This window comes from Balaenoptera ricei, chromosome 2 (genome assembly GCF_028023285.1).
Source record: "Balaenoptera ricei isolate mBalRic1 chromosome 2, mBalRic1.hap2, whole genome shotgun sequence".
In the NCBI taxonomy this organism is placed as follows: domain Eukaryota; kingdom Metazoa; phylum Chordata; class Mammalia; order Artiodactyla; family Balaenopteridae; genus Balaenoptera; species Balaenoptera ricei.
Window position 1 is genome coordinate 79,995,821 of NC_082640.1, and position 202,467 is coordinate 80,198,287.

General features: G+C 38.8%; 1 protein-coding gene across 5 annotated transcripts; it reads left to right on the forward strand.

Moving 5' to 3' along the window:
- Positions 1-11,884: 11,884 nt before the first annotated feature.
- Positions 11,885-158,503, forward strand: NEDD4 (NEDD4 E3 ubiquitin protein ligase). 5 transcript variants are annotated; one of them, XM_059913231.1, is made up of 30 exons: positions 11,885-12,095; positions 25,472-25,545; positions 32,806-32,884; positions 32,982-33,020; positions 56,540-56,593; positions 97,102-97,227; positions 108,159-108,209; positions 109,666-109,727; positions 112,245-112,347; positions 117,054-117,220; positions 119,129-119,246; positions 119,338-119,505; positions 122,966-123,031; positions 125,903-126,022; positions 127,256-127,459; positions 128,681-128,761; positions 128,988-129,042; positions 129,139-129,197; positions 130,245-130,310; positions 134,084-134,313; positions 135,057-135,178; positions 135,269-135,339; positions 142,306-142,401; positions 142,763-142,836; positions 143,122-143,182; positions 145,965-146,024; positions 146,110-146,217; positions 146,872-146,968; positions 154,900-154,972; positions 155,645-158,496. In XM_059913231.1, exons 1-30 carry the CDS (start codon positions 12,051-12,053, stop codon positions 155,745-155,747), a joined length of 2,832 nt encoding a protein of 943 aa, XP_059769214.1. In that variant the 5' UTR covers positions 11,885-12,050; the 3' UTR covers positions 155,748-158,496. The 5 variants fall into 5 exon arrangements, with proteins under 5 accessions (XP_059769214.1, XP_059769215.1, XP_059769212.1 ...); XM_059913232.1 differs by lacking the exon at positions 97,102-97,227; XM_059913229.1 differs by lacking the exons at positions 11,885-12,095; positions 25,472-25,545; positions 32,806-32,884; positions 32,982-33,020 and adding an exon at positions 68,195-69,767 and having other exon boundaries at positions 155,645-158,503.
- The last annotated feature ends 43,964 nt before the right edge of the window (positions 158,504-202,467 follow it).

Consider the following 202,467-nt stretch of genomic DNA (forward strand, 5'->3'; position numbering starts at 1 on the left):
AAAAATCTGAGTCACCACCAGGCAACAACACAGACTTGCTGAAGTGCCGGCCAAGGGTGGGGGAAATCTAGACTGGGTATTTTAGGAGAGAGATGATGAATATTAATTACTACTCTGAGTCCCGTTACTGCAGTGGGCGCTGCAACTAATCCTTGTGTCGGATTTCTTTTGCACTCTGCTGCATATTTCCTCATATCCTCTCATCTAGCCTTTACTTCAGTCCTGCTGCAGCAACCAGCTGTGTGGAGACGTCTTCGGGCAATGACTTCCTTTGGTTGCTTAGCAGGCTTCTCCCCTTCTGCACCCAGGCTTCACTGTCACTCCTGTTTAAGATGCCAGCTGGAGCCTACTCAGCCATGCTACACGGAAGCAAATCTGGAAAAGTAGGAGAGGTAGCACCCCTCAAGACAACCCCTGTCCAGTGGGGAATGGAAACCAGTGGATAAATACTCGTTTCTTGGGAAGATAATTCTGAGGTATGGGAATTCCCTGGTGGTCCAGTGGTTAGGACTCCATGATTCCACTGCAGGGGACCCAGGTTCCCTGGTCAGGGAACTAAGATCCCATAGGTTGTGTGGCACGGCCAAAAAAAAAAGAAAAAAGAAAATTCTGAGTTATATTCAGCATGGCTCTTCAGGGGACCTTAGTGAGACTGAGCCCCACATCAACTCAATAATAGTGATCAAACTCAATAACTCAAAAACCATTACATTGGTTTTACCCCCTTCCCTGTTTTACTCTTCTCCTACCCTCACTCGTGTTCCCTAGGATCAATGTTTTTTCCTGGCTCTCTAGGAAAAAAAAATTACCCTGGTTTGTACCATTTGCCAATTTCTGCAGTTGGATAGAGATATGCATAGTTGGTCCAGTTTGTCCTTGGGAGCCAGTAGGAGCTGAGTCTGAGCACACCACTGCTTGGGAGCATGACCCAAAATAAACTACCTGCTTACAAATCTTTGTCTCAGAAGTCACAGGTGGCTCAGGAAGGACGAAGAGTTACCTATCCGTCTGAGCCAATAAGCAGAGAGTGGTTGGTACACCAACATTAGCCATGGATACCAATAAGACAAAATATTATAATGAGATTGGAGGGAGAAGAATTTCTATTATATAACAAATTGATGGTGGGAAAAGGGGTAGGGGGTAAGAATTTGAGGATACTCAGAAGTTTCTACTGGATAGACAGTAATGCCATTTCCAGACACAGCGAATATAGGACAATGGTGAGTTCATCTTTGGATCTATTAAATTTAAGGGTTTTTAAAGATATTCAGGCAGAGTTAGCTACTGGGAAATACATGTGTGAAGCTTAGGAAAGAACTAAGGGTATAGAAGCTGTGCACAATATTATTGTGAAATGTTATTGTTGATAATTACTCATTATTCCTGGAATATCCCACCTCCCTCTCTCTCCTCCAACCCAGGCAGCAGTGAGCAGTGCTTTCCATATTTACTGCCCTCAGGGGAGGGCTGTTACTACAGAAATGAAAAGAGAAAGATGAGTCCATGTTCAGTTTATAAGTTTCAAAATAGAGCTTTGAATCTCCTAGTAGAAAAAATAGGTTGAGGAAAAAAGGTTTTTTGAGTTTCAAAAGCCTGGATTTTGAGTGCCAAGAGCCAAAGTTGATGCCATTAGTATCAGATTTTGGTGGAATGAATAAAAAAGCCAGTTTTCCTACCCTTAAGAGAGAGTTGGAGGTGAAAACAAGATATAGTTGAGTGTCTCTGAGAAAGGACCCTTCTCCCAGCCTACATCCTCACTGCTGAGCTATCAGTAGGAGACAGTGATATAATTCCCTAATAATGGTGGAGATCTGAGAGGAAGTGTGTGCCCACTTCCTATCAGGATCCCTGTGAGATGGTAAGCCCCAGGTAGTTCTCCTTGGCTAACATACCTAGCAGCAAATAATAGCTATAGTAGAAATGATGATAGTGTGTGATCTGACAGTGTGCTGGAGTCCAGCTGCTAAGATTTCAGTCTCCAAAGTAGTAGGGGATAGCATGCAGAAGTTTCCACAATCCTAAAAGAGGGTGGAAAATGGTTGAGAGAGGGCCAGTGAACCAGGAGAGCCCTTAGAGATGGGACAACAGCCAGAGAGTGATAGGTGACCTGACAACAGCTAGAATTACAATACAGAGGCACGACAGGAAAAAACCAGTCACCCTCTTCCACGGCCATGACCACACGTAAGCTCCTCGTACTTAGATTCTACTCGTGAGAGAATGAGGAGAAAAGAAAAATAATTATTTGATTGAGTTAAAACCTGAAAAGACTGGGGAAATCTGGAATGACTACATCTTTACACCTAAAATTTACCATAACTAATTACTGTAACTTAACCAAAATTTACCACACTAGAAGATTAAAAGAAAAAAGACCATCTCAAAACATACAGAAGACATTGTTAAGTAAAATTCAGTGTCCATTTATGACCAATAATCTTAGTGAACTAGGAATAGGAGTGAGCTTCTTAACCAAATAAAGGCTAGAAAAAAAAAAGACAAACCCCAAATGAAAACAAAATCCAAAACCCTACAGCAAATATCATTCTCTTTAAAACCAGGAATAAGACAATTATGCCTGCTATCACCATGTCTATTTGTTAGACAGGACACTAAGATAAGAAAAAGAAATGCAAGTTGAGAGGAATGGAAAGGAACAAGCAAAATTGTCATTCAAAGATGTTAATGAATGTCTGTGTGAGACTGAAAATAATTATTTTAGACATAATGAAGTTGAGGAAGTTTGTTGAATACTAAGGTAAATGTATAAAACTGTTGTATTTTTGTACACCAGCAATAAACTATTAGGGTGTGTAATAAAAAAAGACATTAAATTTACAGTAGCAAGGAAAAATGCAAAGTATGTTGGGATAGATGTAGCAAAATATATGCAAGACCATAGTGGAGAAAATTGTAAAACTCTTTGAAAGACACTAAGATTTATTTATTTTTAAACTTTACTTTTTAGAACAGTTCAGATTTACAGAAAAATTGTGAAGATAGTACAGAGAGTGCCTATCCACCCCACCCTCAGTTTCTCCTGTTATTGCCACCTTATGTTAGTATGGTACATTTGTTGTAATTAATAAAAAAAACCTTGATGCATTATTATGAGATAATAGAAAATATATGTCTGCCCCCAGTTCCCAGCACAGAGCTCCTAAAACCCTTGGCATTTCCTAAGTGATAAGAGCACTAGAAACATCTCTTGTTCTACTATTGATCTTTGATCTCTGTTCCTGACACAGAGCTTCTGAAAGCCTTGTAATTCTCTGGGTGGTGATCTCGTGGGTGATAGGACTGTCTTTTGTTCTAATGAGACAACTCTGCATGGGTTCCTGGATGAGGGCTGGGAGAAAGGAGAATGGCTGAAAATGGAGTTAATGATAGATAATGCCTGTGTGATGAAGCCTCCATAAAATCCCAAAAGCATGGGGTTTGAGGAGCTTCTAGGTTGGTGAACGCATCCACACTGTGAGGGTGAGGCACCCCAACTCCATGGGGACAGAAGCTCTTGTGCTTGGGACCCTTCCAGAGCTCTCTTCATCTGGCTGTTCATCTGTATCCTTTATCATATCCTTTAATAAACTGGTTAACATAATGTTTCCCTGAGTTCTGTGAGCTGCTCTAACAAATTAATCAAACCCAAGGAGGGGGTCGTTAGAATCTCATATATAGCCTATCCATCAGAAGTACAGGAGATAACCTGGGCTTGTGACTGGTGTCTGAGGTAAGGGGAGGAGGATAGTCTTTTAGGACTGAAACTTAACCTGTAGAATCTGATGGTATCTCTGGCTAGATTGTATCAGAATGAAGCTGAATTGTAGGACACCCAGTTGGTGTTCAGGAATTGCTTGTTGGTATGGGGAAAAACCTCTACACATTTGGTGACCAGAAGTGTCAGAAGTGACATGTTCTCTGTAAAGGTAAAGGAGATACACAGGGGAGAAACATAATAGGGAAGAACTGGATATTTCCTTACATAGAAAGGAAGAAACAGGATCTTCCCTTTACAATAATTATGAACTAAAATTCATACTTTATTTAGATTTTCTTAGTTTTTACCTAATGTCCTTTTTCTGTTCCAGGATCCTATTCTGGATACCACATTACACTATTACATTTAGTCATCGTGTCTCTTTAGGTTCCTCACAGCTGTGACTTTCCTTGTTTTTGATGGACCTTGACAGTTTTGAGGAGTACTCATCAGGTATTTTGTAGATTGTCTATTGGGATTTGTCTGATGTTTTTCTCATGATTAGACTGGGGTTACAGTTTTTGGCCTCACAGAAGTAAAGTGCTACTTTCATCCCATCATATCAAGGGTACGTATTATCATCACTTATCACTATGGATGTTGACCTTGAACACCTGGCTGAGGCAGTGCTTGTCAGGTTTCTCCAATATAAAGTTCCTCTTGGGGCTTCCTTGGTGGCACAGTGGTTAAGAATCCGCCTGCCAATGCAGGGGACGCGGGTTTGAGCCCTGGTGCAGGAAGATCCCACATGCTGCAGAGCAACTAAGCCTGTGCTCCACAACTACTGGGCCTGCGCTCTAGAGCCTGTGAGCCGCAACAACTGAGGTCGTGTGCCACAACTACTGAAGCCCGCGTGCCTAGAGCCTGTGCTCCGCAACAAGAGAGCCACCGTAATGAGAAGCCTGTGCGCCACAACAAAGAGTAACCTCCGCTCATCGCAACTAGAGAAAGCCCCACGCACAGCAGCAAAGACCCAACACAGCCAAAAATAAATAAATAAAATAAATGTAAAAATAAAAATAAAATAAATAAAGTTCCTCTTTTTCCTCCCTTTCCATACTGTAACCTTTGGGATAAAATTACTATGCTCATCCCACACTGTAGCAGCGGTAGGTCATGCTCCCCTTCCTTGAGGGTGGAGTATCTACATAAATTATTTTGAATTTCACACAAAGATTTGTCTCTACTCCCCCATTTATTTACTAAATGATTTATTTATATCATTACAGACATGTATATTTATTTTATACTTTGGGTTATAATCCAATATTTATTAATTTTGTTGCTCAAACTGTTCCAGCTGTGGTAATTGTGGGTTTGATTTTTTTGAGCACTTCTTTACTTTCTGGCACTAAAAGATGCTCCAGGTTCATCTTGTATATTCCCTGCCCCAGTCCTAGAATCAGCCATTTCTCCAAGGTACCCGGGTTCCTTTTATTGGAGATATTTGTTTATTTTTAACCAGAACAATGTCATTTCTTTTTAAAAAAAATTTTGAAGCAATCTATTTATTTATTATTTTTGGCTGTGCCAGGTCTTAGTTGCAGCACGTGGGATCTTTGTTGTGGCATGTGGGATCTTTAGTTGCAGCATGTGTCCTCTTAGTCGCGGCATGCAGGCTCTAGTTCCCTGACCAGGGATCGAACCTGGGCCCCCTGCATTGGGAGCATGGAGTCTTAACCACTACACCACCAGGGAAGTCCAGAAAGTATAAAGACATTTTTTCTTGTACCATTTGGGAGTACTTTGCCAACTTGCTGCCCCATCACCTTCTAATACCTTAGTGTGTACTTCTTATGAACAGGATCATTCTCATCTACATAACCTCAGTATAATCATCATAATCTGGCAGTTAACATTCATACATTACAACCATTTAATATATCCTCAGATATATTCATGTTTCAGCAAATGTCCAAATACTGTCTTTTATAGCAATGGGGTTCAGAATCATGAGTTGCCTTATTTGTCATGTCTCTGTGATGGTTAATTTTATGTATTAACTTAGAGGGTGTTTTCGGATGAGATTAACATTTAAATTGGTAAACTTTGGGTGAAACAGATTGCTCTCCATAAGATTGGTGGGCCTCATTCAATCAGTTGAGGGCCTGAATAGAACAGAAACACTCACCTCCCCTGAGCAAGAGGAAATTCTCCAGAAAACAGTTTTTGGACTTCATATGCACCACTGGCTCTCCTGGGTCTCTAGGTTGCTGGCCCAAGTTCAGATTTTGGATATGCCAACTTCCATTATCATGTGAGCCAATTCCTTACAATAAGTTTATATATATACACATACACACACACATATCCTATTGGTTCTCTTTCTCTGGAGAACCCTGATTAATACAATCTCTTTAATCTCTGTCATTCTGGAATAGTTCCTCAGATTTCTCTGACATCCATGTCCTTGACATTTCTGAAGATTACAAGCCGGTTATTTGATATTATGTCCCTTAAGTTGGATTTGTGAGATGTTTACTGATGATTAGATTCAGATTGGGCAGGAATAGCACTGAAGTCATACTCTGTTCTTCTCATTGCATCCTATCAGGTTGTAAGATTTCGATTTGTTCCATTACTGATGTTCACTTTGATCATTTAATTACAGTGGTGTCTTTCAGCTTTTTCCCTTATGTACACAACATCAAACTCTGTAAAAATCTCACTTGCCAAACTTTGAATTTACCCATCTATTAGAATTTACATCAGTGTGGACTCATAGTACTGGATTTATTCATTAGATTATAATCTCATAGTACTGGATTTATTCATTCGATTATAATCTGTTGCTACCACTTTATTTCGGTGCTCAAGTTAGTCTGTATTTGGCCAGTGGGAACCTCTTCAAGTTGGCTCCTGTGTCCTTTTGACATGTCCCCATCATAACTTTCATTACTTTCTGGCATAACAAGATGTTCCATAAGAAGACTTTATAAACAAGACTGTTTATAGTAGCATTATTTGTAATAGTTAAACAAAACAACAATAGAAAATAATCCAGTAAAAAAAGAAAAAAAAATGGGAAGCATTGACTCTTATTGCTGAAGTGTAAAGTTCAAACTCCTTAACATGGCATGGAAGAGAAAGTTAAAGCAAGAAGCACTGTGCTGTATTTGGGTTTCAGTGGGGAAAAACTTTTAGAATTTACTTCATTAAAAAAAAAAAAGTATAATGGGATCAGATGTTTAACACCATAATCACAAACTGACATTTTTGTATTTGAATGTAATGCACCTTTGGGAAAAGATTAGTAATATCACTGGTGCTTCATTTATCTCAAGTGATATAAACTCTGAACCATTATTAAATTTCAGAGATGCCACTGTAATTTATCTAAACATTGTGCTGTAAACATTTGAAACAGCTAAATCATATAATAAAAGGTCTTTACAAATTCAAAACAAACCCTGGAAACACCCCAATGTCCAACAACAGAAGAATGATTAATTGTGATAGAGTCATCCAATGGAATATTACACAGCAGTGAAAATAAATTAACTACCATAAACAAATCAGTGTGAATCAATCTCACAAATAGAATGGTGAGTAAAAGAATCCAAGTCACTTTATGACTGCATTCATATAAAGAAGCAAAAATGAACAATGCATTATTGAGTAATACATACATCTGATGAAATAATTAAAAAAACAAGAAAATGGTAAACATAGAATTCAGAATAGTAGTTATCTTTTGGTGAATGGAGAAAAGGAAATGGAATAGGAAAGCATGAAGGAGGTGAAAAAAGTTGTTGGTAATGTTCTTTTTCTTACAGTGGGTGATAAGTATATTAGTGTCCAATTCACTGTTATTCTTTATACCTTACCTGTTTTTATAATCTTTTGTATGTACTCAAAATTTAGTTTAAAATGTTTCTATAATTTTGGACATGTTAGAGTTCCTGTGTTGTCTAATATAGAGCTCACTAACCACAAGTGACTATTTAAATTTAAATAATTAAAAAGTTGCAGTAGCCACATTTCAAGTGCTGAATACCCATGTAAGCTAGTGGCTACCATATTGGCAATGTAGATATAAAAGATATTCTTCACTGAAGAAAGTTTTGTTGGACAGTACTAGACACAGTGACTACCTCTGAGAAGAGGCTCTGAGAACTCCCTTCCCACACTTGGATTTTCCCTTAAAGGTTAGATTCCTGGAATCCAAGAGTAGAGGTGACCTGTGTCTTGGGTACAGTCTTACACGGAAAGCTTTACAGAAGTGCCCACAATCCCTACGTCATTCCAGAGTGGAACAGCAGCAGTACTGTACAAGTAAGGCAAAGGGTAGGCTGGAGATAGGCCCCATGTCTCTGCAGCCACAGAATGATGTGGAAGGGCCAGGAGCAGATAAAAGAGGTCGGAGGACCTGAAGGGGTTTTCATCTTTGAGCTAAAATTCCATGGCCTGTATACCAGAAACAGATGAGAGTGCTGATTTCTCCAAGGATGCTGCAGGGCGAAGATGCTAGGGCAGAGACTGCTAATTCTCTTCCTATATCCATTCCTCTCTAGTAATAGAAACTCAACAAGGCTGCCCAGGAAAAAAAGTCTCTTCCTATCCTGTATTTAGATACAGCCATGTGACTCAGATCTGTTTTTTTAAACATTTTTTTAAAAATTATTTATTTATTTATGGCTGTGTTGGGTCTTCGTTTCTGTGCGAGGGCTTTCTCTAGTTGTGGCAAGTGGGGGCCACTCTTCATCGCGGTGCGCGGGCCTCTCACTATCGCGGCCTCTGTTGTTGTGGAGCACAGGCTCCAGACGCGCAGGCTCAGTAACTGTGGCTCACGGGCCATCTGCTCCGCGGCATCTGGGATCTTCCCAGACCAGGGCTCGAACCCATGTCCCCTGCATTGGCAGGCAGATTCTCAACCACTGCGCCACCAGGGAAGCCCCAGATCTGTTTTAAGAGTTTAAGTAAAAGGCTCCGTTAGCCTTTCTTAAAAATCGAGCATGAGACCTGAACTCCTTTCTTTATTCCTTCCTCTATCTTGTTGCCTACAACATAGATGTAATGGTTGGAGCTTTAGCCTCTCTCTGGACTATGAAGATGAGGGCCACACTCACAAATGGCAAAGCAGCCAGCTGTAAAGTTCCTGGATTTCTGATGTCTTTTGTGGAGCAAAGTAGCCATATTTACCCTGGCTTGCCTACCTCTAGACTTTTATAGAAGAGAACAATATAATTATCTATTTTTTAAACCCGACTAGTTTGGGTTACTACTACTAACAGCCAAATGTCATTCTAACTAGAGACCGCAACTAGAGACCAGTGGGATCAAGGATGCATCTACGAATGCCAGCGTGGAACGATGAAGACCATGCCGTGCCCTCCATCCCCAAGATGATGTTGCACCACGACAGCCTACTAGAACTTAGAATCAACCTTAGAGGAGAGAGGGTTGAGGAGGAACACTGAGTTGATTAAGATTAGGTTTTTTACTGCTGGGCAGACAGGAAACTTGAGGTGGGGACTAAGTTCTGTTACAGAATTAAATAGTAACATTCATAGTAATGTTATATAGTAATATTAAAAGTAACATTCCTTGCACTACTGAGCTCTGGGTCTGAGATAGACTCTACAAAGACTGTAGCCGAAACCATGGCAATGGCAATGGCAATGGCAATGGATGAGGTACAGGGAGTTTAGAGTGGAAGAAGAGGAAGAAAAAGTGAAACTTAAAGAACTCAAACATCTAGTACCAGAAGAGAGGCAGCCAGCAGATATTATGGGAGAGAGAATTAAAGGATAACTTTCAAAAAAGACTTTTTTTTTTTTGGTATTCCTTACAGAATTAATAATCAACATTAAAGTATCTTTCATATTGTTACCCTTGATAGATCAGTTATTTAAGACCAGAATTTTTTATCCCAAAGACTCATAAAATGAAAACAACTTCCACTTCTGCATTACAATTACTATTTTAGGCAGAGATAAAGAGGTTTAGGTACATAGACTACTAGGAGGTCTTGATGAGGTTTACTGATTTCTAATTTGTTTACTGCTCCTTTATCAGTTTGAAGGCTCATGTAAAAAGAGATTTGAAGGGAGAACAGGTTCACGAACAAGAAATAGCATGGTGATGCAACTGGAGGTTGCTAGAATTGCCTAGCCTTTCACTTGGGGGCAATCTCTAGCAGGGGTGTGAGGCTGGGAACAAATTATTATGCACAATATCACATTCTTCATACACGCCTCTTACATGGTCGTACACATAGTTATTCAAGTCAAATCAACATGAACTTAGTTGAAGGCAGCCTAGGTGGGCAAAAAGCCTGCATGAGTATACCATGCAATTGAGCGACATGTCCAATTGAAGAGGGGTTTCTCATTCTACACAGCTTTCTTGATGGTAGTGGTGGTTATTGGACCACCAGCTAATACCACCTTCTCTATTTGAACTTCCTTATAATTCCAGGTACCAGATGCACAGGGCCTCTCCTAGCTTTTGGCTGGGAAATAATCATTACTGTAGTTCATCATATGTCAGTTAACTGCCTGCTTAATTCTTATTATGATTTTGGACTCAGACAGAAAGAATAAGAAATCATGAGTCAAATCAGTGGTATTTGGAATTATCTTCACTATTGCCTATTAGCTATATGAGCTGATACTTTACTTTATAAACCACTGGGATTTCTGGTTGATTTTATTACCAGTTTTAGGTTGTGTGTATCCTTCTCGTCCATTCATTAAATTTTAGTAGGAGGATGGAAGCTATTTCTATATCTGTTTGAAACCATGCCCTGAAATGACATGAATGTCCTACTTAAAATAAGATATTAAAATGTGTATCAGAAAGAGATTAGGGAAAAGTATTATTTCAAAAATAAAAGAGCATACTAAATATTTTCAGATTTTACTCCTAACCTACTAAAAAACACAAGTATGTGACAGTTTATAAAACAAAGACATTAATACTATGATAGCTTTTTAAATTTAGTTAAGCCAACAATTCCTGACCTTTCTGGAATTTTACATTCATGTTTACTTAATTGCCACTTCTTTCTGCCTAATACAGATGATAAAGTTTGGATGATGTATTAATCGAATTTTCATACATAACACAAATTAAATGGATCCTGCCAAACATAAAGTACAACAAAATCTTATACAACAAACGAATAATATTGGTATTTTAAATGGTTTATTCTGTATTGCTTATGGAAAATTTAAATTAGATTTTGAGATTCTAGAGTTTTGCAAATTTCTGCAACTGTAGGAAAAGGACAAGATATTAATTCTGGCTTACACAATGCGTGCTTATCATTTTCCCCATTCTCTTTTTGGGTGGTTTATTTGGTAAGAGTCTTCCTGTGACTGTGGAACTATAAACCCCATCAGACATGACTATAAAATAAGCATGACTATTCCATAGCACAGGAGGTCCTAGTTTATTTTCCCCCTTCTTCGCTACCTTCCAGTGGTGCTGCAGATCAAGGCTTACTTAGCTAAGCAGATTTAGAGGGTTAAGCCTGGAGGCTGGACGTTATTGGTAGGCTTTAAAGATGGACAGACCATATGACAGGAAACTTTGATTGGTACAGTGTTTACAAATCACAAGGAGAGAATTTCAGATCCTGAGTCCAAGACTGATGCGATCCCTACAGGCCTCCCCGTTTGCTACCATGCTCAGGCTGAGCTTTGCCTGGGCGTCTCAAGGTCCAGCTTCTATTGGAATCGGCAGCCTTAACCGACAAAAAAGCGGTCTGATTTTTAGTTTGTGGAGAGGCTAACATTAAGCTCTCCTGATCCCAGGTGGCTAGTCAGAGGCCGAGTTCTGGGACGGATCTCAGTGAGACTTGTTGCCAAGGAGAGCCGCAGCTTTGTTTCCCCGGGGAAGGGCGGACGTCCTCCGGGCGCCACTGCCGGCTCGGCGCAATGCCCTGGAGTCTGCCTGGCTCCCAGAGGCGGCCGCGTCAGCCACTATCCTCCTGGCGTGGGGACGGAAGGCGCGCCCGCGCCGCGCGCGCTCCTCCCACCCGAGCCCCAGCACGCACGTTCTCCCACCGCGCGCGGTCCCCGCGCCCAGAGCTCCACGACGCGCGCCGCTGCCGAGGCGCGGCCGGCCCTCCCCGCCCTGCTTCCTCGTGCCACTGCCGCCGGCCGGCCGCTGGGGGCGCTGTGCGCCCAGGGGAACACCGCCCCCTCTTCCTCCAATTCCTCCCGCCTCCTCCCTCTCCTCCTCCGCCTCCTCCCTCTCCTCCCTCTCTTCCCTCTCTTCCTCACTACAGTTCCCACTCTCTGGGTAGGGGCGAGCGCGTCCGGTTTGCCGGAACCATTCGGAAATGGCAACTTGCACGGTGGAGGTGTTCGGGGTCCCGGAGGACGAGGTGCGAGGGCCGCGGGGCTACGGGGCGAGCTTCCCATCGCGCTGCCCGTCAGCCGGACGGGAGGAGGCGGCGGCGGCCAGAGGGACTGCTGTCAGCGCCCTCCTCCCTCTGCGCGAGCTCCGGGAGCGCGCCGGGCGCCGTGGGGACCCCTGGGGCTGCCTGGAGCGCGCAGGCGGGTGGGGTGGGGGGGGTGCTTTAGGGAGCCGCATTTTCTTCGCGAGTGTGTAGACTCTACACCCCTCTCTTCCCTGGAACCGCCGCCTTCCTTGTCATTTTCCTTCAGGAAGTGATGAGGAGGGGGGCTAGTCAGCCAGCGGCGTGAGTGCGCGGGGGCACGCGCAGCACCCCGCCTGCCCCTTCCTGCCACCCCCCGCCGAGTGTGCGTGAGCTCCGGGCGGGGGCGGGGCGGGGCGAATTTCCCTGGAGCTTAGCATCCCGGCTGTTGATTAGCCTGCTCTGGCAGAGGGGCCCATTGGGCTTAACTTTATGGACTTTGACCTGAAGACTTACAAGAGAATTGTCATTAGCTGTTTGGGTTTTTTCTTTTTCATCTGAAATCCTTTTAAACCTCCTTACAGGAGACGGGGATGGGAAAGCAGGCAGATAGATTTTTTTCCCCCTTCTATTTAGCAGCAAGTGTCAAGTGTGGAAAGTTCACGCTGTGTTTCGCTGGTCTTCACTGATATTTTAAAAATTAAGCCAAAAAGTGTAAATATTTAAAAGAACTTCCCACAGCTGTTCACTCAAAATTCTGTGATTTGAGAATTGTCTCTTTTCAGCTAAATAACTTAGGCTGGTTATGCCTTACGTTTATTAAAAATAAGGCTATTTGTAAAGAGTAGTTACATTTTAAGTGAGATGTGGCTTCCCTGTGTTATTGGTGATTGTCTCAAAAATGGGAATGGGTGGGAAATGAAAGGCTGTCTAGTCTAACAGTGACAAGTTAAGTTTGGGGGAAAATTTTAAGCATTCTTGTTCATTGACTAAACTGTCACATGTACCTGTTATCAGGACTAGACCCAGTTAACTGTAAATCCTTCAGCCTAATTTAGATTGATTGCTTAGATTTTCTAATAGTGTTGTAATAGTGCCTTCTCTTAGTAACTTGGTATCTTTAAAAAACGTCTTTTATAAAGTGTCTTTTACATTTCTCTTGAAAGTTCTTGGTTTATAAACAGTGGGCAACTTGTTGATGCAAGCAAGTTATCTCCCAGCGTTTTGAGAATGATTATGTGATACAGTTAATTTCTTAGTTATTGCTACCAGAAGAGAAACAAAGTGATGGTGGACAAATGGTGGCAGCTCAGCAGTCCCTCAGGAACGACAGTCAGTATATTATGGCTGAAGATAATATTCTAGCTAATGTTCTGTAGAAGAGATCAGAGGAAAATAATGCAGTGTTGAACCTATGATCGCTTTCTTCTTATCAGTCCTATCTCCCTGCTTGCTACAATAAGTTGTTCAATGCAGATAATCTCAAACTGGCCTCCAACCCAATCAGACTGGCCTTGAACTTTCTTTCTCTGTTGTTGTTACTACTCAGAGGTAGGTTCTGCTATTCCAGATTTCTCATCTCACCTTCTTCCAGCAGAGCCAACTGATCATAGCATCTCGCATCTTCTCTCTCTCTTTCTTTCTCTGTACAGATCTGTTTTCAGTTGTCTGCTTCTCACATCACTCTTCTGCCGAGCTGAGATAAATTGAATCATGCCAGTTGCTGGGTGGTCAGTAAGCATCTGGGACTAAGGGCCCTCTGAAATGAGGTTTTCCTGAACTGGATGAAGGATTTGTACTTCTGGGCAGTTTCACTCTGTTCACACCGTGGGGGTCCTGGTTGTCAGTCTCATGACTCAAATTTCCCTCCCTCTCCCACTGTTCACTTTTTCCACGTTGAGGAAGAGAGTGAGATAGGAAGATAAGAGACATGATGATGAAGTGTCATCTTCTACTTCTTCCATTGTAATTTGGGTTACTCATTCGACAGACGTGTTTTAGCTGTCTGTTCTGTATCATGCAGTATGCTAGGCACCAGGTACACAGAAGAAAGCACATCTGCCTGTTTTGTGAGAAGCTCATAGTCTAGTGCGAAAGACAAAAATCATTTGTTTTCTGGTAGAGGTCGCCATCTCATCACTATCACTTGCCTTTTATTTTCTGGTCTATCACAAAAGTAAAAGTAGGCTTAGAAAAGCAACCCCCCCCTTCCTTTTTTTGGAAGAAAAACACTGCAGCTATGTCATTTTCTAAAACTCACAGACTAGTGATTATAAGTAAGATAGGTTTGATATGACAGCAAAAAGAGATGATTCTTATTTTAAATTTGAAACTGAAACAAAGAAAAATGAATAGGAATGGGATAGAAAATAGTGAGAGAAGTGTAATTTAACCAGTATATACTGAAGAGCCCCTGAGTCACACTGTATGAGCATATTGGTGTTGAACAATGCCAAAATTTAGGTCATTATATCTCTCTCTCACTTTTGAGTGGGTTTTAGCTCTTCTTCCACATATGTGTTTTTGAGTAAGAGATGGTCCTGGCTCCATGTACAGAATTTTGCCATTAAAGAATAACAAACTAAGCAAGTAGTATACTATAATTTGTATACCAAGTTTGCTCTGACAGTCTCTTGGGATTAACAGTAGAGGATAACTCCCACTCAGCTGTGGTGAGGAGGAGTGTGGTAGATATGGGACCTGCCATTCAGCATCCCTTCCCCCTTCATTTCAGTGGACTTCCCTGTTATGCAGAGGCTGGAAAGCTAAACACCATGTTTCCCAGACTCTCTTGCACTTAGCATTCCGGAAAGAGGTTGTGAAATAGGTTTCCCAATGAGGTGCACCTACTGGAGACTGGGAAGGTGAAAATGAAGTGGGGCATAACTTCTTGTTTCCTTGGTTTTTTCTGCTGACAAGCGTAGTCATGTAGACATTGAGTTTTTCGAAAAAAGTGTTTCAGTATCTGTAACTTGTTTTGTGGGTATTGATAGGAAGTTACAGAAATAGCGGTCTAGATTTGGTATGTTCTTTTTTTTTAAACTTTGGGTTTATTTATTTATTTATTTATGGCTGTCTTGGGTCTTCGTCTCTGTGCGAGGGCTTTCTCTAGTTGCGGCAAGCGGGGGCCACTCTTCATCGCGGTGCGCGGGCCTCTCACTGTCGCGGCCTCTCTTGTTGCGGAGCACAGGCTCCAGACACGCAGGCTCAGTAATTGTGGCTCACAGGTCCAGCTGCTCCGCGGCATGTGGGATCTTCCCAGACCAGGGCTCGAACCCGTGTCCCCTGCATTGGCAGGCAGATTCTCAACCACTGCGCCACCAGGGAAGCCCCTGGTATGTTCTTAAAATCAACAGATCTGGCGGTGGCTCCTGATTACCTACCTTTCTGACTCGGGTACATGTAGCAGCTTCCTGGGTAGGCCAGTTCTGAGGTGTTTTCGGGTCCTCTGAAGACACAGCCTACAGCCTGCCTCTCCAGCTCTTCTAACAATTTTGGAAGTACCTAATTCCCTGTATGAGCATCTTTCTTCTTAAAACATGTAGAGTAATTTCTGTTTCTGACAACTGAAACCTGACTGAAACAAGGAAAAGAAGGAAGGAAATAAAGAGGAAAGGGTTGAGTCTCCATCCCAGTTTGGGAGTAGAGTTCGCACATACAGAAGAATGGGTGCCTCTCATGCTGACAGCTACGACAATGCATAAGAAACAGGGTAACAAAGAAGTGCATATTCTGACACTTCTAGACCCGCTAACACTGAGCAGAAGCAGACCCTGCCTGTCCTGGCATTGTCCTGAGCCTGAGAACAAAGTTCCCAGCCTATATTCACTGCACACAACGAAGGAGAAGCACAGTGTGTGCACCAACTGCGTTAGTATCTAACCCAATCTTTCATGTGTTGTTTTTGCCATTATGGCTTTTTTGCAACTTTTTAATTCCAGCATCATTCTAAAGTATTTTTTGTGGGTTTCCATGGGAACAAAGAAGTAGATATAATGTAGTTTATTTTTAATAGTTTGCTTTTTATTTTAAACCAACAGAAAAGTTGGAAGTACAGTACGAAGAACTCCAAATCCTCCTAAAGCAGATTCTCCAACTGTTGATATTTCACCACAGTTGTTCCATAACCCTTTTTTTTTTTTTTTTGGCCATTTTCATTAGTGTTTTTGGAACCATTTGAGGGCAATCTGCAGACACGATTCCCCATCACCACTAAATACTCTAGTGTGTATTTTCCTAAAACAAGAATGCTTTCCTGCATAACAGCCATCCAGCCCTCTAAGCCAGGAAGTCAACAGTGTTACAACACTACCATCCAATCCATAGATCCCATCAATCTTTGACCAGTGTTCTAATAATTTCTCTTCTTCCTTCACGGTCCAAGATCCATCTAGGAGTGTATGTTGCATGTACTTTGTATCAGTTCCTCAGGCTTTCTTATCCTTAACAGTTGTAAGGAGTACAGGCTGTATAACCTATTGATGTTCCTCAACCTGGATCTGTTTACTGTTTCCTGATGATCATGTCAAGGCCACACTTTTTGGGCAGGAATCACAGAGATAATACTGTGTTCTTCTCGGTGTATCATATCGGGAGTACATGATTTTGGCTTGTCTCATGACTGTGGATGATAACCTTGATCACTTAGTAATTTTGGTGTCTGCCAGGTTTCTTCTTGGTATTATCACTGTTTTTCCCTTTATAATTGATTGGTATTTTGTGGGGACATATTCAAAGATTATGCTAGTATCCTATCCCTCATTCATCAGATCTCCATCCACTAGTTTTACTACCCATTGATGATGACTTCCACCTGAAACAAATGCTACTATTTTTTATTTCCATTTTTATTAATTGGCATTCTGTGTAAGAAGAGCCTTCCCTTTCTTGGCCGTTTGTTTATCCGTTTATTTATTTATTTGTATCAGCATGGACTTGTAGAATCCCACCTTATTCAATGGGTTGTAATTAATTTCTATCCTTAAGTATTTTGTGGCTCAAATTATTTCAGTTTGGCCAGTGGAAGCCCTTGCAGGGAGATTCCTATGTTCTTATGACAAGTCCGCATCATTCTTTGAACTCTTCATTACCTTTTTGGCAGAAGATGTTCCAAGATCCTCTTGTATTTTGCCTGGCCCAGCACTGTCTGGGATCAGCCATTTCTCCTAGAAACATTGATTACATTGAATAGGAAATGGTTTTTAGAAGCAAAGATCTGTGTGCTCCCTGTGCTCAGTGCTACTGGATGCCGTTGCTCTTCAGCCATCTCAGCAAAGAGAGCTGAAATGTGTGTGTGTGCCACACATATATACATATATAAGTCAACACATAAATCTATAGCTATTTCTGTATGAATCTCTATTCATATATCTAAAAATAATTAATTCATATAAGTATCTCCAATTCAAATCTAATATTGTACTTCAGGGTTCTTTCTAGTCATAAGTACCTCCTCTAAAAATGAAAATGCTGCGTTTCATTATCCTCAGTACATTTACTTATGTGCTCAGTCCATTTACTTATGTTTTTGGTGTAACTGATTTCCCAGTCATGCAGGTATCTCCTCTGTCTGCACTTCTGCACCCCACTTTCAGCTCCCTGCATCCTTGGGTGCCAGTGGGAGTACTGCTGTGTATGTCTATGCAACACTCTCCCCCTGTGCTCTGAGTCCCATGCCAGTGGGCATGCTCCTGAAGCCTCTCTGTATGACACCTCCCTCTTTGCCTCAGTGCCCCGTGCAGGTGGGCAGGCTGACCATGCATCTCCATGAAACTCCCTGCTTCCCCCAGACTCTGCCTCAGACCTGCCATGGACTCCTCTGCACCAGGAAGAGAAGAGGAGAAAGGACTACAGTCTTTCTTAACAGCTAACTATTAGCAATTCATATGTCACATAGGAATAGAATCTCAGAGACACCTTTTAAATACATCACTTAGGGTGAGCAGGGGTATAAAAAATGGAATTTGACTAGGTTGTAATTCTGGCCCTGTCACTTACAGGTCATCTGGCATAAGTTTTTGACATCTTTCAGAGCAGGATTTTTTGTTTTTCACATCTTTATTGGAGTATAATTGCGTTAGTATCTGCTTTATAACAGTGAATCAGCTATACGTATACATATATCACCATATCCCCTCCCTCTTGCACCTCCCTCCCACCCTCCCTATCCCACCCCTCTAGGTGGTCACAAAGCACCGAACTGATCTCCCTGTGCTATGTGGCTGCTTCCCACTAGCTATCTATTTTACATTTGGTACTGTATATATGTCCATGCCACTCTCTCACTTGATCCCAGCTTACCCTTCCCCCTCCCCGTGTCCTCAAGTCCGTCCTCTACATCTGCATCGTTATTCCTGTCCTGATCCTAGGTTCTTCAGAACCTATTTTTTTAATTCCATATATATATGTTAGCATATGGTATTTGTTTTTCTCTTTCTGACTTCACTCTGTATGATAGACTCTAGATCCATCCACCTCACTAGAAATAACTCAATTTCGTTTCTTTTTATGGCTGATTTTTTTGATTGGGTTGTTTTTTTGATATTGAGCTGCATGAGCTGCTTGTATATTTTGGAGATTAATCCTTTGTCAGTTGTTTCATTTGCAGATATTTTCTCCCTTTCTGAGGATTGTCTTTTCATCTTGTTTATGGTTTCCTTTGCTGTGCAAAAGCTTTTAAGTTTCATTAGGTCCCATTTGTTTATTTTTGTTTTTATTTCCATTTCTCTAGGAGGTGGGTCAAAAAGGATCTTGCTGTGATTTACGTCATAGAGTGTTCTGCCTATGTTTTCCTCTAAGAGTTTTATAGTGTCTGGCCTTACATTTAGGTCTTTAATCCATTTTGAGTTTATTTTTGTATACAGTGTTAGGGAGTGTTCTAATTTCATTCTTTTACATGTAGCTGTACAGTTTTCCTAGCACCACTTATTGAAGAGGCTGTCTTTTCTCCATTGTATATTCTTCCCTCCTTTATCAAAGATAAGGTGACCATATGTGCATGGGTTTATCTCTGGGCTCTCTATCCTGTTCCATTGATCTATATTTCTGTTTTTGTGTCAGTACCATACTGTCTTGATTACTGTAGCTTTGTAGTATAGTCTGAAGTCAGGGAGCCTGATTCCTCCAGCTCCGTTTTTCTTTCTCAAGATTGCTTTGGCTATTTGGGGTCTTTTGTGTTTCCATACAGATGGTGAAATTTTTTGTTCTGGTTCTGTGAAAAATGCCATTGGCAGCTTGATAGGGATTGCACTGAATCTGTACATTGCTTTGGGTAGTATAGTCATTTTCACAATGTTGATTCTTCCAATCCAAGAGCATGGTATATCTCTCCATCTGTTTGTGTCATCTTTAATTTCTTTCATCAGTGTCTTATAGTTTTCTGCATACAGGTCTTTTGTCTCCTTAGGTAGGTTTATTCCTAGATATTTTATTTTTTTGTTGCAATGGTAAATGCGAGTGTTTCCTTAATTTCTGTTTCAGATTTTTCATCATTAGTGTATAGGAACGCAAGAGATTTCTGTGCATTAATTTTGTATCCTGCTATTTTACCAAATTCATTGATTAGCTCTAGTAGTTTTCTGGTAGCATCTTTAGGATTCTCTATGTATAGTATCATGTCATCTGCAAACAGTGACAGTTTTACTTCTTCTTTTCCGATTTGGATTCCTTTTATTTCTTTTTCATCTCTGATTGCTGTGGCTAAAACTTCCAGAACTGTGTTGAATAACAGTGGTGAGAGTGGGCATCCTTGTCTTGTTCCTGGTCTTAGTGGAAATGGTTTCGGTTTTTCACCATTGAGAATGATGTTGGCTGTGGATTTGTCATATATGGCCTTTATTATATTGAGGTAAATTCACTCTATGCCTACTTTCTGGAGAGTTTTTTATCATAAATGGTGTTGAATTTTGTTGAAAGCTTTTTCTGCATCTATTGATATGATTGTATGGATTTTATCCTTCAGTTTGTTAATATGGTATATCACATTGTTTGATTTGTGTATATTGAAGAATCCTTGCATTCCTGGGGTAAACCCCACTTGATCATGGTGTATGATCCTTTTAATGTAGAGCAGAATATTTAAGTCAGCTGATTTGCCTGTCTCCTAGCTATGTGTGTTGTTAAGAATATTCTACAGCACCTGGAGACATGTAAGATTGCTGACTCCAATTGCTAAGTCCACTGTTCTACTGAATTGATGTTACTGACCTCTTCCTTCTTGAAGCTTCTATTTAGTCTGGTCCCCATCTCAATCCTGTCAAAGTTTTAAGAGGATAAATGAATGTAAGATTAAGAGGTCTGCAGATAAATGACAGGAGGAAGACACAGCACAGACAAATGGAAAAAGGTTTTGATAAGACTTTTATGGAATAAGTATGTCTGTAGCTCAACATAACCTCCTGGCCTGACCCAAATGTCTGGCTTGCCTCATGTGAGCCATGTTGGGGCAATGAAGAGAGTAATGGGAACAAACAATCATGTCAGTGCATATGGATGCCTTAATGAAGATATCCTCCTTCAGAGTAAAAGAGTCAATTGAAATATAATCATAGCTGCCTTTAATTGAATGCTTGCTATATGCTGGGCTCCAGGTTCTGTGTTCTCAATGCTTTGGCTGTAATTGTCATAACAGTCCTGCAAAACTAGGTAATGCTCTCCCCATTTTACAGATAGGAAATCTGAGATTGTGATTTGCTCAAGGACTTCTCTCAGTAGGTAGCAGATCTGGGATCGAAACCTAGAACTCTTTTGTAACAAAGACATGGTCTTTCCTCTGCCCTACTGCAAATAGTTGCTCAAATAAAAGAATTTAACAGAAGAGATTCTTTCTCAGGAAGATGATGAATGGAACATGTGCAAAATTAACTTGTAATTGTTCCTCTGTTCTTCCAGATCTTCCATCTTTTTTTTGTTGTTGTAGCTTTTAGGTGGACCTATGAAGTACTTGAATTCTGTATTTGCTTGACAAATATTTGTTGAACTCTTACTATATGTAAGGTGTTTGAGTCAGGCTGTGAGGCTATAACGATGGACAGCAGACTTTACTGAATTTACAGCCTAGAGAGAGAGAGGGCCATTAAATATATAATCACACATCAATGTTTTATTAATGTTTTGAAGGAAAAGGAGTGTAAGATAAAAGTATATAACAGGAAAGAAAAGAATTAATCTTATATGGAGGAGGGGAGAGAGTATGAGGAAAAGCTGAGGAAGCAGACTAAGGATGGATAGGAGTTAGCCAGGCAGTGGAGGAAAAAAGCCTTCTAGGTAAATAGAACTGCATGTGTAAAAGATGAAATGGAGAGGAACATAAAGAAGGCTAGAGTGTTGGAGAGAGAGGGATGGTATCAGGAGGTGAATCTGTAGAGGAGAGGAGAGCAGAACCCGGTCAGGCAGGGCCTGAAGGCCGTTTATTGAGGATTTTGTATTGGATCCCAAGTGGAATGGAAACTCACTAAATGCCTGTGTGAGCATACACACATCATCATCATCATCATCATCATCATTAACATTGCTATTATTTTTTTATAATTTTTTTCTCATGTAGTTAACATTTTCTTTGCTTGTTATTTCTTCATTTCTTCCTGCCCCTCTGACTTTCCATCTGTGATAACATTTTTTCTGCCTGAAGTACATCCTCTAGAATTTCTTTCAGTGAATGTTTCCTACTAATGAACTTCCTTGGTTTTTGTTTTGGCTGAAAATGACACATCTTTGCCTGCAATTTGCAACCTTTCCATTTTGCTTTCAAAAATCAATAAAACTGTCTTGTGAGTGGAAGGGGAAGATTCCAGCTTTAGTGAAGAGCCCTGATCTGCTTGAGGATAATGTCTCTGTTTTGATTAAGGAAAAGATGTTTCATTTTTGTTTCTTTTTTACTCATTTGAGTACTATCCAGAATTCTGTTAATAATACTTTTGATATCATGATTCTAAAATTAAGAGTTTGGTCTCTAGTTGCAACATACGTGTTCTTCTCTTTCATTTTCAAAGATGATGTGAGATGTGATCTCTGCTTATGGATGTGATTGAAGAGAGCTGTTTGGACAATTTTCTAGCATAAATTTCTAAAATGAAGTTAAATGAATGCAAATATGCAAATAAGCGGCATTTCTTATTTAATTTTCTGAAAGAATCTTAAATCACTGTAGCTTTACATCATTTAACCACAGCATCTGAAGTAAGTAGTTCTCATCTTTGTGGTGGGAAGTGCAAGGATAAAGTTTAAAAGTTAAATGTGTCTGTGACTGCAAGTTATCATCCCCTGGAATTGTTCTTAGTTAATGCTTGCTACATTTTTCTTCAGGAGACTTCTGGGGGATCGTTTCAGTAGAGGCTAACACGGATGATTTTTAAGTCAGGAGCTCCACAAATATGGATTAACTTTTTTAGAGGGGTATGATAATTTCTTTCCTCAATTAAGGTCATGTATAAATTATAAACACTTGTCTGCACTTAGAAAAGGTAAGATTATTTGCTGAGGGCACCTTTTATACTTTACCACTTGAAAAAAAAATGTACTTATTAAGTCATTAGAGAAAAGATTTCTGATTTTCAGAATCAGTCCTACTATAAAGTATAGCCACTTTCCAGTCAACTGGTATAGGAGAATTCAGCTGTAGGGCCAATAGAATATTTTAATTGGCCTAATTATTCAATGACCTTACAGGAAAAAAATGGTAGTTCTGTAAATCTCTTCAGATTTTTGGAAATCAATTCCCACAGAAAACTGAAATTTCAGTTTATGTTTTCCTCTCTGATTTTCAGTTCTGTCTTTATTTCTGATACTTGAGGATTTCTCTTCTTACTTGCAAGATCAGCTGTATATTTAATTATATTTGGTGATGGAGGAAAGTTATAAAATATCTAGCATCTCTAGTCAAGGATTTTTGTGTTGTCTGAATTTGTCATCTGAGTTTTGGAGCTGATAGAATATTTCTGTTATCATATTTATTCAATGAAACCTCCAGGAATAAGGGTGGGTCTAAGTATTTAGAAATGGAAGAAGATTGAAATAAATACCCTATGATATGTATATTTTCCCCCACCCAGATCTCTCCTCAGAAAGGAATATGACCTACTACTTGCTGATGGAATAATTTTATTATTTTTTAAATTTTTATACAGTTTTTAAAGGTTACTTTCCATTTAATTATTACAGAATATTGGCTATATTCCCCATGATGTACAATACATCCTTGAGCCTATCTTACACCCAATAGTTTGTGCCCCACACTCTTATATTGCCCCTCCCTGCCTCTTCCCACTGGTAACCACTAGTTTGTTCTCTATATCTGTCTGCTTCTTTTTTGTTTTATTCAGTAGTTTGTTGTATTTTTTTAGATTCCACATATAAGTGATATCAAACAGTATTTTTCTTTCTCTGTGTGACTTATTTCACTTAGCATAATGCCCTGCAAGTCCACCCATGTTGCTGAAAATGGCAACATTTCATTCTTTTTTATGGCTGAGTAGTATTCCAGTGTGTGTGTGTGTGTGTGTGTGTGTGTGTGTGTGTGTATACCACATTTTTTCCCCATTCATCTGGCTGATGGAATAATTTTAGAGTAAAATCAGTTAGATTGCTCTCCATTGGGCAACATTTATTTCACATTTGTTGATCTTATAAATGCTACTGTGAATACTGTTGTACTTGTGGCCTTGTGTACATGAGTGAGAGTTTATCTAGGGGTTATATCTAAAAGTGCAATTCCTGGGTTATTGATTTAGAACTTTTAGTAGATATTGCCAAATATCTTTTCAAAATTATTCTTCAGTTTATACTCCCACCAACAGTGTATTAGAGTTCTCTCTTGTGCTTGCTTTGGCAGCACTTACACTAGAGGTCTCTTTTATTATTGGTGAAATTGAGGATCTTTTCATGTGTTTATTGGCCATTCTCTATGATTTCTTGTATTATGTTGTTTAAACCTCACTTAGTGGCTTTTAGGAGTTCTTTATATAATCTGGATAATCATAATTTGTCCATGGTGTATATATTTTAGATATTTCCACCCTGTGTGTCCCCTTGTCTTTTCATTTTGTTCATGGATCTTTTTCCATATGAAATATATAAACATAATTTTAGTGTCAAATCTAACAATTTTTTCCATTAGAGTTTGTATTTTTTTAATCCTTTCCTACTCCAATGTCAGAAATATTCTAAAGTATCCTATGAAATTTTTAAAGTTTTCTTTTTCACTTTTAGAATTTGATGTATCTGCAATTTGTTTTTAGATATAGTATAAGATAGTGATCAAATGCTATAATTTACCTCTTTACTCATTCTCACTTTTCCCTATGAATTTTAGAATCATTTGTTAAGATCTATGAAATAATTCAAGGAGGGGAGTTGAAATTGTATTGAATTTATAATTTACTTTGGAGAAAACAGATAATAATATTAAATATTTACTTCCATGAACACAGTGAATTTCTTCATTTATTTATATTTTTCTAATTTTCTTCAATAATTTACAAATTTTATCCATGAAGGTTTTTGACTTTTATTAATTTTATTTCAGTGTATCTAACAGTTTTGCTTACTTGTGAATTTTTTAAATGTGCATTCTGTTTTATAGTATTTTTTTACCCACCTTTTTATTTGAAAAATTTCGAATCTATGAAACAATAAAAAGAATAGTATAATGAACACTTGATTACCCATCAGCTAAATCCATAAATTGGTAACATTTTGCTTATTCCTTTTATTTCCATACACACACACATACGCTCATGTTCAACTTTTTATTTGCTGAGACATTTAAGAGTAAGTTGCAGACTTTATATTACTTTGTCCCTAAATACTTCAATATGTATCTCTTAAAAGTAAGACATTCTTATATAAAACCTCATAATACTATTATGATACCCAAGAAATTTAATGTTTCCTACATTAAAATATCAATACATTATAGTTTTATTTAATATATAGTTTATTGAATGGGATTTTTAAAATAATTACCTAAGTAATTATTACAAATGATTATGAACTCTGTATTTTGTGTTATCCTGTACCTAGCAACAATGATAAATCTATATCAGTTCCAATAATTTGGCTTTAGATTTTCTTGGAAGCAATGATAAATCCTTACTCATTATAACAATTTGGCTCTAGCTTTTTTGGCTTTTCTTTGTAGATAATCAAGTCATTACAAACAACAATATAGTTTTTATTTTCCTTTATATAGCTTTTAATCAAATTAATTCCTGAAAAAGATTCTTCCAGTTAATCTTAATATCCTGTTACCTTATTTTATATATATATATATATATATATATATATATATATATATATATATACACACACACACACACACACATATATAATGTGTCTTGAGTAAGTTATAAATATATGAAAATAAAATATAAATTTTTATATTTTAGGAAACGTCCCGAATTGTGAGGGTAAAAGTTATAGCTGGAATAGGCCTTGCCAAAAAGGATATCTTGGGAGCCAGGTAAGTGTAAGAAGTTGGGTTGTAATTTTAAAACTTTGTATTTATTAGTTTTTTTCCAAACTTTGGTTAGATGAAAAATTGAGTAATATTATTAGTAAGCTGTTGTATGAGGTAGAATAATGTTTCTAGTTGGTGGTTTACTAAATTCCTTGACATCTGAATTGCAGAGTTTGTGAACTTAGGCAAAGGTATAACTGAGAGTGGTAGTTATAAGATACATTATTGAGTTCTGTTTCTGAGAATCAGTAAAATTCTAACAGATGAATCCTTTTGCAGATAACAACCATAAACTGTGAGCATATTATAAAAACCAGCAAGTTAAAGGCAGTGGAGAGCGAACAGAGCAGGTAGAGAGTCTAGTGGAGAGTCCATGTTTGGAGGTGTGGAGTTGTACTGAGTGAGTCTCCAATTTTATGAATTAGTCTGAGGCCACATGGAATCAGAACATGGAAAAATTATAATATTCATAGCCTGGGAAATCAGAAGACATACTCTGAAGAAAACATGACAATGGTGGGGATTCTGGAAGGGAAAGAACTGGAGAGGAAATTCCCAAAGTATGTCCACTGACATTTTTGGCTGACCCTGAATCACACATATGATAGCAGATTCAAACAACTCATTGGAGGACAAAAGATCTGAACAGAGATCAGGGTTGCTGCCCAAGAAACAGAGCTTGTGGTTCTTGTCCAAGTAAGATAATTAATTACATGATAAAAACAAACAAATTCTCATCAAAGAGAAAGTACAGTATCCACAGTCTCCATAATTTAACATTTATAATGTCTAAGATATAATCCAAAGCTATATAATTTATAAAAAGCCAGGAAAATGAAACACATTCTCAGTAGAGAAAAGAACATATGCTCACAATAAGTCAAAAGATTGAAAATCTCAGGAATGAAATAGAAACCATAAAAAATGAAAATTCTAGAACTGAAAAATATAATATTTGAAATTAAAATTCTTGGATGAAATTAACAGCAGAATGGAGATGACGAGGAAAAATTAATTGAACTTAAAGATAGATCAATAGAAATGATTTCCCAACCGGAGATGAGAGAGAAACAAAGATTTAAAATTTTTTTTAAATGAACAGAGCCTCAGGGACTTGTTAGATAATATCGAACAGTGTAACATACATGTACTTGGAGTCCTAGAAATAGAGGAGAGAGAATGAGGCAAAATGTTGTTTGAAGAAATAATGGCCAAATTTTTTCCAAATTTGATGAATGACACAAGTTTATAGTACCAAAAAACACCAAGCAGGATAAACACTGAGAAGAACATACTGAGGCACATAATAGTCGAGCTGTTGAAAACAAAGTATAAAGAAAAATTCTGACAGAAGAAACTCAGAAAATGACAAATTACATACAAGGGACTTATAATTCAGTTGAGTACTAACTTCTCACTGGAAACTATGGAGGCCAGAAGAAAATGGAACAATAGAATAGCTGTCAATCTAGAGTTCTCTACTATATTCAGTGAAAATATTCTTCAGGATGATGACAAAATAACATTTTCAGATAAAAGAAAACTATGAGACTTTGTCATTGGCAGACCTGCACTATAATAAAAGCTAAAGGAAATTCTCCCAGCTAAAGAGGTAGATATCAGATGGAAACTCAGATCCTCAGAAAGGAATGAAGAGCATCAGAAATGGTAAATATCTAGAAACATATGAAAGACTTTTTGCTCTTTTCATCATAATTTTTTAGAAAAAACATATGCCTGTTTATATCACAACTTACTGTTTTGTACTGTCTCATAGATGGAATACATATAACAACTATAGCATAAAGGACAGGGATGGTATGCATTATGAACCTTTTTAGTAGAGTGTACTATATTAAGTGTAAGTGGAATAAAAAGTAAGCATGTATATTGTAATACCTAGATAAATCACTAAAAAATAATGTAAAGAATTATAGATTAAAAAGCAATAGAAATTTAAAAATGAAATTCTTGAAAAAATAAAATAGTTAAACAAAAGGCCAGGAAAAGAACAAATGATCAAAAAAGAGAGAGGGAAAGGGGAGAGGGAAGAATAGAAAACTAGTAATAATTTGATACACCTAAATCTAATCATAACAATAATTACATTAAACATTAATGGACTAAGGTGAATATGAGGTAGAAGTTATTAGAATGGATTGAAAAAGAAGACCCAACTAAATGCTGTCTATAAATGATGCACTTAAAATATAAAGACACAGGTAAGTTGAAAGAGAAGGGATGCATAGCCATACAAACAAGCATGTGAAGACTGAAGTGGATATTTTAATATCTGATAAAATAGATTTCAACACAAAAATTATTTCCAGATATTTCACAACAATATAAGAATAAATTCATCAAGAAGATAAAACAATCATAAAGTTGTATGTTCCTGCCAAGAGAACTTGAAAATATATGAAGCAAAAGTTGACAGAATTAGAGGGAGAGAGAAAAAATTCCACAATCATAGTTGGAAACATTAGCTCTCTCTCAGCAGTTAATAAAACAAGATTAAAAAAAACAACAAAAACAGTAAGTTGAACAATATTATGAACTTTGATGCAAAGAACACTTCCTAACAACCACCAAATACACATTCTTTTCAAGTGCACATGGTATATTCACATTATTTATCGATTGCTGCACAACTATAATTACCTCAAACTTAGCAGCTTAGAAGAACACATATTTATGATTTCATAGTTTCTGTGGGTCACAGAGTCTGTGCATGGTTTAACAGGGTCCTCTGCTTCAAGGTGCAAAATCCGCAATCAGGCATTGGCCAGGACTATGGTCTCATCTGAGGCTTGTTTGGGGAAGCATACACTTCCAAGCTCATGTGGTTGTTGGCAGCATTCAATTCTTTCAGACTGAGGGCTTCAGTTTTTTGCTGGCTGTCAGCCAGAGGCCACCCTAAGTTTCTTGTCACATGGCCTTCTTCATATGACAGCTCACAGGATAGCAGCTTGCTTCTTCAAAGCTATCAAAGGAGAGAAAGTCTCCTAGCAAGATGGGTTACAATCTTTTGTAATGTAACCACATACATTTTGTCACTTTTGATGTAATTATTGGTTAGAATACACAATCCTTCCCACATTTACGAGGAGGGGAACACAAAAGGCATGAACATTAGGAGGTGGGGATAAAAGAAGCCACCCTAGAGTCTGTCTGCCATATTATGCTGGACAATAAAACAGTAATTTAAACAAGTGCAAAATTTACATTATTTTCAAGGGCATATGGTACATTCACCAATATAGACGATGTGTAAGACCATAGCACAAGTCTCAAGAATTTAGAAAAGATTGAAATCATATGGAGATGTTCTCTGATAACAGTGGAATTAAGTTAGAAACCAATAACATCCAAAATATTTGGAAATAAAACAATACACTTTGTTTTGTTTATAGGTCAAAGAAGGAATCAAAAGATAAATTAGAAAACATTTTGAACTGAATGAAATTAAAATATAGCAACATCAAAATTTGTGAGATGCAGCTAAAGTATTAGAGGAAAATTTATAGTTTTAAAATGCTTAACTTAGAAAAGGAGTAAGATCTAAATGAATGACTTGAGTTCTGAGATTAAGAAATCAGAAAAAGAAGAGCAAATTAATTCCAAAGTAAGTAGAAGGAAGGAAATAATGATAAGGGCAGAAATTAGTGAAATAGAAAATGGACAGTGATAGGAAAAAATCATTGAAATGAAAAGCTCATTCCTTGAAGGGATCAATAAAAATTTTAAACTTCAAGCTAGACCGATCAAGAGCAAAAAAGAGAGAAGGCAATAATTACCATAATGGGAACAAAAGCAGAGGCATTGCTATAGACCCTATGGAAATGAAAAAGACAGAAAGGGAACACTGTGCGCAACTTCATGCCAATAAAGAATCATGCACAACTTAAATGAAGTAGACAAAATCTTTGAAAGATAGAAATTACCAAAATTGATCACAGAAGAAATAGAAAACTTCAGTAGCCCTATATTGAACCATATATAGCAATATTTGATCAGGCAGGATTTTTGCTATGAATATAAGGTTTGTTCAACATTTGAAAAAAGTCAACCACTGTAAATCATCACATTAATATAGCACAGAAGGAAAAAAATGCATGATCATTTCAATAGGTGTAGAAAGTACATTTGTCAACATTCAACACCCTTTTATGATAAAAACTCTCAACAAACTAATAATAAAATGCAGAATTAGTTTAACATATGAAAATTAATCAATGTAATATACCATATTAATAGAATAAAAGAAAAACATCATTTCAATAAAAACAAAAAAAGCATCTGACAAAATTCAGTACCCAATCATGACACAAAGTCTTAGCAAACTAGGGATAGATGGGAGTTCTAGACATGATTAAGGTTTTCCGTGAGAAAGACAATAGCTAACATCATGCCCAGTGATGACAGTCTGAATGCTTAAACTTAAACTCAGGAATAAGAAGCGTTGTCTGCTCTCACATTCTGTTCAACACTGTACTGGATGTCCTAGCCAAGTAATATGACTAGGAAAAGAAATAAAAACAATGCAGACTGAAAAGGAAGAAACTTTTTATTTGTTGACTGTCTGATCATGTACATAGAAAACCCTAAGGAATCTCAAAGAAACTACTAGAACTAAAATATAAGGCCACAAGATACAAAGCCAGTGTACCAAAATTAGTCATATTGTTATATCCTATCAGTCAATTAACAATTGGAAAATGAATTTTTAAATCTCTGTTTACAATAATATAAAAATTAAAAACTTAGAAATAAATTTAACAAAAGATTTGCAAGCACTGTACACTGAAAACTATAAAACATTGCTGAGCGAAATTGAAGATCTAAATCGATGGATAAATATTTTCATATTCATGGATTGGAAGATTCATTATTGTTAGAGTTGTATTTCTCTCCAAATTGAATAGATTTTGCTCAATCCCAATCAAAATCCCAGCCATGTTTTTTTTTTTGGAGAAATGGATAAGCTGATTCCAGTATTGTTATGGAAAGTCAAAGGACATAGAATAGCCAAAACAATTTTGAAAAAGAAGAACATAGGTGGAGAACTTATGCTACATAATTTCAAGACTTTCTATACAGCTATAGGTAATCAAGACAAAGTAGCATTGGCATGAGAACAGATATATTGTTCAGTGGACTGGAATAAAGAGTGCAGAAGTACACACACCCCCACACACACATACACATATACATGTATTTGGTCAGTTGCTTTAAGCATTAAGGTAATTCAACAGAAAGGATAGTCTTTTAAGTACATGATACTAGAACAACTGGTTATCTATATGGAACAAAATGAAGCTCTTTCCTTATCACACATAATATAGAAAATTAATAAGAGCTAAAATTAATGAATTCTAGAAGAAGACATAGGAGAAAATATTTGCTCTACTGAGTTACACAACGATTTCTTGAATGGGACTCAAAAAATATGAACCTAAAATTTAGAAAGAAAAATGTTGAAACAGACTTCATCAGAATTAAAAACTTTTGTTGTTTGAAAGACACAGTTAAGGAAGGGAAGAGGCAAGCCACAGATTGGGAGAAAATGTTTTCAAAACATATATCTGACAAAGGCCTTTAATTCACAGTATATAAAGACCTCTTACAACTCAATAATAATATGATAAAATGGCCAATTAAAAATAGGCAAAACTCTTGAACAGACATTGTGGACTATCCAGGTGGAAGTGTCTAGCTGGGTGGTGAGATCAGGAATATATATTTATATTTATATTTATGTTTTATATTTATATTTGAGAGGATATAGTTAGTTGTTAAAACCATGGATGAGATTGTGAGGGAAATATGTAGAGAGAACAAAAGGGAGAACCAGAAGGGACTTGTGTCATGAAAGCTAAACGAGATGAGTTTCAAAGAGGAAGTGGTCAGTATTATCAAACCTACAGAGGACCAGTAAAATAAGTGCTTAGAAAGTGTCTATTGTTTTAGCAAGATTGGTGACTTTTCAAGGAATGGGTCTGAAGGAAAGAGGTGGAAACCAGATTATAGGGCTGTGAAGAGCACTGGGAGTTGAGGAAATGAAGAAAGGGAGGTCGTATGCCATCATGGTTAAGCGCAGGGCCTCTGGAGCCAGGTGCTTGAGTTTCAGTTCTTGCTTTTCCGCTTCTTAGCTGTGTGATCTGGGATGAGTTGACTTACCTCTCTGTGTAAAATAGAGATAATAATCATACCTACCTCATAGGTCGTTATAAGGTTTCCAAAATTTAATATATATAAACTGTTTAGAACAGTGCCTGACACAGAGTAATTGCTATATAAATGTTAGTTGTTGTTATTATTATTACAGATTATTCTCTTGGAAAGTTTGAGACAGAAAGAAAAGAAATCTAGTTTGCTTTGCTGGAGGCAGGAAGGAGAGTCAAGGAGTGGGGGAGTTTAATAACATTTCTATGACTGGAAAAACCTAGGTCAAAGAAAAGCTGGAGATATAAAAGGGAGAAGTCAAAATAGATGACGTAAGGTTCCAGAGGAAGTGGGAGGAAACTGGACAAGGGCAATTGGGTGAAATACCTGCATCACTGAGGTTAGGGGTAAGATGGGCTCTGATAAATACCAGAATGTTGGGAGTATTACGATGACTTTGATTTTTGTCAATTAAAGTAAGAGGTAAGGTTGTATAAGGAAATGGGAGGAGGGAGTTTGTGGTGGAGAATGGTGGGTACTTGGGATCCCCAAAAGAAATGCGAGAAATTTGACCATGGACAAGTAAAATGTCTAAAGTCTTTTGCTTTGCAAACCTAAATATCACAAGGTTTTCCTTCTCCATGTCTCTTTGTACAAGGGGTTACATGTCATATAATTATTTTGAACTGAAGCACTTCGCCTTTATTTTGTAAAAAGAGTTTATACCCATGAGATAACTTGGAACAACCTGAGGTCTTGCAAAGCTATTCTTGAGAATCATTGAATCAACCTTCTTAACCCAAAAGAGGAAGACATGTAATAAAGATAAAACAAAATTTCAAAAATCTTAAGAGGTTGGAAATCATTAAATTGTGATTAAAAGTTTTTCTTTCTAATTCTTTGTCTATTTCACTAACATGGTATTTCAGCTTTTTAACAAAATGCAAAGATTTACCCCTGCCTAAGGAACCCTTACTTTTAAGCGTAGGAAGTAATTGTAGACATTGTTAACAAGGAAAATTCTGTGATTTTTATAGTTCGAGTAACCTGAGTTTGGGAATAAGCAACAATTAACTTTTTTTTTTTAAATTTTAACAGTGATCCTTATGTGAGAGTGACGTTATATGACCCAGTGAATGGAGTTTTTACAAGTGTGCAAACGAAAACCATTAAAAAGGTTAGACTTAGCAGTATTCAAAATTTTCAAAAATATACTTTGTTTTATTTTTAAATGACAAAATATTAAAAAGTTAGTTATGTTTATTGTCTTTTAGACTTTGAATCCAAAATGGAATGAAGAAATATTATTCAGAGTAAGTATGCATTTTATTTCATTATAACAACAAAGATTTTTCTCAGTAGGTTAGAATGATAAGTTCTCACTTACAGTATTCTTAAATGTATCTTATAAGAATTTGTAAAAATTTAAAAGACTTAAATCTAGGTATCCCCATTTTGACATGGCCCTGGAACCATTTATCTTATTATGAAAAACATATGTAAGGTAATGAAGAGGTAAAGGATAATTGTAAACCTGGAATTATCTTATTCTAATTTAATTCTGATTTAGAGAACAGTCTTATTCAAATTTTGCAGATTTTGATTTTAAAGATGCAATATTTGTGTCTCTCCAGTCATTTGTTTATTTATTTATTTATTTTTGGCTGTGTTGGGTGTTTGTTGCTGCACACAGGCTTTCTCTAGTTGCGGTGAGCGGGGGCTACTCTTTGTTGCAGTGCACAGGCTTCTCATTGTGGTGGCTTCTCTTGTTGTGAAGCACGGGCTTTAGGCACGTGGGCTTCAGTAGTTATGGCATGCAGGCTCAGTAGTTGTGGTGCATGGGCTTAATTGCTCCACAGCATGTAGGGTCTTCCCGGACCAGGGATCGAACCCATGTCCCCTGCATTGGCAGGCGGATTCTTAACCACTGCGCCACCAGGGAGGTCCCCAGTCATTTGTTAAATACACTGATCCAGGCAAGAGATGATGAAGGCCTACCAACAAGTGGATACATTTCTTCTTATACACCCTCCATTCACATTTCTGCCTTCCTCCTCACCCCGCCTCACTATCCCAGAAGAGCAAACTCCAGTCAGCACTTACTTCAGGTTCCCAGGAGGGCCCTCAAACTGACAATGACATATTATGTATATGGGAACAATGATTCATATAACTATGGATTTCTCATCAGAAACTGTGATGAAACAGTGTAATTAAGGTAGCAAAGAAAAAAGAATAGTCAACTCCAAATTCTATATCTAACAAAAATATCCTTCAGGAATGACAGTGTGATAAAGGTATTCTAAGCTGAGGAAAAATAGAGAATTATACTTGGAAAACTAAATACTCTTCTCTCAGTAATTGGTACGATAAGTAGACAAAAAATTCAGTAAAGATACAGAAGTCCTGAACAACACAATCAAATCAGTTTTATTTAATTGACATTTATAGACTTTCCACCCAACAGCAGCAGAACACATGGTCTTTAAAATTGCACATGGAATATTTACTGAGTACGCTGGGCCAAAACCCAAACCTCAACAATATTAAAAGAATTTAAATCATGCAAAGTATGGTCTCTGATTATAATGGAATTAAAGTACAAATTAGTAACACAAAAATATCTGAAAAATCCCCAAATATTTGGAAGTTAAACAACACACTTCTAAGTAATCCATGAGTCAAGTAAGAATTGTCAAGGGGAATTAGAAGATATTTTAACAGAATGAAATAAAAATACAGCATCAAATGGATAAAGAAGATGTTATATATATACACAATGGAATACTACTCAGCCATAAAAAAGAATGAAATAATGCCATTTGCAGCAACATGGATGGACCTAGGGATTATCATACTAAGTGAAGTAAGTCAGAAAGAGAAAGACAAATACCATATGGTATCATTTATGTGTGGAATCTAAAATATGACACAAACAAACTTATTTACAAAATAGAAACAGATTCAAAGACATAGAAAACAAACTTATGGTTACCAAAGGGGAAATAGGATGGAAGAGGGATAAATTAGGAGTTTGGGATTAGCAGATACAAACTACTATATATAAGACAGATAAAAAACAAGGTCCTACTACATAGCACAGGGAACTATATTCAGTATCCTGTAATAAACCATAATGTAAAAGAATATGAAAAAGAAAAAAAAATATATATATATATGAATCACTTTGCTGTACACCAGAAACTAACACAACATTGTAAATCAACTGTACTTCAGTAAAAAAAAAAAAAAATCAAAATTTGTAGGATGCAGCTAAAGCAATGCTTAGAGAAAAATATATAGCATTAAATTATATTAGAAAAGGAGAAAGGTCTTGAACCATTAATCTAAGGTTCCACCTGAAGAAACTAGAAAGTAGCATCATTACAGAACCAACAGACATTAAATGGAAAATAAGGGATATTATGAACAATTCTGTGCCCATAAATTCAATAACTTAGATGAAATGGACCAATTCCTTTAAAGACATATCCCATCAAAACTTTAATAAGAAATAAATTACCTGAAAAGTTCTATATCTCTTAAAGAGATTGCATTTGAAGTTAAAAACCATCCAACAAAGAAGACTTTGAGCCCGGGTAGTTCCACTGGTTGAATTCTACCACGCATTTAAGGAATAAATAATTCCAATTCTATGCAATGTCTTACTGAAACTAGAAGAGGAAGGAACATTTCCCAGTTTATTCATGAGGCCAGCATTACTCTGATACCAAAACCAGACCAAAGACTTTATAAGAAAATTAAAACTGCAGACCATTAACCCTCATGATCATAGCCATTCTGTGGTAAGTTTATTAAATTGGGTGCCTTCCATTCTGAAAGGGCCAGTAATTTTTCCTCAAATTACCTGTGGACATGGGTTTGCCTTTCCTATCTGCAGAACCTCAGCCAGCACAATTATCTGCGGGCTTACAGAATTTGTGTTCATAGGGATGGAATCCATGCAACATTTCATCCTTCCAGGGGACCCAGTCCACAGAGAAGGAGGTGCAAGAATGGGCCCATGACCATGGGATCCATTGGTCACAGCATTTACCACACCATCCAGAAGCAGGCAGCCTCATAGAGCACTGGAATGGCCTACTGAAGGCACAACTGAAGCACCAATATGGAGGCAATACTCTGTAAAGATGGGGTGCCAGTTTAATCATTTAAACCAAAGACCTAGTATGAGGCTGTGTTCACAATGGAAAGAATACACGGTCCAGGAACAAAGGAATAGAAGGAGGGGCCCCACTTATCATCATTTCCAAAGACCCACTGGAGGACTGTGTGCTTCCTGTCTCTAGAACTGTGGGCTCTGCTGAGTTAGAGGTCCAAGTCCCCAGAGGGAGCACACTCTTTCTAGGGGACATATCAAGGGTTCCATTGAACCACAGTCTATACCTGCTGCCAGGGCACTTGGACTCCTTGTATCCAGGAACCAGCAGGTGATTGAGGCTATTATCTGGTTTCTGTAGGGACCAGACTGGAGAATTAAATGAGCATATTATAGGAACCACTCTTACATCCTTTAGGTCTTTAATGGTGGTACAAATCTATGACATTCCCACTAGGTTGAAGTATTTTTGTTTGTTTTTTAAACAGCTTTATTAAGATATAATTAACATAACATACAACTCACCCACTCGAAGTGTACAATTCAGTGGTTTTTAGTATATTCACAGAGTTGTTCAACCATCACCAAAATCAATTTTAGAACATTTTCGTCACCCCAAAAAGAAACCCCATACCCACCATCTGTCACTCCTCATTTTCCCCCAGGGTCTGCCCCTCTTCCCAGGCAACCTCCAATCTACTTTCAGCCTCTTAAAGAGATTTGCCTATTTTGGACATTTCGTATAAATGATATCATATAATATATGGTCCTTTGTATCTGGCTTCTTTCACTAAGTGTAATGTTTTCAAGGTTCAACCATGTTATAGCATGTATCAGTACTTAATTTCTTTTTATTGCCAAATAATATTCCATTATATGGTTAACCACGCTATATTCATGCATCAGTTGGACATCCGAGTTGTTTCCACTTTTTAACTATTATGAATAATGGTGCTATGAACATTTGTATGCAAGTTTTTGTGTGGACATATATTTTTATTTGGGGAGTATATATACCTAGGAGTGGGATTGCTGCATCGAATGAGAAACTGCCAAAATGTTTTCCAAAGTGGCTTTACCGTTTGACATTCCCACCAACAGAGTATGAGAGTTCTCACTTCTCCACATCCTTGACAACACTTGTTATTATCTGACTTTTTATCACAGCCCTCCTAGTGGGTGTGAAATGGTATCTTATTGTGGTTTTGATCTGCATTTCCCTGATGGTTAATGATGTTTTGCATCTTTTCATGAGCTTATTTTCCAGTTGTATATTTTCTTTAGAGAAATGTCTAGTCAGATCCTTTGCCCATTTTATAATTGGATTATTTGTCTTTTTGTTATTGAGTTGTCATAGTTCTTTACATTTCTAGATACAAGTCCCTTGTCAGATAAATGATTTGCAAAAATTTTCTCTCATTCTGTGGGTTGTCTTTTGAATTTATTGATGGTATCCTTTGAAGCACAAAAATTTTAAGTTTTGATGATGTTCAGTTTCTCTTTTCTTTTGTTCCTTGTGCTTTTGTTGTCATATCTAGTCAGTATTGTTTTAGATTTACTATCTTCACCAGATGGAGGACAGTTTCAAAGGCTTCCACTTGGCCTTCTCACTATGATAACTCCTATCCCACAAGCCACAGATTCAATGTGGTGGTGGTAGTAAGGAGATCCAACTTCCAGTATATCAATCCCTACTGTACACTTGAAAACTAGGGAAATGACTACTGGGTGGATCCACAGAACTAGTGAACTCAGTATAAGCTGAACGTTAGACAGGACTCCATTTGTTTTCTGGTCTCTGTAAATCCTTGCTTTAATATGGAAGACATAATGACGCTTTGGGTTTCTGTTTCCAGCAGTCCTCAGTATGTCTGATTATTCTTTCTCCCCAGTATACACTCACCCAAATAAGTGGCCATAGTCCTTTTGGAGGAGGAAGAGAGGAATCATTACAATATACATTTCCTACAGTGATGCAGAGTCCTTCCTCCTATGGACTAGGTTACTTCTTCAGTCAGTGGACTGTGGATCTGAAAATTGGCTCAGGTTGGGGAACTGGATGAGGGACTGTGACTTTTCTTTTTTAATTGGGACAATTGTCCTAAGCCACTCTTCTCCATTCTTCCTTCTTATAATTGTAGATGTTAAGCAGTACTTTTGTTGATCACCAGCCTATTTTGCCCCTTAGGGGCGCCATGCTCTATACCCTACAGGTCAAGTCAGCTTCAGTGCCCCTCTTACGTGGTTGGTCATTACAATAATTGTAGCCCCCTTGATTCTAGCAGTGAAATGTCACTGGCCAGCCTCTTACTGGAGAAGGGGAGGCTCATCCCCATGCATGGCTATTAAGGAGCCCAGCTCTTTGACCACCTCTCCCACCCTCAGTCCTGGAATGCAGACGAGAGCCACCACTGCACTTCTGGGTGATGCCGCTGCCTCTCTTACCAGCACGCACCTGATGACTGTGGTTCATGGTGCCCTCTGGGCCCTCGCATGGAACATAAGCATCTGGTAGGTATTTTGGCTTCATATTTTATATATATATATATATTTTTTTTCTTTTAATTCTAGCATGCCAACTTCCCTTGGCCTTTATATTCCTTCCCCTACCATATGCCAGGGCAACTCAGGCATTTCCACTTGGCTCATTATTTTTTCAGGCTTCTAGGAGCCACTCTAGCAGCAACTTTGCCTCATCCCATGGGGTCCTTGACAGGATGTTCAATCCCTTGTCCTGAGAAAGTGCCTCCATGCCAATGAATTCTTGCTTATGCAGTCTTATGTTTCTGCCCCTTTGATCAGTTGTAGTCCCAGAGATATTCCTCTGGCTCCTGCCAAGACATGCTGTTTAATTCTTGAAGCTTCTTCCAAATGTAATCGCTTTCATCCTGTATCAGACCCAGCTGGGATTTAACACTGATTATTATCTTGATAACCAGGGGAGAAGTGGGGGCAACTCCTGAGGAGAGAGTGTGGGGAGCAGCTTCTGCAATGTCATCCTGCATGTGGGAAGTGCCAGCTCTTATTACAGAGGGATGAGATACTCTACTCTGCAAGCTCTGAGGGTTCAGGGACCTGCGGAACCAAAATCCTCAGGAGGGTCCACCCAGATCCTCCTGTCCTGCACGTCAGGGTCCCAGGTTTTCCCAGCCAGGGCCCTGACATTAACATAGTAGACCCACAGTGACTGAGCATTTAAATGTCTCTGAGCTCTGCACCCCTGTCAACTCTGACACTGCTCCTCAGTTTTGTCCTCTTTTCCACTTCAGGAGGTGCAGGCCTCTTTATACACTACCAAAGAGACCCTCTGTCTCTCAGATATAACCTTTTGCTTTTGTTAACTGCCCTTGTTTTCTCATTGTCTCTCTGTAAGTCATCAATAGTAATAACTAGACAACTTCATTGTCCTTGTAGGTATTGTTCTTCCCTTACCTTTCAAGTACGTTATACATCAAACTGGCAAGGGTGTCTCCCTCTACCAGGACATTTCCCTAGGACACCCCTGGAGAAGTCTTTAGGAATTGGACCACCATCTTCTGCCAGTGACTATATATGTCCCACATTCTGCTAAGGATGGGGAGATCCTTGCCAGGCAAGGAATTGGACCGCCGTCTTCTGCCAGTGACTATATATGTCCCACATTCTGCTAAGGATAGGGAGATCCTTGCCAGCCAAGTGAGTGTGGGCTCGTCCTAAAACCCCACTACTCGTACCATCTGTGTTGGTTTGGGCCCTCTAAGAAACAGACATCAAGATGGAATTAGATATGCAGGAGGTTTATTGGGGAAGCACCTGTGAAGGTCAGACAGGGAAGACACACAGATGGGAAGAGCCTTCTACTCATGATGCAGGCTTCACACCTGCTCAAGGAGAGGAGCAAAAGGATTGGGTAGGAAGAGCTTCACACTGCAGCACAGTTCTGAGAAAGTCTTGCCCAGGCTGATGGAGAGTTTCCCAGCAAGGGTTGTCTGTTAGAGAAGTCCTGTGTTGGGCAAGAGTGCCCAGTCTTTGAGAGAAAGCAAAGAGAACCCAATGGGTAGATTCAAAGGTACATGGTTAGCTGTGGCTGCCAATCAGCTATGCAGGTTCTCTTGAAAGAGATCTGAAAGTGATTAAAGTGGCTCAGCTCTCTTATAATTGTGACATTTAAGGATGCATATTGTAATCCTTAGAGCTGCCACTAAGAAATTAAAATGAAATATTAGAGGTGAAAGTCCATTAAAGGAAATAAAATGGCGTACCAAGAAATACTTGATTAATAATTTTTTTAAAAAGGTGAAAGGGAAGAAAAGAGGAATAAAACAATAGAAAAGAAATAGATGATAACAAACCATAAAGCAAACCATCTCAATAATTACAAAAAAGCAAGATTCAACTATATGCTGTTTACAGGAGACACATTTTGAGTATAGAGACACAGACAGGTTAAAAGTAAAAGTGCAAGAAAAGGTATACCAGCACTAAACCAAACAAAACAATACCCTGATATGGCTGTATTATTATTTAATGAAGTAGACGTCAGGATGAAGAGTATTACCAGAGAGATTTCATGATCATAAAAGCATTTATTCATCAAGAAGACATACAATCCTATGAATACACCTGATAGAAGAACTTCAAAATTTTGAAGGAAAAATTGACAGAACTAACTAGAGAAATAAATCCAGAATAAAGATTTTGTCACTCCTCTCTCATTAATTGATAAAACAAATAGACCAAAAAACAAAAATCCAGTAAGTACATAAAAGATTTGAAAAACACTATCAATCAACTTAACCTGTTTGGCATGTATAAAACACTACATCTGATACAGCATACCTCAGAGATATTGTGGATTCAGTTCCAGACCACCACAATAAAGTGAGTCACACAATTTTTTTGGTTTCTCAGTGCATATAAAAGTTATGTCTACACTATACTGTAGTCTGCTAAGTGTGTAATAGCATTATGTCTAAAAAAACTATACATACCTTAATTTAAAAATAATTTTTTATTGCTAAAAAATGCTAACCATCATCTGAGCCTTCAGGGAGTCATAATCTTTTTGCAATAGTAACATCAGAGATCACAGATACCATGACAATGGTATCATAATATAATAATAGAAATTTTGAAATATTGCAAGAATTGTTAAAGTGTGACATAGCGACACAAAGTGAGCAAGTGCTGTTGGAAAAATGGCACCAGTAAACTCACTTGACACAGGTTTTCCACAAACCTTCAATTTGTACAAAATGCAATATCTGTGAAATACAATAAAACAAAGTATGCCTGTACCTGAAGAATATACTTTCTTTTTATATGCCCGTGGAACATTCACCAAGATGACCATATATTGGGCCATAAAACAAGTCTGAATGTGTTTAAAAGGCTTGAGATTCTATAGAATATATTCTCTGATTACAACAACCTTTAACTAGAATTCTGGAATGTATATCTGGGATATATATTATACATGTATATATGGATATATCAATATATCTCAAAAATCCATAAATATTTGGAAATTAAACAACGTATTTTAAATAAGCCACGATCAAAAAGAAAATCATAAGGAAATTTAGAAATCATTTTAACTGATTGATAATTAAAGCATAACATATCAGAATATAGGATGAGCTAATTCAGTGCTTGGAAATGTACATCTTTATATGCTTATATACAAAAGAAAAAGAATTTAAAATCGATGATCTAAGTTTCTACCTTAACCAAAAAATAAAAAATAAAAAGTAGAGGGAAGGAAATAAGAATGGAAGTCAATAAAATAGAAAATGGATAAAAAGGAGAGAAAATAAATTAAACTAAAGGTGGTTCTTTGAAAAAATTAATAAAATTGCTATACCATAGCAAGCCCTAATAAGAGAAGGAAAACTCAGGGCTTCCCTGGTGGCGCAGTGGTTAAGAATCCGCCAGTCAATGTAGGGGACATGGGTTCGAGCCCTGGTCTGGGAAGATCCCACATGCCGCGGAGCAACTAAGCCCGTGTGCCACAACTACTGAGACTGCGCTCTAGAGCCCGTGAGCCACAGCTACTGAGCCCCCGTGCCACAACTGCTGAAGCCTGTGCGCCTAGAGCCCGTGTTCCGCAGCGGGAGAGGCCGCCACAGTGAGGAGCCTGCACACTGCAACGAAGGAGTGGCCCCTGCTCACTGCAGCTGGGGGGGGCCCCACGCGCAGCGGCGGAGACCCGACGCACCCAAAAGTAAATAAAGTAATTAATTAATTTTAAAAAGGAGGAAAAAAATGGAGAAAGAAAACTCAAATGACCAATATCAGGGATGAAAGGAATATCAAAGTGTGGGTAGAAGTAGATAATATGGTTATCCATTAGAGGAATTAAAATTGTAATTAAAATTTTAAAAATTGTTATTTAAAACTGTAATTAAAAATCTTCCCATTATTTTTTACTATCTTGATTTTTTATTAGAAAGGATACTTGAAAGTCGGTACTATTGAGTTAGAGATGTTACTACAAAAATAAGAAAGAAGGCCATTTGTAGATGGTAAACCTGGCTCAGTACTTTACAGCCTTTTACTCATTGTTTCTTTTACTATAATTTTACTGTTGCCAAATGTTTTAGCCAGTATTCCTCTATTCTGGGATCATAGGCCGTGCATTTATTTTAATCAGAAATTTGCAAATTTATTGCAAGGGTAACTAGATAAATTTTTGTGGATCAATGCTAATTCATCACAGCTAGATATAGAAAACACATGGCGATTTAATACTTGCTGTACAAAGGACATAATTATGTGCGGTCCTCTCTTTTCTTCTTGTCATTTATATCATTATTTATACATAGCACAAAATGTTTTCCATTGAATGTATTCACATAAAAATGTCTATTGAGATAACATAGTACAGTAAAATGTTGATTATTGGGCATTCAGCCAAATGGAAATTGTGGCCAGAAATTGAAGGGAGCCTTTATATCTTTGAGAAAATGTGAAGTTCGAAGAAAGTCTTTTGTGGAGAACTGTTACTGGTAGATCAACAAACAGGGGAGACTCCAAACTGAAGTTAATGCTCAATAGAAAATTATAGTAAAATCTACACTTATAGTTGCTCATATGAGATCAAGGGAGGCAAGTTATCAGGAGGGAGAAAAGTTTGACACATTAGGAGCAATGTACACATTATATAATCTGTGCATCAGCATAGTGTATGAGCATCTGAAAAAAGACAGCCCCACTTCATTCCCTGTGCACCCATGGTGCTCAGTTTATATCTTTAGTATTCATACTCATCATATTATATTTACAAAATGTGTATATGTTCATGAATATATTAGTATTATGTTACAGAAGCAACATAACTTGTACACCACAGATATTTTTAGAAAGAGAAATAAAAATCAGCCATAATTTAACCTCCATAATGCCACCACTGATTGTGTGATAGTCTGGTATTTTTTCCTATGTATTTTTATCCATGTATTTATACTCCTCCACCTCTGCACACACAAGAAGAATTTGTGTGATATTTTTTCCCAGTCACTTTGCTAATGCTTATTAATGTGAGGCCACAGTCCCTACCCTCAGCGAAGCTTACTGTCTGCTGTGGACCCCTATAAACTAGTTTCTCAAAAGAATTACCAATGTGCTGACACTTGTCAAGGGAAAACACTGGGTGCTAGGGAGTGAGTATCAGGGGATATTAGAGACTTGAGGGGATTCTCTCAATGTAGGGTATTTAGGGAAGGCCCTTCTAAAGTGTATCATTTAGGATGCTTTCAACTTCAAGTAATCCTAGCCTCTCTGGGATTCTCTTGCCTTTCTGTCCATGGTCACAAGAAGCTTGCAGCAGTTCCTAATGACATAGCCTCCCATGATGATGCCCAGAGGTAGAAAAGGGAGAATGTTTCCTCACATGTCTCTTTTAAAAAGTGAAGAACCCTTTTCCAAAAGTTTCCCTAGGAGACTTTGATTCATATCTCTTGGGCCGGAATTATGTTGTGTGTGTATTTCTAACCCAGTCATTAGTAAAGAGAGTGGAATTACCGGGAGGCTTAGAGGAATCAGAAGTCAGCTCCTGGGTGGGTGGGGTCGGGGTAGGGAGTAGCTGCCTGTATCCCTGACACACATTATCATCCATTATTTGAATAAAATCAGAATTCTGTTAGCTAGGAAGAAGGCTGGGGTGCCCCATAAATAAAGCACTAAGTAAGGTATGGTGTAGCCGTACAATGAAATCCTCATCAGCTGTTTAAAAAGAGACAGAGGTATATGTATTGATAGGATGTTAAGTTTCAAAATACATTAAATGAAGGAACAAAGGTGCAAAACATTGTATATATGATGCACCTTTTTGTGTAAAAACAGAACAGCTTTCTCACACGCTGGTATTTGCAAAAAATACTTCTAGAAGGACCAAGAAACTGTTCACAGTATTTTCTCTGAGGGTGGGGAAAGGGTGAGAGATTTATAATTCACTATACTGAATATCTTTTTTTTTACTGTTTGGGTTTTCCCCCCATGGCTGTGTATCTATAATTCATTTTTATATTTGTTGATAAGCAATAACTGTAGAGAGAAACAAATTAGAAAGACATAAAATATGTAGATAAAAATGCAAAGATAGTTTCTATTTATATAATGCTTAAAGCTTGTAAAAATACTTATCTAGTTCATTTTACTTTTTCCACAGTTTTTATTTTAAAATCTACTTACCACATATGTCCGCACAAAAACTTGTACATGAATACTCATAGCATCATTATTAATTATAGTCAAAAAGTAGAAACAACCCATAGGTCCATCAACAAATGAATGGATAAACAAAATGGGGTATATACATACAGTGGGATATTATTCAGTTATAGAAAGAATGAAGTACTGATACATGCTACAACATGGGTGAACCTCGGACACATTATGCAAAGTAAAAGAAGCCAGTTACAAAAGACCACATATTGTAAGATTCCCCTCATGTTAAATGTCTGTAATAGGCAAATCTATAGAGACAGAAAATATATTAGAGGTTGTCTGAGACTGAGGAAGTTGCGAAATCAGGAGTGACTGCTCAAGGGCATGGGGCTTCTTTTTGAGGTGATGAAAATGTTCCAGAATTGCGAGGGTGGTTGCATACTCTGTGAATATACTAAAAACCATTGAATTGAGCATTTTCAGTGGGTCAGTTACATGGTATATATATTATATCTTTATAAAGCTTTTTAAAAAGTATGACTGCATTGTTTTTTTTTCCTGCAACCACCAGCATAATTTCCAGAAGCATTACTTCAGGTTCTTTATGAATACCAGAGAATAAATTGACATTTGTCAATACCTTTGTCCTTCTTTGAGAATTTGGTTACTCCTCTGGAAAGTGTTTTTTTCCTCTACTCTTTTATGCATTTATAGACTTAGACATTTTTCAAAAAACCTATCTCAATATTTTTATTTTTGTTTCCTCGTCTTACACCTTTCCTATAAATATGACCCTGTAAACTCTATTTTTATGACCATAGCTTTACTCCTATTTTTAATAAATTTTTAAAAAATCATCTCATCAAAGAATTTACACATAGCTTTAAAATGAGATAGTATAAAGGGGCTTATAATGAAAAGCAATAGACTCTGGTGCCCCAACCTCTCCCCTCCTATTCCTGCTTCACAGAAGGAACCCCTCTTTAACTGTTTCTGTTTGTCATGCTGGTCCTTATTCCCATTCTGCTGAATAGCTCACACATCCCTGTCCCAAACTGACTTCCAGCTATGATAGATGAGTAGATCGCCAACTTATATTTGGCCAGTAGCTTGGCCCCTCATAGGAGTCTAGGTTGAAAATCATTTTTCCTCAGAAACTTGAAGACAGTGCTTTATCAACTTTGAGAATGATATCGCTATTGAAAAGGCTGCTTCTTGTTCCTTTGGGGGTGATCCTTCTCTTGCTGTGAAAAATGTGATGATTTATCTTTACCCTGGTGTTTTAAAATTTCACAGTACTATACCTTGTGTGTACAGTGTCATTGTATTGGGCCTTTGATAAGCATTTCAATTTAAAGAGTACTGTTTCCCTTCAGCTCTGAAAATTTTCGTGTGAATAATTTCTTTAATAATTTCCTTCCCTCTGTTTGTATTATCGTTTGGGGATTCCAGCTAGTTGGGTGCAGGGTTACCTAGACTGATTCTTATCTTTCTCAGTCAGAATTCCTCATGTGAACCACAGAACACAGAAAATGATTTGAGTGATAGTTTCCTCACATATTCCAAGGATGGTCTTACTGAGTACCATCCTAGATATATGAGATAAATCAATAGATAACATACAGTAAAGGTCTTAGGACAGGAGTCAGCAAACTTTTTCATAAAGGGCCAGGTAGTAAATATTTTAGGTGTCACACAGGCAGGAGACAAAAATTGAGGCTACTGTGTAGGTACTTATATAGCCATTTAAAAGGTAACCATTCTAAAATGTAAAAAAAATTATTATCTTATGGGCTGTTAAAAAAAAAAAAAAAAAAAGCAAGCAAGTGCCTGGCTGGCTTTGGTCCATAAGCTGTAACTTACTTAACCTCTGTTTTAGGGCATTAGGGCTTAATTCTTTCACTGAATCTGTTCAGAAAATCCTCTTTTTATATTCTCTCATATTTTCCTTCAGCTTAGCTTTTTGCTCTACATTTTGGGAGATTTCTGCAAATTTATCTAAAATTGCTTATATTTGAATTCAACAGTTATTTTTAGTTGCAACACCACTCCTCGCCTCTTTTTATAGTGCCCTATTTTAGCTGTATGGATGCAAAACTTTCCCAAATTTTTCTAAGGATATACCTTACAGTTTTTAAAGGTGTTTCTTAAGTATCTCTTTTCTTTGGGGACAGTTTTTCTGTTTATACATCTGTGATCTCTGCTAATCATCTATTGCTTCTATATATGAAAAGCCTAAACATTCAACAATTACATGTTACATTTTTAGTTATTTATATTTTATATATTAAAACTGATGGTTGAAGGAGATGCAGGTGCTGCTGTTGGGAGAGCACGTGCTCGGGGAGCAGGTGCGCACAAAAATGCTGTAGGGATCCATGGGATGACAGGCTGAGCTCTAATAGCATCTGCTACAGAGCTCTAAAGCCTCATGATTAAAACGGGGGCAACAGCTCCAAAATCGATAGAGCAAGGAGGATCAGAGAGTGAGACATGAGATGCTCTGTGGCTTTGTCCAGACTGCTCTGGACGTCTGTGGGAGGCAAGCCAATCTGAACACTTCCCTGCAGCACTGCAACCTGGAGCTGAGAGAAACCCCTTGCCCTCGGCTGTGGAGTTGTGATGAGCTGTGAGACTGACAGGGTCTTGTTGCTCCAGCCGGGTATCAGGCCTGAGCCACTGAGGTGGGAGAGCCGACTTCAGGACACTGGACCACCAGAGACCTCCTGGCCCCACATAATATCAATCAACGAGAGCTCTCCCAGAGATCTCCATCTCAACGCTAAGACCCAGCTCCACTCAACGACCAGCAAGCTCCAGTGCCAAACAACGAGCAAGACAGGAACACAACCCCACCCATTACCAGAGAGGCTGCCTAAAATCATAATAAGTTCACAGACACCCCAAAACACACCACCGGATGCGGTCCTACCCACCAGAAAGAGAAGATCCAACCTCATTCACCAGAACACAGGCCCTACTCCCCTCCACCAGGAAGCCTACACAACCCACTGAACCAACCTTACCCACTGGGGGCAGGCATGAAAAACAATGGGAACTACAAACCTGCATCCTGTGAAAAGGAGAACCCAAACACAGTAAGTTAAGCAAAATGAGAAGACAGAGAAATATACAGCAGATGAAGGAGCAAGGTAAAAACCCACCAGACCAAACAAATGAAGAGGAAGTAGGCAGTTTACCTGAAAAAAAATTCAGAGTAATGATAGTAAAGATGATCCAAAATCTTGGAAATAGAATGGAGAAAATACAAGAAACGTTTAACAAGGACCTAGAAGAACTAAAGAGCAAATAAACAATGATGAACAACACAATAAATGAAATTAAAAATTCTCTAGAAGGAATCAATAGCAGAATAACTGAGGCAGAAGAACGGATAAGTGACCTGGAAGATAAAATAGTGGAAATAACTGCAGCAGGGTAGAATAAAGAAAAAAGAATAAAAAGAATTGAAGACAGTCTCAGAGACCTCTGGGACAACATTAAACGCACCAACATTTGAAGTATGGGATCCCAGAAGAAGAAGAGAAAAAGAAAGGGACTGAGAAAATATTTGAAGAGATTATAGTTGAAAACTTCCCAAATATGGAAAAGGAAATAGTCAATCAAGTACAGGAAGCACAGAGAGTCCCATACAGGATAAATCCAAGGAGAAACATGCCAAGACACATATTACTCAAACTATCAAAAATTAAATACAAAGAAAAATTATGAAAAGCAGCAAGGGAAAAGCAACAAATAACATACAAGGGAATCCCCATAAGGTTAACAGCTGATCTTTCTGCAGAAATTCTGCAAGCCAGAAGGGAATGGCAGGACATATTTAAAGTGATGAAAGGGAAAAACCTACAACCAAGATTACTCTACCCAACAAGGGTCTCATTTAGATTTGATGGAGAAATTAAAACCTTTAGAGACAAGCAAAAGCTAAGAGAATTCAGCACCACCAAATCACCTTTACAGCAAATGCTAAAGGAACTTCTCTAGGCAAGAAACACAAGAGAAGGAAAAGACCTCCAAAAACAAACCCAAAACAATTAAGAAAACAGTAATAAGAACATACATATCAATAATTACCTTAAATGTAAATGGATTAAATGCTCCAAGCAAAAGACATAGACTGGCTGAATGGATACAAAAACAAGACCCATATATATGCTGTCTACAGGAGACTCACTTCAGACCTAGGGACTGAAAACTGAGATTGAAAGTGAGGGCATGGAAAAAGATATTCCATGGAAATGGAAATCAAAAGAAGGCTGGAGTAGCAATTCTCATATCAGACAAAATAGACTTTAAAATAAAGACTATTACAAGAGACAAAGAAGGACACTACATAATGATCAAGGAATCAATCCAAGAAGAAGATACAACAATTGTAAATATTTATGCACCCAACATAGGAGCACCTCAATACATAAGGCAAATGCTAAAAACCCTAGAAGGGGAAATTGACAGTAACACAATCATAGTACGGGACTTTAACACCCCACTTTCACCAATGGACAGTTGATCCAAAATGAAAATAAATAAGGGAACACAAGCTTTAAATGATACATTAAACAAGATGGACTTAATTGATATTTGTAGGACATTCCATCCAAAAACAACAGAATACACTTTCTTCTCAAGTGCTCATGGAACATTCTCCACGATAGATCATATCTTGGGTCACAAATCAAGCCTTGGTAAATTTAAGAAAATTGAAATTGGATCAAGTTTCTTTTCCAACCACAACGCTATAAGACTATATATCAATTACAGGAAAAAAACTGTAAAAAATACAAACACATGGGGGCTAAACAATACACTACTAAATAACCAAGAGATCACTGAAGAAATCAAAGAGGAAATCAGAAAATACCTAGAAACAAATGACAGTGAAAACACGACAACCCAAAACCTCTGGGATGCAGCAAAAGCAGTTCTAAGAGGGAAGATTATAGCAATACAATACTACCTCAAGAAACAAGAAAAATCTCACATAAACAACCTAAACTTACACCTAAAGCAATTAGAAAAAGAAGGACCAAAAAACCCCAATGTTAGCAGAAGGAAAGAAATCATAAAGATCAGATCAGAAATAAATGAAAAAGAAACAAAGGAAATGATAGCAAAGATCTATAAAACTAAAAGTTGGTTCTTAGACAAGATAAATGAAATTGATAAACCATTAGCCAACTCATCAAGAAAAAAAGGGAAAAGACTCAAATCAATAGAATTAGAAATGAAAGGGAGAAGTAACAACTGACACTGCAGAAATACAAAGGATCATGAGAGATTACTATGAGCAACTGTATGCCAATAAAGTGAACAAACTGGAAGAAATGGACAAATTCTTAGAAAAGCACAACCTTCTGAGACTGAACCAGGAAGAAATAGAAAATATACACACACCAATCAGAAGCACTGAAATTGAAACTGTGACTTAAAATCTTCCAACAAACAAAAGCCCAGGACCAGATGGCTTGCCAGGCAAATTCTATCAAACATTTAGAGAAGAGCTAACACCTATCCTTCTCAAACTCTTCCAAAATATAGCAGGGGGAGGAACACTCCCAAACTCATTCTATGAGACCACCATCACCCTGATACCAAAACCAGACAAAGAGGTCACAAAAAAACTACAGGCCAATATCACTGATGAACATAGATGCAAAAATCCTCAACAAAATACTAGCAAACAGAATTCAACAGCACATTAAAGGATCATACACCATGATCAAGTGGGGTTTATCCCAGGAATGCAAGGATTCTTCAATGTATGCAAATCAATCAATGTGATACACCATATTAACAAACTGAAGGATAAAAACCATATGATCATCTCAATAGATGCAGAAAAAGCTTTCAACAAAATTCAACACCATTTATGATAAAAAAAACCCCAGTAGAAAGTAGGCATAGAGGGAACTTACCTCAACATAATAAAGGCCATATTTGACAAACCCACAGCCAACATCGTTCTCAATGGTGAAAAACTGAATCCATTTCCACTAAGATCAGGAACAAGACAACGATGCCCACTTTCACCACTATTACTCAACATAGTTTTGGAAGTTTTAGCCACAGCAATCAGAGAAGAAAAAAAATAAACGGAATCCAGATTGGAAAAGAAGTAAAACTGTCACTGTTTGCAGATGACATGATACTATACATAGAGAATCCTAAAGATGCCACCAGAAAACTACTAGAGCTAATCAATGAATTTGGTAAAGTAGCAGGATACAAAATTAATGCACAGAAATCTCTTGCATTCCTATACACTAATGATGAAAAATCTGAAAGAGAAATTAAGGAAACACTCCCATTTACCATTGCAACAAAAAGAATAAAATAGCTAGGAATAAACCTACCTAAGGAGACCAAAGACCTGTATGCAGAAAACTATAAGACACAGATGAAAGAAATTAAAGGTGATACAAACAGATGGAGAGATATACCATGTTCTTGGATTGGAAGAATCAACATTGTGAAAATGGCTCTACTACCCAAAGCAATGTACAGATTCAGTGCAATCCCTATCAAGCTACCAATGGCATTTTTCACAGAACTAGAACAAAAAATTTCGCCATCTGTATGGAAACACAAAAGACCTCGAATAGCCAAAGCAGTCTTGAGAAAGAAAAACAGAGCTGGAGGAATCAAGCTCCCTGACTTCATACTATACTACAAAGCTACAGTAATCAAGACAGTATGGTATTGGCACAAAAACAGAAAAATACATCAGTGGAACAGGACAGAAAGCCCACAGATAAACCCATAGACATATGGTCACCTTATCTTTGATAAAGGAAGCAAGAATATACAGTGGAGAAAAGACAGTCTCGTCAATAAGTGGTGCTGGGAAAACTGGACAGCTATGTGTAAAAGAATGAAATTAGAACACTCCCTAACAGCATATACAAAAGTAAACTCAAAATGGATTAAAGACCTAAATGCAAGGCCAGACAGGATAAAACTCTTAGAGGAAAACATAGGCAGAACACTCTGTGACATAAATCACAGCAAGATCCTTTTTGACCCACCTCCTAGAGAAATGGAAATGAAAACAAAAATAAACAAATGGGACCTAATGGAACTTCAAAGCTTTTTCACAGCAAAGGAAACCATAAACAAGATGAAAAGACAACCTTCAGAATGGGAGAAAATATTTGCAAATGAAGCAACTGACAAAGGATTAATCTCCAAAACATACAAGCAACTCATGCAGCTCAATATCAGAAAAACAAACAACCCAATCCAAAAATGGGCAGAAGACCTAAATAGACATTTCTCCAAAGAAGATATACAGATTGCCAACAAACACATGAAAGGATGCCCAACATCACTAATCATTAGAGAAATGCAAATCAAAACTACAATGAGGTATCACCTCACACCGGTCAGAATGGCCATCATCAAAAAATCTACAAACAATAAATGCTGGAGAGGGTGTGGAGAAAAGGGAACCCTCTTGCACTGTTGGTGGGAATGTAAATTGATACAGCCACTATGGAGAACAGTATGGAGGTTCCTTAAAAAACTAAAAATAGAACTACCATATGACCCAGCAATCTCACTACTGGGCATATACCCTGAGAAAACCATAATTCAAAAAGAGTCATGTACCACAATATTCATTGCAGCACTATTTACAATAGCCAGGACATGGAAGCAATCTAGGTGTCCATCGACAGATGAATGGATAAAGAAGATGTGGCACATATATACAATGGAACATTACTGAGCCATAAAAAGAAACAAAATTGAGTTATTTATAGTGAGGTGGATGGACCTAGAGTCTGTCAAACAGTGAAGTCAGAAAGAGAAAAACAAATAGCGTATGCTAACACATATATATGGAATCTGAAGAAAGGAAAAAAATGGTTCTGAAGAACCTAGGGGCAGGACAGGAATAAAGATGCAGACGTAGAGAATGGACTTGAGGACATGGGGAGGGGGAAGGGTAAGCTGGGACGAAGTGAGAGAGTGGCATGGACATATATACACTACCAAACGTAAAATAGATAGCTAGTGGGAAGCAGCCACATAGCACAGGGAGATCAGCTCGGTGCTTTGTGACCACCTAGAGGGGTGGGATAGGGAGGGTGGGAGGGAGACGCAAGAGGGAGGGGATATGGGGATATATGTATACGTATAGATGACTCACTTTGTTATACAGCAGAAACTAGCACACCATTGTAAAGCAATTATACTCCAATAAAGATGTTAAAAACAAACAAACAACTGATGGTTGCATTATTGTTGAACCTCTACCTGAAATCAGATACAAAGAGAAACTCTTTTATGTGTGTGTGTCTGTGTGTGAGTGTGTTTACCAGAGGTTTAGGTGCCATAGAAATATTCTCTCATTTGGGCCATTGACCTCTTTGCTTCAACATTCTGTTCTTTTAATAGTTTTCAGTTTCTTCAGAAGCCTGCTTTCATCCTCACTTCATCTCCCTACTAGGGAGGTATGGAAGTTGCTTGCCTGCTGGTGGCCCTTGCATGTGCATATGATCTTTGCTGTGACGCTTTAATACCTTTTACAAACTCCTTTGCTATTATGAAAATAGGATCTCAAGAGGGAGAGGGTTAATATTTGTGTTCAGGCTGCCATTTTGCATTAGAATTCTCACCACATGTTTCAAATTGTATTCTTGCACTTAGTGTGTGCCTTTGATATAACCCCCCTCAAAAAACAAGTAACCAAGTCTTTTATGGTGTTTTTATAATTCAGTAGAGAGCTATTACATATTATTAACTTCATAAATGGAAGAATGTAGTCAGTTTTTTAATAACTGGAAACGGAGGAGGGGGAGTGATGGGAGGTAAGACTTCAGGGCGGAGTTGACGTTTGAGCTGAGGCTTGAACAAGAGGTAGATTTTGGACGTGTCGAGCTGAGAAGGTGTTGCACATGGAGAGACCTTAGCATGTACAGAAGTACGGATCAGAAAGCACAGTAAGCAGTGCTTAGACTGTTTCTAGCGTGATTAGAGCATAGGGTGTATGTGTATTTGGGTTGGCAGGGGACAGTTACAGGACACAAGGCTGGAAAGGCAAATTGGACTCAGATCAGGAAGCACCATTCCATGCTCAGGCATTTGAATATTATTCTTTAGGCCACTGGGAACAGCTTTTGAGTAGGGCAGTAAAGATGGCCTAAGCTATCTTTTAGGTAGGTCACTCCAGTTGTAATAGAAAAGGTAGATTTAAAAGGTAAGATAGTTGAGGTAGAGCATCCTGTTAGGAAGCTATTAATTATAGTCTGAACCAGGACAGCAGAGGCCTATTCAAGTCACATATATCTATTTTCTTAGCAGTATTCATTGAACATCTATATTATCTGACAGGTATTTTGTTAGACATTGAGACTTTTTATTTTTTCCCTCGAAATATTTTTCATGTTCTTGTCTCCCTCCCTAGTCTCACTGGGACCATCACAGGCAAAGCTCTCATCACTTCATACCGGAGTTACTAGAGCCACAGTCTCTGTGGACTCCAGGGTCTCTCTCTAGTCCAATTTATTTCGTGTATCACTGACAAAATAATATTTACATATTTACATATGTAAATGTTTATAATTTACATATTTACATATTACATGTGTTAGCATACGGTATTTTTTTTTGTAGATCATTTACATATGATCTACATCGTATCAGTTTTTCATTTAAAAGCTTAATTTTCTTCCATACCAATCAAGTCTTAATTCCTTTTCTGGATATCAGTGCCCTCAGTCTGGCTCTACCCTGACTAACCAAATTTTTCTTACCACTTTCTAACATAAAAATGTTCTTATCAGTTGATCTCCTTACAGCATGCTCATTCTGCCCCCATGCCTTTCCTCCTGCGATCTCCTTGCTGTGAATATTATCTATATTTTCTTATTCAGATTCTTCCCATCTTTCAAGTCTTAGCTCAAGCGTCATCTCCTCCCCAAAATTTCCTCTATATCCTCCTAGAAAAGATTATTGTCTTAACACGGTTTTTTCTATCCCCGTGGCATATCTGGCCCTTTAAGTGGGGCTTCTGTCCTCATAGTTGCCCCCTGGTTACAATATGACTGTAGGGGTGCCAGCTGTCCTAACCAAGTTCCACACAGGAAAAAGAAGTACAAAGGGCAAAAGCGACATCTCTCCCAGCTGAGTCAGCCCCATTTAAAAAGCTCTCCCAGGAACTTCCCTGGTCGTGCAGTGGTTAAGAATCCGCCTGCCAATGCAGGGGACATGGGTTTGAGCCATGGTCCGGGAAGATCCCACATGCCACAGAACAACTAAGCCTGTGCACCACAATTTCTGAGCCTGTGCTCTAGAGCCCACGAGCCACAACTACTGAGCCCATGTGCCACAACTACTGAAGCCCATGCACCTAGAGCCTGTGCTCCGCAACAAGAGAAGCCACCGCAATGAGAAGCCCGCGCACCGCAACGAAGAGTAGCCCCTGCTCGCTGCAATTAGAGAAAGCCTGCACGCAGCAATAAAGACCCAACGCAGCCAAAATTAATTAATTAATTAATTAATTAAAAAAGAAAAGCATAGTCAATCTTTAAATAAAGAAATAAATAAATAAAGAGCTCTTCCAGAAGTCCCACCCAGTGACTGCTGCTAGGTTGGCCTCTTTGGTCAACCCGGCTGCAAGGGAACATTTTTTAGAGAGTCTTATTGAGAGTCTCAGTGCTGAACAAGTCCAGAGGGCACTGTTCACATAGAAAACAATACATAAAATAGAATGGAGTGTTCCATATTTTGATCTGGGTGATGATGACACAGTAAACATGTATGAAAAATCATCAAGCTGTATATTTAAGGTTAGTAAATTTTATACTTTACTAATTTATGTTATACTTCAATTAAAAAAATTAATGCCCCTCTCCCCAAGAGTTGTGCAGTGTGATGACCCCGGGCACTTGTTGCAGGTAAAATTAGGATTATGTTCTCAGAAGAACATAAGGGAGAGTGGACATTGGGTTAGATATCTCTATATCTTTGTCACACATATAGGACTTTTTTCTGAAGGCTGTTGATACTTTTGGCATGTAAACCAAAGTTTTAAAATATCTCAGTGTTTAATGTAATATATTTATCATAGAGAAAATATCAACTTAAATGTGAGAATGTTTCATACATCATCTTAACCTCTGGTATAACAAATTATTAAAGATTTTCTTTGTGTTTGATATTTAGTAGATATTAACTTGATATTGAAACATTTCAGCAAAAATGAAAGCATTGGCTTTGAAAAATAAATTACCGCATGTTAATTTTACTCATGCTATAAGATATAAACAGTAAGTGAAAACTCAGTGTATACTTTTTGACTGCTTATGTACTTTAGATAGTATAAACAAGATTGGTTTTATCAAGTCAGTACTAAAAGGATTCAGAACACTAGTCTCCATAAAATCAACATCCACTTTGGGTATTTCTAACCTGATAAATAAAAAGTGAGTAGATAAAATTGATAATAAGTTAAAATCTAATCTGTATTTTTAAGTGCTTGTAAATATGTAATTTTTTGAAATTTTATCTCACTTTCAGGAATTTCTTGGAGGTCTAGTGGTTAGGACTCCGGGCTCTCACTGTGGAGGGTGTGGGTTCGATCCCTGGTCGGGGAACTAAAATCCCATAAACCATGTGGCCAAAAAAAAAAGAAATTTTATCTTACTTTCTTTTATTCTATTTTAGAAAAAATGGAAAAATAAGCAACCAAATCCACTTTGTCATTATGGAAAAATTACTAGAAAATGGGTGACTTGTGACTGGTCTGAGCTTTGTATATATTAAGTATCTTGTGTAATTTAAAATATATTGTAAGTAACAGGAATTAGGAAATGGTAACATTTTCAAGCATTTATTTCTCAGTGTTTGTGGGTTGATGTTCACTTTTTTTAAATTAAAAGTATAGTTGATTTACAATGTTATGTTAGTTTTTGGTGTACAGCAAAGTACACACACACACATATAATTTTTCAGATTCTTTTCCATTATAGGTTATTACAAGATATTGAATATAGTTCCGATGTTCACTTGTTTTTAAAGAAAGGTTGTTTTTTTCTTACTTAGGTTCACCCTCAGCAGCACCGGCTTCTTTTTGAAGTGTTTGATGAAAATCGATTGGTGAGTTCTATTGTACGAGTATAAAATGTGAAGCAAGGGTATATTTCAGTAGAGCAGCAAGGAAAAGTGGGCTGGGTATCTGTGAGGTGAGGGATGCTTTTGGGGTGGTTATGGAGACTCTGGGCAAAATGGTGGAGAGATAGAATTATTTTTTTCCCTCTTTCCTGGTGCTACTCTCTACCCTTCTGTTCTCCCAGGCACCTCCTGTGATTGTCAGTTCTCAGCAGATTCACGGTCTTCCTCAAGGCCTGACATGGCAGGAGATGCAGGAAAGGCAGCCTCTTTGTCTGGCCTTCCCTCACACTCATCCTTGTACCCTGGTCGGTAGTCCCAGGCTCAGGAGCCTTCCCCTCCTCACTCCAGTGGATTTCTTGGGGTTACCTGTATCCAGTTATGACATCCCATCCTCTCCCTTATCCCCACCATTCTACAAAGGAAAGCTATCCTCTCTACACCGATGAAGTAAAGTCCTCTGAAGGTTTGCCAGCCCTTAGAGGGACAAAAAGCAAATATAACCTGATTTTATTTTTATAAAAGGATAGTTCTGATTCCTGATTTCCTAAAGACTGTCTTGAAATCCTATCCTTTTCCTAATTTGTCTCTTTGGAACTTTATTTCAAACCTTCTTTTTAGCATCTTACGTTTACATTTTAAACCTGTAAGATTTGAATATGAAGGTGTAAGAACCGTGTTATATATTCAAAGCTTATCAGTTACCAAACAGAAGCACCAAAAAAGAAATTAAACAGTTTTATTCATTTTATAGCTAACATAGAAACTGGATTTTTTAAAGAATCTATTTTTAGTGTTGGACTATATAACACTTTGTTTTTTCGGTCAAGAAGTGATAACTATACTAGTAACTGAAGATATTGCAGATGAAATCATTAGTTAGTATCATAACAGGCAAAGGTACTTTTTTGCAGCCAAGGGAGACTTCAGCACTAACTGGCAACCTAATTTTGTTAACGCTGAGTGACAGATATTGATGATTTGCTTATCAGATTTGGTTAGTCACAGAGCTTTTCGTTTTCTGTTTGTATTTTTGCCTTTTTTTTTTTTTTAACAGAATAGGGAATGTCTTCTGTTTTTTCCCTCTGTCACTACAGATCTGTTTTCCTTCTAGATAGGACCAGGTGAAATTTAGTACTGGTGTTTTTTTAATCATGAAATAGACATACAAAAAATATATTTAATATAAATCTTTATTTTAAATAATAAGATAAATATCTGTACACTTATGACTCAACTTAAGAACTAGAATATTACCAAAATCTTCAAAACCCCTCATACTCCTCCCCAGTAGCATCTCCTTTTCTTCCCCTGCAAGTAGTAGCCACTGTCCTGAATATTGTGTTTATCTTTCTTATTTAAAAATTTTTATCATGTATGTATGTATCCCTAAAAGCATAGTAGTTTCCTTTTTCATATTTTTGATTTTATTAGAATAGTAGCACTCTGAATACTTTCCTCTGTGACATGCTTTTTGCTTAATGTTATATTTGTAAGGTCGATCTGTAATAAGACATTTTACAGATGCATAGTTTTCCCTTCATCTGCAAATGCTGTAATACCATAATTTATGTATTTATCCTCCTTAATAGATATTAGTGTTGTTTCCAGGTTTTTGCTATAACCAGTTGATAAACATTCTTGCTATGTTTCCTGATATACGTGTATGAGTGTATCTCTAATGTTCTTATTTTGGGGTTGAATTGCTGGGTCATGTGTTATTTTTCCTGTTGTTAGTGACATTGATATGAATTTCTTCCTGATTCTTGGGTACATAACTGGTGAACTATTTTATTTGAGTTATTTGCATATTGTCCACAAGGAGGACATGTTTATGCTTTCCACCCTGCTTATAGTTATCTGGTCTTTTTTGCTGATAATCTTAGTATGGTGTGACTCTTCATTGCCAAAACTGATATTTATCATGCTCTGATTGGTGCATTAACACTCCTTGACCATTTACCATGTATAGAGTACTCTACAGGGTGTCACGATATATCGAAAGAGAAAAAGCATTGCTTCTGATATTAACAATGGAATATTTCTAAAAGCAAAAAGAAAATAATGCACTTAACAGGATATTATAGATCCCCATACCAAGGAGTCAGAAGTCCTTGTAGTCTGGCTTGTGATTTGGTACATTAGCTTGCAACCCTAGACAGATTATTTAATCCTTCTGAAAATATTTTCTCATGTTTAAAAAATTGGAATAACAGTATTTGCCTTACCTATCTGATAAATATATTATGAAAATAAAGTGAGAGAGTAGTTATCAAAGCACTCAGAAAATTTTTCATCATTAATACAAAGTGTTATTTAACGTTCATGGAATCATGCGTTTGTGGCTCTCTGGTATCACATTTTGTGTGGTAACTACAGTATGCCATTTCGGGCATCTACTGTGTTAGATACTCTGCTATGCATTAGAAATGTAGTTTTTCTTAAGAAGCTCACTTTACTAGCAAAAGGGAACAAGAAATAATTAGAACAGGGTGGTGCTTATCATTCTAATGCTCTGATTTGTTGTTAGTCCTAGCAGGTAATTGAAGTGTACAGATCACCTGAGATGTCATAGAAACTGTAGCCATTGATGGAATAACAGGCTTGATTGTGTAGCAGTAAATTGGCCTATGCACTGTAAATGTCATTTTATCCTTCTCCTGTAGCATTCACAACTAAATTAGAAGTGCATCCTTTTCCTAGCAGATTCTCTTTGGAAATGTACAGCGAAGAGCACAGGTACACTTTTAAGGAAAAAGAATTTCTAGTCATCTGGAAGATATTTGCAATATAAGTGATATTTTTTCAGCCAGTTTTAAGAGGCTGGGGGTTAAAACTGTCATAGTTTGGTGATGGTTGTGGTGGTGGTGATGTTGATGGTGATGGGACATTTGAGAATGATGTGCCTTTAAATGAATTCTACCCACCAATGCAAAAGTTAGTGCTTCCGTGTCACTACCCAAGAGCTATGTCTGCACGCATACAGCCTCTGAAGCTTTAGGAGACGCCTATATTCCATATTCCAGGCGGAGATGCTGTGCTTCTCAAGTTCAGTGGTTGTATTAGTCAGGGTTTTCTAGAGAAACAGAACCAATAGGACACACACACACACACACACACACACACAGAATGAGAGAGTGAGAGATAATGAGGTGGGGGGGATTGATTTACTTTAAGGAGTAGCTTTACATGATAGTGGAAGCTGGCAAGTCTGAAATCTGTGAGATGGTGCTGTCAGGTTGCAGATTCAGGTAAGAGTTAATGCATCTGAAATCTGCAGTGCTGGGCAGCAAGCTGGAAACTAAGGCAGGGTTTCTGTGTTATAATCTTGAGGCAGAATTGCTGCTTCCAGAAACCTGTCTTTGCTCTTAAGGCCTTTAACTGATTGGATGAGAGCCACCACATTATGGAGGGCATTCTGCTTTACTCAAAATCTACAGATTTAAATGCTAATCACGTCTAAAAAATAGCTTCATAGCAACATCTAGTTCAGTGTTTGACCCATCAGCTGGGCAAAATAGCTTAGCCAAGTCAACACATGCAATTAACCATCACAGTGGATATTGGCCTTCAAAGTTCTAGTCAACGATTAGTATTATTCCAGAGCCTGTCCATAGCATGTAGGTAATCACATTATTTTCTGTGTAGATAATCAATAACCAAATATCTCAGAATGTGGGGTCCTGAGCTTCAGTCTAATCCTAGGATATTATCTGTTTCATTCTAGAATGTGAAATTCCATAGGATTTGCATAGACTCCTTCCAGGTGAGGCCTGCCACCACTCTCCAGCTCTTCTCCCCTTGAGGTTAGGGTTGATACTACTCTCTTGGCATCTGTTTGGCTGAAGGGCTTCATTCTACCCCAGGTTCTCCAGGTTGTACACATAACTGCTCTAATAGTGGTACAGATCCTATGCAGTCCCAGACCAGAGCCAGTAATGCAAACTGTTCAGCCTTCCTAGAATTTAAACTCAGACTAGAGTGCTAGGAAGTGCATTTGATTTTCTTACTTTTCCTTAGCTGAAGCCCTCTTTGCAAATGTTTCAAGCATCCTTCCTTCCTATCCAGCTGGACTACTTTTTGATATTTCTTTAGAAGTAGTAGCTGGATCCATCCAACCTCCTCCCTGGTGTTACTTAGTGCTTGCATTGTGCCCAGTATGAGCTCAAGAGGATCAGAAGAAATGTTTAGTTGCAGTCCTCACACTCTGGAAGCTTAGAATCTAGTTAAAGGACATGAAACTGATGCTTATAGTGAAGCTTAGCTAAGAGAATACATTTATCTGGTTCATTTTATATTAACAACCAAAGGAGGGGAGGGCAGACACAGAAGCAAGAAGAACTACAATCCTGCAGCCTGTGGAACAAAAATCACATTCACAGAGAGATAGACAAGATGAAAAGGCAGAGGGCTATATACCAGATGAAGGAACAAGATAAAACCCCAGAAAAACAACTAAATGAAGGGGAGATAGGCAACCTTCCAGAAAAAGAATTCAGAATAATGATAGTGAAGATGATCCAGGACCTCGGAAAAAGAATGGAGGCAAAGATCGAGAAGATGCAAGAAATGTTTAACAAAGACCTAGAAGAATTAAAGAACAAACAAACAGAGATGAATAATACAATAACTGAAATGAAAACTACACCAGAAGGAATCAATAGCAGAATAACTGAGGCAGAAGAACGGATAAGTGACCTGGAAGACATAATGGTGGAATTCACTGCTGCAGAACAGAATAAAGAAAAAAGAATGAAAAGAAATGAAGACAGCCTAAGAGACCTCTGGGACAACATTAAACACAACAACATTCTCATTATAGGGGTTCCAGAAGGAGAAGAGAGAGAGAAAGGACCCGAGAAAATATTTGCAGAGATTATAGTCGAAAACTTCCCTAACATGGGAAAGGAAATAGCCACCCAAGTCCAGGAAGTGCAGCGAGTCCCATACAGGATAAATCCAAGGAGAAACACACTGAGACACATAGTAATCAAATTGGCAAAAATTAAAGACAAAGAAAAATTATTGATGCAGCAAGGGAAAAATGACAAATAACATACATGGGAACTCCCATAGGGTTAACAGCTGATTTCTCAGCAGAAACTCTACAAGCCAGAAGGGAGTGGCATGATATACTTAAAGTGATGAAAGGGAAGAACCTACAACCAAGTTTACTCTACCCAGAAAGGATCTCATTCAGATTCAGTGGAGAAATCAAAAGCTTTACAGACAAGCAAAAGCTAAGAAAATTCAGCACCACAAAACCAGCTCTACAACAAATGCTAAAGGAACTTCTCTAAGTGGGAAACACAAGAGAAGAAAAGGGCCTAAAAAAACAAACCCAAAACAATTAAGAAAATGGTCATAGGAACATACCTATCGATAATTACCTTAAATGTGAATGGATTAAATGCTCCAGCCAAAGGACACAGGCTTGCTGAATGGATACAAAAACAAGACCCATCTATATGCTGTCTACAAGATACCCACTTCAGACCTAGGGACACATACAAATTGAGAGTGAGGGGATGGAAAAAGATATTCCATGCAAATGGAAATCAAAAGAAAGCTGGAGTAGCAATACTCATGTAAGATAACACAGACTTTAAATCAAAGAATGTTACAAGAGACAAGGAAGGACACTACATAATGATGAAGGAATCAATCCAAGAAGAAGATATAACAATTATAAATATATATGCACCCAACATAGGAGCACCTCAATACATAAGGCAACTGCTAACAGCTATAAAAGAGGAAATCAACAGTAACAAAATAATAGTGGGGGACTTTAACACCTCACTTACACCAATGGACAGGTCATCCAAACAGAAAATTAATAAAGAAACAGAAGCTTTAAATGACACAATAGACCAGATAGATTTCATTGATATTTATAGGACATTCCATCCAAAAACAGCAGATTACACTTTCTTCTCAAGTGCGCATGGAACATTCTCCAGGATAGATCACATCTTGGGTCACAAATCAAGCCTCAGTAAATTTAAGAAAATTGAAATCATATCAAGCATCTTTTCTGGCCACAATGCTAGGAGATTAGAAATGAATTACAGGGGAAAAAACGTAAAAAACACAAACACATGGAGGCTAAACACTACATTACTAAATAACCAAGAGATCACTGAAGAAATCAAAGAGGAAATCAAAAAAACCTAGAGACAAATGACAATGAAAACACAACAAGCCAAAAGCTATGGGATGCAGCAAAAGCAGTTCTAAGAGGGAAGTTTATAACTATACAAGCCTACCTCAAGGAACAAGAAAAATCTCAAATAAACAATCTAACCTTACACCTAAAGGAGCTAGAGAAAGAAGAACAAACAAAACCCAAAGTTAGCAGAAGGAAAGAAATCATAAAGATCAGAGCAGAAATAAATGAAATAGAAACAAAGAAACCAATAGCAAAGATCAATAAAACTAAAAGCTGGTTCGTTAAGAAGATAAACAAAATTGATAAACCATTAGCCAGACTCATCAAGAAAAAGAGAGAGAGGACTCAAGTCAATAATATTCGAAATGAAAAAGGAGAAGTTACAACAGACACCGCAGAAATACAAAGCATCCTAAGAGACTACTACAAGCAACTCTATACCAATAAAATGGACAACCTGGAAGAAATGGACAAATTCCTAGAAAGGTATAACCTTCCAAGACTGAATGAAGAAGAAACAGAAAATATGAACAGACCAATCACAAGTAATGAAATTGGAACTGTGATTAAAAATCTTCCAACAAACAAAAGTCCAGGACCAGATGGCTTCACAAGTGAATTCTTTCAAACATTTAGAGAAGAGCTAACACCCATCCTTCTCAAACTCTTCCAAAATATTGTGGAGGAAGGAACACTCCCAAACTCATTCTATGAGGTCACCATCACCCTGATACCAAAACCAGACAAAGATACTACAAAAAAAGAAAATTACACACCAATATCACTGATGAATATAGATGCAAAAATGCTCAACAAAATACTAGCAAACAGAATCCAACAACACATTAAAAGGATCATACACCATGATCAAGTGGAATTTATCCCAGGGATGCAAGGATTCTTCAATATATGCAAATCAATCAATGTGATACACCATATTAACAAATTAAGAATAAAAACCATATGATCATCTCAATAGATGCAGAAAAAGCTTTCAACAAAATTCAACACCGATTTATGATAAAAACTCTCCAGAAAGTGGGCATAGAGGGAACCTACCTCAACATAATAAAGGCCATATATGACAAACCCACAGCAAACATCATTCTCAATGGTGAAAACCTGAAAGCATTTCCTCTAAGATCAGGAACAAGACAAGGATGTCCACTCTCTCTGCTATTATTCAACATAGTTTTGGAAGTCTTAGCCATGGCAATCAGAGAAGAGAAAGAAATAAAAGGAATACAAATTGGGAAAGAAGAAGTAAAACTGTCACTGTTTGCAGATGACATGATACTATACATAGAGAATCCTAAGGATGCCACCAGAAAACTACTAGAGCTAATCAATGAATTTGGTAAAGTAGCAGGATACAAAATTAATGCACAGAAATCTCTTGCATTCCTATACACTAATGATGAAAAATCTGAAAGAGAAATTAAGGAAACACTCCCATTTACCACTGCAACAAAAGAATGAAATACCTAGGAATAAACCTGCCTAGGGAGACCAAAGACCTGTATGCAGAAAACTATAAGACACTGATGAAAGAAATTAAAGATGATACAAACAGATGGAGAGATATACCATGTTCTTGGATTGGAAGAATCAATATTGTGAAAATGACTATACTACCCAAAGCAATCTACGGATTCAATGCAATCCCTATCAAATTACCAATAGCATTTTTTACGGAACTAGAACAAAAAATTTTTAAATTTGTATGGGGACACAAAAGACCATGAATAGCCAAAGCAGTCTTGAGGGAAAAAAACGGAGCTGGAGGAATCAGACTCTCGGACTTCAGACTTTACTACAAAGCTACAGTAATCAAGACAATATGGTACTGGCACAAAACCAGAAATAGAGATCAATGGAACAAGATAGAAAGCCCAGAGGTAAACCCATGCACCTATGGTCAACTAATCTATGACAGAGGAGGCAAGGATATACAATGGAGAAAAGACAGTCTCTTCAACAAGTGGTGCTGGGAAAACTGGACAGCTACATGTAAAAGAATGAAATTAGAACAATCCCTAACACCATACACAAAAATAAACTCAAAATGGATTCGAGACCTAAATGTAAGACTGGACACTATAAAACTCTTAGAGGAAAACATAGGAAGAACACTCTTTGACATAAATCACAGCAAGATCTTTTTTTGATCCACCTCCTAGAGTAATGGAAATAAAAACAAAAATAAACAAATGGGACCTAATGAAACTTCAAAGCTTTTGCACAGCAAAGGAAACCATAAACAAGACGAAAAGACAACTCTCAGAATGGGAGAAAATATTTGCAAATGAATCAACGGACAAAGGATTAATCTCCAAAATATAGAAACAGCTTATGCAGCTCAATATTAAAAAAACAAACAACCCAATCCAAAAATGGACAGAAGACCTAAATAGATATTTCTCCAAAGAAGACATAAATATGGCCAAGAAGCACATGAACAGCTGCTCAACATCACTAATTATTAGAGAAATGCAAATCAAAACTTCAAAGAGGTATCACCTCACACCAGTTAGAATGGGCATCATCAGAAAATCTACAAACAACAAATGCTGGAGGGAGTGTGGAGAAAAGGGAACCCTCTTGCACTGTTGGTGGGAATGTAAACTGATACAGTCACTATGGAGAACAGTATGGAGGTTCCTTAAAAAACTAAAAATAGAATTACCATATGATCCAGCAATCCCATTACTGGGCATATACCCAGAGAAAACCACAATTCAAAAAGACACATGCACCCCAATATTCATTGCAGCACTATTTCCAATAGCCAGGTCATGGAAGCAACCTAAATGCCCATCAACAGACGAATGGATAAAGAAGTTGTGGTACATATATACAATGGAATATTACTCAGCCATAAAAAGGAACGAAATTGAGTCATTTGTTGAGACGTGGATGGATCTAGAGACTGTCATACAGAGTGAAATAAGTCAGAAAGAGAAAAACAAATATCGTATATTAACGCATGTATGTGGAACCTAGAAAAAGGGTACAGGTGAACCAGTTTGCACGGCAGAAATTGAGACACAGATGTAGAAAACAAATGTATGGACACCAAGGGGGGAAAGCGGTGGGGGGGGTGGGGGGGTGATGAATTGGGCGATTGGGATTGACATGTATACACTGATGTGTATAAAATTGATGACTAATAAGAACCTGCTGTATAAAAAATAAATAAAATTAAATTAAAAAATTTAAAAAAAAAACAACCAAAGGAGATTTACTTATTAACTGGAAGTTTTAGGCCACAGGCATGAGCAGTTTAATCTCACTGATCAGCTTATTGGAAGTGATCCATTTTTTGAGTCATCAGATTCCTAACTTAATTCAAGAAGGAAAGCTGCTGTAGTTATTTGAAGGTATAGTGAAAAGATTAGGACTCTTGCTTCTTAAAGAAACAAGATTATAAGGGAATATGTACTGAAGTCTATAAAATCATAAAATAGATTATACAAAACCAAAATAGCATAATAATTTTATTACTAAGTTTATAATTGTACCCATTCTAAAACATAGTACTATCTCATTCTAGTCAGAAATACAATTTAGTAAATTCCGTATTTCTATTTTGTCCTCTTAATTGATTAAAAACACTGTTTAGAAAATTGTGATTGAGAACAGATCTATCTTAAGTTTTCTTTTTTAAACAAAATGCAGGTATATGTTTTACATATTTGCTTTTACTTAGAAAAAAAAACTTAGAAAAATACAACTTGGGTGTAGTACCATGTGGTGTAAACAAATGAACTATTTTACTTTTTACTTTCCTATGAATGAGCCAGTATATATTTATTACTGGAGTTCCAGCTGTAAAATTCAGGTAAGGGGTTTAAATATACCCTAGAGTATTATTTAAAAATAAATTTGTTTCTTTCAAATAGAATACCAACCTTGGTCTATGACATTTAGGGGAGAAATTAAAATATTAAACTTCTGTTACCTAGTAAACTGAAAATAAAGTAAAGGTTAAATAAATACAAAGCAGAAAAATACATATACAAAATAACAACATCTAAAAGGACAAACAGTCTACTGTTCTCTCCTGCAGGAGCTTTATCAGCAGTGGGTAAGTAATTCCACCTCTAGGGCAGTCCTAGTACTCAAAAATGTAAACAAGTATGTACTTTGTTTATATCAAGAAATATGCAGCATGGTTTATACTTCTTCACAGATATCGAACAACTAAATGAATTGTTTCAGTGCACCAGTAGGAGGCAGCAAAGAGCTCTTAGAGTTTTTCAGAACAGAATTGGCATTGAGATATGTTTATTTGATGTGTTAAGTCCTTTTTAGACTTCTTTACCTACCACAACACTCTCTTAACTGAATGAATTTCAGAGACAGTGGAATAAAATATCTTGTGTGCTCAAACTATATTGGGGGATAGTTTTTCTGTCTAATCTGCATATATTTTTAATGGAATGTTTGCTTAGGCTATTTCTTGGCAGAGTTTTAATAGTCAAAATATAAATGGCATCATTTAAAGACTGTACTGCTTGGCTGGAAAAGCCTTAAAATTACAGGAGAAAATGCTTGGTGACAGCTTCTCTCAAACTTTTTTTTCCTCAGACGTATGCTCAAGTTTTGCAGTAGTATTACTAGGCTAATTTTGTATTTCGATCCTTCAGCTTTCACTTTTTATAAGTACGTAGTGTTTTGGAAGCTAAAATATTTATCTATTTGATTTAATGCTAAAGTTTTAATTCACCTCAAAGTTTTGGTATTTCCAAATTTATACGTGTTTGGATTGACTCATTTTAAAAATATTAACAGTCTATATTCCTTTCTATTTTTACTAAATTGGCTAAATTGACTAGATTTCTATGTTTACTAAATTGACTGTTTGGAAATTCAATCCTTGATTTGATACTCAATTACATGGAGTTTCATTCCTACCAACTTCCTGTAATTCTATCCCTATGGGTAAAAATATTAGTGGTCAAACTCTGCTGGAGAAAGCATAGGCACCGTGATTCGCATAGTTAAATGTTCATTTAGTAGAGATGGAGTGAAAAAATACTGTTTCAACTTGAAATGCTAGAAGATTGTTGTTCTTGTGTTACTCATTCATGCAAATTGGAGAAGGTATAATTGAAACAAGGTTGGCAGTGTTTGAGGCAGTGTGCTGCAGCTGAGCTCAGCTTAAAGGTCGCTGGAAATCAAGTGCTTTGTAAGTGAAGGCATTTTGACTACAGACGATTCAAGACATTTTGGAAACGTCAGTCTCGGGAATGGGCCGTCTTTTTCTTTCTGTGATATCTGGTCTCTAAGGTTTTACTTAGGATAAAGACTACGACTTCTGAGCTCTTTTAGGCACCACAAATGATTTTTTCTTTCGATGCAGTGCAGCTGCTTCTAGCCTGTCTACCGACAGAGATCTTTGTTATGACTTTCAGCCCTTAACATGTTTGGAAATGAGAAGAAATGGCACAAAGCTTACGATTGCACTTTGCAGCCAGAAGAAGCAATACTTATCCTGTGTCAGAAACCTCTGGAGATGATTCGGATAGCAGTGTTCACATGTGCTTCACGAGACCAACACGGATTTCAACGTCTAAGGTGGTTCAAATGAAGCTGACTCCCAGACAGACTACACTACCTCCGTTAATAAAGGAAAACGTTAAGTCTCAGGAAGGATCATCTGTTCCTTCACCTGAAAATGTTAATAAAAAGAGCAGCTGTCTGCAGATTTCACTACAGCCAACAAGGTACAGTGGATGTCTTCAGTCTGGCAATGTCTTAGCTGATGGTGATGATGCTTCATTTACTTGTGTCTTGAAGGATGGCAGTGCTGTGGTTGATAATGAACTGAATGCTGTGGATGATGGTAACCTCTTGAGCAGTCCTGCCATTTGCAGTGGTAGCCTTAGTCACTTCTCAGCCAGTGAGAATGGGTCTTATAGCAGCAACGGTAGTGATTATGGGTCATGCACAAGTATTACCAGTGGAGGTTCATACACCAACAGTATCATCAGTGATAGCAGTGGTTATACTTTTCCACCAACTGATGATACCTTTTTTGGTGGAAATTCATCTTCTGACAGCATCTCCAATAGAAGTTTGCCAAACAGGAATACTACTCCATGTGAAATTTTTTCGAGAAGTAGAAGTACAGTTCCCTTTGTCCAGCATGACCTGGATCGTGGACTAGAGATTATGAAATTGCCAGTGAGCAGGAACTCGAAAATTCCACTAAAACGTTGTTCATCCTTAGTCATTTTTCCTAGGAGTCCTTCAAATACCCCACCAACTTCTCTAACAAGTACAGGTACTCCTCCAAGCAAAGGATCCTATCAGACCTCACACCAGTTTATTATTTCTCCTAGTGAAATTGCCCACAATGAAGATGGCAGTAGTGCTAAGGGATTTCTTTCAACAGCTGTCAATGGACTTCGGTTATCTAAAACAATCTGTACTCCCAGAGAAGTAAGAGACATACAACCTCTTCACAGCTCATTACAAAAGAAAATTGTTATTGCAAATAATAGTCCAAATCAGACTGTCTGTGAAAAGTCATCTGAAGGATATTCTTGCGTTTCAGTGCATTTCACCCAACAAAAAGCAACTGCATTAGATTGTGAAACAGCAAATGGTGATTGTAGACCAGAGATGTCAGAAATTAAGCTTAATTCTGATTCAGAGTATATTAAGCTTATGCACAGGACATCTGCATGTTTACCATCTTCCCAAAATGTAGATTATCAAATAAATATCAATGGACAGTTGGAAAGACCACATTTACAGATAAACAAAAACCATGCTTTTTTACAAAGAAGTATTTCATTGGGAGGAACTTATCCAAATGTTTCCTGTTTATCCAGCCTTAAGCACAATTGTTCTAAGGGGGGACCATCTCAATTACTCATAAAGTTTGCATCTAGAAATGAAGGTAAAGTTGATAATTTAACAAGAGACAGCAACAGAGATTTCACAAATGAACTATCTAATTCTTTACAGCATTCTTGTAAGGTAAGTCTCCTTTGGTCTTGGTAAATGTTATTTTATACTAGAATGGCTCTATGAAATATTTGGTTAAAATTTATTATAACTTGGCAGCTTTATATATTTTCTTGGTCCTTAGCTAGCAAGCACTGTGTAGTCATGAACTTTATATTTGTAAATCTGAAAATATGCCCAGTAGTTTTTCACTCTATTTGTTATTTTATCAATGTAGAAAATATGTATTAAAAAAAACTTTCCAAAGTGATTTAAGCCATAAAACATTTCTGTAGCATAAAAACAAGCTATAAATAATAATTTATTTGATAACATTTTGCTTTCATATGTTTTCCCCTCAAGTGGCATGGTATTTTAATGTCTAACTCCGTATTTTATTCCTACTTTCAAAAATGCTCATTTAGTATTCTCCCCTCCTTAAGCATTGTGAAAAAAAGTAAAATATAGAAAGCCACTCAAAGTATTAAACAGTAAAAAGTCTACATAAAAATGTGAAAATCTTCTTATAAATGAACATAGAGAAAATGTTTCTTTAAAATACATATATTTATTTGATCATCGATAAAAACTGTTATGCTGAATGTTTAAAGCAGAGGAAAAATAAATGTTATCTGCATTTGTATATACCCTTAACCACAGGAATTTTGTTTCCACCCTATTTTTCTTTAGCTACCAGTTAAGTGTGCCTTCTAAAATGTAACTCACTCAACAATATTGAATTCTAAATTTTGTATTTTTAAATTTGGTTTCAATTGCTAGGTATTTTCCATAATTCTCTAATTACCCAATTAATTTGTTATTTTGGTAATTTTGCTTTATTATATTAGTAATTTAACTCTAGTGAATCTTAACCAAAACAGTTTTTTAATGTAATTTGGCCTTTCCAAAGTATTTTAAGTGTTTTGAACTTAAATAGATTTTAAAAATTTCTGTATTTGGAAGATCTTGCCAGATTTCTGGAAATGAAAAAAATGTTTCTGACTAAACCAATTCTAGATGACAGTACATAATAGTTTTGGGGAAAAAAACTTATCTGTTTATCTGTGTTTGTATAACAATATCACTCAATATTAAAGATTCTTTTAACACTCTGGGCAAATAAAATATTAAGTAATTGCTGGTTTGTTTTCTCTTTTGAAGTCTGATAAATATAATTCTTGTTATCCAATGCCCAGATGTTAATATAAGCAGCTACTTTACTGAGGATGAATAAAGATCACATTTCAAATTCTGATGTATGTTTTAGAATTATTAATTCCATTTACAAAACTTTTAAAACACCAGCTCTTAGGAGATTATAATCCATTCAGTTGTCTTGTCTTCTAAAAAAAAGCAATTCAGTGATACTATGAAGAAATACATTAATAGTTTGCTAATTGTATGACATGTACCTTGTAAATTTATTTTACATTTAATGAAATAATTAACCTGACAGGAAAAATTAACATAGAAATATTTCTAGAAATATCCTTTAAATAGTTGATTTTGTGGTAATATTATAGTTTGTTGTTGTTGATGCTTTTGAAAAAATTGTATTTTTAATGTTTTTTTTAAAAAGTGTGACTGCCTTTTGCATGGCTAAAAGATACACTTTTATTGGCTTTATTTAAAATTAGGTAAGCTAACTTAAATATTTTTTTGTGACAGCCAAATGCCTAGCTTTCTGCAGATTCTATTTTTTTTGATAGATTATTGGATTATAAAATAGTTCAGAAGTGTGTCATTTGCTGGAGAGCTTTAAATTGTTCCTCCTTTTAATGTTTATTAAACAACTGTTTATACAAGAATTGTAAACAATATAGAACCATTACATTTAACACATACTGGATCTAAATTGATCTAATTGTTTAGTGGTAAATCAAGGGCTTGTTTTAAGAGGAAAATAGTAATGTTGTTTTTTCTAAACATAGCAGTGACAACAATAATGGGGTTTTAGAAATAATCCTGTGTTTATCAATAATTATATATTAATCTAATTATAGTGGTATATTGTAACTCATTTATAAATAAACAGCTCCCAAAATATTTCCCATGACTCCAGTTAGTCTGGGTTAGTATTCTGATATGCTGAGTCTGGATTCACATTTAACAAGTTGATATTAGAGTAGCATTTAGTAATGTCAGCTATCTGTACCCAGCAGCCATGAAATTAAATCACTGCTTTGGTCAGGGACCCTGGTTTCTAAAGCACTGAGAGGTCTACAGATTCTTTTCTTCTGTGTTTAGCTACCAGTCTCTAGGAGAATAGTATCCAGTTTCTAGCTCTCTATAATCAACAGCTCATTACTGGCTAATTTTTAAAATTTAGTGAGAACTTTTACCTGTATCTGTGACTGGGGTTCTGTGTGTTGTTTACAACTTGGGATGAAGATGAGACTTTGTATTCCACATAATAATGTTGATTTCACTTATTGCCTTCAAAAAGCATAACAATAACTGGCATATATTTATTATATATATTTTTTGAGAGACAATATTACTTTTGTAAAGGCTTTATAATGACTTTTGATCTGAAAGTAGATATTTGATATTTTAACATTGTGTGTATTGTCAGCTCGATCAAGAGATAGGTTAAGGAGCTAAGATGGTTTTTATACAGTTACAGAAATTACCATTCAGATTTCTAAAATCTGTGCAATAGTTAGTTTACTCTATTATTATTTTATTTTTCCCTATCTATTGTTTTTTAATTTCCTGTATTGTTAGGATGCTCAGAAATTTCATTGCCCTATTATTTAAAATACCTTAGCATTTGCCTAAGCTTGTATATGTCTTCCATACTTCATGTATATGCATGCTTTTATCAGAAATTTTGACTTTACATTTTTCTTTTTATTATAAACGTTTTTGTTTATTTTCTGTTATTTAATCCTGGGTAGGTAAATTGCTTAAGCCTAGTGTAGAAGAACTTTAAAAAACTATGTTTCAATTATTTCAAAGCCTTTAAAACTAATGTCAAGAATTTATATTTCAATAATATATTTAGTTGTTCTTCCCAAAATAACTGTTTTAAATATATACTATTTTTAGTGTTCCATTATTTTCTTAGTCCTTATTTTATTAACTTTAGCAGAATATTTAGAGACATTTGGTTAAATTTATTTTGAACACTTAATCTTTCCTATAAAAATCAATATAGTTTATAAGTATTGACCCTAAAACTGTAATGCAACAATGTTAATGACCAGTTTTAGAAACCTGGTGAGAGGTGTGTGCATGTATATGTACATTTCTTAGGACTGAAGAGCTAAAATATTAATTTCAGGGTGGTTCAGGGAGGTGAATTGTTTGCTTCAGTAATACTTTGTATTTCTCTGTAGATGTGTCTTTAATTCATTCATCTGGCACATGTTTGAGTGCCTACTGTTTGCCAGTCACTGACTCAAGCTCTGGGAATAAAAGATACCGAAGCACAGTTTCTACTTGGGGCAACTCCCATTCTAGTTAGAGACACACTGGTAGATAAAAAAAAATTCAGTCTAAAGTGTGATGTACTAAAATAGAGCTGTATATGAGAATGTGAGAAAGATACAGTGTGACTCGAGCACAGGGAGTCCAGGGATGTGGGAGGAGATGATACGCTGGCAGTGGGTGGGAGTCCCATGGCATGGAGCACCTCATGCTGAAAGAAAGCAGTGTGTCTCCTGCTAACAATAATAGTTAGGCAATGGAAGTCATTATTTGAGAGTGTGACGTGCTCACTTTTATGTTTTTAGATGATAATTTCTTATGACACCATGGATTATAAGTGAATTAAAGTTTTCTTAACTTGGATGGCCAGGTGAATAGTGACATCATGAACTAAGATAGGGAATTCAGGAGAAGGGGCCAGATTGGGAGGGCAAAGAAAAAACCATGCGTCATTAAGTTTCTGTACTGAGAAGCTGCCCTGGTAGTACTGCTGTCAAGTAGGGTAGTTGGAGATATGGGCTCAGGACTCAGGAGAGAAGTGAGAGCTGGAAATGTAGCTTGGGAGTCATGAGTCTAGTCAAAGACTTAGGTAAGGATGAACTGAAAAAAGCATGAAAGTGAGATGGAAGGAGTGATAAATCAGAATTCTGGGGACTACCAACTTTGGAGAACCAGTGGAAAAAGAGATAAAAAGGAGACCAAGAAAGAGCCACCGGAGGAGCAGAGAGGCCAGGAGAGCTTGGAGGCCTGAAAGCCAAGGGAAGGGAAAGTTCAAGGTGAGCAGCATACAGTGCCATGGAACTTAGGTATCCATTGAATGTAAGAGGTCCTTGGTGACTTTAGTAAAAGTAGGCTCAGGAGCATAGTGTAAAAGCCTGGTTGAAGAAAGAATGAAACAGGTGAGGAAGCAAAAACAGCAGGCATAGCTTGTTTGCTCAATGTCATGAAAATAGTCATGAGTTAGTGTAGGCAAGGTATATATTTAATGGCTATTATATAGAAGACATGGTATTATGTGGTTATAATTGCATAAGACAAACTGTCCACAAGGATATTGCAGCCTGTTCTCTAGGAGGAGAAAAGGTCTGTAGCTCTCTGTTCTTTCACCTTAGAAGTAAAGAATAAATGAGCATCGGCAGTGAAAACTGAAATGGAGACTGAGCAATATGAAATGAAGGGAACAAAAAATTAGGAGTGAAAGCGTGAAACCACCTATGAGTAGTCACAACTCGTGGCGAGCAGCATTATCCTAACGTTCTCCTCCCCCTCCCTACCACCAAAAATAAGACAAAACAAAAATAGAGCTTCCAGGTAGAAAACAGTTCAGGATTTAAGGCCTATTCCTAGAAACGACTCGGAGAAGAGGCACCTCTGTCTTGCTGTCACCAGCTTCTTCCAGCATATGGAGCCCACCGTGTGCTACCTGTTGTGAGGCCTGGCCCTTCTAGATCCACTCTCCCTTTATGTTATGGGTGACAGGGAACAGGATGAACTAGGAGAAGCCAGGACCGGAGGCTGTGTGGGCAGAAGGGGCTTGGCAGAGTCCCTGGGTGTGGCCAGCCAACGTGTTGAGGTCAGGAGGGTGGTTAGCAGGAGTGAATGAGTGCTGAGAAGGGCATCCAATGATCTTGTCAGCATATACACAAAATTCCTGAAGTCTTGCTCAAGTGTGTGGTTCGGTATTCTTTGTTGGCCAAGTGGGAGACTGGAAGACTATGGTCAGGTGAAGACCAACATTTAGAGATAGCCTGTAAACAAGAGGTGAGCCGATGTGCCCTGGTTTAGTGAGATATCTGGGGGGAGATTCTCAACATAGCAGCAGTTGTTGGAAAGCAATTTTACCTTTGCTGAGATTTCACAAAACTTTTTAAATATAACTAGAGCAGATCTGAGAACTTGGAAAGGCAAGCAGCTAGCATGTTTATATACCTTGTAGCCCAATTCATGGATGGGTCATAACAAAGAATACCTTGACCAAGAGATCCCATGATGTTTCTAGTCAGGGTTCTAGGATATCTTGGCAGGGGGGTGTGGTGGAGATCATGCCTTCTCTTGAATTAGATGTATTACATCTAAGATAAAAACCATAACACTGTGAAACATTTTGTGATTTACCTTAATAGACGAAATATTACCAAGCAAGAAGTTTACATCAAGGATATTGGTGGTACAATGGACAATGTCTTTATGTTCATTAAGTACAGAAACATTCTTAACTGAATTTTTATCTTTCGTCCCTCTTACAAAAGCTGAGTATAACATTTTATGATATAGCTAAAATAATGTTATCTAGGACTACTTCCTTTTTTTAATGAAATAGCTCTTTTTATTTATTTATTTTGGCTGTGTTGGGTCTTTGTTGCTGCGCGCGGGCTTTCTCTAGCTGTGGCGAGCTGGGGCTACTCTTTGTTGCAGTGCACGGGCTTCTTATTGCGGTGGCTTCTCTTGTTGTGGAGCATGGGCTCTAGGTGCATGGGCTTCAGTAGTTGCAGCACACGGGCCCAGTGGTTGTGGCTCGCAGGCTCTAGGGCGCGTGGGCTTCAGTAGTTGTGGTGCACGGGCTTAGTTGCTCCGTGGCATGTGGGATCTTCCTGGACCAGGGATTGAATCCATGTCCCCTGCATTGGCTAGCGGATTCTTAACCACTGTACCACCAGGGAAGTTCCTAGGACTACTTCCTTTTTTTTCTCTTTCAAATATTTGTTGGTAAGCTGCCTTCTAATGCTTTAAGGATTGCAACTGGACAATGGCTTATTAAGTTGTCATTTGGACTACTGATTTTCAAATTTTCATGTATGTGTACATCTCCTAGAGATCTTGTTAAAAGGCAGATTTTGGTTCAGTAGGTCTGGGATGGGGCCTCAGGGTTCCGTATTTCTAACATGCTCCCAGGTCATACCAATGCTGCTAATTCCTCAAACACACTTTGAGAAGCAAGGCTGAAGACAATTTTTTTAAATGAGAAAAGTAATACAATTCATAGTTGAAGTATCCAGTGAGTCCCTCTTCCACTTTTACATAAAGAAGAACCATAGGTATGCTGTGGCCAGGGCTAAAATAATTTGCAAGGAGTTTTAAATCCACTTGGACATTTAGACTAGTTATTGATTGAGACCATGTGATGCAGAAGAGATTGTTTAGACCAACAAACATTCAAGAGCAAGATTGTCTGCCTGTCTCACAAAAGAACTTTAGTATGACTCTTGCAGAATTGTGACTATTAAATCTTCTAGGATTACATTTTAGTTTCATTTAAGAAGTTAAAAATATTGGTCTATAAGGCATGCAGTTCTACTTAAAGAAATCTCTTGAATTCATTATGGCTGTAATTCTGGTTTGTGTTGTTTTTGAAATTGTTGCCTGCATTAACTTTTTCCCCTCTCAGCATGAGATTTGAAAAATATGCAGTGGAAATGTATTTTTCTTAACTATTCTGGCTTACTCAAGCAATAGCTTCTATCTTCCTCTTTGTGAACACTTTCAATCTTTCCAATATACTTTCCTCTAGCAGTGCCAGTTTAGGGTACTACTGAGAATGTTTGAATCTTACATTGGCTTATGTAATGAAATGAAACACCGTCTATAATTAATGCTTACTTATGAGCTATCCTTTCGATAGATCTATAAGGAGAAAGTTTAAAAATCCTTTATGTGTAACTTTGTAATGCTACTTAAAAGTATATATCCATTCTCAAGCATAAATCAGTATATGAAAATCTTAGGAACTGTTCTTCCCTTGGAGCAGTTGAAGACATTTTATTGGTAGCTGGGTTTTTGTGGTCTTCATGGCTGCTTGTGGCTTAGCCTAAATTCAGGGAGCCTAATAAGACATTAAACATTTCAGGTAAGCAATGAGAAAAAGGAAGCATAGCAAGAAAGAAGTTAAAGATAGGGAGATAGATAGGCAGGCAGGCAGGCAGGCAAATGTATTGATAAATTTTCCAGAATTGATTGAGTTCTAGAGAAGGGATTAAGCAAATGGGTAATCTTTTCTGGGCTCTAATTTACTAGAATGTAATTCCCTAAATCAGGGACTTTTTGTCTTATTCACCGCTATATCCTCAGTACCTAGAACAGTGCTTAGCTCAAAATAGACAATAAAGTATTTATTAAATTAATGACTGAAGCCAAGGGAGCCCTTTGGAATGGGGTAGAGACGACTGTAGAATCTAGATGAGGGCAACCAGACAGCCTTGCACAGATAACCAAACTAGGATATTTGAGGGATGACTGTAATGATGAGTGGAAGCTTCTTGATGCTTCATCCTCTGCATGAAAGAGTGGCACTCTTAAATGAATACCTTGTCCCTGGGGTGGATGCCAATGGAATATTATGATTGTGACTCAAGGATTAGTTTCCACAGTGGAGTCTGATTCATAGCCTACATATTCCACTAACTAGTACCGTAGAACTATGTGTCTGGGTAGAGGCTCAGATCAAGTTTTCTGAAAAGATTGAATGGGCCAAAAGTTTTAAGGGTATTTAAACAAAGGCCATTTGACTGGCTTTAAGTTTATCATTGTTTAATAAAATGACTTCATTTCAGACTTGATGTAAGAGCTGGCTTCTCAGTGTTGTTCCTGGAGTTTCAAGTAACTGTTTTAGCTAAGAATAACCTTTACCTTTTGTACCAAGACTGAAAGACTGAACCCTCTTAAGGAGTCACAGAGCTTAACGCAAACTCGAGTCATCTTCAAAGCAAATGAGTTTAACAAGTATTTATCAGAAATAGAATATGTGCCTGCTGCGAGTGGCAAATATTATTCCTGGCTTTGAAGAGTTTCTAATCTAGATGAGAAGACAGCATTATCCATTTAAAAAAAGAACCAGAGAACAGTATAAAATAGTATATCATAATGTCCGTATACCTACTTCAGGCAGGTGAATGCCTAAACTCTGAGCTATGTGATCGTCTATATAATTTTTAACTAATTTAAATTTTTATCAAGATGACACATGTGCCTGTTTTAAAAATCAGGTGTTTTTTTCTTTGAAGATTTCCTTTCTGCCTTTTTCTCTGTGTTCTCTCTTCCCAGAATTCCTGTTAGCCAAAGTTTGCACCTCCCAGATTGATCTTATAATTTACTTTTCTCTCCTGTTTCTGTTTCTTTGCCTCCTTATTCTACTTTCTGGAAGATTTCCCCCAGTTTTTTCTTCTCTTTAATTTTAAAATTGTGGTTATTTTAATTTCTCAAGTTCTGTCTTGTTTTTTGATGATTCCCTATTCTTATTCTTGTTTTATAAGTGTAATCTCTTATCTCTCTGAGAATATTTTACTTAAGGCTTTTTCTTTTAAGTTTTGTTATGGGTCCTACATTGTCTCGGGTTCCTGTGGGCCACTTTGCTGTTGTTGTTGTTTGTTCCTCTTTGTTATTAGACATTGTCCTCCAGGTGGCTGGTGAACCTTGGCTGTCTATTCCTATTTGAGAGTGAGTCACTATGAAGTTATCTGGAGGCTCTGTAATTGTGTGGGGCTTTTCAAATGGTACACTTCATTGTAGGGAGACTTCTAACTGTCAGTATCTGGAGGTCTTTTCTCAAAGGTCAGTTTGTTTCTCCAGAGGAGAAACTTGCAACGATTGCCCAGTTATGTTTTATAGCCCTGGTTAGTGATAAACTAGAAATGGAGGTGATTTCTTTCATAGGTTCTGAAACTGAGTTAGTTCAAGGTAAACCATGCCTTAAAAGTGATATTTACTTACCAAATTCTTAAGGTACTGATTATAATTTAATTAATATAGTCAGTAAGGTACCTGATTTTCATACCTATTGTCTGAAATACAGTGTGTATATTCTAGAACTGAAGATGCTCGTAGAAAGACCAAATTTAAACATCCTTTATAAAAGAATATGTCGTTTCCTTAACACATCTCCCAACCTTTTACATTCTTGGCAATATATTTAAATGTAAATGTGTGTGCCTGTCCTCTGAGAAAGAGGATAGACCTGTTAAAACTGTGTTTGAGTACAGGGGAGAAGGAAGAGGAGACCAAAATGACCCCCTAATGGAGAAGAACATTGTATGCTTACTGTCACACTAGAACCTGAAACCTCATCTCTGATTGTTTTAACTTGGACAGAATCCTGATATATTCTTTTTTAAACTCTTAACCCGATATCTGTAAAAGTTTAAATCAGTCAGCATATGTTATATACCACATTTCAAAAAACTCTGAGATAGTGATTATCTCCACATTAGAAATAAGAGAACAAGCTCAGAAAAGTTAAAATCATGTAGTCAGGATCGTAAGTCTAGTAAATATCATATTACTTACGTACTTACTCAGCTCTGTTATGTACTCTAAAGCCCTTTTCTACATTTCTAACCAAGAGGAATTCATTTCGCACTACAATAGGGGGAATCTACAGGATAAATAAAGCTGCTTGGGGAAGCTTATTTTAGTAAAAATAGCATCATACAGAACAAAAAAAGAGTTGTCTAAAGGAAAGTTTCCACTTGGGCTGACTGCAATCTGATGACTAACTTTTACTCTCTGAAGAAGTCCTGATCAAGTCCTGTTTGCTTGCCATTGTTGAGTGAAAGTGAGGTTCAGGGATTATTTAAACCTATTTCTAGAGAACCAGTTTATCTCTGAAACTTTTCTTTTTCTATTCTTCTGATTTGTGACCCAACACTTATAATTACTTTCTTCTTTCTGATTAATTTTATTGATCAAATAACACATACTGTGTGTTTCTACCTCCTGCAACTCTTTGAGTTTCACTATGTTCTTTTCCTTCAATAACTATTATAAACTACCTAAATCGTTGGAAGCTGTGTCTTTTTTTCCCTAATATTTTAAAACTTTTTATTGTGGAAAATTTCAAACACACACAAAAGTGGAAAGAATAATGCAGTGATCCCCCCATGTGAGCCCCCAGTGAATTCCCAATTTCAGTAATTACCAACATTTTGTCCATCAGGTCATCCGTCTTTTCCCATCCTTTTTTTTTAATTATTTTTTTTTATTGGAGTATAGTTGATTTACAATGTTGTGTTAGTTTCTGCTGTACAGCAAAGTTAGTCAGTTAGACATACCCATATAGCCACTCTTCTTTAGATTCTTTTCCCACATAGGTCATTAGAGTATTGAATAGAGTTTCCTGTGCTATTCAGCAAGTTCTTATTAGTTATCTATTTTATATATAGTAGTGTGTATATGTCAATCCCAATCTCCCAATTTATTCCTCCCCCCGGTAACCACAAGTTTGTTTTCTGCATCTGTGACTCAATTTCTATTTTGTAGATAGGTTCCTTTGTACCATTTCTTTAGAGTCCACATATAAGTGATGTCATATGATATTTGTCTTTCTCTGTCTGACTTAACTCAGTATGACAATCTCTAGGTCCATCCATGTCGCTGTAAATGGCATTATTTCGTTCTTTTTTATGGCTGAGTAATGTTCCATTGTATATATGTACCACATATTCTTTATCCATTCCTCTGTTGATGGACATTTAGGTTGCTTCCACATCCTTCCCTCCTTTTTTTCTGTAAGTTTTTTTAAGTAAATCCCATACAACATGTAATTTTACCCGTAAATACTTCAGAGTGTATCTGTAATGGAGAAGGACCTTTTAAATATACAAAAGTACCATTCAATTATCACACTTAACAAAATTAACAATAGTTCTAAACTGTTTTGACTGGATCTCTTTCTAAGTCATCTAGGTCATTTTAGTGTTGACATAACTCAAGATGGATTCTTCTCCTTTAACATGTGTCTATCTAATTCTTCATCTATGTTATGAGCTTCATTTCACTTTGGGGCTAAGCGTGCCAATTATTTAGCATAGGATTTTCTGTGTCTTTAATCAGACAATTTTTGATAATACATTTGTTACCAATGTAATTGAGGCTGTATTCTGGAACCTAAAAGTAAGGTTAGAGTTAGGACTTAGAACTGATCACCTAACTACACCTTACCTCCACCTTAATCGCCACAAATCTTCATTGAGCTGGGATACCTATCTTCCTCATTCCCCGGTAGACTGAAAATGTGCTCTATAGTGATTTAGCTGTATTAATTCCTCTTAAAGCTTCTCTGCGTCTTAATTTCATGTTTAGGGAACATGAAGTGTACGAAACTTGGCGAAGTTATTTTGAGGACTGGAAATTTGATATCTGTTTGGCAAATAGTTGGTGCTCAGTAAAAAGTGGCTATTATTATCTGCCTTATAATATTGTTGTGAGAGTTTATGAAGGTGTGCTGTAAACTAAAAAGTGACACAGTGCATAACATAATAATAATTGTTTTATATATGTACAATCTGAATCATATATAAATCTAAGAATCCAGGTTAACAGTTAAGTAATAGTAAATTCATGAAAAGAACATTTTAAAAAGTAATGCAGGGACTTCCCTGGTGGTCCAGTGGCTAAGACTCAGCGCTCCCAATGCAGGGGGCCCGGGTTCAATCCCGGGTCAGGGAACTAGATCCCACATGCTGCAGCTAAAGATCCCACATGTGGCAACTAAGATCCCGTGTTCTGCAACTAAGACCCGGCACAGCTAAATAAATAAACAAACTTTTTTTTTTTAAAGTAATGCAAAAATACAGACTAGAAATCTAGGGAAACACTTCTTCCTAAGACTCTAAATTAAAGATCATGATATATTTTTCAACTGAATATGGTTTTTCCAAAGCCATATTAAAAATTAAAGCACAATTCTTTTCATTTATACTCAATTTCGATTATGTATATTCTTGGGGACAAAACTACATCAAGACTAAGATATTCAAAAGAAAGACAGAAATAAATAAGAATTATACAGCAAATTAACAGGAGGAGAGCATTAGAATCTGGAAAGTCCTCTAAGTGGGCCACAAGCCACTTCTTATGCAATAATTGGTAGTTCAAAAAAAGGTGACCCTATTTTTTTTTATCCTTCATTGAAATTATTGACTCATAAGAGATAGCCTTACTCATCTTATGTCATTGATAGAGTCAGCTTCTAGCCATAAGGTGATAGATTCTTTTTTTTCTTTTTAACATCTTTATAGGAGTATAATTGCTTTATAATGTTATGTTAGTTTCTCCTGTATTAACAAAGAAAATCAGGTATATATATACATATATTCCCATATCCCCTCCCTCTTGCATCTCCCTCCCACCCTCCCTATCCCACCCCTCTAGGTGGTCACAAAGCACCAAACTGATCTCCCTGGGCTATGCAGCTGCTTCCCACTAGCTATCTCTTTTACATTTGGTACTGTATATATGTCAGTGCTACTGTCTAACTTCGTCCCAGCTTACCTTCCCCCTCCCCATGTCCTCAAGTCCGTTCTCTATGTCGGCATCTTTATTCCTGTCCTGCCTCTGATTCATCAGAACCATTTTTTTTTTTAGATTCCATATATATGTGTTAGCATACAGTATTTGTTTTTCTCCTTCTGATTTACTTCACTCTGTCTGACAGCCTGTAAGTCCATCCACCTCCCTACAGATAACTCAATTTCATTTCTTTTTATGGCTCAGTAATGGTCCATTGTATATATGTGCCACATCTTCTTTATCCATTCCTCTGTCGATGGACACCTAGATTGCTTCCATGTCCTGGCTGTTGTAAATAGTACTGCAATGAACATTGTGGTTCATGACTCTTTTTGAATTATGGTTTTCTCAGGGTATATGCCCAGTAGTGGGATTGCAGGGTGATATGGTTGTTCTATTTTTAGTTTTTTGAGGAACCTCCATACTGTTCTCCATAGTGGCTGTATCAATTTACATTCCCACCAACAGTGCAAGAGGGTTCCCTTTTCTCCACACCCTCTCCAGCATTTATTGTTTGTAGATGTTTTGATGATGGCCATTCTGAACGGTGTGAGGTGACACCTCATTGTAGTTTTGATTTGCATTTCTCTAATGATTAGTGATGTTGAGCATCCTTTCATGTGTTTGTTGGCAATCTGTATATCTTCTTTGGTGAAATGTCTATTTAGGTCTTCTGCCCATTTTTGGATTGGGTTGTTTGTTTTTCTGATATTGAGCTGCATGAGCTGCTTGTATATTTTGGAGATTAATCCTTTGTTAGTTGCTTCATTTGCAAATATTTTCTCCCATTCTGAGGGTTCTCTTTTCATCTTGTTTATGGTTTCCTTTGCTGTGAAAAAGCTTTGAAGTTTCATTAGGTCCCATTTTTTCATTTTTGTTTTTATTTCCATCTCTCTAGGAGGTGAGTCAAAAAGGATCTTGCTATGATTTATGTCATAGAGTGTTCTGCCTATGTTTTCCTCTAAGAGTTTTATAGTGTCTGGCTTTACATTTAGGTCTTTAATCCATTGTGAGTTTAATTTTGTGTATGGTGTTAGGAAGTGTTCTAATTTCATTCTTTTACATGTAGCTGTCCAGTTTACCCAACAAAACTTTTTGAAGACGCTGTCTTTTCTCCATTGTATATTCTTGCCTCCTTTATCAAAGATAAGGTGACCGAATGTGCATGGGTTTATCTCCGGGCTTTCTGTCCTGTTCCACTGATCAGTATTTCTGTTTCTGTGCCAGTACCATAGTGTCTTGATTACTGTAGCTTTGTAGTATAGTCTGAAGTCAGGGAGCCTAATTCCTCCAGCTCCGTTTATCTTTTTTAAGATTGCTTTGGCTATTCGGGTCTTTTATGTTTCCATACAGATTGTGAAATTTTTTTGTTCTAGTTCTGTGAAAAATGCCATTGGTAGTTTGATAGAGATTGCAGTGAATCTGTAAATTGCTTTGGGCAGTATAGTCATTTTCACAATATTGACTCTTCCCATCCAAGAACATGGTATATCTCTCCATCTGTTTATATCATCTTTAATTTCTTTCATCATTGTCTTATAGTTTTCTGCATACAGGTCTTTTGTTTCCTTAGGTAGGTTTATTCCTAGGTATACCATTTTTGTTGCAATGGTAAATGGGAGTGTTTCCTTAATTTCTCTTTCAGATTTTTCATCATTAGTGTATAGGAATGCAAGAGATTTCTGTGCATTAATTTTGTGTCCTGCTACTTTACCAAATTCATTGATTAGCTGTAGTAGTTTTGTGGTCTCATCTTTAGGCTTCTCTATGTATAGTATCATGTCATCTACAAACAGTGACAGCTTTACTTCTTCTTTTCCGATTTGGATTCCTTTTATTTCTTTTTCTTCTCTGATTGCTGTGGCTAAAACTTCCAAAACTATGTTGAATAGTAGTGGTGAGAGTGGGCAACCTTGTCTTGTTCCTGATTTTAGAGGATATGGTTTCAGTTTTTCACTATTGAGAATGATGTTGGCTGTGGGTTTGTCATATATGGCCTTTATTATGTTGAGGTAAGTTCTGTCTATGCCTACTTTCTGGAGTTTTTATCATAAATCAGTGTTGAATTTTGTTGAAAGCTTTTTCTGCATCTATTGAGATTATCATGGTTTTTATCCTTCAGTTTGTTAATATGGTGTATCACATTGATTGATTTGCATATATTGAAGAATCCTTGCATTGCTGGGATAAACCCCACTTGATCATGGTGTATGATCCTTTTAATGTGTTGTTGGATTCTGTTTGCTAGTATTTTGTTGAGGATTTTGGCATCTATGTTCATCAGTGATATTGGCCTGTAGTTTTCTTTTTTTGTGACATCTTTTTCTGGTTTGGGGATCAGGGTGATGGTGGCCTCATAGAAAGAGTTTGGGAGTATTCCTCCCTCTGCTATATTTTGGAAGAGTTTGAGAAGGATGGGTGTTAGCTCTTCTCTAAATGTTTGATAGAATTTGCCTGGGAAGCCATCTGGTCCTGGGCTTTTGTTTGTTGGAATATTTTTAATCACAGTTTCAATTTCAGTGCATGTGACTGGTCTGTTTATATTTTGTGTTTTGTCCTGGTTCAGTCTCAGAAGGTTGTGCTTTTCTAAGAATTTGTCCATTTCTTCCAGGTTGTCCATTTTATTGGCATATAGTTGCTTGTAGTAATCCCTTATGATCCTTTCTATTTCTGCAGTGTCAGTTGTTACTTCTCCTTTTTCATTTCTAATTCTGTTGATTTGAGTGTTCTCCCTTTTTTTCTTGATGAGTCTGGCTAGTGGTTTATCAATTTTGCTTATCGTCTCAAACAACCAACTTTTAGTTTTATTGATCTTCGCTATCGTTTCCTTTATTTCTTTTTCATTTATTTCTGATCTGATGTTTATGATTTCTTTCCTTCTGCTAACTTTGGGGGGTTTTTTTTGTTCTTCTTTCTCTAATTGCTTTAGGTGTAAGTTTAGGTTGTTTATTTGAGATTTTTCTTGTTTCTTGAGGAAGTATTCTATTGCTATAAACTTCCCTCTTAGAACTGCCTTTGCTGCATCCCATAGGTTTTGGGTCATCGTGTTTTCATTGTCATTTGTTTCTAGGTATTTTTTGATTTCCTCTTAGATTTCTTCAGTGATCTCTTGGTTATTTAGTAGTGTATTGTTTAGCCCCCATGTGTTTGTATTTTTTCCAGTTTTTTTCCTGTAATTGATATCTAGTCTCATAGCATTGTTGTCAGAAAAGTTACTTGATACAATTTCAATGTTCTTAAATTTACCAAGGCTTGATATGTGACCCAAGATATGATCTATCCTGGAGAATGTTCCATGAGCTCGTGAGAAGAAAGTGTATTCTGTTGTTTTTGGATAGAATGTCCTATACCTATCAGTTAAGTCCATCTTGTTTAATGTATCATTTAAAGCTTGTGTTTCCTTATTTATTTTTATTTTGGGTCATCTGTCCATTGGTGAAAGTGGGGTGTTAAAGTTCCCTACTCTGACTGTGCTACTGTCAATTTCCCCTTTTGTGGCTGTTAGCATTTGCCTTATGTATTGAGGTGCTCCTATGTTGGGTGCATAAATATTTACAATTGTTAATTTTTTTATTTCTTCTGTATTTTGATTTTTTCTTGATTTTTTCTTTGTATTTAATGTAGTGTCCTTATTTGTCTCTTGTAATAGTCTTTATTTTAAAGTCTATTCTGTCTGATATGAGGATTGCTACTCCAGCTTTCTTTTGATTTCCATTTGCATGGAATATCTTTTTCTATCCCCTCTTTTTTTCAGTCTGTATGTGTCCCTAGGTCTGAAGTGGGTCTCTTGTAGACAGCATATATACAGGTCTTGTTTTTGTATTCATTTAGCCAGTCTGTGTCTTTTGGTTGCAGGATTTAATCCATTTACATTTAAGGTAATTATCGATATGTATGTTTCTATTTCCATTTTCTTAATTGTTTTGGGTTTGTTTTTGTAGGTCTTTTCATCTTCTTGTGTTTCCTGCCTAGAGAAGTTCCTTTAGCATTTGTTGTAAGGCTCCTTTGGTGGTGCTGAATTCTTTTTTTTCTTTTTTTTTTTTAGTTATTTCTGAGATATATATTTTAAAGTAATAACTAGAATTATGACTTATAACATTACACCAAAACATATAAGATTTTTAGAAATTTCATGTAATGTCTGAAACATTTATATTAATATATTTCCATACAAATAACCCAAAGAAAGTTTAGTATTAGTTCTTTTTTTTGTTTGTTTGTTTTTTTATACTGCAGGTTCTTATTAGTCATCAAGTATATACACATCAGTGTATACATGTCAATCCCAATCGCCCAATTCAGCACACCACCATCCCCACCCCACTGCGGTTTTACCCCCTTGGCATCCATACATTTGTTCTCTACATCTGTGTCTCAACTTCTGCCCTGCAAACCAGTTCATCTGTACCATTTTTCTAGGTTCCACCTACATGCGTTAATATACGATATTTGTTTTTCTCTTTCTGACTTACTTCACACTGTATGACAGTCTCTAGATCCATCCACGTCTCAACAAATGACTCAATTTCGTTCCTTTTTATGGCTGAGTAATATTCCATTGTATCTATCTACCACAACTTCTTTATCCATTCATCTGTCGATGGACATTTAGGTTGCTTCCATGACCTGGCTATTGTAAATAGTGCTACAATGAACATTGGGGTGCATGTGTCTTTTTGAATTATGGTTTTCTCTGGGTATATGCCCAGTAATGGGATTGCTGGGTCATATGGTAATTCTATTTTTAGTTTTTTAAGGAACCTCCATACTGTTCTCCATAGTGGCTATATCAATTTACATTCCCACCAACAGTGCAAGAGGGTTCCCTTTTCTCCACACCCTCTCCAGCATTTGTTGTTTGTAGATTTTCTGATGATGCCCATTCTAACTGGTGTGAGGTGATACCTCATTGTACTTCTGATTTGCATTTCTCTGATAATTAGTGATGTTGAGCAGCTTTTCATGTGCTTCTTGGCCATATTTATGTCTTCTTTGGAGAAATGTCTATTTAGGTTTTCTGACCATTTTTGGATTGGGTTGTTTGTTTCTTTAATATTGGGCTGCATGAGCTGTTTACATATTTTGGAGAGTAATCCTTTGTCCGTTGATTCATTTGCAAATATTTTCTCCCATTCTGAGGGTTGTCTTTTCATCTTGTTTATGGTTTCCATTGCTGTGCAAAAGCTTTGAAGTTTCATTAGGTCCCATTTGTTTATTTTTGTTTTTATTTCCATTACTCTAGGAGGTAGATCAAAAAAGATCTTGCTGTGATTTATGTCAAAGAGTGTTCTTCCTATGTTTTCCTCTAAGAGTTTTATAGTGTCCAGTCTTACATTTAGGTCTCGAATCCATTTTGAGTTTATTTTTGTGTATGGTGTTAGGGAGTGTTCTAATTTCATTCCTTTACATGTAGCTGTCCAGTTTTCCCAGCACCACTTATTGAAGAGACTGTCTTTTCTCCATTGTATATCTTTGCCTCCTATGTCATAGATTAGTTGACCATAGGTGCGTGGGTTTATCTCTGGGCTTTCTATCTTGTTCCATTGACCTATGTTTCTGTTTTGGTGCCAGTGCCATATTGTCTTCATTACTGTAGCTTTGTAGTATAGTCTGAAGTCCGGGAGTCTGATTCCTCCAGCTCCGTTTTTCTCCCTCAAGATTGCTTTGGCTATTCGGGGTCTTTTGTGTCTCCATACAAATTTTAAGATGATTTGTTCTAGTTCCATAAAAAATGCCATTGGTAATTTGATAGGGATTGCCTTGAATCTGTAGATTGCTTTGGGTAGTATAGTCATTTTCACAGTATTGATTCTTCCAATCCAAAAACATGGTGTATCTCTCCATCTATTGGTATCATCTTTAATTTCTTTCATCAGTGTCTTATAGTTTTCTGCATACAGATCTTTTGTCTCCCTAGGTAGGTTTATTCCTAGGTATTTTATTCTTTTTGTTGCAATGGTAAATGAGAGTGTTTCCATAATTTCTCTTTCAGATTTTTCATCATTAGTGTATTTGAATGCAAGAGATTTCTGTGCATTAATTTTGTATCCTGCAACTTTACCAAATTCATTGATTACCTCTAGTAGTTTTCTAGTGGCATTTTTAGGATTCTCTATGTATAGTATCATGTCATCTGAAAACAGTGACAGTTTTACTTCTTCCTTTCCAATTTCTATTTCTTTTATTTCTTTTTCTTTTCTGATTGCTGTGGCTAGGACTTCCAAAACTATGTTGAATAATAGTGGTGAGAGTGGACATCCTTGTCTCGTTCCTGATCTTAGAGGAAATGCTTTCAGTTTTTCACCATTGAGAATGATGTTTTTGGGGGTTTGTTGTATATGGCCTTTATTATGTTGAGGTAGGTTCCCCCTATGCCCACTTTCTGGAGAGTTTTTATCATAAATGGATGTTGAATATTGTCAAAAGCTTTGTCTGCATCTATTGAGATGATCATATGGTTTTTATTCTTCAATTTGTTAATATGGTATATCACATTGATTGGTTTGTGTATATTGAAGAATCCTTGCATCCCTGGGATAAATCCCACTTGATCGTGGTGTATGATCCTTTTAATGTGTTTTTGGATTCTGTTTGCTAGTATTTTGTTGAGCATTTTTGCATCTATATTCATCAGTGATATTGGTGTGTAATTTTCTTTTTTTGTAGTATCTTTGTCTGGTTTTGGTATCAGGGTGATGGTGGCCTCATAGAATGGGTTTGGGAGTGTTCCTTCCTCTTCAGTTTTTTCGAAGAGTTTGAGAAGGATGGGTGTTAGCTCTTCTCTAAATGTTTGATAGAATTCACTTGTGAAGCCATCTGGTCCTGGACTTTTGTTTGTTGGAAGATTTTTAATCACAGTTCCAATTTCATTACTTGTGATTGGTCTGTTCATATTTTCTGTTTCTTCTTCATTCAGTCTTGGAAGGTTATACCTTTCTAGGAATTTGTCCATTTCTTCCAGGTTGTCCATTTTATTGGTATAGAGTTGCTTGTAGTAGTCTCTTAGGATGCTTTGTATTTCTGCGGTGTCTGTTGTAACTTCTCCTTATTCATTTCTAATATTATTGACTTGAGTCCTCTCTCTCTTTTTCTTGATGAGTCTGGCTAATGGTTTATCAATTTTGTTTATCTTCTTAACGAACCAGCTTTTAGTTTTATTGATCTTTGCTATTGGTTTCTTTGTTTCTATTTCATTTATTTCTGCTCTGCTCTTTATGATTTGTTTCCTTCTGCAAATTTTGGGTTTTGTTTGTTCTTCTTTGTCTAGTTCCTTTAGGTGTAAGGTTAGATTGTTTATTTGAGACTTTTCTTTTTTCTTGAGGTAGACTTGTATAGCTATAAACTTCCCTCTTAGAACTGCTTTTGCTGCATACCATAGGTTTTGGATCGTCGTGTTTTCATTATCATTTGTCTCTACGTATTTTTTTATTTCCTCTTTAATTTCTTCAGTGATCTCTTGTTTATTTAGTAGAGCATTGTTTAGTCTCCATGTGTTTGTGTTTTTTACGTTTTTTCCCGTGTCATTGATTTCTAATCTCCTGGCTTTGCAGTCAGAAAGGATGCTTGATATGATTTCAATTATCTTGAATTTACTGAGGTTTGATTTGTGACCCAAGATGTGATCTATCCTGGAGAATGTTCCGTGCGCACTTGAGACGAAAGTGTAATCTGCTGTTTTTGGATGGAATGTCCTATAAATATCAGTGAAATCTATCTGGTCTATTGTGTCATTTAAAGCTTCTGTTTCTTTATTAATTTTCTGTTTGGATGATCTGTCCATTGGTGTAAGTGAGGTGTTAAAGTCCCCCACTATTATTTTGTTACTGTTGATTTCCTCTTTTCCAGCTGTTAGCAGTTGCCTTATGTATTGAGGTGCTCCTATGTTGGGTGCATATATATTTATAATTGTTATATCTTCTTCTTAGATTGATCACTTGCTCTTTATGTAGTGTCCTGCCTTGTCTTTTGTAACATTCTTTATTTTAAAGTCTATTTTATCTGATATGAGTATTGCTACTCCAGCTTTCTTTTGGTTTCCATTTGCATGGAATATCTTTTTCCATCCCCTCACTTTCAGTCTGAATGTGTCCCTAGGTCTGAAGTGGGTCTCTTGTAGACAGCATATAGATGGGTCTTGTTTTTGTATCCAGTCAGCAAGCCTGTGTCTTTTGGTTGGAGCATTTAATCCATTCACATTTAAGGTCATTATCGATATGTATGTTCCTGTTACCATTTTCTTAATTGTTTTGGGTTTGTTTTTGTAGGTCCCTTTTTTCTCTTGTGTTTCCCACTTAGAGAAGTTCCTTTAGCATTTGTTGTAGAGCAGGTTTGGTGGTCGTGAATTCTTTTAGCTCTTGCTTGTCTGTAAAGCTTTTGATTTCTCCATCGAATCTGAATGAGATCCTTGCCAGGTAGAGTAATCTTGGTTGTAGGTTCTTCCCTTTCATCACTTTAAGTATATCATGCCACTCCCTTCGGGCTTGTAGAGTTTCTGCTGAGAAATCAGCTGTTAACCTTATGGGAGTTCCCTTGTATGTTATTTGTCATTTTTCCCTTGTTGCTTTCAATAATTTTTCTTTGTCTTTAATTTTTGCCAACTTGATTACTATGTGTCTCGGCATGTTTCTCCTTTGATTTATCCTGTATGGGACTCTCTGCACTTCCTTGACTTGGGTGGCTATTTCCTTTCCTATGCTAGGGAAGTTTTCGACTATAATCTCTTCAAATATTTTCTCAGGTCCTTTCTCTCTCTCTTCTCCTTCTGGGACCCCTATAATGCGAGTGTTGTTGCATTTAATGTTGTCCCAGAGGTCTCTTAGGCTGTCTTCATTTTTTTTCATTCTTTTTTCTTTATTCTGTTCCGCAGCAGTGAATTCCACCATTCTGTCTTCCAGGTCCCTTATCCATTCTTCTGCCTCAGTTATTCTGCTATTGATTCCTTCTAGTGTATTTTTCATTTCAGTTATTGTGTTGTTCGTCTCTGTTTGTTTGTTCTTTAATTCTTCTAGATCTTTGTTAAACATTTCTTGCATCTTCTCGATCTTTGCCTCCATTCTTTTTCCGAGGTCCTGGATCATCTTCACTATCATTATTCTGAATTCTTTTTCTGGAAGGTTGCCTATCTCCCCTTCATTTAGTTGTTTTTCTGGGGTTTTATCTTGTTTCTTCATCTGGTACATAGTTCTCTGCCTTTTCATCTTGTCTATCTTTCTTTGAATGTGGTTTTTGTTCCACAGGCTGCAGGATTCCCATTTATCTTTATATTAAAATAGTTGGTTGGCAGTTTTTGATAAGGTAAAAGCTAAGTAACTCAGCTCTTGTAATTTCACATTTATCTTGTTACTCTCTTTAGGAAATTCATTAAAACTGAATTTTATATAATTCATATAAGCAATTCAGTTTTGTCCATCTGGTGTCCATCTTATAGCTATTCTTCCCTTCCGCTTAAAAAAAGTATGTATTTGACTCTTAGGATTACTGTTAACTTTCTAAAATTAATTTGGATATCAACCTGGATTGTCATTTTAAAATTTTATCAGACAGGTGATAAAACTGCTGAAATATATTATACTGATGGAAGCCAGTCATATCTCTTTATTCAGTACATATAACCTGAGTCTTCCCAAGCTTCATCAGACAGAGGGTACCAGTGGAGACAAAATAATGTTTATAACCCAAGTTTCAATGACTTACCCATTCTCTTCTGCTCAGAAAAGTTCCCAGGCAGCTATGAAGTATTCTTCAATATGGCTGGAGTTCCCAAGAGATGGCTCCCATGCAGTCTTAAACAAATGCTTGCTAGTCCTGTCGTCATTGCTACTATATTTTCAGGCATTGTCACTTCAGGGTACTACTGCATCCCACTGGGCTGCAGTTTCTCCTTTTCTTAGGGTGACTTCTTTCTCAGGAGCGTACTTAAAAAGCTTAACTCAACCTTTCCTTAGGTATGATGAGCCAACCTAATTAAAAAAAAAAAAAAAGAGTCCTAATTCCAAATACAGTATGGTGGGGGAATCAGTCAACTCTGGGCATACTTATGAATCCCAGAGCAAGAACTAAAAATCAGTCATAAAACCAGAAAGTACTGTTTTACTGAAAATTTTTCTAGAACTTCACTGTTCAATACAGTAACTACATATGGCTAGTGATATTTAAATTAATTTAAATGAAATCAGATTTAAAATTCTGAACCTCATTTGCACTAGACACATTTCAAGTATTCAATACCCACATGTAATCAATGACTACTGCATTAGACAGCATAGATATAGAATATTTCTCTTATTGCAGAAAGTTCTGTCGGACAGGGTCCCTCTAGAAAATTACATTTTGAGCAGCAAGCCATTGATACCCCTATAACTTTGAGAATGCTCCAGTGTATTGAGGAAGGCGCCTAAAGCTACAGTGCTTGGTAGCTGATTTGGGTGGAGTAGAACCACATCCCAGTGGCCTTATTTTTCTGCACTGGTACCTGCCTGCTGTTTAAGCAAGAAAGATTTGGTTGTTTTTGTTTGTTTTTTATAAATTTATTTATTTATTTATTTATTTATTTATTTATTTATTTATTTATTTATATTTGGCTGCATTGGGTCTTCGTTGCTGCATGTGGGCTTTCTCTAGTTGCAGCGAGCAGGGGCTACTCTTCATTGCGGCGTTCGGGCTTCTCATTGCAGTGGCTTTTCTTGTTGCAGAGCACAGGCTCTAGGCGCATGGGCTTCAGTGGTTGTAGCACATGGGCTCAGTAGTTGTGGCTCACGGGCTTAGTTGCTCCATGGCATGTGGGATCTTCCCAGACTAGGGCTTGAACCCATGTCCCCTGCATTGGCAGGCAGATTTTTAATCACTGCACCACCAGGGAAGTCCCAAAAGATTTGGTTTTAAAGAACTCCATTGAGTTCTTATTTTCTTAAACAACAGTAACCCACATCCTTCCCCCGCTCCCCTTTTTCACTGATACATGATATTCTTCAATAAACATTATATGAGCTTTCAATTCTGGGAGAAACTTTAAAAACTATTTATAGATCAGCTAAAGTTACACTTGATCAGATAATTAGGTATCAAATTATAAGAATAATCAGTTTCTACTTCTGAATTTTAAAAAAATACTTAGGATTATTCATTTCCAAAAGTGAAAATTGTTAGAGAAAACATTTCATCCTATCACTCTATAAGTAGTCTTGTACCAAGGTTTACCACCCCACCCCCCAAAAAAAGAAGAAGAAAAAGAAGAGGAAAAACCTTTTTGGGAGTCGTTTGATAATTAATTATTTTGTTTTTGTTGAGACGTATTCTTTGGCCAGTCCCTTCAGGTCTTGTCCAAATGTGCTCATTTTACTGACAATAAATCTTTGAAAGTATTTGCCAGTCACTGTGCATTGTTTGTGCTTAATACTATTTGTTGTTGATTAGGGAAAATGCTATTGAAACTCCAACGAGCAGATTTTGCTTTTTAAATGTATTTTGTTGGGGCTTCCCTGGTGGCGCAGTGGTTGAGAATCTGCCTGCCAATGCGGGGGACACGGGTTCGAGCCCTGGTCTGGGAAGATCCCACATGCCGCGGAGCAACTGGGCCCGTGAGCCACAATTACTGAGCCTGCGCACCTGGAGCCTGTGCTGCGCAACAAGAGAGGCCGCGATAGTGAGAGGCCCGCGCACCGCGATGAAGAGTGGCCCCCGCTTGCCACAACTAGAGAAAGCCCTGGCACAGAAACGAAGACCCAACACAGCCATAAATAAATGAATAAATAAATTTTTTTTAAAAATGTATTTTGTTGTGAAATACAAAAGAATGTAAGACATCATCCCAGCTTTTGGTAGGCCAGTCTTAGCAAGGCAGTCAAATAACATATATATGTATATAATGGTTTGAACTTAAGGAGAGTTGAAATGATTGTAACTTCAAGGCTGTTTGCCCATGAATCAAGGGAGTTTGCAGGAGGATCACCTCATTGAAGTAGTCTGTAGACTGGGACTTCCCTGGTGGTCAAGTGGCTAAGACTCCATGCTCCCAGTGCAGGGGGCGGGGGTTCGATCCCTGGTCAGGGAACTAGATCCCTCATGCTGCAACTAAGAGTTCGCATGCTGCAAAGAAGATCCCACACGTGGCAACGAAGATCCCATATGCCTCAAATAAGACCCAGAGCAGCCTAATTAATTAATTAAATAATTAAAAAGATAATAAAGCAGCTTATTTAAAAAAAAGACCTAATCTGTAGACCGAAAACTTTGATAAATTTTGAATTGTCAACAATGTTCTCCAGACTCACTAAGTACTAGCTGGTGTTTAGTACACTGAAGAAAAATATTTAACATGAAGTTCAGTGGCTTTTAAACTTCAGATTCAATTACCTTTAAGGATGATTAAATTGGAAGCTGGAGCAGTTAACCTAACAATGAGCTAAATAATGACTTCTTAACCATGTGCAAGGCATTGTAGGCCCTGCACCATATGGCAAAACTTAGGAATTATTTTAACCTTCCTTCTAAACATTGTTTAAACATTCTTAGATTATATTTAAACTACTAAGTGGGGTAGTTTTATCTGAATCTAAGTCTACATAAGTTGTGGATTTCACTTCTCGTGGATGTATTTCTTTAATTTGAAGGTACTAGCCATTGGAGATCATGGCTGTACTCTTGTGGGACTTGAGTAATAGAGATTCAAGCCTAACATACTGTCTGTCAAACTTTACCAGCTGTGCAGATTCCAAGTGGTGGATTCCATATGCCAAGGATGGGAGAGTAGCTTGGCCCCTAGAGGGGAAAAAAGGTCAGGAACAGATGGGGAAGGCTGGGGACAAGTGCAGGGAAGAGGTTGCACCACCTCTTCATAAGGAAGACAACCTCTCACAACTGGAAGAAAACACAGTTCAGTCCCTGGGGCAGAAAAGTCAGTAAATGATCCAGGAACATAAGCCATAGTCAAAGCAGTGAGAAACATGGGCAGGGAATCAATAAACCAGACTAGAACCCAGACATGACCAAGTTATCACACTGGTAGTTAAGTTCAAGTCCAGGTTGAAGAAGGCAGTCAGATTGCTGGAAGTGGAACAGGTCGTGTAACCCTTTTGATTATTTCTCCAACACTGTTCAATATACTGACCCTCTTGAACTGGGCAAGCAGGACTTGAGTCTATTTCCCGAACAAGCAAGGGAAATCTGATACTATCTTACTTTGGTATTGTCACATTTCCTGTCACATTGCTGATTTGGTTTAATAATGCTAGAACTATTACTGTTTTCTTCCTGGTAAGTTCTCTGCACATCATAGAGTACTTCCTTGGGTCTAAATAGTTTTGTTTTTGTTTTTAAATAGTTAGTTTTTTACAAAGGAGGAATTAATTGACATAAAGATGATATAATATAATTTTCTAGTAAGTCTGGCCCATTTCCATTTTTAGAACTATCTAATAATTTAGAATTTATCTCTAAGTATTAAATACCTATAAAGGCAATGCACACTGGGATATAACAAAGAATAAAAGTTTTCCTTAATCCCTCTCCTATAGACACATCCATAGAATTCTGTACTTTTCCTTTCCAATTTTTATGCATGCTTTAATTATATGTGCATGTTTGTCAACCATGCAGGACTGTACACTCCATGACATCAGGAACATTCTCCGTGCTTAGTACAGAGCCTGGCTGTAGAAGCCAATCGCTAACATTTGTTGACCACAGAATGTATGGTCTAATTGGAGTAGAAGGGAGCTATAATACAGATGTTAAAAGATACAGAGTAGAATTACAGAGGAGGAGATTAGCAATTTAGTCTTATCAAGAAGATTTTTGGAATTGACATGTACACACTGCTATATTTAAAATATATAACGAACAAGGACCTACTGTACAGCACAGAACTCTGCTCAGTATTCTGTAGTAACCCAAATGGGAAAAGAATTTGAAAAAGAATAGATACGTGTATATGTATAACTGAATCACTCCACTGTACACCCGAAACTAACACAACATTGTTAATCAACTATACTCTAATACAAAATTAAAAAAAATTTTTTTTTAATGGCATTGAACTGGGCCTCATCAGGAGATAGGATTTATACAAGCAGAGAGAGAAATTTTCCAGGAAGTCGAAGGGAGTTTGAGAGGGCAAAATACTGAATTTGTTCAGCACAAGCATGAAACTCTATTGAGAGTCTTGTATTAACATCAGTAGATAAGGCTGCAAGGTAGATTGGAAAAACAAAATAGAGGATCTAAGGCTGGGGCCGGTCTGGAATTCCTAATCCAGATGAGTGCTTGTGGCTGACCTCAGCACGGGGATGGCGTTAGTTGAGGGAGCACTAATCTGGAGGTCAGGAGGCTAAGGCTCCATCCAGTTTTGTTTGTGACATGAAAGATGTGGATGAGGATGAATGTGGGGGCAATTGTTCTTAATTCTGTCACATTCAAGTGATCGCAAGCTCGACCTTTTAAGGAAAGTGTCAGTGGTTTTATAATAAATGATCTTCATTAAAAAAAAAAAGTAGAGGACCTAGAATCCCATGCTAAGGAGTTTATATTGTTTCCTTTGGACTGATATATATATATGTGTGTGTGTGTGTGTGTGTGTGTATATATATATATATATATATATATATATATATATATATATATATTTTTTTTTTTTTTTTTTTTTTTTGGCCTCACCTCGCAGCATGTGGAACTTCCCCCACCAGGAATTGAACCCGTGCCCCCTGCAGTGGAAGTGCAGAGTCTTAACCACTGGACCACCAGGGAAGTCCCTGGACCAATTTTTATTCAGCGTGTTCCTCACCAGTTTGTAAGATACCTCATATAAAGCCCATCCCATTGACTAATAAATTTGTATAATGCCACATGCTATATTTCTTGGAATGTCACAGTGCATATTAGTAAATTTCCTAAAATCCTACAGGAAATAAACTTTTGAACTTTGTTTAACCAAATGCTTCCCAATTATGTGACCACCTTTGAACTATTTTAGTATCCAGCAGATCCATTATTCCTCAGAACACACTTGGGAAATGATATTTATGTAATAGCAAACCTTCAAAGATTTTGAAAGAGGATTCTCATAATTAGAAAAGATGTTTTTATTTGTACATTTTAGCAGAAAAGAAATGCAAGTACATAGACCCCTGACTCCTTTTGCTTCTTTTAGAGGGATGCTGTTCTGTGTTATCTTTAAGTGCTATTTACATTGTGTGTTATCTTAAAATTAGCAAATCTGTTTGCAAATAGTCAGGATAAAAACAGATAAATTTAGATGCCATGGTCATTCATCTTCAGCTGTTACAATCATTGTTTACTCGTCCTGGTTTTCTCCAGAAATTGAACTGAATAGAGATGTGGTTCTCTAGGTGTGACTACTGGATCAGCTGCCTGAGTATCACCTGGGGGTGGTGGGGAAGGGCAGTGATCTGGCTTTAAAAAGCCCTCCAGGTGATTCTGACACACGCTGAAGTTTGGAAACCACTCGAATGGACTAACTCAACCTGAAGCTTTCGAAACTCTAGGTCAGGTTTCGAGCAGAAGCATCTCAGCTGCCACGGCTTTCATTGATCCATTTTAAAGTGATAATGTTAGTTCACCTTCTCACGTTTAACTTGTTTTTAAATTAAATATCTGAGATTTACACGGCTCTTTGGTTTCTTAGCATTAGAGTCAGTCTATCTTTCTCAACACTGGCAGACATCTGCTAGTTTCTCATTTAGACTACAGGTACAGTTCTCCAGAGAACATTAGCTTCCGTCTTTTCAAAAGTTTGCCCTTTTTTCTTTCCCTGGTAGTTTGGCAGATATTCCTAGAAAGAAAAAAGTAGTATCATAATTTACTGGAGCTCAGAAGAGAGAATCTCTGTATCTATTTTTAATCAAGAGTGAATATATTTTCTCTCTGAAAAGAAGATCCTTATCCCTTTTATCAGTTGTCTAGCTGTGGGTATTTCCTAGTTATAACTTTATATATTTAGTCCTCTTATTATTTTCCTTTGTTTAGAAATGCAAATTCAAAACAATGGGAAAAATTGATGAGCCCCTCACTTTTTTTGAGGGGGGAGGAAAATTGTAATAAATGCAAAACTTTCTTCTCTCCTTCTATAGTCCTCTAGTTTAGGGACGTACAATATAAATTGCTTATAAAATTAGGTTGGATATATTAAATTTTAATTTTGAAAATCATTATAAAATCCTATTCATGTTTGATACAACACAACCTGATTCCCATTACTCCTGCTTTAGATTCCTTCTCTTCTGTACCGTATTTTTAAAATGTTTTCTATTTGAAAATCCTCACAATAAATTACAAACTACACTTTAAAGGATGTAAAGATAGAGGAACATGTCAAGGTAAATCTTCAGCTTTCACAAGTCTGTGATGATTATAAAATAGAGACCTCCAAAGAAACTGAAATTCAGAGGAGAATTCAAAGTGAAACTGATTTAGACAGTGATTTCTCCTGACTCCCTTCCTACCCCCATCCATTAGGTTAAAATCCCTTTAAAAATGTGAGAGTTGCTAAAGGCTGCAGAATTCATGTACTGAAATTTTCAAGCAGTATGAAGCTATTGTGGAAGAACAAGTACAGTTTGTGTGTTATAGTTAAATCTACCAGACAGGCTGGCAAGCGGAGCAAATCACGAGTTTGGGGTGGTGAGTGTTTGCTTTAAGCAAAGACATCCAGTCTCCATAGCACTGTGATTTTATAGCATAGATCAGAGTATACTGTTTTTTTAGCTAACACCATTTTCCCCACAACATACTAAAAAAGATTGAATCAATAAATCTTGAACTTCCAGAAAAATGTGTAAAATAAGCAGGTCACAGTATAGAGTGAGTCAGTATGTAAGTAGGAAGGTAGAAGCTCTGTAAAAAGCTAAGGAAAAAGCAGTTTTACTTAGTAAGATTTGCATGTGTTAGAAAATAGTTAAGCTGAAGTTAGAGTCATTTTCATAATCCTTTTTAATTATAATATTTAGGATGTGGTGTAAATCCATGTAGTATGGATTTTGAGAGGAAAGATGTTCATTAAAAATAATAGTTTTTATAAAATTTTGAAAGCAGGAAATATATGGTTTCTTGTTTTTAAAAAAATACTATAAATGGGCCCATTCATAAAAGTTCTGCTTATTTTTCTCAGAGATTCACATGTGTTAATATCCTCTATGTCAAAATATTTACTTTTCATGTGTTTAAATCAAGAAAACATTTATCCTCTTAACATAAATAGTAGAATGAGAGTTTAAATTCTACCTATTTATACAAAGAGGTTTTTAGATAATTTCACTTTTGGTGTCTCAGCTTAAGAGATTTTAACTCTTTTATGATCTCTGAAATATCTCTTGCTCTGTTGACTTAATTTGAATAATATAATCAATCATGGCTTGAACTTTTTATAGCTATGAATTTATTGTTTCTTTTTAACTGCCTGCCCCAGTTAATTTTTTTTTAGACTATTAGTGATCTCTACAGAAGAATCATGACATTTGCACATAGAAAATTTGAAAGCAGCTGTGTGAAGACAGTAGTTATTGAGCAAGATATTCATTTAAATGCAAACTTCTTGATCTTGAATGTTTTATCTTGATCTTATCTTTGAAAACTTGCATATGGTTTTCGGCTTACTCAGGACACTATTTCCTTCTGTAACATACAGTCAGTCATTGAGATCTGCTTCCATTTCAGATTAGTTCAGATTAGTTTAGTGTAGTATTTATTATTATACAAAATAAAAATTATCGGGTATATACGCAAAATGATAAATACAACTTTATTCATTGAGGCATTGCTTGTAATGGGCAAAAGATTAGAAACAACCTAAATATCTGAACTAATTAAATTTCAGCATTCCATACAATGGCATATACTATATCCCCATCAAATAGGTAAAGCATCTCTTTGTGGACAGATATTGGACAAGGTCCTAGAGATATTGACAAGAAAAAAAGCAAGATGCATAAGAGTGTATCAAAGAAAACTCTGAATGGTTTCAGACACACCAAACACAAAAAAATAACAGCTATTGTCTCTTGGGAGGACAGAGTATAGAGTTAGATAGATGGAGCCTAGGAATCTTTTTTCTTTTAATTTTGTATCCTGTGTATGTGTTACTATTGTTTTAAAATTACCTTGAAAAATCATCTTGATTAGAAAAGTGCTGATAGCTAAGTCTGAAAACTGAAAATATGATATATTTAATGTCCAGGTATAAAGTTCATTTTTACTGATTAGAATGCGTGATTGAAATGAAAAGTTGGATATTACAGCAGAAAACTTTGGCTCTGTTGTTTGGCTCTGGTTATGAGGAAGTGATTCTTCCTTTAATATTTTGCTCTATACAGTAGATTTACCCTGGGAAATTATCTGTAACTCAGATTTAGTAGAAACTTTTTTTAAAGCCAAGTATTCTTCAAAGCTATGACACTTTAACATACCTGTTTTTAAAATTCTGATTTTTCTGTAACATTGGGTTCTTTTATTTTATTTATTTTTTATAAATTTATTTATTTATTTATTTTTGGCTGCATTGGGTCTTCGTTGCTGCACGTGGGCTTTCTTTACTTGCAGTGAGTGGGGGCTACTCTTTCTTGCAGTGCACGGGCTTCTCATTGCGGTGGCTTCTCTTGTTGAGGAGCACAGGCTCTAGGCTCCCGGGCTTCAGTAGTTGTGCCGCGCGGGCTCAGGAGTTGCGTCTCGTGGGCTGTAGAGCGCAGGCTCAGTAGTTGTGGTGCATGGGCTTAGTTGCTCCACAGCATGTGGGATCTTCCCGGACCAGGGATCGAACCCGTGCCCCTGTATTGGCAGGTGGATTCTTAACCACTGCGCCACCAGGGAAGTCCAACATTGGGTTCTTCTAAAGCAGAGCATTCAATCACTATGCAGCCTTATCAAAGTTAATAACAGCTTGTCCTGCTAAACTTAGAGCCATGTATAGTTCTAATTGAAGTTTGCAAAAACAGCAATTTGGATTTTTCTCTTTTAATATTCTAAAAATTGGTTTAAGAAACAGAAATTCATATCTTTAGAATATTGGAAAAAGTACTATATAATGACTAAACTGTGCCCTAAACGGTCGTGTTTAAAATCACCTTCTGTTCTAAATTCTTTCTCAGATTTTCAGGCATTCTTAAATTACTTATATTTTACTAAATGCAAATTTGCTTTATGAAGCTGTATGCAGTTCAAATATAGGAAATTAATTCTTACAAGGAAATGCTTGATGTTCAGAGTTTGGAATAATCGGTTGGCTAGGAAAACATTATTGAACATCACAGACTGACTTGCCTTCACAGGGATGAATTTTAAGCTATTACTTTTTTTTGGAAATGGAAAAAAGAACCTCTAATTGTCCTCTATTTACAGTAACCATATGTCCCAGACTTTCAGGATAGTTCCCGGTTTTGTATTCTCCATCACCTCAGACCATGCATATAGATTTTTAGGTTGGAAAATTTGTTCATTCTTCTAATATGAGAAATATAGTTCTTTGGGATCGTTTAATTTAAAGTAGACGTTAAGAAACTCATTTTAGATCACTTCTTTTAAAGAAGGAAGATGTGTAGCAAGAACTTTCTAAAATATATTTTTATATACCAGAATTACTTGAGACAAGGGAAGTTTCAGTATGTGGAATTTTTGCTCTATGCTCTTGTTCACACAGTGCAATCAATGAAAAAGGAATATGGGATAAGATGTTTTCTTTCTGCCCCACAGTGACCAGGCACTGCCTCTGTAAAGAAACTGAATCTCTAGGAAAGATTTGTAAGTTAAAAGGTTTTAAGAAATAAGGAGCACAATAAACACATGGAAAGATGCTCAGTATCATTGCCTCAGGGAAAGGCAAACAAAACCATAATGAGATATCACTTCACACCCACTAGGAGGGCTATATAAAAAAGATAGGTAATAATAAGTGTTGGCAAGGATATAGAGAAACTAAAACCCTCTTACAGTGCTGGTGGGAATATAAAATGGTGCAGCCGCTTTGGAAAGTCTGCAGTCCCTTAAAAGATTAAACAGAGTTACCATATTACCCAGAAATTCCACTCCTAAGTATATACCCAAGAGAGATGAGAACATGTGTCAGTACAAAAACTTGTACCCTGGCTTCCCTGGTGGCGCAGTGGTTGAGAATCTGCCTGTCAATGCAGGGGACACGGGTTCGAGCCCTGGTCTGGGAAGATCCCACATGCCGCGGAGCAGCTGGGCCCGTGAGCCACAGTTACTGAGCCTGCGCGTCTGGAGCCTTTGCTCCGCAACAAGAGAGGCCGCGATAGTGAGAGGCCCGTGCACCGCGATGAAGAGTGGCCCCCACTTGCGACAACTAGAGGAAACCCTCGTACAGAAATGAAGACCCAACACAGCCATAAATAAATAAACAAATAAAGTATAAAGTGTTAAAAAAAAAAAAACTTGTACTCGAATGTTTATAGCAGCCTTATTTATAATTGCTAAAAAAACAGGAACAACCCAAATGTCAATCAACAGATAAATGGATAAATAATATGGTATATCCATATAACATAATATTCAGCAGTAAAAACAAGGGATAAAGTACTGATACTTGCTACAACATGAATGAACCTTGAAAACGTTTCTTATAAGTGAAAGAAGCTGGTCATAAAGGACCACATATTATATGACTTTATTTATGTGAAATGTCCAGAATAAGTAAAGCAATAGAGATATAAAGTAGATTGGTGGTTGCCTAGGGCTAAGGAAAGAGGGGGGAAATGAGGAGTGACTGCTGATAGATATGGATTTTCTTTTGGGGGTGTTGAAAATGTTCCAAAATTGATGGTACACTTTAAGTGGGTGAATTGTATAGTATGTGAGTTATATCTGAGTCAAGCTGTTATTTTCAAAGTGGGGTGTCTTTTACTCATTGGTTGACACATTCTGTTTTCTACATTCTTTAGCAGTTGTTCTCAACCAGGGACAGTTTTGCCACCCAGGGGACATTTAGCAATGCCAGGAGATATCTTTCATTGTTACAACTGGTGGAGGAGTACTGCTGGCATCTAATGGGTAGAGGCCCAGGATGCTGCTAAACATCCTTCAGTGCATGGACAGCCCCACAACAAAAAAATTACCTGGCTTATATTGTCAATAATGCTCAAGTTAAGAAACCCTGTTCTCTACTTGTGTTGCTCTAGTGATAATGGACCACAGCCATGTTTTTGAAGCACTGAAAAGTCATGAATCATCAAACAGATAGATGTTCACTGAATTCCGTTTACTGAGGGCAAGGCTATTCAGTAAGACTAAACCACTCAAAAGTGTTTTATTTCTCTATCTGGTTAAGTCTAAACCTAAGTTTATTAGATAATTCAGTTAACCGAAATATTTTATCCCTCTGTCATCTTGATTGAGATTTAACTGTATTTTGTTGTATTTTACTTTGTTATTTATCTTCTTAAAGATCAAATTTATGGAGAATAACATCTACTTGCCATGAAAACAGAAATAAACATGCCACAGCATAGCCTTGAGGATATAATTAAAGCTAACTTGTCCATTTCAAAAAAAATTATCATCAACTCATGTTCTGGAATAGGAATATGGCCCTAAACTAAGCTAATTTGCTAGGCTTCAGTCTCCAGCCATGCTCCTTTTATTGTATGTACCTGGTTGACCTGTCCAAAGACTGGTCCATGGGAAAAGGGAGCAGGGGTTTCATTATAAAATCTAGCATTTCAAATATAACAACTAACATTTATTGAAAACTTATTGCTTGCTAGGTATTATGCAATGTACTTTATGTATATTATCTCATTTAATTTTCACAAAACCCTGTTAGTTGGCTATGATTATTCCTGTTCCTGTGGAACATCCCTCGTATAACTCTCCACCCTCCTGCTCCAGTATGCACTGGTTGTTTTGTAGGTCTTACACTACTGTCATTCTGACAGTTCCCTTCCCCATAATTCTAGGGAATCCTCTTTCCTTCTCTCCTGTCTTGAATCCCCTGCATCTTCCCCTACCATGTTGTCCTCCCTCATTTTGGTGAAATATATCCTCCATTACCTTAGAAGAACACCAATGTCTTTATTCTGCCTTCATTATTGAAAAAGATATTTTGGCTGGGTCTAGAATTCTATGTAGGATATATTTTTCTCTCACAATTTTGCAAGTGTTATTCTCTTGTCTTTCAGTTTGGGGTATGATCTGTTTTGTATCTCTCAGAGCTCTTAGAATTTCTTTATCTCTGGTGCTTCGAAATGTCACAGTATTGTGCCTTTCTGTGGGTCTTCAAGTATTTTACCTAAAACTCAGTGAGGCCTTCCACTCTTAAAATTCATTTTCTTGAGTTTAGGGAAAGTTTCTTAAAATGCTTCTTTGATAATTCCTTCCCTTGTTTTTCTTTCTGGAATGCCTACTGCTTAAATGTTGACTTTTAAAATTTATCCTGTAATTTCTTTATTTTGGGAATCCTACAGTCTTTTCTTTTGTCTTTTAGTTCTACTTTCTGAGAAATTTCTTTAACTCTATTTTCTAATTCTATCTTAAACTTTTAATTTCAGTTATATTTTTAATTCCCAAGAGTTCTTTCTTGTTCTTTAATTGCTTTTTTTATACCCTGCTATTCTGTTTGATAGATGTTTATCCCTTATCTCTGAGAATATTAATTACAGTTTTTCTCAAGTATTTTTCCTGCAGTCTGACTTGATTCTTATTTATCTGACTCCCTTCTTGCTGTTTGTTTTTTTGGTTAGATCTCTGTTTCTCATGTTAAAGACTTTACTCAAATATTTAATGGTCCTTAACTGTCCATAATGTATAAGATTCAGGGTTTATTACCTGCTGATATGATGCATTGAGAAGCGCACCAACATCACTTTTATAGTATTCTTGCAAAAAAATGCATAACCTAAATTCAGCCATGAAGAAATAATACACAAACCCTAATTGAGGGATATCCTATAACTAGCCAGTATGCTTTTAAAATGTCAATATTATGAAAGACAAAGAGACTGAGGTACTTTCCAGATTCAAAGAAACTAAGGAGACATGACAATTAAACACAGTGTATGATCCTAAAATGAACCCTGGATCAAAATTAGTAGGACAGTTGGTGAAATTTGAGTAAGGTCCGTAGATTAGTTAATGTTATTCCTGGTTTTTTATACAACTCAATAGCAAAAAAACAAACAATCCAGTTAAAAAATGGACAGAGGATATAAATAGACATTTTTCCAAAGAAGACATACAGATGGCCAACAGACACATGAAGTGATGTTCATTATGACTAATAAGGAAAATGCAAATCAAAAGCACAATGAGCTATCATCTCACACCTGTCAGAATGGCTATTTTCAAAAAGACAATAACAAGTGCTGGCAAGGATGTAGAGAAAATGAACGCTTATGCACTATTGGTAGGAATCTAAGTTGATGCAGCCACTATGGAAAACAGTATGGAGGTTCCTCAAAAAATTAAAAATAGAACTACCATATGATCCAGCAATTCCACTTTGGGGTATTTATCAAAAGAAAACAAAAACACTAACTTGAAACGATACATGCACTCTCATGTTCATTGCAGTATTATTTACAATAGCCAAGCTGTGGAAACAACCTAAGTGTCCATCAATAGATGTATATGTATATATACACACACATACAATGGAATATTAACCATAAAAACAAGAATGAAGTCTTGCCATTTGCAACAACATGGATGGAACTTGAGGGCATTATGCTAAGTGAAATAACTCAAAGAAAGACAAATAATGTATGCTGTCACTTATATGTGGAATCTAAAAACAAAACAAACAAAAACCAAGCTCATACAGAACAGATTGGTGGTTGTCAGAGAGGCAGGGGATGAGTGGGGTAAATGAGTGAAGGGGGTCAAAAGATACAAACTTACAGTTTTAAAATAAATAAGTCATGAGGACATAATTACAGCCTGGTGACTACAGCTAATACTACTGTATAACATACTTGAAAGTTGCTGAGAGAGTAAACCTTAAAAGCTCTCATCACAGGAAACAAAAATTCTGTAACCATGTAAGGTGCCCAATGTTAACGAGTTTTATTATGGTGATTATTTTGCAGTATATACAAATATTGAATCATTATGTTGTACATCTGAAACTAATGTAATGTTGTATGTCAATTATACCTCAACTAAAAAAAATTTAAGTATGTGGGTGGATGCATGCAGGAAAAAAATCTCAGAGAAGTTACTTAACAGTTAACTCTAGTGCCCTCCGGGAACTATGATTGCAGGGTCAAGGTTTTCATAAGCTTACTTTAAATTGATAAAGATTATGGGTGACAGATATTTACTGTCTGTTACGTGTATAGGTTTTTTTTTAACAATTAAAAAAGCTTAAGAATAAAAGAATGAATAAATAAAAGTGTTAATATTTCCTCTAAAAATATGTCACTTAGTTTTGATAATTGTGCTATGGTTATGTAAGATGTTAACATTTGGGGAAGCTGGTGATTTTATTCTTTAAATATTTTTCTCTCTTCTCTCTCTCTCTCTCCTTCTCTTTTCTCTTCCTTCCCCTCCTATCTTTCCAGAACTTCACTTACACATATATTATACTGCTTGATATTTTGCCACAAGTCCTCTTTATTTTTCATATTATATAAATTCTTTTGATATATCTTCAGGTTCACAGAACTTTTCTCTAGTTATTTTCAATCATATGTTAAGCGGATCCACTGATCTTTAATTCACATATTCTATTTTTCAGTTCTATATATATTTCAAAATATACATTTAATTCCCTTTTATAGTTTCCATTTCACTGCTGAGATTCCCCATCCATTCATTTATTATGACCTTATTTTCCATTTTACGTCCTTGAACATCTTTATAATAGCTACTTTCATTTTCCTGTCTGCTAATTCCAAGATCTGGCTTATCTTGTGGTCAGTTTCTATTAATAACCTTTTCTCTTGCTACTGGGTCACATTTTTCTGTTTCTTTGCATGTTTAGTAATTTTTAATGTATATTGGACATTATGTGTGACACATGATGGATACAATGAGTTTTGTTATCTTTCCCTAAAGAGTGTTGATTTTTGTTCTAGCAGGTTGTTAACTTAGCTGAACTCTAAATGCTAGCTCCCCTTAGGTGAACATCAACTGTGAAATCTATGCTGAGTCCTTTCAGCCTTCTAGCTGTTGCCTTTCACATATGCAGTTCAGGGATCAGCTAGGAATTTGGGTAGAGTTTATACGTAGATTTGAAGGGACTCTTGTGGCTTCTTCCTTTCAGGGGTTGTCCCCCTCACTTTCCAGTTAGACTGTTGACTTCAAAGTAAGTCTTTGGACTCCTCAAATGAGTAAGATTTCAGATTTCTTTTTGAGTTCCAATCATTCCACCATATGAACTGTGGAGTACTACCAGGTGAAAAGCCATATGAACAGGAATCCTACCTAACACAGTTCATTCTTTCAAGGATTGACTCCCTTCCAATTTCTGCTTGCTTTTGGTCACTCTGTGGTGCTTTCAAATAGTTGTTTTGATATATTTTCAGAGTATATAGTTATTATCTTCAGAAGGATCAATCTAATATACTCTATTCTGCCATGACCAGAAGTTGTAGCATATTACCTTTTATTTTCCATTGATTTTTTCATTGATATTTCATAGGGTTAAACAAACAAAAAAAAACTTCGATGTATTTTTGTGAATGATGACAATAGCTCATCAAAGTTTTCCAAAAAGATCAAGCATATTACTAATGTCATTTTTTCTTCTTTCTTTTGTAGACAAGAGATGATTTCCTAGGTCAAGTGGATGTTCCTCTTTATCCATTACCGGTTAGTATAGATGTCCATGATTTTACTTTTTATGTTTATTCTTTTTATTTTAATAAATGCTTACAGATACACAATATAGTAAATGTAAATATTTGATTTGTAAAGTGTATACTGCTATTATTTCTTGAGCATATTATTTTCTGAAAACTCATCTCAGTTTTCCATTTTATTTTCAAAATTCCCTTACATGAACCCCAGTAAGAAATAGAGAGCCACTGAAGTTGGTTGATATCATGAAAGCATTGTTTGAGGAAGATCAGTTTGGAAATATTCTACTGAATAACTAGACTGGGGAGAGCTTAGTCTCACAAAAAGAAACTAAGATCAATTACAACAATATGGGCATGAAACTGAACCTGGACCAAGCATATAGCAACAGAAGAAAACAGACAGATGCAGGAAACATTTCATAACATAACATTACTGGATCAGGTTTTTAACATGGAGATCCAGTTGAAAAAAATAAAATTAAGCAAAAAGTAAAGATAATACAAGTTGAACTTGCGAGATAAGGGTGGTATCTCAAGTAGAAAACATAGGAGGAAAGCCATTTTTTTTTGAGATATGATAAATTTATTTTTGGCCATATTGCATATGAGTAGTAAACAAGAAAAATGAAAGCTTAAAGTGGGCAGCTGACAGAGATATAAAAATAAGTTGTGTAGGGAAAAGGGTCTGGAAGGATTGAGAGCTATCATTGTTAAGGCAACCGCAGAATCTCTGAGAAGAATGGGCTGTCCAAACAAGAGGGATGAGAACATTGAAGGCTAAAACATTGAACGTTCATCAGTGTGGGTCTGTCAGAGGAGAAAGAGAAGACAGACCAGGAGAAATCGGAAAAGAACAAAGTAAAGTGATGCAATGAGAATTTAAGAGTTTCAAGACTGAATGGGTAGTTAACAATGCAAAGTGCAGCAGAGAAGTAAAGGAGAATAAAAACAAAGGGCTGCTGAACTTGATAAGAAAGAGAAGTAATACTTCTTTATCAGTCTTTTCTGATGTTTATTGTCTCTCTGTAGTCTTTAGACATTGCAAGCTTTTGATAATGAATTTAATCCAGTCTTATTTTCCAAGCTGCTTACTTTTTTGTTCTCCTAGAACTGTGTCTATGATCTAACCACGCCAGCCTGCTGACATTGTACATATTCCATGTTTCTTTGGGGCGCAAGCATACTAACCATTCTCTACTCTTTTTCCACTTTTACCCTCCCTTTGTCTTCACGACACACCTGCTCAGCTAGTTTTATACTGAGTTGTGATGCCAGGTGCAATTCCTGCAGTGCAGGAAAGTGAAAGTGCTGTCAAATTACCAACTGTTACCGTTTAATAAGCTGAAGCTACTTTTTTCTCACCTCTAACTTCAATTATGCCTTAGGTCATAGTTAATGAATATTCTTGAAAAGTATATATTTTTGGTGTTATAGATGTATCTTGAAAACCCACTGTTTTATTCTAGACAGAAAATCCAAGAATGGAGAGACCATATACATTTAAGGATTTTGTTCTTCACCCAAGAAGGTCAGTAAATATAAAATAATAACATATGAAATTTTTTTTAATCTCTTTATACCTTACAGTAGCCTCTTTAGAAATTCAGTTTCAACCTTTGTAAATAAGCTACATATAAATATCAGTTTTTAAAAGCTTTATTGCTGTTTCTGATTAAAAAGTAATATATGCACAGTGCAAAAATTCTGAAAATACAGAAAAGTGATCATACCCCTTTGGGAAAGACTTGTCTCCCTTATATTTATCATACTATGAGAATGAAATTTGTCATTAGTTTATATGTATTTTATATCTTACAGTATATGTAATTTTGTCATACTGTGCTTTAAAAAATCACAAACATCAATTCATGTAAAAAAAACATCCAGGGAATTCCCTGGTGGTCCAGTGGTTGGGACTCAGCACTTTCACTGCCATGGCCCTGGTTCAGTCCCTGGTCCGTGAAGTAAGATCTTGCAAACTGCATAGCACAGCCAAAAAAAAAAATCCAACTTGATACACACAAAACCATTTTCAGGGATATATAACTACATTTAGCATACTTTCATTTAAAAAAAGATATTTCAGAAAACTCAAATATTTAGAGAAAATAACATGAGCAAAGACTATAATTTACAACCCAATAGCCTGTTCATAATTCCATTTTCCTAAACTGAATTACTTGATTTTTGTCAAAATTTTTAAGTTTAAGCTGTAAATAAAACTCCTTTTGATCTTCTGGACCACAGAATCAAGTAAAATCTGGTGAAGATGTGTATGTGACTTTACTGTCAGAAAGGGCAGAGTAAAGCAGAGGAAGGAAATCTGTGAAAACAACACTATATGTTTTGTTTTTAAAACTAGAAAATGCAATTGAAAAATATAGTATGGGAACTTAGTAAAATTTTTGATAAAAATATTTTATATTTTTAATCAAAATTTTTAAGTATTCATTGTAATATAAATTATTAAAATAAGGGGGACAGTGCTTTCTGACTGTGTTCATATTTACTGTCTATAAGAGAAACCACATATTTAATTTCTCTAGAAGTCTTGCAATATAAGTCTCTTTTCTTCCTTTAATTTTGGACTGATTGTGACATCTGTATATCAAGAATAACTAAACATTTCTTTCTTCTCTTATTTGGTTGCTCTAGTAACCTGCTTTTCAATTTGTCAAATGCTTTCCAGTATCTTTATCTTCAAAACACTTACATCTTCTGTCTGCACTGGGTATTATTACAAGTGCAGAAAGAGCTTTATCCAACTACATTCTTAGATTTTTTTGAGCATCACTAAGCCCAAACCCACAGGCATATTATCTAGTTGGAAAAATATAATAAAACCTATCACTGTGGAGAAACTCTCCTATAAAATATTATCTGAGTAAGTTTTCTGTATCCATCTTTTATAACAAGTCAGAGTGTTCACACCTCCTTAACTATGGAGACATGAGTCACGTTAGTGGCCTGGGAAATAAGCATCAGGGGTTTTATTGACCACTCAGGGAAGGTACACTTTCCAAATCCATGAGCACTGTGTAGAGAAGAACAACTAAAAAGCTTAAGGGAGGCATTGGGGGTGGGGTGGGGTAGGGGAGTATCTCTTGAAGACAGGATAAAAGATTAGGACTTTTGTGTCATATTACATAACTGAAATCTATTAAAAGAAAATACCCAAAAAACCTATACAGAAAGCTAGGACAAGCAAGGATTTCTTAAGTAAACAGGATGCTAGATTTGGTGGGGGCAATAGACAGAGTTAGGTCTATCAGTTAGAAGCTTAAGAAAGACAGATTTTAAAATCCTTAAATGTTACTACACTGGGCAGCAGCCCTTAACTCAGGCAACTCATTATTCAAAGAGGTGATACAAGATACAATATGAAAACAGATGAGGTAAATTAACGTATGACAGATTCAAACAGCTGTCAAAGACACTAGGTTTCAGGCAGTTATCCATCCTTGCTCTCCACTTTTCTGTCATCTTATACAACATGGCTAGATTATTATCCCTAAAGCACATCTCTGAGGGTGACTTTCCCTATTCCCAAAATTCTATGCAAAATAAAATCTAATAAAAGTTCTCTTATTTCACATGGATCTCATCAGCTGGACCATTCCCACTCCCTTTATGTATCCTGTAATTCAGCCAGTCTCAGCTACTGCCATTTCCTTAACTGCACCCCAGGTTTCCCATCTATTTCCTTGTTTTTGCTCTCTTCTCTACTCATATGCCTTTCCCTTCACTGCCACAGATCAAAATCCTCCCCAGTCTTCTAGCCCCAACTCAAATGCCAACTTCTCTTTCAAATTCTCTCTGATCTTTCACTTAAACTTCCATAGTTCCTTATTTAGCTCATAACAATTATTTATTTATGGATGTTCCTTTTTCTCCACCATCTATTCCTTTTCCTAAATATCTTCTGCACTGGAACTTGTCTTTGAATCTCCTCTAGTAGCTACTAGATGTTCAGTAAACTCTTATTAAATGAGTGCTTTTCTTCTTAGTATTAAAATTTTGTGAATTATTATTTTCTTTTCTACAGTCAGAAATCAAGAGTTAAAGGTTATCTGAGATTAAAAATGACTTACTTACCTAAAACCAGTGGCTCAGAAGAAGATAACACAGAACAGGCTGAGGAATTAGAGGTGAGATTTTATAAATATTTGGTTAAACTAAAAAGAAAATATCTAATTTCTTATTTTACTATACTCTGAAGAAAAAATAACTATTCAAATAAAGTTAATGTGTGAAATAAAAATTACTTCCCTGGACATTTGTTTATTTTACCCAAGAATTTGTTAAACATTTCTTTCCGCTAAGGATATTTCTGTAGAATGAATGGCCATTACTGATGGCATTCTTAAGGGTTAGGGAATAGAGATTGTAATGTTTATAAATGAAAGCGTTTGTTGTAATTAAGTCATTAACTGTTTCTAGTTTTTCAGAGTTTTCTAAAACGATGTCATGTTCCCCCTCCATTAAAGTAAGAACACAATTTAGTATTTGTAAGTTAAGTATGTGGAATATTTGAGAAGGCTCTACTAATTAGGAACTCTTTTATGAAATATAATTCCTGTTACTTTTCCTATCGTGCTTGGGGTGGGAGTGGGCGGGAGGGCTCATAGAAAAGGAGGAGACTAAGAGAGAGAGAGGGAGAGAATATAAGTGATCTAATAAAAAGCCACATTTATGGGAGGCCAGAAGAATTTAACCATCTTCACGGATGACAGGATAAGAGGAAGTCCAGTCAAGGATTTGGGCAGAACCACCTGCCTTTGGGGTGCGTGAAGAAGAGGCAGAGAGTATGTACTTGGAATAGAATTGGACAGGGATTTGGAGCCTGGAATCTTAGTTGCAAGCTCTGCTGCTTGTGAGCTGAGTGACCATGTGAGTCTCTGACCTTCTCTGGACCTCAGGTTCTTCCTTTACAGAGTGACAGGGTTGTACCAGATGACCTCTGAGGTTTCTTCCAGCACAAAAATTCATGATCTGAAAAGGGAACAATAACATTTGCCCCTTGAGGTTCCCACTGAAGGAAGCTTATCATCAAAAGATAGCACCTTAGTCTACCACATTGACTGAAAGCACCCAGTGTGCTGGCATCAGTCTGCTCTGGAGGGTTTTGTATGTGTGGCTTCCTCAACAGTCATGCCTCTTTGATCAAGGTCTGCTGAAGTCTCCAGAAGAACTGTAAGGCTGAGGGACCCTTCCCCAGTGCTGGGCTCTGCATCACACACCCAAACGTCTTGAGAAAGAAAGTTCGAGAACAAGTAGTGCTTTTGCAACAAAGCCTTCTGGGAATTTTTTATATGCACTAATGAGACTTTACTTTGTAGGGGAATTCATAATAACAGAAAGAAAGAACTTTTTTTCTTTAAATCATAGACTGTAGTTAGCCCTTACTCTGGCAATCAAAGAACTTGGTATCCTCTCTTAAGTCTAATTCCCTTATTTGATTACCTTTTTTTTCGTTTTAGTTTTTCTCTGATTTGTCATATAACAGTCTTTTTTTTTTTTAATTTAGAAATTTATTGAGTAGAATTTTCTGTACCTGGCATTTTGGTGCACAGGGAAACCTGAATAATGGAATTCTGTTTGAAATGAAGGATGTCTGCTGTAAAGAAAGAAAATTCTTTATTTAGTAACTTAAAAAAATTTTAACAGCATTTCATTATTTGGTAACCTGCTCCAAATTTTGCCCACAGACACGTATCACAGGTACCTTATTCACAGTTCAGTTTCTGTGGGTAGAGCTGCTTCGCTTCATTTTGTGGTCTCATGTCTCAATGTTTGAATTCCCTCAGAATGCACCTTATAATTTCAGTAGATGTAAGCATGCAGGAGTTTATTTATGAAAGGCCCTCGGAATTCAAACACACGAATCTGTGCTTATTTATCTTGTGTAGCTAATGACCAGAGAAGTCTTGTCTTTGACATTTAGTTTGTGACTGAATATATAAAATCCTACCATTTAAAGAAAACAATTGTAATTCTCAGAAGAGGCTCACTCTTAGGCAGTGTATGCCCTAGTACGATAAAGTGTGGCTATAATAGATAATTGTGTAATATTTGATTTTTGCACCCCTTGTAACTTTAGGTTTAGTTGTATGTATTTTACACAATTACCGTATAATATAATGTTTGTTGTACCTCTAAATGCTTTCTTTCTGGACTTTGACTCCGTTAAATTGTGGGCAGTTGCATATTAGTTTTGAGGTTAGTAATAAAGTAACATACATTGATACTTAGAAAATTATTTTGTGAAGAATATTAGCTGATACATGTTTAATAGGGAGGCATTCTCTACAGAAAATGAAAACTCATTCTTTCTAAACAATGTTCAAATGTGTAACTGTACTTCCTCCTGGAACTGAAACAGGTTTTTTAAAAATAGGCCCTTACTTAGTTTTTTGCCCCTTCACAAGTTTACTTGGGTAACATAAATTCAATAAGTAGACCTTTAAGAGAGAAATCTTTAAGAAGATTTTAAAGAAATATTTTTGGTACCATTTTCCAAGCTCTGAATATTTTTATAATCCTTCACAGCAGAAGTGAGGACCCTTTTATTAACAAATTTTATTAATCTGCAGAAAAATAATCAGTGAGCATATTTTTTTAATTAGTCTTTTTTTTCAAGAGAGTGAAATATAAAAGTTCAACTCTAACACTTTTGAAATTGAGACCAGAGAAGTAAAATGTGATTTAATATGTACAAGACAAATTTTTAGATATATAGATCCTATATCATGATCATTTAAAGGAAAGGAAAGGAGAGAGAGAAGGAAGGTAAACATAGATGGAGAGAAAAAGTAAGGGGTTAGAGGGAAGGGAGAGAGAATGGAGTCTGGGCAATAAAAAGAAAGAAAAGAAATTAACGAGATATCAGTTCCCATAGAAGAAGATATAAAGAAGAAAATAGGCTAAGAAAGAAAAGGAGTCTGTTTTACTTCCCATCCAGATTCCTTTTCCCAGAATAATTCTGTCTGTCTTCCTCTCTCCTACCCCTCACCTTCCTTTCTGCCTCAATCTCTAACCTTCACACTGGAGCTAGCCAGAGGAGACCAACCTTGCTGCAGAAACCCCTATCCTTTTCTCCCAGAAAACATTTCTTTTCTTCCCAGCTGTTCTCCTTGACCCTTCCTCTTCAGAACCCACCTTCCAACATAGAAGAATTCTCTTCCATCTTCTAAGCCATCAACTGGCTGGCACACAACAGTCCTCCAGTGCTAGATCCCCAATGTCTAGAACAAAGGGCTCTCTATATATTAAGGAAATGATTTTTTTACCTATTATTATGGTACCAAATATGTTCCCCAGCTTGCCTGTTTTTTTTTAACTTCAATTTAGTAGTTTTTGCCATGTACAAATTTGGGGGGTTGTAATCAAATCACTCAATTTCTTTTATGCCTTCCGGGTTTGATGTCATACTTAATGGCTCCTCCACTCTTAGAATATATTTTTTTAATATCCCCAGGTTTGCTCTAATACATTTCGGTTTTACTTTTTAACATTTTAAATATTGCTCAATCTGTAACATTCTGGTTATAAGGTATGAGGTAGAAACCCAGATAATTCTTTCCTTTTTTTCTAAGTAATTTGCCTATCTTCCCAGAAATTTGAAATGTCTTTATCATATACTAAATTCCTATAAATTTGATTCTCTTTCTGAGTTTTCCAATTCTATTCATTATTGTGGTTTGTGGTATGTTTTATCTGATAAAGTTAATCTTCACTCTTCTTTTTTGGAACTGTGCTGATTATTCTTGCTTGTTTTTATTTCTATTTGAACTTGAAAATTGCCTTGTCTTGTTATTTTCAAAAAAAAATCCATAATGTAGTTCTATTGGAATCTTGGCAACTTTATAAATTAACTTGGGGAGAATTGACACCTTTGTGAGATTAAATCTTCCTAGCCAAGATCACATTATGTCTCTTCATTCATTCGGGTCTTCTTTTGTGTCCCTTTAGGAGAATTTTTAAGTTTTCATCACTAGTGTATTTATGCTTCCTAACCATACTGATGTTTAGCAGAACCTTTTACTGACGGCCTTTTCTTTTATGAGGTTTCTTGTATAAAAGCATGTCACTAACCCTCGCTATCCTTTTCAAATAATTCCTTACTCTATAACTACCCTAGCTAAGGGTTTTTGTATGTTTGCCCCTTGCTAGTCTCAGAGGAAATTTCCAATGCCTTCCTAGCATATAAATAAAACAAAACAAAACTTTCGTTCTTTGACTGTATTATGACCTGACCAAAATGCCTTTCCACGGTCCAGAGGAGAAAGAGAAAAGTCAGACCAGAGAATCATCATGTCTTTTCCATCACTCAATTATTTCTAAATCATTTGCCCTTCCCTATCATGGCTCTACATATTTGATCTTCATCCAGTGATTTTTTTTTTTTCAGGTTTCAGAGAGTTGTTTATTTCCACCATAAACAAGGTGCTTTCTCTGTGGGAGAGACAATGCCCAATAAGACATGATCCCTGCTTATAAGTTAGAGAATAGAGTAAGGTTAAACTATGCTTTTCAATTTCTAAGTGCCTTCCAGTGCTGTTTGTTTATTTGAAAGTTTTCTGTGTCCTTTTTCTCCTATTAGACATGTTTTAAATTTTTTCAAAAAAAATTTTTTTCAAGCAAAATTTAAATGTTATCATTTTGCAGAAAAAAAAAATCTTCATTATCATAAGATATTCCTATTATGGTCTTAAAAGTTGACAATGTGCTAATTCTGTCTTTGCATAGTTTCTGGAACTGGGTGTGCTAAATCTCTTTTAAAACTTCCTCTAGCATAATTTATAAGGTTAAAAAAATTAAGCACACACTTAATTGTTACCATTCTGTTTTTCAGCCTGGCTGGGTGGTTTTGGACCAACCAGATGCTGCTTGCCATTTGCAGCAGCAACAAGAGCCTTCCCCTCTACCTCCAGGATGGGAAGAGAGGCAGGATATTCTTGGAAGGACCTACTATGTAAACCATGAATCCAGAAGAACACAGTGGAAAAGACCAACCCTTCAGTATGTGATGACTTTCATGTTTGTAATCTGAATACTTTTGGACCACTAGTTTTCATTTTGAAGTCATGGCTCAAATGGCTCAAATGGATTCGTAATAGTATGGGGATCCAAAAACTGCAAGAATGCTAGGATTTTTATGGCCCAGGGCTTTAAAAATGCTGTCATGGATGCTTCTTTTTTAAAATGATTTGATAGTATTAAAAAGTATTTGAGTCACAAATACCACCCTTCTAATTGCTTCTTTATTTTAATAAATTGTCAGTTATTTCTGTTTTTAATTATAGCCACAAAAGAAATGTTTTTCTCTTGAGATTAATTTAGAAAATCTTGGAGATTTTTTTGTAGTTTGTTACTAAAATATAATGAGATGTTAATTTCTACAGTACAGTATTTTTAAAGTGTAAATTATTTATAAAATTGAAAGGACTCAATTAATAAGGTCTTTTGTTAAACACCCATTTGCCAATCTGGTCAATGTATACATAATTTCCAGTGTACCCAAATCAAGGACAGAATGGCCTTTGAGGTATTCTGATTTATGTTTCCTCAGTGACATTTTTCTTTTATTATCATCAGACTGAACGTTTGTAAATACACATTTATAAATTCTTCCATTATTCATGTTTATTATCAAATATCCTTCCACTTATCCTTCCTTATAACCTTATGAAGTCTTTCTTTAGTTGTCTACTTTTTGACACAGACATAAAATTTTTCTTATTTGTCCCTTAATGTTCTAATTTTTGGCTTTGGTATTTTGTATCTGATATAGTCCAAGCACTTTCGTAGACATTTTCCCTTTTCAGATCCTTCCAAAGCAAATTAATGATCCAAGTTCTTCGTGTCACAGAGGCATTGATCTCTGTAGAATGGCGTACAGATCGCAAGACTGAAAGCACGATAAATTTCTGCAACATCCTCCTGTTGTATACCTCAGTATTATGGCAAGCCTGACTTGAGCAGAATCACATTTTTTTCACTGTGGTTGGTGTTGTTTTCAGCCAGCAAAAATCAACTATTTAGGAGGAAAAAAGTGTGAGGCTTTCCCTTAGGACCACTATGTTTTCTCCAGCAACAGTGCAGTAAGAACTGGTCTTCTGACTATCCTGGGCTTATCTGGCATTAAATAAATTAACAATAATTTTGTTATTAAATATCTATACAAAATTCTAGATCTTATGGTCTGGCTATGTTAAACACAACTAGCTAGAACAGTATAACTAAGAAATGACTGGGGAGTGGGTGTTCAGTCTGATTAACCGTACCTTTCCTAGATTCAGACACGCCTTTACTACTGTCCTTTTTCAGAAGAGGTCCATTACTGTATATGATCAAAAGCAGATAGATACCATTTAATCTGTACTCTATCAATTTTTTAATTATAGTGTCCTTACACTGTCTTTCCTTCTGCCCTCTGTGTTCCTACACAGGAAGCTTTACTCTTGGCTTAAGATCAGTTCTGGAAAATGTTACTGTCTGATTCATGAAGATGTATATGTAACTCTTAAAGCTTCTGTTTTATGAACTTTCTGGAGCTACTTTAGATTTTACTCTTGTAAGAACATGGTGAAATAATAATATAATGAAATTATTTATGAAACTCTCAGGTATTCATTCATTCAGCAAATACTTTTTGAGTGCCCATACATGGGAGACATTATCCTAGGCAAAGTTAGGAACGAAAATATTAGGCACATTACACATTTTCACAAAAACTTTAACTCCATAAGGTACTCTTGCAGGTACCGTTGTGCCTAGGACTTAATCTATGCATCTTGAAGCAGCCTTTGGCCCAGAACAATAAATTCTGATCTAATATAGGTTTTTTTTTTTAATGAAAACAGAATTTTTGACTATCACTTTAACTCTCTTCAGACGTGGGTGATGGCTTTTACATTTCTAATACAGGGACAGCCTAACAGATGCTGAGAATGGTAACATTCAGCTGCAAGCCCAGCGTGCATTCACTACCAGGCGGCAGATATCTGAGGAAACAGAAAGTGCTGACAGCCGAGAGTCTTCCGAGGTAGAAATCATTTTCTTGTTCTTGTGGATAGACATATGTTACAGCAGTAGATTGAGGTATGTGTGGCTTAAGCTTATTCTGTTCATTTTAGAACTGGGAAGTTATAAGAGAAGATGAAGCCACCACGTACAGCCATCAGGCCTTCCCCTCATCTCCACCATCAAATAACTTGGATGTCCAGACTCATCTTGCAGAAGAATTGAATGCCAGACTCACTGTTTATGGAAATTCAGCCACTGGCCAGCCAGTATCCAGCTCAGTAAGATGGTCTTAGATTTTGTTGGAGCTTCAGGATTTTGTATTATATGTTATTCCATTCAGTGTCTAAAGACTGAATGTTATCTTTTTTCCTCCAGTTTTATTGAGATATGGTTGATATAACACATTGTATTAGTTTAAGATGTACACCATAATGATTTCATATATATGTTGCAAAATTATAACCACAATAAGTTTAGTTACTATCCAACCCTTCACAGGCTTTTTTTTTTTTCTTGTGATGAGAAAAAAAATTGTCTTAAGTTACACGTAATAATGTGTTAGGGACTTTGGTACTTCACAGCACGGCCGTTTTCAAATATCCCCACTAATAATAGTATGAAGCAGAGTCATGGAAAATCCAAATGGTCATTGGAGTCTAAATGTCCATTACATAAATCAGTGCCCTCCAGCCAAAGGCTGCCAGGAACACACCTGTAATTGAACAAGTTGGGTTTATTACTCATTTCAGCAAGGGAAAAACACACCACGAGTATCTCAGTAGCAGTATGTTAGGAAAGACTTAAAGGATTTGGGCTCATGTTAATCAGTTTTGAGGAGGGTTTAAGGAAGCAGGACTTTGCTCTGCATTGGATGCTGTCAGGAAACAGAGATTATTCTGTGATTGGGTATCTCAAATCTTATCTGTAGCGAGAATAAAGCTATATTTAGCAAAAAAGCAGCAGTCACTTATATCTGCCAGGATAGGGAGATAATTGATATTTTGTGGCTTGGACAGTGTTCACATTTTGCTGTGTTTAGGCATGATTACAAAGTAGTGTTGATTTTGTCTTGATGCTGATGAGTGCCAGGGTGGGTCCTGGGTGTTAAGGGTTACTTTTCTCCTTCTCAGTTATACCACACATGTCACCAACACACATGTGAATAAGAGCTGATGTACTTTGACTAAACAAGAAGATAGATGACCTTCTCACTCCAGCAACTGCTTGAAAAATTGCTGTCTGTGGGGTCCAGAAGCAAGTATTCCAACATACACTGCCCTGATGAGGTCCTTGTGGCTAGCTCTCTAATCTTATCAAGGGAGACCTTTCAGTGGAAGACAAAGAGGCATCTGAGGATGCTGTGGTCATTTCCAGTTGGAATTCCTTGCTTTTCATTCAGTTAGTAAATATGGAGGGCTGACTGCATGCAGGTTATATGCTGGTTAAAGTATCTTCAGAATACAGCCCACCTATCTGTTTAAGTATTGCCTATGGCTGCTTTCACACTAGATCGACATGGTTGAGTAGTTGTAGCAGAGACCGTTTGGCCCACAAAAAAATATTTCCTATCTGGACCTTAACAGAAAAAGTTTGCCGACTTCTGTTCTAGCACCTCCCTTAAGAAGCTTCAATGTAGACTGTTCTATGTAAACGCCTGTGTGAATATCCAAGAGCAGGTCTGCCTGCCTGCTCCCTTCCCCTCCTTTCTTCCATCCGTCTATTCTATCTTCCATTCATTTCATTTTATTTGTTTGTCAGAAGAGTGGGAAAGGTCAAAGACTTAAAGGATAAGCTATGTTGATTTGCTGGTGATAAATCACGTAAGATCCTATTCCCTTTCTTCCTGTTATTATTATTTTTTTAAATTATAAAACAGGGAGATCAGCTCGGTGCTTTGTGACCACCTAGAGGGGTGGGATAGGGAGGGTGGGAGGGAGACGCAAGAGGGAGGAGATATGGGGATATATGTATATGTATAGCTGATTCATTTTGTTATAAAGCAGAAACTAACACACCATTGTAAAGCAATTATACTCCAATAAAGATGGTAAAAAAAAAAAAAGTAAAAGGTGGCACCCATACAATGAAATACTATGCAGCCATTGAAAAGAATGAAGCATCTTTGAATGTATATGTTGTATGGAACAATCCCTAAGAGATATTGCTCAGTGGAAAACACCAAGGTACCGAACAGTGTATTTGGTACGTTACCATTTATAAAATTATTTAAATGACAGAGAATAAATATGTGTATCATATTTCTTGAAAACTAAACTAAACTTGGTAACATTGCTCAGCTCTGAAGAGAGGAACAGGGTAAACAGGGCATATATCTTTTGTACCTTTTGAATTTCATACCATGTGCGTATTAATTCAAAAAAAATTAATTTAATTTATTATTTTTAAAGTATTATATGGTCATGGTTAAAAATTGAAACAGTACTGAAGTCTGTAAAGTAAAAATTGAATCTTCCATTTTACCTCTAACATGTGCTCCCTCAATTGCCATTAATGGTTTGGCATATATAGTTTTAAACATTTTCTACATATTCATAAACATGTATGCACAGACATGTATGTATATCATTTTTTTAACCTGAGATCATCTTGTATGCACTTTCTGGTAACTTACTTTTTTTACATACTGTATCATAGACATTGGACCATTTCAGTAAATATAGATGTGCTCTTTTTAAAACCAACAACAACAAAATAATCAAACATCATTCCCTTGTGCAAGTAACCCTTAAGCTATTTCTCCAGTCTCCTTTGATGGACTTTAGATTGTTTACAGTTCTTTGTTATTGTAAACAATCCTACAGAGGCTCCTCTGACTTAATTTATACATATATTATAAATTTTAATGTCATTAAGTAACAGAACTAAAATATTTCAGATGGCAACAACAGCGTGCATATAAAAGCACAAGGAAAGAAAAATTATGCGAGTTCCAGGGAACAAGTAATCTGGAATGTCCAGAGGGTGGGTTGTGAGGTTGGAGGGCTGCAGCCAGCAGGAAGAGCCAGGTCCGGAAGCTCACTAACATTGTGTTCTGTGCTGTAGATTTTATCCTAGTGACTGTAAGTCATTGAAGGGCTCGGAGTGAGAGAATGATGTGATGACATCTGCGCTGCAGAACGCTCTCTGGCTGCAGCACGGGGTATGGAGAGTAGATTTAAGCAAATAAGACTTGCAGCAAGCACATCTGTTAGGATGTTGCCACAGTAATAGTCAAGGTGATAAATGATGAAAACTTGAAGTTTAAAAAAAAGTGTAAGGGAAATGTGTTTGAGAGCTAGTAAAGAAATAGAATGCGTAGGATCTGGTAACTGACCCGGCTGTAAGGGGGGAGAAATCGGGGGCTGACCGACGTCTGCCTAGGGCAGCTGCTGGCCTCCCCTGCTGCCCACTGAGATGAGGAATACCTGCAAAGGAACAGGTTTGAGTGGGTGTGGACAGGGAAAAGCTGAATCCAGTTTTGGACACAATAAAGGGTTCTCTGTTAGACCTTCAAGAGAAAGTGTCCAGGAGACAGTCTAGGACTCGAGGGACAAGTGTGAGCTGGAAGTTGGAAGGCATCGGCGGGGGTGGGGTGGTGTAGAGCGAGGCTGAGAGTGGGTGGAGTGGGTGTTCTTTCTTCTGCCCCATCATACCCACCCTGCCACCTTATCTGCCATTCAGAGACAAAGCAGAGACCTAAAGTTATTATCGTTCTTTTTTTTTTTTTTTTTTTATAAGAATCATTCCAGCAGAAGAGGCAGCTTACAAGCCTATACTTTTGAGGAACAGCCTACACTTCCTGTGGTGAGTTTTAGCCTCTCCTCTCAATCCTCAATAAAAATATAAGACGCAGCAACTTCTTTTCTTTTGGAACGCTGAACATGAACGTTTGATCCAGCACAGCAACTGGGCTCTGGGGGATGAGGTTGAGGGAGGGGAAATGGGATAGGTAGGCCCTTTAAAGACAAAACCTGGAGAACTGTCTCTCCCATCACGAGAAAGCCAAGTCCCCATGTGCTGGTGGGTAGCGTCTGGGCTTGGCAGGTGAAGCGCTGTGTGGGCTGGAGGTGTTGCGTACAGATCGAGACTGTGGTCTCCAGCGGCCTCTGCTCTGTGCCTGGCCCGTGGCATCTTGCGGCTGTTTCCGCCCCGTGCGTGAAGCTGCGTCAGGGGCCGGTCCCTCAGGCAGGTGTGCCCCGGTGTCGGCAGGCTTGGCGGCCAGGATGGACTTCATCAGCCGCTGAGGAGCGGTCTGCTGCCTCCTCCGTAGCATATCCAGCCGTGACCTGGGCTGGAGCTTAGACCTAACAACGTCATGGCCTCCATCCTCTTTCTGGCTCAACCATCATTGCTTTGAGTTTGTCTCTTCCTCACATGGTCCCCGCTTGTTTTTTAAACCAAATGTAAGCACCCAGGCTCCTGGCCCTTTCAGCCTCCCCTCCCTCTTAGCCACCCACAGACCCCCACCCCCACCCCGCCACCTTCCCTTCTGTCTGGGCTCTTTCTTCCAAATAGCCTGTGTCCCTGTCCTAATTCTCTCCCCATTCTGGGTCTGCGAGTGTTCCAGTTCCCCACTTAGACTGGCCGCCTCCCTTTTTTCCCACCAACCATTTGTGATTTTGAATGGCAGTCTGTATATTAATTTTGAAAAGCGGGGATTGTTTTTGCTTTCACGGGACTTCCAGCAAAGGAATGCACAGGCCCAGAAGTCCTCGACCTAGGAGTGGCTCATCTATCTAAAAAGGTGGCCCTGCATCAAGAGAGGGACATGGACCCTGTGCTGAGGAAGGAAGGGGTACCCACCTGTGCAGTTGGCCCAGTCACCAGTGACCACCAGCAAGAGGGTGGATGCCACGGCAAGACTGCCCTCCCCAGCCTTCCTCGCGCGCTTACTACCCCGTGTCTGGCCACCTCCACTCGCCTGGAGCCACTTAAGGAGATCCCTGGTATTTCTCCCACCTCGCTCCATCATCTCCTCTATGCATTGAAACTGGTGAATTTCTGATTGACTGACAGGCACTCATCCAAGAAACTATTTTAAGTACACCAGATGAGCCACAGAATCTAGAGATGATTTACATTTTATGTACTGGAAAAACTATTTCCGTGCCTTTTTCTTCTCAATACATTGATTAGAGGTCTGTTTTGTTTGGTTGCTTGTTTACAGCTTTCTTAAGGTATAATTTACATGCCATAAAATCCACCCTTTTTTAAGTACACAAGTACACAATGAGTTTTAGTAAATTTATGCAGTTGTGCAAATAGCACCACAGTCAAGTTTGAGATTCTAACAAAAAGTTTTCTTAATCCTAATACCTACTCTCAGCCCCAGGTGAACACTCATCTGCTTTTGTTGCTAGTTTTGCCTTTTCTAGAAATTTCATATAAGTGGAATTATACAGCATGCCGTCTTATGTACCTGGCCTCTTTTCACTTCATGTGATGTTTTTGAGGTTTATCCATGTTGTGACATGTCTCGGTAGCTCATGATATTCCATCGTGTAGATACGTCTACTACATCCCATTTATCTATTCACCAGCTGTAGGACATTTGTAAAGTTGGGCAAATTTGAATTCCATTATTTTGTAGACTCACAGCTCATCATAACTGTCAGCAATGTACATCTACCCCCGTACATCTAGGGAACAGTATATCTAGTGAACAGACTAGTGTGATAGTTTTTATATGTAAGAGACATTAGGGAACCAGGCCAAACCTTGGAGAGTCTAATCTCTAAGACAAAATGGGTACTTCCCTGGTGGTCCAGTGGTTAAGTCTCCGCATTTCCAATGCAGGGGGCGCAGATTTGACCCCTGGTCGGGGAGCTAAGATCCCACATGCTGCATGGCCAAAAAAATTTTTTTTTTAATTAAAGCTCATGGAAAAAAAAAAAAAAAAGACAAAAGGAAGGCCAGACCTGGACTATTTTAAGTAAACCTGGAAAACTAGACCTTTTTTGTTCATTAGTAATAAACTACAATAATCAGCACGTCCCCAGCCCTCACAGAAAGAAAGCAGGGGTAACTTTGGACTTGGCACATATGGGTGATAATTTCTGTAGTTTGACTACCTGGGTTCAAATCTCAGCTCCACACTAGCAATGTTATCTGGTAGGAAATTGCTTCCATTTTCTAAGCTTCAATTTCATCCTTAAGTAAAATGGGCCAGTAATCTTAATTATCTCATTACGGTTTGTGTGGAGGTTGAATGGCATGATCTGTGTTAAAGCACTTAGTGTGCGGTGGTTATTACTCTCATGATTTTTAGTGTTATCATTCTCATCATTATTATCTGTTCTACTGGAGTTTTTTCTTTTAAGTGAAATGCTGTACACTTTAAAATATGATTTAAAACATGATTCATTTTAAGGAGAGCTAGCAGTGGGACTTCCCTGGCTGTTCAGTGGTTAAGGCTTCGCCTTCCAATGCAAGGGGTGCAGGTTCGATCTCTGGTCGGAGAGCTAAGATCCCACATGCCTCGCAGCCAAAATACCAAAACATGAAACGGAAGCAATATTGTAACAAATTCAATAAAGACTCTAAAAATGGTCCACATCCAAAAAAAAAATCTTTAAAAAAATAAAAATAAAAATAAAGAGAGCTAGCAGTGAAAAAGGGATGTGGTCCTTTTAAAAAGGATTCTTTCTTATTAATATTTAATTATTCTTCACTTAGCTCTTGCCTACTTCATCTGGATTACCACCAGGTTGGGAAGAAAAACAAGATGAAAGAGGAAGATCATATTACGTGGATCATAATTGCAGAACTACTACCTGGATAAAGCCCACTGTACAGGTACCCTGCAATCTATCCATTAATGTGTTTTCTTACATAATTTGAACCATCATATTTCTGTGGAAGCTATTACGTCACTTTGTAGTATATGCTGGATGCTTCTAATTATTTTCTGATATTGGTGCTAATTGTCTGCCATTTCCTGCAGATCTCTAATATACATGAATCACCACTTGTTATTATGTAAAACAAGTCCAATTGGGAATAGGAGGACAAAGTAAATGATCTGGTCCACTGGGTAATTGTGTAACTTGAATGGTTAAGATCATTATTTTGCTAAAAGATAATCTTGGCGATTAGTATCTATCAAAGAACTTTGTCATGATGACACTTTGTCCTTAACAACAGTGAGTGCCTTTTGTAATATTTCCTTGTAAGCATTTAGGAAAATATTTTGTCTTATCACCATGTCTCTTATTGAGAAATTTTTTAAAACTGAAAAGTACAGAGAATAATATAGTAAATACCCATTTTCTTAACACCCTGAATTTACCGCCATTAACAAATCATCATATGTTTCTAGACATTTTCTTTTTTAAAATAAAATCTTACAGATAAAACTAAATTCCTTTTAGCCAAGCACTTGACCCCACTACCCAGAGGGAACTACCATCGTGAGCTTGTTGGGGATTCTTCCTGCCTATTTTATGTACTTAATAGAGAGCTAAACAATGCAAAATGTTATTTATGTCCATGTGTCAAGTTTTGCAAAGATGTGTTATATAATTCTAAATATTTTTTTGCTCACCATTGTTTTAAAACCCTATCATGTTGTTTTATATATAAATCCAGTGTATTTCTTTTAACTACTGCCTTATATTTCATCACATGAATGTATTACATTTCAGGTATGCATTTCTGTAGTATATGTTTGTCATTCATTTTGTCTTCCCAGCATTTGAACCCACTTTTTGTGTATAGGAAATTCCCACTCTATATGAGTCTTCTGGGTGAGCAAAGACAACCTTCTCCACTTGGCACTGCAGCTTCCCTTGCAACTAGGGTTAACAGACTGACGGTTAACCAGCATTCTTACTGCTCAAGAATTAGCTGAGAAATTATAAATTATTTTAAAAACAAACTTTGACAAAACACTGTATTGGAAAAATGAGCCTCCAATCTTTAGGCCTATTTATAATTGTGTGTGCTGTTTGCAGGTTAAGTTACCTTTTTAACCACAGCTATTTGTGTGTTCTCTATAAACACTGCAACACGATTGAATTAACGTGCTAGGCCACAGTGGAGACCAGTCAGCTGCCGTCAAGCCAGGGTTCTTCTGCAGGCCCTCACCCACAGGCCCCCACGAGTGACGCAGCACAGCAGGTGACCCAGCCATCTGAAGTGGAGCAAGGATTCCTTCCCAAAGGCTGGGAAGTCCGGCATGCACCAAACGGGAGGCCTTTCTTCATTGACCACAACACCAAAACCACCACCTGGGTAACTTCAGTGCTCTCCAGTTTAAATTTATAACAACAGTAATAGTCTCTCATGTGTAGTTTTTGATAATCTTTAATTATACATTAATATACCCTACATTTCCTAGTCCTCATTTAGAGATATGTTGAATTCTTAATAGGATTATTTCTATTCAATATGTTTATGCCTATTTTTAATATTTGGGGGGACTGTCATGGAGATTCATTTACTTCCTGTTTGCAGTTTTGGGGTTTTTTTGTTTTTTTGTTTGTTTGTCTTTGTGTGTGTGTGTGTTTTTTTGGTCACACTGTGCGGCTTGTGGGATCTTAGTTCCCCAACCAGGGATCGAACCCACACCCCCTACAGTGGAAGTGTGGAGTCCTAACCACTGGACCCCCAGGGAATTACCATGTTTGCAGTTTTTAGCTCACTACATGAATACTGAGGAAGATATTTAGTCATAATCCTTTCCCTTTATATAAGGCTTATAGTTCCAAAGTACTTTTGAATCCATATCTCATAGTACCCAAAAAAACTTATGAGACTAGGTAGAATAGGTATTTTTATTTTAAGATAAGGCTTAAAGTTGTTGAGCAGTTGGTTCACCACTAATTGAAAAATTACTGAAAATCAGCAGCAGATGAAGAGATTTTGATTAATAAATTTGTTTAAAACACCAATATACCTAAATAAAACTAAAATTATACAATAAATGATTTAAGAAAATAATATTAAAATTATAATATATATCGATAAATCCAAATAAATTAAATTTTGTTCTTTCTTTCAACAATTTGAATTGCCTTTAATAACCTTTTTGTGCTTACCTTCCTATCTTTCAAAAATATTAATAAATTAACACCTTAGCAGCTAGGTGCCTAGAAGCATGTTCAGGGCCTCAGAAATAACATGTGTTCCAGTTTTATGTCCCACTCTTACACCAGTTTTTATTTAGAGAAGAGCCCTAGATAGTGACACAATCCATAAAGAGTGGGCAAAATACTCCGAATGGTTTCTGTGAAAGAGGTAGTGAGTTAATACTGATCCTCCTCTGAGATCTGAGAACTGAATTTTGTAGCGTGTGAGTGATAGATTTTAGATGAGAACCTATTATTTCATAGAGTAAGCAAAAGAAATAAGAGTGATATCCATTGATATTAGAAAACATAGTAACAGATTGACTTTCATGATTTTAAAGTTTGTGTGTGTGTATTGTTTTCTTTATTTATTCTACCAAAAAAGGAAGATCCAAGACTGAAAATTCCAGCTCATGTGAGAGGAAAGACATCACTTGATTCTTCCAATGACCTGGGGCCTTTACCTGTAAGTTTACAGAACTGCTACCCATCTAACTTGGCTATCTCAAACATTTGTATTTTGGAATACAGTAGTTCTTTAACAACTATAATTAATATTATTGTTGAAGTGTTGATGTCTTCTACTAGGAATGGAATATGCAAATTAAATCAACCATATAACCAAATCTATTTCTCTGCCCATACATCGAAAACCCTTTCCTAACATAATTGAAATCTATTCTTCATTATAGCCAGGATGGGAAGAAAGAACTCACACCGATGGAAGAATCTTCTACATAAATCACAGTATGTGCAATGTGATTATTTTCATTACATTATCTTTTGCAGTATCGAATTTTGTGCGTGAGGATGGAGAACATCTTTTTTTCTCTCTTTCTTCAGATATAAAAAGAACGCAATGGGAAGATCCTCGGTTGCAGAATGTAGCAATAACTGGACCAGTAAGTCTCTTTGTATCAGGATCCTCTGATGGGGTTGTCCCCTTACCTGTCTCTTCAAGGGCGTTTGATCAAGGACATAGCACTAAAGGTGTTGAGAGGAAAGCACATTTGCAGATCTCCCCTCTCCCCACCGCCCATACACCAGGTCTCAGTTATTTGAAAAGAGCATATAAAGTCATTATCCTTACTCTGCACGGTAGCCTTGTGAGACCAGTGAGCCAGATAGTCAAATACTAAGGCAGTGGGCTGCCGTGCTCAGGCTGGTACTTGCCATTGTCTGAAGAAGAAGGCTGGCAATCCTCGGCAGATCAGAGGAGCCAAGAGTGTATCTGGTGAGGAAGCAGAGAGCACCCTGTCAACTCAGGGTCATGACTTGATCTTTTTAGTTGAAATCATTGTAAATACCGGTATATAAGACGTACTCACATTTAAGTACAATTATTACCATGTATGATATTTACACTACTCTTTTGAGTCAGATTAATGATAGGAAAATCATTTTTCTCATTTATATAGCTTCTTTTTCCAACTTTAGTTTTTCAGATTTTAACTGTTTCCTAATTCACAAAAATAAGTAAAATTGAAGATACAGTTCTTGTAGATTACTCTTCTGACTCCATGTTTAGTCTTTTAAAGTAATGGATAAAAAAGGCAACTCCTCAGAGTTCAAGCAAAAAGTATATTTTTCAAATTGTTCCTTTAATGAAGAAATCACTTTGAAAGCCTCTTTAGAAATGGAAATTTTCATTTCTAATATTTCTCTACTTGGAAGACATTTCCTGTTTCTGGCCTGTTGCATTTCAAGGATATTGTATGATGAAAATTACAGCCATAGGAGTTGCTGAATACAATTTTATCTTAAACAGAGAAATTAAAATTTTTTAAATTGTATATATGGTTTTTCTTTGAATTAAACTTTTCTTTTCAAATATTCTCTTTTAATGCCTTTAACTTATATTCATCAAATACCCAGAGGGGAGTTTTTTAAATTGTTCCAGAATGAAACAACTTAAACCTTCTTTATTTTTCCAAAATTTTCAACTCAAGGCAGTGCCCTACTCCAGGGATTACAAAAGAAAGTATGAGTTCTTCCGAAGAAAGTTGAAGAAGCAGGTTAGTGATACTTATAACGAGTTCTCAGGAATGATTGCCATATAGACTGAAAGCATGGGAAATGCATTTTAAAAAGTAACAGAGAATTTATTCTATATATTAACAACTTTGAATAGTTTCTTTTAGGGAAAGGATGTGTATTTTTTGAGTACCTGTAATATATGATTAGAGACCACAGTTATTTTATGTCTTCATTTTTCAATATACCTTGTAATATAGAAAAATAGTATTAGAAGTGTGCTTTTAAAGAGCTCTAACCTGGTTTCCTCGTGGGTTTGTGGGGTTTGGGTTTTGTAGAAACTAAGCAAGAGTAGCTCAGGAGATTATCCCCAGGCCTGGACTTAATTGTGTAGGAGGACTCTCTGGATTCCTTTTCTGCTTTGACTATTGTTTTCCAGTGTTAGTCATTCGTTATTTACAGCTTCAAATATAATATATCTCTGCATAATTTGACAGTACAGCTGTGGTTGGAGCAGTCCTCTTATTGCTTGTCTCCTTCTGCTTATCAGAAATGTTCACTACTCTCTTTTCCATCACCACAAATTCATTATGTTTGGAACTAAACTCATCTGCCCATCTATTTCATTTCTGTTGATGATGACTATTTTTCTTTAGTAATTTTTTAAAATTGATTGAAAGATTCTTTAAATTCCATAGTGCTTTAGTTTTCAAAGGTTTCACACACACGATTTCATATAACTCCATAATAACCCTTACCCCCACAACCTCTGTATTGCCCCTCCCCCCTTCCCTCTCCCCCTGGTAACCACTAATTTGTTCTCTATATCTGTGAAGGTGATGACCATTTTTTAATGCCTTTCTAATTTGCTCGTGCTTTTCCCCTTGCCCTGCAGTTTAGGAGTACTGCCACTAGGTGGCTCTATTGGGTTACACTTACTTGCCTTCCAAGCCTGAAGCCTGCTTTTCCAGATTCAAGATGGTGGGTCTGCTTCCACAGATTTTCTCATCCTAAATTTAACAAAAAAAAAAAAATGAAATATGATAGATTTTTAGTGCAAATATTTTATGCCTGAATAAAGTCCTAAAATGTCATCAATGTTTTAAACTCATTTTCAATAATAATTTTATGTTAAAATCACTCTGGAAATTTGTTTTCTACTTCTTAAAATTATTTGGGATTTTAAGCCTATTTTGAGTTACTTGTCTGGTAAATATTTTCATTCTTAATGACAGTGTACGGGTGGAATAGAAGCACTAGCTTCTCCATTTGCCAGTCTGAACACTTATAAGCATGTTACAGTATCTAATGGTTGTTGAGGCAACAGGTCACAGAACACAAAAACCATAATGAAAGCAGTAATATTTATTGATCTCTCACTCCATACCAGGCATTTTTCTTAACAAGTTACATGTATTATCTACGTGTAATCTCTACAATAACTCTACAAGGAAGGGACTATTATTATCACATTTTAGATCTGAGGAAACTGAGGCTCAGAGAAATTAGGCAATGTGATCAAGTTCCATGGTTGTTAGTGGCAAAGCCAGAAACAAACCAAGTGGTCTAGCGCCAGAGTCCATGCTCTTAAGCCACCTGACATATCAGATTGGTGATTAAGAGAAGAAATTACCCAGAATGCAACAAAGATATATAAAAAGATTAAAATTATGAAAGAAAGCTTAAGAAGCATGAAGCTGTTCCAGAAAGAGAGACTGGAGAGCCTGAGGAAGAGGCTGAGAATCTGAATCCTCAGTTTAACAAAATGTCCCAAGCAGGATTTAAAAAATAAAATCCCTATCTGGACACATCACAGCAAAAGAGCAAGATGGAGATGAAACTATCTAAATCAGTGCTCCAAAGTTTTGAGCTGTCTTTATCCTTTTCCTCTGCCTCATCCTTAACATCTCATTAGTTAGGAATAAGGGTGGCTGATCATTACTGAGATCACTGCATGCCTGGTATCGTGTCAGCGCAAGAAATGCGTTATCCTAGTAAGTCCTGAAACAGCTCCCTGAGGGTCGATATTGTTACTGTCCCTATTTTATAGGTAAGGAAATTAAGCCTTCGAAAAGATGTGTGAGGTGAAGCCGGGACTTGAACACAGGGTCCACTGACTCTAGAACCCATGCATGGTTCACCACTCAGCTCAGATGTGGAAATTTCTCCTTCAGCCCTCTCTTCGTTGCCACTGCTCACTCACATGGTCCATTCGTCTTCTCTCACACCGTCTGTGTCAGGGGTCTTTCACTGACCAGCATGCCTCTTGTCTCTCCTTAAAAACACCCTTCACACTTGACGCCATCAGCCTCTGAGAACCCACCAGTCCGATCCTGTGGCTTCCTGCTCAGCAGCTCTTCCTGGTCAGCCTTCACGCTGTCTACACTGTGGCCTCAGACTGCTTCTGTACCTTCTTGCACTCTAATCCCTCCTCTCCCTCCCTTCCTCCTTCTGTACCGTCCAGCTGTCAAATGGCTTAGACCCTTCCTGCATGCTGTTCCTCAGTCCCTCTCTCCCTTCCCCTCTTGAAGCCCCCTTGATTGTCTCACTTGCAATTAATAGCTCAGTCTTTTTGCCCACAGAACTTTGCTTCTATTTCTATTTTAAATCTCAGAATTAGTAACATTTACATTTGTTTCTCACACACACACCAAATTATAAACTCCTTGAGAAAGTGACCACATCTTCTTATGCCATGTTTTTACTCCCTTCTCCTCCCATCTCTGGCCCCACTGCGATACCTACCTAGCATGGGCCTAGCCCAGAGCAGGCCTTCAGTAAATGCTTGCTGAGTCACCTGCACTGTTTGCCTAGTGCCTAAAATTCTAAAATTCCTTTTCTCCAATCTTACCACTTTTTTAAATTTCATAAGCAGCAGAGGAAACTGATTATGTTATGCTTATATCACTTATATAAACTGCTTGTATTATTATGTTTCTATAGGGCTTTCCACTTTTCTTAAATATATTGATAGTGAAATTGATTTTTTTTTCCCTTAGAGCTAACCCTCTTTTTGAAGTGACAGAATATTTATAGTATGTTTTCTTTTCATGGTTTCCACTTGAACGTTGCACACAAAGCACTCAAGAATAAAATATTCAGATATATTTCTATGTAATTTACAACAAGGTCTGCCTAAAAGCCTAGTTATCTACATTTGTCATATAAGCAAAGTATGTTCAAAGGATGAGTGAGGCAACGGAGCTCATTCACTAAGAACAGAGACTCAGGAGCTAAGACTTTCTTAACTTGTATCTTTAGTTTCTTCATCCATAAAATGAAGACAATAATAGTAGCTTCTTCATAGTGTTACTATGAGGAGTAAATGAGTTAACCTATTAAAACGCTGGGAACAGTACTGGCACAGTCTGTAAATGTTAGCACCTGTTAACGAGTGAAGCGGGCAGGCTCCAAGGAGGAAAAGTGGAGGGCGGGGAAGAACCCTGAGCCAACAGGCAGACAAGTAGCAGGCAGTGGACAGACTGACTGCAGGTCACAGAATGGTCTTCTTCATTGGATCTTAAGACGGAAAGGACGGTTCCTGAAGTGCCTTCACGTGAGCCTTATTACCACCATCAGTAGCTGCTTCTTCAGATGTGAAAATCAGAAGTCTATGTAATTAAGTGACTAGAGAAAATGGATGAGTTCTTTCATACTGTGGAGGAAATACAGACAATATACCTAGTCCTGTTTTCCCCGAAAAAAGATCGTGGGGACAGGGTAGAATACAATGAATTTTATAATGTTCATGAGAGAAATGTGTCGTCTTGTTGAATTGATTTAAACCATTAGTCTCTCTTCTCTGGGTTTTCAGAATGACATTCCAAACAAATTTGAAATGAAACTTCGCCGTGCAACTGTCCTTGAGGACTCTTACAGGAGAATTATGGGGGTCAAGAGAGCAGACTTCCTCAAGGCTAGACTATGGATTGAGTTTGATGGCGAAAAGGGACTAGATTATGGAGGAGTCGCCAGAGAATGGTTCTTTCTGATTTCGAAGGAAATGTTTAACCCTTATTATGGGTTGTTTGAATATTCTGCTACGTAAGTACCTTTACAATGACTGTATACAGAAAGAAAATCACTGTTTTGAAAGTAACAGAGTGATATGATGCAAGGAAAATGTACATCACAATGTGTCAGAAAAGGGAGACTGTAACTAATGTTGTTTCAGAAATAACTTTTTTAAATTGTGGTGAAATATACATAACATAAAATTTACCATTTTTATCATTTTCAGTATATAGTTCAGTGGCATTAAGTACAATACATTCATTGTTGTGTAACCATCACCACCATCCATCTGCAGAACTTTTTCATCATTCCCAAACTGAAACTCTGTACCCTTTAAACACTATCTCCCCCATTCCCTGGCATTAACCATTCTACTTTCTGTCTCTATGAATTTGACTCTTGTCAGTACCTCACATAAGTAGAATCATAGAGTATTTGTCTTTTTGTAACTGACTTCATTAGCATAATGTCTTCAAGGTTTTATCCATGTAGCAGCATGTGGTAGAATTTCCTTCTTTTTGAAGGCTATATAATATCCCGTTATGTGTATATACCACATTTTGTTTATCCATTTATCTTTCAATAACATTTTGGATTGTTTCCACCTTTTGACCAAAATGACTATTTTTAAAACCATTAAATCCAATGGTCTAATATGGTTCTAACAGAGGTAAACAACTCTGAAAAGAGGGAGATGATTTACAGTTATTTGTCATATTAAAATTTTTGTGTGAAATACAGAAAGGAACATTTAAATGTGGTTATCTTTACAGGGATAATTATACCCTACAGATAAATCCCAACTCTGGATTGTGTAATGAAGATCACCTCTCTTACTTCAAGTTTATTGGCCGGGTAGCTGGGATGGCAGTTTATCATGGCAAACTGTTGGATGGTTAGTATTAAGCATAAAACTTTTTTTTAATGTAATTATCTGATTTCTTTCACTTGGTAATCATTTCGAATATATTTGATTTTTTACAAGGCTTTTTCATCCGACCATTTTACAAGATGATGCTGCACAAGCCAATAACACTTCATGATATGGAATCAGTGGTATGTCTTTTTCACTTATAAAGTATGATATAACAGGCAACTGAATATTTTACAGGCTTACCTTTTAATAATGAAAAAAATCAATAGATGTTCCACAATACAAATGAACATTTTCCCCAACATTTTATTATGAAAATTTTCTAACATACAATGAAATTGAAAAAATTTTACAATGGCTATGTGCGTATCCACCACCCAGATTCCACAATTGGCTTTTTATCTATACTCACTTGTCCACACCCCCATCCGTCAATCCATCTTGTTTCTTGATGCATTTCAAAGAAAGTTGCATATATCAGTAAACGTCTCCCTAAATACTTCAACATGTTATACATCAATTTTATGCATCTCTTGCATCAGTATTTGAATTGTGATTATTTGTGATGAATGGCATATGTTTTCAAAATGGCAGCCCAAAAGCAAGGCCTTGAGATTAAGCTACTACAAAGAAACAGAAACCCGATAAAAAGATTGGCTTGCAGGAGAGCACCAGAATCACAACTAACTGCTGAACAAGCATCAACAGGAAGACACTGGAACTCACCAAAAAAGATACCCCACATCCAAAGACAAAGGAGAAGCTGTAATGAGACAGTAGGAGGGGCACAATCACAATAAAATCAAATCCCATAACTGCTGGGTGGGTGACTCACAAACTGGAGAACACTTATACCACAGAAGTCCACCCACTGGAGTGAAGGTTCTGAGCCCTACGTCAGGCTTCCCAACCTGGGGTTCCGGCAACGGGAGGAGGACTTCCTAGAGAATCACACTTTGAAGGCTAGTGGGATCTGATTGCAGGACTTTGACAGGACTGGGGTAAACAGAGACTCCACTCTTGGAGGGCACACACAAAGTAGTTTGTGCATCGGGACCCAGGGGAAGGAGCAGTGACCCCATAGGAGACTGAACCAGACCTACCTGCTAGTGTTGGAGGGTCTCCTGCAGAGGTGGGGGATGGCTGTGTCTCACCGTGAGGACAAGGACACTGGCAGCAGAAGATCTGGGAAGTACTCCTTGGCGTGAGCTCTCCCAGAGTCCACCATTAGCCCCACCAAAGAGCCCGGGTAGGCTCCAGTGCTGGGTCACCTCAGGCCAAACAACCAACAGGGAGGGAACCCAGCCCCACCCATCAGCAGACAAGCAGATTAAAGTTCTACTGAGCTCTGCCCACCAGAGCAACAGCCAGCTCTACCCACCACCAGTCCCTCCCATCAGGAAACTTGTACAAGCCTCTTAGATAGCCTCATCCACCAGAGGGCAGACAGCAGAAGCAAGAAGAACTACAATCCTGCAGCCTGTGGAACAAAAACTACATTCACTGAAAGATAGACAAGATGAAAAGGCAGAGGGCTATGTACCAGATAGAGGAACAAGATAAAACCCCAGAAAATGAAGTGGAGATAGGCAACCTTCCAGAAAAAGAATTCAGAATAATGATAGTGAAGATGATCCAGGACCTTGGAAAAAGAATGGAGGCAAAGAACGAGAAGATGTAAGAAATGTTTAACAAAGAACTAGAAGAATTAAAGAACAAACACCGAGAAGAATTAAAGAATAAACAAAACAGAGATGAACAATACAGTAACTGAAATGAAAAATACACTAGAAGGAATCAATAGCACAATAACTGAGGGAGAAGAACGGATAAGTGACCTGGAAGACAGAATGTTGGAATTCACTGCTGCGGAACAGAATAAAGAAAAAAGAATGAAAAGAAATGAAGACAGCCTAAGAGACCTCTGGGACAACATTAAACGCAACAACATTTGCATTATAGGGGTCCCAGAAGGAGAAGAGAGAGAGAAAGGACCTGAGAAAATATTTGAAGAGATTATAGTCGAAAACTTCCCTAACATGGGAAAGGAAATAGCCACCCAAGTCCAGGAAGCACAGAGAGTCCCAGGCAGGATAAACCAAAGGAGAAACATGCCGAGACACATAGTAATCAAACTGGCAAAAATTAAAGACACAGAAAAACTATTGAAAGCAACAAGGGAAAAATGACAAATAACATACAAGGGAACTCCCATAAGGTTAACAGCTGATTTCTCAGCAGAAACTCTACAAGCCAGAAGGGAGTGGCATGATACACTTAAAGTGATGAAAGGGAAGAACCTACAACCAAGATTACTCTACCTGGCAAGGATCTCAGTCAGATTCAATGGAGAAATCAAAAGCTTTACAGACAAGCAAAAGCTAAGAGAATTCAGCACCACCAAACCAGCTCTACAACAAATGCTAAAGGAACTTCTCTAAGTGGGAAACACAAGAGAAGACAAGGACCTACAAAAACAAACTCATAACAATTAAGAAAATGGTCATAGGAACATAGATATCGATAATTACCTTAAACGTGAATGGATTAAATGCTCCAGCCAAAAGACACAGGCTTGCTGAATGGATACAAAAACAAGACCCATCTATATGCTGTCTACAAGAGACCCACTTCAGACCTAGGGACACATAGAGACTGAAAGTGAGGGGATGGAAAAAGATAATCCCTGCAAATGGAAATCAAAAGAAAGCTGGAGTAGCAATACTCATATCAGATAAAATAGACTTTAAAACAAAGAATGTTACAAGAGACAAGGAAGGACACTACACAGTGATCAAGGGATCAATCCAAGAAGAAGATATAACAATTATAAATATATATGCACCCAACACAGGAGCACCTCAATACATAAGGCAACTGCTAACAGCTATAAAAGGAAATCGACAATAACACAATAATAGTGGGGGACTTTAACACCTCACTTACACCAATGGACAGATCATCCAAACAGAACATTAAAAAGGAAACACAAGCTTTAAATGACACAATAGACCAGATAGATTTAATTGATATTTATAGGACATGCCATCCAAAAACAGCAGATTACACTTTCTTCTCAAGTGTGCATGGACCATTCTCCAGGATAGATCACACCTTGGATCACAAATCAAACCTCAGTAAATTCAAGAAAACTGAAATCATATCAAGCATCTTTTCTGACCACAGCACTATCAGATTAGAAATCAATTACAGGGGAAAAAAACGTAAAAAACACAAACACATGGAGGCTAAACAATACGTTACTAAATAACCAAGAGATCACTGAAGAAATAAAAGAGGAAATCAAAAAATACCTAGAGACAAATGACAATGAAAACACGATGATCCAAAACCTATGGGATGCAGCAAAAGCAGTTTTAAAAGGGAAGTTTATAGCTATACAGCCTACCTCAAGAAACAAGAAAAATCTCAAATAAACAATCTAACCTTACACCTAAAGGAACTAGACAAAGAAGAACAAACAAGACCCAAAATTTGCAGAAGGAAACAAATCATAAAGAGCAGAGCAGAAATAAATGAAATAGAAACAAAGAAAACAATAGCAGAGATCAATAAAACTAAAAGCTGGTTCTTTGAGAAGATAAACAAAATTGATAAACCATTAGCCAGACTCATCAAGAAAAAGATGGAGAGGACTCAAATCAAGAAATGAAAAAGGAGAAGTTACAACAGACACTGCAGAAATACAAAGCATCCTAAGAGACTACTACAAACAACTCTATGCCAATAAAATGGACAACCTGGAAGAAATGGACAAATTCTTAGAAAAGTAGAACCTTCCAAGACTGAACCAGGAAGAAATAGAAAATATGAACAGACCAATCACAAGTAATAAAATTTAAACTGTGATTTAAAATCTTCCAACAAAAAAAGTTCAGGCCCAGACGGCTTCACAGGTGAATTCTATCAAACATTTAGAGAAGAGCTAACACCCATCCTTCTCAAACTCTTCCAAAATATTTCAGAGGAAGGAACACTCCCAAACTCATTCTACGAGGCCACCATCACCCTGATACCAAAACCAGACAAAGATACTACAAAAAAAGAAAATTACAGACCAGTAAAACTGATGAATATAGATGCAAAAATCCTCAACAAAATACTAGCAAACAGAATCCAACAACATGTTAAAAGGATCATACACCATGATCAAGTGGGATTTATCCCAGGGATGCAAGGATTCTTCAATATACGCAAATCAATCAATGTGATACACTGTATTAACAAATTGAAGGATAAAAACCATATGATCATCTCAATAGATGCAGAAAAAGCTTTTGACAGAATTCAACATCCATTTATGATAAAAACTCTCCAGAAAGTGGGCATAGAGGGAACCTACCTCAACATAATAAAGGCCATATATGACAAACCCACAGCAAACATCATTCTCAATGGTGAAAAACTGAAAGCATTTCCTCTAAGATCAGGAACAAGACAAGCATGTCCACTCTTGCCACTATTATTCAACACAGTTTTGGAAGTCCTAGCCACGGCAGTCAGAGGAGAAAAAGAAATAAAAGGAATACAAATTGGAAAAGAAGAAGTGAAACTGTCAATGTTTGCAGATGACATGATACTATACATAGGGAATCCTAAAGATGCCACCAGAAAACTATTAGAGCTAATCAATGAATTTGGTAAAGTTGCAGGATACAAAATTAATGCACAGAAATCTCTTGCATTCCTATACACTAATGATGAAAAATCTGAAAGAGAAATTAAGGAAACACGCCCATTTACCTTTGCAACAAAAAGAATAAAATACCTAGGAATAAACCTACCTAAGGAGACAAAAGAGCTGTATGCAGAAAACTATAAGACTGTTGAAAGAAATTAAAGATGATACAAACAGATCGAGAGATATACCATGTTTTTGGATTGGAAGAATTAATATTGTGAAAATGACTATACTACCCAAAGCAATCTACAGATTCAATGCAATCCCTATCAAATTACCAGTGGCATTTTTTACACAACTAGAACAAAATATCTTAAAATTTGTATGGAGACACAAAAGACCTCGAATAGCCAAAGCAGTCTTGAGGGAAAAAAACGGAGCTGGAGGAATCAGACTCCCGGACTTCAGACTATACTACAAAGCTACAGTAATCAAGAGAGTATGATACTGGCACAAAAACAGAAATATAGATCAATGGAACAGGATAGAAAGCCCAGAGATAAACCCACACACCTATGGTCAACTAATCTATGACAAAGGAGGCAAGGATATACAATGGAGAAAAGACAGTCTTCAATAAGTGGTGCTGGGAAAACGGGACAGCTACATGTGAAAGAATGAAATTAGAACACTCCGTAACATCATACACAAAAATAAACTCAAAATGGATTCAAGACCTAAATGTAAGGCTGGACACTATAAAACTCTTAGAGGAAAACATAGGAAGAATGCTCTTTGACATAAATCACAGCAAGACCCTTTTTGATCCACCTCCTAGAGTAATGGAAATAAAAACAAAAATAAACAAATGGGACCTAATGAAATTTAAAAGCTTTTGCAAAGCAAAGGAAACTACAAACAAGACGAAAAGACAACCCTTAGAATAGAAGAAAATATTTCCAAATGAATCAACAGACAAAGGATTAATCTCCAAAATATAGAAACAGCTCATGCAGCTCAATATTAAAAAAACAAACAATCCAATCAAAAAATGGGCAGAAGACCTAAATAGACATTTCTCCAAAGAAGACATACAGATGGCCAAGAAGCACATGAAAAGTTGCTCAACATCTCTAATTATTAGAGAAATGCAAATCAAGACTACAATGAGGTATCACCTCACACCAGTTAGAATGGGCATCATCAGAAAATCTACAAACAACAAATGCTGGAGAGGGTGTGGGGAAAAGGGAACCCTCTTGCACTGTTGGTGGGAATGTAAATTGATATAGGCAGTATGGAGAACAGTATGGAGGTTCCTTAAAAAACTAAAAATAGAATTACCATATGACCCAGCAATCCCACTACTGGGCATACACCCAGAGAAAACCATAATTCAAAAAGACACATGCACCCCAATGTTCACTGCAGCACAATTTACAATAGGCAGGACATGGAAGCAACCTAAATGCCCATCGACAGACGAATGGATAAAGAAGATGTGGTACATATATACAATGGAATATTACTCAGCCATAAAAAGGAACGAAATTGGGTCATTTGTAGAGACGTGGATGAATCTAGAGACTGTCATACAGAGTGAAGTAAGTCAGAAAGAGAAAAACAAATATCGTATATTAACGCATATATGTGGAACCTAGAAAAATGGTACAGTTGAACCGGTTTGCAGGGCAGAAATTGAGACACAGATGTAGAGAACAAACGTATGGACACCAAGGGGGGAAAGTGGGGGGTGGGGGGTGGTGTGATGAATTGGGAGATTGGGATTGACATGTATACACTGATATGTATAAAATGGATAACTAATAACAACCTGCTGTATAAAATAAATAAATAAAATTTTAAAATTAAAAAAAGAAACAGAAATCCAAGGATTAAATCCTTGACTATAACTTTGTAACCTACACTGAATAGCATCACACAGTGTGTGAACACATGGATTCCAAGACCTCGTCCGTATTACCAAGTCCCATTTTTGTGACATGTTATTCGTGTGAACAGTATAATTCTTCGGAAATCATAAAATTGCACAGTTATTGGCATTGGTTAACTGAAGTTTTGTATTTAATTTGAGATTTTTCTTCCACTTTGGCCAGGTATAAATAACAGCCTCCTCAGAGCTGCTTAAACGCTTCAAACACAGTCTCACCAGCCATGTGAAACAGGTGTTGAGTGCTCCTGAGTATCCATGGCAGTTAGGATTCATGTCAAAACTGACCCTTTAACTGGATAATAAAGTCTGTACCTCCACTACTTCCAAACAGAGATAGACTTCGAAACTTTTAAGCAGGCACCACGCTATTGATATATGCACTTATACTTACTGGTCATTCAACTCTTTGTAATACTTGTGTGTGTGTAAAAGATGTCCAACTGACCTTTTCATCTTTTGTCCAATTATTCAGACCGTCAGCATACTTTCTCTGCAGATTCAGGTATCTTCTTTCTATATACAAATTTTAAATATGCAATCTTTCCCATTTAGGATAGTGAGTATTACAATTCACTAAGATGGATTCTTGAAAACGATCCAACAGAACTGGACCTCCGGTTTGTCATAGATGAAGAACTTTTTGGACAGGTTTGTAAATTTTGATTAATTAAAATGGTACATAAATTGTGGAACTTTAGAACTTAAGTTTAATAACTTAAGTAAAATGTTATAACTTAAGTTTAGATGTTAAATAATGCATATATTCAACATATTTCTGCACTCTATTTTTAAATTTATTTTCCAGTAACGAAAGCTGTCTCTCAGAAAGAATTTCTGCTTCTTTAACATTGGACTCATTCCATATTTATTTTAGTAAAACTAATATTTCAAGTTTTCTTAGCTTTTGAATGGATTTAATTTAAAACACCAGGTTTCTGGTATAACTATCATATGTATACTTAATTTTTTTCACTAAAATAACATATCAATGTATCATGCTTAATTTTAGACCCATCAACATGAGTTGAAAAACGGCGGATCAGAAATAGTCGTCACCAATAAGAACAAAAAGGAATATATTTAGTAAGTATTTTGTTGTAAGTATTTTACTCTATTTAGTAAATTCTTTATTGGAAATAATTTTATACTTCTTTCTGGGAAGACTCTTTGTACCTTCTTTCTCTTAGCCCAGAGTCAGAGCCTCAATGTTCTTTTTTTCTTTCTGTAACCATGTCATATTACTCACTCATGTTCAGTTTTTGCCTTGGGCTTAGCTAGTCTTTATTTTTTGTTTCTAACCAGAATACATGTACCTTAACACTTTTTCTTGTTTCCTGTGAAAAAGATGAAATGTTTTGTTTCTTTTAGTCTTGTAATACAATGGCGATTTGTAAACCGAATCCAGAAGCAAATGGCTGCTTTTAAAGAGGTATTTATTTTGTTTCCTCTTCTATAATTTCAAAGTACAGTCCGTAAGTTTTAAATATTGGTCCTTATCATGTCGGAGAAAAAGTAGTATATGACTTTTTAAAACCATTTTAAATTAATTTTCATACTGACAAAATATTAAATGAATAGATGTTGAGTTAAAACGCAATCATTCAAGAAATCCATGTGGGCTTCCCTGGTGGCGCAGTGGTTGAGAATCCGCCTGCCAGTGCAGGGGACACGGGTTCGAGCCCTGGTCTGGGAAGATCCCACATGCCGCGGAGCAACTAGGCCCGTGAGCCACAATTACTGAGCCTGCGCGTCTGGAGCCTGTGCTCTGCAACCAGAGAGGCCGCGATGGTGAGAGGCCCGCGCACCGCGATGAAGAGTGGCCCCCACTTGCCGCAACTAGAGAAAGCCCTCGCACAGAAACGAAGACCCAACACAGCCATAAATAAATAAATAAATAAAATTTAAAAGGCTTTAAAAAAAAAAAAAAAAGAAATCCATGCAATAAACAGTCCTCCTTAACATGGATCCCCCTCACCTTTCCCAGTCCCACTCCCCTCACCTTAAGTAACCTTAGGTGAACAAAGGAACAAGAGTGCTAGAGGGATGGTGGAATATACTATTTGTTTCTTTTCCTAAATGGGGTCACATCATACATGTTGGTTTGTGACTCACTTTCTTCTCTTATCAAATACTTATTGGAGGTCTTTACATGTCAAGATATATAGTGACCTTTCTTTGTGGCTGCCTTTTATTCATACTCTAAATTCATAAGTTATTTAAACTTCCCAATTGATAGACATTTAGGCTGTTGTCAGGGCATTCATTTCCTAAGCTAACTAAAAGTCTTCTGTTAACTATTTATCACATACTTTTTCATTTATTCAACACTGAGCACTGACTGTGTCTGGTGCTATGCGAGAGGCAAAAAGACATAGGTCCTGCTGTCAAGGAGCAGAGACTCTAAAGGGGGAAATGGACAGAGGGAAGCCTGCAGTACTAGGTGAGCAGAGAAGAGAGGTAGAAACCAGGGCAGAGAGAGGTGGAGGCAGGGGAGGGGAGGGCTCAAGGGACGGGCCAGCCACAGAGGAAGAGGACATGCAATTCTAAGCAGAGGGGGCAGCACCTGTGAAGTGTGGCAGTAGACAGACTGGGCACACGTTAGAGAGAATACAAGCAATTGCTGTACTGGATAAGAGGATGCAAGAGGTGAAATTAAGCCTGGAGAGATGGGAAGAACCAGATGATGAGGGCCCTGTTTGTTTGGAGTTTTCTCTGAAGTTCAGTGAGGGAAGAAGGTGGCATTAAAGGCTATTAACAATTGAACACCAGGATTCAATGTATTGATACATTTTGGTCAGATCATTCTGGAAGTGGTATGTAGTGAGCTAGAGAGGGCAAGACGAGCTGCAGAGGCTAGTTGGGAAAGTGCTGCAGTAATCCCGGGGAGAAATGGTAAGGACAGTGGGAAGAAAGCTGTGTGTGCACGTGAGTGGCTCTCAGGAAGGTAGATCTATAGCTTAGGGTGATTTAAAGGATAGAGATCTGGGGATCCTCTGCATGTGTGTAGTGGAGGTGTGGACTAGACAAGATGGAAAATTCAAAAGAACAGTAAGAATGGTGAAAGTGGATGCCACACGCAGGGATGTGGGAACACCAACATTTAAGGAACAGACAGGAGAAATGGAGACATCAAAGGAAATCAGCAAAGGCAGACAGAGACATAGGAGGAAAACCATCAACAACAGCAGAGTTTCAAGAACAAAGGTGTTGTCAACAATATCGTAGTGCAGAGAAGTCAAATAAGATAGGGAACTAAAAAGCATGTATTAGATGTAGCTGCAAAGCTGTCTTTGAGTTTCTCCAGGACACCTTCAGGGAAGCATTGATGAAGAGGTCAGATTGCAGTGGTTGAGGGATAGATGGGGGTGAGCAAGGGGATTTGGAAATGCGTAGTAACACTGTCCGGAACGTGGAGAGCAGAAAGAGGGGCTTGCTTTCTTGTTTTGTTTTTAAGGTAGATAAGGCTTGAACAAATTTAGATGCATCAAGAGTGAGCTAGTAGGGCTTCCCTGGTGGCGCAGTGGTTAAGAATCTGCCTGCCAGTGCAGGGGACACGGGTTCGAGCCCTGGTCTGGGTAGATCCCACATGCCGCGGAGCAACTAGGCCTGTGAGCCACAATTACTGAGCCTGCGCGTCTGGAGCCTGTGCTCCGCAACAAGAGAGGCCGCGATAGTGAGAGGCCCGTGCACCGCGATGAAGAGTGGCCCCCACTTGCCACAACTAGAGAAAGCCCTCGCACAGAAACGAAGACCCAACACAGCCATAAATAAATAAATTAAAAAAAAGAGTGAGCTAGTAAAGGTTTAGTGATGACATCCTTGACGAAGCAGATGAAGCACAGAGAGGAAGTGGTCCCTCTCTCCACAGCAGTGGGGAGGAGGCCCTCGTGGATGTTGGTGCTGGTTGGTACATGGGGATGCAGAAGGTTGAGGGAATTCCATCCTGCAGAATTGCCTCTATTTTCTCTCTCAAGTAGAAATTATCTGCTGTAAAGAAGGGGTGACATGGAGGAGGAGGAGGAGACTTAAAAATTGTGGGGAAGTTTTAAAATAGCCACTTTGAGGAATCAGTGAGAGAACAGACATGTATACTTTCTTGCCAACACTGAAATGTCAGTTAAGAGCCCATGAATGTGTAGTGGAAGAAGACGAAGTATGGGATTGTCCATTGACCCCACTGACCAGGGTTTTAAATATATTCTTTCTACTAGGGATTTTTTGAACTGATACCACAGGATCTTATCAAAATTTTTGATGAAAATGAACTAGAGGTAAGAAATATTGTTCTTATCTTAAAACAGGACTTTTGTTCCAATTATTCTTCATGTCTACAGTTTGACATTTCTTATTACGTAGCTTCTGATGTGTGGCTTGGGAGATGTCGATGTGAATGACTGGAGAGAACACACAAAGTACAAAAATGGCTACAGTGTAAATCATCAAGTCATCCAGTGGTTTTGGAAGGTAATGGAAAGCTTCTATTTTCATAAATTACTTTTCAGTAGATTCAATCATATTTAACTATACTAGTGGATCACATAGAGATAAGACAAAAAATATATATAGCCCTGCCAAAATTATCTTTGATTTTGTACTGTATACGTTTACCTTCTGGATATGGTTCCAACCTCCATACATATTTTTAGATAAGTAAAATGTGCAGAATGTAGTAAGTGGTAGTGACGGCTGAGATAGGCACTTGATTCCTTACTAAAGTTGGGACTCTTCAAGGGAACTTGTAATAACCTGCAGTGTATTCTCTGGGACTCCTGCATGGCTCCTTGGAATGTGATTTTCCATCTTATATAGAGATGTGTATGCTACTCAATAATACCAGTAAATAACAATTTTTTAAAAGCCGTGAGTCACACCTGAGAGGAAATTTTGTCACTTTATTAGGCTATAATCCCACTCTAAAGAGTTACCATGTAGCCTTGGAAATGAAGTTTCAAGAACTTCATGAACCACCCATAAGCACAACTTGAACTAAAAGAAACATGCAAATTTCATAAGTGATCATTAATGCTCTAACTAAATTCTGATAGCATATTTTTCAGGATAGTTTTGTTACCGGTTTTTTCCAGTGATGTTCCTAAGTGCTGCTTTTATCTTTTGCAGGCTGTTGTAATGATGGACTCAGAAAAAAGAATACGATTACTTCAGTTTGTCACTGGCACATCCCGTGTGCCTATGAATGGATTTGCTGAACTGTATGGTAAGGATTTCCGTAGATCATTAAAAGATGGAGCTTATGCCAGTTGTCTTCTTCATGGCTGACTAGTCTTCAGGCTTCTATCATTTATACAAATATTTAGCTTAATTAAAAAAATTAAGATTTTAAAATGATTATAATTAGATACACTGAAGTAGGTCAAAATATATGTACACCTTCTAATCAGATAGCAAAGGAGAAAACTGGAAACATGAAATGACTCAAGTTACTTCCCACTCTTGAATTTTAAATTTGATTCCCACCCTGCATTCCATTACAAAAAAAGCATTGCCTGTAGTGTGATGGTTTAGGGCAGGCAGCGTGTAAAGTTCCACAGGGTGTTAATAAGCGTACAACAAAACACAGAGAGTATCATAGTAGAATACATTTGGGGGAAAGAACGGACTAAATGAAGTTAAATATTCTGTTTATTGGAATGACATTTACTTGCTTTTAAAGATACCAAGAAGAACAAATCTTTCAGAGAGAGTATAGCCAAGATTGGAGCCCTACTGTCCCCTCCTTGGTAAACCTGGTTTCCTTGTTAAGCTTCATTTATATCTGTTTGCAGAACCTGTCAAGCAGCTGCCACTTCTCCACCTAGAGTAACCATTCCCAGTAGGAAGGCTGAGACAAGAGCTTTGCTGCTCACCAATGTGCTCATTGGAAAGACAAATCCAGTTAAGCAGGGCAAACACCCCTTCCATCTCTAGATCCACTGCCCTCTTTTATGCAGCCCAGGCCTACAGCCATCCACTGATATCATGAATTTTTTGGAATTTGGGGGAGATATCCCACACACAGGTCCAGAGTTATTAGTGTTAGAATATAAATTCAAATTCTTAAGGGCTTACAAAAGAAGTAGAAGTTGCTTCAGAATGTTAATATTACAGTACAGTATTATCTAGCCAATAAAAAGTATGTTACATTTTTTTTAACATCTTTATTGGAGTATAATTCCTTTACAATGGTGTGTTAGTTTCTGCTGTATCACAAAGTGAATCAGCTATACGTATACCTATATCCCCATATCCCCTCCCTCTTGCGTCTCCCTCCCACCCTCCCTATCCCACCCCTCTAGGTGGTCACAAAGCACCGAGCTGATCTCCCTGTGCTATGCGGCTGCTTCCCACTAGCTAGCTATTTTACATTTGGTGGTGTATATATGTCCATGCTACTCTCTCACTTCATCCCAGCTTACCCTTCCCCCTCCCCAAGTCCTCAAGTCGATTCTCTACGTCTGCATCTTTATTCCTGTCCTGCCCCTAGGTTCTTCAGAACCTTTTTTTTTTTTAGATTCCATATATATGTGTTAGCATACAGTATTTGTTTTTCTCTTTCTGACTTACTTCACTCTGTATGACAGACTCTAGGTCCATCCACCCCACTACAAATAAATCAATTTTGTTTCTTTTTATGGCTGAGTAATATTCCATTGTATATATGTGCCACATCTTCTTTATCCATTCATCTGATGATGGACACTTAGGTTGCTTCCATGTCATGGCTATTGTAACTAGTGCTGCAGTGAACATTGTGGTACATGACTCTTTTTAAATTATGGTTTTCTCAGGGCATATGCCCAGTAGTGGGATTGCTAGGTCATATGGTAATTCTATTTTTAATTTTTTAAGGAACTTCCATACAGTTCTTCAAAGTGGCTGTATCAATTTACATTCCCACCAACAGTGCAAGGGGGTTCCCTTTTCTCCACACCTTCTCCAGCATTTATTGTTTGTAGATTTTTTGATGATGGCCATTCTGACTGGTGTGAGGTGATACCTCATCGTAGTTTTGATTTGCATTTCTCTAATAATTAGTGATGTTGAGCATCCTCTCATGTGTTTGTTGGCAATCTGTATATCTTCTCTGGAGAAATGTCTATTTAGGTCTTCTGCCCATTTTTGGATTGGGTTGTTTGTTTTTTTGATATTGAGCTGCATGAGCTGCTTGTATATTTTGGAGATTAATCCTTTGTCAGTTGCTTCGTTTGCAAATATTTTCTCCCATTCTGAGGGTTGTCTTTTCATCTTGTTTATGGTTTCCTTTGCTGTGCAAAAGCTTTTAAGTTTCATTAGGTCCCATTTGTTTATTTTTGTTTTTATTTCCCTTTCCCTAGGAGGTGGGTCACAAAGGATCTTGCTGTGATTTATGTCATAGAGTGTTCTACCTATGTTCTCCTCTAAGAGTTTTATAGTGTCTGGCCTTAAATTTAGGTCTTTAATCCATTTTGAGTTTATTGTTTTGTATGATGTTACAGAGTGTTTTAATTTCATTCTTTTACATGTAGCTGTCCAGTTTTCCCAGCACCACTTATTGAAGAGGCTGTCTTTTCTCCATTGTATACTCTTGCCTCCTTTATGAAAGATAAGGTGACCATATGTGTGTGGGTTTATCTTTGGGCTTTCTATCCTGTTCCATTGAGCTATATTTCTGTTTTTGTGTCAGTATCATACTGTCTTGATTACTGTAGCTTTGTAGTATAGTCTGAAGTCAGGGAGACTAATTCCTCCAGCTCCGTTTTTCTTTCTCAGGATTGCTTTGGCTATTCGGGGTCTTTTGTGTTTCCATACAGATTGTGACATTTTTTGTTCTTGTTCTCTGAAAAATGCCATTGGTAGTTTGATAGAGATTGCACTGAATCTGTACATTGCTTTGGATAGTAGAGTCATTTTCACAATGTTGACTCTTCCCATCCAAGAACATGGTATATCTCACCATCTGTTTTTATCATCTTTAATTTCTTTCATCAGTGTCTTATAGTTTTCTGCATACAGGTCTTTTGTCTCCTTAGGTAGGTTTATTCCTAGGTATTTTATTCTTTTTGTTGCAATGGTAAATGGGAGTGTTTCCTTGATTTCTCTTTCAGATTTTTCATCATTAGTGTATAGGAATGCAAGAGATGTCTGTGCATTAATTTTATATCCTGCTACTTTACCAAATTCATTGTTAGCTCTAGTAGTTTTCTGGTAGCATCTTTAGTATTCTCTATGTATAGTATCATGTCATCTGCAAACAGTGACAGTTTCACTTCTTCTTTTCCAATTTGTATTCCTTTTATTTCTTTTTCTCCTCTGATTGCCATGGCTAGGACTTCCAAAACTATGTTGAATAATAGTGGCAAGAGTGGACATTCTTGTCTTGTTCCTGATCTTAGAGGAAATGGTTTAAGTTTTTCACCACTGAGAATGATGTTTGCTGTAGGTTTGTCATATATGGCCTTTATTATGTTGAGGTAGGTTCCCTCTACACCCACTTTCTGGAGAGTTTTTATCATAAATGGGTGTTGAATTTTGTCGAAAGCTTTCTCTGCATCTATTGAGATGATCATATGGTTTTTATCCTTCAATTTGTTATTATGGTGTATCACACTGATTGATTTGCATATATTGAAAAGTCCTTGCATTCCTGGGATAAACCCCACTTGATCATGGTGTATGATCCTTTTAATGAGTTGTTGGATTCTGTTTGCTAGTATTTTGTTGAGGATTTTTGCATCTGTATTCATCAGTGATACTGGTCTGTAATTTTCTTTTTTTGAGTATCTTTGTCTGGTTTTGGTGTCAGAGAGATGGTGGCCTCATAGAATGAGTTTGGGAGTGTTCCTTCCTCTGCAATTTTTTGGAAGCGTTTGAGAAGGATGGGTGTTAGCTCTTCTCTAAATGTTTGATAGAATTCACCTGTGAAGCCATCTGGTCCTGGCCTTTTGTTTGTTGGAAGATTTTTTTAATTTATTTATTTATTTATTTTAGCTGTGTTGGGTCTTCATTTCTGTGCGAGGGCTTTCTCTAGTTGCGGCAAGCGGGGGTCACTCTTCATTGCGGTGCACGGGCCTCTCACTATCGCGGCCTCTCCTGTTGCGGAGCACAGGCTCCAGACGCGCAGGTTCAGCAGTTGAGGCTCACGGGCCCAGTTGCTCCCCGGCATGTGGGATCTTCCCAGACCAGGGCTCGAACCCGTGTCCCCTGCATTGGCAGGCAGACTCTCAACCACTGCGCCACCAGGGAAGCCCTGTTGGAAGATTTTTAATCACAGTTTCAATTTCAGTGCTTGTGATTGGTCTGTTTCTATTTTCTATTTCTTCCTGGTTCAGTCTCAGAAGGTTGTGCTTTTCTAAAAATTTGTCCATTTCTTCCAGGTTGTACATTTTATTGGCATATACTTGCTTGTAGTAATCTCTCATGATCCTTTGTATTTCTGCAGTGTCAGTTGTTACTTCTCCTCTTTCATTTTTAATTCTGTGTCTGGCTAGTGGTTTATCAATTTTGTTTATCTTCTCAAAGAACCAGCTTTTAGTTTTATTGATCTTTGCTATTGTTTCCTTCATTTCTTTTTCATTTATTTCTGATCTGGTCTTTATGATTTCTTTCCTTCTGCTAACTTTGTGGGGTTTTTTGTTCTTCTTTCTCTAATTGCTTTAGGTGTAAGGTTAGGTTGTTTATTTGAGATTTTTCTTGTTTCTTGAGGTAGGATTGTATTGCTATAAACTTCTCTCTTAGAACTGCTTTTGCTGCATCCCATAGGTTTTGGGTCGTCGTGTTTTCATTGTCATTTGTTTATAGATATTTTTTGATTTCCTCTTTGATTTCTTCAGTGATCTCTTGGTTATTTAGTAGAGTATTGATTAGTCTCCATGTATTTGTATTTTTTACCGTTTTTTTCCTGTAATTGATATCTAGTCCTATAGTATTGTGGTCGGAAAAGATACTTGATATGATTTCAATTTTCTTAAATTTACCAAGGCTTGATTTGTGACCCAAGATATGATCTATCCTGAAGTATGTTCCATTAGTACTTGAGAAGAAAGTGTATTCTGTTGTTTTGGGGTGGAATGTCCTATAAATATCAATTAAGTCCATCTTGTTTAATGTGTCATTTAAAGTTTGTGTTTCCTTATTTATTTTCATTTTGGATCATCTGTCCATTGGTGAAAGTGGGGTGTTAAAGTCCCCTAATATTATTGCGTTACTGTCAATTTCCCCTTTTATGGTTGTTAGCATTTGCCCTATGTATTGAGGTGCTCCTATGTTGGGTGCATAAATATTTACAATTGTTGTATCATCTTCTTGGGTTGATCCCTTGATCATTATGTATTGTCCTTCTTTGTCTCTTGTAATAGTCTTTATTTTAAAGTCTATTCTATCTGATATGAGAATTGCTACTCCAGCTTTCTTTTGATTTCCATTTGCATGAAATATCTTTTTCCATCCCCTCACTGTCAGTCTGTATGTGTCCCTAGGTCTGAAGTGGGTCTCTTGTAAGCAGCATCCATACGGGTCTTGTTTTTGTATCCATTCAGCCAGTCTTTGTCTTTTGGTTGGAGCATTTAATTCATTTACATTTAAGGTAATTATTGATATGTATGTTCCTGTTACCATTTTCTTAATTGTTTTGGGTTTGTTATTGTAGGTCTTTTCCTTCTCTTGTGTTTCCTGCCTAGAGAAGTTCCTTTAGCATTTGTTGTAGAGCTGGTTTGGTAGTGCTGAATTCTCTTAGCTTTTCCTTGTCTGTAAAGGTTTTAATTTCTCCTTCGAATCTGAATGAGATCCTTGCTGGGTAGAGTAATCTTGGTTGTAGGCTTTTCCCTTTCATCACTTTAAATATGTCCTGCCACACCCTTCTGGCTTGCAGAGTGTCTGCTGAAGGATCGGCTGTTAACCTTATGGGGATTCCCCTGTATGTTATTTGTTGCTTTTCCCTTGCTGGTTTTAATATTTTTTCTTTGTGTTTAATTTTTAATAGTTTGATTAATATGTGTCTTGGTGTGTTTCTCCTTGGATTTATCCTGTATGGGACTCTCTGCACTTCCTGGACTTGACTGAGTATTTCCTTTCCCATATTAGTGAAGTTTTCAACTATAATCTCTTCAAATACTTTCTCAGTCCCTTTCTTTTTCTCTTCTTCTTCTGTGACCCCTATATTTCGAATGTTGGTGCGTTTAATGTTGTCCCAGAGGTCTCTGAGACTGTCCTCAATTCTTTTCATTCTTTTTTCTTTATTCTGCTCTGCAGTAGTTATTTCCACTATTTTATCTTCCAGGTCACTTATCCTTTCTTCTACCTCAGTTATTCTGCTATTGATTCCTTCTAGAGAATTTTTAATTTCATTTATTGTGTTGTTCATCATTGTTTGTTTGCTCTTTAGTTCTTCTAGGTCCTTGTTAAACGTTTCTTGTATTTTCTCCATTCTATTCCCAAGATTTTGGATCATCTTTACTTTTATTACTCTGAATTCTTTTTCGGGTAGATGCCTATTTCCTCTTCATTTGTTTGGTCTGGTGGGTTTTTACCTTGCTCCTTCATCTGCTGTGTATTTCTCTGTCTTCTCATTTTGCTTAACTTACTGTGTTTGGGGTTCACAGGCTGCAGGTTCATAGTTCCCATTGTTTTTGGTGTCTGACCCCAGTGGGTAAGGTTGGTTCAGTGGGTTGTGTAGGCTTCCTGGTGGAGGGGACTGGTGCCTGTGTTCTGATGGATGAGGCTGGATCTTGTCTTTCTGGTGGGCAGGACCACATCCAGTGGTGTGTTTTGGGGTGTCTGTGAACTTATTATGATTTTAGGCAGCCTCTCTGGTAATGGGTGGGGTTGTGTTCCTGTCTTGCTAGTTGTTTGGCTTGGGGTGTCCAGCACTGGAGCTTGCTGGTTGTTGAGGGGAGCTGGGTCTTAGCGTTGAGATAGAGATCTCTGGGAGAGCTCTCACCAATTGATATTACGAGGGGCCGGGAGGTCTCTTGTGGACCAATGTCCTGAACTCGGCTCTCCCACCTCAGAGGCTCAGGCCTGACACCTGGCCAGAGCACCAAGATCCTGGGTCATCCTGGAGAAGATGGACTGAAGCCAGGAGAAAGCTAGATGATGGGAGACCTGTCAGAAGTCTTGTTTGGTGAAATCAGGCAAAGGATGGTGACATTCTGTACCCAGGCTCTACTCGCGAAGGGGAAAGGGGTGCCTCGGGAAGCCAAGTGCGAACTTCCACGCAAAAGTATGTTACATTGATATTGGTTGACTTACAGGAAGTTTTCCAGATGGATTGTTTAGGTGAGAGAATCAAGAGGAAGGGAAATATGATTCCATGCTATGGAAAACACAGTGACAAAAGTACTGAAATTTTAACTGTATGGATAATTGTGATGGGTAATGTGTGAAAAGCAATGCTTTTTGAGAAAAGAGTAATTTGGAAAATTTAGGTATTTTTAGTGCTGCTTCTGACAATTATCCTCACACACACATATTTGGATATGAGTCTAAGACATGGAGAGAAGTATGGAAGGTGTCTCATCGTGTTGTCAGCATTGATGACCTGGGAGGTTGGAGGATGTTGAGAATTGGAGGAGGAAGAACTAAGCAAAAACTCCAAAGGAAAAAAAAAAGTTTCTAAGAATGTGCATAATAAGAGGAAAATGTAGCATGTATAACATGATCCCATGCACATAAAATCCTATATAGATGCACATGCACAAAAAGATTCATGATAGGATGTTTACTCAGATTTAATGGTGGAATTTCAGGTGATTTTTACATCTTTCATTATATAATCTCACTACAAAAAAAAATAAAGCAATAGAGAAAAAATAATCAGAAAAAGCTGTTTTCAGTGGGACTCAAAAACGCACATTTTCTGTGTACCTATGACAGAGGCGGTATATGGAAATGCAGGGCTAGGAAACAGCAAAAGCCCCGTCAGACACACAACCCCCACCCCCTACCCCAGGGCAGAGTGATACTGTGGTCCCAAATGCACTGATAGAGGAGGAGTCCTCGTTTCATGGCTGGACAGTAAAGTCATCAGGCCCAGGACAACATTATTTCTTTTGAGTTTAAAGAAACTAGATGTTCTCTGTGTGTTTAAGTTCTGCATTAGCAAAAGTGAGTTGTGAAATGCCCAGAAATTCCTGTAAGACTAATTGAAACCAAAGCAACTCTTCTTCCTTGTAGGCTCAAACGGACCACAGTCATTTACAGTTGAGCAGTGGGGCACCCCTGAGAAGCTGCCAAGAGCTCATACGTGGTAAGCAGTTTCTCTGACCCTAGAGAACAAGTCCTCAGAGACAGAAGGTCCTCTAACAGTCTGGGTACGGAAGGTCTAGTTCCCTCTGTGCTGTGTTGGTGGCAGATATGGAGGGGGAGGGGGGAGAGGAGAGGAGGAGGAGGACCGGGAGACAGCGACACCAACCCAGGAACAGCTGTTTCTTTACTGGGCAGGCCTGAAGACCAGGTAGCTGAACATTGGAGAGACCCATCTAAACTTTTGACCAGGGGACTTCCCTGGCGGTCCAGTGGTTAAGATTCAGTGCTTCCACTGCAGGGGGCACGGGTTCGATCCCTGGTCAGGGAACAGATGCCACACGGTACAGCCAAAAAAAGGTAAACTGTTGACCATATCCTGCTTCCATCACATGAATGATGAGCCATCCCAAGAAGGACTAGAACACTCCGTTTTGAAGGTTCAAATGACAGGAGCCCAGACATTTGGAGATCAGGGTGGAGGTGAGAGGTCACCACCAAGAATTCATGGGGAGAGTCCACACCTAGAGTCCAATCCTAGACATTCCTTCTCCCTGAGGAGAAAAGGTCTTTTCGTGTGGTTGAAACATAGCACGCATAGCTGCACCATGAATAGTTTGCCCTGGGAACTCGCTTTGTAGTGTCTGCAATAACCAGCCCCTCTCTGTTCTTTCAGCTTTAATCGCTTGGACTTGCCACCGTATGAGTCATTTGAAGAATTATGGGATAAACTTCAGATGGCCATTGAGAACACTCAGGGTTTTGATGGCGTTGATTAGATTACAAGTAACAATCTATGGTGTTTTACTCCCGCTTTTTTATAAGCAAAATCTTGACTTAAAATTTTCCAGGGAACTACTAACCCTTGGCCATTGATGCTTCCCAGATATTGGAGAAAATCACGTCAAAGAATTAGAAGAAGTAGTATGACAACTTTTCCATTATTTCATTCACTTATATAAGGTGTTGCTTTTACGCAGTTGTTTTGTTCTACCTTGAGTTCACCCTCTAGGATATAAGTCCTGTGTGCCTGAAATCGTGAGTTTTGTCCTTGACATTTACCTCTTTTACAGTATTTGCCAGGCAGTTTCTTAAACTACTGAAATTATAACTGTGAAATATTTGTGATAAGTGTCATGTGTGAAAAGTTTGATGCTTTTTGAGAAGGAAACTGAAATTGGGGAAAAAAACTTTAATATTGAGTACACTACAATATACTCAGTGCTGCCTGCAGCTAGTTATTATTTTGTAGACCTGCCTACTGCACGTTACTGCCCAGATTTTTGGAAAAATCTTAGAAAGTATGTTACCTATATTTTTAGTCAACTGATTCACTTGCAAAAAGCTGTTTACTTCTTCGTTTTAAAAAGCATTTGGCTTTTGTTAATATGTGGTTTTACTAAGCAAGGTGGTTCATAAGACGTGAAGCAAATTCAAATTTGCGAAGGGTTAAAGGTATTAACGCCTCCCTCTTGCCTGTACATCCTTATGGTTCATTGGTAGAATCATCACTCTTTACTGTGTTAGTTTAGTTAAAAGAATTCCTTCTTCAAACTAAAGCTTGACAAAGCAGTATTCCTAAATAAGCCTTGAAGAACTAAGTTAAATGTATAACACTTGCCTTTACTAGTCATTCTTTACTCTTGCACAATTATGTAGTAAATATATGTTTACAGGGTTTATTATGTTTACAGATTAAGCTAATCTCTGCAGTTGCATTTTTATATTTTTAGTATTTCACTTTAGTCAAAAAAAAACCAAATAATTTGTTAAAAATAACCAAAGAATAGTTATAATGCATAATTTGTATTAAATTACCCTATTTCTTATGCTTTTTTAAAAACCTATTTACTATGAAAATGTTTTGCTATAAATCCAAAACTCTTTAGGCAAAATGCTACAGATAGACTCCGACTTTAGCCAAACTGAAGTACATAAAAATCCTGTGCATGCATTCAGTGAAGGTTTACTGAATGCCTGCGAGGTGCATAGCTCTATCTAGGCCCTGGGGTAAAGGTTGTCAGCTTCAAAGAAATCTAGCTGAGTCCCCATCCTCAAGGAACTTAGAGATGTGTAAAGGAATTTTCAAACAATCAAAAGTCGGGGTGAGCAGAATAAGGCAAAAGGGAAAGTGTTCCAGTGCACCTGCAAACATAAGTGTGCCAAGACTGTATTTATATATTTTATACCTACATTGGAATGATTATATAGAAAATGCTCTTGCAAAAAGATAAAGCTATTTCTCAATATGGTATCTTCGTGATTTAGGGGTAATTGTAAATATATGTTATTAATCTTCTTAAATACATACATACATATATATATATATATATATGCATATTCTGAGAGTTGTAAGAAGTGCATCTGGCTCTTGGTTAAAGTTTGTTGGGGTCTAACACAATGGGTACCATTCAGCACCTGGTAGGGATCTCCCATGTGACAGAGGCAAAACCACTTTCCAAACAGCACATCAGCAACTCAGCTTAGGGAGAGTAATTCACAGATCTGTGTACCCTGTGTCTTATCTTCACCTTGCTAACTAGCATTCAGGGGAGACCACCAGGTGTAGCCCTAATTTTATCACTTACCAAATGTTTAAACTGAAGCAGCATACTTCACCTCTCTGGGCTCCTGGTTCTTCACCTGTCAAAGGAAAATAATCATGCGCACTCTCATTGTCATGTAAGATTATCGTAAATTCCAGAAAGATGCTTTGTAAAGTATCATACGATCAGAAGGTGCCTTGTGCTGACCATCAGATTTTGTCAAATCAGGTGTGAACACAAACTACACTCCCAAAGAAAAATCTCTTCATTTAAAAATAAAATGACTGCTGACAGACAAGGAAGTAGGAACATCTCTGATATTGAATATATACAGATATACATATGCATGTTTATCTGTACATGGATCTTACCATCAGAATTCATTTTTTCCACATGAGCAAAGTAATATTAATATGGGCCAATGCATTTTGGAATGTTCTCATTATGTAGAACTGAATGTGAAAACTATTTTTGTTAAAACAAGATTTTACCACATGACTGTTTAAATATCGCTTCTGTGAAATACAGCAGATATCAGAGCCTGAGAAAATATAAAGCTTGCTTTTCGTCCGACTCATTCACTTGGATGATTCTGTGACTCAGATAAAACAGGGTGTTAAAGAGACCAGACACTCCCAACCAGCCCCCAGCCACAGACCATCATCTCCCAGGTGTGCACTGATGGTCCAAAAGGAACCTGTATCAAGCAACACAGCCCCTCATCCCAGATAGCAAAGTTTCTCAAATGCATTCTACGGCTGGAAGTAAATAGGGTCATTTATGTAAAGCAAGGACGTCGGGTTTTTTTTAGAATTATAAGCACATAATTTTAGCCTATTATTTTCTCTGTAATCAAACAAATTTTAACAGACATAAAATTGTGCTACAAATGCATTTCATCCTAATTTAAATGGTTATTTGTTTTCATTTTTTATTTATAATGCTGAAATTATTCCAGAGAATTATCAAGTTAAACAATTCGTTTGGATTATAAGCCACTTGACATTGTTTTTTAAAATCTTCTCATATGGGAAAAAGATATCAAGATTAATGTATCAAAATTTATTGCATACTTTAAAATATAAAACCATTTTTTAAAATCTTGATGCCACAAATAAAGTTCTATTCTAGTAAAAACAGAAACTGTGATTCATTTTCAAATAGAAATGTTTCCAAGCCATTATTCTTGGCCAATAGCTCCTGATCTAATTCTCTGCAGCAACACGTGGAATTCTCAAGACAACCTTGAATTTATAGCAGGTTACCTAGCATGATTATAAACTCTTAACCACAGAGAATCTCCATTTTACAAACAGGTCCTGTTCCCAAAATCTGGTTGTTAGTAAATTATCCAGAAGACGATATAATAATAAAGTTACAAATGGACTGGATTTCAGACCTGCTGTTGTTCATTCCAGAGGCCAGCCATGGAACCTATTTATAACATTGTTTCTATGTGAAAAGGATTTCCCAAGTGTTACTTCAGAAGTAAGTATCTTTTCATCCTTCCTCTGAACTCCTGGAAGTTTCCCAGTTAGAAGGGAATCCAACACCCTCACCCCCAGTCAGCCCTAGGAAGGTGCTGTTCCAGCCCTGTTTCTGCCAAAATCCAGACTGTAGTTGTAATCTGTGGGGTCCAGACACCTGCTTTCCCCACTTCCACCCTTCCAGTGCTCACCAGCTCCGGCAGTACCTAGTCGGCATCGTGCCTCCCCGTACAAGAAGTCCTTGCTTTGCTGTCCAGCAGGGCAGGCACATTCCTTTTTATAAAGGATATTATACTAAGTGTTAGAATCGCAGGACCTCACTCTGAATAGTGGGCTTCAGTAGATTTGTGTGTATTTTTCTTGAGCGTTAAAGAATATCGGTAAATTAGCGGCCTGTTTCGGTTCTGCCAGTCTCTCCTTCTGCAATCCATCCTATGCAGTCCCTCCATCCCACACCAGTGTTTCCTTTCTCGTATACAAATCTGATCAGGTTACTCTGCCAAAAACGCTCTGAAAGCTCCCCAGAGCCAGAAGGAAGAAGCCCAAACCCGTTGGCGTGAAATGCAGTCTGTCCCCAGCTTAACGCATGAGTTCCACCTTCCATCATACCCCACTTAGGCACCCTGCCCTCCACCCAAATCAGGCCTCCCTCCAGTCCCTAATCACTGAAAACGTCTCTGCACCTGCTTATGTCCACTTGCAAAATCACTCCTCCTCTTGGAGCAGTGGAAGGGTGCTGTGGCCTAGCATTTGGTACCTAGTAACATGAATGGGATCGTATTGCTATGCTTTGTTTACATAGTTCTCGCCTACAAACTCTGGGCAGCTTGAAAACAGGGACTTCTTTGTATACATTTTTAATATGTTCATTTTCCAACACATAAATACAATATGAGTATTGTTTGTGTATAGACCCAGTGCACATGTATCGAGCACCTACAGCGTCCCTGGCCCTGTGCAGTAATATGCAGGAAGCCCTGTGTTTAGGGGGATGATGGGAACTGTGAAAATACACATGCAGAGAAGGAGCTTGACTGAGATCCTGCATAGCACCAGGGTCTGCAGTAAACACTTTACGTGGGTCCCATTTAATCTTCATAAAAACTCAGTGAGGCAGGTTTTATAGGCTCAAAAAGGACAAGTAATTCACCTGAGGCCACACAGCATATAAACTCAGTGGATTATGAACCACAACAACAAAAAAAAGAAAGCTATAGAATCCAATCAGCAAATTACCAAGGTGTATTCATTTTCTATTGCTGCATAACAAATGACCACAAAGCTAGCAGCTCAAATCAACACCCATTTATCATCTCACAGTTCAGTCAGTCAGTAACTCCACATGGAATCTAAAATATGACACAAATGGACTTATCTACGAAACAGAAACAGACTCACAGACATAGAGAACAGACTTGTGGTTGCCAAGGGGTAGGTGGGGGAGGGATGGATTGGGAATTTGGGATTAGCAGATGCAAACTATTATATATAGAATGGATAAACAACAAGGTCCTACTGTATAGCACAGGGAACTATATTCAATATCCTATGATGAATCATAATGGAAAACAATGTGAAAAAGAGTGTATGTATATCTGAATCACTTTGCTGTTTAGCAGTAATTAACAGAACATTGTAAATCAACTCTACTTGAATAAAATTAATTTAAAAATTAAAAAAAAAAGAAATCCACATGGGCTCAGCTGGCTTCTCTATTTAGGGCCTCACAGGCCAAAACCAAGGTGTCAACCAACCAAACTCTTACCTGCTTCAGTGATTCTTCAGTTGTTGACAGAATCCAGTTCCTTGTGGCTAGAGTTCTGAGGTCCCCATTTTCTTGCTGGCTGTCATCTGGGGACCACTCTAAGCTTCTACACGCCACATACATTTCTCATCACTTGGCCGCTCCATCTTCAGGCCAGCAATAGTGTGTGGAATCCTTTTCATGCTTAGAACCTTCCTGATGCCTCCTTTTGCCATCCTCTTCTGCCACCAGGTGGAGAAAATTCTCACTTTCCAAGGCTCACTTGATCAGTCCCACCTCTGTCATCTCCCCTTTTGAAGTTGACTGTGCTGTAGGCATAACACAGTCGTGGGAGTGAGATCTTATCACATTCATGGATTGCAGGTATTGGGACCTTGAGCTTTTGGGCCATTTGTAGAAATTCCACTTCCCACACAACCTAAAAGTAAAGGGTGGCAAAGGGTTATGGAGATGCGGCTTGAAAAAACACTTAAATGTATCTAATTTTATATTTCGTGGTTCAGGGTTCCATTCTTTGCCAATGAAAAGCCTGATAAATGAATGGTACTATCAGCCGGTGGATTCATCTTCAGCAGCTGTGAATTCACGAATCACTACTCAGGTTTGTGGTTTTCTCAGTGGCATCAAGGTTGAATTGGCCTGAAATTAGATTCAACTCATCCTTAGAAGCTCCCTTATTTTAGAAAGAGAACTAGATCATCTCTGCTCTTTTTATTTGTTTGAAGATTGGTATTCCTTCCAATGAAGTTATGTTCAGGATAATGACGTGAGTGCAAATCAAAACAGAGCCGAAAGCAAAGAAAGCCATTCACAGCCCGGAGTTGCTGATCATTTGCTGGCTCTCAGTCTCCAGAGAGAAGGGGAGGGGCGGGGAGGGCCTCTGGAGGCCCTGAGCGAGCACGCAGCTCTGGAGCAGGGTGTTCTCCTTGGGAAGGTAACCAGAGATTAAAGCCATAACTGTAGGCTGTTGAGGATGCTCAATTCATTGTTGAGATCCTGATTTAAGTTCTCTTATGAAAAATAATTACTATCAAGGCAAACCCCATACCTTCCTAAGAGTTGTTTTTCTTTAACACATATATTTTATACATGAGAAACTCAAGCATATTCTCTCCAATCAGTAAGAGGTAATGAACACAGTGAGCTAAGGATAATCTGTTTAAACAAACAGGATTTTCATGGATGCTAGATTTGAAAACACGATCCAGATCAATGACATGGTTAATATTCAGTCACTGTGCATTATTAGCCCAAGGATAAACTTCCAGACTTGAAGACAATGAAATAGCTCCAATGGGATGACCAAATGCTCAATGATGAAGGGAGAGTAGCCAACTAGCTTTGCTTTTTCAGTATTGCTATGTGTTGTAATGTTGTAATGCTTGTGGATAAATGTTGATGTTGTGTGGTTTTAAGCTACAAGGAATTCAGTAATGTTTTATCCTTGTCTACATCTTCAAAAGAAGTGTGAGAAGGGAAAAAAAGAAAGCTCTGTTAACTCAGTTACTACCAGAACTCTGAATATCTGTGGTTGCCCCTATGAGTCAGTTTACATACTTTCCCCCATTGCCATCTGGGGACAATGTGGATAGGAATTTGGGGTTTATCATCAAAACATCTAATTACTCATTTAAGCATTGCCAGGGGTGGGGAAGAAGGAACACATAGCACATACTGCAAGCCTTTGGAAGGTATATTAAGACATTTAAGACTGAGCCAAGGTCTAGTCCAGCCATTGTCCAACAGAAATATAATGCAGGTGACATGTAATTTTAAATTTTCTAGTAGCACATTTTAAAGAGTAAAAAGAGATAAATGAATTTAGTAGTAATAATGTTGTATTTAATGAAGTATATCTAAAATTTAACATTTCAACATGTAATTAATGTAAAATTATTAATGATGTTTTTCATTATCTGATGCTAAGTCTTCAATATGCAGTGTGTATTTTATGCTTCCAGCACATCTCAGTTCAGAGCGGCCACATTTCAAATAGCCACAGGGGGCTGGCGCTACATATTGGACAGCACTGGAATCAATGGGCCTGGGTCATGCTTAGACACCACAAAAGGGAATGAAGAAGCAGCTATGAGTGGCTAACCTGGGAAGGTGCAAAATTAGCTTGCTTCCTCCAGGCAACTCCAGAGTCTTGGAAGAAATTTCTCCAAGAGAGCCCAATGTCAAAAACTAAGCAACATTGCAGAGAGCCGATCTGTGGTGATTCCAAATTTTACTTTTAGGAGCTTAAGGTTGGCAGTCTGGTTGCAAGGGGAGCTATCTTTGCACTGTGAACACACTGTCTCCACACGGATTCTGTTTGCTAGGGATGGCTTGGGAGAGATCTAATGCAGATTATGGGGAGATAAGCCAAATCCCCAAATCACACCTGCAACCCTCCTCCTTAGAGCTGAGGTTGCCCCAGCCAGTGATGCTGAAGGTGTCCCACGTTGAACGTCATATAATGCGGGCAGAAGCAAACATGTGGGAATTGCTGGCAACCAGCATCCAGTGTGAAGCGCCGGATCTAGGACCTTGGAAGATCATCACAGAACAGGGCGAGGGGGATGGGGAATGGGGCGATTTATCAGAAACTGCCAGAAACAGGAGGGTGGCGATAAGACTGGACAACTGGGAGGGTAAGGCCACCGCAGAGGAAGGAACTCCACGGGGTCGCAGGGGGTCACCTGGGGGAGAGCCTCTTCGATGTTGGGAGGAAGGCAGAGACTGTGGGAGACACAGCTGTTTGTTTTTTCTGCTGCAAGGAGAATAACAAAATGCGATCAGGAGAGCTAATAGACTACAGATGCAGAACTTCTGGCTGAGCGCTCAGACCTGCGAAAGGCTTTGAACTGGAACCAGCCCTCTCATTTTCAGCAGTGCGTGTGGCCCATGAAAAAGAAAGAGTGAAGTAAAACAAGAGACCCACCAGAGATAATTATGAGTTACTCCCAGCGGGTGAAATAACAGAGATTATATTGGGCTGGGGGAAAAGTAGGGGTTTGATCATGAAAGGACTTATGTTCCATGCTGAGGAATCTCATCAGCAATGGGGAAGCTATTCAAGAGTTACATGCCAAAAAGTGTATGCTTTGGTATGAACTTTAGAAAGCTCGTTCTGCCTATTTAAGGGTAGCAGGTCTGGGGGCAGGTGCTAATGTGGAGAGTGTTCCAAGGACGAAGGTGAGAAATGGTAGCGCGTCCGAAGCCAGGGTTGAGATGTCATATGGAGAGAGGTGCAGCTGTTGGGCAGGGGGGAGCAAGAGGGGCGAAGACAGGAGTCTGGGCTGACACCTACCCCGACACCCAGATGGGGGCACCTGGATGGGTGCTGGTGTTGACACCGCCGCCGCCGAAACAGAAAGGACTGTGGACTTTCCACGGGGTGACATCAGAGGGGAGGCTTCTGATAGGCAGCTGTGGATCTAAAGGTGGGTGAAGATTTGGAGGTTGTCAGCAAATAGTTGTGAGCCCATGAGGGGATTGTATTACATGGGCCGCCAACTAAGAAAGCTGATCCAAATTATCAAACATCACTTCTGATAAGTTAATTTTATTATACTTTGTATTTAATAGAACAAGTGGCGATTGGGGGACGTTTATAAACAATACAATTGGTAGTGTATTTCCAGCCAAAACCAATGCTTTTAGGTTTTTCTTTGCTCTTTATTAGGTATTCCAGGACCTGTAACTAATGCCAACAGTTTTCTCCACTTGGTGCAGACCTTCCCCACCTCCGCGCACATGCGGGCACCTGAGCCTGACGCCGGTTGATGACCTGGGCTCCCAATTGTCCCCCGAGCCAGGCCCCATTTCACTTCGCCCGCTTCCACCCGAGGCCCCGCCCAGTCCTCGTCCCTGGAGCCCCGGCACCTGCGGGTATCATCGCTGATGGGAACAACCTGGGACGCCCCCGGGGGAAGCGTGGGCGGGAGAGAAGCTGAAACAGGCCGGGCGGGCCTGAGGAGGGCGCCGCAGTGAGCACGGGCTCCCGGACACGCGGGAGGTGTCGGGGGGGAGAGGACGGAGCGCCCGAGGAGCGGGAGGGACCCGTGAGCGGGCCGTGGGGTCACAGCGGCGACCTGCAGAGGCCATGGCAGCTCCAGGACGGAGAGCAGGTAAGACGGCGGCCCTGAAGGGAGGGAGAAAGCCCTCCCCTCTACCCTTGTGCCCCATGACGCAAGTGACCCCGAAGCGCCCCAAATGCGTACATTCAGTTCCCTCTCGGGACTGGCCTCCCCTGCGGGAGGGGTGAGATTCCAGGGCAATTGGATGTGCCTCCCCCAGCCTCCCCGCACCTATTTGCCGACGGCTGAAATTATTTAATAGCACCTAAGACCTTTCACTTCCATGCTTAAAAGATTGAATTATAATACAAAGGACAAATGTTTCCTGAACCCAAATGTGTTCGCAGTAAAGTATAAGTGACTAAGGTAAGGCCTGTTCAGTAGTGATAGAGGTTAGGAAAAGGGACACCTCGCTTGGGGTGGAAAAGCCCTGAAACGGGAGGCTGGGGTCCGAAGAGGCCGATATTCACAGTCTGGCCGTGTCCTTCTGGGCTGTTGACCTGAAATGGATCTGAGTCCGGGAGAAGCGGCCCGGGCGGGGTCCCCGGGTGGGCCGCCGCGTCGTCAGCCGCAGCAGGGCCACGGCTTGAATTATTTCCTCTGCCTGAGATCGCGCTCGGGACTTTTGTGTAGGAGAAGCGTTTCACAAATCTCTACACCGCAGAACACTTCCAAGTATTGAGTTGCTGAAAAGATGCTTACGATTCATGGGCGTGAACCCAGAGAACAAATATGCTCACACCAAAGGGGACAGACATAAATGTGGGGCTTTCTTTGATTATATTGGTTCCTAGTTAAACATAACAGATACTCCTTCTCCAGGTGTCTACAGACTCTTTTCCAGAGTGACAATAACTTTTTCCCTCTGACTCAACCTCCTCCTCCATCTTCTCGGCGTCCCCTGCCAGCAATGAGGGGATGGCCTCATTCCGAAGTCTGTTTGCCAGGTTATGGGAGCTTGGAAGTCTTTTCAGCTGTGGAACGCAGATTACTCACCCCTTTTCAAATGATCTAACATACATACAACCGTGGTTAGAATAGTGACTCGGCCACTAAGTGAGTGGGTATTTTTTTTAATCCATGACAAACGTGTTTGGAAGTTATCTTATTGTCCCCTCACTTCCTAATTAGGACACTGAAACGCTCTAGGGAGTCCCTTCCTTTCAGACGGCACTTTTCATTCTCTTTAGTGTATCTTCACATTCATTGTCTCCTTCTATTCGGTGCCAGTAAAGTAGGTAGGGCACGTGTCATTATTCTCACTTGACAGATCAGAAAGATGAAACAAGACACAGCAAGGGTTTGCTTTGGTCACAGAGTAAATTAGGAGCAGACCTGGATCTGTGCAGTGAGGTCGGCCGCATTGGGTGGTCTCCTGACCCAGGCCTCGCACAACTTCAGGCCCTTGTATCCAGGACTAATGAGCTCACCTGAATCTCACTAGGCCTGAGCATCAGGTGAGCTGTGGAGGGCCTGTCAGTCATCCAGCCGGCACCCTCCTCCCTCCAGATAGGATGGGGGTGGAGAAACCAAATGCAGGCTGTCTGTCCCTGAGTCAGGGCCTAATGGGCAGGGAGAGCTTTGCCTTTTTTCAGAGAACCTTATTAGGTTCTTAAAGTGGAACTTATAGTGAACAGTATTCTCAAAATAACAAGTGTCAGCCTTGGGCAAAATTTTCTAAATAGTAAAACATTACCACTGATTAGAAATCTAATGTATCAAGGTGCTTTGGGCTTAGAACAGGACACTTCTCTCACAGAGGGGGTTTGCTAACAATTCACTGGCTACGGTGGCAGAGCCAGGGTCTCAGTTCTGTCCCTCTCAGATCTTTGTTCTGTGTCTTGATCAATTCTTCTGTCATTCTCTGTCCTCTGTGGGTATGTTTGTGCGTGAGGGTAGAAAGGGTGAATGGATATGTGTAAATCCTCTGCAGTATATCCAGTGCCTGATTATTCTATTAAGAGGGCTTTGCTGTCCTGCTTATAAATCCTTACACACTTTCTTTCTCTCCTCCACTCTATTTGGAAAGTTTTTGTCTCAGATCATTGACTATTGGTTATATCAGCCCCCCTCCCCCTCTTCAAGAGGGAGACGCTGTTTATCTTTCCCAAGAAATTTTATGGTTTAGGTGGGAAAAATCTGGCTCCCTGCAGAGCCCTGAGAGGAAGATCCAAGAAAGAAAATAACCCTGTATTTCTGGCATTTCCTGGCTGCCCAGAGCTTCCCTCTACAGCTGACATTGATAAAATTTCATCAAGGACATTAGTCGATCAGGCTACAGGCTTTTATTATGTCACTTACTCTGAGAGTCATATTAGCATTTAAGATACTGGTCTTTTTTTCTGCCTAGAATGTGATATGTCTCTATTTGGCATGTTATCACATTCCTAAAAACTCAATACAGCCCCTAAATTAACTGAAAAGTGACTTTAAAATATAATTTAACACTCCTGACAGACACAAAAGTACTCTTAAACAAACGGAAAGACATTTCCTGTTTTTGCATAGGATGACACAACATTATAAAGATGTCGTTTTCCCTAAATTAATTTAAAGAGCTAATGACAAGCTAATGACAATACTGACAAGTTGCATTTTAGGCAAGTTGATAATGAAGTTCGCGTGAAAAAACAAATGCATAAATAGCCAGGAAAACACTTGAAAAATAACAACTACTAGAGATGACTAGCCGTACCAGATATTAAAATATACTATAAATCCTGTGTAATTAAAAGTGTAGTAGTGCCACATGAAGAGACACATTGACCAGTAAAATAGAACGCCCAGAAATAGACCAAAAAACATATGGAAAGTTAGATATTAAAGATGGCATCTCAAATCATAGGGCGAAGATGGACATTTTCATAAATGGCACTATTCACAAAAGCCAAAAAGTGGAAAAAGCCCAAATGGGCATCATGTAATGAATGGATAACCAAAATGTGGTATATTCATACAATGGAATACAACATGGATAAACCTTGAAGACATTATGCTAAGTGAAAGAAGGCAGTCACAAAAGACCATTATTCTATGATTCCATTTATATGAAATGTATACAATAGGCAAATCCATAGGGACAGAAAGTTGGTTAGTGGATGCCTAGGGCTGGGGAGTGGGGAAGAATAAGAGTAGATACCAGGTTTCTTTTGGGGGTGATAAAAATGTTCTAAACTTAGATCGTGTTGATGGTTACCAAAGTTTGTGAATGTACTAAAACCAGTGAATTGCACACTTGCAAGGGGTGAATTCTATGGTGTATGAATTCTATCTCAATAAGGATGTTTTTAAAAGGGACAAATGACCAAAAATCCAATAGAAAAATGGGGGAGATATTCTTCAAACATATGAAAAAAAATGTTCAAATCCACACAGGTGCAAATTAAGCAACACTGAGATACAGTTCTCATCCATCATATTGGCGAAAATTAAAAAGTATGATGATCCATTGGGTAAACAGGCATTCTCACACATTGCTGGTGGAAATGCAAACTGCAAAGAGAGTTAGGAAATAACCTAACCAAACTACAAAAGCAGTTTGACCTAGCAACACCACTTTTAGGAATACATCCTGCAGATACACTTCCAACAATGTGAGAATATATAAGCACAAGGTTACTCATTGCAGCATTGCTGGTCATTACAAGTCTAAATGCTCATTCAAAGGAGATTGATTGAATAAGCTATGGTTCATCTAGAAAATGGAATACTAAGCACTCTATAAAATAATGAGGAAGATCGCTATAAAATTGATATGACTTCCAGGATACACTGTTAAGTGAAAAAAATAACATGCAAAAGAGCATCTTAGTATGTTATCCTACACGTGAGAAAAAAGAGTTATAGGGAAAATATACATGTATTTGTTCTTTCATACAAAATATGAGGAGAAACCAGAAACCAAGAGATAGATTACTATTATGAGTTGAATTGTGGTCCCCCCCCACCATTACCCTCCACTCCTGAAGAGGTCTGTTGAAGTCCTAACCCCCAGTACCTCAGAATGTGATCTTATTTGGAAACAGGGTCATTGCAGATGTAATTAGTTAGGATGAGGTCATGCTGGAGCAGGGTGAGCCCCTAATCCAGTATGACTGGTGTCCTTCTAAGATGACCATGTGAAGAGAGAGACAAAGGGAAAACACCACGTGAAGATGAAGGCACTGATAAGGGTGATGTATCTATGAGCCAAGGAGCATCAAAGATTGCCAGCAAACCACCCGAAGCTAAGAAGCAGCAAAAAGTATTCAGAGGGAGCTCGGCCCTGCCAACATCCCCATTTTGGACTTGGAGCCTCCAGAACTGAAAAGATAACTTTCTATCGTATTAAACCACTCAGTTCATGGCACTTTGCGTGAAATACAGTTCCCTACAGAGTGTAGGTGGGAAAGGGGTTGAAAGAAGGGAAGAATTGGACTGGGGTCATTGGGATAAGGAGAGAGCACACTTCTCTGAATAGACCTTTCTTTGGAGCTCTGACTCAGAACCGTAGTAAGGTTTCACATACCACCCGAAAATAAACATTTAAAAATCAACCAGGATGTGGGCGAACCCAATGTGGCATACAGGCAGCAAAAAATGAACCTGACCGAGGTGAAAATAACATAACTACATTGAGGGGAGTGAGGGAGAAAAGAAATAACCTAAAGAACTTTGCAGAACAATATTTTGGTTGGATACTATAAGGTTAAAGACAAACTATACACAAATTTTGTACTCCAGTTCCTATACTTGTTTCTCACAGTGGTATGGGTTAGCCATTCTGAAACGACTGTAGGTATATACCAGAATTGAACAAGTAAGTAAATATATTATAGATGTTGAAAGGTATATTTCTCAAGGTGAGAAGGAAGTTACCAAAAAAGGGAGAAGGCTAGAAGAGGCTCTATGGTGGTGAGTTAAATTTGGAGGAATTCTAATGAATCTTGGTTTATAATATATATAAAGATAGATGGTTCCATCCTTCTCCAGTAAAAGGAACCAGGGCTCCTTATAGAAAAAGTTGAATCCAGCGTTGGGGCAGGGAAAATAAAAGATGAGCCTGGAACATCTTGTAGTTACAGAAAGTAAGTTCTCAAAACCTGATAAAGGGACCTCAGAAGAACCCAGAAGCCAACCTGAAGGAGCTCTCAACAGCGAGAGTGGAAAAAATTGAGAAAGAAAATGATAGTATTGCATTATAACCCATAGAATAAAATAAATATCCATGAGTCTATACTGATAAAAATAACTGAGTAAGTACAATGGTGGAGGGGGACAGCCCCTCCTCACAAAAGAATTCCAATGAATTAATGTGGGAAGACAGAAATTAAAAATCATGGTTAGGCAAACATCACAGTAATAATTGTTGCAGGCACGACTCACACTAATGGATGCTGAAATTTAAAGAGAAATGGGATGTTTGCATAGTCTTAAAGTATCTCCCTGGAGAGAGTAGTTACCACGGGGAAAATAGTAACTTTGGAGAAGCCTTGCAGACATCACCTTAACCAGGTGATCAAGGTTAACATCACCAGGGATAAGTCATGTTGATATCAGGTACCCCCAATTCGAGGCAGTGAGAAGGGCACAGTATCACTCATGATCTTCTTGCCAAATGCATAGCTTCAATCTAATACGAATGAGAAAACATCAGGCAAACCCCAGCCAAACACTCTGCAAAATAACTCTTTAAAAGAGTCAAAGTCACGAAGGACTGGGCAAGACTGAGGAACTGTCACAGATTGGCGGAGACCAAGGGTGCATGACTAATAAATGAATGATGGGATCCTGGATGCGATCCTAGGACAGAAAAAGGACAAAAGTGGAAAAACTGGTGCAATTCAGATAGGATCTGTATTTTAGTTAATAGTATCATATCAGTGTTAACTTGCTGGTTTTGATCATGTGCCATGGTTATGTAAAATGGTAACATCTAAGGGAGGCTGTATTAAAAGTACATGAGAAATATTTGTACTATTATTTACAACTTTAAGTTTAAAATTATTTTGAAATATAAAGATAATAATGTAGTTTGAAATGTTCATCCTCAGTTCTACCCCCAAAGTTTTAGTTATTTCCCATCATATGTATAAACAACGTTTCTGCTTCTATTCCTTGATGTACCAATTTTACACTTTACCTATTTCCTGCTATAACAGATGATATAGCTCATTTATTCTATCTCCTACTGTTATAAACTCCCAGAATTGTTATATTCCAATTTTCAATTTCTCTCTTGACCCATTGCTATGGTCTGAATGTGTGTCCCCCCAAAATTCACATGTTGAAATCCTAACCAAAGGCGATGGTATTAGTAGGTGGGGCCTTTGGGAGGTGATTAGGTCATGAGAGTAGAGACCTCATGAATGGGATTTGCTCTTATGAAAACGATCCCACAGAGCTCCCTAGCCCTTTCAACCAAGTGAGGATACAGGGAGAACTCTGAACCTGGAAGAGGGCTCTCACCAGACCAGGATGGCACCCTGATCTGAGACTTCCAGCCTCCAGAACTGTGAGAAATAAATTTCTGCTGTATATAAGCCACTCATTCTGTGGTGTTTTGTTATAGCAGCCGGACAGACTAGGGCAGCCATGCTTACAACTTTACATAAAAACAATACCTTTTTCTCTTCCATCTTCTAGAGACAACACTTCTTGGCTTCCTATCAACACCCCTACTTTTCCCTCCAGCTGGCTTCCTCTCTTTCTCCTAATCCAGTTCATCTAACTTTTAGTTTTGTATTTTGAAGATTCCTAATGGTTACATTCTGTTTTCAAACCATAGTTTAGTCTTCCTTGAACTGCCTGTTGGTTAAGTCCAACAGCTGAAAATTAGTAAGCAACAATTATATTATTATGACCAGGTAAATAGTGTTCACTGCTGAGTCACACAGTGTATGCATTATAATTGAAGTTCTTTTTGTGCAGCTTTCTATTTTTCCTGGAATTTCTCAGTAGATTTCTTTTTTGTTCCATCAGTTGTCTTTAGCATATTCCCAATTATTTCCAAGCTCTTCATAACTTAAGTATTAAGTGCCCATTTTCCCTGGAGACCTCTTTTTGGAGATTTCTGGCTTCCTGCTCAGGTTGGAAACAGTTGCTCAAGAAATCTCTTGAAATCCCTTGACACCTCTCCTAGACTGGCTCCAGTATTTCCTAGGTCTTATTTTTTTTTTTTTTAACATCTTTATTGGAGTATAATTGCTTTACAATTGTGTGTTAGTTTCTGCTTTATAACAAAGTGAATCAGTTATACATATACATATATCCCCATATCCCCTCCCTCTTGCGTCTCCCTCCCACTCTCCCTATCCCACCCCTCTAAGTGGTCACAAAGCACCGAGCTGATCTCCCTATGCTATGCAGTTGCTTCCCACTAGCTATCTATTTTACGTTTGGTAGTGTATATATGTCCATGCCACTCTCTCACTTTGTCACAGCTTACCCTTCCCCCTCCCCATATCCTCAAGTCCATTCTCTAGTAGGTCTGTGTCTTTATTCCCGTCTTACCACTAGGTTCTTCATGACTTTTTTTGGGTTTTTTCCCCTTAGATTCCATATATATGTGTTAGCATACTGTATTTGTTTTTCTCTTTCTGACTTACTTCACTCTGTATGACAGACTCTAACTCCATCCACCTCACTACAAATAACTCAATTTTGTTTCTTTTTATGGCTGAGTAATATTCCATTGTATATATGTGCCACATCTTCTTTATCCGTTCATCTGATGATGGACACTTAGCTTGCTTCCATGTCCTGGCTATTGTAAATAGAGCTGCAATGAACATTGTGGTACATGACTCTTTTTGAATTATGGTTTTCTCAGGGTATATGCCCAGTAGTGGAACTGCTGGGTCGTATGGTAGTTCTATTTTTAGTTTTTTAAGGAACCTCCATACTGTTCTCCATAGTGGCTGTATCAATTTACATTCCCACCAACAGTGCAAGAGGGTTCCCTTTTCTCCACACCCTCTCCAACGTTTATTGTTTCTAGATTTTTTGATGATGGCCATTGTGACCGGTGTGAGATGATATCTCATTGTAGTTTTGATTTGCATTTCTCTAAAGATTAATGATGTTGAGCATTCTTTCATGTGTTTGTTGGCAATCTGTATATCTTCTTTGGAGAAATGTCTATTTAGGTCTTCTGCCCATTTTTGGATTGGGTTGGTTGTTTTTTTGTTATTGAGCTGCATGAGCTGCTTGTAAATTTTGGAGATTAATCCTTTGTCAGTTGCTTCATTTGCAAAGCTACAGTAATCAAGACAGTATGGTACTGGCACAAAAACAGAAATATAGATCAATGGAACAGGATAGAAAGCCCAGAGATAAACCCACATATGGTCACCTTATCTTTGATAAAGGAGGCAAGCATATATAGTGGAGAAAAGACAGCCTCTTCAATAAGTGGTGCTGGGAAAACTGGACAGGTACGTGTAAAAGTATGAAATTAGAACACTCCCTAACACCATACACAAAAATAAACTCAAAATGGATTAAAGGCCTAAATGTAAGGCCAGACGCTATCAAACTCTTAGAGGAAAACATAGGCAGAACACTCTATGACATAAATCACAGCAAGATCCTTTTTGACCCAGCTCCTAGAGAAATGGAAATAAAAACAAAAATAAACAAATGGGACCTAATGCAACTTAAAAGCTTTTGCACAGCAAAGGAAACCATAAACAAAACCAAAAGACAACCCTCAGAATGGGAGAAAATATTTCCTAGGTCTTATTTTTAACCTCCGTTTACTCCCTCCTTTTTGGGGAGCATACCTTAAAGTAAATTTCTAAGAAAGAGATTGCATGAAATAAATTTCTTGAGTCCTTACATGTCTGCAAATGCCTTGGCTCTACCCTCCTGTTCAAAAGTTTCAAATGGTTTTATACACCCTTTGTTGGGTATATAAAAGTTGATCATCTTTTTCCCTCAGAATTTTAAGATCTTTGTCCCACTGTCCTTTTGCATCTACTGTTGATATTGGCATCTGATTCTTGTTCTTTTGTTGATGTTCTGTTTTATTCTCCCTTGAAGCACTTAGAATCTTCTTCATTCTCAGTATTGTGAACTTTCATACCATATCTAGGTATGAATCTATTTTTAAAGTTTATTGTACCAGGCACTCAGTGGACTATTTTAATTACAATGTCACTCATTTACATTGTAACATCATTCAGGTTTAGACATTTTTCTTATATTCTTCCTTTCATAATTTCCTCTCCATGTTCTTGGTTTGTTCTTTCAGAAACTTAAGACAGAGTTTGGACCTCCTGGATTGGTTGTCTTTTTCTCTCATTTTTAGTGTCTCTGTGGGATTTTTTGTTGTGGTGGTGCTGGTGGTGGGTTTTTTTTTTTTTTTTCCCATCTTATTGTCCTTGTGTCTTTGTGTGTTGTCTTTATTTTACTTTCTGGGAGAGCTCCTTGTCTTTATTTCCAAAATCTCTACTGAATATCTATTTCCACAATCATATTTTAATCTCCAAGACCTCTTTCTTATTTTTTCCTTTTAAAATAGCATCCTGTTCTTGCTTTAAAGGCATGATATCTTCTCACATTCTTCTGAGGATACTATTTACAGATTTTTTTTTCACGTTCTCTTCTGTTCCCTGAATTACCTTTGTTTCCTCTGGAGCCAATTTTTCTATTTGTTTGGCTCTTTCATTCATGTTGTAATTTGAATCAACTGTCTGGTGATCCTTGGATTTCTGTTCCTGTTTAAGAATGAGGGGTTAAGAAATTGTGTGAACGGGAGAGGCCTGTCAACCAGCAGGTGAGTGAGCAGGAAACTAGCTGTCCATTGGGCAGTCCCTAAATGCTAAATCCAGGCAACTCTAGAGCTGCTCAACTTCATTAGGAGAAAACTTCTAATTTTAAAGTTTTTAAATTTTTTAAAACATTTTTTTCCAAGGGAAGAGATTCCAGCTTCCAAGAGTTGTGTGTATGAGAGAGGGGAAAGATGGTAGGGCTCAACTGGTCTGCTCACCTTCCTCCTTGCATGGTTTGGTGCAGCACAAGTTTCCAACCTGGGTTCAAGCCCTGGTCCACTTCCTGGGGAACCTTGTGTGAGTGACTGCAGCATCACAGAGCCCAGGCTTCTTCCAACTGCAGCTCCCTCTAGGACATCACCCCCAATCCCAGCAAGGTCAGCTGGTAAGGGCAGTCACTGAGACATGTTCTCTGTGTGGCCGTAAGCCCCTGGAGCAGGGCAAGCTCTATAAATAGCAGCGGTGATTACGGAGTAACACTCCTTTTAAATGCTTGGACTTTCCATTCAAAACAGTTCTGGCCCCGTGTTTAGTCTGTCTGGGGGGCAGCTGTAAAGGCCACCTTGTTTCACAGCTAAGGAGAGGTTACAAGGCAATTAAAATATTTTTGTCTCTTCTCTCTTGTGATGATTATTCCCATGCGGTGGTGGCCACTAGAGTAGTTCCTGTCTCCATTGCCCACAGGGAAACTTGACAACACAGGGGCAGCACAAGCCCTGGAGCTGGGCTCAAATGAGAGCTTCAGCCTGAAGCCTCCCCTTGGTTTTCAGAGAGTTAGAAGTAAAAGTCACAAATAGTGGTGTCTCTAATCGCCATAGCCAGGCAACTGCCACTTACTTTAAAGGGGTGTTTTTCCCTTTTAGGAACAGGATTAGGTCCTTTAGGAACAGAGTAAATACTTCTTGTGCCAGAGTAATTAGACGCACTAAACCCTGGATTCTTCAGTCTGATAAATATAGTCATTGTACAAATAAATGTATGTTCGACACACATGGACATATTTAGTTAAAGACAACGTGCCACATCTCATAGCTCTGAATCATAACAAATAATGATAATTATCCTAGTCATAAAAATTATCATCATATGGAAAGAGTAGCTGTCATAATCTTAAAACTGATTCTGACATAAGCAGCCTCTTCAGTGTTCAAGAATTGTCATTAGGGACTGCCCTGTGGTCCAGTGGTAAGACTCAGTACTCCCAATGCAGGGGGCCGGTTCAGTCCCTGGTCAGGGAACTAGATCCCACATGCATGCCGCAACTAAGAGGTCACATGCCACAACTAAGGAGCCTGTGTGCCACAACTAAGGAGCCCATGTGCCACAACTAAGGAGCCGGTGAGCTGCAACTAAGACCCAGCGCAACCAAATAATTTTTTTTAAGTGCACTGTTGGAACGTTAAGAAAAAATCATCATTAACCCCCTCAGAGCATCCACACAGGGCAGGCTAGACAGGTATCATTACCACCCCACGCCCCCCCCCCCATACAGATGGACACACAGAGGCCTAGAGAAGTTCTGGCAGTAGTTACTAGCCAACACTGTATTAGGCTCATCAGCCGTCAAACGCTCTGTGTGGTCCCTCCCCCTGGGGCTTGGTGGCCAGTGGACAACAGCCCACATCACACACCTTCCAATGCTCTCTGCACCAAGTGATGGAGGCTGGTGTTTGGGGGCGCTTGTTCCTGCACTGGCCTGAGGAATGGATGACAAGGGGGAGGAGGAGAGAGAGGATTTGGAGTGTTAAGGATTCTCCAACTCAGCAGGAACAGATTCTGCAAAACCATTTTCTCTCTCTCTCTCTCTCTCTCTCTCTCTCTCTCTCTCTCTCTCTCTCTCTCTCTCTCTCCCTCCTCCAAAACAGCAATTATGAAAAATATTTCCAGGAAGGGAAATATTAAAATGCAAATTAAATACAGTTGTGACTGTAAATCATTGAAGAAAAATGCCATCACTCTTTTTAGAGTCCAGTGTAGGAGCTGAGGACCATTGGTGGTGAGGCCAATGGAGCTGACATCAGATAGGATAGGACCACAGAGATAATAGGGTCCAGAGCCCTCATTTTACAGATGAGAACACTGAGGTGGACACGGTTAGTGAATTTTCCCGATGATGGGAGATGGCAATAGTACAGTAGCCAGCACAGAGCCGGGTACAAAGCACGTACTTATATCAATTAGGAAAGTGTTTGGTTGAAAGCAACAGAGAACTGGCTTTACAGGTTGGTTTTTCTCACATGAGTGCAGAGGTAGGAGTTCTGGGCCTGGCTGTTCCTGGGCCTAAACAAGAAAAATAAGCCTTGCTGTTCAGCAGCTGATCTTCCCAGAGGCAGGGTGGAGTTCTAGGGATGCAGTGTGACCGGAGAAGGGAAGCCTTGTTGAGAAACCATGAAAGAAACCGAGGATATTTAACCTGAAAGGAACGGTGGAAACTTGAGAGAATAGGTCCTGTGTTGCCCAAGAGGTCAGAATTAGGACCAGTACTGCAACTGTTAGATGACAAACAGGACTGAACAACAGGAATAATTTTAATGATAAGCACTTACTGAAAATTGGCCGCCTCTTAAAATAGTGAGTTTCCTGGAGACATTCAAGCTGAATAAGGAATTGGAGAGGGGTGTGTGTGTGCGTGTGTGTCGGGGGTGTTGAACGGTGAATATTGGGTGGGGGGAGAGAAGGAGAGGTTAGGAGGGAGAGAAGGAGAGTTACAGCACTGCATGGGGAGATGGTCTCCAAATTCCCTTTTGGAACAATTCATTTAGCAAGTATCTGTTGAGTGTCTATTGTGTTCCACAGAGGAACCATATTTTCCAAATAAGCTGGTCTGACATTTATGAAAAAGCTAACGGAGAGAACAGGGTGTATGAAGAGTGTTGCTTACTGACTGATTTCTCAGGAACCACTTGCTTCCTGGAGATTCCAGGGCTCCCAGCACCCCCTCCCTCTCCAGGGAACTGGCCTATCTCCATCCAGGCTCTCAGGACCCGTGAAAGGGCCAGATGCATAGTTCAGTAGCAGCATTTTTTCCAGATACGCTGGAGCCCGGGCTTACTCTCTCTGTCGCCTGTGTTGTCCACGTGTCTGAAAGGCAGCTGGGAAGTATCAGAAAGGTAGCGGGGAGCTGGGTCACTTATTCGCCATCTCGAGTCTTTCTTGCCCTCACTTTTCTTACCTGGAACATGGGAGAGAAGAGATCGTCTTCGCAGACTTCTTACGGGGATGTCCTGGGCTTTGCATGGTGCTCAGCCCTTGTTAAGGATTCAACAGATGTGGCTCATGTCGTGCCTCAGCTCTGCCACTGATTTTGTGAGGCCCCTTTTGCAGACCTGGGTTTCCTCTCCTCTACAACGAGGGCAGGTTGGGCTGCAACAAGCCCTGTAATTCCTGCCAGCGCTGAACCTTCTGGTGTGCCCAAACAAAATGGCTGCTGCGCGCTCCCAGCCTCGGCCTGGAGGGCGTCTCTGCCAGGAGGGGGCGCCACTCACTCATGTTTCCACCACAGGTGCGCCTGACCATTTGGTAATCTCCACTCAGCTTTGAAAAGGAGCCTGAAAAGGCGCTTGCTTAGCAGCCGCCTCTACACTAACTTTTAAAATCACGGTGCTGATGGTGTGACTGGATTTTCCACTCTTCCGCTTGCTTCCAGCAACTCAAAATCATCTTCCTACGGACAGTCCTCAGTATTTACAGAAGGGGTAAAGAGAGAAACGTGGCAGGGCCAACTTCCCCACTGTGGCCTTTCCCCTTGCTCAAAATCAGAACTGCAGATACCAAGGAGCATGTGCTGTGGAATTGCACCCACAATCAGCCATTTGCATGCTATTCAGGGGGCACAAATGGCCACTGATGCTGGCAATTGCCTCACTGCCATGTAGGCAATCACAGATACAACTTTGCAGCCTCAGATCTCTGGCAGTGGCTAGGCTGGAGAGGCCCAGAAAATGTGGTTTCCTAGTCATCTTGGGTTCCTGTGAGCAGGGTCAGCATTGTGGAGACTAAGCAGGTCAGGAAAAGAACTAAAGGCCAATAGGGCCAGTCTTAAGTTTACCCAAGGTCCATCCTGGGTTTGTTAAGTGAATTGAAGATGGAAATTCCCTAACTCTCTTCCACTCTTTGACTTTTCTCAAGAGTTAAACAGAAGAGGGAGGAAAGAAGGAAAGAGAAGGGTGGAAGGGGAGGGGGAGAGAAAAAGAAAGTTAGATTAATTATCATAAGTAGTTAAATATTTATTTATTCATTTATTTTGGCTGTGCTGGGTCACCATTGCAGCATGCAGGATCTTTTAGTTACAGCATGCAGACTCTTAGTTGTGGCATGCATGCAGGATTTAGTTCCCTGACCAGGGATTAAAGCTGGGCCCCTGGCATTGGGAACACAGAGTCTTACCCACTGGACCACCAGGGAAATCCCCATAAATAGTTAATGTTTAAATAGATTATCCTCTCCATTGTAGCACTATTTACAATAGCCAGGACATGGAAGCAACCTAAATGTTCATCAACAGAGGAATGGATAAAGAAGATGTGGTACATATATACAATGGAATAGTACTCAGCCATAAAAAGGAACAAAATTGGGTCATTTGTAGAGACATGGATGGACCTAGAGACTGTCATACAGAGTGCAGTAAGTCAGAAAGAGAAAAACAAATATTGTATATTAACGCATATATGTGGAATCTGAAAAAATTGGTATAGACAATCTTATTTACAAAGCAGAAGTAGAGACACAGACGTAGAGAGCAAATGTATGGATACCAAAGGGGGAAGGTGGGGGTAGAATGAATTGGGAGATTGGGATTGACATGTATACACTATTGATAATATGTATAAAATAGATAACTAATGAGAATCTACTGTATAGCACAGGGAACTCAGTGCTCTGTGGTTACCTAAATGAGAAGGAAATCCAAAAAAAGGGGGATATATGTATAGCTGATTCACTTTGCTGTACAGTATAAACTAACACAATATTGTAAAGCAACTCTACTCCAATAAAAATTTTAAAAAAAGATTATTCTGCCTCTTCTCTCTTAAGTACATAATTTTAAGCTTTAGAAAGTAGAAGATATAAACGTATTATCTGGTCTTTGCTTCGAGCTCACCGTATCTCCCATACACTTGTGAGCAATAAACAAGTATTCGGTTGGCAGGCTGGAATATTAACGGGCTAAATCAAATTATCATGTGGACTGGTTTTGACCTTGTGAATGTTAAGTTGTCAAAACTTTCTTCTCTGGGGTACCAGCCTCAGCTGAACATTTAGGATGCATCCATTTCGAAGAGGAAAAAATTACTTTCAGACCCTATGAAAGATTCTCTTGTCATTCAAAAAAGACACGATGATTCCTCATTTATGGCGAAGGAAGTGGTGTAGGCAGAACAAGTGTCTCTCTGTTCTTTTTTTTTTTAATTTAATTTAATTTTTATTTTACACTGGAATATAGTTGATTTACAATGTTGTTAGTTTTAAGTGTACAGCAAAGTGATTCAGTTTTACATATATCCATTCTTTTTCAGATTCTTTTCCCATATAGGTTATTACAGAATATTGAATAGAGTTCCCTGTGCTATACAGTAGGTCCTTGTTGATTATTTTATATATAGTAGTGTGTATATGTTAATTCCATACTCCTAATTTATCCCTCCCTCCCCCTTACTCCTTTGGTAACCATAAGTTTGTTTTCAAAGTCTATGAATCAGTTTCTGTTTTGTAAATAAGTTCATTGGATCATTTTTTTTAGCATGCACATGTAAGTGATATATGATATTTGTCTGTCTCTGACTTACTTCACTTAGTATGATAATCTCTAGGTCCATCCATGTTGCTGCAAATGGAATTATTTTATTCTTTTTTATGGCTGAGTAATATTCCATTGTATATATGTACCACATCTTCTTTATTCTTCTGTTGGACATTTAGGTTGCTTCCATGTCTTGGCTATTGTAAATAGTGCTGCAATGAACATTGGGGTGCATGTATCTTTTCAAATTATGGTTTTCTCCAGATATATGACCAGCAGTGGGATTGCTGGATCATATAGTAACTCTATTTTTAGTTTTTTAAGGAACCTCCATACTGTTCTCCATAGTGGCTGTACCAATTTACATTCCCACCAACAGTGCAAGAGGATTCCCTTTTCTCTACACCCTCTCCAGCATTTATTGTTTGCAGACTTTTTGATGATGGCCATTCTGACCGGTGTGGGTGATACCTCATTGTAGTTTTGATTTGCATTTCTCTAATAATTAGTGATGTTGAGCATCTTTTCATGTGCTTTTTGGCCATCTGTATGTCTTCTTTGCAGAAATGTCTATTTAGATCTGCCCATTTTTTGATTGGGTTGTCTGTTTTTTTGATATTGAGTTGCATGAGCTGTTTGTATATTTTGGACATTAATCCTCTTCTATTAGAGCTAAACTGATTACTTTAGGTTGCTTGAGAAATCACATCACACATTGTCAAGTCTCATGGATGGGGGTGTAGATCTTGTTAAGCAATTCATTTTTCTTCACTATTAACCAACCAAGTGTTTTGTGTGTGTCTTTCAAATTTACATTAAAAAACCCATGTCTTGAAAGACTGAAGGTCTTTCAAGGTTTGAGAGGCGGAATGGGACAGGGGATGTCATAATGATGGTTCTGCCGTGTCCAGTGTCATGCAGACTTTGGCGGGGGCTTGTCTTTCACTGGACTGGGAAGACAGGGGTTGCTACATCCCAGAACATTCCCTTCTGCTCTTGCCCCCGTACCATCTGCAGAGTGGAGCAGGTGGCGTGTGGGTGAGAACATTATTCTGGTTTCATCTGTTGTTGCTTATGGAAAGAGAACTTCCCTGTCGAGGTTTTGGCTTTCTCCTGGTCTAATGAATGAGTCCCACTCTAAGATCAGCATCTCATGACACCACCAACAAATGAACTCTATTAGAGGATTTTGCAGCGGCTTTTAAATTTATTTATTTATTTATTATTTATTTTTGACTGTGTTGGGTCTTCGTTTCTGTGCGAGGGCTTTCTCTAGTTGCGGCAAGCTGGGACCACTCTTCATCGCGGTGCACAGGCCTCTCACTATCGCGGCCTCTCTTGTTGCGGAGCACAGGCTCCAGACGCACAGGCTCAGTAGCTGTGGCTCACGGGCCTAGTTGCTCTGCGGCGTGTGGGATCTTCCCAGACCAGGGCTCGAACCCGTGTCCCCTGCATTAGCAGGCAGATTCTCAACCACTGCGCCACCAGGGAAGCCCTGCAGCGGCTTTTAAAAATGTCATCAATAGCATGGGGGCCTTTGCAAAAGGCAGTTTCTTTCTCTTGCTTAAAGTCACACTTCTGGTGTGCAAATGCCTTATGTGACGTGTATAAAAGGTAGAGATTTTTCTATTTTGAGAAGAATACCCAGTCAGATTTCTGGCAAACTGAATGATGCTTTAGGTCCTATTTCCTTTTTTGAGACTTTCCCAGAGTGTCGAACAAGGATAAGGGGACCAACGCTACAGGCTCTTGTGAGGGGTGGTGCTCTATTAAATTGCGTTGGAGGTGAGAAGAAAACACACTGTGAAGGAGACATTTAACACATGATATGAATTCTCTCATTTAGTCCTCACTACAGTGTAGGAAGAAGGTTTTGCCATCCCATTTCCTAGATGAGGAAACAGGTTCAGAGAGAAAGAGTAATTTGTTCTGAGTCACGCTGCTTCTAGGTACTGAGAGGGGAGTTGCAATCTAGGTTTGTCTGATCAACCCCTGTGCCGTTTTGATACCCCATGTAAGTTGATTGCTCTAGAAATGCAAAATGCTATTTGTCAATCATTTCTATAGCGCATATTATATGCTAAGCACTGTTTTGAGTTAGAGCCTGAACTGGGCTGGGTGGGGAGAGAGTGACTGCTGGAACCTAGAGGAGTAGGCTGGGGAAATGGGTGCCTGGAGTTTGCCAAAGGAAGCAACAGTAGCTCCAAGGATGATTCATTGTGGGGCCTGAGACAAAGAGGGAGGGAGCAGTCAGCCTTGGTATCAGGGTTGGATCTGCACCAGCACATTATTGCAGGTTGACTCAGAGCAGCCTGAAGTGGGAGAAGACGATCCCCCTCCCCCAGGCTGTACTGTTCAAAACTTTGCAAAAATTCCAAGAAAACGTTGGCCCAGAGGACTATAAAACACTGTGGTGTAGACCAGCTGAAGTGAGTTTTAGGCTCAACTGAAAGTCGTCTTGGCCGCATTCCCTCAAAGCAGTGTAATTCTCTAGAGAGCCTGGCTTTTGCAGTTGGACCTGGCTTCGCATCTCTGTATCTACCTACTTGATATGTGACCTTGCACCTCAGTTTCCTCACCTCCAATAATAGCTGCCTTACAGGGTTATCGTAAGGATCCAGTGAGATCACTTGCAAGATGTGCTTGACACAGTGCTGGCCTAAATTCAGCATATTATACATACCTCCTCTGGGATTTTGCTGTCTCAGCTATCCCCCTCCCTTGGCATGTCCAAACTCCATCTCCCCTCAGCCTGAGACCATATGCAGATCTCCTTCATCTTAAAACCAACACAACGACAAAGCCAAACAAACTTTTTCTCCACTGCTTTGTGGTGCTGCCCTCCTAGTTCTCTTTGTGGTTCCTCCGGTCTTCTTCTTCTTTATTTATTTATTTATTTTTATTATTGAGGTATAATTGACATATAACATTTCCCCACTCTTCTTGAAAGAGGACTCATAAGCTGTTAGTTCCAAAAAGTAGAGACATGACTGTTTTGCATATTCCTGAATCCCAGTGTCTAACGTAGTGCCTGGCATGTAGCTGGCACTCAAATATTTGCTAAACAAATGACTGAATGTCTCCATTTCTTCATTCTACATTCCCACCTTGTAACCTTGCAATCCAGCTGCTTCTCTCACCACTCTTCTAAAACTTCTCTTTCCAAAATTTCCTCTGACTTGATTACCAAAACTGGGGCTTCTCTCTTCATCCTCTTCTCTCTGAGCTCTCCCTAGTCAATGTAAGTCTTTAAAACAGATTCCACTTTGCAGCATAAAGCAGATGCAAAAGTACTCCAAAGAACACAGACAAGGCTAGGCTCTCCAGTTTCTTAGTTATCTACTTGGTTAGCAGTATCCTTTGAAGTCTTCCGAGGTCACCTCTCTTTGACGGGGGTGAGTGGCATAAGACAGTGAACATCCCGGAAGCCATCGTCCCTGATCTCAACAGCTGGAAGCAATCTCCCCCTCCTCTGACATGCAGTACTAAGCTTTATCTGTGCTTCTCTAATGGAACTCTTTCTATTTTGTTAGGGTTTATTATAAGCATATCTGTGTCACCTGCTCTGTGTACACCCTCTGAGGGCAGGAACTGGGCTTTATCTCATCCTCCCATCTTGCTCAGCCTCTAGCATCGGGTTATACAAATGGGCCAATGGAAAGAACTAATAGTGGAAAGAAGAGAAGGAGACCTTGAGAGACTACAGAGACCCTGCTCATGGAGAGTTTTATAACAAACCTTTCACTCATGATAGACTGAGTAAAGCCCTGTTATGAACTAGCCCTGGCCTGGGTACAGTGGGAAGGATAAGATAGAGAATGACCCTGAGAGCAGAGACCTAGCTTACAATCTAATTGGAACAACGAGCTATACATGTGAAATGTTAAATAGCAATTCTAAAATGCAGGGGAAAATGCAATGAACAACATGTAAGGGACAAACATGTACTGAAATAATATTAAGTAGCAACTACATGCTAGCTGTGTGTTATAGGACTAAAAGGGGGCTGGGAGGAGAATCTCTGAATTGCAGTGATGAGGGGTAGTTTCTAGAAGAGGTTGGAATTATGCTGAACTCTTTTGACGACTCCATTCAATTTTCCACAGTATGAGATAGATATGTCCTAGCATTAATTCCAGTCTATGAGCTGTGGGTCTTGGGCACTGCACTCTTTAAAGCCCAGGTGGTTCCACTGTGGTAGAATGGTTAAGAGTGAGAGCTCTGGGTCAGCAAGACCTGTGTCTGGCTGGCTGGTGGCCCAGGAACACATGGTCTCTCTGATCTGGTAGCTGCCATCTGGAGTAAGAGGAGTTCAGTCCAGTCTCTAGTATTTTTTTAAATGTCTAAATGTCATGGTGCTGTCTTCCCACAGAAATATTTCCAAAATGTAATCAGAATAAATGTTAATTGTAATAAAGTTAGAGCCACAGCTAGGCTCAGGAGGAAACAAGGGTGACCTTTCCGGGCTGCTCTTGGCTGATGTGAAACACTCACTGCCTGTTGAAGGTGGCGTTTCACTGCTGGCTCTCTCCACTCTTCCCCGGAGTCTCTACTCCCCCTGCTCCTGCGATGGTGCTGGGTCATCAGAAAAACAAACCAGCATGGTTATATTCGTTTATAATCTGATTTGTTTGGGGTCTACTCTAGGCTTATCTGAGGCGAAGTTCTCACACATTCTGATAACTAGGTAACTTGACCTTTAATCTCACCATTTTCAAGTTAAGGGTACTTTATTCTACACTCCATCATTTGACCAGATATTGATCTGATTTTTCACAATAGGCTGTGTTCAATTATAGCCAAAGAGGGCATCCTCAGTTGTATATATATATATAAAAGAATTCACGGTGATTAAAATTTGGTCCATACCTGTGATTCAGGGTACACCAGGATGTCAGTGCAAACCTGTTGAATATGCTTCATATCGAGGATGTCACCACAGGGCTTCCCCGGTGGCACAGTGGTTAAGAATCCGCCTGCCAATGCAGGGGACATGGGTTCGAGCCCTGGTCTGGGAAGATCCCACATGCTGCAGAGCAACTAAGCCCATACACCACAACTACTGAGCCTGCGCTCTAGGGCCTATGAGCCACAACTACTGAAGCCCACGTGCCTAGAGCCCGTGCTCCACAACAAGAGAAGCCACCGCAATGAGAAGCCCACGCACCGCAACAAAGAGTAGCCCCCGCTCACCACAACAAGGAAAGCCCGCGTGCAGCAACGAAGACCCAATGCAGCCAAAAAAAAAAAAAAAAAAAAATTGCCTTAAAAAATATGTATATATTAAAAAAAAAGAATATATTAGACTGAAAATTCAGGAAGTGATTTAAAAAAACCCCTAACTTTGTCTAACCCAAGGATTCCTTAAGCATTTAGACCATAGGACCATAGGACCCCTTCAACCTGTTAGGTGTTCTACCAGCCTGAAGGGCACTGGTATCCATTGAAAGCCATGGAAGGAAGTCTGGGACTAGCTTCAAACCCTGATGTGGACAGCAAGGCCTTCACCATCAGGCTCCCAATAGCCTTTCTAACCTCTTTTTCTTTCTCACCATCATCTTTCTCTACTCTCTCTCCCCAAAATACCCCATATCATAACCTCAACAGACTGGATTTCCTTAATGTTAGTGGGCTATTGCCCACATCTAGACCTAATGCTTTTCCTTCTGCCTTGAATGCCTTTTCCTGGCCCTCCACCATCAGCTACTTCTACACTTATAGTTCAGTCTCTAGCTATGGACACCTCTTCATCTCTTAAGACCTAGTTCAGATGTTTCTCTCTCCAGGAAGACTTCCTGGAGGATCCAGCCCAGCCCAGCCCAGCCCCTCCCCCAGAGTGAGCCCTCCATCCTGTGCTTGTGCAGCTAACAGACATTCCTCTGCTAGCACACTTGTCCAGCCGGATTGCAGCTACTGGCTTATATGCCTGTCTCCTTGACCAGTCTAAGAGATCACACAGGGCAGGAATGGGCTTATTCATCATGATGATACCTGTGACTACAATTTTGTTCAATTGAATGAATAAATGAATATACATTCCTTAGTTCAAAAACTTCCAAAGTTTTTCGAAGACTCAACAGAGCACTTAAACTTCCCTGACTGTTAAGACCCTCCATGAAATAGCCCACGTATCCATCCAGGCTTCTTCCTCATTGCTGCCCAGCCTGCAGTGTCCACTCCCACCCTCACCCGAAGGGTAATACCTGACCACTCCTACAGCCATCCATTTGTTAGCACAATTTTCTGAAAGGAAAAGATGCTCCTGTCTTTTTTCATATTTATCCAATCATAGGGTTGTTCATGGGGATGCCACTGAATAATAAAGGTGAATACTTTGCAGAAAGTATAAAAAGGTCAGACCCTGTTAGGGAGCCCCACTGGGAAGGGGGCATCTGTGGACTGGGTCCCCTTTGTGACAAATTGCAGGATGGTCTGAGGGCCCCCGGGAGAAAAGCCCTCTGTCACCCACCCCCGCCCTCTGGTTCTCCTGTAACTGCAGCCAGAGTCTGCAGATGCCTATCTGTGTAGCCCCGGGCAGCTGTCTCTCATCCCACAGCCTGCTGAAGTCCTTCAGAGGCTCTTTTGTGTCAACAAGCTCCTTTCTAGAAGTTAAGAGGGTATATTAAGCCATTCGCCTTTTAAATCTTAATGTGAATTGTCATAAACTTTGCCTTTCTCTCAATAGTAAAGTCTGAGGGGAGGGGACTTCTGAAGGGGGCTACTCAGGCTATTTTCCATTCTGACTATGACAGCCCACTAAACAGAGGTGGGAACCAGCCTTTCCAAGCAGAGGGGTATATTTTGACCTAAAATTTCCTTGCCGGTCTAGTAGTGCATCCACTGGAGCCCCTCAGGCCTCTGAACACACCCTTTATGGAGGAGCCCCCACTGCCTGCTATACAGTGATTGACGGTATAACCGAGGTGTGGGCTCTGCAGAGGGACTCCCAGGGTCCTAGTCCCGCCTCTGCCACTTACTAACTGTGTGATCTCAGGCAAGTCACATAAACTCAGTTTCCTTATCTGGAAAATGGAGATTATAATAATTATGCTCGTTTCACAGAGTTGTGAGGTCTAGACAAGCAAATAAAAAGTGCTTAGCAGAGAGACTAGCCCTTGGTGAGCATTATACTTGTTAGCATTTTTTCCCTGTGTCCTTCACCAAGGCACCAGATGCCTAGAAGACCCTCTGTGAATGTTAGTTGAAAAGGAGGGAAGCATTTTGGAACAATGGAAAGGGCACTTTGGAGAGATGTCCTGGGTGTGATCCGTTTATTTCTCCCTTCCCTCACGCTGAACACATAGCCACCAGGCCAGCCGGATAGACATCCCCCCAACCCCAGGGGCCCTCAGGTCTAGAGGAGACAAGTATACAGACAGATCACAAATCCAACGAAGCATAGCAAGGGATTGAGATTAAAGTAGAAAAGAGGAAGTGGGAGGGAGCAGCTTCACATAGGTGCCTCAGAAAGGAGGTGAATTCAAGCTGACAGTTCAAGGATGGGTACAAGTGGGATGCGGGATGTGGAAGAGCTGGTGGGAAGGAGAGGAGACACGTCACATGTGGATGCCAGCACTGAGCTTTCACGCCTACAACTTTGGCTCGTGGGTGGGCACTCTCCTCTCCTGCCTGAGATCCGACAGACAGCTGCTCCTTTCTTAGGAGCCCAAGGAGAAGGGGTCCCAGGCCCCCAAAGCCCACTATCCTTCCTGCCCTGGGGAGCTGAGTGGAGGGTACTAAATCTCCATCTTCCCCAGGGACAGCCATTCGCCCATGGCCCAGGGACCCAGCTCCAAGGACAGAGTCAGACCCACCTTCTTCCCCTGCTCCTCCTGTTCCCTCCCTGCAGCCGCTTTCCTGCTGCAACGGGAGACGAAAGCCCTTCTTCTCTCCCTCCCTCCCTCCCTCCCTCCCTCACCTGCCTGGAGAGCTGGCGCCAGAAGGGAACCCACAGGGCCTGGAAAGGTTTTTCTGGGACAAAAGCAGGAAGACACCAGGGAACGTACTTCTGACCATTAGGGGCCTCTGGCGGGGAGCCCTGTCTGCAACTCATCAAGCAGCCTTTTGTTACCTGCTGCTGGGGGATTATTGACCCAATTGGCTATTCTGAGAGGTCATGGTTTAACATTCCTACCTGGCCCCGGGGCTGTGCTTTTCTGAGTTTCATTCCTACACCCGACATGAGATTTGCATGTGTGACTCCATTAGGGGACAGTGTTTATTTCTTTGATTTATGTGGGGCCTTCACGTTAAAAAGCTAAATCCAGGCTTGCAAATCATGCCAGTAGGTAACTGTCACTGTCCTGACAACAGAGCCCATTGCTTTTGCCCTGAAAAGGAAGAAGAGTTTAGAGAGCAGGCCCATCCATGGCTTCTGCCGACCAAACTGCTCCCTACCTACTCCACCTCCCCCAGTTACTCACTGATGGGAATACTCACACGTCAGGTTTTTTACTGACTATCGTTAAGTGTAGAGTTGCAAGACTACTTGCGTCCCTTCCAGAAGTAATCACTCTCCACTCCCAGCCCCACTACTGAATGACAGACGGCAAATAAACGAGATGCACTGGGGCTGCAGAGACATTGATCCTCTGGTGGACGCGGAGGTGGTTGCCGTGAAGACCTGGGTGCACAGCCAGCGTGATATTTATTTACTTGTTTACTGGGCTGCGTCGGGTCTTCGATGCGGCATGCGGCATCTTTCGTTGCAGCACGTGGGCTTCTCTCTAGGTGTGGTACGTGGGCTCCAGAGGCGCGGGCTCTAGAGCGCGCGGGCTTAGTTGCTCCGCAGCACGTGGGATCTTAGTTCCCCAGCCAGGGATCCAACCCGTGTCCCCTGCATTGGCAGGCGGATTCTTAACCACTGCGCCACCAGGGAAGTCCCCACAGCCAGCTTAAAGACGACAGGAACAGGAGTTGCCGGAGACATACTGACAATATCCATACAAGTCCCCGGAAAGGAATTCGATCAACTGTTCTCAGGTGGCGACTGTAACATCAGAGAACCACTGCGTGTTAATAACCCTCAGTTCCCCGTTTTTCTATTTGTTCACCTATTTTTGAACCAGTTTGTCTTGGCATTGCCGCCTCCTAAAAGCCGGAGTTGAGCTAACCCCCCCCCCTCCCCAGGGATCCTGAGATGACAAGAACATGTGACCTCTGCAGAGCAGTCATATTTGGGGTTGTTTTTAAAGCAGGGGGATGGCCAGAAGGGTCCTTCCAGAGCAGGGGTGGGTAGGTGGTGTTGGGAACAAGCGCTGCAGACAGAGAAATCTGTTTATCTTCACACTCCAGAGAGGCAATCCCTCTTCCCGTGACAGCGGAGAGTACTGTAGCAAGCACATTCCAGGAGCGGAGACGTGTGGGCTCCCTGGCCAAGTGGCCTTCTCCTAATCAGCAGTGGGTCTCAGTGAGATAAAATGGGGCGAGAGCAGCAGGAAGCCTGGTCCATCTTTCTCTCTAGGTCTTCAGAAGAAACTTTGATCAAAGGAGAAGTGGTATTTGTGAAGAGCCGAGAAAACTTGAAAGAAAATCACAAGGGGCATGGATATTTGTTTATATTTGTCTGGGTTTCTGGGGCAGTCTGGCCTGCAGCTATTTCAGCAGCTCTGCCCTCCCTTCATCTCTCCACCCCTCACCCCATCAATCCCCCCAGACAGAGAGCTTTTCTGAAAGGTCAAAAATTTCTTACAATTCTGTCATTTTTCCAAGTACCTGATCCATCCACAATTTTATGGGCTAAGAAGGAGCTGTGAGGGTTCAATTGGATTTTACAATTTTTATTATGTATAAGAGTAGAAACCCTCAGGAATGCTCTCATCTTTGTCTCCAAGGCCTCAGAAAGGAAGGCTTGTGGACACAGACTGGACAGAGAGAAACCAAATGCGTGTGTGCGTGTGCGTGTGTGTGTGCGTGTGTGCGTGTGCGTGTGTGTGCTGGGGGGGCATTTTTTTCTATCAAAGAGTTTCATTTGGTGTCCTTCTTCCTCTCCTCTTCCCTTCCCCTCCCCCCTTCATCTCAGATCAGTTTGAAAAGGACTCAGATCTCTTTTCCCACACACACAGGCTGACCTGATAGTGGAGGAATGAGCGGGGGAGGGGTCCGTTCTGGTGTGGAGTGGAGCCAACTCAGTACCGTCAGTCTCTGATCTAAAGACGATCCTGGTAAAAGGAGACTGTGCGTGATTGCTGGACAGCTTGGAGGTGCAAAAAGTAAAAACAAATGCCCCCAGACCAGGCAGTAGTAGTAGTATTGCCTTTACTGCTTCACCCAGGACTCCTGATAGTTGCCATGGACTGAGTGTTTATGTTCCAGGCATTGTGTTCAGTACTGTGCACGAAGTAGCTCATTTAATGCTACCGACAACACTCCGTAATAGATTCGACCCCTGACTTCCAGATGGGGAAACTGAGGTTAAGGGACAGGAACTGGCCCAAGGCTGCCTGGCTGGTAGAGCCAGTGTTCACACCCAGGTCTGTCTCACTTCAAACCTTGGTCACTCTGCAGTAAATGGTGCTGAATGGTGTTGCAGAGCATGGGCTCTAGGCGCCCGGGCTTCAGTAGTTGTGGCACACAGGCTCAGTAGTTGTGGCGCACGGGCTTAGTTGCCCCTCGGCATGTGGGATCTTCCCGGACCAGGGCTCGAACCCGTGTCCCCTCTGCAAAATGTGTTGATGTGCTTCTGCCACCACCTAAAAAACTGGAATCGTCTGTCACTTCTTCAGTAGAGCCTGATTCACATCTGGGACAAATATATTCCGGTAGTTTGGGGCTGACCTCGCCCTTGCAAAAGTGGCAGAAAAACCAGTGCGTGGCAACCGCGGCGGCCGCGCTGGCCCCGGCCACAGAGGCCTCCGCCATTTTTGTCTTTCGCCGCGGCCCTTGGTCAGTCTGCAATAAATGGTGCTGAATGGTGATGTAGATATAAATCCAGGGCAGGGACTCCTCTGACAAGCGTTAGGCAATATGCTGTCCACTACAATGCAATGAAATGAATAACATATGTTAGTAAACATGCAAGCCTTTGTGGCAGCAGAATGACTATGGCTCTGCTGACAGATGGAGACGTTACTGTATTCCTCGTGGACTGTGGCACATCTGGAAACAGAGGCCAGCCTTGAAATCAGATGTATTCCAGACATGCACAGGTCCCCCTGCCTCCCCCCTGGAAAAACCTTTGCTGGGCCCTGCTGGGCCCTCCAGCTAGGAGCCTGTTCTCTCCTCCCTTGCCCTGCCAAACTTTCTGAATGAAAAATGGAACCACTCAGCAACCTGCTTCCTCATCCCCAGCCCCTGCACTCCAGCTTCCTCCCACTGCTCTCCTGAAACCTTGAAGAGGTCACCAGTGAACTACTCATTTCCAAATCCTACGACATTGGCTCTGTCTTCATTCCCTTGACCTTCCCCCAGCCTCTGATGCTGTTTATCACGGTTTCTTTCTCCCTTGATTCTGTGATTCTGTCCTGGGCGAATCCACTTCTGCCTTGGTCTCTTCTGTGATGTCAAAACACGGTCTTGGTGGACCAGGCTTTCTCCCTCTTCTCTTTTTTCTCCACCCTGTGCTCTCTCGGTGACGTCTCCTAGATGTCTGTGCTTCAGCTATCTGTGAAAAAGACATCGGAGGGGATTCTGTCAAAAGAGAACAGGATAGAACGCTGGCCACTGCTCCCACACCGTCTGGGAGGTCTTCGGGAAGCCGCATAATTACTTTCCCGTGCCTCACTTTCCTCGTCAGTAAATTAAGGATGGCCATAGGTACGGCACAGGATCATCTTATATAAACTGTAGAGCACTGTGGAGACACTAGTTATTGTGATTGTTATTATCTTTCTTTTCTCACCTTCTGCTCTAACAATAGCACTCATCAGCTTTTCCCCAGAAGTTGGAGCAGGCCTTCTCAACTCCCAAAACTGCCATGCCCATCCCAAGGTGTATAAATATGGTGAGATATTAAAACGTACCAAGTGACATTTAACTGTGCAGACCTGCCACGAGAATTTTATGTCCTCCAGCTCGACTGAGCCCGGGCCACTTGCCAATAGCGCTCCCACAACTTCTGAAGCTCAATGCCCACACTGACTGCTGCTAACCTTCTCTCAGTTGAACTTTCCATTTTCTCTTCATCAACCCTGAGTTCACAGAGAAGATGAGAGCATCTCAGTCTTGGAGTTAGAATGGGTTTCAATTCTGACTGACTCTCGTAAGCTGGATGACCACGGCAATGCATTTAGCTTCTCTGAGCCCCAGCCTGCCAATTTATAAGAAGGAAACTGTAATTGGTTGAATGGTGTCCCCCCACCCCCTGCCAAAACAAATACGTAACTCAGAATGTAACCCGATAACTCAGGATATGACCTTATATGGAAATAGAGTAGTTGCAAACGTAAGTAATTAGGATGGTGTCATACTAGAGTAGGAGGGACCCCTAATCCATTATTAGTGTCCTTGTAAGAAGATGGCCATGTGAAGGCAGAGGGAAAACACCATGTGAAGGTGAAGGCAGAGACTGGTGTGATGCACCCACAAGCCAGGAACACCAAAGACTGTCAGCAAACCACCAGAAGCTAGGAGAGAGACGAGGAACAGCCTCTCCCTCAGAGCGTTAGAAGGAACCAACCCTGCCAACACCTTGATTTCAGATTTCTAGCCTCCAGAATTGTGAGGCAATGAATTTCTGTTGTTTGTGATACTTTGTCACAGCAACCCTGGGAAACTAATACAGGCACAATACTCATCAGGGAAGAGATAACAGATTAAAGTGTTAGGCTGCTAGTATGGGATCAGCCCTGCCCCACCCTTCTGGGCTCCATACTGCCTGTCTTTGCAGTCAAACTCTATCTTCCCCGTGGTCCCAAAGAGAGGGCGATGTCTTTCCTCTGCCTGAACACATAATAACCACCACCCCAGCTCTAGCCCTGATCCTTTCTTTACGCCATGAAATCCCGCCAGCTGTGGATCTGCTTTCAGAAGCTGCCATGATGGCCATAGCCATGCCCCACCAGCCCCAGGCATGTGCCCCTCCACGCCATCCCCCACCCCTTCTTACTTGACCCCCTCCTCCCACCTCCCATCCTACTGACTGACTTAACTTCAATCACACCCTCACGTTTCCACCAACATGAAAAGAGAACAATCCCTGGAATTTACAGCCTCCTTCCAACTGTCACCCTATTTTCTCTTTCCATTACAACTGATTCTTCAATTATATCATCCAAATCAGCAGTGGGTTTAAGATCAACTTCTTTGCTGTTTATACTTTTGCCCCCTCCAGACTTCACCTCTCCAGCCTACAAAACACAGTAGACTGAGTTACGAAGAATGAGAGCAACATTTTTTTATTTTTAAAACAAAGACTCGTTTTCATTCTCCAACTTTTGGAGATTGGTCAGTAATAGCTCTTCTCTTACACAACATTTGCCTACTCTAGAGGTTAATTTATTTCTTTCCCCTTTCTGCAGGGACCTCTGGCTGTGAGGTAGATGCTGCTTATGATTCCGCATAGCTCACAAAGATTCCTCCTTCTCTGTGGAGTGGCCCCACCCCACAGGGCGGGCCCCAGAGGCCACATCCATACTATGTGACCCAGTGACCTTGGCCGTAGCTGATTAATCCAGGGGTGCTAATCCCCCCTTGGGTCCCTCCCTAGAACTGGAGGTATGGAAGAGAGAGACGAGGGGTCTTCGGCCTTGTTGAGGCTAAGTCATGTCAATAGCAGGAGTCCTGAGAGATCAATGTCCACTGCACAAGCACCCAGAGATGTCCTGGATCCTTTCCTTCCTCTCATCTTATTCTTTTTTTTTTTTTCATTTTTTTATTGAAGTATAGTTGATTTACAATGCTGTGTTAATTTCTGCTGTGCAGCAAAGTGATTCAGTTATACATATATATACATTCTTTTTTAAATATTCTTTTCCATTATGGTTTATCACAGGATATTGAATATAGTTTCCTGTGATATAGAGTAGGACCTTGTCGTTTATCCATTCTATATATAATATTAGAGCTTACATCTGCTAACCCCAAACTCCCACTCCATCCCTCCCCCAACCCCCATCCCCTTGGCAACCACAAGTTTGTTCTCTATGTCTGTGAGTCTGTTTCGTATATAGGTTCATTTGTGTGTTACATATATACAATGGAATACTACTCAGCCATAAAAAAGAAAAAATAATGCCATTTGCAACAACATGGATGCAACTAGAGACTATCATACCAAGTGAAGTAAGTCAGAAAGAGAAAGGCAAATACCATATGATATCACTTACATGTGGAATCTAAAATATGACACAAATGAACCTATCATCCAATTCTTTCTTATTCCAAAATAGACCCCACGGAGACTTCCGGTCTCCTGTCCCACGTGTAAGGAGTCATCTTTCCCGTCCACACAAAAAAGAAGAATGCTGAACAAACCGAAAATCAATAACTCTTCTTAAATCCATCAGAGAACTGAGGTCACAGGGCAAACCTCTGCCCCCCATATTGAAGAGATAGACAGAAGGAGACATAGAAACACAAGTAATTGGAGTAGAAGCCCAGGAGCATAAAATTCTGCAGGAACCACTGCCAGTTTCCTTTTACCCAGCACTGACACCGGGCTTCCAGCAAAACAGACCCTATACATTCTTGTTCTTAGTTTAACATACACAGTGTTGGCTCCTGTTGTTCAACCCCGATGAACACAGACCAGACATTTCTACATTCTTTCACATGATCAATAGCTACCAAGTGCCCACTAGGTGAAAAGTGGGTGCCAGCCTCGGTGAGAAATGTGAAAACATGGGATTCCTCCTTTCCTGCTCACGACCAGTCGGAAGCAGATTTACAAAAATAATGTTAAATACAAGTTTGGTTGAGATCTTCCGCTAAAGCAGAGGCACCAGGAAGTGCTATGGGAAATTAAGCTTGTGAATATTCAGGAAAGCTTTAGGAAAGCAAATGACAGTGAACTGGGTCTAAGAGGGTTTCAACAGGCAGAGACAGGGGTGGGGTGGTTCTGTACATGGATGGAAATGAGAATGTGGAGAGTTTGGGACCAGAAGTGAAGGATAAAGAATTGGGAAGGGACCGAAAGGGGTGGGGGATGGCCTGGAGTTGTGGGACCAGACTGTGATGAACATAATAAATTTGACAGCTTGGTGTAAGATGCACTAGAAAGAGGAGAGACGGTTAGGGAGGTCACTGAAGCAAATCAAAGAAGTTCTTAAAACCCAGACTAGATGGAGGTAGTGGGAGGGAGGAAGAGACACAAGCCGTGTGGCAGGTAGGATGGCTGAGACTCACTAACTGGATGTATGTACATTAAGGGAATGAAAGGAGACAGAGATGGGGTCTACCTCCGCTGATCCGTTTCTTCACCCCTTACCCTGCCTAGACCTGGCAAGCTTCTGCGTTTTGCCGTCTCAGAGGGCCCCACCTCTTCTCTGAGCCACCATGGCTGGCCTGGCCTGTGTACAGGAAGATGTGGGTCCTGAGACCATCTTAGGGGGTGCATCCTTAGCAGAAGCTCACCGGCACAAGTCAGCACCAAGGGCAAGGCATCGGTCACTGTTCCGCCATTTACGTGCCTTGCATTTTAATCATATCCCTGACTATTAAGTCACAGATTTTCCAAACTGTAGGTGATGTTGCAGATCACAGCATCTAATGCTCTCATTCACATCTGAGGAGACGGGAGTGCAGAGGAATTAAGAAGCCTGCCCGAGACTAGCAACTGTTCTTAGGGTTGGGCAAGGAACCCCAAGCAGGTAACTTGACCTCTCTGGTTCTGAGCATCTTCATCTGTAAATGGAAATAAAAATGGTGCTTATTTCACAGGGTTGTGGCTCGAATTAAATAAGACTGTGAGGGTAAAGTGCTGAGAACAGTATCTGGAATATGCAACAAATGTTGGCTATTACTATTGTTGACTGCTCAGACATCATTATTGCTGTGTCACTTACAGCTTTGAACGTATAAGCAATTCCCCCATTCAGTCAGCACCTATTTACTGAGTATCCACCATGTGCCAGGCACTATGCTAGGTGCTGAGGATAGAGTCAGACCCTGCCCTCAGCTATTTTACAGGTCACTGGTTGCTGGTACAAAGCAGGCCAGGAGAGAGAGCTCCAGGAGAATAGTGCTGCAGACAACAGGAAAGCTTTCAAGAGAAGACATTTGATCTTCTTAAAGAATAAGTCTGCAGGCTGGGGAAGAGGAGGAAGAGAGCCTCACAGGCATTCCAGCCTCAGGGATATCCTGGCAGAGGCATAGAGCTGAGAAGCAAGGGAGGCAGTGGTAAGAAAAGAGGCTGCAGAGGGAGCCTGGGGCCACCATGTGGAAGGTTCTTATAGGTAAATAGCAAGCTTCCGGTCTATCCCTTGGGGTAGTTAGCACAGTGCTTAATTCAAAAAATGACTTGATTGATTTCTTTTTCTCCCTTAGACACACATGGAGAAAATGGATTCATTCTCAGCTTCCGTTATCACCACTCTACATTTTTGATTCCCAAATCTGCATTTCCACTTCTCTTTGCTCTACCACGAGCCCCACATGGCCAGATGGCTTTGTAGTTGAAATATTTAAGACTCCTACACCCCACTATTTCCCATTACCCCCTTACTCTTCCCTTAATCAGGCAGCTAGACCAGAGGATATTCAGTGCCTTAATCTGTGGAGGAAAAACTTTTGACACTTAAAAGTTCAGGCCTTGGAGGGACCCTCAGAACACAGAAAACAACAACAACAACAAAAATCCTGATGCCTGCAGCAGAGCTGGCTTGGAAGACAGTGATAAAAATCATTAGCAGGAGTGGGAAGCAGCCACATAGCACAGGGAGATCAGCTCGGTGCTTTGTGACCACCTAGAGGGGTGGGATAGGGCGGGTGGGAGGGAGACGCAAGAGGGAGGGGATATGGGGATATATGTATATGTATAGCTGATTCACTTTGTTATACAGCAGAAACTAGCACACCACTGTAAAGCAATTATACTCCAATAAAGATGCTAATAAATAAATAAATAAATAAAGCTCAGGCAGCCATCTCTCCAAAAAAAATCATCAGCAGGTAGCTCCCCGAGAAAGGAAGCCTGTGCCCTGCCTGCCTCTTCTAGCTTGGCCTGGGGTGTGTCGGTGGGAAATGGGGAGGAAAACCGCAGATGGGTTTGGGCAGGCTGAAAGCAGAGGACACCCGTCCCCTTGTCCTTGGCAGACCCGAGAGGCAGCACAGCTCAGAGTGTATATGGCTGGGTGAGTATGTGAGCAGCTGGCACCAGGGTGGTAGAATGAGCTCCCTTGAGCCTCAGAGCCAGAGAAGAGTCAGGAACAAGAGACAACTCAGCTATGAGTTGTACAGAAGGAAGACTGAGTACAAGATGGCTGTGTATGAGCCCTCTAGGACTTATACCCAGTCCTAAGGGAAAGTGGGAGAGTCCCCCCAAATTTCTGTCACCCTGAGGGAACAGGACTCATAGAAAAGTAAATTTACTTTTTTTTTTTTTTTTTTACACACCTGGCGTCTGGGGGACATCCCCAGCACCCACCTAAAAAATTTAACTATAGTAAATTTTAAACTCACTCTGTGTAATTTATTTCAATAAATGCTTCTTGGGCAGCCACTAATTGCAAGGCACCCAAAGGAGTCCAGTGGCAGGGACAGACACCCAAACATGTGCAGACTCAAAGTACAAGCAACATACTGTGAGTGCACGGTGGAAACACTCCTGCATTCTGGCTGGCGGGAGGGCAAAGCCTTGAGGAAGCGGCTGGCATTGGCCTGGGGCCTAGAGACAGGGGTAGGAAATTGATAGGGAAACAGCAGTGGTTTCCTACTGTTGAAGAAGTTGGCAGAGCTTAGAGCGCAAGGCTGGAGTAAGGGTCCACAGGGGACACATCCCCATTTAGGGATTTGGCATAATACTAAGCTTTGAACCTAAATTCTCTTCTTTATCCTTACAATAATCCTAAATATAAAAATTGTTATCCCATATGGGAGTATTGTCTTCCCACTTCTACTCTAATCCTAATAGTGTCTCAATTACTAGGATTTTTTTCCAAGATGTTCTGTATCATCCAAGGTGGGGTTTTTTTGTCATGTACCTATTGTTTTCTTAACAAAAACAATTTTATTTTATTTTTTTAACAAAAATAATTTTAAACCAAGCCTCTGAAGTGATCTTTTTTTTTTTTTTAATTTTATTTATTTATTTATTTATGGCTGTGTTGGGTCTTCGTTTCTGTGCGAGGGCTTTCTCTGGTTGCGGCAAGTGGGGGCCACTCTTCATCGCGGTGCGCGGGCCTCTCACTATCGCGGCCTCTCTGGTTGCAGAGCACAGGCTCCAGACGCGCAGGCTCAGCAATTGTGGCTCACGGGCCTAGTTGCTCCACGGCATGTGGGATCTTCCGAGACCAGGGCTCGAACCCGTGTCCCCTGCATTGGCAGGCAGATTCTCAACCACTGCGCCACCGGGGAAGCCCTGAAGTGATCTTGTCTTTAAATTTTCTTCCTGCTCTTCATCCAGCTATTATAATTTCATATTTCTTTTCCTCAATACAATTTCACACTAATATTTAATGGTTCAGGAACCCACTGACTCATTCCTACCTGTGTGCCTCTCACCATTTGCTTCCTCCTCTAGGATTTCATTCAAGCTGTTTTCTCTTCCCTCCCCTGGAATAGCCACCCTGACCTTGGTCACCCTAGCCACACCTGTTCATTAAATCATACCCATTCTTCAAGACCAGGCTAACACGCTGCCTCCTACATGAAGCCTTCAGGTAGTCTTCCCATCAGAATAACTCCCTTTCTCTTTGCTATCCCCGTGAGCATTGCTTCTGTGTCTTTATGTGGTTGTATTTAAGTTCTACATGCACATATTTTTCTTCCTCTTTCACTAGATTGTGGGCCCATGTCTTATATTACTTGTGTGTCTTATGCATCCCCGTTGTTCACGTTACAGATTTTTACTCATATAAATATTTTTTTGAATTGAATCAGAGAGAAACAAACCCAAATTTCTCCATCAGGTGTTCCAGGCCTTCCCTTCCCATATTCTGTTCCTCCAGCGTATACACTAGATTTTTGTGAGGCCATGATCATTAACGCAATCATTTCCTCTTCTTCCCCTGGTCATTTTCTCCTAAAATGGAGGCGGAAGGAACTAGATGAGCATCTGGCAGCCAGAACCGCCCTAGGCCTGCCCGAGTCCTCAACAGGCAAACACCAGGGGGTGTGCGTGTGGGGTGAGGGGGAGGCTCTGGACTTCTAACCTTTGGAACAGCCTTCTCTGGGGGGACCCTGATGCTGGGGGCGACTGTGGTTTCAGGGAGCTGAGATCACTGCGACTGGAAGCCTGGAAAATACCCAAAAGTCAGACCTAAATTCCAGAAGATTTTCGAAAGAAAGGAAAAGAAGTGCAGAGGTAGGGAGGACTCATGGTGAGGTCTTGCTGATTTCCTTTTGAAATTGATGGAGAGAGGTTAATGAGCAGGAAATGTCCCTGTGTCAGTTAAGTTATAGTGAGCGAGTCAACGAATTTCTCTTTGAAAGATGTCTGTCCAAATGTGCTTTAAAATGTTCACAAGGGGAAAAGACAAAGTTCTTTTAATAAGAAATCGTTGTCCGAAGTACAACATAAGCAATGGACGAGTTAGATGCCAGAGAAACCAAATACAACCATATGCTGAGCATATCTTGTGTGCAAAGTTTTAGAAGCTTATATTAAAGTCCTTAAGTAGTTTGGGGCTGAAGGCAAAAGGTTAGCACTTGGGAAAGGTGCTCAAAATGTCTTACTCCACCTTCTAGAATACAAACAATTATACATAAAGAATAGTTTGCAAGAACAAGAGTAATCCAATGTCTTCATTCCTAGAGAGAGATTATGGAAAACAGAATGTGGCCTGTCTTTAATTCTTTATCAGGAACAAAAAAAGCATAGGCATTTTAACTATCCAGACTAACAAAATAAAAGCAAGAATAACAAAAAGCAAGAATATATCATGCAGGGACTTCCTTGGTGGTCCAGTGATTAAGAATTCATCTTGCAATGCAGGGAACGCAGATTTGATCCCTCGTCAGGGAATTAAGATCCCACATGCCACAGGGCAACTAAGCCCACACGCCACAACTACTGAGCCCGTGAGCCTCAACTAGAGAACCTGCGTGCTGCAAACTACAGAGCCCACGCTGTCTGGAGCCTTTGTGCCACAACTAGAGAGCGTGGGTACCACAACTAATGAGCCCACGTCCTCTAGAGAGAAGCCCGTGCACTGCAACGAAGAGCCCACGCGCTGCAACGAAAGAGCCCACGTGCCTCAACTAAGACCCGAAGCAGCCAAAAAATAAATATAAAAAAAAAAAAAAAGAATATATCTTACAGTCCAATCTTCTCATATTGTTGATGAGAAAAAAATGAGTCCCCAAATGGTTGAATGACTTGCTCAAGATCATCAAAGACAGATTTAAACTCATAAACTCAGAGAAGCCAAAGGGAAATAATGCCAAGATATTAAATGAGTTTTATATCAATAGCATGAGGGATGGGAGATCGCTCCTGTCCAGTCTCCATGGCTTTGGCTACCCTGCTAAACGGGAAGAGATTTGAACGCCAGCATCTGGTTGTCCATGTGCCCCTAGGCTGGGGAGGTCAGCTAGTGAGTCAGTTTCCAAATCATGCTGGTTTTTAGAAAACGGCCAAGCAGGGAGGGACCAGAAAGAACAGAGGGAGCGACACAAAGTTGAAGCCTTTTAAAAGCTCTCCACAGGATTACTGGACTGAATGTCAATATTATGACATAGTATGAGTGTGTTTCATGTTTCGTAATTGCAATCATTGTTGCTTTTGTTGTGGTCATCCATGTACAATGCTTGGTGTCAGTCGATTTATCTCTTGTAAAAATAAAATACAGTGTGTGTGTGTGTGTGTGTGTGTGTGGAAAAAAAAATAAATAAATAAAGGCGATTCGAATCTAAAAAAAAAAAAAAAAAGAAAGAAAAAAAAAAAAGAAAAAAAAATAAAAGCTCTCCACAAAAGGCAAAGAGTTCTCCTTGACCAATTCTGACCCCAACTGACCTCGTGACCTTGTTACCCAAGGTCAGCTTAACACTTTAGAAATGGTCCTGGCTGGCTCTGTAACCTCTGTCACTCACAACTAACAAATATGTCTTTACAGGGGTCACCTCTTGGCCAGAAACTGGCAGATTCTTTCCTTTCAATTCACATATTACCCCCAAAGTCTCTTTGGTTTCTATCAGGAAATTCAGGCTGTCTAATTTGAAACCTTTTTCGCTAACACAGGATGCTGCAGTAATTGTCACTAACACGGAATTCTCTAGAGAGTCTACATTAATACACAGTTTGGAAAGTCGAGTACATTTCATAGAGACACTCAGAGAACAAACATAGTATGTCCCTATGTATGTTCATGCTGCTATTCAAGATGGAGAGAGCACTGAAAACTTAAATTTTAGGGGTCCAAATAAATCTTGTCTTTGGAGGAATTGTCAACAGTCTCTCTGGTGCATAGTAGATGCTTAGAGAAAAAGAATAGGGGCCTAAGTAAACAATCATCAGTTATTCTCATCACATTGTCAAATGTTGAAAGATCAAGGACAACTTGTTTAGAGCGAGGGGTCTCCATGTGCAATTAGACAGTTTAAAAGACCCCAGGTACTGTATGCAACACGGTTTCAGTTTTACTCAAGTTTCAATTTTATTCAAGGCAGGAGAGCAATCAGAAGTTATAACTAGTCCCCAGCCTTCAGGTTCCCTATATTTACTGTAAAGATATCTTATTACTCAGGGGATTTACCATTGCAAGATTCTCTCTGGCTAGTCCTCCAATTCATGTAAGGTACCTTCCAAATTCAGAAAGGGGCATGAGAAAAGGAACGTGACCATCTCTAGAAGCTGGAAAGTGCAAGAAACAAGATTCTTGCTAGAGCCTCCAGAAAGGAAGGCAACCCAGCTGACACCCTGATGTTAGCCCAGGGAGACCTGTGTCAGACTTCTGACCCACAGAGCTGTAAGATAATAAATCTGTTGTTTTAAGCCACTGTGTTTGTGGGAATTTGTTACAACAGCCATACAAAAGTAATACATTGACAAAAATCTAAGGATAAAAAACGTTTACTGTTATTTTCAGACACTAAATTGGGGGGGCGGG

Coding starts and splice junctions, on each gene's coding strand:
- NEDD4 (XM_059913229.1), top strand. CDS start 68,223: ATGGCACAAAGCTTACGATTGCACTTTGCAGCCAGAAGAAGCAATACT. Junction 129,043..129,138: donor AATCTTCTACATAAATCACA/GTATGTGCAATG, acceptor CTCTTTCTTCAG/ATATAAAAAGAACGCAATGG. Junction 146,218..146,871: donor TCATCCAGTGGTTTTGGAAG/GTAATGGAAAGC, acceptor TATCTTTTGCAG/GCTGTTGTAATGATGGACTC.